This window comes from Sturnira hondurensis, unplaced genomic scaffold, assembly GCF_014824575.4.
Source record: "Sturnira hondurensis isolate 20B ecotype Veracruz unplaced genomic scaffold, ASM1482457v3 Scaffold0011378, whole genome shotgun sequence".
Lineage (NCBI taxonomy): Eukaryota > Metazoa > Chordata > Mammalia > Chiroptera > Phyllostomidae > Sturnira > Sturnira hondurensis.
Genome location: NW_028084009.1, coordinates 1,511,581 through 1,796,495, shown reverse-complemented (window position 1 = coordinate 1,796,495; position 284,915 = coordinate 1,511,581). Strand labels below are relative to the sequence as shown.

General features: G+C 49.8%; 6 protein-coding genes across 11 annotated transcripts; 3 read left to right on the top strand and 3 right to left on the bottom strand.

Annotated features, from left to right (window-relative positions):
- The first annotated feature begins 82,329 nt into the window (after positions 1–82,329).
- KCNG1 (potassium voltage-gated channel modifier subfamily G member 1) lies at positions 82,330–98,048 on the top strand. Of its 2 annotated transcripts, none has more exons than XM_037059905.1 (3): positions 82,330–82,512; positions 91,723–92,516; positions 96,940–98,048. In XM_037059905.1, the coding sequence occupies exons 2-3, from the start codon at positions 91,749–91,751 to the stop codon at positions 97,708–97,710; spliced, it is 1,539 nt and encodes a 512-aa protein (XP_036915800.1). In that variant the 5' UTR covers positions 82,330–82,512; positions 91,723–91,748; the 3' UTR covers positions 97,711–98,048. The 2 variants fall into 2 exon arrangements, with proteins under 2 accessions (XP_036915800.1, XP_036915799.1); XM_037059904.1 differs by having other exon boundaries at positions 82,330–82,540.
- Positions 98,049–105,892: 7,844 nt separating this feature from the next.
- MOCS3 (molybdenum cofactor synthesis 3) lies at positions 105,893–117,747 on the bottom strand. The gene is made up of 2 exons (XM_037059901.1): positions 115,913–117,747; positions 105,893–105,903 (listed from the first exon to the last, which is right to left on the bottom strand). Exon 1 carries the CDS (start codon positions 117,650–117,652, stop codon positions 116,276–116,278), a length of 1,377 nt encoding a protein of 458 aa, XP_036915796.1. The 5' UTR covers positions 117,653–117,747; the 3' UTR covers positions 105,893–105,903; positions 115,913–116,275.
- Positions 117,748–117,861: 114 nt separating this feature from the next.
- DPM1 (dolichyl-phosphate mannosyltransferase subunit 1, catalytic) lies at positions 117,862–139,327 on the top strand. Of its 2 annotated transcripts, XM_037059902.1 has the most exons (10): positions 117,862–118,035; positions 118,431–118,513; positions 121,321–121,420; positions 127,231–127,264; positions 128,689–128,765; positions 128,850–128,875; positions 131,541–131,636; positions 133,760–133,828; positions 136,889–137,003; positions 138,296–139,327. In XM_037059902.1, exons 1-10 carry the CDS (start codon positions 117,958–117,960, stop codon positions 138,398–138,400), a joined length of 783 nt encoding a protein of 260 aa, XP_036915797.1. In that variant the 5' UTR covers positions 117,862–117,957; the 3' UTR covers positions 138,401–139,327. The 2 variants fall into 2 exon arrangements, with proteins under 2 accessions (XP_036915797.1, XP_036915798.1); XM_037059903.1 differs by lacking the exon at positions 118,431–118,513 and having other exon boundaries at positions 117,862–118,118.
- Positions 139,328–141,959: 2,632 nt separating this feature from the next.
- Positions 141,960–174,127, top strand: ADNP (activity dependent neuroprotector homeobox). Of its 3 annotated transcripts, XM_037059898.1 has the most exons (5): positions 141,960–142,619; positions 144,704–144,794; positions 162,110–162,222; positions 163,911–164,003; positions 168,766–174,127. In XM_037059898.1, exons 3-5 carry the CDS (start codon positions 162,115–162,117, stop codon positions 171,871–171,873), a joined length of 3,309 nt encoding a protein of 1,102 aa, XP_036915793.1. In that variant the 5' UTR covers positions 141,960–142,619; positions 144,704–144,794; positions 162,110–162,114; the 3' UTR covers positions 171,874–174,127. The 3 variants fall into 3 exon arrangements, with proteins under 3 accessions (XP_036915793.1, XP_036915794.1, XP_036915795.1); XM_037059899.1 differs by lacking the exon at positions 144,704–144,794; XM_037059900.1 differs by lacking the exons at positions 141,960–142,619; positions 144,704–144,794; positions 162,110–162,222; positions 163,911–164,003 and adding an exon at positions 166,605–166,759.
- A 9,351-nt stretch (positions 174,128–183,478) lies between these two features.
- BCAS4 (breast carcinoma amplified sequence 4) lies at positions 183,479–230,689 on the bottom strand. Of its 2 annotated transcripts, XM_037059896.1 has the most exons (5): positions 230,473–230,689; positions 218,028–218,099; positions 208,456–208,557; positions 204,604–204,735; positions 183,479–183,991 (listed from the first exon to the last, which is right to left on the bottom strand). In XM_037059896.1, the coding sequence occupies exons 1-4, from the start codon at positions 230,650–230,652 to the stop codon at positions 204,637–204,639; spliced, it is 453 nt and encodes a 150-aa protein (XP_036915791.1). In that variant the 5' UTR covers positions 230,653–230,689; the 3' UTR covers positions 183,479–183,991; positions 204,604–204,636. The 2 variants fall into 2 exon arrangements, with proteins under 2 accessions (XP_036915791.1, XP_036915792.1); XM_037059897.1 differs by lacking the exon at positions 183,479–183,991 and having other exon boundaries at positions 204,657–204,735; positions 208,430–208,557.
- A 15,368-nt stretch (positions 230,690–246,057) lies between these two features.
- PARD6B (par-6 family cell polarity regulator beta) lies at positions 246,058–262,284 on the bottom strand. The gene is made up of 3 exons (XM_037059895.1): positions 261,860–262,284; positions 256,641–256,863; positions 246,058–249,098 (listed from the first exon to the last, which is right to left on the bottom strand). The coding sequence occupies exons 1-3, from the start codon at positions 261,923–261,925 to the stop codon at positions 248,269–248,271; spliced, it is 1,119 nt and encodes a 372-aa protein (XP_036915790.1). The 5' UTR covers positions 261,926–262,284; the 3' UTR covers positions 246,058–248,268.
- Between the last annotated feature and the right edge of the window lie 22,631 nt (positions 262,285–284,915).

Here is a 284,915-nt window from a genome sequence, read left to right as displayed (position 1 = left end):
GATGTTTTGACAGCCTCCAAAAGTATCTTCCAGTATAGTATTTAATCTTCACCAACTCTGAGGAAGTTACCAGCATCCCCACTTGACAGGTGAGGAAACTGAGACTTGGAAGTGACGTGGCAGACTGATATGCAAAGAGAGGCCCTCTGATGCACTCAGCAATGCTTACCATTGCTTTCCATTGTTGCCTTTCCCCAGATAACATGCTAGTTCTACCCCACTGACCACTTTCCTTTCTCTCTTAGTAATAGAGCTTACAAATTTAGTAGCTGAGCATATGGCTGCTAAGAGTAAACACTGCATTTCCCAGCTTCTCTTGCAGCTAGGAGTGGTCATGTGACTAAGTGCTGGCCAGTTGGACGTGAAGGGAAGAGATGTGTGCAATGTCTAGGAAGAGCTCTTCAAGAGAGTGGGCATACCTGTCTTTCCCCTTCTCTCTCCTGTTGGCTGGAATGCAGTCACGATGGCAGGAGCTTCAACAACCTTTCTGGACAATGAGGTTACCTTGGGAAAAGGACGCCATGCATAGTGAAGCAACAAGCTAGAAGGATCCTCGGTCCCTGGGGACTTTTTGAAGCAGAACTGCTCTCCCAGCCCTAAATGGCTTCCTCTTGGACTGTTACATGAGACAGATATAGACCTTTACTTTGTTTAAGCCACTGTTATTTAGGTCTCTGTTACTCACAGCCGATCCTCTACACAACCACATAAAGTCACACTGAGGAAGGGAGAAGCCAAGCTCTCAATGTCCCCATTCCACAGAACAAGTCCCTGTTTTCCTGAGAACAGAACACCTGGCCCACAGCGGGGCTATGAGAACAGATAAAGGGGCTGAGTCACAGCCCGCAGGCGGCACTTTGTAAATGCGAATCCACTTAGGTGGAGCCTGGATCCAAGTCCTCGGTCGCTGACACCAACAAGCGATCTGGCACCAAAGACCCATTTCTTCTGCAAGCTCCTCTTAACAATGTGTGTCCTGCATGCCAGCTGCTCAGCGGGAGTTAAAAACCAAAACCGAAGCGGCCCCACTATGCGTGCCAGGCACTGATAATATCAGATGAAAGCCAGCCAGGCTGGCAAGACTCGGATGCGCTCTTCCCTGAGCTCTTCAGAGAATGTAAGACATGGCAGATGATGGTATTGGGGGGAACCGAAATGCTATAAGGGGAGGGAAAGTGAGTCCAAGCTCCGAGACGGCAGGGACAGAAGGAGCGGCTTTGGGCAGAAGGATTGTCATTTCCGGAAGCATCACCAGTGCTGGCTTAGCTCAACTGGGTTTGCCACGCTGGTCCAGCCCCTGGGATTCTGCCGGCATGTTCTCACTCTCTCAAATTGTGATTTCACACATCAGTAACAGCTAGAGGTGGAATCCTTCCAGCTTGCAGCCGCCTCCAGGCCTGACTCCCCATTGGAATCTCCCCAAGTCGCTTCCAATAGCGCTGCCAATATGTAATTTCTGGCTTATTGATTTTCACCGCCCCTTCTCCATTAGCTGCGACAAAGGAGACAAGATACTGCCGGCCTGGCAGAAAGAAAAACAATTAATTGGATGTCAGTATCCAGAACTGAAGAAATAGTGGAAACCATTCATACCGTTTATTTATTGCCCACAACACGTCAGGCGTTGCGCCGAGTGATTGATACCTTTGGTTTAGTGATAATGGCTGATATTTATGAAGTATTGACGATACACCTGCCACTATGTTAAATACTTTTGCATACTCATTTTATTGTCTCAAAAACCCTAAGGTGTGGCTGTTCTTATCTCCTTGTGATTGATGAGGAAACTGAGGCATAGCAGTGGGAAGGGTTTCAGAAAGACACACAGCTAAGAAGTGGTGACAGCTAGGGTCAGCCCCATGCAGAGCACTTTGTGTCCCGTGAAGGGTGAGGAAAGGCAGTGTGGGTTCCACATTGTCCAGCCGGCATCGTCCCACAAAGGCTTCGAGGAGCTCGACGGGACGAGTGAGAGGAGGGTACGTGCAGCCTGGCCCATCAGACAGATGGGAGAGGCTCGCCTGTCTCTTTGTCCGAGTCCTGGGGCCTTACTGAGGACAGGGGGGGGAGAGGCCAGAGGAGCTGGTCCTCTCCCTTCGCTTTCTGAGCCCTGCAGAGGAGCAGAGGTTTTGTAACCCCGACCACGCTGAAGAGCCATCTCGCAGGTCAGCAGCCCCTGAGCTGTGGGGGTGAGGCTGGTGGAGGAAGTTGCATGGACTGCCGTGTCCCCGAACCTCCATGCCAGTTGGGCGGTCTCCCCTGCCCGAGACAATGCCCTGTGAGCATGGAACCAATAAGAGGCGAACAGCTTGCTCTAGAGGAAGAGGCCAAAGAGTTTTCAGAAGGCCTGAGGTCTCCCCTTTGACTGCCTGAGACGGTCCTTCACCCATCGATGTGGGGATGCCGGTGGACAGGCAGGGGGCGGTCTCTGCCCTGCCCCCCTTGCTGTGCCGCGGTGACATATCAAATCTATAGAGACAGAAAGTAGAAGACAGGTAACCAGGGACTGGCAGGACAGGGAAAGGGAAATTCGTTGTTTTGCGGGGACAGAGTTTCAGTTTTGCAAAATAAAGAAGTTCTGGAGGTGGAGGGTGGTGACGGTTATGCAAGAATGGGAACGTTTAACCACTTAGAATGGTTAAAATGGGAACTTTTGTACCAAATACATGTTCCCACCATAAAAATGTAACTAAAGAAAACGACGTGGGAGCCCCCAAAACACAATGAACTTTTTAAGCTGACACTTCCCGGGGGTGTAGACTCCAGTGTCCCTGATTTCAAGGGTAACTGGCTGTCACTCACAGCCTTCAGGCAGTGGGGACAGTGACACCACCCAGGGTCTAAAAAGAAGCTGAGGAGGCGGCAACCAGGTGACACACCTTCCTCGAGTCACTCTCACCCAGTTTGCCTCTGAGGCAGGGTCCCACCTCGGTCGTCTCCAAGGCACCTGTCCCTCTCGCGCCGTCTCCCCAGGACTGGGCACATGCGATGACAATATTTATTAATGCAGCCACTGACTGAGGGAACTCACTGAGCCCTCATGACCCCATGAGGCAGGTACCACCCTTGCCTTCATTTGGGGCACTGAGGCATAGAAATGTTCCACCACTTGCCCAAGCTTTTCCTAAGTGGCTGGGGATGGAGACAGGACACAAAACGCAGGCTTCTGGCTCTGGAGCCACAGGCTCAGTCACCCTCCCGTGGCCATTCTAAAACAAGCCATGGATCACGCTCAGGAGGGAAGGGACTCCCAAATGTGAGGGGTTTTGAAGCTGATTCACTCGGGGGTTTTGTGGAATCAGGTCTCATCAGAGAATCGACCCACCACGAGGACGCTGATGCCAGGGGCTGTCCCTCGCAGTGAGTGACGTGCATGTCCCAGGGCACTCTCTCCTTGAATCCAGCAGGCCCGACCCCTACTTCGGAGATGAGGACAGGGGGCTCGGAGTCACCAACCGGCTTGCCCACGTCCACACCTGAGCTGGGACTGAAAGCCAGGTGCGGCCGGCTTAGGAGACTCCATCTACCCCCAGACCCAGCTCTTCTCCATCGAGGCCCATTTGCCCTCCCCTGGGGTCCACCTGGCATTAACCAGAGATGTTTCCGGCTGCTAGACTCAACCAGGCACCGCTGGCCTGTGGTGGCTGGAGGTTGGGGATGTTGCTGACCACCTGGCCAGGCCCAGGACAGTCCCCACCACAAGGAACTATCCGCTTAGCATGTCAGCCGAGCTGAGGGCGGGCTGGGAGGGGGGAGGGGGTCGCCTCACCCCTAGGCTCTGAATAAAAGCAGTGCGGCCCTCTCGGCTTTAGGTTTTTAAAATGTCCCCCAAAGTCTTAAAATACACCCCACGGCGCGTCAGTCCTCTCTGGGCGGTGTGAACGCTGGTGAGTTTTATTTTCTTCTTTTTGGCAAAACCAGCTTTTCTAAATTATCTTCGATGCATATGTATTAGTCATGCAATCAAGTAAGTTTCAGCTTTTTAAAGAAGCCCAGGGTTCCGTGTGGGAGGACACCTCTGGGTTTAGGGACAGTGGGTCAGCTTCAAGGGCTGGCAGTGCATGCTCCCCGCTTGGCCCTCGCCTCCGTGAGCCCAGTGACACGGAGACCAGACCCTCCCCGGTCTGTGCCGCCACCGTCCTGGGTGGGGGACAGCCACCAGGAAAAGAGGAAAGAAGCTGGTTGTGAGGCTCTCAGGAGCCTGGGTGGAGCGCCCCTGTCTTTTCTTGACCTCTGCCTTGTGAAGCTGTTGGCCTGTGGGCTGAGCTCAGGTGACCGCCAAAATACCTGGTGTGCCGCCACAGGCCACACCTCTGCCCCGGGCTGTGACCCACGGAGGTGGGCTTGCCAGAGTTGGCAGACTGGTTAGTGTATGTCTCATGCAATACTTGGGACATACTTAAAATATGACCGTCGTTTATTTGAAGTTCCAATTTAACTGGGCTTCCTGTCCCTCACACGGCAACCCTATGTGGAGGAAGAGGGCCAGGGGCAGCGGTGCGGGTCCTTATGGTGACAACTCAGTTCCATCTGGGCCATAATGACCCCTTGTCATATCTGTGCTGGGGTCTGAACCCTAACTGATTCGACCCCTGCATCTTTCTTAAAAACATGCATGTTTTTAAACTTCCTTTCCCTCTGTAATAGGCTCCCCATAGGTCAAGGCTAAAGGCGAAAGTCCTCAGCCAAGTCTGTTCCATGCACTGCCGTACCCTCAGGGTGTGGACATAGTGGGACGGAGACACCAGCAGAATGAACACACGTGCCGTCTCCGGGGGCACACAGTCCCTGCTACCCCCAGTGTCATTGCTTATCGTCCCTCCCTCCCTCGTACCTCCTGCTGGGCCACCCTGAGCTTCTTCCACCATCTCCTACCTGCCTCCAGCCCACCCAGCCCCTCCCAGCTCCCACTATTCTCCACATCCCAGCTTTCCCTTCATACTCACCAGGGGCTTCCGGAGTAAAGCGAATGCCTCATCTTTCTGAGTGCACCGACTGTGGCGGCACTAGTCCCAGGACTCACGGTCCCATGGCGTGGATCCTCCCAACCTCAAGGTTGCAGGGGGGTGGTTCTCCTGCAGATCACCTTTTGACCCCCAGTAAGGGTGAGGCCAGAAGTCCAGGCCACGGGGTCTGGCTCCAGCCCACACTCATGCCAGCTCCTCTCTGTGTCTCCAGTATGTGGCAATTTCCACTCTGGGCAGTAGTTGCCTCTCCCTTGAATGACCCCTCCACTGCCCACATGCTCCGGGAGGGCACAGGCCGTGGCTTGGTCCCTGCTGATCCCCATTTGTTCACAGCAGAGTGGTACGTCGAGTCTAGACTCCCTGAGCAAGAAGGCGGACGGCATGTCTGGGGACTCGCGGTGAGGGACACACTTTCTTGAGACAGGCCTAAACAGTATCAAGTGCAAGTTGGGTCAGAAGGATTGAGGCTGGAGTGGGCTTCTACGGAGGAGCTCATGCCCACTGGGACTTGATTCCAGTCTGTTCCACAGGCTGAGTCGCTGTCTGTATGCGTGGTCACATGGTGAGTAAGTGGCTAAACCTGGCCTGCTGGCAGCCACCACCTTGCGTCTGGGCCATGGGGGGGTTGGATCAAACTGAACCAAGTGGACTGGGAGTGAGGGAGGGGAGGTTCCCCCAAAGGAAATCAAAATGCTGTTTTCAGAAGAAGTGGGAAGTGGGCTAGGTAGGCCAAAACAACAGATGCTTATCACAGACATTATCACCAGGAGGTTCCGGGAACTGGGCTGACCCCTCTGCCAACTGTCAGACCAATGGTTTCCTGGCGATCCCGAATTACCCGGACCACTCATTGCTTAATTCCCAGCTTCCGAAAGGAGGGTCCAGGTCAGAAAGTGATTCCAGGGCCCCGGACAACGCACGAGTGTTTGAATTCGCTCCCCAGCTTGGATGCAGGACTCGGATGATCTCAGAGTTATTTGCAACTTTTGCTGACACTGCAATTGACTTGTCAGGGTGCCTTTTGGTGCCAGGCTTTGCTTTCCCCCCACCCCCCGCAGCCTCCTCGGGGCTGGTTGTCAACAGAGGCTGTGAGCCAAGGGCAGCAGCGCTGCAGTGCTGAGATAATGCGACCTGCTGGGCCGTGGCAGCGAAGGCCGCTGGGTGGCCCCCCCCTCTGCTGGGGCACCTCCATTGCCTGCGCCCCTCCACCACACTTGTGGCAGATGACTTGCCACGACCTAGGTGCCATTCTCCAGCCCCACCACCTGCCAAGCTGACTCAGCACCTGGTTCTGTCCATTCTCCTTATGGGTAGCTGACCGACTCAGCAATGCTAGTGAGAAGACCATGCTTTCCCCACCACTCTGAAAGGCTGCCTTTGTCATACGTGAGTCTGTAGGTCTGTTTCTAGAACCTTCCATTTACCATTTACCTTCATTGCTGTTACTTATTAATAGCCTTGATATCCAGTAGTATACGCTCTTTAACTTTGTTCTTCAAGGTTGTCTAGGTTGGTTCTGGACATTTACATGTTCACTTAAATCAGCTTATCAGTTTCCATGCATCCAAAAGGGAATCTCATTACCAGTGTGAGGGGTTGCATTGTCCCTCTAGATTAATTTGAAAGTAACTGACTTCTTAACACTTTCGAACTTTCTAACTCACAAATATACCATATCTCCCCATTTATTTATGTCTTTCATTATTTCTCTTTCTAATATTTAATGGGTTTTTGCATAGATTCTTACACATCTTTCATTATATTAACTTCTAGGGACTTTTGATTCTGTTGTAAAGCGTGTCTGCTAAACTTTATTCCATGTTGTTTCTCACCTGGAAATGCATTCGTGAGGTTGCTGGTGATGCACTGACCGCCCCCCCCCCCACCAGTGACTCTGGTTTCAAATAGAAACACCCTTGAGAAGTCAACCCCTCCCCCCGAGACCAAAGTGAGACAAGTGTGAACATCAGAAGGGGGAGAGGGGGAGTGGGAACTCAGAGACATGGGGAGAACTTTGTAAAAGAATTCGGGTGCATTTTTCATAAGCATTCACAAAACGTTTTCTATAAGCCCTTGAACCTTCGTGAGGGGTCACCTACTGCTCACCAACCACTTTCAAAAGCTCCCTGAATTCCTGAATGAAGACCACTGATTGGACTGGTACCAATTCACCGCAAAAAAAAAAAAGAAAGAAAGAAACCAAACCATAACATCTGCACTGGCCACAGCTGTGAGGTGGCAGAGAAAGCCAGTGGTCCTGCCCGTCACCCTGGCCTGAGACAAATGACTTTCATCTTCCCCACGCTACGGTGATAGTCACCCACAGCAGCCCCTCCTGAGTTTAATTTCGCATCATGCAGCTTTCACAAATGAGCGATGGGGAACAATATTTATCGGGGAAATCTTTTTGTACTTGTAACCACCAAACCTGCAGAACATTTCTCATCTTTAATTTCCTTCTTGTGCTTCCTGCAGAAACAAATAATGAGTTAAGGAGCGGCTCTGGGGAGGCAGGAAATGCCCAGTTTGATAAGGGACGGAGGCGGGAAGAGAGGAGGGACAGAGGCAGGAAGACAAGAGGAGGAGGAGGTGCATTGGCAGCCCGAGGGCCCAGTATGGTTGGCAAAGGTGTTTCATTTGGAACACAGCAATGTGCTGGGTTTTTAACAAAAATGATTGACATATGTAAAAATTCAAAGATTTAACATAAAAAAAATCCAGCTGTCTGGCTTTTCCTACAAACTCAGCTCTGGCCACAGTGGGTCAGAAAGATGGCAACACGCAGGTAAAGTGACGTAACCAGGGCGTACACTCTGCAGTCTGCCCCAGTGTCCCCCATGCCTGCCCCCCACCCCGCTCACTCACCTGTGTTCCCTGGGAGCGCTCAGCGTGTGCCGGTTTGCCCCAGGTGGTTCTGGTCTGAAAACTGGAAGTCCCACATCCTAGCAACTCCTCCCCCGAGTCCTGGGCAAACCAATGCTATTGGCCACAGTAGATGCCTGCCTGGCCCCATTAAACTTCACAGGTAGTACACATACAGTGCACATTAGATGCTAAGCATAGTTCTAAGCATTTTAACCAGATGAATTCGCTCGATCCTCACAGCGACCTGTAAGGCGGGTACTACAGCCATCCCCATTTACAGGAGAGAAGCTGAGTCACAGACCGCTAACGTCATACACAGCCCAAGACTCTGCTCCGAGTTGGGACTTCAGTCTCACTCTCTGTATGAGGGTCTCTAATCCAGATGAGACATGACCCCTTATTTTAGGCTGACCCAAGATGAGGAGGGCACGTGACCTGCCTCCTATCCACTTATCACCGTCGCTCTCTCTGTGGATGCTGTTCTTTGCCAACCCATCAGCCAACCCCTCCCTTCTTGCTTGGATCATAGACCCTGTTTTGTGTGGGGCCCAAAATGTCCAGGGACAGTGATGCCCTCCACCAGCATGAGAGGATGAACTTGAATGGTCCCCAGCATGATAATGTCACTCCCCTCTTCTGGCTCTGATTGGTTGAGGGCAAGGTATGTAACCCAGTGCTAAACAATGAGATGCAAGGAGAGATCTAGTGAGGCTTTTGTTCCTTGATAAAAGTAGTGACCAGAGGGAGCCTGCTTCTAACTCCTGCTTTAAGGAGATTGTGGGAAGATGAGATGCTCGGAGCTGTGGCAACCATTTTGTGACTGAGGGACAAGCCTAAGGATGGAAAGTCAACAGGTTCAGGTGGGTGGAGCAGAAGAGTAGAAAGAGCCTCCGTCCTCAATGACATAGTTAAGCCACCAGGCCACACGTGGAGTAACCCACTTGCAGATTCCTTGATGCACTGCTTAGGACACTGTTAGTTCATTACGCTGTTACGCGCCACCGAGTGTATTTGAACCAATATACTGTGGAACCCTCAAGAACACCTTTGCTTTTCCCGGTGTCTAGCGCAGCTTACTCCCTATTTTTCTTCTCTCTGGGCTCCACCCTGACCTTGTAGAGACTTCCAGGGCTTAGGGGCACCTCCTGAGTGTGAGACAACCCCAGACCCAGCCTTGCCATGCCACAGCGAAGCCAAGAGAGAGGGGAGAAAGAGGGAGGGAGGGAGCAAGGGAGGGAGGAAGATATCAACTGGTTGACAAACCAAAAGCTCACCATGTAGAAGAGCGCGAATTCAACAGAAGGGATGTGTTTCCCCCAATTCATTCCATAAGTAATGTGTTGAGTGCCTACTAAGGGCCAGGAAGTGTCCTGTTTATAGTCAGTCCCTGCACCTGTCTTCAACAACCCTCTCCCCCATCGGCATCTTCAGGTGCTGCCTTTGACAATAGTTGTGTGACTTTAACAAGAAAGGTCCTTCTCCTTTCTGTGCTTCAGTTTCCCTGTCTTTAAAATGAAGATGATAAGAACTCTGACTTCCTGGGAACTTTGTGATGATGTAATACAGTAGGAATTATAATGTTTTCCACAAGGCCCCTTGCACAGAGAAACGCTCTCGACGTCTGTGCTTTGGGTGGGAAGCGAAGGAAGAGAGAAGGACAGAGGGACAGTGCGTCTGTCTTACAGGTAAGCAACCGAAAACCCCGAGAGGTCAGCACTGATGATCTCAAGTGTCCCCAGTTATAAGTCAGTAACCACACTTGAATTTATACCCAGATGTGTCCAAATCAGAACATGATTCTGAAGTAGGTAATCAAGAAAAGGAAAGCTGGCCCTGGCTGGTGTGGCTCAGTGGGTTGAGCTCTGGCCTGTGAACCAAAGGGTCACTGGTTCGGTTCCCAGTCAGGGCACATGCCTGGGTTGCAGGCCAGGTTCCCGGTGGGGGTCCTGTGAGAGGCAACCACACGTTGATACTTCTATCCCTCTCTTTCTCCCTCCCTTACCCTCTCTCTAAATAAATAAAATCTTTTTAAACAAGAAAAGGAAAGGAAAACTGAGAATTTTTATTGCTGTCTGGCATCTTCATGATAAAGAACATCCAAGAGGCCTTCTGTAGGGTGGGCTAGAAGTTTATACTGAGCCCTCTGATGAAAGACAGTTACCCTTGGCCATGGAGTAGGCGCATCAGGAAAGCCGTGCCAAACGCCAAATGGAATTGTACACTCACTCAGCCACTGCCAGATGGCCTGCGAAGCCCTGAAGACACGGACGAGATCACAATGACAATAGCAGGTTTGTGGGCCCCAGACCGGACAAGGACAAAACCCACTTTCAAATGGCTCCCCTGTGACTTCAGTTAACTGTGGGCCAAACCAGGCAGTTAGCTGTATAAGCACCAATCGCTCTGTGGTTTTAATTAGATCCCTCTAGATAAACCCTCTGTTTGGGGTGTTTGGAAGGAAAACACAGCACGCAGGCCATGCAATTGGGTCGAAACCGTGCATGTCATGTAATTCAAGTTCAGGTGGGCTCTCCCCTTCCCTGGGGCGTGGTGAAGGGCTCTTTTGTTTGATGGTAATTATTTGTAATTATCATTAGTAGCATCATCATAATACCCACATTCCCATTTCTCTGTCTGATTCCCATCCACCCCAGAAAGATCAGCAAACCACAGCCCCTGGGCTGCATCTAGCCAGATGCTAATTTTCTAAAATTCAGAGCCCAATCATGCTAATTCACTTCCGGAGGCCAGAGGCTGTTTACCTGTGCCTGCAGAGCTGAGACCTCTGTGGTCCGCAAAACCTAAAGTGTTTGCTCCCTGGTCCTTAAAAAAATGTTGGCTCACCTCTGCAGGGACAGTATAATGAGAAAGACCCGCTGAAGGACATCACTGGCCACACTGAGGAGCTGGGACTTCGCCCAGGAAGCGGCGTTAGGTTGCTGCTGGCAGGTTTGGAGGAGGAAGTGAGGCGGTCACAGTAACAGAGGCTGTCCTGGCCTGCGCCCAGCTCATCCTGTGTTCTACCTGGATAGGGCTACTTCCTGCTAACACCTGGGAGTCTACCTGAGGGCTGTTCCTGGTAGCGCAAGCCCGTTCTGCCAGAGAGCAGGCAGCCTGAAGTGCCCCTCCCTGGTGCAGCCCTCAGCCACTGGCAGACAGGGAGGTGGGGGGTCCAGACCCTGCTCCCGGCATTCTCCAGCAGGACAGAGCTCTGGTAGCCTTCCCAGAGCAGCCCCTCTCTTGTCCTCTTCCCCCACTGACATCACTGGAATGGCCTTGCATCCAAACCTTTGTCACAAAGCCACTTCTGGGGGACACCCACATGAGACAGACGGATCCTCGTCTCTGAAAGATCGCTCGAGATGCACCTTGAGAAGTGGATGGGATGGGACCCTGGGAACCTGATTGCTGATGTCCTCACTGGCACCTTCTTCCCAGAGCCCAGACTGTCGGGGCTCCTCCTCCTCACTCTCCTCGATGTCTCCCCTACATCCAGTCAAGCCCCAAGTCAGACAGGTCTCCCTTTGGAATAGTTCTTGAGTCTGTGCACGTCTGCCCACCTGCGCTGCAGCTTACTCGGCCCAGCTATTACCCTCATCTCGCACCTGAAAAACCACACAAGCCTCCTCCCCAGTCTCCCTTGTTCTCAATCCAGCAGCCAGACTGGTCCTGCTCCGATCCTCCCCTAGCTCCCACCTCACTCAGAATAAAATCCAAAGGCCTCCGCACAACCTAGAGGGACCTTACAATCTGCCCCCCTGGCTGCCCTGACTCTATCACCACTCACTCACTCTACCCCTTGCTGCTCCCCAAGCACACCTGGCTCACCTGCACCTGCACGAGCTTCCTCTCCCTGGGATGCCCTTCCTCCACGCCCACATTGCTTGCCTCTCTCAACTCCTTCATTTCTGCTCACAGATCATCTTTCTCTCCAGCCAGCCCAGCCCTGGTCACACTGTTTTAATGACATGTCCCCCTCTGGACACTCCCAACCCTCCTTCCCTGCCTCAGTTTATCTCCATAGCACTGGCCATCATCTGACATAACTCTGGCTTTTACCTGCTTGCCTGGCTTAGCGTTCATTTCCCCCTGCTAGGACACAAACTGGGCAAGGGCAAGAAGTCGACCTGCTGTATCCGCAGAGCCCAGCATACTCACCATCTATGGCAGGTCCTCAAGAAACAATCATGAGAAAGAAGGAAGGAAGGAAGGAAGGAAGGGAGGGGGAAAGATAACTGTTTCTTCTATTCCTTAACCAGCTATACGGACTTCCGCCGACTTTCCTAGGCCCAGCCCCTTCCACCATCTCCCAGACAGGCAGGAAGCAGGAAAGAGTCGGAAAGCAGCCCCTGCCCTAGGTCCCGGCTCTCAGCCACATTTCCAGGTGTTATACACAGAGTTGGCTAGATCTGTGTTCAAACTCCAGCTTCTCCGTGTACCTGCCCAGTGACCTCAGGCAAGTGCTAAAGCTCTCTGTAGCTGAAGAGGTGAGCAGGCCAACGTCTCAGGCCTTGGGGTTTCAGTGACAGTCACCAGGTGATACAGATGCAGAGTCTGGTGTATCTCTGTCTGAAAGACAAGGAGGATGAAGACGGTGCAGAAAGACTGTGGCCCCGAGAGTCTAGAGTCTTCCAGCAGCAATGCCAGGTCCAAGGCCAGAAGTCTGCTGCTTCATCTTGGCTCTGGAATTTGATTAAGCTCAGTTCTACCTGCATCAATTCACTAGCAAATGAGGATCATCTTTCTCATGCTTTGATTCCAGCAAATAATCATTTTCTTCAGGAAAGTCTACCAAAATGATCAACAGGGAGATGTACAAATTCAAGCAGAGCGGCCCATTCCGCGCAAATGACAGCAAACCGCATTTGAACTTCAGCAGATTCGATTCTCTGCTCCAGCTCAATATTTCCACTGAACAATTTGAGAAACAATTAGATTTTCAGTGACGGAACTGCATTTTTAACATATGCCACCGCTGGGCAGATTCAACTTACTGCACCCTGGCCATGCTGAGCAGCAAAATCTGGAACTTTCTTGGGTTAATATGGACCCAAGAAAGGAAATACACTTCGTTGTGAGGCCCGTGTGTCAACAGAGATGACAAATGGGAGCAGGAGCTAGGAGGCAAACCCCGAGGAGCACACTTACCACTGGGCCCAACGGCCTAACCTGGGACAGAGAGAGCTGCCTGAGCCCTAAATGAAGAATGACGTGGTTCTGCCCCACACTCCCGGTTCAAACCCAAGTTCCTTGACGGCAAAATTAACTCAGTCCAGCCAGTCAGACTTTGAAGCATTCAAATCCCCTTGTTGCACCTGAGGCTGCTGAGCCCCCCCTGGGGGTCTCAGTGAGCTCAGGTTCCCTGACAGAAGGCCAGAGCCCAGGGGGCTTAAACAACAGACCTTTAGGTCTCACAGTTCCAGAGGCTGGGAAGCTGGGAGGCTGGGAGGCTGGGAGGCTGGGAGGCTGGGGTGGGGGAGGTGCTTGAGGGTCAGGCCCCTGGTGTGAGCCCTCCTTCTGCCTTGCAGGAGGCTGCCTTCCCACTGGGTTCTCTTGGGGCAAAAAGAAAGCCCTCTGGTGTCTCCTCCCACAAAGGCACTAATCCTGTCCTGAGGACCCATCCCAATGACCTCCTCTAACCCCTACAACCTCCCGAAGGCCCCGCCTCCAACACCATCACCGCAGGGATGAAGGCTTCACCATAGGAATTTGGGGGGAGGACAATTCAGTTCATTCTGCCCCCAGCCTCCCAAAAGGCATGTTCTTCTCAATGAAAAACCCATTTATTGCCTCCCGACAGACCAAAGAGTCTTAACTCATTCTATCGTCAGCTGTAAAGTCTCCCCTAAATCTCAAGACACAGGCCAGACTCAAGGTGCAGCCTGTCCTGAGGCGAATTCCTCCGCGGCTGTGACCCTGACCCAGACAAGTTCTGTACTTCTAAAACTCGGCAGTAGGGCAGCTATAGGCTAGGCATCCTCAGTCAAAGGGGAAACCGGGGAAGAAGGAAGGGCCTGCGGGTCCCAGAAGGTCTAAAACTTGGTCGGGCAAACTCCAAGAGATCGTAAGGCTGGAGAACAATCCTGAACCTGTGGCTCTGGGCTGGGGCCTGGGAATCTGCGGTCTTATTCTAAGTTCTCAAGGTCCTTACACCTCACAGTGTGGCCTTGGAACAGGCACTTTTCACAGATGCTGAGTCTCAGGCTCCACTTCCCACTTATTGAACAAGAATCTATAGCTAAAAAAAGAAGTGTGGGGTTTCGTGTGCACATTAAAGTTGAGAAGCCCTGTGTGTTCTCAGCATTTCTCATGTAACGGCGGCCCAAATATGACTTGGAGCATAATAAATAATAGCTCACAAACTAGGCAGAGTTTGGAGAGTTTAATGTGCCGTAATTCATATGTGAGTCAAAATAGTCCTATGAGGTCTCAACTACTATTATCCCCATTTTAGAGATGAGAAAAGGGAGGCACAGAAGGGGGAAGTAACTTGCCAGAGGTTCAAACTTGCCACTTGCTGCGCAGATTTGGGTATAATCATTGCATCTTGAACCCAACCAATTTAGACAAAAAATCAGTGCAGGCAAGAAAACATGGGGGGTCATGTGAACCCCACAATTAAATCAACTCTTCATCTCAAATCTGCTCTGAGAAGTACATTCCCGAAGGTTCTGGGGTGAGAACCGGGGAGCAAAGCAGGTAAAGAACCCTTTGTACTGGCCTCCAGCCATGAGGACCCATTTGGACACTGTTATGCGGGCTGCCCTCTGGACGGAAACTATTTTATAAAACCAAGCAATGTTCTCTGAAATTAAGATGTTACATCATGTTAAGAGGTAACATTAACACACACACACACACACACACACACACACACCAGGGCTGAATGGCCTCAGCGCGTCTCACTTCTGCCTGGGAGCGCTCTTCTCTGCGTGGCAGTACATGTACTTGGGTTGCCTTTCCTCCCACCATCGCTGCCCCTGTTACTGGAAATGTTCCTACATGAGACTGGCTGAGGATTCAGTCCTGCCTCCCCACAGCCACACAGCCGCAGGGCTCTCAAAAGCCATTGAGGCCTCTCAGGCAAGAACGCTCGAACGTCGATTAATACTAGTCTCAAACTGGGGAGTGGTTCTCTCCAAGGCTTCCAGGGGCACCATCCTAAGAATGGATGAAGCCATGACCTTGTTGTTTAGAAGTCAGAGGCTTTATCAGTGTGGATTAGGGGGCACAGAGCTGCAAAGAGACACACAGAGGAACCTTAAGGCTTTCCGTGTCCTGGGAAAAGACCAGGAGCGGTGCCCAGTGGAGGGCCGTGAAGGGCCTGGAGACTTCAGGACCTGGGGCGTTTTCCCTGGGCCCAGCACTGCCCCCTCCTCCAAGTCCCATGAAACAGGAAATTTAGGGCAGTCACTGGAGCGATCACCCATGCAACTAGGAACAGAACAGACTGAGTCTGGAGGCCAGAAAAAAGACTCCCCGTTGATAAAAAACGATTGTGTTTTTGTACATTCCAGTAGGCTCTGGGGTGGAGAGTGACAAATGGGGCCTCTGGGCAGCCCCGGGCCCACTGTCAGGGCTAAAATCCATTTGTCTCTGGTTCTGACAGAGGCGTTCTGGCAGAAGCTGGGGCCAGCCATCCAGCAGTGCGGCCAGGAGACCGATAAAGACCTTGTTACAGCACTATTTATAATCGCAACGAACGGGTTTGATCAACAGGAAGAGACTGTGTATTCATGCAGTGAAAATTAGATTTTCAAAGAATATCTAACAACTGGGGGAAATATTTATGATATACTGTTAAGTGAAAAAAAAGAGCAGAACCCACATTGCAAAACTGATTTTTCTGTGCATATATAGATATATGTTTCAGGGAAAGGAAATGATAAAAGTACTTATCTTTGGAGTTTTTTTAAGATTGTATTTATTTATGTTTAGAGAGGGGAAGGGAGGGAGAAAGAGAGAAACATCAATGTGTGGTTGCCTCTCACGCAACCCCTACTGGGGACCTGGCCCACAACCCAGGTATGCGCCCTGACTGGGAATAGAACCAATGACCCTTTGGTTCGTAGGCCAGGGCAAAAGTGCTTATCTTTGAAGGGTGGAAAAATGGGTAGCTTTTATTTTCTCTCTTATATCTATCTACATTTCCTAACTTTCCATAATGACCATGTATTACCCTTAGAATTAGAAAAACAAAGGCTATACATTGGAAATATGTTTCTGACTCTGTTTCTTAATAACGGTTACTATTAACTGAGATCTTAGTGTGTGCTTTACACACATGATTTTACAGCTAATAAAACCACAAGAGGCGGGTACTATTATTATTTGCATATGCTTACAGGAAAAACAGAAGCTTCCAGAGGTTAGATGTCTTGCCTGCAGCTCAGTTACCACTAAGAGACAGAGTTCCTTCTGATCAGGGTATGTCTGGTGCCGCCGTCTTTGCTATTAACCCTGAAGCCAGCCAGAAAGTGAGGCCCCAGGCAGGGCTGCCAGATAAACTAAGGGCATCCAGGTAAACTTGAATTTCAGATACACCGCAAATAGTTATTTTGGTATAAGTATGTTCCATACAAATAGTTCACTGTGTATCGGAAAGTCTAATTTAACTGGGAAATGACTGCTATTTGCAAACTGCCCTTGGAGAGGCTTGGAAGCAAGGCAGCAACCACAGGTTCTAGGAAGAGTCGGGTTCAGGCCCCAGAGCTCTCCCAACAAGATCCAGGAACAGTCAGCCCCCAGGGAGGCCTGGGGAACATCACCGTATGTCTCGGGTTCCCTTTCGTTACGCCCCACTGTAGAAGAAAGCGAAGCGCACTGCCTGATACACGTCTGCCGTCTGGAGCAGACAACCCCAGACAAGTGAAGGGTGCCTGGGACTCACTGACCCCACCAAGCAGTAAAGCTGAGCACTCGGAAGCCACACTTCAGCGCATGCCCACGCCGGGTGTAACGGGCTCCTGAGTCCCCTCTGCGTGCAGTTCCCTGTCTGCCTTTGCTGCCAGTAGCCAGGGTGAGGGGTAACTTAACTCACAGCCTCCATCCCCATGTCCCCACCCTACCGCTTCCTGATTCCCATGGCACTGGTGACAACCACGTGGTCTTCACACTCAGCTTCAGACCCAGGGTTCTCAGCTTGGTTACCTACTATGTTCATCCTTGGAGTTTCAAAAACTATTGACATGCCGTGGACTCCCAGCAATTCTGAGTCATCCGGATGGGGAAGGGCCGCATCTGGGCAGTTTATAACCAGGGGATTCTAATGCCTGAGTGAGGGAGGATTCAGTGTCACTGCCTGGACCAGCCCTAATCAATGGGGTCCTGGGGACTGCAGGCTCCCGAGGGGCAGTGCCACAGTTATCTGTCAAACAGACACAGCAAGGCGAAGCTTGCTGACTGCTGAACGGGTTAAACAATTGCAGCTGGGAGAGCGTCCCGCACAGAAAATCCTTGGCAAGTGTTATTTCTTTCCCTGGAATCAAACACGGGCGAACATGTGTGGTACCTTTCCTTTTAACCATACCTGTGGTCTCAGAACAGCTCTGTAAGGTAGACATCACCATCGTCCCCACTCGGAAGATGAGGGAACCGAGGCAAAGAAAGATGACAACTTTCTTAAGATCACCAGCCAGTAATGGTGGAGCCTGGACTTGAACCCAGGTGTTCCAGCCCCAGAGCCCCACACTCTCAATCACTTCCTTGAATTGTCATTCTGCTTAAAGGGTCTCTTGAAAGCAGCTGAAGCCACCTACCTCCCACCTCCTGGCCTCTCCCTGGCCATTCCCCTGCCTTGAACGCCAGTCTCCTCTCTGCCTACAGATCCTAACCCTCCCAGAAAGCAGCCTTGGTCTACTCAGGCGCTCACAGACCGCCCAGTGAACGCTCACTCACCCGCTCGTTCGCTCTTTCTATTAGACAAGTACCTATTAAGCAGCCACTATGTGGCAGATACTGTGCTAGACACTGGCATCTTGGTAGAGCTGGAGGTCCCATGGGGAGGGGGGGACCACAAAACCCAACAAACACGTAACTGCAAAGGACAGTGATTGCCCCAAAGGAGCCTTTGCCTGACCCTGAGCACAACGAGAAGCCATCGTGCAGGGGGCTGGTGGGACTGGATTTGTCCTTCTGGCTACCAGCAGAAGACAGATGGGCTGAGGGTGGAGGGAGGGAGGCCAAGGAGAAGGCTGGGAGAGGAGACTGAGGGAGGAAGCCGGGTGAGACAGGGAGGGGCTTGGCTTATCACTGGGCAAGGATGAACATCTTCCAGAGGAACTTGCCACCCCTGGAATGAGGGGTCATTACAACTTCCTTTGGCCCTTAAGACATTCTGCAGGGTTGTATTCTGTGGCTCGTTTCAGTGTTGCACATCTGGAGGCCTAGGTAGACACACTGTACCTCCTCGCACAAGCTAAATAAGGACAACAAAATTTCGAAACCAAATAACAGCCAGAATTGACAGAAAAATTGAACTGTATGGAAGTCGGACAACCAAGGAGTTAAAATAAACACACCCATCCATGTTGCACGTCTGCATTGCCGCCAGAGTACAAGACGAAACAGTTAACAATCAGGAGCCCCTGGGCACTGACCAATCAGAACAGACAATGACTCCAAGGCTGGGCAGCCTCTCCTGCTGGGCTGAGTGTTACCCCTTTCCTTGCAGGATAAGCTGAGACCCCAGGGGCATGGCCTGGGGGGAGGAAGGACACTCGAGGTATTTGGGGGCGAAACTGTTGTCAAGATTTGAACAACTAATATGAAAACCAAACAGTTCGTACCAGCTGAATCTTGTCTCACTGCATTCTGAGCTTCCAGAGAGTGAGACATAACAAAGATTAATTAGCTAGAAATTGGTCCGACAGGTATTCTTTCCCAGGTGAAAGCGCCCTGGCGGGGGGGTCTTCCAGGTCGACGTGTGGTAGGGAACACGGAGCCCATCAGCAGGGACTCCTGGGCCTCAAGGGCGTGCGCCCTCTGACACCAGGAAGAGAAGGTGCTGTGTGCGGAGGAAGCTGTGGGGCCCTGCTCTGCTGGGAGAGGCTGTGAGAGAGGAGGGCGCGTGGCCTTGAGGACGCTCAGCCTGACCAACAGTCTTGAGAGCCAGCCGGGAGAGGGCCCGCGCCGCTCCTCCTAAAGATTTGTCCTGCACTTTGTCATGCTGACATTTGCACATTTTATGGTAGGAAAAAAAAAAAGGAGAGAGAAAACAGAAAGATCAAGGTTGAAAACAAAGAGGCAAAGGAATCCATTTGCAAGAACTCCGGGTTTGTTCTGGCCGGCCTCCCCTCACCCATCCAGACACTCACCCTCCACCTGCAAACCGGGTGGAGGGACTTTGGCCCCTTTGTTCTTCAGAAGGATGTTCTGAAGCGGGAGGAGACTGTAGCAATAGCCACCATTCATGTGGTTCCCCACTCCCCGCGCCTCCCCTCCCTTCCTCCCAGAGATACTTGTGGGGCATTTTCTCATTTGGATCATGGGAACGCAGAAATAAGCCCTGCCTCTGGGGGTCTGTACTTTTCCAGTGGGCTATCTTAGTTAGTCCTGGCAGCCTGCTGGGAGGCAGCGTTCTTGCTGTCCTCCTGAGTCTGAGAGAGGAGAAATGACCAGCTATGGTCACACAGATCTGGCCAGAGGCAGATCTGGATTGGAACTTGAATCTTTCTGATCCAAGTTCTGATCTGGCCATAGACCATCAACATGCACACACACACGCACACACACACACACACACGGAAAATCCACTTCATAAAGGAAGATCCCTGAGATTACAAACCTTGGTCAGCCTACACTGCTTGGAAATAGAGTGTGGAAGGGACGAAAGAGCCCGAGTGTTGGTCTTGGACTGACCTGCACTTGAACCCAACCTCCCCACCGTACCAGCTGTGTGACCCCAGGCAGAGTGTTGAACCTCTCTCTAGGTCTCCATGCCTATCAAATCGTCAAGGTTACTCTGGCTTTGAGGGCCACAGAAATAAAAGTCCGTAGCCTGGACTGTGGCTGCGAGTTGGTCAGCCCTGGGGGCCAGCCTGGTTTGACCTTCCAGAAGCTGTGGGGCTTTGGACCCACTGAAGCTCTGTTCCTAACCACCAAAGGGACACCTTCCCTCTCCCCCACCTCCCGGCTACATGTCACTGCTTCTGAGAGGTTTCTTCCAAGGGCTGCATTTCTCACAGTGACTACGCCACTGTGGGGTTTGCAGGCCTGCCTGTTTTGTATAAATACACTTAATTTTTATGGGGCATGTGGCGCTCTCAGCATAAACCATTTCCCCTGCCCCGCAGGGTTAGAGGAAGGGCCTGGATGTGCCCAGAGAAGCCAGGACAGATCCTGGGACCTGCACGGTCATTACCTCCACCCCCAGGGGTCCCCCAAGCTAATGCCTGCACACCTCCCCCACGCATTTGTAACAAGGGAGGCAGGACAGGGGGGCCCCCATGACGTGGGTTTAAACCAGCAGCTCCCACTTTGTTCTGACCCACTGTGGTCAGGATGGCTGCCACGGTCACCTCACCCCGATTCCTGAGTCTGTTCCCACCCCTGCCCCCAGGCTCACACTGTGCCTAGTGACAGTTCACAAGGTGACCCTGACTTGTCTCAGTCCTGCTTCGGGGACTCCAGAGGCTCTCAGAGTGGCTCTGACAATAAAACTCCTGCCCTTGCCCGGCCTGCAGGGCCCACCCTGTAAATCTTCACTGAGTGGATCTCAGTAAGGAACGGTTAGAAGGGCTGTATTTCAATTTTGTGGGTGAAATGGCAGCTAGGGGTGTGGCCCTCAGCCCTGGGGTCACACGGCTGGTTCATTCATCTCCTGGAGCAGCCGGCACACACTCACTGGAGGCCCACTCTGGGCCAGCCTTGTCCGGGCCCAAGGGCGGGGGTGAACGAAGCCCTGGCTGGGCTGGTTTCTGGAGCGTGCAGACGGGATGGGAGGACCCAGGGCCCGCAAGGGCCAACCGTTCCCATTAGCACTCCCTGTGGCTGGTCCTGATATGCTGAGTCATGTCTGGACAAGGCCCCCAATTTCCATGTTCCATGGAGGCCCACTAATCATGGAGTTGGCCTGGCCCTGCCCTCGGTGAGCTCACATTCCAGTGGGTAGAGCGACACTCACGGAGCCCTCCATTCAGGCCATGAGAAGTGCTATAAGGAGAGTGAACTAAAGTGTGGGCTGGACAGTGGCAGGGGCCCTGGCAGGCAAGGCCTCCCCAGGTGCCTCAGGAGCCGTCAGCAGGCAGCAGTGGGAGGCGGGGGTAGGGTGAGAGCCTTCCAGGCAGGAGACAGAAGAGCTTGTTTGCTGAGACGGACAGACCAGGAGCAGGCCAGTGTGGCTACAGAGCCTCCAGGCCAGGTCAACCCCTGCTGGTGCAGTCACTCCGCCCAAAGCAAGGGGGCGCTGCTGAGGACAGCTTGGCCAGAGGGTGCAGAGCCCTGGGCCGAGTGCTGGTCCTGCTGCTGAGGCACTGCTCATCTCCGAAATGCGGGGGTGGTCTGGATGCCACCCACCGTCCTTTCTAACATTTGTGACAGTACTTCCTGCTGAGCTCCAGGGTTTGGTCAGCCTGGGAGAGTACTCTGGTCCCCACACCACAGATAAGATGCTAGAAGGAGAGGGGGCTATTGCATCTGCCCCTACCAGCTGTGAGGGGCTCAGTGGCCAGGGAAGGAATGACCAGACTCCACAGCTCTCAGGTTTCAGTGGGGTGCCCTTGGCTGCGCTCTCTGAGAATCCCTGAACAACCTTCTACACACCCCAAAGGGTTGAATTTGAGTTCCAGCCACAGTGTGCCCTCAATGCCCTGGTTCAAGGACCATGTTCACGACATTTCTGTGCTATGACATATTTAATCTTTCATGAATTGGATTATGATCTTTTTGTCAACAATTGTGTTTTTAAAGGAAACCTCACGTCTTACTGTGTAATACTTGCCATAAATAGAAGGTAACCATGAAATAAACACTTTGCCATATCCGTGTTATTGCATCCTTGCCAGGTAATGATGCTGGCTGCAGGTCTGCTCTGTGTTTAGAAAAAGGGGAGATTCACTGGAGGGGGCGAAGGAGGATCTTTTCACAACACACACCTTAAATGTCTTACAGTTTTATGTCAATTATACCTCAATAACGCTGAAAAAAAAACCAGAATAAAAGGGAGATCTGCAAGCATTAGAGAGAGGCTGAAGGGACTAAGGGAAAGCAAACAGACTTGCTTTCAAATACCCAGAAGGACGGAAAGAGCAAGGCACAGGGTCAACCCTTCACCCAGTGGCTAAATTTGATCCAGCATCACGTGTGAATATACCTCAAAGTGAACATACCTCAAAGTGAACATACCTCCAGCATCACGTGTGAACATCCCCTGCCTTTCTAAGATGCAAAGACCAACCTGCCGACTTAGGTAAAGACAAGAGCCCGCTAAGGGGATACTGGGGAGCACGACCCCTGGGAGCATCAGGCTGGGGCCGGGATGCCCAGAGCATCCCGCTGAACCGGTCCAGGGTTGATTCCAGGAGGCCACACTGGAACGTGCCACCACCCCTGCCAGGACTGGACATAGGCCCCTGACAGCGGAACTGCAGCCACCACCACCCCTAGGAATAGGAAGGAGCTGCTGCCACCCCCTCACTGCAAGTGGGGCCCCGGCACAGGAGGGTCTGGAACCCCCAAGATGCGAGCACTGTGTGTAGCAGCCACATAGAAGACCACATAGCAGGCCTGGCTGCTGTCATTGGAAAGACCTGCTTACAGCCTCAGCCATCCACCAGCATCCAGGATGTTAGGATTCAGTCCAAGTCTCACCCGCCATTTACCGCCTCACCATGTCCAAGGCGTTTGCACTAACGATAGCGTTTGTGATGGACACCTGCTTTCCTTCTGGAAACCTAAAATGGTACATGCCAGGCAGAGGCTGCTTTGTGCCCCGCCCCCAATGCAAACCCCCGGCACTGAGTCTCAAATGAGCCTTCCTGCAAATGTATATGTTACTGCAATTGTCTCACCAAACGGAGGGCGAGACTGGAAGCTTTTCCCACCACTACTGGCTGCCCAGTAACCACACGTGCTTTCGTCACCCTCTCCCATCAGCGTTTCTCAGAGCGCCTGCATCGGAGTCAGCATCGCCTGGCGAGCTTGTTTAAAATGCAAGTTCCTCGGCCTGGCCCAGCCTCACCGGAGGAGAATTCCTACGGGTGCAGCCCAGAACCTGCACTTTAACGAGCTACCCCACACACTGACTTGGCCACACGATGAGCCTTCAGGCTGTATAAAGACAAGCCAGGAGGACTTGGAGTTCAGTGTCCCTGGTTCAGTCTGCACTGCGCATCCTGCAGCATCTGTGGGGCTCATTATGAATATTTTAAAGCCGAAGTTGTCAGAAATATCCGAAGTTGTCAGTTTCCACCACTGGAAACTGTTGTTGTTGTTTTTTTCTTCAGCTCAACTCACAGTTTCCCCTCTCAATTCTTGCTTTTAAGGTTGAGAGCCTGGGGCGTCTCCCTCAACCACTGCAGTGGGCGGAATGGTGCCCCCCCCAAAGATAGGCCCACAGCCCACGGAGCCTGCAAACACTGCTTTACACGGTAAAAGATGAGCTTCAGTTAAGGATTTTGAGAGGAGGGGCTTATCCTGAATGATCACGGTGCGCCCTAAATCTAATGACAAAATCACTCGTTCTGCTTACAGGAGTGAGGAGAGACAGCGTGATGGCTGGCTGGCCGAGGAGGGTGCTGCAGGAGGACAGAGACAGAGATCAAAGTGACGTGGCTACAAGTCGTGATGGCAGCCACCAGAGCCGGAAGAGGCCAAGAACTGATTCCCCCCAGAACCTTCAGACCTGGCCCTGAAGTTGCCTCGATGTCAGATCAGCCTCCAGGGCTGTGAGAGGCTGCGCTCCTGCTGTCGAAGCCGCCCACCATGTGGTCCTTGGTTACCGCAGTCGCAGAAAACTCAAACAGCTATGAAAATGATCCCCAGTGTCCAGAAGAATTAATAAAATGGGCCCCACCCCAGGACCTTTGCCCACACTGGCTTGTCTGGTCTCGAGTCCAGTTCACCACATGCTGAGCTCCTTCTCACAATTCCTGTCCCCGCTCAAATGTCATTTCTCCACAGAAGACTTCTATGACCTCAGCCGCGCCCCCGTCTCCCCCCCCCCCACCGCCACCCCGTGGAAGGAGCTGCAGGTCCCGCTGCTGCCCCTGACCCCATTTCAGGGTTTCCTTTTTCCTGACCACAGTACAAAGGGATCTGTCGATGGGTTTACTTGCTGATTGCCACATGGGAGCAGACAGCTGGTCTGTCTTGTTCACAGCTACATTCCCATCACCGGTGCCTCATAGAGATCAAATCAGTAGGTGTTCGGTAAAAAGAATTCATATTATTTGAGAAAAAACCTAGAAGAATGCAAACTTTGTACGATAAAGCTTAAGACTCCAAAGAAGTCTTTAGCTACAAAAGGTCTCTTGGCTACATTACATCCCTGTTCCCTGTGACAGTCACTCCCTCCTGCCGTAAGTTCATTTCAATGGAAAACAGAGGACTTGACCTCTGCCCCTGTGCTGCTAGTTATGGATGTGTGGCCTTGGGCTCATCACGACCCTCTCTGGGCCTCAGTGACTTCCTTAGTAAAGGGAGGGGTTTGACTTCCAATGGGGGTTGGGCCCTATTTATGGAGCAGTGTCCATGTGCCCAAACCTGTGCTAAACCATTTGCATGCATACTTCGCTTGGGGACTCGTGACATTCCCACAAGACAGGCACATGATTGAGCCCATTACACCGATGAGAGCACTGAGGCACAAGAAGGTGTCAGCACTTGCCAGAGCTGCAGAGCTAGGAAGGTAGGACCCAGACTCCCAGGTGACATGCCAGGATGCTTACACTGTTTGAGATGCCCACGACTCTTACACACCACAACACACTTGCCAGTCTTGAATCAGATAGATGTCTGGGGAAATCAACTTTGTGTTTCCCGGCTCTTTCAAATATGTAACAAGGGCCCAAATGCTGAAAGTCTGAACTGCTGAGCCCTGAATCCAAGGGCGAATGGAGCGTGCGTTGCCCACTGCACTGTGTACACACACAGGGGAGAATGTTCCAGCGGCAATGGCCCCGTGTGCTTCATTCCCAGGTTCCTACCCCTCTCTCCACAGCAGGCAGATTGGCCAAACTACCGCTGAAGGAATGTAAAGAGCACTTGAATTATTTACTATAAAAAGGCACTGAGCTGCCAGCTCCCTCTCTGAATTATTTAGCACTTCTGTGCACAGTTACACAATAGACGTGCAATGTCAATAGGTTGTGTTCACATGAACTCTGCTAAGAGGGACTTCATTCCAGGCGGTGCTGTGAACACCCTTGTCTCTTTGGCATCGGCTACTCTGTCCGTGATGGAGTCGGTGTAGCCAACGGGGTTCGCTAGGGGCCCAGAAGGCTCAGCATCAGATCCGCTAGGAGGCAGAGGGATCTACGCCTCCCGGTGAAGATGAGACGCCTCCCGCCCCCTCGCCAGGGAAAAGCCAGAGAAACACACGCAACAGGCGTTAGCTGTCTGCTTACTGACAGCCTACTAGGCGCCTCACCACGTCTTTCCCTCAGAATGCAAGACACCACTCCCGGTTTTCCAGAAACAGCTCTAGTAGCTGGTAAGTGAGATGCGTGGGTAAGACAATTGGAGAAAAAGCAAAATCTCCACCATTGCAACCTGGTGATCTCTGGCTTTTGCGCCTCCCAGAATCTCAGATTCCACACCTGTGAAATGGGAGTGATATGCCTTCCTCCCAGCACAGTGATGAAGAGTCAATGAGTCTCACGCAGAATATCTGGGACGTGTTCATCCTTTTACACCAGGCAGAGCACAGCAACCAGTAAGGTGTGGGGGACACAGGAAAGGCATGAAAGGAAAAAAAAGGCAACTGCTAATATCTGACTGGATGACAAGAAAGGCAGCTGGTGCCTGATTGGATAAAAAGAAAGACAGCTGGTGTCTGATTGGACAGAAGAACAAAGTAGTCCACCGTGGTTGAGATTCAGAACAATGGTATGGGGGGAGGGCACTGGAAATAACTTCTCCCCTCCCTCCCTTCCTACAGGTCCTTTGTCTTTTGGCTGAGCCCAGCCCTCTGCAATGCGTGTGGGCTGCAGAAGGGCCTTTAATGAGTATTTACTGAGCACCTACTAGTACCAAGCACTGTTCTAAACTGTGGAAAGATAGCCGTGAATAAAAACCAGACAGTACCAGGACCTATACATTCTAATATGAAGAAAACAGATTTGCTATCCCCCAGGGACTTAGGAAGGGACAGACAAGTGAAGAAACCATAGCATAAATTGTCACATGTGCTGAGACAGGGTTCAGGCAGAACACAAAAAAGCAAAAAAGGAGACGTGCTTGGGGCCAGGTAGGGGGTTTCAAGAGACGTGTCATAAAGGAGGTTTGTCTGAGCTGATGTTCAGGACCACAAAATTGTCGTCTGCACTATTCAGAAATACTGGGGGAGAAGATGTTATTTGGCTAATGACAAGATTCTCAGGGGTATAAATGAAGTTTCAAAGGTGGGCCCTTACGCTGCCACAATAGGACCTTAAATTTTCTATGTTAACCATAGGAGATAACAAAATTTTAATTAAATATCTGTTGGGTTACTAGAAGGCCACCATCATTAAAAAAATAATCTATGTCCTTTCTCTTTGAAAATCACCAGTTTCAAAGATGGTCCTGGAAAATAAGTGGGAGAGAGGAGCTTGATAGCAGGTAAGATGGCGCCTTGGCTGGGCTGGAGAGATTCGGCCTGGAAAAGTTCCTCTCTCTCCAACCCCCTCTGAAGGTTTCCCAGGTTAGATGCCTGCAAAAAGACCTGAAGTCAGCCCATTAACAGAATTTTGGCAGTTTCGGCAACTATGGCAGAGCAGAAGGGGAGAGGTTGAGGGGACCTTAAGTGCCAGGGGCAGATGTGGGGCCCTGAATTAGTTAGGACTCATTTGGTGGCAAAGGATGGAAACTCAACTCAAACTGCTGATCTTCAGGCATGGAAGCACCTGGATGCTTGTAACTTAATCAGGAATTTGTCCCTGGCCACCTCTGGTCTCTCTTATCCTCCGGGTTGGATTCTTTCTCAGGAAGCCTCCTCCTCTCCTGGCCAAATGGCCTCTCCAAATGGCCTCTATAATCCCAGGTGCACATCTACCAGCTAGGCAATCACAGAAGAATGATCGTCTCTATTCCCATAATTCCCTCAACACTCTGATTGGCTCTGATTGGCTGAACTGGTCAGCCCATCCCTAAGTCAAATCTGTGGCCAGGGGAATAAGCATTCTCACCGGCCAGGCCTGGTCCACACCTGTTCTTGGCACCAAGGGTCTGAAGTCAGCCCTTCTGGCACCACAGGAGCTGAGAGTGGAGAAGACGCCGCTCCCCAAAATGAAGCTAGGGTTCGGTTACCAAAACAGAGAGCCACCGTCACCCAGGAGAGCCATCTCGAGGACAGAACCTGACTCGACCACTGAGCCTGGGCTTTGAAAGGAAGGAGCTATTTGGTACAGTGTGAAGTCCAGAAATGGATGCCACCTTCATCAGGTGACCTTGACCATGCCGACAAGGAACAGACTGTGAATGTAATGAGAGCCATCATCCTGCGCACGGTACCACGTCGGGGTCCCAGCAGCCCACTAACCTGAGCCCCCACTAGGGCATATTGCAAAGGGCAGGAGCCATCCCCAACCCCGGCCTTAGCTGCCGGCCTGACCAGTGACTACGAGAACAGAAAACTCTGGTGGCTGAGGTGGCCAAAGGGTCCTGCTCCCCAGCGTGGCTTAGAAAGTGAGCAGCACCCCAGAGAAGCCACCAAAAGCTATGGTGGAGAAAGCATTTGGGACCAATGTGTGTGCACGTGGAAAGCCCCAGGTACAATCAAGAGCATTTGAGGCTCCAGCAAGTTGAGGTATGAGGGATATTGATGACGGTGACGTACCGCGGCCCAGACGCCACATGGACCATGGCCAGCACCATTTCTTTCCGTCCTCACAGCAACCCCATGAGAGAGTCATGATCCTTCTCCAACAGGTGAGGAAACTGAGGTTCAAAGAGATGCATTCACTTGCCCAAAGTCAATCAACCGAGAGGGAGAGAGCTGGGATTTGAACCCAGGTCTCCTTGACGGCCAAGGTTCTGCTCTTATTTCATTATGTCTTCCCCTCCCCAGCTAATCACTTTGCACACATGCACTGGGAAACACCAGACCATCCTGGTTACAGAGAAAAGGAAGAATAGTCCAGAATTAGACGTCTCAGTGGCAGGGCCTACGTTCAGAACCCAGCGGCTCCTGCTTCAAGCTGCTGACCCGCAGCAAGTCCCCTCTAAGTCTCTCCCAGCAGTTCATTGCCCACAGAAAAAGTGGGCAATAATATCCTGGCCATCCTGCAGACTCCGCGTGATGGTGCACAGGGACGCGTTTAAAAACTGAAAATGCGACTGACTTCCAGCCAAGATGGAGGTGTAGGTGGAAACACTGTGCCCCCTCCCACAGCTAAGTTTCAAGACAGCAAAGTTTTAGTAACAAAAACACAGCCAAAACAGTGAAAATTGAATTGTTCGGAAGTCCAACAACAACGAACCATTCCGCCAGACCGAGTCACAGCCCAACAACTGAGTGGCCCCACCCTGGTGAACACCTAAGGCTCTGCCCCTCATACATAACAGGTGAGAACAGACCAAACATTATGACTCAAGAACAACTGAAAGCACCAGAGCCTATAATTCTAAGTGACCAAGAAATAGCCAGCCTTTCAGATGCACAGTTCAAAATACTGGTGATCAGGATGTGCACAGAACTGGTTGATTTTAGTCACAAATTAGAGGAACATATGGAGGCTAAACTGATTGAAATGAAGGGAAATGCACAGGAAACCAATAGTGATGGAAAGGAAACTGGGACTCAAATCAAGGGAGTGGACCAGAAGGAAGAAAGAAATAACCAAACAGAAAAGAAAGAAGAAACAAGAATTCAAAAAAATGAGGAGAGGCTCAGGAACCTCCAGGACGTCTTTAAACGTTACAACATCCAAATTATAGGGGTACCAGAAGGGGAAGAGGAACAGCCATGAGTGGAAAACTTATTTGAAGAAATAATAAAGGAGAACTTCCCCAGTCTGACAAAGGAAATAGACTTCCAGGAAATCCAGGAAGCTCAGAGAGTCCCAAAGAAGGTGGACCCAAGAAGGAACACACCAAGGCACATCATAATTACATTAGCCAAGATGAAAATGAAGGAGAGAATTCTAGAAGCAGCAAGAGATAAGGGGACAGTAACCTACAAAGGAGTTCCCATCAGACTGTCAGCAGATTTCTCAAAAGAGACCTTCCAGGCAAGAAGGGGCTGGAAAGAAGTATTCCAAGTTATGAAATCCAAAGACCTATAGCCAAGATTGCTCTATCCAGCAAAGCTTTCATTTAGAATGGAAGGGCAGATAAAGTGCTTCTCAGATAAGGTCAAATTCAAGGAGTTCATCATCACCAAGCCCTTATTATATGAAATGTTAAAGGGACTTATCTAAGAAAAAGAAGATAAAAAATATGAATATGAACAGTGAAAGGACAGCAAACTCACAGTTATTAACAACCACACCTAAAACAAAAGCAAACCAAGAGTACAGCTAGATCAGGAGTGGAACCATAGAAATGAAGAACACATGGAGGGTTAGACAGGGGAGTGGGAGGAGGAGAAGGGGGGAGAAGGTAGCATAGGCGGTAGGTAGAAAATAGACAGGGGGAGGGCGGGAATACTATGGGAAATACAGAATCTAAAGAACTTGTGATACATGGACATGAAAGAAAGGGGGGAATGGTGGGGGAGGGGTGTGCAGGGTGGAGGGGAGTGAAGGGGGGGAATGGGACAACTGTAATGGCATATTCAATAAAATATATTTAAAAACAGAAAACTGAAAATGCTGCACAGATGTAAACAATTATAATAATATCCCGCAGAGAGGGGGCCAATTAATGGATTAAGTCTCTGAGGAGGAGGAGATGGTGTGTGGATGCACCCCCTTTCTCAGCCAGAATAATACCGTCCGCCTGCAAATATTGTGATGGAGAAAGGAAGGAGCAATCTTGTCTTCCTTCTAAAGATGTACTGAAGCACAATTAATTCTCTAACTATTCCATAATATTCTCTTAATTAGTGGTAAAAACAGGCATTGCCTCCTGACGCCTCTGCTATTATAACCGAGACGCTGCTTTCCATTCATAATATGCTAATATACCAGTAATTAAAAGCTTCAGGGTTGCGTTTAATGAGTGCTTTGGGTTTGTTGAGGGTAATTGCATCTCCTACCCACTCCTCTGGAGTTCCTAGGCAGGATCTGAGGGGCAGACAGCATATGAGCAACCAGAGGAGCCATCCCCACCTCAGGTGGTGGCTTGTTCCAGTCATGTCTCCGAGACTCTGAGGGGGGTGTGAACTTGGGATCCTTCCCCTCCTTTCTGGAAAGGGAAGACACCCTGCACACAGGAGACATCGCCCAGCCAGGGCTTCTCAGCCTCGGCCCTGCCAACAGCCTGGGCGGGGTGGCGTTCTTCGCTGCAGCAGCTGTCCTGTGCATCGTAAGATGTTTCCTAGCACCCTGGCCTCCACCCACTCCGAGGCAGTGGCACCCACCCCCACCAGTTGCAACAAACCAGAAACTTCCCCACGCCAAATGTCTCCTGGGGAGCACGGTGCAAAATAACCCCCCTGGCTGAGAACCTCAGACCGAGCCTGAAAAGATTAGAAACAATTTAAAAGTCTATTCACAGAGAATCAATTCAATAAATCAAGGCACATCCATCCAGTGAAATGTATGCAGCAGGTTAAAAGAGTAAGTCAGCCCTAAATGAAGCAACACAAAACACTCTCCAAGCAAAAAAGTCGGGATGCAGAATGGTATGTATATAGTAAGCTGATTTCTGTGTTCATCTTATTGGCTTATTTGCCTGTATGTATGGGATGTTGGGAGAGGGGCCAAGAAGATGTCGTTGTCACCTGCCGGGAGGGTAACTGGTCGAATGGACATGGATGTGGAAAGGAAACAGTCCTCGTTCGCATTGTTATAGAAATTTTGTGTCCTGGGCCTGTGTTACTTGTGAAGATTAAATATAATTTAAAAGATAAACATCTAGCACATTTCTGGCTTGGAAGAGTCTCAATAAATTCTACTTTCGTTCCTCCCTCCCCACCGTCAAGGTTACTCCCAGAGAGCCTGAGACAGGCTATTTCTTTATCTGCCACATTCTGTCTCCTTGAACATCATCAACAATTCACATCTTGAGAGCAGTGTCCAAGCCCCGCCGACTGACGCCCCGAGCAAGGAAGACGAGGCTGCTCTTGAGCCTTCAGATAGAGAGACTGGGCTCTGGGGCTTGGCGATGTCACGTCTCTGAGTCTCAAATGGCTTCTCAATCCTCTGTGACACTTCACAGCCAGGCTGATGCCAAAGCTGAAACATCAGATCCCGATACACAAACGATACCCTGGGGGGCTAGGGAAGCTGGAATCATGGCTTTATGAAGAGAATTTAAATGAGGCTCCCAACAGTGAGCTCCCCTGACCAGGCGGCTTGTTCTTGCCGGAAAAGCAGTTTGATTTACTTTACTCTCTAGGAACATTTCTCCCCGCCGACAGCCATCGATGGGTCGGATTCTGGGCAAGGGACGTGGTGGGAAAGATCTATCGATCGGGTATCAGTCTCCTCATTTGTCAACTAAAACAGGAATTGAGCCAGACCAGTATTTTCCAGTGCATTCGACACAACGCTGAAGAAAATAATGAGGTGTTAAGAGGCGAGGCCTCCTGGTAAAGTGAGCTGAGAAACACTGGGTTGGTGGAAGTTCAGAAAATTTCTTCACTGCAGGACTTCCCTGAGCCTTCGTGGAGAAGGACAACCTTTTCTTTTGAAAATAGAAGGGGGGGGGTTCCTTTTGACTTTTCCAGGGTCCTCTTCCTAGGAGGCGTGGAGACCTGTGTGTGCTTCCCTGGCCCTGGGGGTTTCGTGCAGGGTGCGAAGAAGGGCAACCTCTAACCCAAATCTCTTCCTGCCTTTTGTAAGCAGGCAGAGCACCCTGGGAACGCGAGCTGTCTTCTAGCACGAAGAAAGGGCGACAGGCTTCATAGGTGTCGTGACCCGCATGTTTGTGTCCTCCCAAAATGTGTGTGTTGAATCCTAACCCCCAGTGTGAGGAGGTGAGGCCTTGGTGCCCTTATAAAAGGGGCCCCAGAGCTCCCTCTTGCCCCTCTGCCATGTGAGGACACAGCGAGAAGACAGCCGTGTGTGAGCGAGGAAGCAGCCCTGCACCGGACGCCGAATCTGCTGCCACCTCGATCTTGGACTTTTCAGCCTGTGGACCAGTGAGAAATGGATGTCTTGTTTAAGCCCCTCGGTGCAGGGTAGAGTTGCCAGAGAAGCCCGAATGGCCCGGCGCTGTCCAACCTTTTGGCGTCTCTGGGCCACACTGGAAGAAGAAGAGTTGTCTTGGGCCCCACATTAAATCCATTGCAATATGTAATCACAAAAAAATCTCATAATGTTTCACATAAATTTACGATTTTGTGTTGTGACGCATTCCCAGCCCACAGCTGCATGCGGCCAGTGGGCCTTAGGTTGGACACCCCTGGAGAAGAGAAGGAGAGAGATTGAAAGGACCTGTAAAACTGGAGCCGGAAAATATTCTGGGGCTCTGGTGCCCAGCAAAGTGGGAGTCCCTGCCCCCACCAACTGCATGGCAAGACCGGGAGAAGTAGGAGCCCCTGCAAAGCTTGCAGACAAAGCAGGGTCTCTCAGACGATGCCTCATAATTCACTGGAACCCCCCTCCTCCCCGCCCCACACACATTAGCCGCCCCTCCCAAGACTTTGCTCAGCACCAAGTGAGGAAAAGCCCCAGAATGACCCAAACTGGATTCCCCACCAGCCCGACGGGGACAGCAGCTCAGAGGGTCACCAGGTGACCACGATGATGAAACACAAGATTGGGTGTGCTCCTGAACGCCGTGGGCTGGGATGCGTGTCTCCGACAGGGGCAACTGGACAGGGTGAATCCCCAAGATAAGGTGAATCTCCAAGATGGGGTGACCTACACAGGTCAGAGGTCGGGTGAGCCCGTGGTGATGATTAAAGAACAAGATGGGACACGGACTATGTGCCCGGCCCCCGAGGGTGGACTCCATGGAGGAGACGGAAAGACAAGACAAAGCGCCACCCACCCTTAGGGATTGAAACAAGCTGCTCAGCTGGTCCCCAGAAACTGGAGGGTAACTTAGCATTTGTATCAAAAGCCTCAGAAAAATGTGTGCCTTTAGGCCTAGTAATTTCTTTTCTAGGACTCTGTAGTTAAGAATTAATGCTGGCGGCATCTTTAGGTAAAAAAAAATTAAATTATTCATAATTGGGGATGAAAGGGAAGGCAATAAATTGAAGTCCAAGAACTGGAGAAAGGACAAATCAATCATAGCACATCCATCGGGCAGACGATAAGGCAGCATTACAAATGAGGTTTGCAAAAGGCTTCTGCGAGCGTGAAACTTCACGGGAGGAGGTAAAGCAGGAAGCCAATCGGTGTGTTCCGTCGGTCTCCACCATGTAGGCAAAATCCATTGGAAAATAACTGACAGGAAATATACTTCAATGTTACCTGGAGCAGGGGAGCGGGGACAATGAAGGAGCCTGAGAAGCTGGTCTCACCGCTGTCCCAGGCCACCTAGGAGATATAGGAGGGACTTTCTGTGCATCATGACTTTGGTCCTCCTGGGAAGCTGAGACTGGAAGGTCAGCGGAGGGTGAGGTTGGAGTGAGAAGATGTCACGGCGAAGGTCCCCGCCCAGTCTCAGGAGTGAGAGCCTGTTTGTTTTCTGCGGCTGCCTTGACCAAGGCTACACAGCTAGAGGCTCGACAGAGCACCAAGTCACCCTCTCGCAGCTCCAGTAGGTCAGACGTCCAGGGGAGCTGGACCCGCTGAGGGTCTCACAGGGCCAAAACCCAGGTGTGAGCAGGGCTGGGTTCTTACTGAAGGCACGGGGGAAGGCATCACTTCCAAGGGCACACGAGTGGCTGCCGGAATTCACCTCCTTGCGGTTGTAGGGCTGAGGTCCCCAAGCCTGGCTGGCTGTCACCCAGATTGGGCCTTTGCTCTGAACAGCCACCTGAGCTTCTTCTCCACATGGCCCCTCATACCTCACTCAACACTGACATCACTTTCTGCCCAATCTGACTCCCACTGGAGACATTCCTCTGTTTTTAAGGACTGGTCGGTTTATACTGGGCCCACTTGGATAATCTAGAATTATCTTCCTGTTTTATGGTCCATAACCTCAACTACATCTGCAAACTCCCCTTTGCCAGGTGACACACCCTATTGGCAGGTTCCAGGGACTAGGGCGTGGACACTTTGCAGGGCTGCATTGCCTACCACAGACCCCAAGACTCTTTCCTCCTAATCTCGAAAGACCCTGACCTCACTTCTTGGTCACCTGACACCACACAGCAGCATGGGCCTGCCATCCTGGAGGAGCCCAGCAGTCCCCACGTCCAGACGTCAGCCCTGAGCCGGAACGTGCCCACCAGCTCCAGCTGCCTGAATTACAGACCACACAGGTGTTTGATTGTTTGTTCCCCAGGAAAGCTGCGTCTGCCGAGCACGCTGATGGATTGTCACGCAGCCAACACCGAGAGGGCTGCCATGGCCCAAAGGAGACATCAATCAAGTGGCTGTGAAAAATGTGAGAAAGGAGGCAGAATGGTGTTTCATCGTGGTCTCTCTGCCAAATGTCCCCAGCTCAGATGTGGGTCCTCCGAGGCAGGACCCTCCAAGGCATCTGGGGAGACCGCCCCGGGAAAGGCTGACTCCTGGGGTCCCCCTCAGCCCTGCCACGTGAGACCCTCTGGATATGCTGGGTCTGGAGCCTGACTTCCGATGTGTGCCCCCTCGCTGGGAATCCGTACACACACTATCTGCAAGTGCTAACTGAGAAGGGCTTTGACGCCTCGTGTGAGGGGCACCAGAGGGTGGCTGGACCCTCCTCTGCATTCTGATAGTGACGGGGCACCAGGGAGAAGCTCTCTAGAAGCAATGGCTGGAAAGAAGGATGACGAGGCCAGTGGGGCACAGCTGAGTAGGGGGACCCATGTACAGGGCCAGGGTGGGGATGGACAGGCGCATCTGAGTGGCAGGGATGGCTCCTTCCCGCTGGCTTAGAGGAGGCACCCTAATTACAGCAACAGCTGAAACAGTGAGAGCGTTCCGCTTTAGTATTCAGGTTCCGGGGCCTGGTGCACTTGGACTCTCCAAGTCCACCAGCTGTCTCCGGCTGGGAAATAGAGTATGCTCTCTCGGGTTGTCTCCTAACCTGTAAAAGAGAGATCAAGACAGTCCTTTCTTCATGGGGTTCTTGGATCATGGGGTTCAGGAGGTGCTCCAGTTGAGGCTGTTTAGTGTGTAAGTGCTCATATCAGCTACAACTCTGCATTTCTGATATCTGGCCCTCAGCCTACACACTGAGTAACAAGACACTTAGCCTTCCTCCCATGGCTACAAAACGGCTGCTTCAGCTCCAGCCACCTCATTTGCGGGCAAGCCACAAAGGGGCGTAATCGAAGGCTACCGCAGCCGTATCTGCTCCTATCTAAGAAAAATGAAGCTTTCTCACAAACCCCCACAACAGACATCGTGATCGGCTTCATCGGCCTATAATGGGCCTGACAGCCATCCACAGCTTCGTAGGAAAGCTTTCATGGAAAAATGAGAAACAGGATTATTATGATGGGCTTAAAGTTTAAGCCTTAAACAAATCATGACTCACCCAGAACTGGGCGTGTTGCCACCCAGCATAAAGTCGGGTTAATTTAGCAAGGAAGGAAAGGACAGATATCAGGAGGCCAACAGCAATATTCTAGCAACACTCCACACCGTTCCATGAACGAAGCACTCAACACAAGGTACACTCTCCATAAACGGTAGCAGTTTTCGCATCAGCATCTCATTAATATGCGTGAGAGGACCGGATGCAGGTCCGCTTCCTCACTCTGGTCGTCTGTACCCACAACAACCCCATGCAGAATGGGGACAGCGGCAGCTTTCCAAGAGCTGCGGTGTTGTGTCCCAAGAGCTGGTCTCCTGGGCCGTGCAGAGCATCTCGGGCCCAGAGGAACTGTCAGCCCAAAGCCAGCATCTACAGTCACCACGTAAGGTCCCTGAGACCCAGCAGCTGCAGGGTAAAAAGTAAATGGCTCAGTGTCTCCCCTTCTTTGTAGCTCACAGCTCTTGGAAGAAGCAAATTTTTCACTGGCTGTCTTGTCCTTGCCCCCTGCCCGAGGCTCAAAAGGGCAATATTGGGGGGATCACCACTACTGCCCCCTGCCATGATGCTACCTTCTTTTGAGTTGTGCAAAGGCCAGAGATACCGACAGCAGACATAGTTTGTGAACTTAGCTGAGAAGACGAAGCACCTTGTTAGAAGGTCTGACTTGCCTCCCTTTCCCAGGGTCAGACAGGAGGGCCTCCTGGGAGGTCTGGAGCCCGAACACTGTCTGCCAGCTTCTTCCTGGAGGAGCCACAGAGGGAGCTCACGTCTGACGCAAGCCCTGTGACCTTCCGGGGGCCGGGACAGTGGCCTGGTTGACCCTGCCCTCCCTGCAGTTTGTTTTTGCTCTTCTTCGTAGCTGAGCTTCCGCCCTGAGCGATGCCATGTCATGGGTATTCTGGCAAAGTCTACTTAATGGAGAGAGAAAAGCAAAGGACCAGCAAGGTGGGCTGAGCATTCGACCTGGGGTCCTCTAACCATGGAGGCGTTTCTGTGTATGTCTGCTGAAAAAAAAAAAAAGAAAAGAAAACATTCAGGAGGCAGCTGTGTGGCCTAAAGAAAATTCAACAGAATGTGGAGTCCAGAAGCTTCAACCCCAGTTTTCCCATTGAGTAGTCCTGTGATGAACCTGGGCCAGTTTTGCCCGCCTTGTCCTACATTTGGATATTGATGGTGAGAAGCGAGATGTCACGATAATAACCAACACTGAGAGTGCTTGGGAGGCCCTGTCCTCATTGCTTTCCATGCCTTAACTCATTTTGCAACAACTGCAAGGTAGGTATATGTCGCTGTTGTCCCCTCCCCATTTTTCAGATGAGGAAGTGGAGGCACAGAGAGGCGCAGTGACTTGCTCCGGGTCGCACAGCTGACAAGCGGCAGAGCTAAGGTTCCAACCCCCCAAGCCCAGGCTCACCTCCACGCCGCACTACCGCACTCTGCAACACGGGATACGATTTGGATGATCGGGCATTACTAACACCATCTTACACGGGAAGGTTATGTGGCTTGTCCAAGGTCAGAGGCCACTTGCCACAGAAGGTAACTTGTCTGTCAACTGCATTCTCCCTCCCCTTCCGTGGCCCAGGTCCCCACGAAGGCCCACACGACGGAGCCATCCACCCCCGCTCCCCAGGGCCCCCACTCACGCCGAGCAAGGGCCCCTGGCCTGAGAGCTCGAATCAGGAGTGCAGTCATCCATTCATCCTGCTGGCAGGAAAACGGTTCAGCATTTCGCTATTTTACTTCTGCCAAGCCATAGGGGTGTTGCAAAGAACAATTTTCTCTCTTTTTTATGCATTTAATAATACATAATTAGCTTTCCTCAATCATCCTGGTGGAATGTGTGCTTTTCAATCTAACGCGGAGGCCTTCTAAAACGTGGGGCGTGGAAGGGGTGAGACATTTTCAATGCCCGGAAGGGACCTTTGGCGGTCTCTGGAGGGGGGTGAGCAGATGGACACCGCGGTTCTGCTCCTGAGAGCTGCCCCTGGGTACAGACTGTGATGAATAAAACCACGAGGCAGGGCCGGGGTGAGGAGTAGAGAGACGGAGCCTGGAACGCTTGCTCCTCACCCTCTCCGAAGCCCCTGGCCTGGCTGAGAAGCGGCCTCGGGACCTTAACTGATCCATCTGGTGGCTACAGGCATTGGATGCCAAAATTCAACCGTTCCAGCTGCTCACGACCAACGAGTGTGCTGCTATTCAGGTTCTGAAAGTTTACATAATCCCACAGGAAGGGGGAAAGCACACCGAACAAATGCTCCCATAGTTTGAGAGCAGCAGTCTGACGGGGGCTGGACCGGGGCTGAATCTCCGGTGAAAGAGGCTGTGTTTAAGGGGGCCCCTTGGGAGATTTGTAAGGTTGCAGGAAGTTATAAAATAATAGCACGAAGGACGCAGAAACCTGTGTGGGAGAAACTAAAGCACTGTAATGGTGATGGGGAGACCTCAGGGAGGAAAGGTACATACCACACATTACCAGTCTTTATTGCATTTCTTTTCCATCAACCCCGAGAGGTTAGGCACTATTAGTGTCTCTGTTAGTACCAGGGCCAACGAGGAAACTGAGGCACGGACAGGCCCATTACTTGCCCAGGTTCTAACGCAAGGCTCCAGAGTCCGTGGCTTCAGCGCAGAGCAGGGCTTCAGCGTGTGGCTGAAAGCAGCCTTTGGAGTCAGAATGACCTGGGCGTGCAGGCAGATCGGTGACTCGCTTGCCCTCTGTGGAACCACGACATTTTGAACTCTGCAAAACTGCTGGAGTTAGTCTATTTAAACTCCTTGTTGTCCTAGGTACCAAGACTTGGGAGCACCATGCAAGCCTCTGCCTGAGCTCACCCAGCTGGGCCTTTGGAGTCCCACTCCAGACTGAATGAGGTCGTCGTCGTCATCATCAGCCCAGGATCACCTGGATGACGGAGGGAGCCACCCCCACCCCCCCAGGGGAACCCACCCCTCAATCTGGCGGTTCTGCAGCCTGACCACTCCAGACCTGGGAGAGGGCCTGGGGTGCTCGAGGGAGAGCAAGACCGAGGACTTGACCATCCCAGCAACCCTCTAGGACCAAGGAATCTGCAGCTACCTAGGGCCTCTGACTGAGCCTCCTGGACCAAGCCCAAGAGCTCCTCCTTGGAAGGACACTTCCCTGCCTGCTGGTTAACCTCAAAGGCTCCACGTTGAGTCTTGTTTGATCAATGCTATGCAGGCAAGGAGGAACAGAGAACAAAGTTACACACAGCTCAGAAGGCTACTCCTGAAGCCCTTAAAAGTGTGATTTCTCTCTCTCTTTTCTTTTTATCCTTACCTAAGGACATGCTCAGAGAGGGGAAGGGAGGGAGAGAGAGAGGGGGAGAAACAGTGATCGGTTTCCTCCCACACACACCCTCACCAGGGACTGAACGGGCAACCTAGGTATGTGCCCTGACTGGGAATCGAGCCTGTGACCTGGGACGACACTCCAACCAAGTGAGCCACATTGGCCAGGGCAAGTTTGATCTTTTAAATATAAAATTTAAAAACTTACTCTTCACCTCCTCGGTAGCCAGCTATATGCAGAGCAGGGCTTAGCAGGAGGTCTGACTTTGTAGTGAGGGCTCATACTACAGAGAGTTTATGCCATGCTGGGATTATTCTAAGGGCCTGCTACATACACCTTGACCTTCGGAGCACACTCTCAGTGAAGAGCAACTCCCTCCTCCCACCCCCACCCCCAGTTTGCCACCGCGGGAATGAAAGCACAGACAGGTTAAGTCTCTTGTCTGAGGTCAAACAGCGAGTGAGCGGCGGGCCTGGGATTTGAACCCAGGCCATCCTAAATCCAGCGTGTNGGTCTGACTTTGTAGTGAGGGCTCATACTACAGAGAGTTTATGCCATGCTGGGATTATTCTAAGGGCCTGCTACATACACCTTGACCTTCGGAGCACACTCTCAGTGAAGAGCAACTCCCTCCTCCCACCCCCACCCCCAGTTTGCCACCGCGGGAATGAAAGCACAGACAGGTTAAGTCTCTTGTCTGAGGTCAAACAGCGAGTGAGCGGCGGGCCTGGGATTTGAACCCAGGCCGTCCTGAATCCAGCGTGTGACCACGACACGCACTACCTCTCAGAGCCACAGGTAAATTTGTGTCTTAAAAAACAGCCACCAGCAATATCATTCCTCAGTTCCTACATCCCTACCATAGCCACCCCAGTGATGGCCGCTTCCCACCCAGCTGATTTCTTTTTCCTCTTTGTTTTCATTATTTTGTTTGTTTTCTAGAAGGAAAAAAAAAAACCTCGATCTTGAATGAAACCAAGTTTAGTTGCAAGTGAAACTGAATTGTCCACAACTGAAAGTATATAATTAGAAAATGTTAATCTCTGGGTGGCTCTCCAACCCCCACACCTCCCCCCAACCCAACCAAAAATACACTAACATTTGCAAAAGAGAATTCATCTTTAACTAAAACTATAATTAAGCGCTGCTGATGGTTACCTTGGTGACATTTTTTTTTAATCCTCCACTACAGCTTCCCACACTGAATAATACAAACTCCGCAGCCAAGTAAGTCAACAGGTTGTCCAGGAAACTGTTTCCTTGACAACCAGGAAGATGGAGGAGGCCAAAAGACTTGGGGAAATATCAGAGCACCAGTGCTATATTCAAGGAGCAAGAGCCCCTTTGGCACGGCTGAGCAGTTTCCCCAGCTTGTACCAAGCAGCAGAGCAAGGAACAAAAATGACTTTTTGCTACATGAAGAAGGCAGCTGGGGGCGAATGTCAAAACCCACATGATCCCCTTAGTCACTCACCCCCTGGGTGAGTTTCTATTTGAGGGCATGAACATGGAACACTAGGCTGCAGACACTTTTTGACTTAGCAAAAAAAAAAAACAAAAAAAAAACATTCATTCTCTCACTCAGCAAACATGCACTGAGCACCTACTGTGTGCCAGCACAGTCAGTCTCCTGGCTCTAGTCTTGGATGGCTCTCCATGCTTTGGAAGCTTGGCCAGGTGGGCCAGGAAGCCCGGAGACGGCAAATAAAATGTAGACAACCATTTTTTGTTGTCGAAGTTTTCGTGCCTGGGTTTCTCCCTGGGTTTTCATTTTCCTGCCCCCCATCCTACGAAGCCATTTGTGAGCTCACTGTCCGGGCAGCGGGATAAAACCTGCAGAGGTATATGGAATACGGTGTTTTGCCGTCTGTGATATGCACCCCCGTTTTTGTGCACATTACACACAGGATTAGCACACCCATTATTACACCCCTGGTATGTGATCATTTTACTCATGTATGATGCATATCCTATGTGCAAAGATAAGGGCAAAAATGAGCGTGCTATACAGGGCAAGAATACGGTAGTCTCACCACTGGCTTTGTTTTTAAAGACCAAGAAGCTTGCGGATGGAATTCAGCCAGGTGACGAGGAAAACCAGGAGAGGTCATGAGCACCCCTGGGGGACGCAAGAGAGGAGAGGGAGGGATGACGCGGAGGCATAAGGGGCCCTTGAGACTGGGCCTTCCAGCAGGCCGTTGGTTTTGGCCATGCCTCGAGGGGGTGGGCGGGGGGAGAGAGTCAGACCTTTGGACAGGTATGGTCTCAGGGGCTCAGTCTGACCGAGAGTGGCTGGGAAGGAAGCAGCAGACCTGGGACTGGCCAGGACAACGTGCGTCTCCAGACTGACCAAATGTGGACAGATGACCACGGGGGTCTAGCCGGGGCTTTGGACCTCTAAGCCTTTCTCCATCCTGAGGGGTTGTGCAGGGAGCCCCGAGACCAAGTGAGGTGGGCTTGAAATAGACTTAAAGAAAATAAAGAAAAATTCTATTTCTTGTCCTCCTAAGTGCGTGGACAGAGAGGCATACTTGCCAAGTAAGATTTTCACTGCTCTGTTTTCCAAACGGCTCAAGAAGGACTTGCGGCTGAGTTCCGCAGAGGAAAAAACGGGAGGGGGGAGAGGAAACGAGAGGCTTCTACACAGAGAAATGCCAAATCAATTTCCCCTTCCACAGAACTCCTTCTCCTCCAGCTGGCCTCGCCAGGGCTTTGCCTTGCTCCATGTCCAAAGCACATTCATTCTATCAACTTGGTCTCTGATCGTCCATGAGAATGCCATAACGCTGCCCCACGCATTCTCACGGGGGGCGAGGGGGGGGCAGAAAGCAAATTCAAGAGCAGCCGACCATGACAGAGGCGAATTGATCTGACTTAATCTGCAGGCTCCGGCAGAAGTGACGCCTGCTCGAGTGTTCCTAGGGTAATGATAGGGGTGCGATAATGTGTAGTTTTCATTTGCCCATTTCACCCAAAAGGTCACGGTGTGTGCTTGAGTGTGATGTTATTACATTACAGAAAGACACACTTATGCTTTGGTAATGAAAACCAGGGGCATTATTTGTGCCGGACCCTGCGCTGCCCTCAGCACGTGCAGCCAAGGTCAGAGTGACTTGGATCTGTACTGCATCCTCACAACAGACAACTTCTTCGCTCTTGACACCTAATCCTGTGCTGCAGGAGCACATTTTACCGAGGAGAAAACCAAGGCACGGGGAAGGTGAGGACTGACCCCGGCTGCCTGTAGCCGACTCCGTGGTGGTGCCAGGAACCAAGGCGAAGTCTCCTGACCCCCAAAGCTGACCATGTCCTTCTCCCCCTGTGCTCACAGCTCACCTTCCCTCTGTGCGGGTTTCTCTCCCATATTCTTCTTTTTCCTTTCCCTCCTGTGTTCCTGCTACTTTGATTTCTTGCTCCAGCCCCCTCGTACACACCAGTGGTTCTCAACTGTGGGCGACTCCTCGCAAGGATCCTTGACAGTGTCTGAAGATCGTGCTGGTCGTCACTCGAGAAGCCCTCTCATCATAGGAGGGTAAGGAGAGTGCGTCCACGTGAGGCACCTGGGCAGGAGCTGCTGTGCAACGAGCTGTGATTATTTTTGTGAACGATGTGTGAGACGACACTACCATGATTGGGAAGTCCGGGCTGTTTACAACAAGGAGAACAGAAAACACACTTGGCACTCCCGCACTTTGGTCCTGAAGTTGGTTCTATTAATAAGATTTCATTGACTTCTTTCCTTCCTGCAGCCCACAGAGGAGAGAAATGTCTTGTTTCGTGGACAAGGTCAAGTACTGGCCTTTTTGTCAAAATGTACATCCCAGGTACACACCAGTGCCCTGGGGGTGAGGGGCCCAGAAGACCTTTTATGAGTCTTGAGGGAGCCTCACCTCTGGGTCTTTCTCTCACCAGTGGGATTCATTGAAACAGTGCTGAAATTCTTTCTTCTCAAATGCCAACAGAATTCACTGGCAAAACAAAACAAAACAAAAAGCATCCAGGAAACATAAATACACCCACAAGCATCGCTTACAAATTGAAGAATCTCAGGCCTCAAAAACCACCAACGATAAATTATTTGGCTCCCTTTTTCCCCCTCTATACTTCTCCTCTATATTTCCCCCTCTGTATTTCTCCATGGAACAAAGAGAAACTCTGGAAGGCGAGGGAGCGGAACGCGACGTGCATACTTAACAGCCCCAGGAAGGTGAAGCTAACAGAACCAGAAATTATCATGTGAGAAGTGTAATATGGGGGAGGGAGGGGCGAACTGTTCAGCTTCTGAAAAAACAGGAGCTAAAAATACCCCCGCCACATGTCATTTTACAAACTCAAGGGCTGTTTAGACAATACTATGATCAGACTGCTTTTGATACATATTTTCCCCCAGCGATTAAACACAGCCTGATTTTTAAGTACCAAGCAGCTGCCTCCAGGTTTGTCTAAAAAAACCACCATTTAATTTTGTATTTTTTTTGATTGGCACACCAGGGGGTCCCAATCACAGCTCCTTCATCCCCAGTACCTAGAATCAGATGAAATTTGACTGCGGGGAAAGGGCAGCTGAAAGGAGGCAGGGGGGTCAGGGAGGGGGTAAGGCTTTTAACAAAAGAGGCTTCCGATTACAATAACAGCCTAAGAAGGGCCGCCCCCTCCTTTGCTGCTTTCTTCCAAAATTAAGCAAGACGAGCAGTGGGGGATGAGATGGGTGGAGGGGGAGGTGGCCAAGGTAATAGCTTAAAAAGAGCCATGGGCCTGTAAATAATTAAATATGGAGGGAAAGCAGAATAAACAGCTGGATAAAAGCAGGGGACGCTTTCTGGGATGTGGACAAGGTGTTCGATGAATGAGCAAAATACTCCCGATTCAGAGTCTCCCGGGAATCCGTGGGGCCAGCTGGCTGCGGGGGAGGGTGTGGCCAGTGTCTCCGGGTCTCTTCTGGGAGAAGGGGCATCCGGGTTTTCTTTCTGCGGTGATGGAAATGTCCTCAAATGAGGTCCTGGTGATGGTTGCCCAACTCTGGGACTAGGTTAAAATTCATTTTCACACTTTAATAGGTGAATTTTATGTATGTAAATTAAATTTCAACAAAGCCTCTATTAAAAAAAAGAAAAGAAGAGAGAAAGATCAGGAAATTACTCTGAAGGAAAGAGTTGGGTTTTTTTTTTCCTTTAAGAAAGCGGGGAGGAGGCTTCCACTCAAGGACTCTGGGTTTGAATCCTGTCTCTCCTTACTCACAGCTGTGGGACATACTCAACCTCCCTGAATCTCAATTGTCCCCTCTGGGAGATGGGAACATTAGAAGTGCCCTTACCTCCTAGGGCGGCACTGAGGACTACAAGAGATGCTGTTTGTAAGGAGCCTGACCCAAGGGAGGTACTCTGAACTCTTCGGGAGGCGGTGAGTGAATGAATGACTTCTAAGAGGCTGGCAGTGCAGGCTGGGCCTGGGCAGGTAATGGGGTGAGCTGGCTTTCAGCCCACAGGGCTGGGTAACCCTGTTGTGCAAGCGAGTCTACCAGACCCTTGCGCCCTCTGCTGACCAAGAGAGGCAGTGCAGATGATAGCTGACGCTTATTGAGCACATACTACGTGGGAAGCATCTCATATGCATTATCCCATTTAATCTTTATGCCAATCCTAGGAGGCAGGGGTGATTACATCCCCACCTTACAGAAGAGGAAATAGACATAGTTTAGTCATTCGCACGAAATCACAGACAGACCAAGAGGCACAGCTGATTCAAATCCAGGCAGTCTGGTACTGGAGACAGGCCAGGGTAAACTCGGGCAGGCTCTTACAAGTTTGAGGAAGTAAACTGCTAATCCAGGAGTTCTGATTATTCACGACCCAAGAACTTTCCAAGCCAGTTATTAAATCATTGGTGGCAACCATGGTAGACATCAGCCATGAGGTCTTTACACCAAGGAAATCTGCAGTTGTTACAAATCTGGACTCTTGCCCAGCCTCCCACCTCACCCCTGCCCACAGCCAGTTGGCTGGCACATGGTCACCCACCCATGCGGTTGGGCTCACCGGGCCCTCCTCCCCGCACACAACGACGGCAAACCCTCACACTGTCCGGCACGTTCGTGATGCCACTTCTAAATCCATCAAAATCAACCAAACTAAACCGTGAGATAAGAGTTGTTATTTGCTTTGATGATGATGAAAACAGGCTCCAAGAGACGATGACGACCCCAAGGGCCTGAGTGGACCACAGACTGCCCACCCCCGAGTTCTAGCCAGGTCCTTATATTCTAAAAGGCAGCAGCCCCTGGAGCAGGTGGCGGGTTGGGTCTGTTTAAAGCGACTCAACATCTCCATGGCAACGGGCAGTAGCTGTCTCTCCAGACTTTGGGAAGGGGACTGTCCCCCCTCATTCCACAGGGAGGACTCCACAGGCCCCACGGCTTCCCGGAGGGGTGAGCAAAGGCCTTTCACAGCTCCCATGTGGAGATGAGCTGGAGGTAGAATTGAAGTGGCTATGCGTCTCGAAGTGAGACTTAGAAGTGAAGTCTGACAGAACCTGGTACTTTGCATAAAAGAAAGGCAATGAGGACTAGAAATGAAGGACATTTTATGAATGAATGAATGAGTGAGTGAGTGAGTGAATAAGATAGTCCCACTACACTTGGAGACTTATAGACTCAACCTCAAATGTTCAGTTAGGACTGTGTCGTTGAGTTTTACCTATCACCCCAGGGAGGGGCCTGCCTGCATCTGTACCCTTTGCCCCACCGTTGCCCCTCCCTCTCTGATTCTGGGTTTGGGCAGATGGCTTGCTTTGGATAAGGAGACATACTAGCAAATGCTATACAAGCAGAGACTGAAAAGCATGTGGGTATTCCCACTCATCCTCTGGCATGGCTAGGGTGCCAGCTCTCTCCTGGATTGCTGGCACCACCACAAGAACATGCCCGAACTGTGAGGAGAGAGGAGGCACGTGGAGGAAAGCCAGCCCCTCCAGCCAAGGCCATGCTGGACCACCAGCCCCGAGCCTACCCACCTGCTGACCACAGACATGTGAGTGGCACCAGCTGCAATCAGCACAACAGCCCAGCTTACCTATAAGTGCATGAGAAAGAATGAAAGGTTGTTGTGTGAAGCCACTTCGTTTTGGGGTGTCTTGTTACACAGCAGTAGCTCCCTGATACATGCTGCCCGCTTTGAGATTCTCAAAAAACTGAGTGATCAGATGCCTGCTCTTTTCTCCCTCTGAATCTGCTGCCTCCTTGAGAATTCTGGTGAAATGCTTCTGGGTGGCTTCTCATCTGAAGAGTCAGGTACAAGGTCATCCCCCAGGGAGGGGAAAAGAGCAATCTGCATTCAGCTATACGAACAAAGACACTACCAAGCATCACCTGTCCCTCAGGGAATACAGTCTGCACAGTTAAAAAAAAAGGTTCTTTACAAATTCTGAAGGAACACCAGGCTTCATTTCTAGTCCCACTGTGAAAGATGAGTTTTGCCCGTATCATTGCTGATCTGTCCTCTCTCTATATATATTTCTCAACCTGCAGCCTGATCCTCTGCAAGGGTTGGGACATCCTCTAATGCCTCTGATGTCGCTGGTGTTTGGGCCTTCCCCTGCGAATGGGGTTTCTTTTCCCTGAACAACATAAAGTCCCAAATACACAGGAGCCAGCACCGCTCAGGACGGACAGGGTCCAAAACGGGATTTTCAGACTCTTTGCCAGTCGAGGTGAGACAAAGAAGCAGTCTCCGGCCTCAAACAGTGGGCCACAGACCAGCAGCACTTGGGAGCTTGTTATGACTGCAGAACCCCAGACCCCACCCCAGAACAGATGCCCAGGGGATGTGGCGGTACATTCAAGGTTGGAGAGCGCTGCCTGCCCTGAGCACTGGTCCCCACTTCTCCCTGTGTGTCTGAACTTCCCCTGATGTCAAGGCCTCTGGGGTGGCCCCACGGGGGCGGGGGCGGTTAAGTGGAATGTCAGTCTTTATTCTCAGTATTCTAAAGAACACTGAATAACCAAATTCCTTCAACTCCCAATGCACGCACACACATGCACACCATTGCGTACACACACACACAGGGGCACGCTCCCTCATCAGTAGGGCTCACTCATGCACCCTACTCAAAAGGTTTTCTCTTCTGAAGCACAAGGCTTTGGAAGGGTCTTTCAAACGTCCGCTGAGACCCATTCATGTGTGAGAAACACTTAGTCTTGCCAGGAGATTAAAGATTTCAAAGGATTCCCTTCTGATCCCATCAGGATAGCTCCTTGCCTAAAATGCAAGCATTTTGTGGGAAGTAATCCCCGTGAAATTGTTAGCCCACTTTATTAACAGGGGAGGAAAAATCCCAAAGATATTTTAAACTTTTAAATATCTTTGCAAGCCACTAACAATGAAAACATAGCATTTTTAAAACAAAAGAGCCCCTGTGGCAGAAACTAACTTCAGACTGAAACACTCTTCAAATTTTAACAATCCTATTTTAAGGTCTTCATAAGCCCTGACAGTCCAGTTCATTTAAATTGCTGGCCACACACCAGCACCCCACCCCCCCGCCATGAAGGAACTCATACCTTCAATCATTTCAGGGAATAGTTTGGAGCACTGTATGCTATTGTTCGTGCACTGCTTCTTCTGACACACAATTTTCCAGAAATATCGAAACGCTGGGAGGACAAGACAATTGAAAAACAGACCTAGCTGTGTTTCTCAGTGATTTCTGTCCCCGTTCACAATGACCTTTTCAAGAACGGATCAGTGTGGCTGAAGGTGGCTGGGCTCACACAGCTCCCTGCCTTGAAGATAAAAGACTGTGCGGTAAGATAAGACTCCCGTTTAGAATGCTTTAGGTAACATGCAAATATATTCTGATTTTTGTTTCAACTTTCTTCAGAAGGAAAAAATAAATCTCATTTGAAAGATGTTTTCAAGGTGGAGCTGGTAGAAGGTTAATTACAAAAATAAAATGATTGGGAGAGGAGAAACCTTTCTCTCTTTCTCTCTCTCTCTCTCTCTCTGTCTCCACCCCACCCCGCCCCACCCCTCACCCAAGCTGGCGTGAAAGGTGTTTTTAAGATCCAGCCCTCTAATTTGAGAACACAGAACAAAGGGTCCACTGCAGCAATTTGGAATCACTCACTGGAGGGACAGACGGATGCCTGGATCTCATCCATCCGCCTTTTCTCCAGTTCCGCCTCCAAATGTTCTTCTCTAGAAACTTTCTTCCCTCCCTCCTAGTCTGTGGGGGCTGGGAGGTGCTGACCTCACCTCTGACCCCAAAGATAAGTACCTGTCCCAGGCCTAGCCAATCAGCTCATTTCATTCCCTCAGGTCCCCAGTAATTGTTTCAGGCATGTGACCTAAGTCAGCCCAGGAACCATCAGAGACACTTCGCTGGAAGCCTCTGGAACCTCATGAGAAGCGTCTACCTGAGAATGACACCAACACAGTAGAAGGTAGAGCTGCACTAGGGAAAGCGACCAGGCTTCATTGAACCCTGGATCCAGCCATACCTGAAGCCTCAAGACTTCTATGAGTACTAATAGGAATACTAAAGAGTACTAATATACACCCCTACTTTTTTGTTTGTTTAGCCAGTTTTGAGTTAGATTTCTGTCACTTGCAACCAAAACTACCTATCTGGTTTTAGTAAAACCCCCTCAGGGTTTTCCCAAGGAAGTCAAGAGAAACGGCAAATCCCTGTCCCAGAAAAAGTCTCAAGAGATCATCTAAGTCCAGCCGCGTGCATCTGAGCATGTGAGTGGTCAAATGGGTTTTAAATTTCACATCCTTAGTAAAACTCCCAAGACACTGAGACTGGCAACTCACACGAGGACACACTATGAGAGGAAAACTGGAGCTGAGAGCTGCAGCATACGTCCGTAGGTGGTTTGGGAAGTATCCTTCTGGCTGACAAAAAAAAAATCCACCAACAAAACCAAAATCCTAATATTAGATTTCATGTGCTACCAAGTAAACTTTTTCTCTTATAGAACAAATTGTTTCTATAGAAACTAATGCTTTTCTAGCAACCCAGTCCCTAGTAGGGTTGCTATAGGAACAGATTGAGAAAACTGGGGAAACGTAGAAAATGGTAAATGACTGCTGAGCGTCTTTTTTCCCCTGGAAACCCACCTGGGGCAAACGCCTTTGACGTCTGAGTACTTGGGGCGGCTCTGGGAACACTCGAGAACACGATTCTGACTCGACTGCATTCTCCCCTCCTGGGAAGGGTTTTGTCCCGTCACTGAAATTTAATTTAGAATATGGCTGGTTTTACTAAGAACCACAGAGGGGTGTCCAACCCACAGCCAATGGGCCGCATGCGGCCCAGGATGGCTATGAATGCGGCCCAACACAAAATCGTAAGTTTACTTCAAATCTGTTTTTTGCTCATCTGTTTTTGTTAGCGTTTGTGTATTTAATGGGTGGCCCAGACAATTCTTCTTCCAGTGTGGCCCAGAGACGCCAGAAGGTTGGGCACCCCCATAATGTTTTCAAGACCGGGGGGGTGTAAACACAGGGCTGTGAGTGTGAAGGGTGGTCATTAGTGAGGACCACCACACATGTGCTCCGGGCATTGTTTTTTTGCAAAGAAACCCTTCATCTGGAGAAACATCTGAAAGTTTCATTGTACATGGTAAGACCACTGCCTAGGTCTCACGGTGTGGATGACAGACACACCAGTGAAGGCCTTTTCTTTCTTTACTGGAGAGGGGGAAAGGAAAATGAGCATAGTCCCTTCTCTATGGCTTTGTTTCTGGAATCATCTACCTACAAGTAGGGTATGGCATCTAGCTGATGAAGGAAGAGAATTCTCTCTCAGCTCTCACCAACTTCGAAGCCAGTCCATTAGGGGCAGAGAGAGATTGGAAGCCAAGAGTCATAATCACCAACTGAGAACCACGTGACCTTGGATTAGTCATTTCCTTGCTCTGAACCAGTGTATTTATGCCCCTCCCCCATTAAATGGGGTTAACGGGAGCTGTAGCCTAGAAATCCCAGCAGGTACAGACTAGAGTTGGCAATACTTCCCACTGACCTTGTGTGTCTTCTTCAGAAACCAGACAGATCATGTAAACGAGTGAAACTGGCCGTGTATGGAAAGCAATAGGGAACAGTGAGGCCTGGGACAAAACCAGGCAGCAGCACACTCATAGAAAGGAAGTTCAAAGATTTGTAGCATCTTGTCTGCAAGCTAAATTCACCTAGGAGCCTGCCAGCTGAAACCCCCGCCTCCACACCCACTGAGGATCATGGGGGTTGAGCCTTGTCCACAAGTGGGGTTCGCACAGATGTGCCCCTATTGGGAGCTTCATTGCCAGGGGGTGAGGATCGGAAGGAATCCACCACTAAGGAAGATGGGGGGGAAGAGGAAATGTGTTATGTGAAGCTAAGCTGGAACTTTACCCGTCTCCCTCCACAGACTCAAGGTGCCCCAGAGAAACGGGACAGCTACAGAAAGAGATTCAGCCTGAGAGACTGGCTCACAGGCGGCTGAGATCTGCAAGCCCAGGAAAGCAGGTGGTGTAGTTCCAATCCAAACCTGAAGGCCTGAGAACCAGGGGGCCAGTGGAGTCAGTTCTAGTTCAAGTCCAAAGGGCCCCAAACCAGGAGCATTGTTGTCCAAGAATAGGAGAAGATGGATGTCTCAGCTCACGCAGAGAGAGCAAACCGGCCTTTCCTTGGCTTTTTGTCTCTTCTGGGTCTCACCAGAGGGGTGACACCTACCTCCATTGGAGAGGGTGGTCTTCTTTCTCAGTCTACCAATTGCAAGGCTCATTTCGCCCAGGACCCCCTCCCAGCCGTGCTCAGAAGTGTTTGCCAGCTGTGCCGGCACCTGCTGACCCAGTTGACACAGAAAATTAACCTTTGCAAGGTGGTAGGCTCCTCGCTGGCCTCCCTGCTCCCACCCCCACCCACACGGTCACTCCCCAACACACAGCCCAGAATCCTTTTAAAACGAAGGTCAAGCCATGCCCCTCTTCTGCCCGGAGCTCTCCAGTGGTCTCCCGTAGCCTTCGGAATACAAGCCAAAGTTCTGACCGTGGCTGGCAGGCCCTGCTCCACCTGCCCTGACCCCGGCACCCTCCACCCCACCTCCCACTCTCTCCACCAGCTACCCCGCCCCCCTGGGTGTTCTGCAGAAAGACAGGCAGGCCCCTGCCTCAGGGCCTTTGCACTCACTGTACCCTCTTGCCTGGACCATTTTCCTTTTAGTTGTCTACATGGCTGGCTCCCCAGCAAGGCAGACTTTTGCTGCACTCTCCCTGCTCCCTAGTGAAGCCTGCCTTTGGCCACTCACAGGCAGCCACACACCCCCACTCCCAGAACTGAGCCCCCTCCCTGCCTTTGTTCTTCTCCAGACCACCTGTCACTTGCAGACATCTCTATTTGTCTCCCTCCCCCATGAGAAATAAACTCCATGAGAGTAGAGATTTTTGTCTGTTTTGCTTCTTGCTAAAATCCTGGTGCCTGGAGAAGCACCTGGCCCAGAGTGGGTTTTCCACAACCCTTTGTGGGGTGGCAATTCACGAAGCCAGAGAGCTAAAGAGTGTAGAGGAGAACATGAGAGCTCGGGAAAGTGACCAGAGCCCACGCCAGTCCAGTCTCCCAGAGGCCGGTATTCAGGCATCAGGCCATTCATTCCACACGCGTGACTGTCCACCACATACCAGACACAAAACGCTGGAGACAGGATGTGGCGTTGAGTGGAGGAGGAAAGATGCCTGCCTCCGTACAGCTCATATTGGAGCAGGGGAAACAGACAATAAATGAGTAACCCTACAGGCAGCGAGAGGCCTGGTAAAGGACACACGACACAAGGTGAGCAAGGCGTGGCCGAGAGGGAAAGGAGGTCTGATAGGTAGATCTGGGGCTTGGGAAGGCTTCTCAAGGAGGGTGTGCTGGAGCGGAGATCTGATGGAGGGAGGGAACCACTGTGTGGGGCACATCTCATGCACCTGCTGGGTTCCCTCCAACCCTTCCATGTTGACCCCCTCACTTGATCAGAGCCCCACCTGTGCGGGGTGCTTCTCCCCTTTGAGATCTAGATGAAGCACCACACCACAGGGGAGGGACCTGGCAGGGGAAATCTGCCTACCCAGCCCTCCCCTTCTCCCTCTTGGTCAAGGTGTTCTCCCACAGAGACAGCTACTGTCTCCTTACTTGAGTTGTGTGCCCCGGCTCCATTTTTCACTAATTTTGTATAAACCCACACATTTTATCTGGAAAAGCAATGCACACAACCCAAACCTGACATTTCCTGCCCCTGTCTCCCCTGTAACTCAGCTATGGCCTTGTGACTACAAGTTCAATGTTGTACAAAAATTTTTAGAATATTCCTTAAAGGGAGCTGCCCTAACTGAGAAATGGATCCCTTTGTCATGTACCTACTTGATGCCTGGAATGCTGACATGATGGTTAATGCTCCAGCAGCCATTTTGGGCCATGAGGCAAACTCGAGGGAGATGCCACAGAAAAATAGTAAGTCCAGGGCCTTGAAGACCCAGGAGTTGCCAAACCAGCCTCAGATTGCTTGCTCTGGACTTCTTCTATGTGAAAGAAAAATATACTTCCATTCATTGAAGCTACTGCTTTTGCGTAAGCTAATCCCAACTGATATAGGCCAAGGCCACAGAGTGACTTTTATGGATCCTGGGCACCTCTGCCTTCATGGGCTCCTTCCTCTATAAATGATATTAAGGATTATGTTTCCCAACTGTGTTGGCATAAAGACCACTATAATCTGGGCTAGATTCATTACTACGTCTTTATTATCATGTATCTATCTTTCTTCCGATTTTAAGGAACAAAAATGGAAACATTTGTGCAGGTCCCTAAAAAATTCATGGTTCTAGACCCTATGCCTGCTGTGCCTAATAGAGACATCCACCCGATGCTTACGCCTTATCCTGCTGGGCCCTAACAGAACCTGGTCGGCAGGTACGATTATTCTTCTTGTTTTTCCGGTGGGGAAGCTGAAGCCAGAGAGGTCAAATAACTTGCCCAGAGTTGAATCCTGGTGCATCTAACTCTAAAGTCTAAGCTCTCCACTTTCCACCCTAGGGAAGGAGCTCTTCTTAGCAGCCAAGGGCAATTCTTGGCTGAGCTATTTTTATTGCTAATGCAAACAGCTCAGACTCCTTAAGAAAATACACCTGTAGATGGTGATAAAGTGTACTGGACACAGAGGCCTACCCGTAGTTCCTTTTTGTTTTACTTCTCAGGATAAACCCAGCCGTGAGTCCCATCTCTGCAGGAAACGTTTTAAATCCCCATCTTTTAGGACTGGATTTTCTCATCCAGCTCCACGAAGGAAATAACTGCACTTAGCTTGACAGACTCCACAGTGAAAAGTAAATTATTTTTCTGGAAATGACCCTAAAAATAGCATGGTATGGGTCTGCTTACAGATACCAGAGGCAACAAGACTGAATATGTTAGTTTTAAGGGCACGAATGTGTTTTGAAACACGGACTCTTCTGCAGCGTCGAGAAGAAAAAAATTGATCTTTCCAGATAGCACAATAAATCAGGCAGGGAAACGAATTCGCAGTAAAAACAGCATGAACTTGGAGAGGGTGGCCAGGCACTCAATCCATCTTGGACGACTCCCCCGACGGGAGCCAAGAAGAAGCCTTTCCTCACCTCGTCACCACATTTATTTCTTCTCACGCCCTCTCATCACAAGTTCAAAGACAAGGAAGTGTTGGTGAGCAGACCAAAGCATTGCCCCACTTTGTAACCCACTGCCACACAGGGAGAGGTGTGCAACGGGTCGGTAGCTATTTCTCTCTAAGCCACAGCATTCGGTTTAGTCACTCAGCCATCCAGACTTTAGTAGATGCCTGCTGAATGCACCGAACCACCAATGCCTCCCCACCTCTGGAAAAGGAAGTTAGCATTCAAGGAGGGCTTGGACCATACACAGAAGAATCAAGTGTGTGATATTTTCCCAGGCTAGTGGTTAAGAATCAGGATACTGGAGCCAGTAGCCCCAGGTTCAAATCCTGCCTCCACCAATTACCTGCAGAAAAAAAATTGGGGCAAATCAACCTAAGTCTCAACCTCCTCCTCTGTAAAATGGGCATAATAAGAGTACCTTTCTTTTAGAAGTAAATGGGAAGATTAAATTAGATGAAACATGGAAAGCATTTCATGCACAGCACATGTTCTGTTGATGTTAGCTGCCCACAAGTGTGTGGTATGGGGGAGAACTGGGGTGGGCTCCTTCATTTGGGGGGGTGCTGTGGGGTGCTGGGATGTTTCGCCTCTCAGTCTGGACCCTGCTTACACGGGTGTGTTCACTTTGTGAAAATTCACTCAGCTACACATTTATGACTGACTTTCTCCAGGGACTTGAATAAGCAGCTCACATACAACAACAGAATGCCTTAACATCGGTTGAAAATTGTGGGAATTTCAGCCACATGAGCCACCTTCTTCTCTTTTCAAAGGTTTTCTGGACAGCCCATTTCCTGCACAAATGCCCGCTGTGAGTGAGGGTTCTTCTGAGGGCAGCAAAGAGACAGATTAGAGGCTCAGTCTGAGTTGGTGCTGAGCTGACACCATGAGGGCAAGGACAGCAGGAGAGAGTCAGCCAGGAGGGCCCTCGCAGCCAATGCGTCAGAAACGAGAGCCTCCTGGGGCCTCTCGGGAGCCTCGGGCGAAGCAGCCAACTGCCCGGGCATAAGTGGGGTTGGAGACAAACTCTAACGAGACCTTAAGAGGCGGGGACAGGTGGCACGTGCCGTAGGCTGGTGCAGCGCTGGTCCACAGACACACGTTGGGGTGTCTTGGGGGACAGGTGGCATGACCTTCCAGAACAAGGCACAGAGGCAGATTCCAGGTAGACCCTGCATTAAATACCAATCTGCCGTTTACCGAATAGATGACCTTGGGCAAGTACCCATCACCTCCAAGCCTCAGTTTCCCCATCTGTACCCAGGGGACGCCATCTCCCACTAGCAGGTCAGAGCTGCCGCCAGCGCCTGGCATCCAGGAGCTGTTGCCCTTGAACTAAATTGAATCTGCAGGGAGACAGCTCGATGGGGCGTGGAAAGGCTGTTGAAACAGCTTTGCTCTTTTTCTTTATCTCTGGCAGAAATATCCACAAGCAAAGACACGACCTTTCCGCTGAGAGTTCCAGGAGAGGAGCTGTTCCCACACGTGCAGCGCCACTGTCCTCCCCGAGAAGCCGGTGGTGGCGGGGCGCACTTAACACACCGGGGGCCCTGGACAGCAGGGGCCATGGTGCACCAGGGTGTGTACTGGAAACCCCGGTATAATCAAGAGGCAGTTCATTTGCAATAATTATGCACTGGTTGGTTAATTCTTTCAAGGTGCTAAACAACCCTTCTCGGGGGCTGCAGTAATTGACTCTGGCATTGCACATGGCTGTCTGGAGACTTCTGCTCAGGCAGCCTGCTGACTCATTGTAACACACAGGCTCGCTTCCCTGGCTCATCAACAGACAGGTGTGAGCAGAAGTGGCAGCCTGGAGATTCTTTGGGGGGTGGGAAGGTAGAGAGGGCCGGGGAGAGACTCGGATGGGAAGTTCTGTGCCCAGGGCCAGCACCGGAAGGAGGAAGGGGACACCACGCTCCGACCCTCCCTGGAGAGTCAATCCCCAGACTTGCTACCTAAATTACCCAGCAAGCGTACTTACCGTTCAGTTCCACAGCTTCGTGCCTTTGCACTTGCCCCTCGTGCTCCCTGTAATATCCCACCTGCCTCCTCCATCTGGAAAATTCCTCCTCACCTAACTGACATGAGCTGTCCTGTGTGAAACTTTCCTGCCCCTCCCAGAGTCGGCTACTCCCTCTACACTGCCACCATGCTTTGGGGGTCTTCATTCGTTCTTTCTCTAGCTACAGCGTCCGGCACAAATAACGCCTCTTTTTATTATAAAATCATATGCATGTAATTCTGTCACGCAACACCATCACACTCAAGCACGCCCTATGACACTTTAGGCGAAATGTTCAGATTTAAACTATAAATGAATCCACCCAGAGTATTACCTGACCAACCACACTCAGGCAGGCCTTACCTCTGCCGGGCCCTGTATTGACTGGGCCCCTGTCGCACGCACACCAGGCACTGAGCTAGACCCTGAGGTCAGAGAATCAGAAAGACCAGCCCTGTGCTGTGAAGCCACAGCCTGACAGCCAGAGTCTAGCAGAAAAGACAGGCATGCCAACAGGTAGGTTGTCAGGGACATGGTGACAAGTGGAAAAGTCCAGGGAGCCGGGAAGGCCTGGGAGGAGGGTCTCGCCATAGTCCAGGAGCAGCAATGTCCCCACGGTGTGTTGTTTGCATGAGGATGTACAGAGGAATAAGCACTGGGTGGAGAAATAGGAAGGGCGAGGGGGCAGGGGAGGAAAGAGAGTTCCGAGGTAAAGGAAAATCATGGTCAAGGCCCATGATGAGGCAGGAGAGACCCTAGTCCCACCCGGAAGAGAAGGAGGCAGGGTGCCTAGGGCTCAAAGGGTGAGGGGGGAAGGAAGGGCAAGATGGGGTGGAAGAGGGGTGAAAGGCCGTGTGGCAAATGGTGGCCGGTGTCTGGGGCCAGGAGCAGGATTCTATCCTAAAGGCGATGGGAAGCCAGGGGGATTTTTTAAATGCAGAGGAGAGAGATACTAGGCACAGGCATCTGGGAAGGTCGTCTGGCTACGGTGTGGACGTCTGGTGGGTGGTCTGGTGGGTGGGGCAGGGGGAGGAGCAGAGGTGGGAGCACAGGTCCCATCCTGGTCATTCACGCAGCTGGGAAAGGGCAATGGCATTGGAGGTGGAGAAAAGTGGGTGGACCTGCTCCAGACAGGAGAGAGAAGGTCTGCTGGACACACTGTGCAGGGAGGGACAATTGCCCTACTCAGAACGCAGACCAGCGTCACCTCACCAGTGGGGCCCTGCTAGGGGGCAGACACAGCAGCCTGTAGGACAAGGCCCACCAACCACCACCAGAAGAACGTAACAAATATCTTCTGAATTGAGTCCTAACTTGAATAAAGGGACAGCGTGTCCACAGCAATCAGCCGTACACATCTGAACATCACCAACCTCTCAGGGACCTTGAACAAAAGTAGATTCATCAGACACACCGCGTGCCCAGCACTGTGCTCGTGGTCATGGTCGGGGGAGAGAGAGGAGGAGGCCCACGCCTCGGTTCACACCCGAGTGCGGCAGACAGACCAGGACAATAGGGGTGAAGATGCTGTAACGTGCATCTGTAGCCTGTGGATGAGTCTGTTTAGCCAGCCCGGCACAAAGCTTGAGTTTAATAAACAATGCCACCGGTATTTTAAAACCTCCCTTGGTAAAATGATACATGGTGTCGTAAAGGGGGCTCAGCACAGCCAGGGCGGCATCTGAAGCAGATGGGGTTTGTCAGCCAGAATTTTCAAACCAATTAGATTTATGTCGTGGGATCGGATGACACAGACCATAGCCTGCAAAAAACCGGTAAACTTGAGCTACATATAACTTGAGCCCTGCACACCCTCTCCCTGGCCGCTGAGCTTGCTGACCTCTGGATTCTCCCACAAGGAAGGAGAGGCTATGAGAGTCACTGGGAAATAGTTCACTGGAGGGCCCCCCAGGCCACCTGCCTGGTCTATCTCAGTTCCAACGGAGCAGCAGAAGCTCAGCCTTCCCACCCCTCCCCACTGCTCCTCCCAAACTCTCTTCAAAACAAATGCCTACTCCCTCCCCAGGCCCCATCAGTTCCCACTGGGTGGCCCACAGTGCCTCCTAAATCAAATGAAGAGGCTTCCACATTGTGGCTCCCACTGTTTCAATTTCCTCTTTCAGGTGAGATGCACCAGAGGAGAAAGGCATTAACACTCCGTGGGAATCCGAGTGGCCACGCTCTGCCTCCTGGCGCCTCATTGGGGTTTTCCGGGGTCGGTTTCCCTCCCCACCCCGCAATGGAGTGAGCTCTGCTCCCAGCGGGTGGCCCCCTCAACAGTGCGTCCCTCCTCACACCTATTACACCCCTCTGACTCCTCTTCTGTTGACTGGTACCTCCTAGCAGAGAAAAGGCCTCTCAGAGGGAGGGAGAGAGAGAAGGGAGCTAAGGGGGCGAGTGTCAGGCAGGAGGCAGCCACGTTGGCACGCTTTCGCATTTCGGATTCAATAGCCCCTCCGGCTAGACAGCGGCATCCTCCCTCCTGTACTCGGAATCAAGGCTCAGAGAAGCGCCTTCTCTCACTGGGATGTCAACCCAGGTCTGCATTCTGTCTAACACCTGAATTCACTCTCTTTCCCCTTCTCCAGGCTGCCTCTCGGGACAGGAATCTGAGCGCATTCGCCTCTGACATTCCTCCTGGGACTGACAGAGCACAGATAAGGATCTTCTATTAGGGATTTAACTCTGAGAGCAGGTGCAGCTGGTGGCCGGATGAATGAGTACAGGCCCTGGAGGAAAAAATGACCGTAGCAGCATTTTTGTATTTGGCACCACTGAAAAAACTTACAGAATTAACAAAATTATTTCAAACCACCAAAGGAATCACCCAGCATATTTAGAATTCCTAAATCTGTGAACATTGTAAGGGGGTTAAGCACTATAATGAGCATGGCAACTAGGACTGGTACAATTTAAAAAAAAATAAAATAAAATACAAGCAATGCATACTAGAGTTAATATAAATTATTAGCAGATAAAGTTAAATACAGCATGACAAAAATAAGCATTAAATAAAAAAGAAGTTTTCAATAATTGGGAATTTCGAAATATGATATTGTTTGATTCTTCAAATGCACTGATTAAAAATAAAAATACATGTCAATAATGTCACCGTTGGGTCTCAAGCCCTTCATTGTGAAAACTTCTCAGCTGTGACAGAAACATCTGTGCCCCGTATGCGTCAGAGGGAGGGGAGTTAACCAATCCAAATGCTTGTCCCTGACACCGTCACATTCAAGTAACTTTGAGATCTTTTGGAATAGCTTACTTCTTTGCAGAGAGTGTCATTTATTACCGACGGGAGTCTGGAGTGTTTGGGTAAACGCAGTGGGCCCCTGTCCAGCTCCAGATTCTTCCCTTCCTGAGATGGAGTCACGGGGTCGCTTGTATCAGCCGTTGTCCCTGCGTCCATCTCACAACCACCGCATTCCTGTCCCGTGGGGAGGTTTTTACTGGCATTTTCTTTGCAACACAAGCTTCGCTGTATCGCACATAAATTTTTTTCGTCTCTTAAAGATTGAGCCGGTGAGAAAGGTGTCTTATAAAAAACAAATCTTTGGTTCAGTGAGAATTGTCAAGGCGATGTAAAACTCTCTTGGAATATCTTAGGATGCAAATCATTCAACTTTCAGACTTCTTCAGATGTGAAAATAACTGTATTACTTTTGAAAAAGTATTTTGGTACTTAGAAATAGCATAGTATACCAGAATGAAAAAAAGAAAAAAAAAGACTGCAACCCTTAATCCCGTTGCTAGGCTGTGAGAACAAGCTTAAAGTTAGGATACTGGTAGGTACAAGGAGACTTCTTCAAGCAAAATAAGAAAACTCGGAATTAATTTTAGCAAGCACAGATAAAAATGAATGCAAGGTCGTAAGATGATATTCATGTATTTAACAGTTTGTACTTCTTCAGAACCCACTCTTAATTGCTTGTTCTTCTTAATTGCTCACCGCCTCTAAGTATGCAAATATTAATCATTAGAAATAATTGGACATGCTTGTTATTCTTCTAAATATAATCTTTATTGGCAAACAGCACATTTTTCATGGCCAGAGAAAGGCCGGTTGGGTCCTTTGAGGAAGGACACATTGAGGAAGAACAATCTGGACTGTGTAGAACTCGAGGTGCTGGCCACGCACATCCTGACCAGTGATCTGTGACAGTGCTCGTCAAAGAGGGAAAGGCTGGATGTGTTTTGCAAAGACCAATCCCAGTTCTGCTACGGTGAGCGAGCTCTTATTGACTGGCCCTCCCTAACCCTAACTGCAAAGTCAGGGGCAGAGAAACCACCTCCACGAGGACACTGGGGAGTCAACCAAACCTGGCAGGTTCTAGACTGGAGGTGACATCCAGAAGAACAAATTTGGGGAGGTTGGCTTCCTAACTCATTAGGCTTTTTATGAAGCTTGAGGTCAGGACATAGTCAGTGCTACATGGGCCGCTAAAACTCTGATGAAAACAGACCAAAAAAACCCACAAAAAAATCCTGCAATCTTTCTGGCCTGAACAATGAGAAATCAGAGTTTAGAGCAACCACAGCTACTGAATAGTGTAGGGGAAATCCTGAAAGTTACAGATGCAAAACCAGAGAAGGCCCCCAAATTCCATACACAACCTTCTCCCAAATCTTCGTCTAGCTCCTGAATGGCATGGGAAGGACTCCAAGCAGCCCAGATAAGGGGAAGGAAAAAAAAAAATGAACTGAGATATTCACTTCCACTCAGAAGACAGGCAGGCAGTTTTAGTTTAACCAAGTTAATTACCTGCTTTTTAAAAAAATCAACGCTCTTTGGAAAAGTTAAAGAATCTAAAGTCTCCATGATATAAAATTTACAATGCCCAAGATATAACGAAATTACTCATCATACAAAGAAATGGAAAAACGTAACCCAATTTTCAAGCGCTATTATAACCTCTCAAAGCTGTAAAGGATAATATGCTTACAATGAATAAAAAGATGGGGAGCATGAGCGGGGAAAGAAAGAGTGCAGAGAAGAAACCAGATAGAAATTCTAGAAGTAGACAATACGCGGTGCGAAATTAAAAGTTCAATGGGCAAGTTTAAGAGCAAATTGGAAATGACAAAGGGAAGAGTAGCTCACCTTGAAGACAGATCGACAGAACTAAGCCAGGCTGAAGAACAGAGAAGAGAAAAGATTTCTAAATAAAATGAACGAAACCCCCGAAACTTTCAGGACAATATTGAAGGATCTAAGATTAGTCAGGCAACAGAGGGTCAGAACACCTGGAGGCAAAGAAGGAATCTCATGGCCACAGGCACAGGGACTAGTCTCCCTGCTCTACAAAGAACTTAAAAATACAGGCGGGGGCCGGGGGGGTGAAGACCAAATGCCTGTTAGAAAAACTGGCAAAGGAGATGAACAGTTAACAGCAAATAAATGTAAATGAGGCTTAAACATAAGAAAGATGCTCAACTTTATTCATAATAAGAGAAATGCAAAGTAAAACTATACTGAGACATCATTTCTCTGTGATCCAATTGGCAAATTCAAAAGCTTAACACCAAATTCTGCCCGCAAGACTGTGGGGAAATAGGCACTTGGAATACTGCTGAGTGTTTAATGGTGCTACTCTTGGGGAAGGAAATTTGGCAATATCTAACAAAATGATATGTGCATTTACTCTTTGCCCCATTGATACCACTGTTTGGGATTTATCCTGCAGACAAGCTCCCTAAATATGAAAATCTATGTATACGATTATTCACCACAGCATTATTAGTTATAGCAAAGTATGGGAAACAATTTCAATGCCCATTCATAAGAAAGTGATTGAATAAAATATAGTACCACCAAGCAGTGGAATCTAAGAAGCTATGAAAAAGAAATGAGGAAAATCCGTGTAAGCTGGTGTGAAGTGATTTCTAGGACCTACCAGGGTAGGGGGAAAGTAATAGGCCCACAGTCATAATACAAATAATACAATCGCTAATAAATAATAACACAAGAATAAACTCTGTATTTCACGTAATCACAACGGTAAACCTACTTTTCCCCCACCCTCTATTGTCAAGGAAAAAAGTGCAGAAGAGTAAAGAGAGTGTGTGGGTGTCATGGTATTTTTGCACAAGGAAGCACAGGAAGAGTAAACTAGAAATGAATCAAAACCACCGCTATATACATAGATGAGAATGAGCTGAAAGGGGCAGAGAGGGGAGGGAAACTGCTCTGAGGATGCCTTTTTGTGGAGTTCAACTTTTGAACCACTTACTCAGATCAAAAGAGGTGGAACGCAGCCAGTCGCTACAATTGAATACAAGCAGAAACAAAAACTCTACCTGTATAGCAAATAAATAGTGCAACCCAACGAGAAAGCCACTGATTCAGAGACCTTGGCGACACCTATTCTCACTGGATACCCTTGGTGGGCAGGACTCGGAGAACTGCACAGAAATCCCGAATTCGTCTCCTGGATTTGTTGTTGAGAATGGTGACCGTGGCACAGTCCTTCCGAAAGTGCTCTGTGAGTGTTGCATGATAGAGAAAACGAGGGAACGCATTATTTGCATTGGAAATAATTGGCCCCACGACGGGCGAATGGAGATACAAACACGGAATGGGCGGGGGTGAGGGAGAACTGGCGGTCTCGCTGTGAACTCACGATGTAACTGTTGCACAGCTCTGCTCGCCACTCAAACGGTCTGGATGTAGAAACATGCTAATATCAAGAAAGTGCACCCAGCACCCAAATCTTCTTCCTCGCTACTGTGCTCCCACTAAAAAGGACAAATGATTGAGTCCATCGCTGGGGCAGCATCTTATTGTACCAGAAAGGAAGTGCTGGAGACTGATGGAAGCACATTCCAAGGTCAAAGAAGCCGGCTTGACCTTCCGCCCACTGACCAAAGCTTGCGGCAGGTGGGGAGAATTCACAAGGCCACAATGATACTAAAAATAAGAAATTTTAAAATGGGGGGGGACAGGAGGGTGAAGATCTTCCTTACACAAAAATATTAGCCGATAAATATAGACTGAATGACATGAATGAATGATGGGATTAGAAGATTGTACCTGTGAATATATTGTAATAATTGATTCAGGCAAGGGTCCTCAATTGACATTAGGACCCATTGGAGAAAAGCCTCTGGGAACAGAATAGTCACATGGCCTCGAGTGTTAACTTACAGTGGAAAGATGGAGCAGACACCACCTTAGACATGTGTCCACCTGTGGCCTTGCCAATAATGGACCAGGACAGACATCAGGTGTCTCCCAAGGTGACACAAGGGGAAATAAAATGCATTGCCTGTGCATTTGCCAAAAGGGTGTATCCGAAGTCTAGTCATAAGGAAATAATCAGGCAAACTCAAATTATTGGACATTCTAGAGGACAACTGGTTGGTTCTTCAAAAATGTCAGTCTGCCCTGGCTGGTGTGGCTCAGTGGGCTAAGCGCCAGACTGTGAACCAAAGGGTCACCAGTTCGATTCCCAGTCAGGGCACATGCCTGGGTTATGGGCCAGGTCCCCAGTAGGGGGTGCTCAAGAGGCAACCACTCATCAGTGTTTCTCTCCCTCTCTTTTTCCCTCCCTTCCCCTCTCTAAAAATAAATAAACAAAATCTTTTTTTTATGTCAGTCTACCATGATATGTGGAAAGGACAAAAACTTGGAGGGGGGGCCATTCTAGATTAAAAGACCCTAAGAGACATGACAGCTAAATGCTATGTGTGCTCTTTGATTGGACCCTGGATCAAGGAAGAAAAAAAAAAGAAAAACAGCTTCAGACATAGAATGAGATACTTGGGAAAATTTGAATATTAGATGTTGCATTCTATCAGGTATTCGATTTTGGAGCGTGATAATGGCCTGTGGTTATGGGGAAGAATGTCCTTGTTTTGGGGAGACATAGGCTGAAGTATTAGAGGTGAAGGATCATAACAGTTACAATCCCCTTTCAAATAGTTTTTTCAAGAAAAAATAAACTATGGCAAAATGTCAACTGCCAATCACTGGTGAGGCTAAAATAAGGATACGAGGATGTCCATTATACTACTCTTACTTTTTCGATAGACTGGAGATGTTTCAAAATAAAAGTTGGGGGAAAGAATGAATCAGGCAGGAAAACCCAGTTATCAGGGTGGATACAAGGGCCTTCTTTCATCAGTAGGCATGAAGGTTGTTAGAACAACAATAGGTAAGTCGTTGTTGGCTCTCGTGAAAAAGAAGTTACTCGTCCACGTCAGTGGAAAATGCCCTGTTAATTTATCTTGGGGATTGGAGACGCAGGAAAGAAAACAATTTGTAATCAAGTGTTGTTGATGAATGAAACTTCCAGCTGTCCTTCCCCAGGCGGTAAGTGAAAAATTCTCAAATCTAATAATCTTACTGATGTTTGGTTTCTGGGAACCCACTTGGTGGAACTTTTCAAAGCCTGCGTCTGCGATGCTCTGCCCTCACCCTGGTTCTTGAAACAGGCATGGCACGCCCCAAACCTGCCCCAGCTGGCACATAAACACCACCTGTGTCTCTCAGGTATGGCCAGAGACCAAGGTACGGAGGACACTGTGCTACCACTCATGTGTACGGGTGCACTGGTGTGTGCTGGTACCCTGGTGTGTGCACAAAATATTTCCGGAAGAAACCAGTAATTATTTTCTCCAGCGAGAAAAACCAAGATGCGAAGGTCTTGGCCTTACCTTTTATCCTGTTGCTCTATTTGCATTTTTCCCCATGTGTTCACGGTCCCAAAAAGATTTCTAAATTAACGGTGAAGAAGTGATGGGGGGGTGGGGATGAAGGAACGACTGATGGATACATGGTTGGGTAGACAGAAAAATGAGTTTATGCAGAACTCTCATTCTAGACATTTGCTCCACGGTGTTCCTACCCGCCTCCCACCCTATGGCTCGGTTACAGTGATCCTTGCTCCGGGCTAATGTCCCTGATTTGCACCCTGTGTGGGCCTTTAGCTTAAGAGACATAGCTTCTCTCAGCTCTGCCTCTCTCCTACTTTCCAAGGGCTCTCTCCCCACCCCCTACAGCCTCAAGAACTTTCTCCTAGCCCACTGCGCTGCGTTCCCAGCCAAGGCAACTTCATCTGTCAGATTCGAGCACCCAACCACTTTATCTGCAAGGACAGAACCGAATCACAGCACATTTCTTGGATGGAAATTGCTCAACCTCTAGCGCAGAGAAGAAACCCATTTGCACCCGGGAAGCCTTCTGCTGAGTTTCCAGAGCCCCACGCTTCCCTGGGACTGCCTGCTGACAACCTTCTCTCTTTCTCTGCAGTAACCTGCTCTTATAGTGAGTTTGCTCGTGTCGCACAGCCCCGAGGACCTCATCCCTCTGGGTGAGCAGGGTGCTGGCCTCTTTCATCCCCAGCAAAGGGCAGGGAGGACCATGCAGAAGGCTGAGACACCTAGTCCTCCAACGCCCAGTACTGCCAGGCTGTGGAAGTGAGGAGACAACAGCTCCGAGTAAGCGATGCCACCTGGAGGGCTGAGTCCTCAGGATGCCAGCCCCGGGCCACACCACAGGTCATGACCCCACAAGCCTGCGCATAGAAGTGCCAAGGACCACCATGCCTCAACCTTTCAGGAATAAAGAAGAGGTGTAGGGGGTCTCGCAGGTGTTCACCCAGACCCCCTTTAGCAGGCGCACCCTCACCCCTATCTACCATGGATGGGTAAGGGCTGGCTTCTAACAGCTCCTAGCTCCCTGCCTCTTCAGCAAGTTTCCTTCTTCTGGAAGGGAGCACCACCTCCATCCACTCTAGCAGAGAGCCCGTGAGCCGTCACTGGTGGGCACAGGCTCCCAGCAGCTGGCCCCACTGTGCCCTTCTCCCGTGCTCCATGGGTTCAGGCAGAAGCTCACCTCCAGCACAGAGCACAGCCTCACCAGTTCTTCCCCCGCCCCATCTTGCTCCACCTCCCCACCCACACCCTCACTAAATCCTGGGTCTCAGGCTGTGTCTTCGGGGAGCTCTGCTAAGAGACCCTCCCACCACTGGCACCACCGCTGTGACGTGTTAGGTAGCTGACACCTCGATCAAGTTTACGAGCACTGTCCAGTGAACCTTCACAACAGTCTATGGAAAGGAGATGATTCTTAACCCCATTTTACAGAGGGCATCCCAAAGGCCTACAGCCCACGGGTGGTGGAACCGACACAACTGTCAGAGCTGGCAGGGGCTAGGGACCTCTCAGCCTCTGGCCAGAATCACATCCTTAAGCACAAAACAAAACAGAAATCACACACACATACCCTCCCCAAGTTGGAGCTTTCATTTCAAACCTCCCAAAACAAATACTAACCAGGCTGTCATGTCCTTCATCCCCAGACATGGAGTCTGCACACCTGGGTCCTGGCTTTGTCACACACATTTTAACAATCTGATTACCAGCAATTAATATTTCACCTCGTGAAGCACACACAAGACAACGCGCTGTGGTTCTCAGGAGGCCTGAGAGCTGGCGTTCCTGGGAGGAAGCCCCGCCTCCTGGGGAGGCAGAGGGAGGTCCACAATCATAGTCAGGGGGTGACAGGGCTTACCTGTGCCATCCTCCCCAACCACCCCACCCTGATCCCCACTGGCATCAATAGTTTGCTGAGATGTTGGGGAGCTGCTTCATGCATGCAGGTACTATGCCGGGCGCTGCACACGCATCACCCCCCTGAATCATTATGACCACCTACGTGGTGGGCAGTGTTGTTGGACCGGTCAGAAAACCCACGCTCAGAAAAGGCAGGCTACTCGCCCACGTTCACACAACTAGAAAATGCCAGAACCCGTGCTGGCACCCGGGGCAGCCTGAGTCCCAAGCTCCTAGTCTCTCGTCCCAACTCCGACCCTGGGCCTGGCCCAGGTCTGCATAATCCTCTGCAGCTGACCTCACCGTACTTTATTACAAAACAGCCCCAGGAAGCCAAAGAGATGGAGAGAAGCGGTGGGACCACCCAGTCCCTGCAGAATACAACTCTCGGCCTGCGAAGTGCGTCCCTTTGCATCCCCAGGGTGAAAATAGAGTGGACAGAAAACAGAGCTGAGCCTGTTCATGGACCTGTCAGCTATTTCCATAGGAAGAGAAAGAGAATAAAGGGAGCAAGGCTATTTTTACATTTTTTTCCTTTTCCGGGAAAGCTATTGGTGGGTGCTTCTGCCCTTGCTGGCGATAAAAATGTTCCTTTAATTATCGGTTGGGGCTGAGTCCAGAAAGCTCTTTTCTTCCACTATTGTCAGAAGGAAATGAAAGAAGCCAGCCTCCCAGGCGGCTGTCACTTGGGGCCGCAGGTGGTCGCAGACCGGCTGCTTGTGTGAGAGAGTGGGCCATGTGTCATGACCAACGCCTCCACAGAGACCGTCCCAGCTGGGACGTTAGCCTTGAGATGCTGTTACTATCACAGAGAGCAGGGCCAGCGCCAGAGGCTGCCTGCACTTCACCTTGCCTTCCCTGAACCTGCAGCCTCTTCAGAAAAGCATGATGGGAAGGACACCAAGGCTGTATTTCTTTTTCTGCCTCTGCCCCTTGGCTCAATGCCTGAGAATATTCCAAGGTGTTGCCAGCCTGACCCTGGTCTCTCTGGCCACCAAGCTAGCATAGCCATGATCAGCTGGGATCGAGACATTTGACTTGGGAAGATGTGGGCTTCCCCCTTACCCTACATGACCCCCCAAACCTATGTGGCTTCCCGTTGCCTTCTTGAAAGGAGCTGTGCTCTCGGGCCGAGCATTTACAGCCACAGTGATGCAAACTCTAGAGGCACAGGGGTGGTGATGAGAGAGTCGAGCTGAGGATTACTATGCCAGGTTTGCAGACTTAGCTGTGTGACCTTGACTGGGTCTCTTCACAGGCCTCTTTGTCTCTGTATTAGTTATATATCGCTGTAGTTAAAAGTTACCCCAAGAGTTAGAGGCTCAGAACGACATGTGGTTATTATCTCATGTTTTCTGTGGGTGATCGATCCAAGTATGGCTTTGCTGGGTCCTCTGCTTGGGGTCTGTCACAGGCTGTGGTCAAGGTGTCAGCTTGGGCTATAGTCTTATCTGAAGGTTCACTTGGGGGAGGAGCCACATGGAGCTCCCTCCTGTGCTATGGGCACACTCAGTGCCCCTGGGGTGGTCCTCTGATAGGAGGTGCCCACAAAGCTCAACCTGGAAAGGAGGATGGGACTGAGAGAGGAGTGACCAGGAGGAAGGAATGACAAGGCCAAAGGCCAAAAACAAGAAAGTGGGGCTGTGCACATGTTTGCCAGCAGCCAGATGCAAAAGATAAGGGGGGCCTGGGTCAAGGTCAAGGTTAAAGAGGTAGGTTAGAATCATATTGTGGAGAACCTTCAACACTGAACTTAGTTCAGACGTTTACCAAAGGCGAACACAGAGTAAAAGAATCTGAGCTGCAATTTTGAGAAGAGGATCTGACTGCATCGTGAGGAATGCATTTGGTTCGGGTGAGAGGCCGCATCAGGGGAAGTAATTGCAATAATTCAGCAACAAGTTCAAGGGGGGGCTACAGTAACAGAGAGGTGAACTTCAAAACCCCAGGGAAATCTTTAAACCCATACAGTGCGCCAAAAGTCAGCCAGTGATGAACAGGGAGGCCTGCCCCTCTCTCTGGAGATGTCGCCTCCCGGCCTTGACTCTGTGGGAGAAGGAGCTTTCAAGCATCAGCGCACTCTGAAAGCCAATTTTCTACTGCCTCACACATGGGAGAAACAGCTGGCCCCCTGCTGGGTGAGCACACCCGCACAGAAGCACGCAAGAGGCAGCTCAGTTCCAGGTGTGAGCTCTTCCCCCAGACCTTCCCCAGGCCCCAGCTGGGCAAAGGGAAGACTCTTTCCTGTGTAGTAACCAACACGTTTCCATCTTTGACCATGAAGCTAAGCCCTGTTGCCTCCAAAAGTCAAAGTGCCCTGACTCTAGGCCACCGCTAGTCTATATTGGCAAAGAGTTCATTAATTTCCTAAGACACTCTGTATTTTTTAAATTATGGTACAATACATATAATATAAAATGTATGTCTTAACTATTTTTAACGGTACAGTTCCATAGTGTTAAGGACTTTTTAGGCAACCAACCCCCCAAACTCTTTTCACCTTGCACCTCTGAAACTCTATACCCATGAAACCACTCCCCAGTCCCCGCCCCTCCTGAGCCCCTGACAACCACCCTCTACTTCCCGTCTCTGTGAGCAGGTGAGACCCTCTCGGACCCTCAGGGAGGAGGAACGGTGTTCTATTCACCTTTTTGCGTCTGCCTTGTTTCACTGAGCGCACTGTCTCCGAGGTTCATTCACACTGTAGTACCTGGCAGCGTTTCCTTCCTTCCTGAGGCGGACTGTAGTCCGTTGCGCATACACGCCCCATCTCCTTTATCCGTTCATTTATCGATGGACACTCAGGTTGCTTCCACCTCTCGGCTATTGTGGATTATGCTGCTGTGAGCCTAGGTGTACAAGTATCTGTTCAAGACCCCGCTTTCAATTCTTTGGGGGCATACACAGACATTCAGTGGCTGGATCACGTGATAATTTTGATGTTTCGTTTTCCTGAGGATTCGCTATTCTGATTCTGCAGCAGCTGCACCGTTTTACGTTCTCGCCAACAGCGCACAAGGGTTCTGATGTCTCCGACAAGTGGTATTTTCTGGGTTTGCATAGTGGCCTCCGTCTGGTTTGGAGGTGATATCTTGTTGTGTTTGAGAATTGCATTTCCCTAGCGATTAGGGGCACTGAGTGTGTGTTCATCGTCCATTTGTATAGCTTCTTTGGAGAAAGTCCTTTGCCCATTTTTAATGAGGTTGCTTGGTTTTTGTTGTTTAGTTGTAGGAGCTCTTTATATATTCTAGCTATTAACCCCTAATCAGGTATATAATTTGCAAATATCCTCTCCCATTCCACAGGTTGAGCGTCTGACCCCACTACATTCTTCAGGACCACCATCCCCGAGCTGTTTATGCTAACCCGTACATCGCGCTCATCTTCGAAGCTGCTCTTTTCTGAAGAGCTCCACCCTAGGTCCAGCTCCTATCATTTCTCACCTCTCCTCCCAAGACAACTGACAGGAATCTGTTGCCCTGAGGCGCTACTCCAACCATGGCTTCCACTGATGACCACAAAGTAACCTGAGGTCAAGGTCATTCCCGAAGGCCAAGTGATTTAGGTGTAGATTTATTCAAGGGCAACTTTTTGACATATACTCTTGAAATTTTATTGTGTGTTGGGCAGGAGGTGGGGGGAGGGTAACTTCTTTGTCGACCATCTGAAAAACGTTGGAATCTTGTGCTTAGTTTCGTGGGAAACGGCAGCATTGGGAGTTTTCCAGAACAAGTTTGAGAAAGCGGTGTATTAACATTGACAGAAACAGGCTGGTTCAGTACCATTGATTTTCCAGAAGGCTCATAACCTGCCAAAGTTAAGTAAACCTGAGTGCTAACTGAAGAATACATCACTGTTCAGAGGTATTATCAAATTCCTACATTCTGGTGAAGTATGTCAGGGATTATGAAAGAGGAATGTTTCATAAAGTTAATAAGGAGGGGGGAAAACTTTGTTAACCAGAAAACCACGCTAGATTTCATGGTAATTTTTCTCCAAGTAGCATGAACTGCTGAGAAACAATTAGGTGTGATAACCACATTATTTATGTCTGATCTACGTCAGGACCCACTGCAGCATTTATGGATCTCAGGCACTTCTTAGGCTTTTACATTTTTTTTCACTGTGCACGATTATTTGCGAAGCTCAGCATAGGAACAACTGCAGGATGCAAGTGATTTTAGGTGGCACGCAAATAAATAGTTTGCTCTGATTGAATAGTGTTAGGTCGTCTAATATTGCATGTGTATTTTGGCTATTTTTTGTTTATGCCAAGTGACATTGGTTCATTTATCATAGTGATACAAAGTTTCCTTTTAAAATAAATCTACTTAACCAAAAACGAGTAAGTTGGTTTAAAGAAAGACGTTAAGTCAATAGTGGTATAGATATTGTTCTACTATTACTGTAGCCCAGTGACATAGTAAATAGATATGGCAAATATAAGGACAGAATGCAGAAAACTGGCTTGCAAAATACTACTCTTAAGTAACAGGGGATCTTGGTGAGATCTAGCAACTTCTTGGCTATTGTTTCCTTCTAACTGTGTTCTTTTTCTTTTTTAAATGAAATTTATGGTGGTAACATTGGCTGATAACATTATGTTCTCCTAAAACAATTCCCTATCATTTCCAGTGTCTTAGGATGGCAGGTTCTAATACATACTTGTCGGCTGATTGAGTAAATGGTTCATTGATAGAAGCAACTTACCATCTGAACCCACAACATCATTCCTTATTAATTCAGTTTACAGGGGCAGTAACAGAAGCATCTACAATACAGTGAATATTCTGTACATGCCAGGCACTTAGTCCAATTCGCAGGGTCACGATCTGAACAGGGTTGGAATCCTGTGCTGAATTTGCACAGGAAACTGCAGCACTGAGAGTTTCGCACCACAAGGAGGAGAAAACAGTTCGTAACCTTGACCATCACGAGGGCTGCTTCAGTAACACTGATTTTTTCCGAAGGTCTACAGCAAAAGTTGAGTAAATGTGAATCCGAATACAGAGTGAATTGCTGTTGGAAGGTGTATTATTACTATAACTAATAATCACTGTAAGCGTCACTATGGGTTCCTAGGTTGGAATGCTGGAGGGAGAAACAGGGGATGCTGCCTGCGAGGGTTTCCTGGTCTCGCCCTCCTCACGCCCCCTCGGCCATGTGGTCTTCGCTGGCCACACGCCGGTTCGTCTTGCTCCACTTTACGTCCCCGTGTCTGGCACAGAGCACAGGGGTATACGACTTTATTTGAAAATAGAGTCTCTGCAGATAGAACCGAGTTAAGAGGAGGTCACTCCCAATCAGAGTGGGCTCTAAATCTGCTGTCCTCGTAAGAGAAGGGAGAAGGATCGGACAGGGACACACGGGTGGGCACAGGGAAGAAAGACACGTGAGGGCGGAGGCCCAGGTATGGACATATACAGATACATATGCATGCACATGCACATACATATATACACATGCACCCATACACATGCATACACACATATGTGCATGTTGAATGACTAATAATGACAATAATTTACCCTCCAGAGTAATAGTGGGGGAAATATTTTCCACAATCTGCACATTCTCAACCTGTCCCCTCAAACAGTAGTTCTCAAACAAACACAGTTTCACTGTCCAGGGGATTTTCGTCATCCTTTTTTATTGGAGTCATTTTTGTGTACTACCACTTCCAGGCACTTAGTTTTGGCCATGCCAGGGCTGCTTCCAAACACCCTATGGCGTGCAGAAGACCCCCCACAAAGAGTCCTCCGCCCCACATGCCGTTAGCTTCCAGGCTGAGAAGCTGGCCCAAAACGCAACATACTCAAGTTGGAAGAAACATCTCATACGGCAGGATAAGTCCCCCATTTCACTGATGGGTAAACTGAGACCCAGAGAAAGAAGCCGCTTGTCCAATCATATGGAACAAGGGGATGGCAGAGCTCAGACTAACACTCAGGTTTCCTTTACCCAGGCTGACATTTGGGCCCCTGAACCACAGGGCCCCGTGGCCAGAAACAAGAACGGATTCAGAGTTGCCAGAGAACAAGAGGGCCTCTTTCCCCACCCCCATCACAAACATGAGTCTTGAATCATCAAAGCCAGAGACCGACAGCAGGCAACCCGGGCTGGCTGAGAACCGCCTCTAACCCTGCACTTGGTACAACACATGTTCTCAGCACTGAAGGCCAAGTCACAGCAATTAGCGGCATGGTGCCCACCAACCAACTCCACTAGCAAACTGGGCTAGTGGCCCAGATTGCTAAGGAGATGCCCCTCTGCCGCCAAACGCCGCGGCAACGCCAGGCAATGTCCTCTGCTCCCTGGTACCACAGTGCTGCAGCCATGGGGGCGTCCCCACCCGCTACGGAATGGCAGATGCGTTCCCAAACAAGGAAAAGAGAGACTGTAGTTGTCGCCAGACTTCCTACAGCATTGCAGAAAGCACAGACCCTGCCTACCTGGGGTGAGGGAAGGAAGACACGCTGCCGTCTTCCCTCACCCTAAGAGGGAAGGAGGAGAGAGGAGAGCAGGTCCCTGCTGGAAGTATGCAGTAAGCGGAAATCAAGATTTTATCTATAGCCCTGGCTGGGCTGCTCAGTTGTTTGGAGCATCACCCCCAGGCACCAAAAGGTTTCACGTTTGATTCCCAATCAGGGCACGTACCCAGGTTGTGTGTTTAATCCCTGGTCAGAGCATGTAAGGGAGGCAACTGACCGATGTTTCTCTCTCACATCAATGTTTCCCTCTCTTTAAAAAAATCAGTGAGTATATGCTAGGGTGAAGATCGGGGGGAAAAAAAGATTTTCCCGGCAGGTCCCCAGCACAAACTGGTTATCTTGCAAACTAATGAGTAACAAAGCTGCTGCCCCCACCTGGGATCTTCAGAGTTTTGTAGATTTTTCCATCAGAAACCAATTTAAGGAGATGGACTGGGCTGAAAATATCAGCTCTTCCCAGGCCTTCACGGTGACCATGGACCCACTCTGCACAGAGACTTGGCATGTCCGAGTCAACAATGGAAACGCGCTGGCAGCCGACATTGAAACAGCCAGCCCCGTCCGAGGCTCTGCGGTGTGCAAAGCACTTCCTCATCCTGGACCTCGCTGGACCTCACTGGACCTCCCCAACCCCTGAGGGCGGCTGCAGAGCAGGGGATGTATCTGGGCTCAGAGGGCACAGTGATCTGTCCAAAGTCACACACCTAGAAGGCGGGAGAGTCGAAGTTCAAGGTCAGGCCTTGTGAGGCTCTGCCTTCTCTCCATCACACACACACACTCATGGAAATGTTGGTGGCTGATGAGAGTCCAGTCCACTGGGCCACCCCTCGCCCGCCATGATGGCCCCCGCCCTAGGGCTCCAAACAAGAGTTTGAAGGCTGCCCCGACTTCAGTTCATTTGCTCAACCCTCCCTGTGCCCTTGGAGGCTGGCATGTGCCTGTCCCCTTTATCCGATCGGGCCTGTCCAATGGGGAGTCTCAGCAAGATCAGAGGACGGTAGAAGCGTGGCGTGGCATCAGGCTGCCTGCGTCCCTCAGCTGAAGGTCACTGGTGCTCTCAGGACAGCTCTCTGTCTCCACGGTTTCTCCTCTGGATTCCAGGACCGCTCCCTCCCCTCATCCCTTCTGATCTAAGACTAGTAACAGCCAATCGAAATATACAATCTGTCAGGTGATGATTAAAAACTGGGGAGAAAAACAAAACAGGGAGGAGAGCTCTGGGAGTGGGGGAGTTGCCTTCTCTGACCATCCTTCCCATACGAGACTCACGTAATTCAAATGTAGCCACACCGTGTGGATGAGAATTAAAATTCCCCATGAGGAATGAGGCACCTTCGGCACCATCACACTGATATGGAAGAGAACAGAGCATTGCCAGAGACCCACACACGTCCCAGGGACGGCTCACATGGACATGGAGCCTTTGGGGACCAGATGTGAGGGGACAAGACTAGGATTCGAGTGAGCATCAGGAGAGCTCTGGAAGCCAAGTCAGTCCCTGCAGACCACCCACCACCAACCAAGCAACTCCCTGAGCTGTCCGGAGCCAGACAAGGGCCTTCCACTGGCGACTGCTCAGAAGCCCCACAAGGACCACCCAGCAGGGTGACGCCCAGCTAACCAAGCTGCTGTGGGCCAACCCTCTGGTCCACAGTCTCAGGTCCCTCTAAGTGCCACTCCACGCCACCGTCTGAATATCCAGAGGGCTGCTGGCAGTGTACGGGGGCAACATTTACTCACACAGTCCGTAACTGAAAACCCAAATGCCCAGCAGCAGGTGGATAGAGAGATGAACTGGGGTGTGCGTGCGCGACAGGACACTACTCGGCAGTAGGAAGGAACGAACCGCCGGTGAGTTCGCCGACTTGGAAGCTCACATTGAGCACCGAACTGTGTGCTGAGCAATGGAAGGCAGACGCAGACGAGTGCATTCCGTATCATCTCACTCACATGAAATTGCAGAAGACACAAAGCTGATCTGTGGCAAAGGAAACAAACAGTGGATGCCTGGGGGTGTCAGGGCCGGGGTTGGGGGGTGAGGGAGGAGCTTGACGGGCAGCAGGAAGGAGCTTGCTGCGGTAATGGAAAGGGTCTGTACCTTGGCGGGTGTATGGGTAACACAGGTGCATGCCTTTATCAAAACTGATCAAACCCAGTACCCTGAAGACCTGTGTGTGTCACTCTGTGGAATGTGTGTAAAGACTTTGGAAGGAGTTTTTAAAGAGCATGGGCTTTGGAGTCAGGCAGACCAGGCCCCTAGACTTTCAACCATGTGAACCCGATGGATTCTGCCTTGTGTTTAGGCCAGTTTGAGACGGTTCCTGATCACTCTGGCCTCTCCCCATGTCCGCGTGTCCCGCACCTTGCACAGAGCGTGGCGCACACCCTTAGCTCAGCAAATGGGGCCAGATGAACCACCAAAATGGTGCTAGATGTACGGTCCTTGGAGCATTTTTAGGACTGGACTCTGTTCCCACAAATAAAACCTTATCTCAAGCAAACAAAAGTGATTCCTGAAAACCGTTTCCTTGTTTAAGGGTCACCTGAAGCTCCCAAGACCCACCTGTGACTCTCTGAGAGTCACAGAGAACCTGTGTGTGCCAGGCACTTGACAGGGAGCAGGGAGACAGACACCTGACTCGTCCTCGACCCTACGGAGCTTGCATTCTAGAGGGAGAGACGATAAAAATGTAAATTAAACTCTGATCCGAGGTCACTTCAGACACTGATCAGAGCTTTGAGAACAAGGAAACCAGGGATGTGAGAGAATGTGACGGGGGACACGCTTTAGACAGAGGCTTGCGGGGGGTGGCTCTCTGGGGAGGGAACATCTGCACCAAGACAGAGTGGGAGAAGAAGGGGCCCCATGAAGGGCTGGCTGAAGCAGTCCAGGTCATCGGTGCACAGGGGCAGAGTCCCTTAAGGCTTGGCCCTCAGATTCTGAAGAGGCAGGCTGGGATAATACAATAGGGCTGGGGCTGAGCCTGACCGTGTTGCCCTGCCGCTCACTTGCTGGGCAATCCCCACCGGCCTCTTGCCCTCTCTGGACTTGGTTTCCCGATCTGAGAGAAGGTTTGAGCACACAGTTGCTTGGAGTCAGTCCAACTGTGATGATCCTGGGGCATTTGACAGGACGCTGGCAAAGCACAGGCTGTGCCCTCTCAAGACTTCCAGTCCAAAAGCACAAATGACCAAGGGGCAGAGTCCCTCCCCCCACCCCCAGCAGTGTCCTCTGGGCAAAGGGGGAGGAGGACCAAGGCTCTGAGGCTCTGACAGCTTTGTTGCTGCAAAATGAAGATGTTCTCTCTCCCAGCCCTGTCTGCAGGAATAAAACCAGGTGGCAAAAAAACAGAGTGCTCCGCTTAGCCATCGGCAGCCCTCTGACTGGCTGCAGCCTTGGAAATAAATGGTCCCCGTCAGCTGCTGAGGAGGGTGAGCTTGGGATTTCAGATGAAAATGAAATAAGAGGGAACGCAGCCCAGAAGCAATGCAAAGTAACGACGGGACACTAAAATCTTCCACTGCAGCAAGAATGGTGCGTGGGGGTGCTGACCTCAGGCGTGGGGACACGGGATGAGCTCATACCCAGGGGCTGGCTGGTGGCCTCGAGCTCCTGGGGTCTGTGGGCTGTCTGAGGGAGCCTGGGCTGGGCTGGCAGGGCCACTGCTTTCTTGCCCCACCCCCACCCTGTCATCTTGCTACAAAGCCTTACAATCTTGCCCGTCCCCAGATCAAACAGCCCACAGTAGCCAACCGGTTGGGCCTACCTTGCACTCTGTGCTGAGGACAGAAAGTCTCAAACCTCACACTCCCAGCGGGGGCGGGGGGGGGGGGGCGGTGGCGATAGGCTGCACTCCCTGAAATGAGAGATGCGGAGATGACAACCATTTGAAAAACCATCACCTACCAGCACCGGCACCTCCAGTCCCGCTAAAAGTGAGGTTCAGGGTCATTCTGTGTTGCAACCACAGCTTCTCGTAATTTTGAGCAGATCACTTACCTGTGTCTTGGTTCTCCTGTCTCTAAAAAGGGGCAGGGCAGGGGGGGCGGGCGGTTAGTAGTCCTGACCACACCAGGTTATTATGAATTAAATGTAAACATCTGAGAACGGGAACTGGCACAAAGTATTCTCAATGAGTTCATTTATTTGAATGTTTATAAATGTGTTGTTTCATATTCACATTAAATGCATCTCTGTGTACACAAGTAAAAAGTAGCATGGTACCGACCAAGTTCGAATGCCCATCTGAGTTCACTGATACTAAGAAGCTACAAAAGGGATTCTCAGCAAGCAACCTCCTCACCCTCCCCTCCCACATCTGCCCAATGAGCTTCAGCAATGATGCGCAGCCTCTCTCTGAGCCTTGCTAGTGCATAGAGGCTGTTAAAGAAAAAAGTTGAGAGCCAGGGTTAAAATTTCAAATGCTTATAGGAGTCAGGAAGGAAAAGTAGAGGAGTAGAGGGAACCTAGTGCTAGGCATTAAGGAATAGTGGAGACTGTGGCAAACTGGAGAACCCAAGCCTCTTCTAATGGAAACAGTTGCTACCAGCTTTAGCCAATTATACCAGTAGGTTGAGGGTGAGCACATCTTCTAAGTTTCGAGGAAAGCCAGAAATCCAGAGTTTCATATGAAATTTTCAAATATTGGTACATAGTTTGTTATTTTAAAAGCATGACAGTTGGAGCAAGATGCATCTGTTCATACCCTCTAAGTTGAGGGGCAGGGCCTTCCCTGCTGTTAACTGACTGCCAGGCAAGTGTTCTCTCCCTGCAGGAGCCAGAACATTCTGGCTGGGCTGAAGCAACAAGGAACTCTAGACAGAGCTTAATTAAGCTCCCCTCTAACGCCTATTAGTTGGCAAAGGCTCTGGAGAGAAAAATGAGGGACAGAGCCACCTGAGGGCTGGAGCAGTGGAGGGAGAAAAGCTGGAAGAAAGAGGTGGGCTTTGAGGGGGTCAGAACTGGGAGGAACTCGGGAGCAAACCACAATCCAGAGGAGGCATGAGGGAGGAGGTGCCTTAGAAGGAACACAAAGCTGCATCTCTGAGCTTGGCCCGGGCAAGTGCGGGTCCAGGAAGGGACTCGGCAGCACTCTCTTCTCAGGAAGGTGCTCCGACCCTGCTCTGGGCTGATGGCGCATGTGGCCCCCCGGGGGGAAAGGACAGTGCACACTTCTGTGGATGTGGCCTTCGCTGGGCTGGAAGTCCTCCACCCCATGCAGTCTTCTGGCAACTCACCGGTCTGCTGGCGTGCAGGCTTCCTCACGAGAATGGTTATAAGCTCCCTGGGGCTGGACATGCGACTTTTGTGTCCCAAGTGCTTGCTCGGTCCTCAATGAACGTGTGTCCCATGATCCAATGAATGACACCAAAGAACAGAAAGCAAGGCATCAAAGAACAGAGTGCTTGACCACACTTCCAAAACTGAAAATTTCCCCCAAAGCAGGGAAAATGAGCAAGGGCTCCTGGCATGCTGCAGCCAGGGATGCAGCACGATGTTTGCACAGAAGGACACCTCACATGGCATGCTGGGAAAAGGGCAGAAATATCCCATGATGAGCAGAGTTGGCGAGGCCTAAAGCAGCCCCAACGTGCCCAGGAGACAATGCACAACCTATCTAGTAGGTGTCCTGGATAGTTCTAGAACTAGAGTCGACTGTAAGCCCCGCCCTGGTAGATGGCACAGCTGAGAGGCTTAAGGCACCAAGGGGACCGTGTCCAGTCACACAGCCAGTCCAGTGGCACAGCCTGGCCCATAACCCAGATGTTCTGACTCCCCACCCAGAGCATCCTGGACTGGGAGCAAAGCTGGGGCTGGGGGGAGGCACGTGGGGTCCCCAACTGGGATGCACAACTCAAGAAGGTGCCCAAAAAGCTCAGTAATCACATTAAGTCACACTGGGTGGAGAATCTGAGATCTCGCTCCCTGGCATATGTTGTCAGTTTGGCACAAATAAACGCTTATAAAAAAATTTTTAAAGATAAACAACATTTTGGTAGAATATTTTTAAAATCCAAATCAGTGCAAAACAAATCCATGATGAGCAAATTATCAACTTTTAAAATAAAGCTTTAAGTAAAGTTGCTCTCTTGCGTGCCTCAACCTCACCCCCTGCACCATGACCCTGCCCCCAGTCAAGAGTCCCAAAGGGACAGCTGGCTGAGACCTGAAGGAACTAGTTGTGTGGAAGTCCGTGGGAAGATCACAGCAGACAGAAGGACAAAGCTTGGGGTGGCGGAGGCACAGAGACCAGGCGGAGGGCCTGGAGCAGAGTGACTGCAGGGGAGGTGGCAGGCAGAATCCCCCATCCCCGCCCCAAAGACACCAGCTGCAACCCTCTCCCCACCCCACACACACACATACACCCAGTTAGGTTCACCGGCCCCACACCAGGAGAGCTACAGAAGTGGAAAATGCCACCCCCACCCCCCTCCCCAGACTGCCCTCCTCACTCTAACCAGGTGTCTTGCAACCCGACGCCTTTTCATCGCAAGGGAGCAGACGGATACAAAAGTTTGGACAGCTTTGGACAGCGCCGGGGAACCCTTCATGCCAAAGAAAAACAACCCAGAACTTTAGGGCTTACTGACGGTTGCTTATGAATGGCAAGGAAAGCATATTCTTAACCCGCTGACAGCAACTCCCTTTTAAGGTATTTCCTTGGGCCAGAGACGCCACATCCTCCACCTGCCCCTATACTAGCAGCTGCACGTTTTCCAGGGACAAACTCCGGCTTTTAGGTCAGACAGGCCTGGATTCAGGTGCCCCTTTTGCGTTTACTGTGTAACCCTAGACGAGAGATCAGCAACTCAGGATTCCCTGGGCCTGGTGGTAACTTAAACAACACAATGTGAGCTGAGGGACAAACTATAGGCCAAGGTTGGGGTTAGGAGGGGCATGACCCAGAGCCAGCACCCCACTGCCCCGAGGGGTGTCAGCCAGCTCTCCTAATGTTTCTAAAGAAAATAATGTATGTGAAATCTTCCAAGTTTTCAAAGGTGGCAACTAATTCAAAATTAAAAGAATTGTTTTTAAGCCAGCAGGGCCAAATACAACAGGTCTGCGAGCCAGAGTCCACCTGCTGGCTCAGTGTGTACCTACAAATCCCCAGCCACACCCCCTCCAACACCCTATAGGTGTCAGCAAGACATGCCCGGTCCCCTCTTTGCGGAAGACATTCGAAAGCACCACCAATATCCACTGGCCAGGACGGCTTGGGAGGGAATGCCTCTCAGGCAGAAATCGAAGCTACAAAGAGCTGAGGATCTGGAAGGCTCTAAAGGGAGGGAGGAACCGAAAAGAGGGAATTCCTTAAAAGGATTTAAAAGAATTTTATTGGACATAGTTTAGCACAAGTCAAGGATAAGATCTCGGGCAGTAATTTAACTCCTGGGCACAGCAAGTGAGTCTGTGCACGTGAGGTGGATGGGGGGGAGGGGCAGGGAGGGAGGTGCCCTTATGGATGATGGTTTCCACCCAGTGTTTCAGTGTCTTCTGTTCATGGGTCACCCCAGCCTCTGACTCAGGTACAGAGCGTTCGGATAGGCCCAGCCTTTGACCATAGGGGTGCTCACAGGCTCCACTGGCCCTGCACAATAGGTAGCAAGGCTTGGACCCTTGGACCCCGCAGTGCACCTGGTAGCTCGTGTGGGCTTTGAAGTCAGACCCAGCTGGGTTGAGTTTCAAGTCTTCAGCATCGGTGGTTCCCAGACCCTGATCCCGGGACCAGCAGCATCAGCCTCACCAGGGAACCTGTTAGGAGGGCCCCTCCCCAAACCCACTGAATTGGGGGGTGGGGGCCAACCATGTGGGTTTCCACAAGCTCTTCAGAGGATTCGGGTGTGCATCCTCATCTTCTGGTGTTGGGCAAGTTCTAGGTCTCTCTACGGTGACTGAATGAGCCCCGAGAATCCACCCGGCCATTATTTCGGAAGCCTGGTCTGTCTGTGCTGGGCAGTGTGGGAGATGCTGGGAGGGTAGCATTTAGCACTCACCCTGGTGGAGCATGACGTCCAGTGGGGAGACGGACAACGAGAAAGGAACGTGTATATAAGCACTGACTTTCAGACGGGAAAAGGCACAGGCCTGATGCCTCACACAGAACTGTGTTTCTCAAAGTGTCTGTCCTTCAGGGAGCACCTGACCACCAAAGCCCACAGGGCAGGGTATGGAGGACAGGAGGTCCCAGCCCTGTGGGCCAGGGACAGTGACCCCCACAGGGCTGGGACCTCCTGTCCAGACCCCCACAGGGCTGGGACCTCCTGTCCTCCACACCCTGCCCAGTCTGCCTCCCTGGTGTCCCTACTGTTGCTCAGCTATGACTCCCTCTCTCCGGCTTCAGGATCATCGTCTTTGCTGTCCCGTGCACCTGCAAAGCTCTCCCCACACATCCCAAAGATGGTCTTCCCCTTGTCCAGGGCTCAGGCACCCCCTCACAGGTCTGTCTAAGTGGTCTGTCTCCCCTCACCCTGTACCCACCCTTCTCTACCTGTCAGCAGTATTCCTGGCTCTGCCCCTCTCCCCTCCACAGCAGGTGAGTTCTTGGGGGCAGGTGTGGTCACCTCCAGGGCACCATGAGCCAAGGGTTGCCGAACGAATGAACACCCCAACGCTATTCCTCTTCACGAAACCCCAGAAAAAGTGGGCACCCACCACTCCAGAGCCTGATCCCCTCCCTTAAGGAGAAGGCCACGGGCAGCGCCCACAGCCAGCTTTCCTGACGCCCTTTCATGGTTCCCTGATGGGGAAAGGCGATAAAGTCTGGAAGGAAAAGAGGAAAGCAGGATGCGAGGCAAGGGGCCTTAAGAGGCTGGTTCTGCAGAGCCGTCCTCTCGGGGGTCCAACCCAACCCCCAGTAGAAGCCCAACTTCTAACAATTCTGACGCCAGGCGTTGCTCCCCGCTGGCTGCCCACGCACCAGGTGTAGGACCCCCAGACTCCAGGTCCCACAGACCCCCCAGGGACAGTGACGCACGCGAACCTGGAGGCAAAGGCACCTAGGCCAGCTGTCCCTAAGAAGCCGACGCTGCAAGGCGCCTGCGGTCCCTGGCCCACAGTGGCATGAGGGGCCCAAGGGCAACGGTGCACTTAGACTCCAAGGAAAAGCATGAGACAGGGCGCATATGACCCTCAGAAGGCAGAAGCGCGTGGAGCTTGCAGCTCCGGTGCAGTGGAGCTTGGGGACTTTACGTGGCCCGTGGAGACTGCAGCAAAGACGCAAGAGGCCCAGGACCTTGGCCGTACTTGAACCGCCAGGGAAGGCACGCACGACCCCAGGAAGCTGGAGAGAGCCAACGGAGCGCGAGAATCACGAGGGCCACGGAGCCGAGGGGCAGCGGGAGAGCAGAAAGCCGTGGCAGAGCTGTGCGCGCGCTGTGCACGCGCTGGGCTCGGAAAGGGCAGAGCAGAGCGCTGCCCATCAGAGGTCCGCGGCCGCGAGCTGGACGCCCGGACGACGGGTGCCTGTGTGTTGCACCCGCTCGGGCTGCAGGGCAAGGCGGGCACGGCTGCCTGCCACCACCCCCTCTTCCCGCCCCACGCTCAGTCCCCTCCCTCCGTCCCGCCTCCCGCCCGCCTCCCTCTCTCCGCCGCTGCCGCTCTGCGCTCCCGACGCACTAGGAGCCCGGTGGGGATCGAGAGGCAGAGGCGGACGACCCTGGGTCCGAGTGCGGGAGCTGAGCCGGGATCGGGGACCGAAGTTTGCCCGCGGCTCCGGGAGACGGTACAGAAGCCCCGGGAGGCCACCAGCCCCTTGCCTCCTCCGCCCTCGCTTGGGACCCCCCAGCAGCCCGTGCGACGCTGCCCGGCCAACTCCGAGGTGGGGACGCCGCGACGGGCAACTTGAGGTGGGAACTTTGCGCGCTGCAGCCTCGCCAGGCGCCGCCGAGCCGCTGACCGGCCCCCGCGCCTGCGAACTCGGGCTCGGGAGCAGCTCGGGGCTCCCCTGGGGGACCCCAAAACCTGCCGAGGATGGCGGCTGGGGCGACAGAGGACCTAGGTTCAGTTGTGGGCAGGGCATGGAGCACGCTCGCCGCGGTCACAGTGCGGTTCCAGCTTGGGTTTTTCCCCAGCGGGTCACCCACCGGAGCGAAGTGGGGGGGGGGGGGACTGGGGAGGGGAGTCACCCCGGCAGAGGCTGGGGTTTCTCGCTGCCTTGCGGAGCCCGAGGAGGAGGAGGGAGTGTTGGAGAAGATGGAAGGGCCGTCTGTCCCTCGCTCATTCACTCTATCTGTAGGCACGGATTGGAGCGTCCCACCAATGGGCTTTATTGAGTCATTCATTAACTCAACAAGCTTTTATGGAGTGCCTACTGTGTGCTGAACCCTGGGGAATCCCCAGACAACTCTTTTCACCTGAGGGAAGCTGGGTTGTCACCACCTCAGCCTCAGGGTCCCCATACCCAGGAGGGGCTCAGCCTGGACGGATTGTGGAGTTTGGGGGTGAGAAAGGAAAAGAGAGCATTTCATTCATTCATCCATGGATTGGACAAAGATTGGCTGAGCACCTACTATGAGCAGCTCACCATGCCAAGAGCCTAATCGTCATTATTTCATTCATTTAACAAACAGTTTTTGAAGCCCATACTGGGGAGAGAACATGGAAGGACAGGGATGGGGTGGGGCCAGGATAAAATGGAAGGCAGCTTGCTGGTTAAAGAGAAGTAAGAATTAAGACCCAGCCCCTCCCTGGAGGAGACCCCAGCCAGTGGGGGTAACCGCTCTAGAAGCGCCACCCGCCCCACCAGGGGTGCAGGGCAGAATGTCACTGGATGGACAGGTTGCAGGATGGCCCTTCCTTGGTCATCTAATGCCTTCATTCCTCAGGGGAGAAGGGGGTCTGGAACAGGTCGTTGGCCAGAAGGAAAGGGTCTTGAAGAGGCTGGTGTGGGGTGGATAGCGAGGAGGGCTGGGAAACACTGATCTAGCATAGTGAACACTGGTCTAGCTATGCTTCACTGTGCTTCGTACAGATGAAGGCAGGCGCCCACCCACGGGGTCTGTGAGTTAAGTTGTCCATTCAGGAGGCATTTCCTTCAACGCTTGCTGTTCTTGAGCACTTACGGGGTGCCGGGCAGCAAAGTCACCCAGGTGCATGAGACAGATGCAGATCCCCCTTCGCCGACACCTTGAGATAAGCGCAGGGGGAGGTGAGAGGAGGGAGCTGGAGCTGCTCTGATTCACTGGGGGAGGGGACACGGGGGAGGCTCCCACCTCTATGAATCTGAGCAGAAGCACCAACTTCTGTCACTGGGGTGTGTTTCATACCCAAGTACGTGACAGCAGTTGGAGTCACTCGGGGTCTGGCTCACCAGAGCCTGTCTCTAAGGAAAGTTTGGCACCGTGGGAGACCAGCCCCGATGCTGGGGGCCTGGGGAGCAGCACGTGGCCAGGGCAAGGACTTCTCAGGCTCTGCTGGGCCAGAGCTCCACCCTGCGCCCCGGAGCTCTGCAGAGGCCCCTGCCGAGTGGGGACAGGGTCTGCAAGATGGGCTGGGGTGGCCCGTGGGGATTGCCCTCAGCAGTTGTTCCACTCCCCGTCACAACCCATTCCAGCAGAGAGATGTCTGCCTTGGGACACACTCCAAACCCATGGGGAGCCAGGAATGTGTTGGAAACAAGAGCGCCTTCACTCCTGCACTGAGGCTTGAGAACTCAGGCCGCCCTCCCCCGCCACCCCCGAGCTGCTTGGGGCAGTTCCGGGAGCCAGACTCTGGCTCCATTGCCACCTTGAATTCTCTGCACCAGACACACAGCCTGGCTCTGGCAAGAGGTGAGGCAGATGCCCCAGGGAACGGAAGAACAAGGGCAAGAGAGAGATGTGTCCTGAATTCGGGGCTAAGAGGCCGGGAATTAACCCCCCCTCCCTGGAGCCCTGAAAAGCTGTCCTTTCTCCACATCTCTTTTCTTATATGTGATGAAGAGTCAACATTTCCAGTTGTCAAACATACAGGGGCCTGGGAAGCCACTCTTGGTTGAGTCATTAAACCCAGAAATGGAGCCCCCGAGTGGAAAATGGCAGCTGGGAGAGCCACTCCAAATAAAATTAACAAAAAGGAAGAGGCAAGAGAGTCTAGCTGCACGCGCTCCATCACTGCTGGCCGTTTTGATTACGGAGCAGTCTGGGTGCTGCCCATAGGATCCAAACCGGGCCTCCGATTCTCCCCGCTCTGCGGGGCCCTCACCCCCACACCTCCTTGGACATGCAGGCAGGCCCCACGCCGTCCCTGCTCCCTTGCTCGCCTCCCTCCACCAGCTCACCCCAGAGACTGCGGCCCTAAGTCTTACTAAGGGAAAGGAATTGAGGGATTGTTTAAGCAGGTGTCCCTTTCCTATGTCCCAAGGTCCCTACTTCTCCCCCAAGCCTGCTCCTCTTTTGCTTGTGTCGATGTTCCCAAATTTCACCCTGCAAGGAGGCAAATTAAAAAGGGTTGTCTGGCTCACACCCCAAAACACCTCCTGGTGAAAGGCAAATATGCATTTGGTGTTATTTTGTAGCAGCTGAGTAGGGAGGCCCCAGAGGCTGCCACTGTCTTTTGGGGGGTGGGGGAGGATGACTCTGACATGTTTACTCTTGTGACAGCAGGTGGGGGGTGGAGAGAAGAGTCCAGCTCCCAGAAACTATACTACCCCCTGCCCAGAATTCGGGCCCCAGCTCCGAAGAAGCTGGACTGAGATCCAGCCTGGTTGGATTATGATGAGGAAGGATGATGGATGGCAGGCAGCTAAGAAAGATTCTCCACGTGGGTACAGCATCTCTCAGAGAGATTCAACACGCCAGGAGCTGGGCCAGGCTAATGGCTGAATCCGTTCTGATTAACATTTTAATTGGAGATTAATGCAGCATCACCCAAGACTGAGTCATCCCAGCCAGGAGCCCTAACCCCGGACAGGACTGGACCAAGGGAGCCGCTCTGTCAGGGGAATGTCTCCAGTGTTTGGAGATCAGAAGTTCAAAATGTGTCTCACTGGGCTAAAACCAAGGGGTCAGCAGGGCCGTGGTCCTTCTGGGAGGAATCCATTTCTTTGCCTTTTGCAGCTCCCAGAAGCTGCCCGCATCTTTGGCTCCTGGCCCCGCATCACGCCAACCTCTGCTTCCATCATCCCATGCCCTCTGACTCTGACCCTCCTCCCTCCCTTTAATGAAGACCCTTTTGATGACACAGGGCCACCCAGACAATCCAAAATCACCTGGATCTTCTCTCCATCGCAAGATCCTGAATTTAATCACACCGGCCGAGTCGCTTGGCCATGTGAAGTAATGTATTCTCAGCATCTAGAGGTTAGGATGTGGACTTCTTCGGGGGACCATTCTTCTGCCTACCATAGGGGCGTGGCTCATCAGTTTATGTTACAGGTGGAGAAACTGAGGCTTGGCCATGGAAGGGACTTGACTTCAGGGCCAGGTGAGAGGGAGAGCCAGCCCTGAAGTCCAGTCCCTGGAAGGTGTCTACTCTTTCTCATTCCTCCTTGAGAAAAGGAAATGTGAGGGGAGAATGGGGGGCAGGCCTGCTGCACAAGAGCCATTCTAGCAAACCCGTGTGTGGGGCACAGCTCCAAGCACCTGCAAGGCTGGGGCGGTGATCACCCCAGCTTACAGCTGAGATGCCCCGGCACAGAGAGGTGAAGTCATTTGCTTAAGGGTGTGCAGCTAGTAAATGGTGAGCCAGGGGCCCCACCCTCACCCTGGCTGGTGGCACAGGGGAGCTCTTCCGCCCAGAGGCCAAAAGGGCAACTCGGAATTTGACCAAGCCAGGCGTTTTGTTGACTTCTCACTGCTGCTGTGCAAATGCGTACTAGGAACCACAAGAAATTGTCTGCCTCTCCTCATCCCTCACAACGGTCCCAAAGCTTGCCTGTAGAAAACAGGAGAGACCCGGGTGGTGGTGACACCCCCCCCAGAGTAAAGGACCGTCTGGCTCACAGCCCCAGAAGACCTCTGGGGGAGGCAGGGAAATGCAGAGTCAAAGGTGTGTGGTTTGGAGTCCCACAGACTTATTCGTTAGATTTTGGCTTCATCACTCATCACCAGAGTTGCGAGTTTTCACTTCCCAACACCTCAGTTTCCTCATCTGCAAAATGGGGGAGTTAACGGTAATGCCTGCCTCTTTGGGAAGGGCTTCACAGCACCTGGCACTTAGTGGGCAATTCAAGGGGGCTGCGATCTCCACTCTTACGGTACTAAGACCATTCAGCTCTCTCCCTGCAGCCTCCCTCCCACTTAGAAAAAAGACAGAGAGCTAAGGATGGGCATAGGATGCCGAATCCCCTCCCGTTCCCCCCTCTCACCCCAACCGGAGTCACACCCTGACCACCGAGCAGCCTCATGGTGAGGCTGCCGCTCGGAACTCCTTACGGTTTAAATGATCATTCATTTTTGGAAATGGATACTCAGCCCTCAGCCATTGCTGTGGCCATCACCTTTCTCCCAAGAGGGAGGACGAGAGATTGCATGGGAGTGTCAGCGGGTCTGCTGGCTCACAAAGGGGAACTTGACCGAGACGTGCCCAACGCAGAAGCCTTCCACTTCTCCAGTGAAGCTCCCCAAACAGGGGACCCACAGAGCCTTCCAGAACCCCAGGGACATTGAGAGGGTGGGCAAGGGGCTCCCCTCCAAAGTCTAGAGCAGTTCGTGCGCCCCCAGCTCCTGTGGGATCTCTGGACGATCATGGTACCCCCTCTTTCTCCCGAGCATAGGGGAGACTTTCGAAGGGACCCTGTCAAAATGCCCATTCTGGGGCCCCCCTCTCAAGCACTCTGAGTGAGCAGGTCTAGGGAAAGCCCAGAAACCTGTATCCGCTGAGCACCAGAGTGATTCGGGACCTGGCGGCTTGGCTGTTCTTGTGTTCATTCGTCTTTCTGTTTACTTGGATCAAAGCCCAGGCAGAGTTGTGTTAACCACACTCCCTCCTTCACTCTTCCTCCTCGGCCTGTGCCAGGCCGTGTCATTCATTGGCCCCTTCATTCCAGTCCCCACTCCCCGTGCTTGTTCCCCTCTCCCTCCGCTCCCCGGCACCCTCCCCGTGGTTGGTACAGATCTTTACGTGTACGCGAGTCTCTGTAAGATACACAATGCTGTGGGTGGTCATTTACATCAAGAGCCAGTGCTGTAAACTTCTGTTTCAAGCCCCACATGGTTTTGAGACCTCAGTGTATTACTAAACCTACGTCTAGTGCGTCGCTTCTGGTTCCCGTGCCATCAGCAGGACTCCCTAGTCCGTCCCCCAACCCCACACTTAGACCCTAGGGGACCTAGTTTGACACGCAGTTAGGGGTGCACAACAGATGTACCTTGTATCTCTCATACATCTGTTGCCCCAGAAGCGGGTCCTGTGTCACGGGTTTGAGTGCAAATAATTCACGGCTGGCAGTGTCTGCCAAGACTGCTGTGAGTCCAGACCCAGGAGACCAACCCCGCAGTGGGGTTCCCAGGTCCCAAGGCATCAGCACCCTCCATTTCCCTCAGCACCCTGGGGGCTTTTCCAGAGGCTGCACCTGGCCACACTCCCTCCAGCAGTGTGCTCTGGGGGTCAGACAAGGCTGGGTTCAAATCCCACTGGATCAGGTCAGGAAAGGAGTCACCCTTGGCTGTTGGAGGGGAGTGACAGGCAGCCCATCCCATAGCTAATAATAATATAGCAGGTGTCCGTCACATGTCAGGCATTGGGGCAATCACATCACCATGTCATTTGCTTTAGTCTTTACCACAACTCAAGAAACTGGGAGCTATTCATAGTCCCACTTTACAGATGAGGAAACCGAGTCTCAGAGGTAGGAATGACTTGCCTGAAGTCACAGCAACTGGCCTGGATCCCAGGTCTCCTGATTTCAGAGCCAGTGGTTCTTCTGCTTCCCCCGCTTGGGACGGTCAGCAAGTTGTCCATCGAGCTGGCTGCTTCTTCCCAAACATCCACAGACCCTCAGAGGTCATTTGGCCTGATCCACAACGCTCTCAGAGTGATAGACCTAACCCTGAAGAGAAAAGTTAAAAGACAGATTGGTCGTGAGGGTATCAGACTGGGTGAAAAGTGGCGTTATTTTGCAGAAGCTGGACTTGGGGACACGTTTGATTTATCACCGTCACTTGAGACTCTGGAGTCTAGAGCATGTGGAGCCGCCCCCCCCACCCCCATCCCCAGCCCCAGCCCCCGCCTCACACACCCATCAGATTGGATACAAGGAGAAGCGTGCCTGTTCTGTGGTTAGCAAATTCCGGTGTCTGGCCCACCAGGTACATGGGGACTGAACGAAACACCCTTTCCCCCACCCCCCTCCTACCAAACTGTCTGCTGAGACAGGATGACTCTGGACACCACACGGGATGCGTAGGCTTTAACTCACAACCTACATGAGTCAAGAGGGAAAGGAAGGAAGGATCCATTGCTCATCGCGGAAGCTTCCTGCTGGAGGGCGAGCAGGCAGGCTGGAAGAAATTCCTCAAGAGAAGAGGGGATTGTTTCTGTGGGGCTGGTACGGGAGCTCTCCCGGGCTTGCAGGACCAGAGCAATGTCCTTTGGCTCCATCACTACTCTTGCCAAATAGATTGTTGTTTGTTCCTCTTGATAAAGACAGAGCAGCAGAGCTGAAAACGGTATCGCTGACGTGAAGTCGCCTGAAAGGGACCCTGTGGCTCCTGCAGGGGGCCGTGGCGGCTTTGCCCAAGGAGATGGGTTGAAATTTTAGGGCAAGTTAAAGACAATCCCAACACTCTAAAATCAAATCATTTTTTTATTTCAAACACATGTGTACCCTAATTCTCCAAAATTCAACCTGTGGAACTAGTTTTCCCCAAAGATGAATGAGTGACGGTTTGCTTTTGCAGAAGAATCGCAGTTAGGAAAGACCCCCTTTCCAATGTGGAAACCCTCCTGGCTCCTGTTGTACACTGTCTCATCCAGACAGGTGTCTGTGTGCATGTGTGTGTTTCCCCTGAACTTGTCCAGAGCACAGACTGACAGACACTCGGGTATTGGAAATAGGTGTCCATGTGGAGTTGATGAATTTTGCTGGTACCACGTGCTTCCATGGGGGACTGGGCTGGGGCTTTTAAAAAGCAAAGTGTCAGCCTCTTATTGCTTTTCCTACGGAGTGGCTTAATTCTGGAGAGCTCGGTGGCTATAATCTGAGGGTCTCAAGCTCAAAGGTCTTCGGGGGCCAGAAAGGAAACACATATGTGAGTCAAGTAGAGTGGGTGTTAGGGGGACAACAAGGAGAGGTGGGGACTGTGACGACTGGCACATCGGCATGCCCTGCCTCAAGGGGACAGCCATTTTCTGCTGGAATTTGGGCCAAATATTGCCAGAGTGTCCGGTTTTCCAGAGAAACCAAGAATATGAATGCTTACATGAAAGTTCTCCTTTTTTGAAATCTGCTCCAAGCCAGGCAAAATACTTGTGAACCAAATCTGGCCTATGGGCTACGAGTGAGTAGGCACGCTCATTCTGGCCCTGAGGGTTGGGAAAGAAGGAGCCTGCATCAGCGGATATTTTGACCTCAGTTTCTCGGAAGTGCCCTCCCCGTGTCGGCCTCAGCAGCAGGAAATATATTTATTTAGCCGGCACTTCTTTGAGTTCCCGTGCAGCTGGGCACAGGGATTCAGAGAGGACTGAAGCACAGCTTCCCCTCAAGGAGCAAGGAGTCCAATAAAGGGGCCAGGCTTGCACACAGATCATGCTAAACCTGGGTGAGAAGTGCATTGAAGATAAATGCACCATGAAGAGGGATGGAGGGAACTCGATTTAGCTGGAAAAGCCCAGGAAGGCTTCCTGGAGGAGCATGCATGTCTGTCCTGGCTCACTCCTGTGTCCTCAAGATGATGTTTCCTGATCCGTGAATGAATACGGCACTGGTGTCATAACTGCACTTTGGATACTGTTATTTATGGCAAATGATACGGGTTTTCTGGTTATGGAAGCTACACAGGTATTCCTTTAAGACAAATACAAATAGTAATCATAATTATTTCTGAGCACCTACTATGTACCAGGCACTGTATTAAGTGCTCTTGGGCACATAATTCGTTGAAGTATCTTGATAATTCTATGAAGTAGGTTGTGTGGTTGTACCCATTTTACAGATGAAGAAACTAAAACACCTCAACACTGAGTAGCCCGCCCTGGCTTGGGCTCCAAAGTCTGTGCTCATATTCACAACACCAGGGCTTTTCCTCCTGGGCACCATGGACCTTGGGGGCTGGATAATTCTCCACTGTGGGGTCTGGCCTGCGCGTTGCAGGAATTTTAGAAGCATTGTTGGCATCCACCAGACGTGACCATCAAAAATGCCTCCAGAATTGCCTCCTTTCTCAGCTGCATTAATACCGAAGAAAAAGTAGGGCTGATGCACAATAAAGTGTGCAGTAAATGGCATGAGAACGGTTGACCGGCAGCCCCACAGGCTGCCAGCTTTGCAGGGTCAGGGCCGGTCTGGTTCTGGGCTCGGCTGCGAATCCCTAGTGCCCACAGCGTGGCTGGCACCCAGTAGCTCTCAGTATATTTATATAAATGAGGTGGATGTGGAAGAACTGTAACATTTAGGAGATGCTGCGGGATGGTGTTGCTATTTTCACTCTGAAGTGAGTGTTTCAGTCAGCTCGGGCTGCTGTAACAAAACACCGAATGGGACGGCTCACAAGGAGACTTTCATTGCTCCCAGTTCTGGAGGGGGAACTTCCACCATCAGGGCGCCAGCCTGGTGGGGCTCCCGGGAGGACCCCCTTCCGGGCCTGTAGGTGATGCCCCCTGACTGTGCCCACACAGGGTTTGGGAGAGGGCTCTGGTCCCCCTTCCTCTCCTTGTAGGGATACTAATCTCATCATGGTGACCCCACCCCATGTAAAGCCAGTCACCTCCTAGAGGCCCCCCTGCCAGGAACCTGGTCCCATGGCCGGGCGGGGTGCCGGGGACAGGTAGGGCTTTTCCCTATGCATTTGGCCGACACACTCAGTCCCTAACAGCAAATATCTGCGGAATTAACACTGTCAGCTGAGACTCGGGACTCACTGAGGGTCTTTCCTCCCTTCTCCCCCTCCAGGCCCGAGAGGCATGTGAAGACCCAAAATGACCCTCCTACCGGGAGACAACTCTGATTACGACTACAGTGCCCTGAGCTGCACGTCGGACGCCTCCTCCCACCGGGCCTTCTTCCCGCAGAGCCAGTCGCTCAAGGGCGTCTTCTACCGCCGGGCCCAGCGGCTGCGGCCCCAGGACGAGCCCCGCCAGGGGGGCCCGCCGGACCGGCGGCGCATCATCATCAATGTGGGCGGCATCAAGTACTCGCTGCCCTGGACCACGCTCGAGGAGTTCCCCATGACGAGGCTGGGCCAGCTCAAGGCCTGCACCAACTTCGACGACATCCTCAACGTGTGCGACGACTACGATGTCACGTGCAACGAGTTCTTCTTCGACCGCAACCCCGGGGCCTTCGGCACCATCCTGACCTTCCTGCGGGCGGGCAAGCTGCGGCTGCTGCGCGAGATGTGCGCCCTGTCCTTCCAGGAAGAGCTGCTGTACTGGGGCATCGCCGAGGACCACCTGGACGGCTGCTGTAAGCGCCGCTACCTGCAGAAGATGGAGGAGTTCGCCGAGATGGTGGAGCGCGGGGACGAGGAAGACCCGCTGGACAGTGACAGCCGTGACAGCGAGGGCCCAGCGGAGGACGAGGGCCGCCTGGGCCGCTGCATGCGGAGGCTGCGCGACATGGTGGAGAGGCCGCACTCGGGACTGCCGGGCAAGGTGTTCGCCTGCCTCTCCGTGCTCTTTGTCACCGTCACCGCCGTCAACCTCTCCATCAGCACCTTGCCCAGCTTGAGGGAGGAGGAGGAGCAGGTAAGAGCCCCTAACTGTGTGCAAGGAGGCGCGCTGCGGTGAGGGAGGGTCTCTCGGGACAGGAGACAAAGCTGCCTGCTAGGCCACGTCCTCCCAGAAGTCCACGTCCTTCCCAGTGCACACTGTCACCTCCTCCAGGAGGCCTTCCCTGACTGCGCCGGGCGAGTAGCATGCTCAGTCCCTCCGGACATCATGCATACATGTGGATGTCCACCTCCACGTTCAAATACGAGCTCTCTGCCTGTCCCGGTCTAGACGCTGTGCCCCAGCGTCTAGACCAGTGCCCAGCACCACCAGGCACACTGCCACTCTGCTGAATAAATGAAGGAACAGGTGACTAAACAGATGGTGTGATTTATGATGTGTCTGGCCCCGCTCTGAGCACATGACATGTATCATCGACATTTATTTCACTGACTGAAGTCCTTTCTCAGCCTTCCTAACTCCTTTGTATAAAAATATCCCAGAAGCACTTTCTGGGTTCTGAATGTAACTTTTTTGATAGGCGTGTGCGTGTGCACGTGTCTTCAAATGGTAAGCGTTTCTTTGTGTTAAGTAAGAGAAGGCATGGATTGTGTTTACTCGGGGGCCTGACATGGGATGTGTGCTCAACTCTCAGGGCTGCCACTTAGTGGGTGGGTCAGAGGAACCAGGGCTGGGGCTGCGGCCTGGCACACCCCCAGGCTTTTAGATGAGTCTCTAAGCAGCCCTGCGTGGGAGGTGTTCTCTCCCCCACTTGACAGATGAGGACACTGAGGCAGAGCAGCTGGCCCAGACCCAGGTCTGCCTGCGTCTAAATTCTGTGTCCTTCAATGTGGAACAATGGGTTCCACAGGGTAGCCCCTCAATAGCAGGTTACTGGCCCCTACTGTACTCCCTAAAATCTTGACTTGGTTGCCAACATTTAAAAGTAAGGTATTTTTCATTTAAAAATTCACACGCCGCCCTGGCTGGTATAGCTCCGTGGATTGAGTGCAGACCTGGGAACCAAAGCATTGCCGGTTCGATTCCCAGTCAGGGCACATGCCTGGGTTTCAGGCCAGGTCCCCAGTAGGGGGCACATGAGAGAACATCATTCAACACACATTGATGTTTCTCTCCCTCCCTCTCTTTCTCTTTCCCTTCCCCACTCTCTAAAAATAACTAAATAAAAAAATCTTTTAAAAAAATCAAACTCCCAGCTTCTCTTAAAAATCTATGTGGTTGGGCCTCCTAGCCTGCCCCCCTCGACCCCCGCCCCCATGCACACAGCAACTCTCGGTGGGAGCTGAATCCGTGGGACATTTGCTCCCCAGGTCAGCCCCCTTCTGTGTGAGATCCTTCCCCCACAGGGGGTTTCTGGGAGCAAGTTTGAAGACAGACGGGGAGGTTTAGACAGGTACACGTTGTATAGGCATTGGAGAAGTAGGTATGGCAGTACAAACCAAACCTAAATATCATGCCAGCCGGCACTTATTGAGCACCGACTGTGTACCCTGCATGGGACCTTAGAGCTACTGACCACGTGCAGGGTTTTCCACACACAAACAGTATGGAAGAAGGAGCAATGCTCTTGCATCTATAACCCGCAGAGGTTTTCTGGCACTTTTTTTACGTGTTGAATTTTAGAAACAAGCATGAAGACAACGGCAGTCAGCAGTAAAGTTAACCATTGGTCATCATAAAGGGAAGCGAGGCAGAGAGCAGGACAAGAGCCAGACGGCCTAAAATTTCCCCCACTCGGGCTGTGTATCTAGAGGCAAGTTACTTAACCAATCTGTGCCTCAGCTGCCTCACCTCCCCCCCAAAACACTAAGAAAACGCTCATCATTTGAGACCTGTCTGGAAGTACCCAGACTTTGATCAGTAGAGATTTCATTTCAGCTCCAGCCTACCCAATGCTGATGTCACCGGGAAATACAAGTCAAGCCACTGTTTTATTCAACTTCTGATACTTGACCTTTTCCAGGATGCAGTGGCAATACTATTCTGTGACTCCCTTTGGGGGACCAGTGGGGCTCCCTGTCTCCCCTCCTCCTTGAGCACACGTGTGATTGTCTGCTGCATGCAGGCGCCACAGGGGAGGCTGGGCGACCAAAACAAGTCATCTGGCCTCAAGGAGCTCCAAGTCCAGTGGGGGGAGGACAGTGACACCACCTCTCCCACCCCCACCCCACCCCCCGGCCACCACACCATGACCATAAGCATGACCATAAACTCTAAGGAGCTTTCCATCCCAGAAGTCTGGGACCTCGGGGCCCCTCCAAGTAAATGTCTGTCCCTCCATCCCCCGATGCTTTTCTGGAGAGAGAGAGAGAGCTGTTGGAGCAGGACTCAGGGAGCCCAGCTGCGCCCAGGACCGCAGGACGCCCCCGGGTGGCACCGTCAGTGCCTTCCTCCCTGCCGGAGGCCCCTTCGAACTTGAGGCCCACGGCCATCCAGTTACATTCCTCAGAGACCAGCTGGTGGCACACCTGCCAAACGCAGTGCACAGATGTGTCTGCAAGGCCCGTCGAGTGTTTCCTCCGTACTGAATTATCCCAACAGTTAAAACCCAGGAGCTTTCACAGAAAACTCCAGATTTCCAGCCTCTCTCGAAAGCTTCAGGGAGGCCCTCTCAAGCCTGAATTACTGATTCGGAGGCGACAATCAAGGGGGGCATGAATGATGGCCTTGCTCTCTGGCCGCCTCCACCCCCAACCGCCCCCCTCCCCCATTCCCATTGCCCACCAAGCCCTGAGCTTCCACCCCTGTCTGAGCGCCAGCCGGCGCTCTTCCATCCATCCAGGTAGCAAATGTGAACTGATCACCCACAGCACACCGGACCTTTTTGGGTGAACGAACTGCCCCATCCTGTGGGGGCACAGTCTGCTGGGACAGGGAGTGGGGGCAGGGGGCAGAGACAGACAACAAACATGTGTGATGCCCCTGCCGGTGGGCTCAGTTGGTTGGAGCATCATACACCAAAAGGTCATGGGTTCGATTCCTGATTGGGGCACATGCTTAGGTTGCCAGTTTGATCCCCAGTCTGGGTGCGTATGGGAGGCAACCAATCAATCCTTCTCTCCTGCACCGATGATTCCTCTTTCCCTTTTTCCCTCCCTGCCTCTTTCTGTAAAAGCAATGAAAGAAAATGTCCTTGGTGAGATTAAAAAAAAAATGAAAAGATGATAAACTCCGTGAATAAATAGAGCAGTGTAGGGGACTCAGGTGCAAGACCAAAGGAGGAGTGATTTTAAGCGTGGGGGTTCAGAAGGGCCCCCCTGGGGTGATACCAAAGCAAAGAGCTGGAGACAGGAGGGCAGAGACGTGTGAGTGTGCAGGGAAGCAGGATCCGGCCAGGAGAGAAGGTCCAGGCCAGGCCAGGGGGTGAGCCGGGGCTGTAGGGGGCGCAGTCCCGTGAGGCTGGAGCAGACCAGCAAGGTGGGTGAGGGCGAGGAAGTGGGAGAGGTGGCAGCCCACCATGTAGGCCTGGGAGACTTGCCCTGTCCCTTTGAGTGGAGGAGGTGCTGAGCACGGGCGACCGGGACCTGACTCGTGCTCAGGGTCAGTCCCTCCGGCTGTGTGTGCAAAATGGATACGAGGGACAAAGCAGCGTAGGGAGGGGCGCCCGCACCTGTCCAGGCGCGAGAGGATGGCGGCCAGGCCAGGGACATAGCCTGGAACCACTTTAAATAAAGAGCCGCCAGGACTTCTGGAGGGTTACATGGGAGGTGTCGGGAGGAGGCCAAGTCTCCTGCCCTGCGTAGGAGGTGGGGTCACTGCTTGCTAAGAAGGGGAACCACAGGCGGGCGGGTAAAATCGGGAGCCTGAAGAAACCAGATCTTCTTTCATTTTTATTGAATTTACTGGGGTGACATGGACTAATTAAAATTATACAGGCTTCAAGTGTACAGACCTATAAATTAGATCTTAATTGTTCCCACCACAAAAAGAAATGATAATTATGGGGTGTGATAGCGGCTTCAGCTCTACAGCGGTAACCATGTCACGATGTGTAGATGTATCTGATCAGCATGCTGATACCGTAAGCTTCCACGATGTTTCATGTTAATTATACCTCAATACTAATAAATTGTAAAATAAATCAGGAGCTGGTTTGGGACATGAGTACTTTGTGACTCCCATCAGATACCCAAGGGGTGATATCAAGAAGGCAGCCCAGGCTGTCTGGGGTCTGAAGTTCAGGGGCAAGGTTGGGGCTGGAGAGAGAGATGGTCAGCCTTGAGATGGGCCCTCAAGCCCTCGCGACCGCCCGGGGTGGGGGGTGCAGCTAGGGAGAGGCCCCAGGGCGGGACAGCACAGACGGGCAGGTTGGCCCAGCCCAGGCCACCTCTCCTCGGGTAGCGCAGGGCCCAGCCCCGGGGCACCAGTCTCCCTGCCAGTGGGACCACTGCTGACCTCTCTGGTGACTGACCTCTCTGGTGACTGTCCCCCACCCCAGGGCCAGTGCTCCCGGATGTGCCACAATGTCTTCATCGTGGAGTCGGTGTGTGTGGGCTGGTTCTCCCTCGAGTTCCTCCTGCGGCTCATCCAGGCGCCCAGCAAGTTCACCTTCCTGCGGAGCCCGCTGACCCTGATCGACCTGGTGGCCATCCTGCCCTACTACATTACCCTGCTGGTGGACGGCGCTGCCTCCGGCCGCCGCAAGTCAGGCGCGGGCAACAGCTACCTGGACAAGGTGGGGCTGGTGCTGCGGGTCCTGCGGGCGCTGCGCATCCTGTACGTCATGCGCCTGGCCCGCCACTCCCTGGGGCTGCAGACGCTGGGGCTCACGGCCCGCCGCTGCACCCGCGAGTTCGGGCTCCTGCTGCTCTTCCTCTGCGTGGCCATCGCCCTCTTTGCCCCCCTCCTCTACGTCATCGAGAATGAGATGGCCGACAGCCCCGAGTTCACCAGCATCCCCGCCTGCTACTGGTGGGCTGTCATCACCATGACAACTGTGGGCTATGGCGACATGGTACCCAGGAGCACGCCCGGCCAGGTGGTGGCGCTCAGCAGCATCCTTAGCGGCATCCTCCTCATGGCCTTCCCGGTGACCTCCATCTTCCACACCTTCTCCCGCTCCTACCTGGAGCTCAAGCAGGAACAGGAGAGGGTGATGTTCCGGAGGGCCCAGTTCCTCATCAAAACCAAGTCGCAGCTGAGCGGCATGTCTCAGGACAGTGACATCCTGTTTGGAAGTGCCTCTTCAGACACCAGAGACAAGAACTGAGCCCTGAGGACACACCACGCCGCCGCCGCTGCTGCTGCTGCTGCTGCCGCCGCCGCCAGGACACCCCCAGCCCTGCCTGCCCTCCGTGGCTTGAAGCCATCACTGCAGAAGCCTTCAAAGGCACGTGCTGATTCTGAATGTGTCCCTGGCAGAGGACCGACCCAATCCACACCCCAGGGTGTTCACAACACCCGCAGAGGGGTGTGGATTGCCCTGAGCCCAGCACACAGCCATGACGGTCCCCCTTCCGTGCCCCAGCCCGCCAGCCTGTTTCCCCAGATAAGGAGAGGGCTTATTCTCTCCACCATGTAAATACGCCCAGCAAAGACTCGCTTTATTGGCTCTGCCTGGAGAAAAAAGCGCAAACGGCCGCAGCAACGTGTCTGTCTTTCCTGTGGATCCTGTGCAATGAAAGAAAACTGGTGGTGAGGAGTGAGAAGCCTGCCATGAGCCCTCTGAGGACAGGAAACTGCATTTTCCATCAGAGCCAGACAACGTGGGAACCAGAAGTAAAAGGGCCTGTCTCCTTGGGTCCCTCAGGCCTGGTGGGGCCCCCATGGGGTTGGAGGGGAAGGGAGGGAACAGACACCTTTGGGAAAAATTGTCAGTAAATACCGAACTTCCACTCTCTTGTTTCTCTTTGACTCGTCCCACCTCCGTGCCTCGCGTTCTCCCTTGTCTTCTCCCCCATCCTCTCCCATGTGGCACCGTCAGGCCTGTGTTCTCAAACTTGCCCCCGAGGAACCCCTCCCAGCTGAGTGCACGCCAAGAAGCCCATCAGCACTGCTGACTGCAAAGGTGAAATCGCTTCATGTTCTCTTTAAAACATACTGTGTGTGTTCCATTCTATTCCACATTTATTTGAAATTTTTTAAAAAAACTTTAAGTTTTTTACCCATATCGAATCTAAACCTAGAATGAAGCTGAAGCTTCCGGAAGGTAGGTCTTGGTTCCCTGGGCAGTCTGAAAAGCATAGTCTGACGCCCCCAGAGGATTCCCCGTGGGCCCCAAAGACCTACAGGGCACCCACCGCCAGGAGCACCTCCTGACCTGATGTGCTGTGGGTGACCCGTGGTAGAGGGAACCCCAGGCCAGCCCACCAGATTAACTCAGCTCTCGGGGGTCCGAGCCCCTGGGTGCGAGACACAGCGAGGGTGTTTCACCCCAGGTCATGGTCACAAGCCTGTCTTCACCCTCACAGACATGGCAGAGCCCCTTTCTTCTTCGCCCTTGGCCACAGCCCCTCCCCTCGGCCAGCGGCATAAAGCATGCTGCCAGCCAAACCCGACCACCGGCTGTCCTGTCTAAATCCTCCAGAGTCTGTCCCCCACGATGAGAATAAGACCCGAAGGCCCTGTGTGACCTGGGCCCCACCTTCCACCCCAGCCCCCACCTCTATTTCGCGCACTCCACCCAGCCACACTGGCCTTTGTTCTGCTCTGTCCACGAGCCTAGCCCATTCCCATCTCAGGGCCTTCACACCTGCCACCCATCTGCAGGGGCTGCTCTCCCTATAGAACAGGGCATGGCTGGCTCCTTCGCACCACCTCCCTGACCACCTCGCTGAAGAGTCCGCTCCGGCGTCCGGGCTGCCACCTTCTCTCCTGCCCTGCTGCATCTTCTCCATCCACTCACCAACCTCTGATGTCACCTCATTCATTTCTCTGCCGTCAGTTAGGGCCAGTGCTGCGCTGGCAGGGGCTCAGCCACGCGGCTCACCGCTGACCTCCAGCAGCCAACACGGGAGCCGGCACCTGGTAGGTCCTCAGGAAACATTTGCTGAATGAACGAATGAGTGAAAAACAAAGGGAAACAGGAGAGAGGGCCAGGAAGCAGAAAGGCATCTGCTGTTAACTTCGGGTGCTGCACCTCCCAGCACCTCTCCTGTCTCTCTCCCCGTGGGGGCAGGGTGGGCGCCTCCCAGCACGATATCACAACACACACGGTGATGCGGAGGGGAAATATCACTTGAGTCACGGGGGCCTTGTTAAAAGCTCCCCTGACACCTGCTTCCATGAGTCACGCCTGAAAAGTAAGTTTCCCCACTAATTAGTTCTACCTTCCCAGCCGGGGGGCCGTCAGAGCGACCGGCACTCTGCCGTCATGGTAACAATACCTTAGATTTACAGAATGACCTTTCTGTCCCCTCCAAAGTGGCTGGGAAAGGCAGGAGACCATTGAGAATGCTAAATAGAAAGACACATGAGACACAAAAAGGCATAAGATGGAGCCCTTTAAAATTCAAGGGAGTGGAAAGCCAATACCGTTTGGGGTGAAGAAAGAGATCTAAATGGGGTGAGTGGGGCAGCGCTGGGAGGGGACCCCCCACCCCCCACTGAGAACAGAGGCGTGGCTGTGCAGGGAGAAGCTGGGGTCACCAAAGGTCGAGATTCCCAGCGTTTCGCAAAGATTCTAATCGGAGCTGGTGACTGAGGCAGAGGCGCGGCCTCGGGCACCTCTCAAGGCCCCCCTTGAGGGACAAGGGGGTTCTGGGCACTGACTTGCACAGCCAGAGGGGGGCTGAAGGGCCCTTGGCCCTGATGAAGAATCGGGGGGCCTCAGGACACCTAACTGGCCACTTCTAGGACTGTGGCCAGCTGGATGGTGAGGGCTTTTCCACGTTTTTTCACCAATGGAGGAGGCAGAAGGCCCAGCTATAAATCAGATAGAATGAGGGCTGTTCTGCTCGAAGTGCGGGCCACAGTCCCTTGGCCTGCCCCTCTCCCCACCCTGGCACAGGCGACTAACTCCACACAGCAAGACAGTGTGTGAAAATCGCTGCTCTAAGGAAAACAGCCATCTCCAATTTGTTTTCCATTGGGCTGGCCGAAAACTCCATTATGTTTTTTCCATATGATGGCTTCTGTAGCACTTAGTTGTCTTGAACTTCATTCGAAACAGTTTTGTTAGATTGTATTGTGACAGCTGTCCTATCAGCATACGTTAAAAAGAACTTATCAAAATTGGTGAACTTTTGTGCAGCATTTTAATACTGAAGATGGAAGGAAATACACAACATTTTGGTGTATTATGCTTTATATTTCAAGAAGGGTAAAAACGCAACTGAAACACACAGAAAAGATTTGTGCAGTGCATGGAGAAGGTGCTGTGACCGATCGAAGGTATCAAAAGTGGCTTGCGAAGTTTCTTGGTACTATTGACATTTTGGCCAAATAATTCTTTGCTGTGGGACTAGTCTTATGCACTAGAAGAGGTCAGCAGCATCCCTGGCCTCTACCCACTAGGAGCCAGTAGTGGGAGACAGCTGACATACTCAAACTATGCAAGGCAATGAAATTATTGGTGAAATGAAAAGTGTGTCTTTTACTTTACAGAAAAACATAACAGACTCTTTGGCCAGCCCAGTATTTTAGGTAACAGGGTTATCCTCCACCCCATCACCTCTGTACGACTCACAGAGGAGACTTGGGCATATAGATTCCTGGACCCCACCTCTGAGCCAGGCTGGAACTTCTCGCCTTCAGTTCAGAATTTCAGGTGGAAGGGAAAAACAAAACAAAACCTCAGTGATCCAGATAAATCATATTTTCATGCAGTATTTTTTTAAAAAATCGAAGATAGTGCCTGAAATCCATAATGAACAAAATATCAAATTTTATGTGAAGACAGGATTTGCCTTTGTCTTGCCACTTCCTCATTCTGGTCCTGTCCCGACACCCTGGGCATATCTGCTGAGACAGGGCATCTGCCAGGAAGCGCAGGTGGGGTTTGGCACCTGCCACCCACAGCTGCTGGGCGGGAGCACTCCATCCATGGCAAGGGATCAGGATGGGTGCCAACAGCACCTCCTCCTCCAGGGAGCATTCTCAGAACCAGGTCCCTGTTCTCATGGACCCACACCATGATGGGGAGAGAAACAAGTGAACTAAAGAAAGTAATTTCTGACAGTGAGCACAGGGTGACCTGGCAGAGACTGGAGGGCCAGGGGGAGGTGGAGAGCAGCCACTTAAGAGGGTCAGGGAAAGACTTTCTGGGTGGCATTGAAAAGGGACCTGGAGGGGGGGAGGGGCAGCGACCCAAGCAGAGAGAGCAGCCACGAGGAAGGCCCGGAGATGGGAGAAGACCCACACATTTCTCCAGGTGTCAAGGGAACACATGGGTAGAGAAACACGTCCCCCCAGGGAGAAAATCCAGATGAGCCAAGTAGACAGGCTTTGAATAAACATTTCCAGAAACCTTACCCTGAAACCGATGCTATCACACAGCTGGGGACAAAACAAACACAAGGGAACTGGACTCAGTCCCTGCCCCAGAGGTGCTGGTAATTTGATGGAGAAGACACAGAAGAAAATAGTCCTGCACATGTGAACCGGCAGGGGGCGCACTTGCCTCCTCCAAGGGCCCAGCCCCGTCCTTTCCTACCTGCGCTGAGGCGGTAGGAAACCCCCTCCATGGTTTCCCTGGGCCCCCACGTCGTGTTCTTCATTGGAACCTCCCCAGCGGGGCACGTACTATTCTGCGAAAGGGACAGGAGCAGCAGAAAGTGCTGCAAGTCCCGAACAGACAGAATGATCTTGGGCTGTGGAGCCAAAGCATCTGAAGCATCTCAAGTTCAAGTCCCTGACAAGCCACTTCCTTGGCGGGTGTCCCTGGGCAAGTTACTGAATCCATCCTCCGTTATTAAAAAAAAAAAAGACCACTAATACCCACCATACTGGGGGGACATGGAGATGAAATGAAATAAAGAATAAAGTACCAAGAACTGGCCCCTAGTAAGTGCTCCATAGATAGTGGCTGTTGCTATTATTGTTCACTACTCCCCCCACCCTCAACGGCAGCGATAAAAAGGGTTGGATGAATTGCGTACACGGGATGAGGGGGGCAGGCCTCAGCCTGAGTTTGTACAGCATGTCAAGGGCCAGTCACACATTTCTCGTTGACTGCACAACAGCAGCTGCTGATGACAAGTGCGCCTCCAGCCTCCCTACAACAGGCACGCCAGAACCACGATTTGGAGATCTTATTCATTAGCCGTCAGATAATGAACTTGGGGGAACCGCCCGGCTATGCAGGTGCTGGGGGGGGGGTCTGGATCTCGCCCCCGCCCTCCCCTGCAGCCAGTACGTGCTCCTCTGGTGTGAGGCAGAGCTCTGGCTACTTAAGAAGGCGGAGGACTGCCTTCTACTCTGCCAAACAGAGTTTTCCTCATCCAGAGAACAGGGAGTGATGATAACGCCTTCCTCCACTCGCTGTGTGAGAACGGGAAGAGGATTAAACGAGATAAAGTGCCTGGCAAAGAGGAAGACATTTAGTAATAGTTTCCTCCTAAAGCCACTCTGTAAAAATCAAAGTGGATATTGTGTCAGGCAGGATGATTATGTCTCTGAAGAGCAGAAAACCCAGCTCCAACTGTCTTGGAGTGGGGGTTGGGGGAGTGTGAAGAGAGGACGTTCATAGGCTCACGTAACTGAAAAGCTCCAAGGCCAGGTGCAGTCATGGGGAGTCAGCTTCCTTCCGTCTTACACTCTCCACCTTGGTGGCTTTTCTCTCTTTCCACCTGGCAACTCATGGTGACAACAAGGCTTCAGCAGCCCAGCTTCTCACGGTCTCAAGTTCAAGTCCAACAGGAAAGCTCAAGATAGCTTTTGGTTAGCTCCTGCCAAGAGTTCTGTGATTCATTCTGATTGGAGTAACTTAGACCACATGACCATCATTGAGTCTGTAAGTGAGGCTATGAGGAGGCAATGTTCTGAGTGGCCGGGCTCTGGGACGTGCTCTACCAGGTGGTCTGACAGGGAAGAACGAAAACAGGCAAAGCCAGCAGTGTCCCTCTAGCGCCCTCTACTGACAAAGTTTAACATTGCACTGCGAGCAAAGAAGAGAGGCTTAATAAGGAACTCAGTCCATTATAAAAAGAGCAGGTATCTCTGAGGGTGAATTTGGAGCTGAGAGGCAGTAAATTGGCAATTGGCATACATCCCCAGGCCTGGAGCCACAGATGCATCTTCCTGGCAAGAGCTGTGGTCAGAGAGAAATGCAAAGAAGCAGACTGGGGTAGGAAGGAAACAGGTTAATACATTTCCCAACTGCGTCTTCTGCCGGTGCCCCCTTTGCAAACCCAACCGGAAGCCAGGAGGCAGGATGCCCAGGTGATGCGGTCCCTAACAGTCAGCCTCCCTGGGCAGAGGTGGGTCTGGGGACCAAACACGGGGTGCTCAGCTCAGTAGGCATGGCTGCTATCCGAAATGTACAGATAGGCTAAGAGGGCACACGTGACCCAGATCCACCGTACTGAACCACCCGGCCCTGGAGCTAGCCTAGGTAAGCAGCTGTAAGAGGGAGCAGAGGCAAAGGGGGGGTGGGTGGAGGGGAGATGGGATTAGCTGGAACAGAGACTCCTTTAAAAAAGAAAAAGCGTTCCTAGATTCCTAGAAGCTCCAATGTCCATGTTGTCCCTTCTAGCAATTTCAAAAACCTGCTTCTACTTGCTCAAGAGAGGGAGAGAAAGAGAAATAACCATTTCAATCTCTCTCCAACGGGAAGAACAGCAAGAGTTCTCATCTTTCTCAGGACTGTCTCTCATTTGCAAGTTGAAGCAGGCTGCTGTGGGTGAAAAGTAAGTGGGAAAAAAAAGGAGGAGAGGAGAGAATAATGCAAAATGCAGTTGCACTGCACCCAAGCAAGAGAGACTGAAAAGTTGGAAAGTAAACCCAATAAACAGTGCCTGTGTTGGGTGTCGTCTGCCAGTGGTGTGCATGGTTTTAGACAAATATATATTTAGCAGCTGACTTGCACTGCAAACCTGAACCGCCCAGTGGAGAGGGGCCTGGGTCGTGTTTGCCTCAGGAAACACAGATGTGCTTTTTGGGTGACGATATCCTCTCTCTCCTAGTACTGGTAAATGGTCCAGTAGCTAGTTTACAGTCTCCTGAGTGCACTCTCAACCCTGGCTACTCAGGCCGTGGTCCATGGACCAGTGGCACCCACGCCCTGTGGAAGCCCATTGGACACGAAGACTTTGTGCATAGAATTGCCATAGAAACCTATTATACTGAAATACAGTTATCAAACTATTTTTAAAACAAGTAACTGGTTCATCATAAATGAGCTTCTTTATTAACTCCATTAATTAACAAGATGTAGCAGTGGTTCTAATAATTACCATAATTTGGAGATATTGGACATAAACAATATTTAAGGTATCTTCATGCATAGCCCTGGTGGGGTGCCTCCGTTGGTTGGAGCACCATCCCTCATGCTAAAAGGCTGTAGGTTTGATTCCCAGTCAGGGCATGTACCTAGGTTTCAGGGTCGGTCCACAGTTGGGGTATGTACAAAAGGCAACTGATTAATGTTTCTCTCTCTCCTCCTCTCTCTCTAAAAATCAATTTTAAAAAACCTATTCTCGGGTGAGGATTTTAAAAATCTTCATATATGTTCAATAAGAGTAATGTAACATGAAAATGTCTGGGATTATTTTGGTGATAAGTGATAGTGTAGGGGAGAGAAATAATTTTTTCCTTCTACTCTCCTCACTGCTCAGGTGAACTCAAACAAGATAGAGTAACAAAAGAACAGCATAAAACTTATTTAGTAAAAATGTCATGGGACACAGGAGCCCTCCCGGGGAGAAGACCCAAAGCAGTGACTCACCTAAGTGTTCATATTCTAGGTTGAACAAAGAATAGCGATGATGGAACAATAACTGAAATATATTTTCACAAGTCTTTTGGTACAGATTTTCCTCGACCTCAACCCCGTGTCTCTCGTGATAAGAACGTCTCCTTCCTCGTGAATGGGCATCTTTCACCGGGCAGCCCGAATCCAGCTCGGAGAAGCGTTGTATCAGAGCCACGCATTGTAGGGTGATTCACTAACATTCTAAAACCTGGAGCTTTTACATAAAAGTCTAGATTCCTGGTGTCCTGGCGGCATGGGGCCTGCATTCCCACCGGGAAGCTACCGACAGCTTTGGGTGCGCATGCGCTCTCCTGCGCTTGGGCGCCCGGAAGCAGGCAGACCAGTCACCTCCCTGACCCCAGCTACAGTGTTCGTTGCTATGCTTCCTATAATAGAAAAATATTTCTCCGTACTTAGGATGCTCACCCAAAGTGGGGAAGTGAGAAATACTACGAAAGGGCACCTGTTTCTCACACCCCTGACCTTCCCCCCTCCGTTAGGTTTAGACAGAAGCAGGAAAGGGGTGGAGGAAGAAGTTTGCGTGCAAATAAGCTTTGAGGTTCCTTGGCCCATAACAGAGGCTACGTTAATGTTCACTGATTTCCCTCCTTTGGAGGCCATATATACTCAGACAGACGGACGCACCAGAAGCTGGCGTTCGTCAACAGAGTACTTCTCATCTAGATTCAGGGAGTACTGGGCTCAACCTGAATTGCTGGGTCCCAGGCTGCCAAGAACTGCTGTCTGTTCCTTGTCCTCCGGCCCCACCTACTGGTCTTTCCAAGAACTACAACCTGGAGTCAAGTCCGCTCTCCCCATCGCCCGGCTAGTAGACATCCATCCAGGTTTGGAAAGTTCCCTAAAGGAGGTAAGAACCGTAACATAGCCATGTACCTGGAAGAAGTTCTCACGAAGAATCCCCTCTATTCCCCCATGTTCTTCTGGACTTTTCCATCATCCGCTGTCTCTAACATCTGTTTATGTCAGGGGTATGGATTCAGTGGGCTCTCTTCACAATTGGATTATGGCTTCAATCTCAGGTTAGAAGTCAATCCCAAATTTGGATAATGTAGGCATGAGAAGAATATAAATCATTCCCAGATATTCACATCTGGCTACTTGTCACTCTTCAGTCCTCACATTTAAATATCGTGCAACCTGCCATCTTCCCCACCCAGTCCCTCTAATCACATGACCAGGACTGATTTCCTTCGCAGCTAATAAATATTATTTGTCGTTTAGGTATTTTCTACCTGTTCACCACCTGTTGACGCCAATAGAAGGTCAGAGTCCTTCTATTTTGGTAGAATATGAGCTCACTACTGCCCCTAAAGGGGCAGTAGTATTGTTATTTAGTAGTCCCTAAAGGGACTAACAGTATTGTTATAAACACCCTTTTCTACATTAAGACAGCGCTTTCTCATGGTATAAAATTAAGATCTTTACCCCAGCAATTCCATGTGTACAAAGTTGACCTACATTAATAAGTAGGGATGAGTACCCAGGTATTCATTACAGCATATACAAATTCATGTTTGGACAGTGGGACCTTGGTTCTCCAACTTAATTCGTTCCGGAAGGCTGTTTGAGAAGCAATTTGTTTGAAGACCGAATCTCCTCCATTTGGCACCTCAGAGACACGTGACTGATCAGACAGGCGTCAGCGTGAAAGGATTGCAGCATTGAAAACCAAAGTTTTGCTTGACAACCAAGACATCTTTTCCATGAACACAACTTGGTCTAAAACCAGGTTGTTCAAGATAGGAGACCTGTGAGAACTGAGATTTGCCTGTAGCAGAAAACAGACTAGAAACTAGATAGAGGTCCTTATCCCAGCAGCCGTAGACTCCCAGAATGTCTGTGGCTAGAACTGTATTTCCATTTCATTGGTTTCCCTGTATCCCTGGGTATTTTACTTTATGCACATAGAAACCTATTTTTCCCCCTCAGAAGTCCATGGATTCCTGCAGACTGCCAAACGGAACTAAAGGACCAAAAAGAACTCTTTCATCAAAAGCGACTAGTTAATTGGATCATGGTGCATGTGTACAGTGCAATTGTAACTGAGCTGTCAGAAAGGATTAAGTTTATGTTCAGGTGCTGATCTGGAGCAATCTCAGAAGTGCCCCACTAAGTGAAAAGAGCCAGGTATGGAATGGCGTGGCGAGCATGCGTGCTGTGTATGTAAGAGAAGGAGATACTGTTGCATCTTTGCTTGGGCCGCTCAGCCCTTCTCAGGAGGGAGACGCAAGAGGCAGACAACCAGGGCTGCTAGGGGCAGGGAGAGCAGGGAACCGGGGGGCTCAGGTTGGGGTGGGGAAGATCCTTACTTTTTACTCTTTGGGGATTATTTAGACACCTTAAAAGCATGTGTAAGCATCTTGTTTCTAAGGTCAAGTGGGAAAGTTGAAATAAATCTAAAGCGGAATGCTTGAAGCCACATGTAGTAGGGTCTCATTACATTTGTTGGGAGAAAGAAAACTAAATACATGATAAAGTGATTCATACTTACTTTAAAAAAATACAAGATCAAGGTCATAGTCCACCTGCTCAGAATCCTCTCCCAGACAAGGGCCTGGGCGACACCAGGAGAACAGGGCGGTCGCAAGGTGGCCTGAGAGGCCCCCAGCCTCTGTGCTCTTCCTCGGACACCACGCTGTGGGGCCCACCACCCTTGAACCTGTATTTTGTCTTGGAAAATATGGAATAGCAGAACCTCAACATAAAATTACCTTTTAAAAATGAATTATAGTAAAAAAAACATAACATTAAGTTTGCTCTGTGAACCACTTTAGTTCATGTTAAGTGCATTCACATCACTTTTCACCTGGCAGGACCGATCGGCTACACCCATCTCCCCACCCCCACCCCCCACCCGTCCCTGGCAACTTCCATTCAACTTCCGTGTGTCTGTGGTTTTGACCACTCCAGACACCTCATATCAACACCTCGAACACTTGCCACAGGGCAAGGCGGCCCACTTCCGCCTCTGTTTGGTTATCGTTGAAGGACTATTAATGATAGCGCTCACCTCGAAATGCGTGTGACTTAAATGAGGCCGTAGTTGTAACGCTGTTAGAACAACGACCAGCTCACAGGAAGTGCTGTATAAAAAACTGCTATTGTGGTGATGGTTGAGATGGATTTCTTTCATGTATACTAGGGGGAAATCATTGAACTAGTACAGAAAAAAAATCTATGGTTTAATGGGTAGTATTGCTAAAAATATAAGACTAAAGTGTGTTTTTAATTTTAAAAAGTTGATTTAAAGAATGTTACTTTTTTAGTTTGTAGGTTGGCACTCAGTCCACTAAGCCACATCAGTCACTGCAGAATGTTACTCTTTTAAAAAATTCAAGTATACATAACGACAAGCTTTTTTAAAGGATCTAGCGCCCCCTTCTGGTAGCAGAATGAAGCTGTCGGCCTGACACTATTTCTGAAGCAGAAAATCAGAAAAGCTGATGAGGTCAGCTTTCTCCAGAGACTGAAGACAGGATGCTCCAAGGGCCAGCCCAGAGAAATGTGGCCTCGCAGTGTCGAAGTGGCTTACCATGTGCCCACCCACCATGCCGCTGTTGTTCATGACAACTCACGGCTCAAATGCGGCCTAGGTTGAAAAGTGACCCAGACTCAGCCAGCTGCCCTGCCCCTTCTCCAGGATCCCTCTCTGGCTTCTCGGTATGACAGTGCCTGGGCAGCCTGGTTTCCTCCTGGGAATGTCTGCAGGCTTGAGGAAGCCCACAGGAAAGCCCACCAGGAGGTATTGGGGGGTGGGGCGGGGGGAGAGGTCTAGCCCCACCACCACCTCCAACCAAGAGACACCAGAAGGAAGGACTCGCCTTACTACACTCACTCTCTTTGTACACCACTACATTTTGTCCGTAATGGACCCATAGGGCAAATTACTCGCCATGACCTCTGCTCCAACCTTGCTGGGTCCCATCACCTCCCCCCACACCCTACTTCAGCCACCCTGACCTCTGTCCTCAAATGCACCGAGCTTATCCCCTGCCTCAGAGCCTTGGCCTGGACTGGCCCCTCCACCCAGATTTTCACACAGCTGGTCCACCTGGTGCCATCGATCCCGATGGCCCTGCTAACACTGGTCCCCAGCTGGCTGGCCCTTAACCCTTCACGCCACCATTTTGTTTTACTCCCTACCTGACATGCTCAATGATGCCATTAACGTCTTTCTTTTCTTCCCTCTCGTCATCTGTTTTGTACCAGCTGTGAGCTCCGAGGAAACAGGTGCCCGTCTGCCTGGCTCACTGAGCTCTCCAGCCCTGCTTCAGCGCTCACTGAGCACCGCTTCAATGAATGAACGAACATGAACGTGAACATGAGCATCGTTCCCACTTTACACCCAGGGAAACTCAGAGAAGTGGGGTTACTTGCTGGGTAGTCAGAGGTCTCCCTAAAGGCCATGCCTTTGCCCTATGCCACACTGCTCAGGTCTGGTGTGGCCACAGTCCAGGGTGGTGCAGGCATCTCCAGTGAAACTGCTTCTCCTCTTGTGTGTGTGCAGAGGGGGATCATCTCTGACTGTGGTGACATCACATGGGGGAGATTTAGTCATTGGGTTGGCTAACGGGGCCAGCACCAGAGTACAATCCCTTGGCCCATGATTCATCCCCACTGACATTTTCAAAGAATGTGTAGACACAGTATCAATGGAACTTCTCACTCACAAGAAGAGTAATAGGTTACTCATTCCCTCGGTCACCAAATTAGCAAGTGAACTGCCTCTGAGAGATCTGGACAAAAGGGGACCCTTATGTATCTTCAAAACTCAGACACATCACACAGATGTCTTTTAAACAGTCACCAACAATTCCAAACCCTTATTTAAACCATAAGATGGTTGCCAGAGTGATTTGGTCAACCATTTGACAAATATTTATTGAGCATCTACTGTGTTCTAGGCATTAGGATACAGCAGGGAGCCAAACAGATGCAAGTCCCCGTCATCCTGGATGTTCTAGTGATGGAGACAGAGAGTAAACAAATAAACGAGGAAAACAGTCTGCCAGACAGCAATTCCCCATGGAGAAAAATGAAGCCCGGAAGCCTGGGAGGAGATGTAATTTTAAATTGCATTTAAAATTTTTTAATTGTTTAAATTAAATACTTAGGAAAGGCCTTCCCGAGAAAGTGACATTTGGGCAGAGCAGAAGGCATAGCCTATGCAAAGGCCCTGGGGCCCATGTCTCATGTGCGGGAGACTCAGCAGTGAGACCGAGTAGCTGGGGCCGAGTGAGCAGGACAGAGCATAGGAGACCAGGTGTAGAAGTCGGAGGGCAGTTTGGTTGTTACTCCGAAGAAGATGTGGGAGCCTGGGGAGGGGTTTGAGCATGGGTGTGATAGAACACCACCTACGTGTTAGCAGATTCCCCCTGGGTGCTGTGGAATAACAGATTGGGGTGTGCCGGGGAGGAGCAGGGGGAGCAGGATGTGAAGATGCATTCTAGAAACAATGTGCTTGGCTCAGACGGGGTGAGAAATGGGCACATTGGGGTATATTTTGAAGGCAGAGCCCACAGCGTTTGATGCCAGAGGGAATGTGGGAGCAGGAGGCAAGGAGGAGAGGAGGCTGATTCCAAGGTTGTGGCCTCAGCACCAGGAAGGATGGTGCTGTTTCAGAGCCAAGGTCTACTGGAGGAAGGGAAGGTTTGGGAAGGAGGGCTTGGGAGCAGATCGGTGTCACAGAGCAAACTTATTTGGGTTCATATAGGTCGAGATGATCCCCAAACAGTCCCTGCCCAAAACTGAACTTGGTCCAGAACCAGGGGATGCTGCTCAGTCCAAGCACTTTGCAAGCAGCAGAGAAAACAGCTCAGAGGGTGTGCAAAACTCCCACTGGAGTAAGACGACAGGAAAACACCGGCTGCCGGAGAAAAGGGAAGAGCCGAGAGCTGAGCACAAAGCCTCCAGCTCGAGGAAGGGGGCCCAAGCCCTCTCTGCCCCCACAGAACCCGGGACCCAAGCTCAAGGTCCCCTGGATTCATCAGCCCCTCCCTCCTGGGATTCGACCACAAAACCACAAAGGAGGGGCCTTCTAATCTGCCACTTCTAATGAATGTCCCACTCCCTGGGGAAGGATCTCAGTGAATATGGAGGGAGGAACAAAAAGGGCAAAGCCCCCAAACAGCCCAAAGTGTCTCGAAACCTAACAGTCTTCTCTCAGTCCTAATGGCAGCTGTCCTGATGGCGTCTCTCACTTTGCCCAGCGCTGTGCCCTGGAGGCGAGCTACCAAGCCTCTGAACAGCGCCTGAGGACAAACATATTCAATTGCTCCGATCACCCCCTGCTCCTGGGGACAGCAGGCACAGTTTCTGGGCGGTTTTTAATAAAACAAGTGGGCCTGGTGCCAGGGGAAGTGAGAACCACAGCCACTGTCAACTGTCAGCTTGTCCCAGCTGATCAGAATGAATGGCAGTGGCAGATGTGCCCTGTGGACCCAGTGACAGGGGACCGAGGTGTCTGGAGAAGTCTGGACATACAGTCAGAGATCCCAGGATGGGACTAACCAGGAGGCCTGTGGGTGCAGTAATCCCAGTGACAAAGAAAGATGGTCCACCTGGGAGGGGAAAGATGACAACTGACCAAGCAGAGTCCCAATTTGGGGCCGGAGTGGCTGGACTTACACTTGGGTAGTGGATCTCTTTTGTTTCTGGCTGCCCAGCCCCCGCCTCCACTCCTGGCCACAGGAAGTGGATTTGCATTTGGAGAATTGTATTCATCACATCATTTTATTGTGTATTTTCAATTCTTTGGCACCTAGGGGCCCTGCTGACTCTGGAGGGGCTGCCCCTCCCTGAATCACCAATTCCTAGAGATGGTGAACAACAAACCCTGGAAGGCATTTCTCATCTGCAAACCAACCAATCCGGACGGAGCCCATGGCCCAGCCTCCTCCTTTGCTGGCTCTCATAAGCCGGGCCCCTATCCATCTGCCCCAATCACACTGGGCCAGGTACCAGGCAACTAGGGTCAGCCTCAGGCTCCAGAGCCTCTGAGGCCATTTATTTATCCAGTGGATCCTAAGCCCACTTTCTCTGCCTCCGGATATAAAATCATCTTTTCAATAGCAGTCATCTCCTGATCCCCTGGCCTCACCATTCCTGAGTAATAATAAAACCTGCCCTTTAAAACCAGAACCGCAGGTCCCTCACTTATAGTCCATGGGATGGGACAGAGTTGCACCCAGCCCAGCGGTGGGCATGTGACCAGACTTGGCCAATCAGAGTGTCCCATCCCTGCTCTCCAGAGTTAACTGCATGGTGACTCCACTTTTGAATAATAAAGCCTTTATTATGTTCTCCGGGACAAATACATGTCCAGAGTCCTTGTAAAGTCCAGAAGAATTAAAGGCTGAGCTCAAACCCACTTGCCCTTACCAGTTGTGAGATCAAAGCAGTCGGGGTCCCTTTTGTCCCCGGAGCACATGCAATCTCACAACCAAATGCCTGCTGCGCCATATTGGGTGGCAAGACTGGTCCTAGTTGGGAACGGGAGAAGAAACAGGGAATTTCCTTTCAGTGAGGAGTACCAGGTGGGCTTTCTGTTGATTTAGAGAATGTGTTTTTCCCAGCCCTGCTGAGCCAGTCAGTCTAGAAAGATCCACAAGGAGTCCTGGCTGATATTGGGGTTCAAGAAGGCAGACCCAGGACCAGTCTGAAGGATGGATGTTCCCTTTGGGGACCACCCACCCCTGTTGTCCACAGCTTAAAAGTTCTTCTTTAGGGCCAAGGAGGCCAAAGGTGGGAGGAGGACACCTATTCCCCACTCTTCCTGTTTCCTTGGTTCAGTGCTTCTCAACCTTGGCTGCAGGTGGGAGTCATGTGGGTCCCAGGGTTGCCTGATTTAGCAACTAAAAATGCAAGACTCCCACTCGTTTGGCATTTCAGATAAATAACATAATATAAGCATGCCCCATGCAATTGTTGGGTCATACCTGGTCTGAAAAATGTATTTGTTTTTCTGAAATACCAAGTTAAAGTGCATACCTGGACATCTTTGTGGTTTATCTGAAAACCCTGGGAGGGAAGAGCTTTAAAAAACAAACGAACAAAAATAAACAAACAAAAAACAATCAATGCCTGGCCCCTGAAATTCTGGCTTCATTGGGGCTGGAATGCTACCTGGCGACAGGGCTTTTCTAAGTCCCCCAGGTGACTTCCTCAGCAGCCAGTGACGACCACTGCGCTGGGGGGAGTGTTTGTCCTCTGACCCACCCTTGACCTCTCACCCTCTCCAGGGAGGATGACTGAGTTGGGAGAGGGAACTGGGATATAAACTATGACCCCTTCCTGCCTCCTCTTTGTGAGATTGGTGGGGGCGTACTCTGATGAATGGCAGGCCAGATCCTGCAGGCTGGGGTGGTCAAGTTCATGGGGTGGAGACAGCATATTATTGTACCTAAACAGTCCCCAAGTGGCTTCCCTAGTTACACAGGTGGGATTTTCACTTGTCTACCTAAATTCTGTGTCTCTTTCTCACTTGGTTTTGAACCTCCGCAAAGAACAAAGGAGCACTAAGAAATAACCCCCTAAGGCCCCAATGTCTGTCACCTCCCACCACCCCACCACCCCTGCTCCTGGGCGTGGCTCATTCATACTCATTCTTCCTCTCAGCTCAAAGGGCCTTTCCTCTGGGCAGCCTTCCCCAGACCCAGGCAGGTCCCTGGCTGTTTTCATAAAACCCCTGATTTTTCTTTCTGGCCCGTATCAAAATTGTCATTGACTGAAACAGGATTCTGCAACCTCGACACAACTGAAACTTAGGGTCGGATACATTTTTATGAGTCTATCCTATGCACTGTAGGATGTTCTGCACGACTCTGGTCTCTACCCATGAGATGCCAGTATCTTGTTCCCTTGCCTATCCCTTGCCCATCCCCGGCAACCGCATGGTCTCTATCCCACACACTGTCACTATGTTCAGGGCCCCACACCATACAAGGGGTGGTGCAAATTACCTGGCTGATTCTGGTTGATATCGACGTGAAACATCCAACATATGCGTCCCAATGGGGATCCAACCCACAACCTAGGTTATGTGCCCTCACTGGGGATTGAACCCACCACTTTCAGTGCACAGGAGGATGCTTCAACCCAGTGAGCAACTCAGCCAGGGCTTGTATCTCCTTCTCTTAATGGTTCTTTCCCACTACTACATGGGCTTTGGGATCAAAGAGAGTGCCTACCCTACTCACCCACCACACTCCTCAGTGAAGACAAAGCCCTAGAAAAATATTTGAAGACAACAGGAAGGGAGGGGGAGGCTGAAGCCCTGCAGCTCCCCAAGCTGAGAACAGACGGGGAGTACAACCTCTGGTGACCTGTGTGAGCCGCTCTATTCAATAGCCTTCCTTCCTGAGGCTGCTGAACCTAAGCGCAAGGGGCAAGTGTGCCCTGTGTGGTCTGTGTCTTTCACTTGGCCCTCCATATGCCATGTCAGCTGGACAGAGCCTTAATCCCCGGATGTAAGAGGATACGGCCCCAGGGGGAGAGTTTTAAAGCTTAACTTCTGAGCTCCGTCCGACGATCACAGGCCTTCACTTTGCACTAATTCTGGCCAATTTAGCTCATGCTCCCATCCAAAAACCTGAGTCCATGAGGCTGCAATTCTTAGAGACCGATGAGCTGAGGACCACGGGCCCTAGGTAGGCAAGTACAACGAACACTAGGAAAAGGCTGTTCATAGTGAATCTACTTAAAATGGCCAGGGTGGTTCAGTTAGTTGGATGTCCTCCCGAAAAGTACTGGCTAAGGTCGCCAGTTTGATTCCCAGTCAAGGCACATGCCTAAGTTGGGGGCACACACGAGAAGGTACAAAAGGAAACTGATCAATGCTTCTCTCGCTTTCTCCCTCCCTTCTCTCTAAAAATAAATACTCTCTTTTGAAAATAATAATAAAAAGTAAAATGGAGACCCAAACTTCAGAGAGAATAGTGGAGAGGAAAAATGTTTGCAAACTGGTAAGTAAACCTGACATGCAGAGGGCTTTGTCTGGCCCATAGTGCTTTTTAACTTTCTTTAAACATCTGTAGCCACAGATACAAAGATTTCACATTTACATCTGTGGTTTCTGGCTGTAGGTAAGCCTGCATGCAAAGGTCAGCTGGAGAGGGGAGGCGCCCTTTGACAAGGCATTTCCTCTTCAACTAACCACTGCTACATACATACCAAATTTTTACTTTTGATTTTGTTGTAGATACTGGAAATTGGGCAGTGTACCTGCCATTCCATGGAAATGTTGTTTATAACGGATTGGACAGGGAAGGACAGGAGGAGGGCAGAAGGTTGGAACTTGGACTTGAAGATTCCAGAGCAAGCCAAACCGTAATACACAGTTTAGAAAATGTTATCAATACAACGTAAGGTGGATCCTGAAGCCAACTTTAAGAAAAATCAGAAGTTTATAAAAGAAACTGACATACTACGAAAGTGGCTTCTTTTATCTTGCTAAACTATAAATTCTTCACTTTGGATGTGAATGCACAATATTTAATAATATAACCACTTTCCAGGCCATTAAAACAATCTACCTCTTAACATTTTTTCTCTCCAAAGAACATCTTTAGTAAATAATAAATTGATCTTAAGTGTTTATCTGTGATCAATTCAGTAAGACTAAGTTTACAACAACTTACTTGCAGGCATAAAATAGACCATTTAGAGAGCTTTTGAATGGGCAAGGGGGGGAAGCAGGACCGGCAAATGATGGGCAGATTAAAACACAAAATCCTGTCCCTTACAATACAGCTCACAAGTTCAAGACACCCTCCGAGTGCTGAAAACACAGTACTCATCCTGTAGTTGTACATTAACAACTACGTCATCCAATAAATCGCCATGATCTTTAAGGTCCTGTGACAACTCACACCCTTCTCAGATCAGACTTCGTCTACCAGCCCCCTCAGTACTGCGGAAATGTCCCGTCGATTTTGGCGGCCCAGGCCATGAGTCCCCCCACCACATCCTGAACTGTCAGGGAGCCTAACTCTTGGTCTGCTGTCAACGTCTGCAGGATCTTCACGGCTTTCTGGGATTCGTTGCCCAGCTTGCAAATCACGTAAACGGGGAGCACTGCTCCTCCCTGTGTGCCTTGCTTCCCCCTCTGGATTGCTTCCCCTAAGAGTCTCAGGCTCTCCGCATCCCTCCTTTCCAGATGTTTCAAAGGGATGTGCAGGGCATGAGGCAAACGACAAATGTCCACTTCCACTTGAGGCCTGACGTCCAGCAACACGTGGGGTGACCCGGAATCCAGAAGCCGCTTATAGTCAGTGACAGAAACTCGCTCCTCTGGGCTCAGCAACTGCAGGCAGCGGCACTTATCGGTGGCCGAGGAGCCACAGAAGGCTTCATAGTCCTGCAGGTCAGTCACAGTGGGCTGCTCCCCGCAAGCCGCACAGTCGGGCCTGCGGCTCCGCAGCTGAATACAGCGGAAACGTCCCCTGAGAGCATCAAAGAGCATCAGTCGGCCACTGTACGAGGGGCCCAGGCCTGCGGCGATCTTCAACACTTCCAGCGCTTGCAGACAGCCCAAGACCCCAGTGACTACACCGAGCACCCCGCCATCCGCGCAGTTGGTCACCGTGTCCGCAGGAGGTGGCTGGGGGAACACGCAGCGATAGCAAGGCCCTCCGTCGTAGTGGTAGACCGTGATTTGGCCCTCGAAGCGCAGGGCGCTGGCGGATACGAGAGGCCGGCCGGCCAGCACACAGGCGTCGTTAACGAGGTACCGAGTGGGCGCGTTGTCAGAGCAGTCAGCCACCACGTCATAGCGGCGGACCAGATCCAGAGCCGTGGCCGGCGTCAGAGCCTGAGCGTACGGGACGCACTCCACGGCCGAATTGAGACTGCGCAGCGAGGCGGCGGCCGAGAAGACCTTGGCCTGGCCGGCCAGTGCCTCCCCGTGCAGCACCTGGCGGGGCAGGTTGCTCATTTCTACCACGTCGTAGTCGACAAGGCCCAGGCGGCCCACGCCGGCCGCTGCCAGGTACTGCGCCAGCGGGCAGCCGAGCCCACCGCAGCCCACGACCAGCACGGACGCGGCGGTGAGCCGCAGCTGCCCCTGCACGCCGAGCTCAGGCAGCACGAGCTGCCGGCTGTAGCGCAGAATCTCTTCCCGGGTCAGGGCGGCCTTCGGCGGCAGGGGCGACACGGGAGCCGGCCGCTCTGGCTCTTCCTCCGCCAGAAGAGCCGCTGCCAGTCGCTGCTTCAGGGAACTCAGTTCCTCTTCCCGCCGGGCGACTTCAGCTTGCAATGCCCGGACCTCCGCTTTGGCAGCCATAGCGCCCTCTTCCCCTAGAGATCTCGAATGGCATTTCCGTTTCCGGTTTACCGTCTCCTAGCAACTGCAGCAAACTAAACAATTTTATGGAGCTTTGGAAAAGGTGATAAAATAGATACCTATTTCCAGAAACAACCTGTAGGCTCAACTTTAGAGATTCACAAGATCTGATATCTCCAACGGAACTATACAGAGGGCCTTAAGAGAGCGAGCACTCCACCGCAAAGGCCCGCCCCCCGGTGCCCAGTTTGGCACTGTCCCACTCGTCGCGTCATTCCGCTTCCGATGTCTCGCGCAGTTCCGCCATGGCCTCCAAGGAAACCCGGCGTACCCCTCCGAAGTCTCGGCGGCGGCCGGAGGGGCGCGACCCGCGACAGGACAAGTACTCGGTGCTATTGCCCACCTACAACGAGCGCGAGAACCTGCCTCTCATCGTGTGGCTGCTGGTGAAAAGCTTCACGGAGAGGTAGCATGCCCGGCCGCCCTGCCCGAAGAAGGAGATGAACTGGCTTCCCGGCCTGGTTGCCTGCCGGCAGTTGGCTGCGCCAGGCGGCCCTGCGGGGCCGCTCTGCGGCTGCCAGGGGAAGTCTTGGGGAGGGGGCCCCTCTGCGAGGGACGCCGAGGCGGATTCTTCAGGGGGGGGGGGGTCAGTCCGTGTCTCGGTTCTCCTTGCTGCCCTTGGGTTTTGCGAAACAGCCCTTTATCTTTACTGTACATTGCCCCCCCTCCATCCGTCACCGCCTTTTTTTCAAAAGGACTGGTCCCGTTCACCGGGGGNTACTCGGTGCTATTGCCCACCTACAACGAGCGCGAGAACCTGCCTCTCATCGTGTGGCTGCTGGTGAAAAGCTTCACGGAGAGGTAGCATGCCCGGCCGCCCTGCCCGAAGAAGGAGATGAACTGGCTTCCCGGCCTGGTTGCCTGCCGGCAGTTGGCTGTGCCAGGCGGCCCTGCGGGGCCGCTCTGCGGCTGCCAGGGGAAGTCTTTGGGAGGGGGCCACTCTGCGAGGGACGCCGAGGCGGATTCTTCAGGGGGGGGGGGTCAGTCCGTGTCTCGGTTCTCCTTGCTGCCCTTGGGTTTTGCGAAACAGCCCTTTATCTTTACTGTACATTGCCCCTCCTCCATCCGTCACCGCCTTTTTTTCAAAAGGACTGGTCCCGTTCACCGGGGGCTAGGCTGTGCGCCTGACCTCACTCCGCCGTCTAGGTGGTGGGGATCCGCGGCGGGAGCCCAGAGTCCTAGCGAGCGCACGCACTCCCGCCCCGGTGCCCAGTGCTTATGTAAGCATGAGGTTGGGTGTCTGCTGCTGGGCTGGCGGAAGGGCAGCTTCGCTGATCACTGGGGATGTTGTGGTCGTTAGAACCTGGGGCTTGCAGTTTGAATATGAAAGCGTTTATACAATTAAAAAAAAAGAACTTTGGTAAATTTTGGTGTCAGTGCAAAGCAGCTCATTTCTGTGATTACAAGGGTGGGACTATGTTGTAGAAATCTTGAAGATCTTCCCATGTCATCAGCACCTACAAACTTAGCAAATTATTTTGAAAGCTAAGTAATATTCATTATAGCTGTGTTATATTTTATCTAACTGGGTCGTGTCAACGATCAGATTCTTTTCAAAGTTTTGTTTTTTTTTTTTACTTTTGCTTCACAAATGAGAATGGGGACTTTGTTCACACCAGTTTCCCACGTTTTGAAAAGTGCTCGACACATAGCGAGTGCTCCTCTATTAGGTGAACGTTGCAACAAGCACTCCTACTGTTGCTGACACATCGGGATGAAGTCTTCGCGGTGATATTGTTGAATCGACAGTGGTGTGCTAGAAGTTGATAGTTATTGCCAAATTGTTCTCAAAAAACGATTGTACCGGCTTACGACCGGCTTACGACTGGCTTACGACCGGCTTACGACTCGCTCTTCAGAGAGTGCCAGTACCCCTTCAGCCAGTCAACCTGAGTATCCGTAAACTTCCTTCGTTGGAAATGCAAGTTGGTGAAAAGTATTGCTGGGTTTTTTTTTTCAGCTGCACCATTATATTATTTTGCTTTATTTTTCAGTTACAGTTTATACTCCGTGTTATTTTGTATTAGTTTCAGGTTTATATCATTGGTTAAGAAATCAAACATCCTTCTCTTCCCCTCTAAAGATACATAAATTAAATTTTTAAAAAAATCATAAACATTGCTGTTCTGGGTTTTTTAATGAGATAACTATCTTTACATAAAAAGCTCTTCAAATTTTTTATTCATCTCTTTTTGTATTATCTTTTTATTTTGATTTCTACAAGCTCTTTCCAACTTAGAGAAATTGTCATGTAGCTGGTCTTGTTCCTATTTGTTTTCTGATTATACAATATTTTTGCTTTATTTTAACATATCTTTGTAGTGCAATTTATCTTTTAATAGTCTGGGTGGATTTTTTAAATCAAAATGAAATTTAAGGAAGGAACAACTATTTTCTTGCAGATGCAGTCAAATTGCCTTATTGATGTCTGATCGGCTTGATGCCTTTAAGCAACCTCACCCTCAGGTGGGAAGGGTGCTTTGAAGTAGGAGAGAGATGTGATTTTGCTTACGAAGTGTAGCTCTTTCATCACATTAGCCAGAATCAGCATCTTACATGTTCTGGCATGTAAAGTACATGCCCAAATGTTAGGCACAGCTGGGAAGCTGAAGTCATCCTGTCTTCTGGTAGAGAATAGATAGGCTGAGTTTTGCTTTCTGGCAGGTTTGCTGGGGCTGACTTTCTTCAGCCTTTGGCGGAGTGTGTTTTCTGGTTGCAAGTTCCTTGCATGTTTCCTGAGGTAGGACCAAGAAGACACAGAATGTTGTGTGTGAGAGAGTTTGGCTGGGCCTAGTTTTCTTTCCGCTTAAGTTTCCCAATAAAGTTAACAAAAAAATTTTTTTTCAGGGAGTAGGGGCAGACATGCCAGTGATCTCATGGACCTCCAAGTATGGGCTTGTTTGAAGAATAGAAACTATGTGGTAAAGACATAGAAATAGAATAGAAACTATGTGGTAACTGTGATGGAGAACAGCAGAGAGATGCTAATTTGGAAGCATATTGAACTCTTATAATTCTGTGCTATTTCTTTTTATTTGATAGTGTGGAATAATGGGCACAACTATTTGAAATAGTGATGTCAAAGGTTGTACTCTTCTAAAGTGGGGTTTTTTAAGGGTGAAATTAAGTTGGACTTGTTCCTGATTATGTTCTTTAAATCATTTGGGAATTAAAAATCACTAAGAGCTGCTCCGTCATTTTGAGTTGACTTTTAAATATACTTTTGAAATAGTATAACTAAGATTACTATTAAGGTTCCACAGTTCTATTTCCAAAGTAAGTAAAACTTCATATGATATCCAATCATATATATTACATATATAAATGACTGGGTGGTTGTTTTTTTTAAGTGAAAAGTGTGGTTTCCGTCAGAATGTTTTAACATCTTAGGACTTTATAATAGCAGTGCTCAGCAACATGCTGAATTTGGAGGCGACATACTGTTTGGAGGTGAATATTTGACATTTCATTTGTTGGTTGAAGTTTTCTTTGGTGATTAACATGGAACTATATTTCCACTACTGGTTAAGAATTAGTTTTAAAATTAATTTTTTAATTGGACAGTACTGGATTCAAACAATGCAAATTCCGTTTGTTTTTTAACTTAGTGACATCAACTACGAAATTATCATCATAGACGACGGAAGCCCGGATGGAACAAGGGATGTTGCCGAGCAGTTGGAGAAGATCTACGGCTCAGACAAAATTGTAAGTCACGTGGCTCTTTTCCCGTCTTGCCAGTCGTGATTTTGTAGGGGAAGGATGAGAGACGAACGGTGCTTTAAGTTCAGTCTGTTGGTCCGGAAACTGCAAAGGCAAAGAGCAACTTAGACACTTGGGATGTAGGTGCATTTCCGTTGTGCTTGAGGTTTTACATCTTTCCGATGGGTTGGGTCAGTAGTTGTACAGCAAAATAGTTTCGGGATGAACTGTTTCTATGACTGATCCTGCAGACAAATTTTCTGGAAGGACAAAATTAAAGCATGACATTGACTCGACAAGGGGGGTGATCGATGAGGCTGCGGTTGTTGGTGTGTGTCTTGGTCTTTCCTGCTCCCCTTCTCGGGGGGGGGGGGGGGGGGGGGNGGGGGGGGGGGGGGGGGGGGGGGGGGGGGGGGGGGGGCTCGTGCGTTAGGGAGCGAACACTGCCAGTGGGTGAAAGTTTGTAACTGAGGAAAGTGGCTGTTTTCCTGGGGAGTAGGAATGGCTTTTCGGAGGACTTGCCATTTTTATGTTTATTTTTACTGGTAGAATAGTCTTGTGGGAGTAGGTTGACTTTCTGAGTCTTAAACTTTAGATTTTCCCACTGCACCTCGACGCCTGTTCTTCTTTGGGAGTAAGTTAGGCAGATGTAATGTTCATTTTATAATAGTTTCATTCCCTTGGTTTCATTATATATATGGCTTCATTTGTATATGAATACATATATATGGCTTCTTATATATGAATACATATATGTGTGTGTTTTTAGTCACTGGTTTGGATTTTAATATGTTTGAGAATACTAGTGAGCTTGACTTCAGCTAATTCTTGGGCCAAAGCATACAGTTAAGTCCATGTCTAATTAGAAGACACATTTGAGGCATGGGGCATTGTGACTTCCGTAGACCAGAGTTGCTCAGCCTTGGCACTGTGGACATTTGGGGCCCAGCGTTCCTTGCTCCGAGAGGCTGTTCTGTGTGTTGTAGGCTGTTTGGCATCAGCTCTGGTCTCTAGCCACCCTCCTTCCTGGAGCGGTGGCAACCAAGAATGTCTCAGGACTTTGTCAGATGTCCCCTTAGGGGCAAAATTGTCCCCTCCTCCCCACAAAGAACCATGGGGTAGACATAAAGAAGTCTCTTGGAGAACCTTTGTTGATATTTGCATTTCAAGAAATGGCACTTGGCATCATAAAAAAAAAAACAGTCACTGGGTCCCAGTATTCTTGATTAGTCTAAATTAATTTGTTTCGTGGGAGGAGATCTTGGTTGGTGGGAAGAGTCAAGGGAGCTGTGTTACTGGTACATGCGTGGCGAACCTGTCCTGCAGCGGGGACTCTGGGTCTCTCACGGATCAGTCACTCCTCCACCCTCTCCGGGACCTCCTGCTGAGGAGGGGAGGGCAAAGGGCGGTGAGAAGCTGGCAGATGTTCAGCCTTCCCGCAGTGACTTCCAGTGATGGTTCGTGGTTTTGGCAGCAGTTCCCCGGCTTCTCCTTCAGAGCCTCCGGGCCACGGCCAGTGGGGCACCCTTGTCACCTAGAGTGCTCTGAAGCTGCATGCTGCTGTTTAATCTGGGGGTGTCAGCCTGACCATATTTTGAATACTTATGTCATAGAAGCTTAGCCTTGAGGTATAATTGATTGATGAATTAGTAAGGACTGCCCACTAAATTGACCTTCGCAAATTCTAAAACAACACTTTTATTTGCCCCATCATTTTCCCCATCAACCTGATAAAATTCAAATGAATAAGGAAAAAAATTAGCATTTACTGTGGTGATTTCCCTATAGTACCAGGGGAATTCACTATTCATTCATTATTTTATGAATCTTTTTAAAAAAGATTTTTACTTATTTATTTTTAGAGAGGGGAAGGGAGGGGAAAAGAGGGAGAGAAACATCAGTGTATGGTTGCCTCTTACATGCCCCCTACTGGGGCCCTGGCCCACAACCCAGACATGTGCACTGACTGGGAATCGAACTTGTGACTCTTTGGTGCGCAGGCCAGCACTCAGTCCACTGAACCACACCAGCCAGGGCTGACCTTTGAATCACTTAAACTAGAAACATTTTTTTCAGTGTGAGGCCTTGCCAGGGCGGGCACTTACTTGCTTTTAAGTGACATATGTGTGCTTAGTTGAGGGGAAAGATGGATAAAAATGATTATTTTTCTCAGATAAAGTGGTTCAGCCCAGATACTTTGTCAGCTAGCCTGTCAAACTAGTTAAAATGAATGTTTCAGGAAAAAGCCAAGGAAGATTTTTTTTAAATAAAACAAACAAACAAAACTCTGTAATGAGGAAACAGACAAGAGGGCTAATTCACTTCCCGAGATTGCACGGCTAATTCATAAAGGGCAGGGGTGGGACTGTAGAAAAATCGGGAATATATGATCTAAACCGCTAACCGGGGTTACAGGGCAGGGAGACCCGAGAGCGTGGAGGGCTCCAGCCTCTCCGTGTGGAATGCCTCCGTTGTGTGGGGTTCACTTCACCCCCCGACCTGAAGTCAGATGCAGCCGGCAGTTCTGTGCAAATTCTGCTGATACCACTCAGGCACTAAGGGCTGAAAAGACAAAGGGACAAAGAATGCAATAGCACCAGGGGCCATGACCTTGTGGTGGTCGGGCACTGTCCCCAGTTTGATGCTCATCTCAGTTGTCATCCTGGCCGTCACCAAGAAAAGTAAGGAACAGAGGTCGCCACTGGCCAGAAGGCTGCGCTGTGCTCCTTAGGGACAGTGAGGTCAGTCACAGGCCACAGCACGAAGGAACGAAGAGGTGGACGTGGTTTTGGCCACATCTGCGTCTGTGCAGCAGGATGTGTTCGGTGCTTTAGAAACATCAAACATAACTGTGTGGGATTGAGAGGTCTGGCTAATTTATTGTAGCACAGTATTTTGGTCATCCCCAAGTACCAAATTTGCTCTCACAAAAATATCAAGTGTACAAAAATAGATAATTCACGAAACAAAAAACACACATAGCCAAAAAGTCGGTGCAGGGGTGTGGGGTTCAACGGTAAGAAAAGAATTGCAGAGGAGGGGAGAGTGCAGCTGGGCTTGTGGAAGGCCCCAGTGCCTGGCGGGGGGAAACTGGGAAACCAAGGTCCGCACGTCCAGGTGGCCTCCCCTCCCCCGGCCTTTCGTCTCCAGATTAACATCTAGGCCTCAGTTTTTTCAGCTCCAGGCCCAGAAAAGCAGCGAAACCTGGTGGGCCATGCCAGGACCAACAGCAGTGACTAAAGACCCCTGCCATGTCACTGACCAGTCAGCAGAGACCAGGACCCTGAAAAGGCACACCTGGAGAACTGATGCTTATGCTGCTGAGACCCTCCCGAGACCTCCCCTAAGAATCCCACCTTCAAGAGAGAGAAAACCCTCGAGACAAAGAACCCAGTGCGAGCCTTCTCTCAGGAACAGCCCACGCCATTTTCTTTCCTCCTTCTTCCCCACAGGCAGGTGTCCCCTAAACCCTAAGGCACAGGTGGCAAACACAAGGCCCACTGTCCAAAACCTGCCCTCCACCTTGTTTTGTCCGGCCCAGCACCTTGCTTCTACCCGGCAGCAGCACTGAGCTCCTTGCCCCTAATTAAGGAGTAGTTCCATTTACACAGTCCTAAAATTACATTTGGCCCTTTGAAGGCAACCACGAGGCTGATGTGGCCCCCAGTGGAAATGAGTTTGACACCCCTGCTCTGATTGTCCCAAGCTAATCCCCCGAACCCACCTGCAAAGCCCCCTGTTCTCTGACTTCCAAGTGCGCCAAGGCAGCCCAGCCTTGTGCTGCTGCTTTTAGGCAAAGCCCCTCCTCGTTTCACTGTCCCCAGCTTTAGTGAACAGGTCCTCGTAGTCACCCGGACTCGCGTTGTGAAATCCTTCCTCCATGGACTCAAGAACCCACACACTAGCCCTGGCTGGTATAGCTCAGTGGATTGAGCACGGGCTTGCGAGGCAGAGGGTCGAGGTTCGATTCCCAGTCAGGCACATGCCTGGGTTGCAGGCCAGTTCCCAGCAGGGGACTCACAAGAGGCAACCATGCATTGATATTTCTCTCCCTTTCTCCTTCCCTTCCCCTCTAAAGATAAATAAATAAAATATCTTTTTTAAAAAAAGAACCCACACACTACAGTCGGCTCTAGGCAGACCAGCTCAGGGCCAGACCCTGTCCAGTAACAGTCACTGCTGGTTCTCACAACAGCCGGGCCAGGTGAGACGAGCTCCACTGTGGGTGTCCTTCACTGCCCAGAGCACACACGCACTAGCAAGGTGGCTCCAGGGGTGGCGGCCCAGAAGGGGAAGAGGAATCGAGGGGCCGAAGGTGAAGCACAGTAAATGAGGCAATCTGAACTTGTCGTTACACAAGAAATAATCAAGTGCATTCTTGGTGTAAAATGTAAATGGCACCGATGAAACCGAGGTGGACCGTGAGCAGCTTTCTGGGAAAGCGTCCCAGTGCCTCCCCGGGGTGAAGCCCGGGCAGCGTTAGGCGTGTGCTGCCTTGCTGCGTGGATGTGCGTGCGTCCGCCTCTTAGAGCTGGGTGTCGTGCTCGTGTTTCTGCTTTTAAATATAAACGTGGCCTTTCTGCACCATTGTTACTTTCTAGTATCTGGGAGACTTTGTCACCGAACGGCCTCATTCTTTCAGCTGCTCTGTAGTACTCTATCGTATGCAACATACCTGACAGTTTGTGAACTTTTGAACATTCTAAACCTTATAAATAATAAAATTATTTTTTATTTGAAGCACAAACTTTCCCAGCTGAAACATAGGGTTATAGGAAATCTAAGGTGAACTTTAAAAAATTGGCTTTTTCAGGGCCGAGATCAGATGGGCTCAGTGTTTTGTCACTAACTGTCACAAAGTCAAATAAAATCTGACATACCTTGTATGATTCTGCTCAGTGAATTGTGAGTACAGGTGACTGACTGTCTTGCTGTCCAGCAGGAATATATTTTATCTATATTTCTTCCTCCCCTCCCCTCAAGGCCTAGAGCAGCATACGTGTAGTACAAAAGTTTATCCTGGGCAACTGGGACTGAAAAGACTTTGTTCAGAGATTCGCGGTCTGAGGCACCTGCTTATACGCTAGCAAGTGCGGGCGGGCGGGGACGAGAGCCGCTCGTGGTGGTGGGTCTGCCTGAGCTCTTTATCTCAGAAACTTACAACAGAGTCAGAGGCTTGGTGTTCTACCTTTTCAAAAGTTTTCAGATAAAAAGAAAAATCAACTAAGTTAGGGTTTATATATAAAGTAAAAAATGTAGGAAGACTAAGTAATTGACAACACTGTAGGAAAAGAGAATCTGTATCCTTCTCGCCATTGAGCCAGTAGAGAACGCGATGGGATCATTGAAGCATAAAGTCAGGATAAGTTGTTGGAGGAAGAACGATACCGACGTTTAAAATCACAGGAAATTGAAAAAGCAAACAGGGCCACCCAGTGTTCCAAAAACGCATAGAATAAGTGAGACCCGCAGTTTTCCTGGGAGGGCATTAATAAATGTTCACAATGATAAATCAGTGTAAAAACATTGTTTACAGAGTCTCCTGGATAGCGCCAAAAATTTGTGTGTGTGTAAATTTGGCTTTTATTATGAGGTTGGGGTGAAAAAAAATGTTGCTTTCCCTTAAAAGCTGTTAAACTGATTTGATTACTAAATGCTTTTTATAGTTTGGCAAACAAATGTTAAACATACTCTGCTCTAAGGTCTAAGAAATGCAGCTATATTTCTGTTAAAATGAATAGCACTATGTGAATAAAAAAATAATTTTAATAAACTTTTTACTATTTGTATCAAAATGCTGTGTCTTACCCTTACAGCTTCTAAGGCCACGGGAGAGAAAGCTGGGCCTAGGTGAGTAGAGGCTCCCCCTCACACCTGCTTTCTGCCTGGGGGAGGCTGTTCAGCGTTTTCCTGTTCCGGAGCAGGACGGAAGTAACAGCAACCTCCTGTGATGGTTCTCAGTGATCTTAATGACATTTCAGTGGCTCGAGTTGCCCGTATCAGTCAAGGCCCACTCGGGAAGACAGAAGCCAGTGTAACCCTTGCAGCATAGAGAACCTAACACAGAGAATCTGGTTACATGGGTGAGGGGACTGCCGAGAACCCAAACAGAGCACGGAGGCTACTCAGACATTACCCCAAGATGGAGCAACAATGGGAGATGTCGGCTGTAGAGCCCAGGAACCAACCCAGGCTGCCCAGAGCGAGCTAGAATCGATGGTGTTGGGCTGCCTGGCAGGAGTTGGAGCCATTGACGATATGAGGTCAGCGCTGGGAGCCAGAGTAAGAGACGGGGCCACCCAGGCGTTCCCCTCCTCCGCCTCCCGTAGCTATTTGAAAGCCAGCTGACAAGACAGCCTGGGAAAGAAATGCCCCGCAATGCTGGGAAATGCCAGAGAAGGGGCTGAGGGCAACCGTCTTGGACCAGCACACAGCCTTTGAACATTTCTTTAAGTTGTAAGTCTTAAAAGGGTATTCTTATTTTTTAAAAAGAGAGCTTTTCCAGCTTTTAAACATAAAGAAAATCTCAAATGAACTCATCCATTCTGAGATGATCTAAAGGCCCTTATTTCTGTTGTTCGTCACAGTTGCTCATGTTGAGAATTGGTACAATTTTACTGAAAAACGGAGAGCACGGGGGAAGCACAGTTCTGAAAATGGGGATATCTGGTATCCTGACGTCTGTTAGCTAGCTGGCCTCATGAAATGTTCTGAATACCCGAGTCCAGGCGGTTGTTTGGGATTGAAGGAATCTGGACACAGCCATGGACGTGACCAAGGATTACTAATAAGTCCAAGGTGTTTTCAGAAAAGCTGCTACGGTCACTTCTGAACACAATAAGGCAGAAGAGGTCAGTCTTGCTGATGAGACACTGAGCGGCTGGGGTCAGAGCGTGCAGAAATAAGTAATTGATAGCTGTGCCTTTGGCCCCCAGTACCAGAGCAGGGCTGTAGTACTCCAGGCTGCCCCTGGGGTAGAAGACACTGACCGGGTGGGTAGCGTCCGGGGAAATGGGCAGGAGAGAGGGGAGAGCGGAAGTAGGGACACGTGGTAGTCATCAGAAGACAGTGCCGGGACTAAGGGGAAGCTGGGGACAGAGGATGGAATTGAGAGGTGTGTTTGATTGAGAATAAAAATATTTCATTACAGTTCAGGGTCACCTTTAGAGGACGAACTATACTTTTCAGTGCTTAACAATTTCTTCTCTGTTCAAATGTATATGTAAACATTTTCGGTGATTTTCTTTAATAGAGATCGATATTTTCATTTTTAGGAACTGCATATATTCATGGAATGAAGCATGCCACAGGGAATTACATAATTATTATGGATGCTGATCTCTCACACCACGTAAGTAGTGTGTTTCTTTATTAGTGATTTATTGTTGTCTTAGTCTGTTTTACTGACTTACTGTTTATTCTTTCTAAATTTCAGCCAAAATTTATTCCTGAATTCATTAGGTAGGTAATTCTAATATTTGGGAAAAATATCCAATTCAAATCATTTATATTGATTTTGGTCTTATTTTCATTCTTTTTTTTTTTAAAGATGTTATTTATGTATTTATTTTTAGAGAGAGGGGAAGGGAAGGAGAAAGAGAGGGAGAGAAACATTGATGTGTGATTGCCTCTCGTGCGCCCCCTGCTGGGAACTGGCCTGCAACCCAGGCATGTGACCTGACTGGGAATGGAACTGTGACCTTTTGTTTTGCAGCCCATGCTCAATCCACTGAGCTACACCAGCCAGGGCTTATTTTCATTCTTTATTCTTCACTAAGTAAAAATGAACGTGCTATTTTATTTGCTATCAAAAATAAAACGTATAGACTTTTAATCTCAAACTCACGAGTATTTAAGATGTGGGACTAAATGATGTATTTTTGGAACCCTGAGGGACAGGTAATTCCTTTATCTAGATTATCCCAGACATAAAGATGGCAGGTGACGTCCTGGGAAGTGGAATTAAGTCCCGCATCATAAGGGCGAAGCGCCACGACCAAATAGGGTTTACTCTAGGGATGCCGGAGTTGTTCATCTTCAGGAATTCACCAGCATAATGTATCACGCTAACAAAGAAAGCAGTGGGATCAAGTCTGTCAATTCCAAAAGGTATTTGATCAAATTCACTAGCCATTTCCAATAAAAACTTTAAAGTAGAAATAGAGGAAACCATTCAGCATGATAAAGATAACCCAGTCCTAATACAAACATTTTGCTAAATGGTGAAATACGGAATCATTTCTAATAAATTCATCAAGATAAGCATACCAGCTACCATTAAACATGGCAATTTTAAGTAGTAAGACAATCTAGTATAAATATTGATAAGGATACAAAATTATATTGCAGGTGCTATAATTATGTTCTTAGGAAACCAAGAGGCCACAGAGCCTCTCAGAGTAAGAATTTGGGAAGTGATCTGAATGTATGCTAAACACACAAAAACAAAGTCAAACCCTGTCACCCCGCTGTTTAGAACAGTCCGTTAACACATGGGGAAAACCCACACTGCTTTTCTTTGCCCCTGAAACTGCACGTGATCTGTCCCTGCCTCCCTCTCTGAACTCACCTCGCGCCTCTCCCCTCGGAGCCTCTGCTGCTCTCTCTGCTGCGGGCTCACTCCTCCCGTTTCCGGTGCACACAGAGTGCTGTGTTCCCTCTGCCTGCTCCCTGGTGGCCGAGAATTTCTCATCTTTTGATTTCTGCATAAAGTTACCCCAGAGATACCACCTCTGCTTATATTTCCAGTACACAAAGCCTCTTTGACCTGTTAAGGAAATAGAACCAGGGGAACAGGAAATGGGAAAGATACAAACAGGCCATCTGTAGAAGAAATCCAAATGGCTAATAAATCTAAGAGAAGATAGTCACCATGGGATGTAGTCAGGGCGATGCAAATTAAATATAATTGCACGTTATTATGACCCGTTAGTTTATCAACATTAAAAGCATCTAGCACCCTGGCCAGGCTGCTCAGTGGTTGGAATATCGTCCCATACACCAAAAGGTTGTGGGTTTGATTCCTTTTCAGGGCACTTTGATCCCCTGTAAGGGTGAGTATGGGAGGCAACTGATGGATGTTTCTCATATTGATGTCTCTCTCTCCCCTACCCCCTCTGAAAATCAACAAACCTATCCTCAGGTGAGGAATTAAAAAAAAAAATCCAGCAGTACACCGAGCACCAATAAGATTGTAGAAAATGAGCACGCTCAAATACTGGGAGGAAGTGAGTTGCTAAAACCTTTTTAGAAAGTAATTTCGGAGGAGATCTGTCAGAACTGCTTTGTGCCCTGTCTTGCTCTACTATGGGTGGTCCGAGCGCCAGGACGCACACTTAGGAGGGTGCTGCCGCACGATTCGCTGCAGCCGTGTTCCTGGAAGCGTGGGGCCCACCGCAGAAGCAAGCGTGGGAGGATGCGGGTCCAGTGTCCTACAGAGTATTTCCGAAGCTTTTGAAGAAGAGGAGGGAGAGTCTCTTGTCCTGCAGGGCGGGGTGGCAGACTCATCTTCACCAGGGGCCACATCAGCCTCGAGGTTGCCCTCAAAGGGCCAAATATAATTTCAGCTCCTTAACAGTTAAGCAGTAGTTACATTGACACAGCCCTAAAATTATTTCGGCCCTTGGAAGGCAACCACCAGGCTGGTGTGGCCCCCAGTGAAGATGAGTTTGACACCCCTGCTAGGCATTTCCATGATGTGTATTATTTACCGATAGAAAGCAAGTTAAAAATGTGCTGTTTTTGGATTCCAGTTGTTTAAAAGCCACCTAACACCCTAGAGGTGTGTTCATTTTTTGAGTTATTTTCTTAGAAACAAAGAGAAAGGTCTAGAAGGTTACCAGGCTGTTTTAGTAGTGTTTCCTTCAGGGGGCCAGAACAGAATGCGTGGGGATTGGGAAGTTGAATTTCGGTACCACATTTTAGGGTGGTTCCCCGTGGTGCAGTCAGTACAGTCGGGTTTGAGCTTCACTTTGAAAGAGCTCGCAGTGGTGTAGTTTCTCTGCTTTCTTGGCATTTTTATTTTCTAGCTGTAAGTCTTAGAAGTCTTGTTTGTGTGGCTCTGGAAAATAACTATTGAAAGCTCAGTAGCTTTCTCTGATTACCAGCTAATTTATTTGTTCTACAGGAAGCAAAAGGAAGGTAATTTTGACATTGTCTCTGGAACTCGCTACAAGGGAAATGGCGGTGTCTATGGCTGGGATTTGAAACGAAAATTAATCAGGTATATACATGTGCTGTGATTTCTCTCTTTTAGAGTAACCACTATACTGTACATATGTTTAACACTGGCATTTAGATTAAATCACCACGCTGCCTTGGGGTTTGTGGGGTCAGAGCACAGCACCCAGTAAATATCCCCACGTAGCTGCTTACCTACAGTTTTTCCTATGATTACAGTATTTTATTTTGGGTATTTTTCATTAAGGAAAAATCAGCATAAAGCTTTGAACCTGTGGTAACAGTGGTGTGATTGATTGAGCCCAAATTTATTCTATCGGACCTTCAGCTTTGATTTTTAAGTGAGCTATTCATCTATATTTTGGCACTATATAGGTAGTTTTTTCCATATATTTTTATTATTATTATTATTATTTAAGATTTTATTTATTTATCTTTAGAGGGGAAGGGAAGGAGAGAATTATCAATGTATGGTTGCCTCTCGTGAGTCCCCTGCTGGGAACTGGCCCGCAACCCAGGCATGTGCCCTGACTGGGAATCGAACCGCGATTGTGTGGTTCGCAGGCCTGCGCTCAATCCACTGAGCTACACCAGCCAGGGCTTTATTTTTTTATTATTTTTAAATAAATAAGACACTTCATGATTTCAACGTTTTTAAAGTAGTGAGGCTTTGGAGTCAGATGGATAAAATCCTGATTGTTTCATTTACTTACCTGTGTCACTTTGCACCTTTTCTAAGCTTTTCTTTCCTCGTCATAAAATGGAAATAAATCTGCTGTTTCAGTTTCTTCTTGCTGTACAACAAACCACTCCAAGGCTTAGTGACTTAAGTAAAACAACTGCTTACTATTGCCCCTGGCTCGGGGAAGTGGCTGGTGATTCTGCTGGCTCCCCTGGGCTCCTCGCAGCCCCCCTCAGCTGGAGAGCCAGCTGTGTTGGAAGGCCCGTGATGTCCTCACTCAGCCAGTAGTAGGTGCCGATTGGCAGCTGGGCCCTTTCGGTTCTGCATTTGGCTCCTAACCTGGAAGGTGAGGCCAGCTTCTTTAGGTGACATCCTAAGGGCAGCATGCAGGTCACCAGTTTGATTCTCGGCCAGGGCCATGCCTGGGTTGCGGGCTGGGCCCCCAATTTGGGGGCCTGTGGGAGGCAGCCACACATTGATGCTTCTCCCCCTTTCTTTCTCCCACCCTTCCATTCTCTCCAAAAATAAATAAATAAAATCTTTTTAAGAAAATAAAAATAAATGAAATAGATGGAAAAATACATACACACACTCATACACACATGCACTCACATTCCTTTGATTACATACATTTTAGGTGTTGATGTTCTGGATTTTTATTTTTATTTTATTTTATTTTTTTTTGGCAGCTCCTAGGAGCAAATTAAAGGGGGGGGGGAGTTTTTATTAGCCATTATCCCAGCTATATCCCTAATGATGTTGTTTATATAAAAATAAACAGGGCCTTGGTGGTTACCTTGGCTTTGGAAACTCTCTCTCCGGGGAACTTTTCTGATTCTGAGCACAATAAAACAGCTGCAGTACCCAAGTCCCTTTTCCAAGAAGAGCAGGTCACATCTTTTTGAAATGTTAATAATAGCTGTTGGTCAGTAGTAGCTTGTAATGGGTTGATACTTAGTTGAGTTTACAAGCCCTGAGCCCTTGTTAGCGACTCTAAAAGTTGCTGTTAGAGGCCTTGCCCCAAGAGTGGGGGTGTCGGAGGAGGGCTGCTGGGGGCCATCGGCTGTGGATGAGGTCCTGAGAGTGGGGCACGGCTAGCAGCGTTCGTGCCCCTTGAAGAAGGGACAGAGCTTGAGTCTCCTCGTCGCCCCCACCCTTCCCCTCAGGAGCGCACAGCTAGAAGGCAGCCATCAGTGAGCAGGGAGGATTTGTAGTGTCTTGGCCTTCCTGGCCTCCAGGAATGTGGGAAGTAAGTGACTGTTGGTGAAGCCACCACGTCTAGTATCTTGTTACAGCAGCCCAAGCAGACTAAGATCTCTCTCCACAGACTAAAGATTTCTTGGTCCTATAAAAGTAATATTTTTGTACACTAGTGGTACATTTATTTATGAAACTGGTGTAGCATTTTTTAGTACTTTGCTCTTGGATGTCTTTCTCTTGCTTAGAAACTATTTTATAAAGAAAATCTGACTTTTATTTGACAGCCGTGGGGCCAATTTTATAACTCAGATTTTGCTGAGACCTGGAGCATCTGATTTAACAGGAAGTTTCAGGTACAGTGAAAACTATAATTTTCTATTTCTACTATTTATAACTCCTTGCCTAATTTCTTGCTTTACAATGGCTTACTTTAAAGAAGTGCTTTGCCTTGCTCCCCTATTTTTGTTCCGGAACACTAAAAAGCCTGAAGCTCCTTAGAAGCTGCTAATCAAACCTAAGCATCCTCACAGAAACATCGCGCTTCTTTACTTTAAAGAGGAGCGAAGGCGTGGCTCGGGTCTTCACAAACGGGCACAGGCAGGGCAGGTCGGCGTGCTTGTTTGCGTGAGTACCAGGGTCCAGCCCCTGAGGGGCCCAAGGGGCCCCTCACTGCTCCCTCCGAACACTGCCGCGGTGCAGTGCTCTGGAGGCCGCCGCCTCTTCCAGGGGTCGCTGCCACTCCCGTGGACATCTGCCGCATTGGCCCCAGAAAAGTCTAAAATTGGCACTGCTCATGCAGAGCAATCTGTCACCTTGCTCTCCGTGTGTGTTTTATAAAAATTCTCATGTGATGGGTGCAGAGCCTCCCGCTGGGTCCCTCGGGGGTTTCTTTTTTTGTTTATTCTGGGGGGGGGGGCAGAGGGTATATGTGTGTTTAATTTTAGACTTGCTACAGTGGAGGAACTGTTTTGTATGACCATGCCAAAAGATTAAAGCCTGCCAGATTTTTCTTAAATCTCTGAAACTGCAAGATGCCTGCTTATTTTCTTTTAAGGCCCAAACCCCATGCATTAGTGAGTAATTTATATTACTTGATATTTACTTTTTCCACTAAATAGTGTTGACTTGCGGTCCTTCGCTAGAGTTCACATACCCCTAAGAGCTGTTGGAAGTAACTGGTGCCCGCAGCGTAACTGTGAGTCTAGAGTAAATCGGTTCAGGGACAGTGAGGCCGAGAGGGTCGAAAGCGAACATTTCTTTTTTGTGTCCTTAATTGGTAAAATAAAAATGGCCATGAGGCCAGAGCAACTGCCCCCCCTTCCCCACCCCCACCCCCAGAAATGAAGAAAGGAGCCATCACAAATTAGAGGTTAAATGAAAATGAAGCCTTTCTAGAATTAAAGTGTAAAGTGGTTAGAAAGCAGAGTTTGGTTTATAAAAGACAGATGGAGCCCGTCAATGTATCCCTTTTGTTCCCCTGTTCAAGGCAGAGGAGTAACATGTTACCTGGTTCGGGTCACTGAGTGCTGTGCAGTACAGTGCACAGAGCAGCGGCACTCAGAATGGCTGTGCAGCCAGGGGGCCCCTGTGGACTTCATGGGCCATGGGCACGATGACTCGGAAGGAAGGCCCAGGGTGGCTGCAAGGGTTGTGGTGATGGGGGCTTTGTTTTTCAGCCTACTTTCCCTGTGGAAAGCTCTGCAGGTGCTTTCCAAAAAGCTAAAAGGTGATTCGTTTTAGAGTCGGCCAATATTTATTGCATGCCCAGCACTAGACAAGAGTCAAAGTCCATGTCCTCATGGAGTTGACACATTCTGATGGGGCGAGACGTGCAACTATGTAAAATAGGTGCTGCAGCAGCACGTGGGGACGCTGCCATTTAGAAAAACAGCAGAGAGAATGGGTGGTGCCACTGCACTGCCGCCAGATCCGTGTGGGGGTTAGAGGCAGGGGCAAGGACGAGGGATGGCCTAGAGCTCCAGAGGTCTTTCAGTGAGAGCAGTGATTGGGTGTGCCCTATGCAAACTTCAGAGCAGACGGAGCGGACACGTACACGCACTAGTGAGCCCATCAATTTCACTACTTTTAAATAGTTCGTCGTCTCTTCCAAGAGTAGTGACCTGTTAAATACATGCTTTATTAAAGTTCAACTTCTCATTAAAGTTTGTTAATTGTCATTAGATTCCCAGTATTTAGGGGCCCTGTGCCTTTTACAAAGTAAGTGGAAACTCAAAAAGGCTGCAGCTTGAGGTTGACCACGCCTCCCCGCCTTGGGCGTTGCAAATCCAGGTGGCCTTTAACTGGGAAGAAAACAAGTTAGGCCAAACTGCCTCTCCTAACTTGCTCCAAAAAGACCAAGAGAAATTGCTGCCTGCTTTCTCACTGAGACTGTTGGTGGGGTGGGAAGGAAGGAGTGTTTGTTCGTAAACCTCAGTGACTGCCAACAGGGAGCTCCTCAGGAAAGCCATAGGGTTCACTCACCGGACTTGCCAGCTCCCGGCTGCCTTTGTAAATGCGATGAGCTTTGTATTGGCCAGCAGTCTACCTGAAGTTAGAGCGCAGTCACTCACTGGGTGTAGGTACCTAACTGTGACCTCAGTCAGTGATAGCTGTGTCCCACCAGGACTGCTTACATCCTGTGGCGCCTAGTTCCTGTCTTAACCCAGCTTACCCAAGCTCACCCTGGAGGGGCTGGTGTATCCAGGGAGTTTATTTAGTGGGTCTGCAGAAAAAGATGCTTGTCACAAATATTTATGAGGAAGTGCTTGTTAATTACTAGGTTCTTCTTGTCATCTGGTGTATTTGTTGCTTCATTACCTATCAACTCTATTGTTCTGATATTTGGAACCATTTCTACTCTTCCAACTTTAAAAATACATTTTAAGAAAATTTAAAAAGTAAAAACAGTAGGTGCTTCTGCTTTGAATGATTCACCTTACTATATTTTTATCATTTCTGATAGTACAGTAGGAGAATAGTTCTGTAAAAAGTACTAAGAATTCGCCCCCACTGGTGTAGCTCAGTGGACAGAGTACCAGTCTGCGAATAAAAAGGGTTGCCTTTCGACCCCCAGTCAGGGCACAGGCCTGGGATGCTGGCCAGGTCTCCAGGAGGGGGCGTGCAAGAGGCAACCACACATGGATGTCTCCCTCGCTCCCTCCTTTCCCCTCTCTAAACATAAAGAAAACATAATTTTTTAATACTAAGAATTCATTTTTTAATTATTTACAAAATATTTCATGACCTCTCTGGTTCAAAACAAATGTAAAAATCAACCGTGAGAACTTTTCTGTATACAGACGGCTAGTGCAAGTTTCAGGTTTTAGAAATACCAGTGAACTTTTTGAAAGGTCAGGATACATGCAGGCAAGTATATTTACCTAAGTGTTTATATGTTTTTTAATTTTACACAGGTTATACCGAAAAGAAGTTCTACAGCAATTAATAGAAAAATGTGTTTCTAAAGGCTATGTCTTCCAGATGGAAATGATTGTTCGGGCAAGACAGCTGAATTATTCTGTTGGCGAGGTATGCAGCTGATGGTGAATAGTATGTGTATTCCTCATAAAGAAATAATAAGGTTTAGGTTTTTTATAATAAAAAGTTTAATTTTGATAATTACCAAATAAATGGGAAAGGCTTCCAGCTTTTTAGAATGCCCATGCACTAACGGGTGAAAATTCACATCCCTTTCACATTAATACATTTGACCTACCAAGATTTAAAACATCAGCCCTGGCTGGTGTGGCTCAGTGGATTGAATGCCAGCCTGCGACCAAAGGGTCAGTTCAATTCCCAGTCAGGGCACACGCCTGGATTGCGGGCCAGGTCCCCAGTAGGGGGCGCACGAGGGGCAACCACACATTGATGTTTCTCTCCCTGCTTCTCTCCTCTCTCTAAAAATAAATAAAATCTTTAAAAGAAACAAACATTACCTGGCTGGTGTAGCTCAGTGGATTGAGCGCAGGCCTGCAAACCACATGATCGCGGTTCGATTCCCAGTTAGGGCACATGCCTGGGTTGCAGGCCAGTTCCCGGTTCCTGGCTGGGGACGCATGAGAGGCAACCATACATTGATATTTCTCTCTCTCTCCTTCCCTTTCCCTCTAAGATAAATAAATAAAATCTTAAAAAAAAAAAGAAACAAACATTAACCGAAGGCAGCATTCCCTTTTAAACACTTAAAAGTTACTGGTATGTCTCCACTCTTGCCCTTTCTTCTGACCACTCAGCATTCTGGGATGGGCCTGTTTCCTGCTTTTCCTCTTGCCATACCCCAAAGCCACCCAACTTGAAAATGAATGATGAGTAGCCCATATCTTGTGAGTAGACGAGAAGCCAGGAATTGTGGGTGGGGGTGCGGTCTCTAATATTCACAGCCAGCTAGTGAACGCGGGGGAATACTCTTCCTTGTGTAACAGTAAGACTCTTATTCATAACGAGAAATAGCTAAATTTGACAGGCTGGTGAAAAAAATTAAGTGAAAGGCCTTCTTACATTTAGAGTATATTTTTTCCTTGAAATGCAGCCTGAAACTTGAGTAAACCAACTTAATATGCAGGATCAATGCTTTTCAAACAGTTGTCGATTTGTTTATGTGTATCGCCTACTTTTGAACAATAAAGTGCTTGTTTAACTGTGAAGACTTGGAGGTACACACAGGTGCTGTAAGAAATGAAGGGATTGCTTCAATCTGAAGGAACTGCTGTCATAGAACTAATCTTGTTCCTCTGGTGTTAGGGATTTTTGTACGCCTGCTGTGCTTCCTTTTTAATGTTTTTGAAGACTGATAATGTTTTTTTTTTTTTAACTATTACTAGGTTCCAATATCATTTGTGGATCGTGTTTACGGTGAATCCAAGTTGGGAGGAAATGAAATAGTCTCTTTCTTGAAAGGATTATTGACTCTTTTTGCTACTACGTAAAAGAAAGTTATTCATTTATATTTATCATGTTCATTTCAAGTTGAACGTAAAGGAAGCCTGGTTGCTGATTTTTATGAAATGTACTCTTAGAGCATAAACCATAGGTAAGGTAAATTTCATGCAAATCTTTTTTTCTGAAGAAATTCCATTTTGTATGTCAAATTCAATTAGAGAAATGAGCAGTGTTCTCAATTCTCTGTACCATTCTGCTGTATGAAGTAAGACCTATAAATAAACACACATGGGGTTTTGCATAAAACATTGCCGCTTTCCCATTAGAGTGTTTGAGCGCAGTTTCTCACAGGAAAACTGTGAAATACTCTCTGTAAAAACTGAACTGATAGCCCTTTGTACCTAATAGATGTCAGAAGAGGAATGCTAAATATAATCATGAAATACACATGACTGTTCCTATAGGAAGTGAAAAAGAAATGCACACCTTTGCCCTCTCTTTAAAAGTGTATCTCATATTTCGTAAATGAGGTTAAACAGTATACTTAAAGCACCATTGTAGAGTTTGGTGCCGTGTAGCTCTTGAACTGATGAAGCAGTTCCCTGTCAAAGCGAGTCTCCCCAAAACGCTGTCTGACTTGGGGACCCCCGGACAGGAGTTGACAGGCCGGCTGCCTCCCCGTTCCGCGCAGCGCCTGCTGTCAGTGAAGAAAAGTGCCGACATGGAAGCCAAATGTGGCTGTTACAGCAATTCTTAAACATCTCACAAACTATATAAATATTTTTCTCAAAATATTTCCTTTCATATTATTTCAGGATCCTGAACAATGCATATATCTTTACTAATAAAATAAAAGTTCCTTTCCTATAGCTTTTTCTCTCTGTTCAGAAAAGTGTTGATAGTTAAAATGCAAGTTAAGTTGTTCAGTCAAGCTAGTGCAAACATTCTGTGTACTTTCCTTACAGTAGGTAATTTTTAAAAAGATCAGTTTCTAACTGTAACAAAGCTTTTGGATCATGCAGCATCTTTAAAAGTTTGGGGTAAGACATGAGCATATAAGCTTAAGATCAAGTTAACTTTCCTTCACAAGTAAAAGAAAGAGGCGTCTCTAAGTTATTTACTAACCATTTAGTGAACAGTATTCCTGATTATTACATTTTCCTGGCTTGATTGGGCTGCTAAAGTCAAGAAAACGTCAAGTCTGATTTTTCTATTTCTATTCCTAGCAGATCCTACCAGAAATGATACCAGAGTATTAAACATTTGATGGCATTCTGAACATTGCCTGTTCCCACAGTTGAGTCCATAGGACACGTTACAAAAGGGCCTCCACTACCCCACGTCCCTTTACGCAGAGCTGTGCGGTGGCCCAGCAGGGACCCCCCCCTTCCTCAGGGAAGCGACTTCTCCCACCTTCAGTAACTACGAAATTCATCACTGTTTGATGTAAAATTAGTTTTAAGCCAACATAATAGAAATGTAACACCCTTTTTATAAAGTGTTTAGAATATTATCTTTTTTCATGTAAGCCTGAAGTTGTTTTCATAGTCGAGTACATGGAACCCACCAGTGTTGCCTTCTCAGACCTCGACCGGAGCAGATACCTTTTGCCTTTTTAACCTTCTCAGTTTTTATTTTCACAATCATGACAACACTGTAACTGTTGGAGTTTATAGTAAAGAAAGTGTTTAAGCAGTGAAGACTTTTCACCATTTGGAAGTTATTTAGAAAAGAATCCAGGCTATTTAGATGCATTTTTCTAGTAAATGCAGTGACTTAAACACTAAAATCATTTACATGTGAATCCAGTATCCCTTTTTACTTTGTAAATGAGGCCAAGGATGAAATCCAGATGTTTTCCCTTTGTATTATTACTGTGTGAAATCTAAGTATATCTAAGGAAATCTACACTTAAGATAAAATTATTTTGTTTACTTCATATTAGCCTTTGCCTGTCTTCAGCAACCTGTAATCGAGTCATCTTTGTCTTTCTAAACCAGTGCTTTTCAACCTTTTTTCATCTCATGGTATACATAAACTAATTACTGAATTTCTGTGGCACACCAAAAAAAAATATTTTTTTTGCTGTTCTGACCAAAAAAAAGGTATAATTTTGATTCATTCACACCAGGCAGCTGTTGTTTTGGCTGTTGTCTTTCCACCCCCCACCCCCACCTTTGGACAATATGAGGGGAAAGCGTGCCCCTGACTAAAGAGATACTGCACGTTTTTAGAATTCTTGCAGCAGACTGGTTGAAAATCACTGGTCTAAACCAAATGCTTTGCCCCTCACTTTTTGTTTTCTTTTACAACTCTTTCGAACTATTGTTTTCCTTTGAAATATTCATTTGGCTTTTGAGGGTGTGCTTTATCACAATTTCAGAAATTGATGAAATACTCTGTTGGATGAAACAGCTTGTTAAATCTACTAACTGAAGGTTACATTTAGCAACATATAACCACAATTTGTACTGTTTTCAATTAAGGTAAGATTCTTTGGGGGTGTTAGGTATAGTTTGAAACTGTTACCGTGAAATTTACAGTAACAGCAAAAGATAGTGTATTTACAGAACGTATCTTAAGAAAACAAGCTTGGTTAATGCTTCACAGTTGGCATGTACTTTTCAGTATGTGGAGCCAATGGTGCACTCTCAGATGTGTTCTATTAAAGGTGGGCTTGAAAATGTTGAGATATGTTGGCGGGGGTTGACCTAACTTTGCCAAGGCGGTCTGGTCTGCGCGAATGCTGCCTTATGCAATCAGATCGTTGAAGCACTAAACGTGTCCCTGGAACTTCAACTCAAGTGTAGTTTTTAAGAATCTTGAGGTCCTTTGGCGGCAACATTTCTCATGCTTAGGCTTCACAAGTCCAGTGGCTTCAAAACCCTAGGGATCCCATTCGTCTTCTCCAGGCCAAATAGAAGAGGCCATCGCTGCCTTGGAAGAATGTCAAGTCCAGGGGCAACTATCCCCCCTCTGTAAAACCCGCCCCACTAGGCAGGCATCACCCTTGGGGTTCTGTCTCATCTCCAGTCCGTGTGTGAAGCACGAGGCCCTCACACCTCAACTTAAGACTGAAGGCGTCAGGCAAGACCGGCCAGGTATCCCTGCCCTTCTGGCTGCTGCCCAGCCAGTGAGCGCGCGGGCCTCTCAGCACGTGGAGCCGCAGGGCTGCCCACACGCCCCCTCCCGCCAGATGTAGTCCAGGCCCAGCTGGGCCCGCGCAGGGATCCCCAGCACGGCCACCTGAGTGCAGCGGGTGCTACGGCTCTCTACATGTGCCTCCGCCGCTGCGGCCAGTGGAAGGCGCCCTCCGCGCACACGGGCCCTGGAAGCGCACTGCGGCCATTATTCGCGGCGCCTCCTAGTGGGTCAGTGGCAAATCTTGCTTCTCGCGAGAGCTCCCCCTCAGTGGGGATTATATAATTTCCCTTAGGCGGGGTCGGGGGTGCTAGTGCCACCCTCCCTGAAAAAAAGTTAGGTGCAAGCACAAGTGGGAATAACAGAGTTGTCCCTGGGGGACATATGGGGAAAGGGGTATTGTGCCCCCACCCCACTTAGCTGGACAATGAGTCCTCTTATGCTAATGAGCACTTACGTCACTTCCGCTCTTTCTCAGCCGCCATTTTGGCTAGGGCAGGTTCAGGGACTCGCTCTGAGGCGCTTGTATTGTCTGCTGAGGGGAGACGCGGGATCAGCCCCCTCCCCCGCCCGTTGCCGCCGCAGCCTCCGCCGGCCCGGTCTCCCCTCCGCCGCCCGCCGAGATTCATGAGCTGAACTCCCGCCCCCCACTGGCCGCCATCTTGTGCCCCCTCCCCCTCCCGCGGGCAGCGCTAAGGGGGATTTTGGCGTCTCAGGCACAGCTCCCTCTCTCGGTCCGCGCAGCTGAAGAGCGAGAGGAGCGCGGCCGCCGCCGCCTGCCTGCCCGCGCCGGTGAAGCGGCCTCTCCCACACCCTCCGTCTCCTCCCTCCGCCCCTCCTTTGTCTGCACCGCTCGACGACGCTGCCGCCGCCGCCTGCGCGGGTACTGGAGGGATCTGCTCGCGCCGCCGCCCGCCGCTCTGTTGCGCCCGCCGCGCCCCCCGGCAGCAGCCGCGGCCGCGGCGCGAGCCGGAGCCCGCCGAGGCCACCGAACCAGAGCGCGACGAGGCCCCGGGCGCGCCCTCGCCGCCGCCACAGCCGTGCCGCCGCCGCCACCCGCCCGCCGCTGCTACCGCCCGGCCCCCGAGCACGCCGGCCCCGCGCTCGCCTCGAGGCCGAGTCAAGGTAAGCCGCGCGCGGCCCCGCGGCCCAGCCCTGCTCCCCACCCTCGGTTCGCATGGCTCCCGCCGAGCCGACCCCGCGGGCGAATTGTTGTTTAAATTGCCAGCCCTCCAACCACACACGCTCCTTTGCATACTCCGGGTCTGACGGACCGCCCGCCCCGTTCGGACCGCTCCCCGGCTTTGCTCCGGGGGCTAGGCGCCGCCTCTTGCAGCCTGACCGCCGTTCCCAGCCTCGTGAGTCCGCGGAGGCCAGCAGCCAGCCTGGCCCCGGAGCTTTAGCCGCTAATGGCATCTCCCTCCACCCCGCCCCCAGCAGTAACCTAGCTTCTCCCATCCCTGGAACTCATCCCTTCCTTCCGCCCCCCACTCCCAACGAGCCCCCACCCACACCCCCAAAGCCTGGGACGAGCCTTCTGCCAGGTCTACCCATCCTTAGCTAGGGGAAGGGGGACAGATTGGGGGGCGGGGAGCATGCATAGCACGGAGTGAAAGTCTGCCTCTCCTGTGCAGTCCTTCCTCCCCACCATGCTAGCTCCCCTCCTATCCTGGCCACGGAGTCCACCACCACCCTCTTTACTCAGTCGCAGTGCCTGGTTAGCATGACCTCCTAGGAGCATTGTGAGCCCCAACTTTGCAATGAGATGGTAGAAAACGGGAACCCAGAAAGCTGCGAAAATTTTTTTTAATGCAATGAATGGGAGTAGTTCTTTGAGTACCCTTTTATTCACCTCTTCTTTCCTTGGCTCTGGGCTGCCTGCCTGCCTGCCTTCCCCTCCCCCCCCCCCAACCTGGATGCCTGTCTGCTGGAAAAGGCGCGATTGCTTCTCTTCCTCTTCTGCCCAGTATCAGGCGCTAAGATCTAATATCCCTTTTAGCCACGCACACCCACATTAACTGTTCTTGATGTTCTTTCATTCACCAATTCCTCTGGACAGCTCTTACCATAACCCCATTTCTCAGACAAAGGCTTAGGAGGGAAAAAGAACCAAACTGTTTCTCGTGTTTGCCATTTTAATGCTGTCCATCCCCACACACCCAATTCCTATTCCTGATGCTTCTCGTGCAAGTGCCTTCAAAATGAAAAAAGAAAAGAATCTCCTGGGGACCTTGATACAGTTTCTTTGTAAATCTGCATTGTTGCTTCTGGTTTATGGCCATGAAGAAAATACCAGCCCCCACCCAAAATGCACCGCAGCCAAGTCGGCTAAAGGCAATGAGCGTTAGAGTCAGTAGGGGGCGCATTCCCTGCACTGGGTAAGGCTGCAGAGAGGGGGAAGGGCCCCAGAGCTAGAACAGGATGTGCTTTACAGCGCCTTCTACAGACCATGGGAAAATGGGCTCAGCAAGGCACACTGCACTCCTAGTTGGTGAGCTGACAGCAACATGGCGAAGGACTGAGTCAAGAGCAGTGATTTTCTGTCTTTTAAAGAATCCACCTTGCCTTTTAGAAGTTCGTTTTACTTTTCATAAGTGTTGACCCACAGTCTACTTTTGTTCTTGATGAATCACCTTGACACATTCTTGGTACATAGATTCCCCCTTCTCTGGAATTCTGGAATTTTTCCGCCTTAAGCTTTGCATGTATCTCCATGTCTTTCCAAGGTCAGATGGTAAAGGAAAAAGCTTCAAACCTGAGAGTAACTGGTCTGGGGTGTTGCTGATTACCTCCCTTCTTCATGGCCCAACTCTTTCCAACTCTTTGGGAGTTAGTCATTCTTGAGGGATGGTAGATGTTAGTGGGGTAGTAGTTTTCATTAGCATGTAGCTGGGTGTCATGATCTGTAAAGCCTTGTTGGTAAACATCAAGCCCGTGTTGAGTTCTTCATTGTCAAACTCAACAGCTGATTGTACAATTTTCTTTCCAACTTCAGAATTGTAATTGCCATTCATTATCTTAGCAGCAAACCACCTTTGCAAAAGCATTGACACCAGTCTTCTGTGAACACCCATCTTCTTGGGGTGTATTATTTCTATAGATTTTACTCCTCTTGTTATTTCCTAGGTGTGAGATGCATAATGCGAAACCTAGGCCCCAGCTTTTGCACCATGATGCACAAGGTTGTACTTTTTGTTCTGAACTGATAGGTGGCCTAGTGGTTATGCCCTGTACTACCATTTTGAGGATCTGGACTCCGTTCCTGCTTTGCTCTTTGGACCCCATTATCAGTTCACACCGGTGGGTATATTCATTTTGGTGGGTGGAAACTGCAGCAACGGGGAAGCCAGAGACTTTCCCTCCTTGGTCTCCATCCACCAAAGCCAACACTTCCAAAATTTCAGCCTAGCCACATTCCTCGAGGAACCGGTTAGAGCTGGTTACAGTCGTGGGTTCTGAACAGAGAAATGACTTACAACTTAGGAGAAAAATTTTAAGTTGCTGATGTTGTTTAATCATTTGCATTCTGCACGTAAAATATGTTAAGTTCTCAATTATGATATTTTGGTGACCCAGTCTCAAGAGTTGCTAAGCTTCTCAAAACCTTAAAGATTCTCTGATCAGAACAGGCTTTTTCATGAATATTTACTTGCTACCAAAGATTAACAGTGGTTGATACCCAAGGTTACTTTTAAGACTTTGTTATAGGTATTTTATGTAGATACACCAAGGTAAATTTATGGGGAAATGAATGGGTGCATTCTTTGATACATAGTTAACCACTTGGTGCTTAAGGGAGACTTTTCATTGGACATTTGCTGCCAAGTAAAATTTGTGAGTGAGAAGGAGGCAGTTGGGTTGAGATATTACATTAGAGACTTAATTACTTCGCTATTATAATTATTTAGTAATTACAAGGATGAGATACTTGATCTAAATGGGTATTATTTGTAAGTTTTAAATACTGTTTAGTATTTGTTAGATATAATTTTGACCTGTATTTGATCTTTGATATATAGTTACATGAGTTTTAAATGAATAATTTGAAGACAGTTTCATATTTGAGGATATGTTTGAGATGAAATTAAATTGTTGAAGATCCTTTTGTTTGATTTAGCAAATTATACATAAGATATAGTGTTAACTGATGTCCTTAGTGGTAATAGCCATTTTCCCTTTACAGGAAAAGTTGCTGTGAGCTCTTAGAAAAACGTGTATTCTGTGGTTTCAAAGGTTTCCTGGTTTTGACACTCAAAAATAAAGGTGAAACAATTGGGCTTGAAGGCTGGGATTTAGGTAAATTGTGAGGATTCATTAAAGTATATAGTAAAAAGCCTTAATTAACTGGAGGGTAGGGTATGGGTATCCTGAACTAAATCTTTGATTTGGTTTCTTCACTAGGCTATGAATCTCAAAAGACCCCTCTGCCTGCCCTACCTATCTAGGAGTTACTGGTTTTAAACATACCCACTGTTAATTTGTTTTGCTTAAATTTCTAATTTTTTCCTTAAGCTGAAGTGCAGGAAGAGTTCTAATACTATTTATATTAAAATAAAATGTCACCATATTGAACAGATTGTGTCGAGTAATTTCTCAGGTACCTGTATTTGATGACCCAATCTCTGAGTTGCCAAGCCTCTAACAACTTTAAAGATTCTCTGGTTACAGTAGGCCTTTTCATGAATGTGTACTTGCTACCAAATAACCAATCAATAAATAGCATTTTATCAAGTAAAATGGCTTTTGATTTTCATTATAACATGCATGCATACATGTATTTATTACTTTTGATTGCTAAAAGCATAATTACAGAAGGTACACTATGAGTTGTTGCTTTCCTTATAAATTTTGGGAAAATATCTATTAAAATAATTACTAATATTTTGAAATTTTAAATAGTAAGCTGTTGGTTGATACTGTTATGATGTACATATTCTGGCTACACATTAAAATTACAGTTTAGTAAGGAAGGTGGAGCTGTTATAAAATGCAAGTAGGGAATCAGTAGAGGAAATAAAAGAAAATCTTCAGAATTTAAGTGTGTGTTTTTTTCTTTTGAGAAACATAACAAAATTGCACACGTTGTAATAGACTGTAGCAGGTTGATTTCATTACTGCATGTGTGCACACATACATGAAATATAGTCCACAGTTTCAGAGCTGGCCGTGTGAGTGCAGAGAAAAACATGTCAGAATGAAACACTGTAGGTGGTTTTAAATAACCTAGCAGAATCTTAGTGAAATAAACTTTTTTAAAATGTTAAAGTACAAAAAAATTTCTTTTATAAGATTAGAAGTTAATTTGTAGTCTACATCAAGATGCCCAATACTGTTTTGTAATAAGCTACTTGTTCCACTTTGACTTCCAAAGGACTTTCACTTTAAAAAGAATGTCATAAACCCTGTTGTGTCTTCCAGAAGACATTTCCATGAGAATTGAACTTTCATTTACTTGACTAAAAAGGCAAAAAGATTAAGAAAAATGTTGCTCCCCTATGTAAATAATTTAATTGTAGTTAGATAATGTGTTGTTAGCATCACATAAACTTACACAGTTTTTCCTCCTCTAGTTTGGTAGGAGCTTGTGTTAAATCTGGAGTCAAGGCCATGTTTTGCTGATGGGCACCACTGTCAATTACACCTTCTGGTTGTTGGTTTGGAAACTTGGCATTTGAAACTGATGAACCAAAGCCCCATACTAACTGAATTGATATTTTGAATGTAAAAGATGTTTCTTGTTTATACAGTGGTATTTTCCACTTGGATTGTTGAGATAATTTGTAAGAGAAGTCATCCATGTTTTTGCCCAACGTGAATGGCCTTGGTTCCATCATGATTTCGTGGGTTTTTTATTGTTTGTGTTCCTAACCCTGTTAATGAGAAAGTAAGTGATAGGCAGGATGATTGTGCTCCCTCAGTCTCTTGGTGCCTTAGTGTTCCTTCCACCTGTGTGTTGGTCATGCTCTACCTTTGATACCTGTCAGGGTAGGGGGGTCAGCCTAATGAGAACTCACATTCTGCCTCACTGGGAGGAGAAAGCTCCCTTCACATGTTAGTCCAGCTTTTCAAATTGGGGTGCGTATATATCCAACTGGTTACGTTGGGGGAGACGTTTAAAGCCACAGATAAAATGGGAGCAAACTATTTCAAGTGCCAGTTTTGGTTGAGAGTATGCATTTTTATTCTAATCAGTGTAAAGTGCAATATTCTTAGCAGTGTTTGTGTTCTAGATTCCCTTGTCTGCATTTATGTATTCGCTGTCCTGTCTTCAGGAGTTCTTCGAAGTGCACTCACAAGCTTCCTTGGTTTTACTGATTTCTAGTATAGTTCTAAGATAGCAGCTAAACACATTTTAAAACCTTAAGAGTTTCAGCAGTGTTCCAGAAATAAAGGGGGGAGCACAGAAGATTTTTAGTAAGAGTTTGCTAAGGGAAGACTGCCCTGAACATACATTGTGGTTTCAGATTTAACTCAGAAACATGCATGTCATCTATATGAGACTCTTGCAGTGTTTGGTCAGCCCATAGAATTGAAAATAAATCCATATACATCCAAATTCCCTTTTCAGTAAAGATAGGTAGATTTGTAGTTCAGTTGCTCAACGTCGGGTTGTTTTGTTTATGTGACATTTCTCATATGACTTGCTTGATGCCTTTAATAAGGATGACTGTTTAAGTAAGTGCAAAGGCCCCCTTGCTGGCCTTTATGGTATTATAAAATACTATTGATGGCTTGCCTGTTTATTTTCCAAGTACTTTTATAAGTTATTCTCAATTCTCCCAGGACCCTCCTCGTTTCACAAGTAGGGAAATTAAGGCACTACCACGTGCAGTGATGAAGCGGGCCCCAGAATATGTCTGGGCTGGTTCCCAGGCCTGTGCTAGGAACACAGGCTTTTATAATGCTCCTGTGGGCTGTTTGGTTAGTGAGGGCTCAAATGAACGCCTCATATCTTCATAGTGATGTTCTGTGCTTATATGTCAGCTAATACCTAAGGATCCCAAATGGGCTCCACAGTTAAAGAAGTTAGCCACACCCCCATCAGGAACAGTACAGATGAAAATTGTGATAGTATGGTTAGTTGAAGTAGCATGTGTCTGGTTTGGAGTTACCTGAATAAGGATCTGAAAAGAAAGTTTGATTATGGCCCTGTTGCTTTCCCCAGTATTTTGGGTTAGGACCCTCTTGTTCCTTCTCCCTTGTGAACAGTTATTTTTGCTCAGACAGATAATTGCTGGCTTTGGCCATTTTGCCATTTCTGTCTTTTTCTGAACCCATTATACTCCCTTTAAAAGCTCACAGAAACTACTTCCCTCAAAAATCTGTAAATCTTTCCTTTTCTGGCAAAAGCTGCCAACAATTCGGAACTTTTATGAGTAGTGTCTTTTGAGATCTGGGTATATCTGAAGAAACTTCTGTGTAGTGGAAATACAGCAAAAATGTATCAGGATTTTAAATTGGAATTATCCATTTAAGTCAACAGATTTCTTGCTCTTGTGATGAATTAAGATTTAGAGTGACCTATGTAGTGAGTGCTCAGAATCCTGTTTCAAGATCAAGTTAGATTTAAAAACAAAAAAATAAAACAAATCTGCAGATAATGTCAATTGACCATTAAGTGTCAAGACCTGCTGTAAGAATAACAATGTTTTGGCTAAGCCTTGACTCTAGGAGAGGGATTATAAAAACTTGGTAGGATGATTTTAAGTGTATTTTTCAAGAAAAGTGAGAAAAGTGCATTTCCTGTTACTACGGGAAAGTTATTTCTAAGTAGTTTTGATAGAGCGTGGAAGATTTTTTAAGGGGTAGAAAATAACCTACTTTTGTCTTATGCCATTTAGATGCAAAGACTAGCCGCATGCCTCTGGAGTGATTCCAGAGGACGTATCTCAGTGTCCTCTTGGGCCCACTTGTGAATCGGTTTTCTTTTTTCACATTTCTCTCAGGCCAGGTTTTCTACCTGTATTGACAGCAAGCAGCTCTAAGCCTATGGAATTCTTACGCAAACAGCAGAGTGTTGGAATCACTTCCGACAATATGAAGTAGTAAATTGGGAAATGCTCCTCATCTCTTCCTCCCTAAAGCTAGATTGGGATGTTAGAGTACTCTCTGTCTTTTTCATTATTAAGCAGTGAGGCATCTTTCCCCCTTTCAAACAAATTTTATGTAGACTGCAGTATATAAAGTTGTGTTCGGGAACCACACCTCCAGTTGCAGTTGCTCGACTTTCATCTTGTACCTCAGGCATTCTCTTCCCCTCTGTCTTCCCCTCTAAGGAACATTCGTTCCTTATGTAGTCTCTCAGCATGCTCTCAGAAGTACACCCTGAAAACTATTGGTTCCATTGGTGTTGTAGAAATTCTGGTGGTCATAGCTAGGATTCTTGTCTGAAGTCTGAAAGTAAAAGGATAAGCAGTAACATAATAGCATTTTTACTAGTCTTTTAGCCTGAAAGTCTTAAAAAAGGAATGACTCCTGCATTTTTTAATATACACAGTCTAAATTATATTCTACCTTTCTGTGCAACTGTAAGTCACGTAGGTTTATTTTGGGTATTTGCAGATGTTCCATTGCATAAGCATTTTAAGTGCCACAGAGCTTGTAAAGTTAATATGCTTACTCTGCCCCGGTTGGAGCGGCTCAGTTGGTTGGAGCATCGTCCCATAACCGAAAGGTTGAGGGTTCCATCCCTGGCCTGGGCATGTACAGTAGGCAACTCTCTCTCACATTAATGTTTCTCTCTCACATTAATGTTTCTCTCCCTTCCTCTCTCTCTAAAAGCAATAAAGAAATGTCCTTGGGTGAGGGTTTTGAAAAAATGCTTACTCTGACATGAGTGGTTCACACATATATAAAAATCCGACTGTGTGTATGTGTAAGTTTGTACATTATAATGTGTACAGGAACATGTACAGCAAACACATCTGATTCCCAGGAATAACAATTTATGCTTTTTAAAAGTATATTCTGGTGTGGGCTCATAATAGTCAAAGATCTGGTTTAAGGTAATAATAATAATAACCTCTTTTAAGCGTTAACTGGCATCATCTCATTTAATCCTGATGTTTAAACAATGTCCTAGTTATACCATAAAGAGACAGACCCTCCAGGGGTTAAATGACATTTTCAGAGTCACAAAGATAGTAAGTGGCAAAGTAGGTATTTAAACCCTGACCAACTCTAGCACTGTATTCTTAGTCACTGTGGCCTTTGTTTTCTGGCGGAGGAAACCTTTACTATGCTTGTCACCTTGTTACAGAAATTGGAAGTTTTGAGGTAAAAATTTTCACATGTGGCCAATAGGTCAGCTAAATTTTTGTCCATGAAAATAATAGTCTTACTGGAAAGCACAAATTTTGGTGTAGACTATAGACTTTACCCTTGAACCTTTTTTCTCCTTCCTTTTGTTATCACATCAGCATCTTACTGTCTCATACCTAAGGCTCCGTGATTCTGCAGACCTTTCAGTTCAGTAGGTCTGGAATGAGTGTGGTCTTTTTCTGTACTTCTACATATTCTAGAATCATTTCAGTTTTGCAAAACTAATAGTTGAGCTCGTTAAAGTAACCCCAGCAGGATTAAATGTATTAAGTTAAGGCAGAATTAATTGAAGGCTTTAACATTGACAAAGTAATATATAGCAGGTCCTCAAATAATCATCTTGCTCAATGTGGTTTCTGATGAGATGTCAGCGTTGTAGGAACTTAACTCTTGTCCATATCAGTTAGCCTTTGGTAAAATTGGTTTTGTTACATGTCATGTCACTGCAGTTCCAAAAACCTATCAAGAATAACTTTTAAGTGAGGACTTACTGCATTCCACTGTTCCTGGCCTCTTGGAGTACAGCAGATTTGCTGGGAAAGTAAACTTTACTAAGATTTTTTTAAGTACTTAACAATTTGAGGATTATTAATATATTACCATATGGTCTCATTTAATACTCTCCAACATGTTCTGGAAATTTGTAAAGGCCTTCAAAGTTTCTGTATTGCATTCAGGACTTGCTCTTGAATATCTGTCCTGTTCAAAGGAATCTAAACAAATACTTAAAATTTATAGTTTTGGCAAAGAGACCCAGGCTACCCTGCTGATAAAATTGTGAGCAAATCAATCTGGTTTCAAAATCACTACTATTGCCTTAAATTTTCCAGTAACTACATTTTAAAATTTTTTATCTATTTTTAATTATACAATATACATCACATCATTTTAAACAGTTTAAGTGCGCAGTTCTGTGACATTAAGTACACTCATATCGTGGTGCAGCCATTACCATCACCCACCTCCAGAATTTCTTGTGCTTATAAAACTGAAACTATACCAATTAAACAATAATCCCCATTCTCCCTTTCCCCGGCTTTTTAGATTCCACTGCCCTTCTACTTTTCTTTATAAATTTCACTATTCTAAATGTCTCATAGGAGTGGAATCATACAGGATTTATCCTTTTGTGACTAAGCTGCTTTTACTTAGCATGTTTGGGGGGTTCATCTATATTGCGAGTAGCCACATTTAAAAAATAAAAGTGAAATTAATGTTAATATTTTAACCCAGTATATATAAAATATTGTCACTTTAATATCAATATTTTTGTGGAGGTATTTATGAGATACTTGGTATATTTTACACTAAATCTTAGAAATCCTGAGTATGTTTTATACTTAAAAGTAAGTATATCGCATATGGGTAAAGGACTCGAATACATATTTCTGCAAAGAAGACAGACACAACTGGCCAGTTAAGCATATGAAAAGACATTCCATGTCAGTGGTCATTAAAGAAATACAAATCAACACTACAGTGAAATACTATTCATCCCCATTAAGATGGCCACTATTAAAAAAATAAGGGTTGATGAGGATGTAGAGAAATTGGAATCCTTGCATACTGTAGGTGGAAGAGGTGGAACAGGATCTGGAAGAGATACTAACTTGTACAGCCATGTTCATGGCACCATTATTCACAATAGCTTAAAGGTGGAAGGAGTCTGGGCACCCACTAACAGAGGAATGGATAAGCAAAATGTGTATGTGTTGTGGAAAATATTATTCAGCCCTAAAAAGGAAGGAAATTCTGATATATGCTATAATATGAATAAAACTTGGGGATATTATGCCAGGTAAAATAAGCCAGTCACAAAAAGACAAATATTTAATGATTTTGTTTAAATGAATGTACTTAGTCAAAATCAGAAACAGAATAGAATGGGAATGGTTGTTGCCAGATACAGAGAGGGGGAGAAATGCAGGGTTGAATGGGTATAGAGTTTCGGTATAAAAGATGAAAAGAGTTCTGGCAGTGGATGGTGGTGATGATAGCACAATATTGTGACCATTTAATACCATGAGCTAGGTATGTACATTACAAAATTTACTATCTTAACCATTTTTGTTGTGTATTTTACCACAATATAAACAAAATAATTTTAAGGCGCATCTCAATTCATTTCAGACTAATCACATTTTAAGCTTAACAGGCATTTGAGGCTAGTCTTTGCTGGAAAAAACAGTTCTTAAAAATTTACAAAATTTCTAAGCAACATTTCCTTGCTGCATGTATAAACTCTGAAAAACAAGGATTTTGTTTCTTTAAGAGACAAATTCTGTATGCATAAAAGTCTGCAAGGATAAATATTATCTCCATGTTAACTATGTCTTTATGTAAAATTTTAAGTTATTTTGTGTTCTTTGCCTTTTCCATATTTTGTAATCTTATACTAGGCCTAATTGCTTTTTTAACAGTTTTATTGAGATACAGTTCATATACCTTAATAATTCTACCATTTGAAGTGTACAATTAAATGTTCTTTAGTATATTCAGAATTGCGCGACTGTCACCAGAATCTTTTTTATCACCCCATAAAGAACCTATTAGCACTCACTCTCTCTTTCGACTCCTCAAGCCCTCAGCAACTTGTCTCCTTTCTGTCTCTGCAGATAGGCCTTTCTGGGCATTTAATGTAACTGGAATCATACAAAGTAGACTTTTGTGACTGAGCATAATGTTACAGGGTTCATCCATGTGGAGCATGTATCAGCACATCATTCCATTCGATGGCTGAATTATCCCATTGTGTGGATAATACCACATTTTGTTTATTCATTTATCAGCTGATGGTTTGGGTCGTTTCCCCTTGGGTATCAAGAATACTGCTGAGAACATTAGCGTGCAGGTTTTGTGTGTGTATGTGTTCACTGCTCAGTTGCTTTTGTAGCAAAAATGAATGGAGCTTGATTTAGGAGGAGGGAGCTAAAGAGGCAGTTAAAAGACTGGCTAGCCTCCTGCCTACCCCTGCCCTCTAGGAAAAAAAGATCACCGGCGCCTCTGCTGCTTTCCCAAGCAGTTTTGGGAAGGACATGTCTTGAGCATTAATGGGAAAATGATAAAGGAAAGATACGCCATGGCTTTGTTTTGTGAAAACTGTCCTTTAAGAACATACTTAAAGATAGCTGATGTTATTGTCCTTACCAGACCTGGATTCAGTATGGAATCTTTTTTCCACCAGCTCAACCAACTAATGCTGAAAAGGGCAGCACATATGCAAAAAAGATTTGGGTTGATCATACGTGGGAAGTGGCTGCCACCAACACAAATGCACCTTTCAGGAGATTAATTTAAAAATAATGGCCAGCTCTGGCCAGTGTGGCTTGTTGGTTTGGTCCATCACCCCACAAACTGGAAGGTCCCAGTTCAATGCCTGGGTTGCAGGTTTAGCCACCAGTTGGGGTGCATGTAAGGGGCAACCAGTCAATGTTTCTCTCCCTCCCTTCCCCTTTCTCTAGAAGAAAAAAAGTTTAAAAAGAAAAACTTTAAAAAAATTATAATATCCAGAGTTAAAGAAGTGTTGTCCCACTTGTCACATCTATTGGTGGTTGGCTTATGCAATATCAGAAGGAATGGTAAAAGAAATGAGAATGGATAACTTGGAGAGGGGGCAAAACTTGGGAGGGAAGGAAGAAGTATCTCAAAAACTTAAAAGACTGTATGTGACCAAGTGATTGGACTTCTGTAGCTGAGTTGTGGGCAGGTCACAAAACCTTGTAGAAAGTAAACTTGTGAACAGAGCTGTCCATTGTGAAATGAGCTGGTGGGGTTTGTGCCCCTCTCACTGGAAGTGATCAGGCAGAAAATAGTCTCTTAGAGCAGGTGGAAGGGATTCACACACTATTAACAAAAAGTGGGCAAAAGTATTTGACCAAATGGTTTCAGATGTACAAAATACTGTATTTCGGTAAATATACTCATTTTGTCTTGATAAATATAGTATACCCACCAAGGAAATAGGAAAACTTAAATATATAAAATTTTAAAATTGATTTGATTAAAAATTAAAGAAATCAAAGTTTTGTTTTTTCCTGAAGTGGAGGCAGTTTTGTATTTGACGTTTTACTTTAATTGTGGATTGGGGGGGTTGTTTGTTTCATTATCAGACAAACTAGTAAATGTCAATGCAGTTAAGTAAAGAATAAAAGAAAACAAAGACAAATACCAAATGGTCTCACCTTTAACGGGAACCTAATCAACAAAACAAACAAGCAAAATACAACCAAAGACACTGAAATTGAGAACAGGCTGACAGTGACCAGAGGGGCAAGGGGAGGGAATTTCAGGGGGAAAGGGTGAAGGGTTTGCAGGAACACATGGACAATAACAAGGCGGGGGTGGGGGGCTGGGATGGGGAGAAAAAGCAGAAAACTGCTTGAACAACCATTAACATTTAAAAAAGAATAAAAGAAAACACATTTGCTTACATATCCTGCCTGTTTCTTGTCTTTATTAACAGTGTTCTAATATTATTATCCTGGGCAACACAAGTAATGTGCATTCAGATTTAGCTTTTGGTACAAGTATGTCTTCATTTGCAAAGTAGTTTTCTTTCTGATTCTCCTGGGCTCCTCAGAACCATTTTTTTTTTTAATCTTCAACACTACTGCACATTGAGAGAGGAGACTAAACTTTCTTTTCTTACCTCTGTCATGATGCACGGTTTTATCTGCTAATCCAGAAAAGCATTCTGCCCTGAGATAGTCAGATAGTCATTTGTTCTATGGTATTTAGGACTTGAGAAAGAGAGGAGACCGAGCTGCCTTTCTATGAAGAGCTTCTGGCATCTGGAAGGTTTTTTGCCCAAGTTTATAGGAAATTGAAAGATCAGCTGCTTTCTGTTCAGGACCATGTTTTAGAAAAAGACTGAGTGGTTATTGCTTCCAGACTAAATGCAGGATCTGGGTGTGCTTACTTGCCGGAGGGTTGTGCCAGTATGGTTGTTCAAGGTTCATTTTTTTAATCAGTATATAGACCTTTTCACAACAGGTTTAACTTAAATTTAGGACTTAGTGACACCCTTAAAAGCAAACGAGGTGTCTGTGTTCTCTTCAGATCCCAGAATAGTCAGGAAAGGTAAGCGAGAATTACTTAGAAAAAGGAAGTGTTTTATGATGACCACAGTTTTACTCAATGAATGGTGTTGACAGATATTAATATGTTGCTGAGGAGGAGAAAGAAGGAAGAGGGTATATGAATATGGGAATGATCTTTTCTTCCTGCCTAAATAGTATTTATCCTAACCAGGTCCTAAATGTTTCCACAGAGACACTATACAATTTGTCTAAGTGTCATGGGTTAGCAGTGAAGTAAACTGATGCTTAGATTCTCTTCATGAGAATCTTCTTAAAATGCCCAGCTTTTTAGAAAATAGCATGACTTACACGACTTAACAATGCTTAGTTGCTTAAAGAAACTTTGACTATCTTAAGCCCCAGTGTGGGTTATAAGGTTGTTATATAGAGAGAGTACAGTTGACTGTGTGGGCCCACACTTATATGCAGATATTTTTCAATAAATATGTATAATACTGTAAATAAATTTGTTTTAATATTCTTATTTTATTGTAAGACTATATAATACATATTAACATACAAAATATTATGTTCTAATCCTTAGGCTTACTCTGGGCTTCCTGTAACCATGTTCTGAGCAGACTGGTTTTGTTTACAGGATATCTTTACCTTACTATAGGAGTTCTGTTACAGCCATCAAACTTCCTGCTTTGGTTGATTGTCCAGATAGGTCCAGATTTTACATTTCAGTAGACAGCCACCTTGGCATACATTTGTGTGGTAAACTTAGTTTAGACAAGTAACTATTTTAAGGAGCTATTTGGAGACAGAGAACTCTTTCTTCCTTTCTTCATTTCAACACCAGCCCCTCCACTACTTTTTGTCTTTTTTATGTTTCAACTAAGATTTCTTTAGAAACAAGAGTTTCACCCCTTTGGAGGCTGGGCAGGGTTAAAAACCACTAGTTTACACTAAGCAGCTTACGTTTAGGTGTTACCTGGAAGAAATGTAACCATCTTGTATGGCTCCCAGCGCAGAGTTAGAATGTTTTCCTTATGATAATTGTTGAGTTGCATTTACTAGTATAACTGATGCGTTAGTCACTCAGGTAAAATATTCAGACATCATTTCCCTGGTACAGGGATGGAGAAAAGTAGGTTTGTAGTTGTGATTATGAGAAACTTTATTCTCTTATTATTGTAAACCTATCATAGTTTTAGACTATAAGACGCACCCCCCCAATGTGGGGGGAAAACAGGGGAGGGGTGCACCTTACAGTCCAAATGTAGCTTACCTAGCTCGCTGTGGGGAGACAGTGGAGCAGGGTCACAAGTTATTGGCTATTTTACCACTTTTCCCCCCTATTTTCCCCTGAAACCTGGGTGCATCTTACGGTCCTAAAAATAACGGTGCTTTTGCGCCCATCAAAGTAGAGTTGTACCAGCAGGTGATGGAAACTAGGACACACAATCATACTTCTGTATTTTTTGGCGTGTTAAATTAACACAGATTCTTATTAGAGATTTGGGAAACATCACATAAGAATGAATAAAAATATGAAAAATTTTTACTGGAAAATGCCATGCTAGATCCGCACTTGTAGTAGCTTAAGACTACAGCCTGGAGAGGTTTAATTTGGAGGCTTTTTTTCCTTCAGGCTTGATTATTTATCTGTGCCTGGTCAAAGGTTTATGGTTAGTTTTTATGGGGGTGTTTTGTTTTGTCTTACTTTCTAATGGTACAGTTACATGTGCTTTTCTCCTCCCCGCCACCCCTAAAAACGGACTAAATTATACTGTCTTTGATCCAGCACCTTTGCGGAGGGACTACCATACAGGGACCAGCCCCACTGACTCTGTGTGTCACGTCCTTCAGGCCTTGCCTTGAGCCTGCTAGACTAGTGTACGGTCATGTGTTGGGTCTCCCTTCATCTTCCTGACCCAGAAGCTCCTGAGTGCACCTGCCTAGATCCAAGCCTTTTGGCAGAGCTATGTTTTCGTAAGTGATTATAATTATGTTCCCCAGTTAATGACCTTTGCTTAAGTCCACAATCACTGATGTATCATCATCCTTCTGCAAAGAATCAGCCTGTAAGTATTCCTCATGAGACAGGCTTTGTCTGCCTTTATTTACCTTCTTGGTAGTTGGAGTAAAGGGTTATTTGAGTGTGACTCAGTTATTCATTCAATAAATTTAAATCTTTCTGAAAACATAAATTTAAGTCTTGTTCATCAGGTGTTACATGCTTACCCAAAAGTTTCTTAACCTTCAGTTGTCAATAAAACACTTGTACATGTTACCTTCTGCTATTAATAGGTCATTCAGCTTCCCCCAAACGCTTAGAATGTTTCCTGTGTAGTGTTTTAGACTAATGAAACCAGGGGTCAAAGCATCTTTCAGAAAACTACATCTTGGCAAACTCCTGTTCTGCTTTTAGACCCCGTTCACAAATATAATTATTTTGCATGAAATTCCCCATCTTCTCTTTTACTCACTTTCTATCTGTGTCCCACACTTTAGGGTTACCAAGACTTTTGGTTACAAATGATATGAACCAAAGCTTAAGCAAAAATTAAGTCTTTGCTCTTGTTTTGAAAAGTTGGGGTGGTGGGACTGGCTTTCAGGCACCAGGTAGATTGAAGACCGTAAGCAGTGCCAGCAGGAATCTTTCCCTCCCTCTTCTTCCTTTGTGTAGTGGCAGGTCCCGACTCTGCTTTTCAGTATCACTGTCAGCCTTGTTTGAGGCACATGTCCAGCTCTGTACTAATCAGTGTCTACAGAGATAGACTACCCTGGTTGGTCGACCTGAGTCATGTACAATCGCTCTCCACAAAGGGCCTCCTAAGTGACTGTATATCAGAAGTGGCAGGAGTGGTACCAAGGGGAAGGTGGGCAGGTGAAACAAGAATCTTGACTCCAACAACCTCATGACCACTGTGTGCTCTCGATTCATCCCCTAGAACGGATAGACTGTTGGAGGGTAAGAACTGTGTACTATTAATCTCTCTATTCCTAGTACATTGACTGGCAAAGTGTAGGTGCTCTGAAAAATGATGAACAATGGTACCATTTCATTAAATTGGATAGTTTTCCTTTTTTATGCCGTTTGGCTAAAGGGAGTGCTTCTTGGTATCGGGATAGAGGTGCCAACCTTGTGAAAATGGCCATTCTGATAAGGTGGCTCAAGAGAAAGGATTATCAAGCTACTGGGCACGAGTCTGCAGGGAATATAAGCCCACCTCTACACAAATTTTTGACGATACTGTAAGATGTCTTTCTCCCTGAGAGTACTGACTGTAAATATGTTTTTTAGCTCTCTTTCTATTCAGAAGAAGAAACTGCCCTTAATCTCAGGCAGTGAATTTCCTATTTACTCTGTTCCTACCCTTCAATCACTAAGGTATGGGCACCTTGTTTAGATTTCTAACTCAAAGGGCTTTTGAGGGGTGGGGAGGAAGCTGGGGTGATTCTTATTAAAACTATTTAAACAAGAAATCAAATAGATGACATTAACAAACCTGAGAGTCAGCTGTTGATTTGAAGATGTCTCTTAACAGCAAGCAGGAGGCTAGGAAAATATATATTGGGCCCTTATGTCCCTATCACCCTTAGTAATCGACATTAACTAATAACTAATGTTCGTTGGAGGCTTGCTTTCAAGGAACCTCTGGCTTGTTATAGACATAGAAAAGCCCGGGGTGTATACACAAGAAATGGTAATGATGGCCCCCTTCTGGGAAGGGGAGCTGCATGGCCAGAGGAGTAGGGGAAAGCCTTCTAATTGCTTATATTCCTGTACTGTGTACCTGTTCCATATACTGAGGAAGGTGTTTAATTTTTTAAATTTTTTTCTTTTATGGATTCAGGGGCAGGGGGTGGGTGGGCCAGGGGAGAGGGAGAGAAACATCAATCAGTGGCCTCCTACATGCACCCTGACTGGGGATCAGACCCATGACCTTCAGTCTGTAAGACAATGCCCAATCAACTGAGTCACACCAACTAGGGCAAAAAAGTGTAAAGGAAAAAGAAAGGGGGGGACACAACCAAAGAATCTTTGTAAATGCTTTTGAGGATGCTAACATACATTAATGTGTTATTCTATCTCCAAGTGAACAAAGCCTTGGAAAGTGGACTCTGTAAGCAAATACATAGAAGACACATCCATCTGGGGAAGGGGCAGATGATAGAATTCCCAAGATGATTAGGAATGTCATGGAGACAACTATAATCTTAACTCAGACAGAATATTCTGCATCCTTCCATGTAAACTTTTAACTTGGGTTCCTCCTAGTTACTAATCATAGAACAAAGGACCATTTTTGTGCGGCATTTTCCCATACATAGTGTCACTATTTTATTTATAAGTATTTAATTTGGCCTAAGTAAGTAAACCTGAGGCTTACTCTATGGCAGATACGCCACTCTTTATAAGTTGTTTGTAACAAAGCATCCGTATGAACATACCACTTTCTCATAACAAAGGTAGGTGGATAAGTTGGATACCTACCATGCAGTGAGGTGCCGCTTTTGGATGTCTTCAAACTTCTTTGTTAGCTGTGGGCGGGCACTCAGAATGCCTGGTGTCATCCATTGGAGAGTGGGTTTTCCTTTATCCTGAGCTACAGTTTGACAGGAGTGGCAACATTTCCAAATCTTTGTGTATTTGTTTTTCTGAGATACTGAGCTGCTTATCTAGGAAGTAGAGGAAACAACCAGCCATGGCTGCCTGCTGGGCATGTCTCTGCTCTAAAGTGAAATAGAATTAATTTGGGAAGTTCGGAAAGAACTGCTAGCTTTTGGCCCACAGACTCTATGAAATGACTAGAGAAACAGGATGTCTCTTTAGCATTCAGATTTCCATAAAGTATATATTTGGCCTTGAATGCACATTAAATTGTATCAGAAGCAACTTCTAAGTCTGCTCTTAGCTAAATATTATACAAATTATTGGATGGCAGAGAGTGCTGAGAATACCATAGTCATGCTCATAAGTAGTAGGGGTTCCATCTTGAAAGTGAGATAGCTGATTAGTTTTTCTCAGGGAAATAACATTTCTCTTTTGGTCTCAATTTTGGTACTTCATATAGAATATTTTGGGGCTTCTAAGTTCTGGTAACTTACAAGGTTCTGAATTTCTAGGAGTTACTGTTTTGGTAGTCTTCACCCTTTTTTTTGTTCATTTGTTTCATTTTTCATAGTTTAATGTAACATGATACGACATTTGGATTAGTTGATTTTATGATTGTGGTTTATAAACTGTAGTGTTATAGAATAACAGCCTGTATTAATTAGAAAAGCAGGTTTGCATGCATTTTAATTTTTCATGCTTTTGGTTTTTTGCCTTTGTTTTTGGTTTCTAGAACTACTTTGTCCTACAAAATTGATTCAGATTACTAAATTAATGATAAATTGTTACTGTATTTTTATAAAGAAACATTTATGATCTCATTGGAAGACATTCTCAACTACCCAAGTTGTATTGATTTTATTATCTTAATGTTTGTTTTTAAGGAACTTGGGGGAGTGGATCTAAATTTTCTCTTGATGCTATGTCATTTAAATAATTTTTCAATCCCCTCACACACATGTAAGCTTTTCATTTTTCAAAAGAATCCCCTAAGTCACACAACCATTACCATTATTTGCTCTGGTGCTGAGTGCCCAGCTTTTCCCCATCTCGGCTTTCACTCCGTGACACAAGTGAGTGCTTCTGTCCAGGTACACATGGTGCTGGCTGAGGGGCAAGTTATACACAATTATTAGTGTCTTTTGTTCAAGCAGTATACAGAAACTTTTAAGAATGTTTCTTTCAGAATACCATAGCACTGTGCAGGACAATTCCCAGACAACAACAGCTTTTTTCCCCCGGCACTCAAAATTATGTGGTAATGATGCTGAAATGGTGAGCATTTTCTATTTTCAGAGGTTCAACATCACGAGGGGAAATGGCACTCACACTTGATTTCAAAATAATCCATTGGTATTATTAACCTAATTCTCACCTTTGGAAGTCCATCACCAAAAGTTTAATCAGAATTGTGCCAGGTTAGACTCATAGTTAATCTATAACAAAAAAGTGTCTTGTTAACAACAGAAAAAATCAGAGCACTTACTTTGCTTGCCTGCTTTAAGTGTTCAGAACATACCGGATAAGGCTGTCTACTCACCCTTTTTTGTCAGACTGGGCCAGGGTTTTTGATCCTACCATCAGTGGAATTAGTAAATATTACAAGTTGTACATGTTTTTGACTTGACTTAAATTTTTTTTTCCAATAGAAACTATGTTCCAACTTCCTGTCAACAATCTTGGCAGTTTAAGAAAAGCCCGGAAAACTGTGAAAAAAATACTTAGTGACATTGGGTTGGAATACTGTAAAGAACACATAGAAGTAAGTAGCATGCCATTTTTTAATTTTAACATGACTCAGCTTCTGATCCATTACTTTGTGCCAGCGGCCAGGGTGGTGAACTCTTAGGTATGATTCTGGTTTTGAACCTCAGCATTAGCTTCACCAGAGCTTTCTCAGTTAGCCTAACTTACTCCCTTCTCGCTAAAATGGGCTTTTCATCTTTGCATCCTGAGGCAAAAGCAGTTACCATTGAGAGCATACACATGTCAGACATTTCACTAGGTGCTTTAAAATTGTCTCTAATTCAAATCCTTAAAACAACCCCTAGAGGGATATAGAAATCTTATCTCCAATTTACAAATGAAGAAGCTGTAAGGAAACAGGTCCACCTCACAGTCCTGCGGCAGGCAGGGTCTGTCTTTGGGACTCCAGAGCCTGCTCCCATTCTGATACACCTGAGTGTTCTGGTTGACCTTCTGATTGTTGAGGCTTGGTGGTGTGGGTGCTTTTGTCGTCTCTCTCTGTAGGATGTGAGCATTTGTTAGCCCTTTTGACCCATCATAGACTATTGTCTTCCCCTTGTGTAGCAGTTTGGACTTCCCAAACTCTTTTTCTAGCCTTTTATTCTGCGAGCTTTATGTATAACACCCTGTGGGATAGCCAGTGCATTGGTTCCTCCTTCTCCAGATCTCGTTGCTTCAGGTCTTACAGTTAGTTGGTCAACAAAGCCTCTGATTGAAAAGAAATGTTTAAAGACATTTTTCCCACTAGGCTTTAAGTTCCAGCTGGTCAGGGACCAGGGCTACCTTGTCCATCCATATATCCCCAGCACCTAGCACACTGCTAGGCACAAAGTAAGCACTCAGTAAGTGTTTGGATGGAAGTGAAAATAAAAAAGCAATTTCCTTTATTCAACAGGTTTTCTTTCCCTGATTTGTCGTGTAACGTTGTCCCCAGCACATGAGGCCACTCCCTTTCCCACCCCTCGAGTTCAGGTAGATCTGCCTGATGCAAGTCAGTTCATACCACACTCAGTGGGGTCATCTTCCTAAGAATAAATAATGAGAATAATAAGGTACCTTTTCTACCCTGCATTTGATTTTCCCCCTCCCATTATTAACACCAATTACATATCCTGGAATTTATATCTACTTGACTTTCCCACACTGAATTGTGAACCTCTTAGGGCCAAGGGGAATTATACCCTAATACTTCTTATCTTCCTAGCCTGGGCAAAGCAGGCCATTAAATTTTTACATAAGAGTATAAAATTTAACTATTTCCTTTGAAAACCTTCCTTTCTTCCTTATAGGGTTCAGAAATCTTTTGAGTTTTCTTCCCTATCCAATCTTCCCTTCCCCACCCCCAATATCAGAGTGTCATATCTGTAGCGCTATAGCCAACGTTACACTCCATTCTAATACTACCGCTGAGAAGTTATAATACTCTAATGAAGGGTAGTTTGGTATTAAGATGTGGCTAAATTTCTTTTTTAATGAGAATTTTAGCATTTTCCTTGGAAACCTGTCAGACCATTAGGGGAATGTTCAGTACAATTTCCATATGCCTTTTTGTATTTCCTGAGAGCTTTGTGACTCCTGGTTTAGTTCTCAAGGTTAATTTTCCAGTATATCACTCCAACCCTAGTTAAGAGAAAGGATGTATAAGTAAGATTGAGGTAGAGTTGATACCACTATTTTTCGTAAACTTCTTTCACTGTTTTCTAGGATTTTAAACAGTTTGAACCTAATGACTTTTATTTGAAAAACACTACATGGGAGGATGTAGGACTGTGGGACCCTTCACTTACAAAAAATCAGGTAAGTGGCACAGGTATACATTTTTCAGCTGTAGACCTTCCATAGTGATTAATTGCTTGTAGGGGACCTAAAGTGGGAGATGTCAAATGATTCCAGTCATGTGCCACAGAATGACATTTTTGTCAGTAATGCACTGAACAGTGGTGATCCCGTTAAGATGATGATAGAACTGAAAAGTACCTGTTGCCTAGTGATGTTGAAGTTGTAAGACAGTAGTGTGGTGCACTGCTCATGTGTTAGTGGTGATACTGGTATAAACTGACTGCTGCTGGTCATATAGAAGTATAACATACTGTTACGTACAGTACATACTATTTGATAATGGTAATGAATTGTTACTGGTTTATGTTTACTCTTATACTTGAGAATATATTCTTTCTACTTAACATTTTTTTTAAAGTTTGCTGTAAAACTATGTGTTTTGTTATGCCAGAAACAGCTTCACTCATCTATTTACCACGTCTCTTGATTGCATCATTATTCTTGTGCTTGATTTAATCTTGTTTGTTTTGTTCATCATTGACCCCTGAGCATACCACATCCACTGCTAATGTTGACAGTGAGAGGCCATGTCAAGATACTGACCTGGAAGTGAAATTAAGAGTGATTAAGGACTACAAAGATGGAAAACCAGTGGTGGTGGTTGCTCGGCAGTCGGTCAGGTCCCATTCCACCATAGCTACAGTCTTGAAGAATAAGAACAAAGTGACAGAAGCTGTTGAAGAAACTGCTTCATTAAAGGCAACGAGATATTAACAGAGATTTCATGAAGGGCCTATATCAGGCATGGAGAAACTTATAATGACCTGACACAGAAGCCTGTACCTCTCCACACCTTGACAGTCACAGCCAAGGCAAAATGTTTGTGATGCTGAAAGAAAACACTAGACCCAACTACGATGTTGCCTGTACTGCAAGCTCTGGGTGGTTTAAAGGATTCAAGAATGAATCATTAATCGTTACAGAATGGGAAAGTGAGTGGTACGTCTGCTAGTCCTGATGTGAGGGCTGCTAAAGATTTTTTGGAGACTCTAGGTAAGCCGATTGTAGAGGAAAATTACTTGCCAGAGCAAATACTCTATGTGGATGAAACCTCCCCACTCTGGAAAAGGGTGACTGAAAGGACTTAATCCATACGGCTAATCATTGTCAGGTTTCAGGGCTTTTAAGGACAGGATAAGAGTCTTGCTTGGGGGGCAGTACTGTAGGCTACAAATGGAAACCTTTGTGATGGCACAATGAGAACCCCAGGGCCTTCACCCATATCAGCAATGTGCCAGTGCACTGCAGGAAAATTCCTCCTCTTCCAAGATGCCCTCCTGAATTGCTACTGCAGCAAAATGGAGAAGTACTGTTTGGAGAATGACATGTTTTTCAACATTTTATTGTTGGTAATGCTCCTGAACATCCTTCTTTTATTGGTGATCTTCACCCCAATACCATAGTGGTTATTTCTCCATCCAAACACCACCTCTTTGATCCAGCCAGTGAATCAAGGAGTTACAGCAGTTTTTAAATCCATGACCTTTGCCCAGGCTATTGTTGCAACAAGAAAAAGTCTGAGAAGACACTAATGAAATTCTAGAGGGATTATAATATCGACAACTATTTAAGAACACCCTTGCTTAGGGTGATGTCACCTAGCAATATGTAAGGCATCTGGAAGAAGACACTCAAGAGGTTTGTCCATGACTTCAAAGGATTTGCCAAGGATGAAGAGGTTGCAAAATCAAGTAGGCTTTGGTTAAGATGGCAAACAACTTTAACCTTGGTCTGGATCGGGGTGACATGGAGGAGTTCCTGCAGGTGGTTCCTGAGGAGCTAATGAGGAGTCATTCGAACTGAACAGGACCACATAACTGAAGAAAAGCCAAGAGAAAATGAAACTGAAAAAGAACCCCCAGTAAACTTCACAGTGAAGGGTTTAGCAAAAAAGCTTTTGCAGACTTGAATAAGCTCCTTAAAAAGTTTGAAAACATGGACCCCAACACAGAAAGGTTCTTATAATAGAGAAGAATGTTCGTGGTGCAGTATCTGCTAACAAGCAAGTCTAATGAAAAAACAAAGCAAGGAAAATCACCAAGGTCTGGAAAGAGTGAAACCTCCTCTAGAAGAGCCTCCAGTCCTTGGGACCAGGCCTTCCGATGTAACAAGATTTGGGCGTGAAAGGCAGTGATGTTGATGATTCCAACCCTGTGTAGGTCTAGACTAATTGTATGTGTCTAAGCTTTTAACCAAAGAACTTTTTGAAAGTGTTTTTTAATGGCAAAGCTTATAGAATAAAGATATAAAAAAATAATTTTTAATACAGCTATACAATGTGTTTATGCTTTCAGTGGTTATTATAAAAAGTCAAAGCATCTTAAAAACAATTTATAAAGTGAAAGTTATAGTAAGTTAAAATTAATTTATTAAAAGATGCCCCAGCTGGTGTGGCTTGGTGGCTTGACTGCTGGCCAGGCAAATCATGGGGTTGCAGGTTCAATTCCCAGTCTAAGGCACATGCCTGGGTTGTGGGCCAGGTCCCCAGTAAGGGGTGTGTGGGAGGCAACTACGCATTGATGTTTCTCTCCCTCTTTCTCCCTCCCCTAAAAAAAATTTTAGTTTTTTTTTTTCCATCAATTTAGTGTAGTCTACATGTATAGTGTTTTTAAGGTCTACAGTAGTAGATAGGAATGTCCTAGGCCTTCACATTTACTCACCACTCATTTACTGAGTTACCCAGAGCAACTTCAGTCCTGCAAGCTCCATTCATGGTAAGTGCTCTCTATGTATAGGTCTACCATTTTTTTAATCTTTTATACCGTATTTTTCCTGTACCTTTTGTAGGTTTAGATACACGATACTTAACCATTCTGGTATGATTGTCTGTAGTATTCATTACAGTAACTTGTACATGTTTTGTAGCCAAGGAGCAACAGGCTACGTATACCATATAGCTCAGATGTATGGTAAGCTATATGTACCATCTAGCTCTGGGATGTTCGCACAACGAAATGACTTAATGATGTATTTCTCAGGACATACATCTCTTCATAAAGTGATGCCTGACTGTACTTCACATTTTCTTAGTGATAGGGAAAACGAAGAGGAACTTTGTCTTTTTGTCATTGGACTGAAACTTCAAGTTTAAAAGTTAGGAGTGTTGTTACTTAAAAATTCTGAAGCCCATTGTATACTAACACTCCCCTGCTCCCTAAAAAGGACTTCTTCTGTTTCTAAAATGCTCAACGTTCTGTTCATCTAGGTTATCCATCATTTTTCTATGTGTTACAACCCTTGTTTTATGGGGAGAACCAGACTCTTCCATTTAAGTTTTTAAGACTCTTCCATTCTTCCATTTAAGTTTTGATATTTATATTGATGCCACACACCTATGTGGGAGGCGGGGGTTGGTGGCTCTATAAGATAGCAGTGACAGAGAGGTTTGACTTAAACTTTTACAAATTAGAGTTAAAAACTGAGCGCAAAGCACTAGCAATACCGAAAAGTATTGTTAGGTGAAGCTATGACATACGTGAAGGAAGTTAATGGGTAGCATTTCCTGTTCCCCAGGGAGAACTGACTGTTGGTTCAAACTTTACCATCAGTACCTATTTCAGTAGCAATTATAATTCTGGATTGTTGATCTGTTCATCTATTGGAACATACTTGTCAGGGAATTGATGCTTTTAAATTTTTCCTCAGAAATTTGATTGATAGAACCGAATTTATCAAATAGAAATTTGGTTCTATTTTATTAATTCCCCAGAAAATGGTATTAATCAACAGTCTTAGTATAAAAAAGCTTCCAAGTGGGACACATTACTCAGTTTTATGAATTCCAGAGCCTCATATTTCTAACACTAAAAAAAGGTTAAGATTTAAGGAAAAGCAGAGTATTTCATTTTAATGGAAACCAGTATCTAAAGTAGGTTTCCAGGGAGAAAAGGGTATCTCTGGCCAACTTCGTGTTTTCCCGTCCTCATCAAAGGGCCAATGACACGGGTGGTAACAGTAAGCAGAGTGCTTCTGGCTTTTTGTAGCACCATGGGCTCCTCATAGTCTATAAGATATTTTTTATTTAAATTCTTAATTTGAGTCAAAGAAGCTGTCAACTTCATTACTTCTTTGAAAGGGTTAAAGTTGCTCTTGGTTAAGAAGGAACAGCATGACTTATAGAAGAAAGTCTACTTTTCAAATCAGTGTTTGGATCAGCGTTGAAATCTGAATACTATACTGGACTTCTATCAGAGGAAAAAAGGTTTGAGATTTTTGAAGATGGGCCTTTTTGTGTGAAAACTTTCCCATGATGGGAAGGATAAAAGCTGTATCTTTACATTTTATTGCCTAATTGCCCTGCAACAATGGGCTCTGAATTTTACTGTATAAAGTTCGAAGCCATGCTGAACCACAGCGAGAATGATTGCACATAGTTTGTTCTCAGTTTCTGACTGAGAACGTTGGAACTTGAAGTCATTTGTCTTTGGTTTGTCTGAGACCGGTCAGCCAGTGGGACTGGGGTCTTTTCTAAGCACTGAGGGAGAACTTAGAGTTGAGGTTTTTATTGATACTATGGAACTCAAAAGTATTTGATTAAAACAGCTTTCTCGCTTGAGTATATTTCATGAATTTATTTTGCAAAAGAAAAAATCAGTGCTTTAGAGAGCTTCAGTTCTCAAAGTAAGTTGTCTGTTAAGAATAGAGAATGCCTGAATGAAAACCCAGAACCTGCTACTGCCTGTCCGGCAGCATCTGACCCCAGCTCTTGTCTTCTCTTTAGGACTACCGGACAAAACCTTTTTGCTGCAGCGCATGTCCGTTTTCCTCGAAATTCTTCTCCGCCTACAAAAGTCACTTTCGGAATGTCCACAGTGAAGACTTTGAAAACAGGATTCTCCTTAATTGCCCCTACTGTACCTTCAATGCAGACAAAAAGACTTTGGAAACACACATTAAAATATTCCATGCTCCAAACGTCAGCGCACCAAGTAGCAGCCTCAGCACTTTCAAAGATAAAAGCAAAAATGATGGCCTTAAACCTAAGCAGGCTGACAGTGTAGAGCAAGCTGTTTATTACTGTAAGAAGTGCACTTACCGAGATCCTCTTTATGAAATAGTTAGGAAGCACATTTACAGGGAACATTTTCAGCATGTGGCAGCACCTTACATAGCAAAGGCAGGTGAAAAGTCGCTCAATGGTGCTGTCCCCTTAGGCTCAAATGCCCGGGAAGAGGGAAGTATTCACTGCAAGCGATGCCTTTTCATGCCAAAGTCCTACGAAGCTTTGGTACAACATGTCATCGAAGACCATGAACGCATAGGCTACCAGGTCACTGCCATGATTGGTCACACGAATGTGGTGGTTCCCCGATCCAAACCTCTGATGCTAATTGCTCCCAAACCTCAAGATAAGAAGGGCGTGGGACTCCAGTCAAGAATTGGTCCCCTTGCTTCTGGAAATGTCCGATCTTTGCCTTCACAGCAGATGGTGAATCGACTCTCAATACCAAAGCCTAACTTAAATTCTACAGGAGTCAACATGATGTCTAATGTTCACCTGCAGCAGAACAATTATGGCGTCAAATCTGTAGGGCAGGGCTATGGCGTTGGTCAGTCGATGAGACTGGGCCTAGGTGGCAGCACGCCCGTTTCCATCCCTCAGCAGTCTCAGTCTGTGAAGCAGTTACTTCCAAGTGGCAACGGAAGGGCTTACGGGCTTGGGTCAGAGCAGAGGTCCCAGGCGCCGGCAAGGTACTCCCTGCAGTCTGCCAATGCCGCCTCGCTCTCATCAGGCCAGCTAAAGTCGCCTTCCCTCCCCCAGCCACAGGCATCCAGAGTACTAGGGCAGGCCACTTCCAAACCTGCTGCCACCACAGGCCCTCCCCCCGCCAATACTTCCTCAACCCAGAAGTGGAAAATATGTACAATCTGTAATGAGCTTTTTCCTGAAAACGTCTACAGTGTGCACTTCGAAAAAGAACATAAAGCTGAGAAAGTCCCGGCAGTAGCCAACTACATTATGAAAATACACAATTTCACTAGCAAATGCCTCTACTGTAATCGCTACTTGCCCACAGATACTCTTCTCAACCATATGTTAATTCACGGTCTGTCTTGTCCGTACTGCCGGTCAACGTTCAATGACGTGGAGAAGATGGCAGCGCACATGAGGATGGTTCACATTGATGAGGAGATGGGACCTAAAACAGATTCTACCTTGAGTTTTGATTTGACATTGCAGCAGGGCAGTCACACTAACATCCATCTCCTTGTGACCACGTACAACCTGAGGGATGCGCCAGCTGAATCTGTTGCTTACCACGCCCAGAACAACCCTCCGATCCCTCCAAAGCCACAGCCAAAAGTTCAGGAAAAAGCAGATATCCCTGTTAAAAGTTCACCTCAAGCTGCGGTGCCCTATAAAAAAGATGTTGGAAAAACCCTTTGCCCTCTTTGCTTTTCAATCCTAAAAGGACCCATATCTGATGCACTTGCACATCACTTACGAGAGAGGCACCAAGTTATTCAGACAGTTCATCCGGTGGAGAAAAAGCTCACCTACAAATGTATCCATTGCCTTGGTGTGTATACCAGCAACATGACCGCCTCAACTATCACTCTGCATCTGGTTCACTGCAGGGGTGTGGGAAAGACCCAGAATGGCCAGGATAAGACAAATGCACCGTCTCGGCTCAATCAGTCACCAGGACTAGCACCTGTGAAGCGCACTTACGAGCAAATGGAATTTCCCTTGCTGAAAAAGCGAAAGTTAGAAGATGATAGCGACTCGCCTGGCTTCTTTGAAGAGAAGCCTGAGGAGCCTGTTGTTTTAGCTTTGGACCCCAAGGGTCACGAAGATGATTCCTACGAAGCCAGGAAAAGCTTCCTAACAAAGTATTTCAACAAGCAGCCCTATCCCACCAGGAGAGAGATTGAGAAGCTGGCAGCCAGTTTATGGCTGTGGAAGAGTGACATTGCTTCCCATTTCAGTAACAAGAGGAAGAAGTGTGTCCGAGACTGCGAGAAGTACAAGCCTGGTGTGTTGCTGGGCTTCAACATGAAAGAATTAAACAAAGTGAAGCACGAGATGGATTTTGATGCTGAGTGGCTATTCGAAAATCATGATGAGAAGGACTCCAGAGTCAATGCTAGTAAAACTGCTGACAAGAAGCTCAACCTTGGGAAGGAAGATGACAGTTCATCAGACAGTTTTGAAAATTTGGAAGAAGAATCTAATGGAAGTGGCAGCCCTTTTGACCCTGTTTTTGAAGTTGAGCCTAAAATCTCTAATGATAATCCAGAGGAGCACATACCGAAGGTAATTTCTGGGGATGCTTTTGAATCTGAGGAGAAGCTAGACCAAAAAGAGGGAGACGGTCCCACATTTGGAACTCTTCATTTGACTGAGGAACCAACCAAACTAATGCGTGAAGCTTCTGATAGTGAGGTTGACCAAGAGGATGTTGTGGAGTGGAAAGACGGCGCTTCTCCGTCTGAGAGCGGCCCTGGCTCCCAACAGGTGTCGGACTTGGAAGACAACACGTGTGAAGTGAAACCAGGAGCCTGGTCCGATGAGTCTTCCCAGAGCGAGGATGCAAGGAGCAGTAAGCCAGCTGCCAAAAAAAAGGCTACCATGCAAGGTGACAGAGAGCAGTTGAAATGGAAGAATAGTTCCTATGGAAAAGTTGAAGGGTTTTGGTCCAAGGACCAGTCACAGTGGAAGAATGCATCTGAAAATGATGAGCGCTTATCCAACCCCCAGACGGAGTGGCAGAATAGCACAATTGATAGTGAGGATGGGGAGCAGTTTGAGAACATGGCTGACGGCGTGGCTGAGCCGATGCATGGCAGCTTAACCGGAGTTAAACTGAGCAGCCAACAGGCGTAACTGCCAGGTCCCCTGGCATCAGACATGCTGCAGCCTGGACTTCAGTTCTCCTTCCAGTATGACTGCAAAACTACTCTAACTGGTACGGCCTTCCGAGCGCTGGGTCCTCAAGCTGTGCGGGCCTGTGGCCACTGCGACCCCAGTGGTTACTTCTGTGCCAGGTGATCTTGCTTCAGAACTTGCTGTGACACAGTAACTCAAATGTGAAAAACCAGTAAGCTGGTGGCTCACATATGCACATGAGAAAAAGCAAAGGTTTATTTTATCTGCCTTCTCAACATTTCTTTCCCTCTGTAAAATGTTTGGTTGGATGTCCTTAAGAAGTGTTCTGATTCACATGGTAGCGTAGGGCCAACATACAAGCTACCAGTGCAACGTGTACAGTAGACTTCGGGGAAGTTCGGTTTTTTTCATGTATTCATTCTGAATAGTTGAATTGTATATTTGTACAGTCTTTTAGACCTATTCAAGTGATGCTTATGATATTGTTACTGTGTACCCATCATAGGTTTTTTTAGTGTTGCCCTTGCTGTGTAATAAACGCTGTATCTAGTTTACCTAGCAAAGCCTGAAACGACGCTAGTATGGACTTTGGAACAGACTTAGTTTTTGCACATAACCTTGTACAATCTTGCAACAGAGGCCAGCCACGTAAGATATATATCTGGACTCTCTTGTATTATAGAATTTTTCTTGTTCTGAATATTCTTGACATTACTGCTGACAAACAAAAACTGGTATTTCAGGATCTGTTTTCTGGAATCTTTTAAGCTAAAAATCACATGCAAGAATTGACTTTGCAGCTACTAATTTTGACACCTTTTAGATCTGTATGAAAGTGTTGTGTTGACGCAGCAAACCCACGCGTGCTGCATTTTGGGTATTTAGTTTTATCTTTAGTTAAACACCACCTGGTGTATTCATTTATACCATCTAATATATGACACACTGTTGTAGTATGTATAATTTTGTGATCTTTATTTCCCTTTGTATTCATTTTAAGCATCTAAATAAATTGCTGTATTGTGCTTAATGTAAATACTCGCTTTATTACACATTATAGTTCCGTGTCCATGAGTCTGTCTCGTGCCAGTTGGTGCCATGGCTGCCCTTCATCAGGCAGGGAAGCCACAGCCACCGAGGACACCTGTGGACATGGTCTGCCACTGACATAAAGATCATTTTCGTGGCACCTGTTAACATTCTTTTGGTTTTGTCTTTTTCCTTTTTATCTGCTAAAATAAACATCCTTGAGTCTTTTTGTTCCCCTTTTGTTAAGGAGCAGGAACTTGCTTACGTATGTAAATGTCTCGATGATAAAAGGATAAGAACATAAAGTAACATTAATTTGCGAGCAGAATCTTCATGCCCTGGTGTCCTTCTTCCAAATGAAATGAATGTTACTTTTCACCTTATGGGAACAATTGTAGTGAACAGGTAAACTACTCTGTTAGACAAACTCTCTTGACCACCTTGCTATGAAGAAAAAGGCTTTGGAGATCACACGCTGGGAGGGCTTTCACAAAGGAAGGAGCTGGTCTATTTACTATGCAAGGATTCCCAAGAGCAACTGATTACTAAAGAACAGTAAGTTACAAGGAGGCAGTATTAGCCAACATTTTCAACAATTATAACAATGGGATACGATGGGATGGGATCCTCCGATCTGTGCAGGGATATTGGCCTAAACTAAGTTCTGAAATGGATGGTTTCCGTAATTTCTAAGACTCTAAAAGATTCATCTTGTTGATGCTTTTGTTGCCTGAGTAGAAATTAAAGCAACCTCCTCCTAAAACGTCATGCTACTCTATACAGGAGAAAGCATAGGAGAATCTTAAGGCTACTGGGGGTTGGCATGAGGCTAAATTCCGTTACTGTTAGGTTATAAATTCTGTGGACACCAGCTAATATTTAGGACAGACTGTCCCCAAATACCAAATTAAAATAGCATTGGGAAGGGTAGTGGTATTAGCTGAATTTAAGCCATCTCACATTTGTTTTGAAATTGCTCTGCCTAATTAACAGGTGGGAAGAATTGGGCCTAAGGCTTTTCAGTCCTACATGGAGTGCTAATGGGGGGCGGGGTGCAAAATAACCTGGGGGGGGGGGCAAAAACCTGTGAATGCTTCCTTGCTGGGGTGGTGGGAGTGGATCTTGTCAACATTCAGAAGAGTTTAACCACCTGAGCAGTGGAACGAATGAAAATGTTGCAGAAGCCCTAAAAGTGTCTCAATAAAAGCCATTTTTATTAAAAGAAAGCTGTTGCTACTGTTTACTTTTGGAATGGTCTGAAAATAAAAGCTGTGGCAAGCTGCTACCTGCTTGGGTAATTAGAGAATATAACTGGAATTTGAGCAATTCTGTAGATGTTCTTTTTAACAAGGAAGAACAATTCCAGGAACTGGTTGCCTTTCAAACTTCTTGTGGCTGTGAATCCACAGTCAGACTGATGCACTTGGTTTCTCTCCCTTTCCAGAACTCCAGAGCATTGTCTTTGTCCCTCTTTGAGATCCAAGCTGTGGCATATCTGTGCCTTTTATCCCCTATAGTTGTGTGTGTGGTCCAAATGCCTGCCTGTTTGTAAAACGCCATTTCAGAAGAGAACGGATGAGTGCCATATCTGAGAACAATCGAGCGAAGACAGGGGAGTGCCCCATCTGAAACTTCAGTACAAGCCATTACAATGGCTCTTGCCAAGTGATCATTGCCACGTGGCTGTTTCCCCTACTTCCACTGTAGACTGCCAGCACCGGGCCCTCCAGGGAGGCCCCCAAGTCATCTCTAGGTGATTCTGCCACTAAAGCTTGAGAACCACTGAGGGATGGGAAGTCTATTTACTAATGAAGTTTAATAGGACAATTACACTGGGCATCCTGTGGGCCTTCTGCCCCTCCCCTTAGCTGTGGACTTTCCTACCCATTGTGACCCTCATTTCTTACCCACCCTGGTTGCTCATCAGGTTGGCACCAGCTGCAAAAACACCCCCCCCCTCCCCAGGAGACTGGCAATAAAAGGAAGAGGCAGCACCCACTACTGTGAAATGCTGTTCCAACCATCAGTTGGCCACCATATGGTGTTCTAGAAAAAGACTTTCAGCTGCGATTAACTCAACAATCAAATCAGCAAGTAAAAACAAGGCCTCTACCAGCTACCAGTGGGAGATTAGCTGGAAAAGAGATCCAAACTTGCACCACAGGGGGTTACCCTTTGGTGATCCTTTGTATCCTACTTCCCATTCACTCAACCTAGTGGGGACTTGGGTGCAAAAGCCCGCACACAAGGTGACAACTGCATGTCCTGAAAACCCTTCAGTTGTCATTTCAAAGTGCCCCAACTAAGGACCCAGGCAGGGGGCGGTTTATAGTCATTTCCAGGACAGATGCCCTATGAACAGAAAAAGGGCACAGTCTTTGGTTCCCTTTGAGTTGTGGCTGGTGTGTGTGTTTCAGAACACAGTGTGCGACTGAGCTACAAACCAGTGCCTGCCCTCCCCCTCCCCAGTACACCATCAGGTCTTAGATGTACAGCCATTTTGACCCAAACTTTTTTTTTTTTTTTTCAAGAAAAATCTTGTATACTCATTGTCTCATTACTAAATGAATCAAAACAGATATCCTAATAAGCACATTTTTCACCTTTGGAAATTGATCAAGCGGCTTGAAGAAAAAGGAGCTTTTCTGATGTCCTAGAGGGCAGCTCAGTCTCTAGCCTGAGGCAGAGTGTGTGACGCTGTGTAAGGCACGCAGCCATCTAGGCGCCGAGGAATGCAAAGACCCTGCCCTGGAGCCCGCAGCGTAACCCACTGCTGGCTGTGTCTGCCGGCACAGCTCTGTGGGCTTTTCTGGGAAGACGGCGCCCAGAGGCTCAAACGCAGAGCCCTGTCCTGCAAGGACAGGTCAGCCAGGCCAGAGGCGTGACTACACATCCCCTAGGAATGTGACATTGTTCCTAAAGACACCTGGAGCTCAGGTCCTGCCTGAACATCACAGAAGTGTTCTGGAACTAGCCACAGGGCACTAGATTCCAAGGTAATTTGAGTCCTCAGAACAGGCCAGCCCAGCCCCACCCCAAATAAAAGTCCTGTAAGGGGAGTATTAGCGCCAGGTGTCCAGACATGAAGGCTCAGAGAGGCTCAAACCCAGGCCGTCGCAGCCCAGACACCCGGACACACAAGCACACCACGCAGCTCTGGTCCCGGCTGAAGACTAGCCTCGAAACAGAGGCTGCCAGCTGTGAATGCGAAGACAAATGAACCCCGTCTCTAAACCAACACATTCCCCGGCACAGCGTTTCCAAACGACACTCATTCACGCTGTCGTCTTCATCATGTTTGCCCCATCTGCCTAGGAACTGCTTTATGTACTTGGTACAGTTCAACTCGCCTTTTTGAAAAGGAAACTGTTTCTACACAAAAAGGGGGGGGGGGACAACCAGTATAATTTGGCATTTAGTAAAAACCTTCATCCATAAAAAGAGGTACCAGAGAGACCAAGCATTTCACTAAATTTTTGCCACCTGTAATTGCTTGCTGAGCTCTGTGAACCTGAGACTGGCTCTGTTAAAAAGGAGAATGAGCCCTGGCTGATGTAGCTCAGTGGATTGAGCGCGGGCCTGGGAACCACACGATTCCAGTTGATTCCCAGTCACCACACGTGCCTGGGTTGCGGGTTCGGTCCCAGGTCAGGGCATGTAAAGGGCAACTGATCAATGTTTCTCTCCCCTTCTTCCCTCTCTCTCTAAAAATAAATAAAATCTTTAAAATATATACATGAAATGTTTTTAAACATGTTTCCTATTTTTTAAAGGAAAATTAGAGGGGTTCTGGACACACTCCCATCAAAACGAGAGCTTCTCCTTGGCTCAGAGCCTTAGATCTGTCTTGGTGTGGCTTGTGTCACCTGAAGCAAGCCAGGGACACCCAACTCTAAGTCACCAGTTGCGAACACAAGGCCCATGGGCCGAAGCCAGCCCAGCACCTTGTTTCTACCAGGCAGCAGTGCTGAGCTCTCACTGAACTGTTATGCAGTACATTTTTCACAGTCCTAAAATTACATTCGGCCCTTTGAAGGCAACCGCCAGGCCGATGTGGCCCCTGGTGAAAATGGGCTCGACACCCCTGCTCTAAGTCAAAAGACGGCTCTGGCCTAGACCGCTTCCCAAGGAAGTCTGTGATTACCTAATTCTCCTGGCTTTAGACTCTTTTTTTTAATGAAATGAGTCTCACTGGCAGATAACAGGAATTCCAACTAAGACTGGGCTTAATAATGGAGGCACACGGGTAACCCACTGTGGCCGAGTGGGGACAGGCTGCTCAGTGACATCAGCGAGGGCTCAGGTCCTCTCTCCTTTCATCCCAACACCCACATGGCCACCTGCATCCTTGGCAGGCACCCTGGCATTCACTGGGCCCTTCGTCCACCTTCCCTGAGAGGGCTTCCCGTTCCTCACTATTGAAAAAGACTCTCAAACTCAGAGCCAGCTGAACCATTCCAGAACAAATTTCTGTGGCCGATGGTTCAGGCCGGAGCTACCTTGGTGAGCTGCTGGGCCAGGATTACCTTGATTGGCTTACGTCAGTCGGCACACATTTCTGAACCTGGGGTGGAATCCGACAGACCTAGGCAGGCCTAGGAGGAATGGAAAATCACCAGGGGGGAAACCCTACTGTGGGAAACTAACCTGGGAAAATGCCTGCCGACGGTACCCAGGACAAACAGATGCCCGGCTAAGACTGGGGTCGGGGGTCGGCCTGTCTGGCGTAACAGGATGCAGCTTTAACTGGAGCCTGACAAGAGCTATCAAGAACAATGGTCAGCAGAAACGGCACCCAGCAAGCGGCTCTAGCCAATCAGACTCTGACACCCCAACAACCGAGCGAGTCTTAACCTCCCCTAGGTTGGCCCCACTTTCCCTCTTATTCCCCCCTAATAAACCCTGCTCCTTAGCTCCCTGCGTCCATCTGTCTGGTTTCTTGAGCGACTCCAACCTAACAGAATCAATTCAACCCGAGAGATACCAGCTGAAACCCAGTCCTACACCAGACTCAGGAAGGCGTGAGCCAGATGTTGAAGCCACCACTGTCTTCTAACGAAACCTCGTCAAGCATGGAAAACAAAGGAAAGTGCAGTTGTTACAACTGGAAAAGAGGTAGCAAACCCTCCTTTAAAAACCTGACCGCCCTGGCCCAGTAGCTCAGTTGATTAGAACGTCATCTAAACCCACCAAGGTTGTGGCTTCTTCGATCCCCAGTCAGGGCACAGACAGGAATCAACCAATGAATGCATCAATAAGTGGGACAACAAATCGATATTTCTCTCCCCTTTCCTCTCTAAAATCAATTTTTAAAAAAATTCAAAATCTCTTGCCTGCTGTTCTCTAAAAGCACTGACCCCCCAGCCCCTGGCACATACCCAAACCTAGCCCCGCTGAGGCCTCTCCCCCAGGGGCTCTGACGCAGCTGGTCTGGGGTGGACCAGCTGATTGCAATGTGCAGCTGAGAGACCACCGCTGTTTTAAAGACACACCAGTGAACCTGGGCTACAGCACGAGGCTTCCCCTGATTAATGTTGTAGATTTGCTGCCAGTGGCTTCCCATGTAAGACCGTTTTTCTCTGTTTCCCCCTACTCAACAAACACCAGTCAGCGACCGCCTTCAAAAAACCCATCTCCACACTCACGACGCCAACAATTGTACGTGTGCAAGCTAATGCCCTCGCGTCTCCACGGTTCACCGGGACAACGAGACCACACAGCCCGCCAATAGAAGAGAAGCACATACCTGGTTCTTCGGGGTGCCCCTCCAGGCCTCTGCTGTCGCCTGCACCTCAGGCCTCGCTTGCCCCAAGAATGATGCTGATGAACCACTAACTGTTGCCTTTGTAACGGAGCAGCACCTTGGCAAGCCCGATGAGAAAGTGCTTCCAGGTGAAGGGGCAGGCCTCCAGCATTCAGGCTGGGGTGTTGCTTTGGTTCTTCAAGAGAACCCTGCCTTTATCCCGACCCAATACATTTGTCGGCTGCAGCCTGCTCTGAACCCCTTCCTCCAACTCCCACCATGTGTAGTCAGCAAAGCAGACCGGCCAGCGAAGAGGGCAGAAGCCAGCATGTGGCCCCCTGGCCCCCCACCCCTCCACAGTGGCTCAGAGTCAAGAGGGCTTTGAATCTTTCTAAATCCCCACATGGTTGTGCTCTTGACCATAAGTCAAAGTGGAATTTTGCTCTAAGATGGGGAAGGAGGAAAATGCCGGCTGCGTGGGTCCACAAGCCACCCGACGCCCCTCCGAATAGCACCCTTTCCACCTCAGAAGGGCTTTGATCACAAAGGGTGTTGGGTTTTGTTGAAAGCTTTTCCTGTGTCTAATGAGGTGATCCGTGGTCTTTGACCTTCATTAATACAGTGGGTTACACTGTATTAATGTAACAGCTGTTAAACCAACCTTGCATTTCTAAGAGATCCCACTTGGTCACGGTGTACCATCCTTTTCCTAGGTCGCTGGATTCAGTCTGTTAATATTTTGTTGAGGACTTTTGCATCTAAATTCACGAGGCATGGTAGGGTGCAGTTTTCTTCTATCTTTGTCTGACTTGGTATCCGTGACTCCCAAAATGAGAGCTGTGGAAAGTACGCATTTCTAAGGAATCTGAAATCGGGCACAGAGGTGCTCACTCACCTGCCAGTTGCTTGAACTGCAATGACCCTGAACATACCCCCTATCCTGGAAGTAAATTCTCCACGGTTCTAAGGCTCGCAAATGCCAGGCAGGTAAAGCCAATTAGGGGAGCATCTGGATGCGAGAGCCAGGAGCACTGTGCCTTCCCCAGGGGCTCAGCTGCAGCCCCTTGTTGCGTCGCAAGAACACGAGCCCAGAATCGCAAGGTAGGTCCAGTTTTCGAAGAGAAACTGGAAATCCAGTTCTTTGCCTGGACCATCCAAGTTTTTCATTGCTGGCAACTGGTTTTAATTGAATTTTTGGAATAGGTAAACACCAAAATAGCCAAAAGTATACAAAAGAGGAAAATCCACTTCTCCCCCAAAGCAAATGTTCACCACGCTCAAATGTCTGTTTATCCTCCCAGAGAGCGCCCACGCCTTTCTTTGGCACACAGGCGGTGGCGTATCATGGTCATTTTTAGGTGTTTTGGCTTTCTTATCTTGGTGATATTTCTATCCTGATTTGTTAAGAATTCCTGATCCATTCTTACAACCTCAGGGGGTTCTGTCTATCCATTTGCTCAGGGACATGCTTTAACTACACCAACCCCACAGTGATCCACAGTGGTGGACGTATGGTTTCTTTCCAATCTTTTCCTATTCCCACACACAGTGAATAACCCTTTGCATTTATCATTCCTTTTACGTGTATATTGGGAGGCTGGATCCCTGAGAGCGGAGTTACTAGTTTCCAGGGTATACACATTTCTCTTTTTTTTTAAGATTTTATTTAATTATCTTTAGAGTGGAAAGGAAGGAGATAAGTATCAATGTATGGTTGCCTCTCGTGAGTCCCCTGCTGGGAACCAGCCTGCAACCCAGGCATGTGCCCTGACTGGGAATCGAACTGCGATCTTGTGGTCCACAGGCCCGCACTCAATCCACTGAGCTACACCAGCCAGGGCATCCAGGGTATACACATTTCTGATGTTCCTAGGTACAGCCCTGAGAATGGTTCCCCCAGCAATGTAAGGGAATGAACCTCCCTTCAAAATTTCACCAGTGCTGTCATCAAAAGACATTTCACCTTTGCCAGCCTGGTAAGTGAAAACTGAGTAATTTCAATCTTCTTTCATACTTATGGCATAGATTGTGGTCGGCTAGCTTTCCAAATGTTCAAAAGCCATCTGCATTTTCTGTGAAATGCCTGTTCATATCCCTTGTCCATTTTCCTATTTTTTTCTCTAATTTATCTCTAGGCGCTGTTTATATTTTAGGGAGATTATCCCTCTGTAATAGGGGCTGCAAATATATTCTCTCTGTCATTTGCCTTTTGGTCATTTGTCTTTTGAATTTGCTTAGGATTTTGTTGTTTTGCTTTGGGGATTTCTCTGTTTTCTTTCTTTTCTTCCTTCCTTTTCTTCTTTCCTTCCTTCCTTCCTTCCTTCCCTCCCTCCCTTTCTCTCTTTTTTCTTTCTCTTTTACCATGCAGAGGATTAACTGTATATATGTGTGTGTATTCAATTTGATCTAGATGTATGGCATCTGGATTTTGTATGATTCTGTACTGTTTCTGCTTCCTCGTAAATTACTTTTTATACATTTAACTCCTCTTTAATCCTTTTGGAATTTTGGAACTGTTCTTGGTGTGGAACTCACTTTTTTCCCACATGGTTGCCCAGTTGTCTCAACATGAATACAATGTAAAAACGGTCCGGGGCAAACCACACACTGCCGTCAGCCCAGGGGCCGCTGCCTTGAAATCTCCGGCTTTAACAGACGCCAAGTTCACACTCACTGGAGAAGTGGGGAGGTGGCTCACGGAAGCGCTTTGCTTATGGAAATTCGCAACAGCCTTTCTGCTGGTGTCTGGGCCCAAAACCCACCACAGAAGAAAGGGAAAAAAAACGCCCTTCCCTGGGCTGCAAGGTGACCCTTGTAACAGGCTTGGGACCTGCTCCATTTGGTAGTCAAGGTTTTTATTTACTTGACAGGAACATGTCAGGCACTTGCTTTAAAGGGGACATCTATCAGGTCACCTGGCTCAAGGGCAGGACTTCCAGAATGCCAGCAGCTCAAAGGAAAGAGGTCAGGAAGCCCTGGCAGGCTCTGTGTCTGGCCTTCCCTCCCCCAGGTGTCTCCCAGTGTCCCTGAAAGTTCATTGGGCACTGTAGCCCCCAAAGAACTCAGAGGGGCCAGGCCAATCCTGGTTCACTAGCTGCCACTTCCCCAAAGATGTTCTTGTGCAACCCTCACTGACTTGGGAAAGAGCTAGTTGGCCTTTTGGTAGCTCTCACTCCTAATTCGTCCTTACTCTGAAGTTCAAGAGTGGTTCCTAAGTCCCTGTTATTGAGGCTCTTAAACACCCCGGTCAACCAAGAAAATCGAAACACAGCCCTCTCCCCACCCAGCCATCCATTACCGAGTACCTATCGCCAGGCCCGTGCTAAGTGCTCACGCTGGTCGTCTTGTTTCATCCTCACACAGGCAGGTGCCGTTGCTCTCTGCGTTTTTACAGAGGAGGAGGCTGGGTTCAGAGAGGGCAAGCAACTAGTCCAGGGTCACACAGAGGGAGGCATACAGGAGATGAAGCCCCCAAGACGGACTGACCTCAGAGCCTATAAGCTCACAGCCTCTATCTAATGGGTCTCTAAGGACATTTAGGTTGCTGTGGCTAGAGCCTAGATCACATGACACTGTCTTTCACTGCCGCCGCCCCCCCCCCCACCGCCCCCCGCCCCGCGCCGCTCACCTGATTCAGGCTCTGGAGGGACGGAGGCCTCAGGCTTCTGGAAACTGCTGTCCTCACCACTTCTCTGAAAAATTAACTTTCCATAGAATCCATGCTCCCGCCAAGAAGATTGGGGCAGAGCAAGAATCTAAGATCGAATCCATGCTCCCGCCGAGAAGACTGGGGCAGAGCGAGAATCTAAGATCGAATCCATGCTCCCGCCGAGAAGATCGGGGCAGAGCGAGAATCTAAGATCGAATCCATGCTCCCGCGGAGAAGACTGGGGCAGAGCGAGAATCTAAGCGCCCTCGTTGAAGACAGTCTCGATCGACACGACACAGCCGTGAGCATTAACGATCCCACCGGCGCGCTGTCGGTGGGGAAGCCAGACGCAAAGACGGCGGGCGGGCGTACTGTGTAGACGTTCTTCCGCCCGCCTCCAGCCTATAGAGCGCCAGAGCCCGCAAGGGGGTCTGCACAGCCAGGTGTCAGAGTGGGATTGGCCCGGGGATGGGGGCGGGGCTTCTGGACGCTGACCTTATTGGTTAGTTTGTTTCTCCGCCTGGGGGCGGGGTCAAAGGTGATCGGTTAGTTTGTGATAACTTGTTGGACCATATACCGAGGCGCACCTTTCTGTACATGAATTAGACTTCCGTGATTTACAATAACGTATACAAAACTTTAATTAAAAATTCTAAAAGTTCACAAAGGTCATCGCCAAAGAAAACGATTGGCTTTTCTTGAAACACGGGTCCACAGTTGTCTTTTAATTCCCGAAATGATCCTAAAATTGGCGAGACTTACTTTTCCTTTCTTGTTAGCTCACTGCAGTCATTAAGTTAGTTTTCCTTGAAATTCTAGTGCAGGTCTGCAGTTGCGTGTGTGCGTGTTTTCTTGGCTCTGTGAGGAACTCCAGAAAAACTAGAAATATCCATTGCTAACGTGTGGAATCTGGACTTCCAGGATAATAACAGGAAGCTCGTCTACATAAGAAGAAATGAAAGCAAGCACAGCTTTGAAGCCCGGCAAGTCCTAACCTCACCCCGCGCCTGCTGGGACCTGAAAGGCGGCAGGTGCACCCCCTGGCAGATGCGGGCCGGGAGCTGGATCGGGAGGTTTCGGGCGCAGGTTTGCCCAGGTGGCGGGAGCAGCCTCAGAGGAAACACGCAGCGTAAAAAGGGACGGCTCACCCCCCAAACCTGTCCCCACACCCAGACCACACGTGAGCTCTTGACATCTTTATTGACGTGATTTACATGCCAGTGGCCACGGGGGCTCGTGACAAGGCATCCAACAGGGAGGGACCTGATGCCACACAGCCTGGTGGCACCGAGTGAGGGGTGAGTCCCCCGTGGCTCCCGCACAAAGCCCTTCAAATATTAAGTCCCCACTGTCCCTCCGGCACGGTGGCTTCCTCAGGCCTGACCGCCAAACGCTAGCGGACAACGAGGTGCTGCCACACGCAGGTTCCAACACTTCTCCAACCCCAAGGCCTTCCGTGAAGCAAGGGAGGAACCTCAGCAAAGAAATCAGTAACGATGATAACAGGAGAAACCCAAGCTGCCCGCACAGGGGCTCACGCCTCAGCGTCCCCGAGGGCAGGACCGCGAGGCTCACAGCCGGTGACGGCAGCTGGCGGTCAGGGGCCCCACCTCCCCGGCGTCCACCGGAAAGTGGTCCCCGGTCCTGTAGAACGTGGGCAGCTCGAATGTCGGGGGCGCTGGCGCAGACAGCTTCTGGAATGACAGAAAACAGGGCGCCCAATCAGCCATGCGACCCCACCTGTCTTGGGACCCTAGAATACCAGTTGGAGGGGGGGGATTCGTTCCGCAGGGGGTCGTACATGTGCCCAGAGACTGCGACACTTTGGCGGCTGTGCCTGTCGGAGCCGAAGCAGCTAGGCCTTCGCGTGGGTCCCAGTCCTCCGCGGGCGCGGCGGGGCTCAGCAGGAACGGGCAGCGCCGGCTCTCACGGGCCCGGCTGAGAAAGCTGGCACCACGCGGGGGCTCAGACGGCTGGGCAGGGTCCCCAGAAGCTTGGGCATAGGGCTTGCCTGCTGCTGGGGGGCCAGGGGACGGGCTGACCGTTCCTTCCCGGAGGAGCCATTTCTGCTGCCCGCAGTGCAGGCCATATGCATGTCTTAGTTCTTCTTTTGTTTTTGTTTCTTAATCGAACCATTTTAAGAAGTGGGTACTTATTTCTGCTGAGGCTTTTGTTGCAGGGAGCCTGGGAAGGGGGATCCTCTATCGGGCACCCCATCTAGTGGGCAGGGCCCTCTAGGCTACACACGCACCCCCGAGGAAAAGCCAGTTTTACAGAGGACCACCTCAAACCTGGTCGCACACGGGGGTCCCCTGGGAGAGTTCCGAACGACTCTGCTCAGGCCCCACCCTGAGTCTGATGTCACTGGCCAGTGTCATCTAGAAACACAACAGTCAAGTGAACAGTGGCAGTTCAAAGAAAGACAAGCTCCCTCCTGCAGACACATGGTTTAGGGGCCAAAGAGCATTTTGCAAAAAGACAGGTTTGGGCTCCAGGCAAGGGGAGGGGCCCATGAGGGTCCCCAAAGACCAGTGACCAGGCCAGGCCACACAGACAGGGCTTCAGCCTCCTCCCTCAAGGGGACAGACTTCCAGAAAAGGAGGAAAATCAATCTGATGATGAAGGAACCAAGAGGACGGGGTCGGAAGAGACTTAGAGCAGCTGTAGGTGTAACGGGGTCTTCAGGCCCAGCGAGATCTGATGCAAGAAATGGTGACCTCTTTGCCCGGGCTGGGTGGAAGTATTACTCCTGCATTCAGAAAGATGAAGGCGATGCAGGGAGGTGGACCCGGCCAGAGGGCCCCGGGGGCTATTCAGGAGCTGCTGCGTGTGCGCTCAGAACAGGAAATTCTCACAAGGAATCCACGGGCTCCGAGAACAAGCCATTGCAAATAGGCTCACCTCCCCCCTTCCCAAGGGCCCCCAGCCTAGATGGCGGGGGGAAAGGGGGGGCAGAGGCTGAGCGCCATCTCGGCCCCGGAGCAAGCCCCAACACCTTGGGGTGAGTGGAGAAACATGGGAAAGTGACCACAGCTGGTGGGAGGACTGGACTGAGGTCCACCAGGAACAGGTGGCCTGGGACGAGCCAGGGGGAGTGTGGCCTCTTTGGCTCCCGACGCTGCTCTAAAGAGCAGGTGGGCGTGTGCCGCTGTTGCCTGCTCAGCCCCCACTTCCCACTCTGGAAGGAACACCTTGATCTTCTGACAGAATGATTTGTGCCAGCCCCCCAACCCCCCTACATTGGAAGGAGGGGTGAGAGGAGGCCTGACCTCCCAGTAATGATTGGTCCAGGGGTGAGCATGTGACCCAAGCTGGGCCAATGAGAAGCAGCCTTGGGACTTTTGCTACTGGGACAGGGATGTCCCCATTCCCACCCAGGCTCCTGTGAGGATGGGTCACAAGCCTGAGAGCCACTTCTGCCACCACACTGGGGGGCAGAGTTGGGCGATAGAGCAGGACAGGGACCTGACAACTTTCTTCAAGCACGTGGGCCCAATTTTGCCTGATGCTGGAGTTCCCCTGGCATTTTCCTGTTCTGGAGCTGCGGAACTCTCCTTGCTTAAGCCAAGCTAACCTGGGTGGCTGTCTCATGCAACCGAGAGTCCTGCTTAAAACAAACACCAAAGCCTCAGTGGTGCCAGCGAGCACTTGGAAACCAATTCTTGAATCGGCAGGTGAGAGCCCATCTGTGAAGCTGGAAATAGCCTGGCGCCCCAGATGCTGTGGAGAGAATGGAAGCACCCCTTCCCCAGAGGCCTGGCCCCAGCGCAGGTGCCCCAAGTGCTATGGAAAACGGCCCTGCCACACCCACTTTCTCTTGGCTTCTCAGGGCCACCTGCAATGAAAGGGGTCATCCCCATCTCAGAGGTCACAGGAACCAGGGGCCAGCCAGGCCTGTCCAGCTCCAAGCCCAGGCCTCACTCATTACCCCAGAAGGCTCCTGCCACTGCCTCGACTTCTCAAGGACAGAGCAGCAAACCCAAACCCTTGGGAATCACTCAGGGGACTTCAGAGATCTCCGCCTCCCCTGCCCCCTCACCCCACCTCCTGAAAGTCCCCTCTAGGGGCAGACTGTGTGCAAACCTAGGTGTCTGACTCGGGGCTTGTGCCCAAGCCTGCAGGCAGGAGCGTTCCATCAGCCCAGGACAGGATGGGAGCCTGGAAACCTGACATCCCAGGTCCAGGGCTCTGCCTCGCCCCCTACCTCCCAGTTACTTAGTCCCCTCCCCCAGCTCAGAGCCCACCTGCCATCCTCTGCAACAGGAACCGCCTGGGTGCTGGGCATGCATGCTCCCAGGTCTCCCCATGCTCCCTGTCTTCCTCACTTCCACCTTGGACACCCGAGTTCCCCAACCTGCAGCCCACACCCCACAGGCACATGTGCCCGTGATTTTGCCAAATGGAATCAATTGCAAATGTCGGAGCCCTCTCTCTCAGGGCCCCAACTGCACTGCCTTGATCCCAACCACCCTCTGTTCAGGCCAAGGTCAGAAACTAGTCCTGTGAAGGGCCACACAGTAAGTAGTTCAAGCTTTGCAAGCCCCACGGTCTCTGTCCCCACCGCTCAACCCTGCCCATTTGGCACAAAGCGGCCACAGACGACATGCACGAACGGCAGGGCTGAGTGCCAAAAAAAATTTACTTGTAAAGACAGTGGCTGCCGGCTTTGGCCTCAGGCCACAGTGCCCCGGAATTAATTCTGTCTTCTGAAACAGAACAAGAACAAACCTGTCCCTGTATCTCCCACACAAGCAGGCACTGAGTAACAGGTCAGTGACACAGGCTGCTGGATTCAGGACCAGGCCCGCCTGGCCAACTGTCCCCAGGCCTGAGGGTTATTTGACCATCACTGCAGCTCTAGCCTGTGCTTATAGCACCAGCCTCCTCCACCCCCAAAGAAGACTGTTCCACTGGTGGGCCAGTTCCAAGGCCCCACCAGGTCAACCCCAGGGGCTCTGACTCCCCAGGCTGACCATGGACAGAAGCTCTAGCGCCCAGAGGTCTACCCTCATCACCCAGGCCACCAGGCCCCTTCCACTGAGAAAACAACAGCCACACCTACCAAGCCCCAGCTTCCTTACTAGTCTCAGCCCTCACAGCACTCACTCCCTTAAGAGAGGAGTTTCTCATCCTCTTGAGCCTCACTTCCCCCTCTGTAAAATGGGGATAATACCATAAGTTTCATGGAGTCCTGCCTGGAACGCAGCAGTGATGCTGGAGGTACTACAGCCACTTTGGGACCATGAGAACAAGAGCCACATGCTGAGAAAGGCAGAGCAGCTGCCAAGAGAAGCCCAAGTCCCTGACCACCTCCTGGAGAAGATCCACTGGACTTCAGGACTACTTGTCACGTGAAAAAAAAACACAAAACCTATTTGGTTAAACTACTTTAGTCTTTCTGTATCTCAAATAGACAGACTGACTGACACTTGCCGCCAGTGTTGCCATCATCACTCCAGTCACACAGTGGTCTCCCTGCGTGACCACTGCGAGTTCCGTCACACAGATAGCAGATGGTCACAGCCAGGACTCAAACTTGGGTCGTTTGGGGAAGGAGAGAGAATGGTTCCAAAATAAAAACTGCTGGATGTAAGAGCAAGTGGACAGGAAGAAAAGACACAAATCTCAAAATAATTCCAAATGACGTATGTGTGCACCACCCCGTCCAGAAGCTGAAGTTTAACTGCACCCCAACCCTTGAGTGGAGGGCTGCACTTGGCGACTTGCTTCTGAAGCATAAGAGAATAGAAGGGCGGTCAGGGGAGTCAGTGGCCGGCACCCCCTCCACCAGGTGGTCAGGGCTTCACCCATGCAATGTCCTGGTGACAGCATGTCCCTGCATGTGATGTAGTGAGAGGGGAACTCCACCTCAGCAGTGTTTCCCCCGAAAACCTACAGCCCCAGGCTAACTATGAGAAGAACATCAAACCGGCCCTCACTGAGGGTGACCACAGCGACCCGTACCCCTCAAAGCTGTCGAGAGTATCAAGGACGAGGGGGTAGGAGAAGCTGCCACAGACCAGAGGTGCTAGGAGACCAAATACATAATACAGCTGGTATCCCGGATGTGATCCAAAGCAGGAAAGGACATTAGGGTAGTGCTAGTGAAGTATGAATAAACTGGGGAGTTTATTCATAGCTGCGTATGGTGTTCACAATGGATGGCGAACGGAGGTGCGGACAGAGAAGCAGGGTGAGGGGCGTGTGGGAACCCTCTGCATTATCACAATTACCTGTCTCTAATTCTAAAACAAAACCCTGTGCTTGGCGGGGAGGGGAGCAAACAGAAGCAGCAGCTCCGGCTGTCTGCACAGTCTGAGCCGCAGGCCTCTCTCAGTTCAACCCCAGTGGCAGTGAGTAGTGAGTGCCTCCCAAGTGCCCAGCCCACGACGCACCCATCCTCACAGCCACGGAGAGATGTGGGTGGCCACAGTCTCACTTTTCAGAAGAGGAAGCTGAGGCTGAGAGAGGCTCTTGCCTAAGATCGCCCAGCTGGTAACTGGCAGAGCTGAATTCAAACCCAGGCCCACCCTGCTCCAGGCTCTGCCTCAGCACTGAGCGGGGACAAGGCAGCCCCAGCCAGGGCTGAGCTCTTTCTTGTCCCGGACCCGGGATTTCCCTTCAGCGTCTGCTTTCCAGCCGAGAACCCTCAGGGGTCCCCGCTTCCAACGTCCTCAGAGAGCACAGACTGGTGGCCTTTGGTTAGCCTCTGGCCCACAGACTCGGGGCTTCAGCTCATGCAAATTTAAAAATGAGTTCGCTGCCAGCATGGAAGAGCAGGGATGTTTCAAATATGTATCGAGTTCCTATTTCTACTGAACAATAATAACGCTGTTTGGCCAATGCTGTTTTACAACTGGTAAAAGCCAGGGCTCTGAGTCAAACCAGCTCCTCTGAGCCTCTGGCGTGACCTTTCTCCTTGGTCCCCACCTCCCTTCTCAGTCCTGCCCTCAGGCCATTCGGGGCTGCCCTGCCTGTATCTGCCCAGGGTGGGGGTGGGAGTGGGGCCAGTCTTCCAGAATGCTCTGTCAGCTGTGAGCAAAGCCCCTGCCATTTCTGTAAGCAGCCCCTGCAGGTCCTGTCCTGCCCGCAGGACTGGCTGGCCAGCCTCCCGGCGCCTGCACAGGTCACACAGATGAATCCCCCTCACCTAGAGCCCTCCTGCCCAGCCTCCTCCGGCCTGGTGACCACAGCAGCTGGGGACCGGGGAGCAGGGCTGCCCGGAGTGGGCCGCCCAGCCCAGAGCACCCCAGCAGCAGGAACAAATAGGTGCAATCTCCTTATAGGCGATGCTGACCCTGGGAGCAGCTCTAGAAGGTTCCTGAGTCCTCATGGATTCTGCTTTTAGCCAGAAGCACAGCGTTAACATGGACACGAGTAGAGGAGGAGCCCTCAGAGGTTCTTTCAGGACACTGGCTACTAGGTCCAAACTGACACACCGTCAAGGGGGCAGAGACAGGACTGCCAGGTGGGGAGGGGTCCAGTCAGGGCCCCCAGCTAGGCCTCCCTGGAGCCCCAGCCCCTGGCCCACAGCCTCCAGCAGCTGCCCTCCCAGCCCCACCTCCTGGAGGGGATCTGACTCCCCACCTCCCACCGGAGTTGGCACCAGAGCCCCCTGTTTGACCACCAAGGCCTTGGCTTTGCAGCTCAGCGCATAGCCAGTGGTTGTAACTGTCTGATTACAGACAAGACATAAACATACTCATACAATATTTTTATTGAGCACCTACTGTATTCCTCACCCCTCCCATCCTCAGCTCAGCTACACACAACACCCTGAGGGACTGTCCTGAAGGCCAAATCGATGCTCTGCTAAGTGCCTCACTGCCATGAGATGCAAACCCTGGTCCTGGCTGTCAGGCCCTGTCCCCACAGCCACTGATGGGCAGGCCAGGGTCAGAAAGAACAAAGGTGTGTCCCACGTGGCCTCCCCTGGCCAGAATATCTTTGCTGGTATTGTTGCTTTTGTTTTTTTGGTTATTTATGTTCTCACAATTTTTTAATGAAAAGCAGATTTTGAGCTTCTCTTTAAAAATCTGTGGTGGGGGAAATGAAGACAACTGTACCTGAACAACAATTTTTTTAAAAAGCCGGGAGCCCTGGCACATTGGTGGAGATGACAGGCTGACGCTGAGAAGCAGACGTCCCTATACAGGGGACATGTGTACTTGCCTGCGAGGTCCCCTAGCCATGTGACTCATTTCTGCCCCCTGCCTGGTCCCTTAGAGTTGGGGTCTTCAACCCCAGAGGCGCATGATCTGACCTGACCTCTATACTCAGTCCCTCACCTCCGGTCACTCACAACCCTCCAACAAGGGGACTGGACCTCACGGGGTCTGCCATGACTCGGGACCTTGCACCTGCTATCCCCACGCAAGGTATTTCTGCCAGGTCTTCTTGTGCTGGCTCCCTCCTTCCCTCAGACCCTCCCAAGGGTCCCCCAATCACGTGTCCCCTTCCCTCCTTCGCTGCAGCTCTGTGGAATGTATCCTGTTAACCTTTCTCCTCACTGCCTAGCCGTCTCCCCGCCAGGCTGAGCCCCACGGGGATGGGACAGGGGCCACGTCAGTCTTCAGGGCCGAGGCAGCAGCCATAGCAGGAGCCCAAGCCTCATGCACAGGACACACTCAGGTCATGAGAGTCAATGGATTGGAATCTGTCAACCCCTGAGGCAGACAGGAGTGGCCTGGGAACCGGCCTCAGGCCAAGCGAGGCTCCAGAGGAGCCAGGACAAACCAAGATAATCGTGTCTCCTGACTCAGACACCTGCAGGGGCCCTGTTCTGGCGTCGCTGCCCTGGCCAGGTCTGTGACCTACTCCTAGAGACACGAGGTCACATTGAGGATAAAGCTCTCACTACAAGCAGCGCTCTGCCCTGGACAGGAGCCTGGAACAGGGCATGGGCTTGAAAGAACTCTGGTGAAGTCCAAACGGCGTCGGCAGCGAGTGACTCCACCAATCGATGTGGGCGTCTGGGCTTCGGTGACCCAGCACGGTGACGCAAGAGGACAACCCTGAGGGAAACTAGGCAAGGGGTACACAGGGTGGGGGGGCTCTGTGCTGTCCTCACAAAGGTCCTGCAAATCTAAAATGATCCAAAATGAAGAGATCATTTGAAAACGAGTAAGACGTAGGCACACAGCACATGCAAAAAGCACGGAGGGAACAACACAGCTACTAAGCAATAATGCTGACGTCACCAATGATAATAATAGCAGCGACACCTCACATGCCACATGCCACTCACGACAATCTTGCGTGGAAGATAGGACTGTAAGTCCCATCCTACCGATGTGGGCACAAAGGCATGGGAACTCACTCAAAGCATAACCCTGGCAAGTGACAGACAGGGCTGGCCCCTGGGCATGGGACCTGCATGGAGCACACAGGCCCTATGCCTGGTCTAACGCCCTGCATCACTGCCTGGAAATTCCGTACAAGCTCCGGAGGGGGCCTCACGTTTTCACATTTTCATTTTGCTTTTGGCCCCGCCAGTCTGGTGACTCAGGCGCATCTCCACTTGGGCCCCGTCTGCTTCCAGGGTGGGTGCCTCAGAAAGGGCACTGGTGGAAGCTCTGTGGATGGAATGGGGTAGGGGCAGGGGTGGAGTTTGGGGGTGTGTGGCTGCAGCAGACACTCTGGGCACAGAGCAGGGAGGGGACGACCCCTCCCCAGCAGAGGCAGCAAATCAGCCCCCCCACCACTGCCCAGTGGCCTGCTCAGTTCAGTGACCTCCTGGTCACACCGGGGTTCTCCAGCTCCCCAGCCACCAGCATCCACCTCCAGACCTGGGCACGGCCCACGCCGGCAGTGGGCTGAGGTCCAGCAGCTGGCACAGAGCTGCACGTGCCTCACCCCGAAGCCGCTTCTCCGTGGACTCCTCGGCGCTGTGGCCAGCTCCACAACACGATGTTGAAACCAGCCCCAGTTAGCGCTGGGGAGCAGAAGGTACACACAGATGCAATCATTGGACGTGTTGTCAGGGTTCCTAACCTGCGTGGCTGGTCTTCATTAAATACATAAGCCATTAGGGCAAAAACAGAGGCACGCATCAGAGCCCACAGGTCAGAGGGAGCGGTCTACAGGCCCAGCCGGAGTCCCTGCCCAGCCTTCCGGGGGACTTTTCCCCAGGGCCGAGCAGCCCAGCCTCCTCCCCAGGGCTGAAGGAACCTGCTCCAGAGGCAAGGCCCGGCTGTTTCCTGAGCCCCTTCTCCCTGGATCCAGGTGCCCAGGCAGCCTGGGGAGCCTCTTCTCAAGCAACCCTTTCCTCACACAGGTGAGCACAGGGCTTGCGTCCAGGCCCACAGATCTGCCAGGTCTGTGCTTTACCATGTGACCTGCACGCAGGCCCGTGAGCCTGGGAAGGTCACCGTCACTGCACTGATGCCACCCCCACGGCCTCGTCCTTCACCAGAGGCCTGGCTCTCATCCGGGAAGCCCTGGCCCACGAAACTCCAATGCTGCCCGGTGTGAATGGGACAGTTTATCCTCTGGCCCTGGGCGGGGAGCAAGGGCGGCTTTCAAGGTCTGGGAAGTAAGGTGGAGGGAGAGAAAGGAAGAGAAGGAGAGGGACACAGAGCGCAGCGGGAAGAGAATGGGAGAGGAGACAAGGGGAGGTGAGAGAGAAAGCAAAACAGGAGAGAAAAGGGCGAGAGGAAGGGAGAGACACAGAAAAAAGAAAAGGCGGATTTAGAAAGAGGAAACCAAGGGAAACAAGAGGAGGGGATGGGGAAGAGAGAGGGAAATGGAGCGATAAAGAAGGAAAAGGAATGGGGAAGTGAGTGAGAAAAGGAGAGGGGAGGGCTGAGGGGCCTGACAGAAAAGCGGGGGCCACACAGGGGTGTCAGGGAATAATGGGGAGTGGCAGTGCGGCACACAGCTTGGGGACAAGGAGACAGAGGTGGGCACAGGCTGAGTCAGCCCATGGGTTCAAGGCCCGTCCAAACCCCAGCCAAGTCGCTGTGCCTGACAAGGACAGGAGAAAAACACCATATGCCAACCACATCCCTTTGTCAAGAAGTAATATTCCCCAGGGACCAAGGCCATCGGAGAAGGCAGGTCAGTCTTTGTGGGATGGACTCCATCTGGCCATGGGGGCGACCCTTTGCTCTATTCTCACTGACTCAGGCCTCCTGGAAACCTCTGGCCTGATCCTGCCCTGAGGGCCTAGCTGCTGCCTCCGCAGGCGCCAAGACCCGTCTGGCTGCAAAGAGAGAAAAGAGGAGGAAGACAGGCGCCTTCCCCAGCCTCAGGTCCCACGGCAGCCCCACCCCACCAGCAGGGGCTTCATCCTGTCACACACACCTGTACCCGCTAGGCCTCAGACAGCAGCTGGTATACAAGTGGGTGCTTAATCAATGCATGCCAGGTCGTCAACTTCAGGCCCCCTGTCCCCAGGGTGATCTCGTTCAGCCTCAGGGCCACAGCCACTGGCTCCGCCTGGATGCCCCCCATACCCCACCCCAAAACCTCCAAGTGGGGCTCTACCCACAAAGGCACACGCATGGACTCTCTCCATCCACACAGCAGCTGGGGCAAATCTCCAGGGAGTAACACTGCTCGAGGAAAACCAGTCCCGAAAGGTTACTCGCTGTGTGATTCCATTTATAGAGCATTTGTGGAACAGCCCCACTTTAGAAGATGGAGGGCAGAGGCGCGGTTGCCAGAGGTCGGGCGAAAGAGGAGACACCAACTAAGTACAATGACATTGTAGAGAACCAATACAGTTGTACAGAACTTAAGCCCCACACACAGGACAGTCAGTGAAAGTGGGGAGATCCGGAATGAGAACAATGGATTGCACCCCTATGGACACCCTGGCCATCAGATGGTCCTACAGCTTTGCAGAAAGTCACCACCAGAGTGACTGGGCGAAGTGCACAGGAACCCCTTTGTGTTATTTCTTATAAGGGCATGTGAATCTACGATGATCTCAGCAAAGAATTTCGAGTGAACACACACCCGGAGCAGACCATGCTTCCCCACCTCCACCCTGGTCCCGGACACTTGAGTCTCCCCCCCGGGACATCCCAGCAGTTCTAATCTCTTTACCTCCACCCTCCCACACCCAGCACCTCCTTCCTCTCTCCAAACCCTCCAGGGCCAAATTCTTGCCCTGGGCCCACACCTGCTCCATTTGCTCCCCCGCCTGGACCTCAGGCTCTAACACTCCACCTGCTCAGGGCCCCAGGCACCTGCATACCTTCCTCCCTCCGTGGCGCCAGCCACCTCAATGCTGTAGCTTCCAGCCTTCCCTAAATTGCTCACCCCACCCAGTCCCTCCCTGCCTTTCTTCCTCCCCCCCCCCACCCTTGCCCCTGGGCCACATTGTATGTTACACTGGCCTGTGTCTGCTCTCAGAGGGCAGGGACATTCTCCATCCTCCCTGGGTTCCCAGAGAAGCAGCTGTCGGCTCACACAGGAGTGGATATGTGTTGAATGAATGAACACGTGCACAAATGAAAGGAAAAAGTGAGGTGGAGGGCTGTGTGGCATCAAAGGAGTTAAGCCAGCCCAGGGGTGGGGGGAGGAAGAGGTAAAGGGCTAGGGTCACACAAGTGGCAGCTCCTGGAACAGCCAAGGAGAACTTAAAGGAAAATGTGGGGGCAAGGAGAGGTGGGAGCGGCAGTGCGCAGAGGGGGATGGGCAGGGCTGTCTCTAGACTCAAGGCTCCAAGGTTCCCAGGAGCAAAAGCCCAAGGTACGAAGGGAAGGCAGAAGCTACAGGCCAAGCCATGCTTCCCACCACCCCCTGCCCCTACCATGCACCCAAAAGAATCAGACACTGGGTAGGATGGAGGCTGAGCTCATTTTCTGGGGTCTCCCCGGGGCCCAGGGGCCAAGCCTTAGGGGCTTCCCCCGATCTGCCCATCCACACGCCCGTACATGGGGCTCACGCAGCTTTGGGGAATGAGGGTAGGAGTCTCAGTGAGAGTGGCAGAGGCCCTCAGATTTGAACTTGGGACCTCCCCCAAGGCCCCACATGGAGCTACCAGCACAGAGAGCAGGGTCCCTTCATCCAGCACAGTAAATTGGGTTCCATTTCCAAATCCCTCAGACGGCAGCAGAACCCCTCTCTGGCTATGTGACTTCGGCCAGCTTCACCCCTCGGTGCCTTGGCTTTGTCATGTGGGAGCAGGCCAGGGTGTTAGGCCCAGGGGGCGGCAGCGTGCTTAGAAGACAGTAAGTGCTCAGCGAGTGTTAGCTGATTCCATTATTATTACAGCCCCCTGAATTCATATTCTTTTTAAATGCCATCATTAGCTTGCAAACAGCCCCAGTGTACAATTTCATGACACTGCGTATTTAGTACTAAATGCATTCAGTTCCAAACCAGGGACATTTAAACTAAATCCCAATTGCGGGAGCCAATTCTAAGCACTGCTCTAATTTTTAATTACAAGAAGCCTCAAAAATTAAGTGCCAGGACGTTTCTCAGCCACCAAGAGGCGGGGTTCATCTGCCAGGGAGGGTGCTTGGCTCACAGTAGGTGCTCAGTAAATGCCTGCTTGCCAGAGAGTGACAAATTACTGGATTACTGGAGGCTGCCCTGGGCAGCCCGCCCTGAGAGCAGCCTGTGGCCTCCCATTTCCCTCCCAGCCATGACCCGTGTCACCTGAGCTCCTCCGGGACACCCCCTCACACACACACACACTCACACACTCACATAGGCCGGCCACTGCCCAAGGCCCCTGGAGCCAGGCCCAGACCAGAGAAGAGCTGCCAAAGTCCGGAAAGGAAGAGGCGGGCCCAGGGCCACAGTGCTGACACCCCCCCCCCACCCCGCCCAGGCCACCGTGGCACCTGCCGACCCTCAGCAATGTCCAGCCCTGAAGCGACCCATCCCTGCCCTAGCTCCTCACTTTCCTGAAGAGCCCGAAGTTCCCTCTCCAGCCGCCTTCCCGGGTTAATTATTAGGACTCTCCAAGTAACGGGAACTTTGGCCCTGACTTTAGGTCTGGCAATGTGACAAGGGACCTGGACGAATTTACTGCTTAATGAGATGTGATTTTCCCGGCAGAAAGCTGACCACGATGGCACCCAGGGCTTTCCAGCTCCGTGGGCATCAAGAGGATCCCACTTCCTGCGGGCGCCCCCGGCCCGGCTGCAGGCCTCGCGCAGGACTCTGCAGTAATGAAGGGCCCACCTCCACGCCATGGAGCCTGCGTGGGGGGTGGAGACTGTCCGTCCTCTGCCGTGGGACCCCGTGTGGAGCAGGCGCTGCACATCAGGTCGTGCTGGGCGCCCCCACAGTCCTTTCCTCACCTGTGTCAGCCACTTCCCCTGACCTCTCCCCTGTTCTGTCACGTGCAGAGGTCAGCAGCACACACCTGCTGACCGCACCTGCCTGCTGAGTTACCTCCTGTGAGCCACAGGCAGGGGCCCGGCGGCGTCGTTTCTTCATCCTTCGGTGCACATTCACGGCTCCCGCATATCAGCACTCAGTGCGCACTAGGCGTGTCACTGTGGGACCCCGCTCAGGACACGCTATGTCCGTCAAGGACACCAGGGCTCAGAGAGGGATGGGGGAGCCCACAGAGCCCCCGGCCTGTGGACACAGACCGACTCAGACAGGATCGTCCCTCCATGTCACGTCGGAAGAGATGCAGGGCGAGAGATGGGAGTGAGTGTGGGGGGTGGTTGGGGGACCATGAGGCTATGTGATGGTGTGTGACACGAGGAGAGACACAGGGAGGCAGAAAGAGACACGGACTGAGACCCAGAGACACGGGGATGGAAACAGAGACAGGCAGATGTGTGATTCAGGAAGGGGAACCCAGACAGACACACCGTAGCAGAGGGGCAGGGACGGGAAGGGGCCGCAGCCCTGAGTGGCCCCCAGTGTGTCAAATGACGCATGGTTCACATGATAGGGAGACGTGGGACACTTGGAGAGGGACCTTGATGCCCCCAGGACCTGTCCCTGAACACCCAGCATCACCCGGGAGGTGTCCTCAGGCAGGGCCTCTGCTCAGAGGGGCCCCTCTCGGAGCGACCACCTCCACCAGGCTGGCAGTAGTCCTGCGTGAGTGATGGCGCAGGCTCAGGGAGGAGCAGGCTGCCTGCCCCACTTGGCTCCCACGGGCGGCATGGGTGGCGGAGCCGCACAAGCCCACAGGGGCAGGGGTGAATCACCAGCTTCTCCAAAGGGAGCTCTCTACGCAGCGATGCGAGCCGACACTCGCTGAGCACCTGCCGGGGGGCACGGGGCCGCTCCTGTTCCCCCTCCCCTGACTGCGAGCAAGTGACTCCCCCTCTGTCTGCCTCAAGTTGCCCTCATATGAAATGGGACCAGTGACAGCAGAACCTCACTGCTGGGTAAATGAGGACAGCGGTCACACCCGTGGCCACCAGACCTGCACTGGGACCCATCTGGCCAGAGTGCGCTCGTCGAGCTGCTTGGGGTCACAGGTCCCACTTCCCAACCTCCCCCGGTGGGCCCAGAGCAGCTGCAAAGATGCTGGGGAGCCAGGGGTGCAGCCTGGGTGCGTACCCAAGCACACAGCCATGAACAGGACTGGGGCGGCACGGTCCACAGTTCGGAATCCAGCCCAGCCTGCTCAGCACAGCCCCTCACTCAAGTCATCGAGGCCGGTCCCCACTGCTATGCTATCTGCTCCCTCCCTCCCCTCCTTCTCTCCCACCCTCAGCAAATAGGCACTGGACCCACGCCCAGGCTAGGTACTACAGATCTTCACCAAGGCAGAGACGGAAGCTGTGAGCCAGGGGGCCCCCTGAGATTTCTACGAGCCTCTCAGATTTGTCTTCAAAAATCAACTGATTTCACATAAAAATCTACACCCTCAACCTCTTTCTTATAAAGAAGGGCAAGCATAGGCCTTTCTGAGCCTTTTTTCCTGGCTGGAGTTGAGGGCACCTGCTGCTTATGTTGGCCACAGTCCCCACCCAGCCCCTCTGCCTCTCTCGAAGAGGTCAGCCCTTCGTTACTCTCTCGGGGCCTTATGTGCCCTGGTGAGTGCTTGGATTGCGACTCCAGGGATGTGACGCATGTGGGGCTGTGGAACTAAGTATGTCAATGCCTGGCTGGCTCAGTTAAAGTGTCTGACTTCTGTGCGCCTCAGTTTCCCATCTGCAGAGGGGGGAGGGTGACAGTGAGCACCTATGTAACTGGTGGGCATGAAAACAAACAAAGCTAGGGCAGGGAAAGCGCCAGAAAACCAGGCTGCCTGTGTCACCAGAACCACCGAGTCAAAGATTAGAAATCCCTGTACCTACTCCAGAGAAACTCTCCTGGCGATGAGGGGAGGGGGGGCGGAGCACACAGGTGCAAACACAGCAGCTCCCAGAGGTGCTGTGTCAACAGGGGAATGAACAGGCATTGGGAGGCCAGAGGGATGAGAGTCTGGCAAATCCAGGTGCCTTCCTGGAGGTGGTAACATGCCTTGGCCTTGAACAATGAATAAATTCTACCAGGCAGGGAGCAGGAAGGGTATTCTAGGCAGGAGACCAGCCTATGCAAAGGCCACAGACAGTGTCCACCAGCCCCAGGGAGGGCAGAGCGTGGACTGAGGATGCTGGTGTCACAGTAATACCCGCAATGGCGATAGTATTTGAAAAGGGTCCATTGACAGTGTCCCACCAACCAGGGAGAGGCTGGCAAGCTTCCACGTGGGCCTTGACAGACAGCGCCCCCAAATAAAAATGCTTCCTTGTCAAAAGGAACTTCCTCTCCACACACCCTAAAAAACCCCAACAAGAATGCAACATTTAAAAAGAGAAATCTGGTTCCCAAACCAGCCCACCAGGGAGCCCTCTGTCCCTCCCAGCACAGAGAACATCAAACACCGTTCAAGTGTGAGTGCTGAGCAACTCACTGGGAGCCAGCTGCAGGGCCGGGAGCTGCTGAGAGGGGCTGGGGACCAGCGTCACTCTCGGCCCTCCACTGTCGCCTTAATATTTGCCATCTGCTTATGCTGCATTTTTGCCGCAAGGGATGATGGGTGCAGAAGGAGAAGGAGAGGCCGGTTCGGGGCTGGGAGAAGGTGCCATGGAACCTCAGGGGCCTTCTTTGCGTTGGTGCCTTGCTGGCCTCCACCACCAGATAAAGCCCCGGCCGAGCCTGCCTCTTTCCGGGACTCTCCCCCTGGGGGGACTGGGCAGAGGGAGGGAGAGGCGCCCAGCGGGCTTGAGCCTGCCTCCTTCCCTCCCCTCCCAGTGGGGAGGGAGCTGGGGGGAGGCACTGAGGGGGAGGGGAGGAGACACCAAACCTGGCGCTGAGGACTCCTGCAGGCCGACCAGGGCATGGCAACTCCGCCCACAGCCTCCATTACCTCCGAGCCCTAAGAGGCAGCCCCAAGCCGCAGGGGGAGAGGAAGGCGTGGACACTCCAGCCCAGCTCTCTGCTGCCCGGAAGTGGCCTGGGCCGAAATCTGGGGAGGCCATCCAGGGCCAAGGAAACTATAAGAGTATCCACTGATTCCAATTTATTGCACACCTACTATGTGCTCAACCTGGGCAGGAAACTGAGAGTGGGTGACTTGGGCCAGAAGGCAGCTGGGAAGGGGTGCCGCTCGGGGCCCCAGACCTCTGCTTCTTCAAGAGATGCCAGATGTGCAAATTCTTACATAAAACTTCTTTTAAATGCTGGAAGCGAATTCCAATTAAACGCATACATATTCCAAGCTGCCCCACAAACACATGTTAATGGGGCAGACTGGGCCCAAGGGTCTCCAGTTGGGGGCTGCTCCTGCCTTTGAGAAGATCGCAGAGGGAGGGGAGAGACACACTGAACAAAACCACAGCTGGATCAGAGCCTGGATCTGCTGTCGCTGTGTGACCCTGGGCATGTAACCAGCCCTCTCTGGGCCTCAGGTCGCTTCCTCAGGACCCGGAAAAACCGCATCTCTCTGGGGTCGCTGCGGGAAGCCGACACAGGCACTCACAACAGTAGATGCTCAATAAAACTGTGGGCTGTTGGTCATGCTGCGCAGAGAAAGGAAGGAGCTGTCTCTCCGCCCTCGCCTGGCCCCAGACGGCCCTGAAGGGGGTGGGGGACCCAGGGGGTGCAGACCATCACCCTAAAATCCAGAGCTGGGGAGGGTGCTGAGAGTGACGCACAGGTGCAACAGGCGTCTCCCAGTGTTTAACATTTAGGCAAAACAAAACAGATGCACAACTTCTTCCCCCAAGTGGGAAAATGTGGCTCCACCCCCATTTCTCTAAGGCTGCTGGGGGCCACACCCACCCCTTTAGAGGACGCCTGGGCTCTGCAGTTCACCCCAGTCCCCACCACCCCTGACTGCGTCACACCTGACAGTGTCACACCTGACAGACACACTCATTTTCATTACCAGGTTTCCCTCTTCGGGCATCGGGGGGACCCCGGGCAGGCCCAAGTCCAGGCTGCGAGGGGGCCGGGACCTGGCCCTGAGCGGTTTTGCTCTTACCCAAAGAGCCTTCCTTGGAAAGCACCACATTCTCATCCACCGGAAAATTAATCAAAATGACACCTCTTGTGAACAAGATGTTTTGGCTCAGCGGAAAGCAAACAGTGCTTTACAACAAATTATTGAGGCCGCACCGAGCCCGCGGGGCACCCGCACCCACGGGAAGGCCAGGCACAGTTAGCAGTACGCCTGTGGCGGCCACCTGGCCAGGACTGGGTCTGGGCTCAGAGGACACAGTGACACCTGACGTGGTCTCCCCTGCACTTCTGAGGTTCAGGCCCCCATGACTCTAGCTCCGTCTCAGGCTTTCACTTCTGCAAATGACCTCCAGATGCCCCGGGCCCTCTGCGTGCAGGCGCCTCCTCTGCGTGCAGGGTCTTGGGACCCAGTGCCCCATCCAGGAGACCTGGGGCCCTTGCCTGGAGCCTCTTTCCTCTCTTCCTCTCAGACAAGGGCCAGAGAGCTCAGGGTGCTGCCGGGTGTGTTTCCCGGCTGAGGAACTGAACTCTGAAACCTGCAGGGCCCCCCATGCCCTGCTCCAACCTCGTGCTCCAGTCTCGGCCGGACATCACTGGCCCTGAATGCCAGCGCCCAGGACAGAGAATGAGGCCTGGAAATTTCTGCAGGTGAGTCGAATTTGACCGAGTCACCCCCCCTCCTACGAACCCTTCCATGGCTTCCCATTGCCCTCAGAAGGCTCTTAAATTCCTCTGTGTGGCCCAAGGTCCTGCTCATTCCATCCACCCACCCCAACTTCCCAACTCCTCCGCAAGCACTCGGGGGTCACACTCCAGAGCCTTGTGCTGTGGCCCCCTCAGCTGGGAGCGCCCTCTATTCCAGCCTCAGACTGACCACTCATGATGCTGGTCTCAGCCGACAGGGCCCTTCCTCCAAGGCCACCTCTGAATGCGCCCACCCAGAGCATGCCACGGCCCCCTTTAGAAACGACAACCTTCTGAATTTGCTTAGGATTCAGTCCTCATCTGTATTCACCCACTAGACACAGGCTCTCTGAGGGCAGAGTTCACGGCTCGCTCCCCAGGAAACCTGGGATACAGTGAAGAATGCGGGTTCACGGTTCACGCGCTCAGACCCAGCTGTGTGGCCTCGGGTGACCTCCCTGCACCTCCCTCTCCTCACCTGGAAAATGGGGAGAGCAGCAGGCCCCCTGCAGGGCTGGCTCTGTGTCCCCACGCCATGACCCCTGCTCCCACCAGGCGATGAAGGGGTCTGCCCGGCACCGGTACCTTATTTACGAGCAGAGCTGGCTTCTGGGCCCCGCCAGCGCCCAGAGCCCTCCTTAGGAGACTCCTGGAGTCCTTCTCTTCCCTTTTATTCCCGCCGCTTTGGTGGTGTCACTTAGTGCAAAAAGACCTCCACGCAGCTCCAGGGTCCAGGCTGAGCGCCCTCCCTCCTGGGCCCCACGGGAAATGCCATGGGAAACAGCAGTGAGTACCACCCCACGGGGACAAGACTCCTCGCCAGCATTCCCACGGCCCAGGCAAGGCTCGAGTCTCTGCCCCATGCCAGTCTGCTGCGCAGGACCCTGGGAGAGCAGACGGGGGCGGGAGGGGGGAGCCCAGGGCTGTGAGGAGCAGCTCTCATTATGGCAGGGCGAAGGGTGGGCATGCGCTCCGGGGGGCTGGCAGTGGTCAAGGGAGGGCCGTGCGCACCACAGGCACGCACTGAGGGGGCCTGACACCAGACAGCCTGGGGTCCTGGCCTGGGGGAATCCCGATGGGAGAAAGGGAGGTCATCAGGGGGCATCCTGTGAGGACCCTGCCCCCCTGGCAGTGGTTCTGGTGGTCGGAACCGGGTCCAGAAAGACCTGGCAGAGCCAAGCAGTACAGAGCGCTGGCCTGGGTCCAGGTCTCCAGGTTCCCAGCTCCACCACTTCCGGGTGGGCAAGCCATTCAACCCTTCCCGCCTCAATTTTCCCATCTGTAAACTAGGGACAACGACCAGACCTGCCTCCCAAGGTGGGGTCCCTGTGAGGTCCCTGCAGAGTCAGGGTGCCCAACACATGTCCAACGACCTCTATCCTAGAGGTCACTCGATCTGCACCCTAGAAACCCTTGCACCTACACGTGTATGTGTGTGTGAGTGTGCTGCTCACTGGCACTGCCTGCCCCAGACAAAGCCCTCCCGGGGCCAAGGTCAACAGGCTGGGGGTGCGGAATGACTCACCACCCCCGGGCTGCGACAGGTTTCTTGGAACAAGTCACCACAGGTAGGCTTGGGGGGCCCCACGTCTGGCAGAGATGAGGAGGTGCAGGTCGCAGCACGCCTGGCCACACCCCGGTGGGATCCTGCCGCAGGAGGGAGGGTGCGGGGAACCCCCCACCCACTTCAGAGTCACAGGGGCCTGAGTTCCAAGCCCACCACGGACCACGTCCCTCTTCCTCTCCAGGCCTTGGTCTCCGCCTCTAAATGGGGACACCAGTGCCAACCACACAGGGACAATTGTACAGATGACAGAAAAGGAATGTGAAGTGCAGGGACCAACAGCCCAGCAAGACATGGGCACTCGAGGTCCTGAAGCCATCAACGGACAGAGTACTGTGGGACTGGGCACTCCTGGTCACCCAGGAAGTTACCATAACTCCAGGAGAGGAGGGAAAAGGGAGCAGCTTATGAATTCATTGCCATTGGAAGACCAAAAAAGATGGTGGTTGGCCGGGGAGGGGGAAATCCCCCAGGGCTTCTCGGAAGAGGTGGCATCATCTTGGGTTTTAAAGGATTAATAGGAGTTCCTAGACTATGAGATCTGTGAGGCCACCGTCTAACTGTTACTGGCCTTGGGCAAGTCATTCACCTGGAGGTGGCAGGTGAGCTACCACCTCCACCTGCCACCACCTCGGCAGGTGGAAGACAAGATGGAGCAGTGGGGGCCTGCCAGGGACTAGAGAGAGAATGCCTAATCAGGCGTCCCAAGTCACACGGTTTAGGTAACGCTGCCTGGCCAGACAGAATGAGTCCATGTGGGCCAAATTCTGTCCACGGGCTGCCAGACTGCAACCCCTGAAATTTTCCACACTTCCATCGTCTCATCTGTCAAGTGAGGGCAACGTTAATCAATGCCCAGCGTGCACCGGGATCAGGAAGGACAAGTGAGTGGACACACATGAAGTACCCAATGCGGTACCCGGGACACTGCAAACACTCAACACTCTGGCCTTCAAGGTAACACAGAGTGGAGACGTGGGGGCAGGCAGGAGGGACGGGGGAACCGAGGAGCGGAGGGGGACCCACAGCAGACCTCAAAGAACAGTGAGAGACCCCACCTCGCGCAGGACAGGGTAGCCGGCTGGCTAGACACCTTGTCACACCAGGCTGTGTGGCCTCAGGGAAGTCCCTTCACTTCCCTGAGCTTCAGTCTCCTCGTCTAAAAGCGGGGTGATGATAAAGGCACCTTCTTCCACTGCTGCGTGAATTGGATCCTGTGTAACACAGCACGTGAAGCACTTAGACCCGACACGAGCCGCTATTGCACTGATGAGAGCCAGCCAAGGGCGGGGCTTCTCACTCTCAGCATTGCGTGCATCGAGAGATAGAGAATCCTCTGTGGTGGGGAGCGCTGCCGAGTGTTTAATAGCATCACTGGTTTCTACCCACTAGCGCCCCACCCGTATGGAGCGCCATGCTCAGCAAACAGCAGGCGCTCAATTAATGGTGGATGAATAAGCAAGAGGTCACAGCAACGAAGCTCAAAGCTCAGAGCAAGAAGAGGGACCTCAGGGAGCAACTGAGACACCCAGCCACCTGGGCCGGCCTTCCCCGGGGCCAGCCAGACACGGTTTCCTGTCTGCAGAAATGAGACGTGCCCTCTGACCTTCCACTTCCTGAGCCCCTCTCCTACTCCAAGGTCTGGGAGGAGGAGGGCGGTGGGGAGATACTCACGTTCCTGAAGGAGGGGAGTCCCCTGGAGCCCAGTCACTTCCACCCCAGCAGGGCCTGAGGGAAGGCCCCGTGGTCCCACTCAGCCTGGTCTTCCAGGAAGGAGACATGGTGTCCCACCATCTTGACAAAGGCCTGGGGGGAGACGGGAGAGTGGGGATGCCACACCTGCCTGGTTCATTCCTGACTGCTCTCCCTTGGCCCCGGAGAGGCCGGACCCTCGATCACAGCCACCAGCAGGCTCATGGGGAAGTCAGGCCTGCGTGGCGGGGGAGGCCACTGGTGGGAACGCAGACCAAGAGAGTAACAGCTCCCACTGCTAGCCAAGCGTGGCCAAGCCCTCCATGTGTCCTCCCACGTGCTCCCCACGGGGACCCTGTTTTTAGCCTCTGTTTTACAGGGGAGGGAAACCAAGGCTCAGAGAGGTTGGGCCACCTGCCCAAAGTCACACAGCTGTCTCCAGGCCTCACCTCCCCAGGGCCTTTGCACCAGCTCTCTCCGTGCCGCAGGGCCCTTCCCTCTGTTCTGGATGGGATGCGTGCTGCTCATCTGTCCAGCCCTGGACTGACTGTCCCCCTCCCCAGAAAGGCCCTCCCTGACTATCTGCCGTAACACAGCCCCGAGTCACTGTGGAGCCACTCATGTTCTGAGCCCGCCTCGCCCTCTGAACTTCTTGTCCACTCACAAACCAGCTCCCTCTAGAATGCGAGTCCCACAAGAGCAGGTGCTGCGTCAGTGTTGCTCACAGGCCAAGACCGAGCCTGGTCAGCTGGAAGGGGCTCAGCTGGATGGCAAAGGCACGAAGGCATGCATGTGTGAATGAAGGAATCAATGTGTCCTCAGCAGACAGCCACTGGATGAGCCCAGGATGGTGCTGCTGCCCGCCTGGGGTTCTGGCAGGAGCAGAGCTGAAACACTGAATAAGCCACATGAGGTATGTGTACATGCACATATGTGCACACACATGTGCATGTGCAGTGCGGGGAACAAGGGGCCGCAGGCCAGAAGCTGCCCGACCTGGGCTCTAGCCCTCGAACTCGGAGGCCTCGCCTGGACAGCACATCTGGTTGTGAAACAGAAGAAAATCCCGCAGGCCCTTCCTCCAGCCGATTCCAATTTTACGCTCCTTGCCCTAATACCAGGCTGGCGGGGAGTGAGGCCATGCTGAGGAATGTGGGCTCATGAGGTGGGACCCACCTTCCAAATGCCTGCCAGGGAGAGGCCAAACCTGGGCCACCCCAGCCTGCAGCCAACTAAGGAGGACACACCCACACCCACACCCACACAGTTGGGGGCTGGGGGACAGAAAGAGGGTGACAGCTGATCGGAGCCATCCTGGCAGCTGGTTATGGAGTATGGGTGACCTGTCTGTATTTTTTTCTATACAATGAAAACGTGTAACTTTTATTATCAAGAGGGAGGGAGGAAGGCAGGGAAGGAGGGAAGGAAAGAGAGAGGGAAGAAGAGAGGGAGGGAGGGAGGGAGGGAGGGAGGGAGGGAAGGAGGAAGAGAAGGGAGGGGAGAGAAAGCCCATTGTTTTAAAGTATACTTGTGACTTCCAATGTTTTTGGCAAAGGCCCCAGCTTCACAGCAAGTCCACTCAGTACTGAGGAGCAGTCAGGAGCTCAGACCTTGGTGGTACCAGCTCCACCACTTCCTAGCTGTGTGACCTTGACCGAAGCACTTCACCTCTCTGTGCTGCAGTTGCTTTTCTGATAACAGGACCTTCCTCCTGAGTCTGCCGAGTTCATACTAAGAAAGCGCAATGAGTCCCTGGCTCAGAGCACGGGCTCAATAAACACTAGTTTTTATGATTAAAACTGTTAAAGGGACAAGTTCTAGCCTGAGAGGCCACCTCATGCTTCCCACCTCCCCCCCCCTCAGTGGGTCACACTGATCTGAGAACTGGCTGGCCTTGGGCTCCTGGGAAGCCCCGGGGGGCCCGTGGCCGGCTGGGCAGAATGGCAAGCATGCATCCCGCGTGAATTCCCCCTCTCTCAGCCTGTGGGTGACGACCGCATGACAGCTTGTCCTCACTGAACACCTAGACGTGCCAGGGGCTGGCCTAACAAGGACCCTGTGTGGGACAAACAGCACAGTCCCTATTTACAGAGGAGGAAACTGACCCTAAGAGGAGAGAGCTGAGGCCCAGGCAGTGCCTCTGAGTCACCCTTGGTAATTGTGGTCAGCAGAATCGTGGCCGCCAAAACATGTTCACGGCCTGATTCCCAGACATGGAAACATGTTGCCTTCCATGACAAATGGGACTCTGCAGATGTGACTAGGGCTCCTGCAGGGGGGCGATGATCTGCCTTACCCGGGTGGGTCAGGGTGATCCCAGGGGCCTGCGGAGAGGGAAGTGGGGGTGGGGGGGCCGAGTCGGACAGAGACTGGAGACGCTAGGCTGTGGGTCTGCACACCGAGGGAGGGGCTGTGAGCCAAGACATGCAGGCGACCTCTAGAAGCTGGACATGGCAAAGACATGCATTCGCCCCTGGGGCCTCCAAGGGAAGTCTGCCGACACCCCCACTGTGGCCTGTGAGATACATTTTGGACTCCTGGAGCTGTAAGATAATGAGCTCACATTTTAAGCCACCAGTCTATGGTGGTGGTAATGGGAAACTGCTAAGGTAATGCTTTGTCACCCTATCTCTCCTGCTAGAATATGGCCAGGACTGTGTCTGTCTTTCTCGCTACAAGTGGTGCATAGTAGGCCTACAATAAACATCAGTGAACCAGATGCTAAGGAAAGAATCAGACTTGACAGCTGGGCCGACCCAAGCAAGGCAAGAACCAGGGCTGCAAATCTTTGCTTTTTTTCTCCCCTTTCTCCAGTGTGTGGAATAAAATTCAAATGAATCAGCTATTCCAAGGGCAAAGTTTTAATTATACTCGTGCCTTCTCTGCTGACAAGAATGTTAATTCTCCACTAGCTCCAATGCTGACTGTCATGCTCCTGCCTCTGCAGCTCGGAGGGGCCCAGGTCCCCTCTGTCCAGGTGACTACTACTCGCCTGCACGCTCCTTCCCAGCCTCCCGGTCCTTCTCTGTGCAAGGAGCCAAGAGCCCAAGCTGAGGNTTCCAAGGGCAAAGTTTTAATTATACTCGTGCCTTCTCTGCTGACAAGAATGTTAATTCTCCACTAGCTCCAATGCTGACTGTCATGCTCCTGCCTCTGCAGCTCGGAGGGGCCAGGTCCCCTCTGTCCAGGTGACTACTACTCGCCTGCACGCTCCTTCCCAGCCTCCCGGTCCTTCTCTGTGCAAGGAGCCAAGAGCCCAAGCTGAGGGCCACAGCTCAGTGAAAAGCGTGGGCCCCAGTGAGTAGAAATTGAGCGCTAACTTCACGGAATTAGCTGTGTGACTCGGGGTAAGTGGTCCACCTCTCAGAGCTTATACCCTCCCTCCAGGAGGTGCGACAGGGAGGGTGCCAACTTGCCAGCACAGTGAGGAGGAAATGAGATGCTGTGCAGCTCAGCCCACACAAGTGGCAGACAGGGAGAGAGGCGGCAGGGCATGGTGGGGACTGTGGTAAACTAGAAAGCACATGTCTCATCTGAGGGGCAGCTACTACCAGCTCTACAAGAGAGCCCAGGTGTTGGAAATGTTCCATTTCTCAATTTGGATCTTCACAGCCTGATGTTCAGATTTTTCAAGTACCCACATTTTTTAACTAGGATACTGTCTGTAAATTTGTGTATGTCATGTTTTTTAAACGCCAGGTGAGTGCAGGCCCTACCCCCTGCACTGGGTCTAATGCCTGGCCCTTGACGCCAGGTCGGGATCTTGGAAGACAGGACGGAAGAGCCAGAACAAGTCCTCGGATCTCACCGAGCAGCTCATTTTCCTGGACACACCTCCAACTGGTCCACTTTGGTATAGATGCCACGAACTTCCATCACCTTGGCCGTAAGGAGAGGGATGTCTTCCTCCAAGATCTGTGAAGTGTTGCTCCTGATCTGCAAGGAACAAAACAGCTCCTCAGGCCCCCTGCCCTGTCACTTTTGTCCTTCCGCCAGCCTCCGGGAGCTGATGGCTGAGACGTTAAGTGGCACCCGCCCAGAGTCCCAAGTGGGGACCAACCCCACCACCTCTTGGGACCCAGACCCAGCCAGGGATTATTCACCGAACCGCAGATTAATCGTTTTCCCCCCAAACCACCACCACCCCCAGCCGCAAACAAAATTCCTTAATTTCCTAACCCATCAGATCTCTAAACTGAAGTTGAGGTGAGTTGAGTTTTCACTGCCCTGGAATTAATAATGCTAATGAGTTAATCATTAATTACGTTAATGGAAAATACGACTTGGACCTGGTGCCTTGTGCATGCAGACATGGTGCTGAGTGTTTCCCGTGCACCATGCACCTCATTTAATGTTCAATTTCTTCACTTAGAAGGACCCCGAAAGTGACTGTGAACTTCGCAAAGCCGCCGCCTTCCCTTGCTCACTGAAACTGGACACTTAAGCCTCCGTTGTCCTTAGGAGGCGAGGACCAAGCCCAACCCTTGGGTGTGTGAGACAGAAATTCCACACCCACATCATCACGTCTTCCGCATGTGGACAGGCAGGATGCACCCGGCTCGCAGGTTTACAGAACATTCGAATCCCTGGAGGGAAGCCAGTCAAATGCTGAGTCCCAGGCCCCTCTCCAAGTCTGGTCTTGTTTTTCTGTGTTTTCAGCCAGGCTCCAAGGCTATGCTGGAGGGGGGGGGGTCTGGGGACAGTTGGAGAAACACCAGTGGGCACTCTGGGAGCTGGACTTGGGACTCAGATTAGAGTTTGAATTTAGCTCTACCCAGAGTGAGCTGTGTGACCCTGGGGAAGTCACTGCACCTCTCTGAGTCCTCCTTTGCTTCTCTGCAACGATGATGGCCCCTGCTCCTTGGAATGTGGTGAGGACATTTAGCGGAGTGTTTGGCATGGAGTGGACAGGCAGCGTCTGACATGGTCCTCAAGGGTCCCCACCTCCTGGTGTTCACCTCCTTGTGTGGTCCCCTCCCCTTGTTGGCAGGCTGGACCTAGAGCCTCCCTTCTGACGAAGAGGAGTTGGTGAAAACGCGTCTCACCGCACTGACACTAGCTTACCGAAGACCGTCACTCCGCCTTGCTGGCGGTCTTTGCTGCCGGCGTGCTCATGGACGCTCTCTCTCTCTCCCCTTCTTTCTCGCTTGCCCTCTCAGCTGCTCGCTTCGATGAAGAGGCCCACGTGGCCAGCAGCTGGGGCTCTAGCCGACCGCCAGGGAGGAACTGAATCCAGAACCACTGACTGCGCCTGGACGCAGTCCTGCCCCATGGGAGCCCTGAGTGGACCGTGGCCTCGGCCGACGCCTTGACCCCCAGCCTGGGAGACTCTGACCACAGCACCCAGCGAGGCTGCACCCAGGCTCCTGACCCTCAGACACTGTCAAACCGAAAAGAGCTGCCGAAGTCACTAAGGGTGAGAGAACTTGTTATGCGGCAACAGGTAAGTCACACAAGGGGACAACTCCGGACAAAATTTTAATTTAAAAAATGTTTTTAGAAATCGTACCTGTGTTTCCTCCTCTTTCTGCCTAAGTACAAGAGACGTCTGGGGTTCTCCTGAAACTCTGTCCCTGCCACCATCAGGACACCATCTCTGTGCCCAGGGTTTCTCAGAAGCCAGCCCATGGCCCCTTGGGTCTAGAAGGGCTCCCCTCCCCTGCTCGCAGCACGGCCACCTCCCCAGGCACCTGGCTCCAAGCCCACCGTCCTGCGGTACACTCCCTCCGCAGGCCCTGACCCCATGAGGCCAAAGATCATCCTGAGAGAGTGGCCTCTGGCTCAGGCTGCCTAATCCCAGTCTCTGCCCTGACCCCAAGCCTCAGTTTCCACATCTGTAAAGTGGGGATCACATTGGTCTTCTCTCAGAAGAATGCTTTGGAGATTAAACATCTTCTGCATCTGAATGTGGCTCGAAGATGTACCTGATTGGCATCACAAAGTGTTTTAGTTTTTAACTTTGGTTTAATGTCCAACTTAAAAATTCAAATGAGGCTCCTAGGAGAAATGGCCAATTCTAGGGTTGGGGCAGGGGAAAGTTCAGCATTTGGAGCATTCTGCAGTGCCAGAAAATAAGAAAGCGTTTTTAAAAAAGGAAGGACGGGAGCGTGACCACGGGAGCCGGGAGCCAAGCGGAGGGAGCCCGGGGGCTGGAGCTGGAAGAGCGCGAACGATGAAACAAATAATGTTAACACTGGACGAGACCCCAGAGTGTGAAACGAAGACAAAGCCTCAGGAGCAAAGGATGCCAGGGGAGCATGGGAATGTTTCTGCAGGGAACCCTGACCAAGACTAACGTCCCAGTGATGTCCTGTGGGGCTCACCTGCCCTGAGACAATGTGACGAGAAGGCATCACACCTCTGCGGCATTCTCTCCAGAATCCCACGACCCCCGTGTGACCATAGCAACGACGTGAGACAAACCCAACCTGAGGGCCTTCTACAAAACACCGGGCAAGAACTCCTCCAAACCGCCGAAGTCACGAGAGGCGGGGAGAGCGGGACACCCTCAGAGATGGCCAGCCGGGGACCAAGGAGATGCGACAACCGAGGTGGTGCGGCCTCCGGGGGGCAGGGTGGGGGGCAGCCTGGAACAGGAGCGGGACGTCAGGGTAAACTGGTGAAGCTGAAATCAAGTGTGGAGTTTTATGGGTAGCAACAGACTACTAAATAGTTTTTCTTCTTTTTTTAGGATTTTATTTATTTTTAGAGAGAGAGGAATGGAGAGAGGGAGAGAAACATTGATGTGAGAGAGAAACATCAATCGGTTGCCTCTCATACACACCCTGACCAGGGACAGAACCCACAACCCAGGCATGTGCCCTGACCAGGAATCGAACCAGCGACCTTTCACTTTGCTGGAAGATGTACAATCCACTCAGCCACTGGTCAGGGAAGGATGCGTGCTGGCTTTTTAGTTTCAACAAGGGTACATGGTGAGGTGAGATGTTAACAAAGGGGGGAAACTATATTATAACCTCTGCAACTTCTCTGTAAATCTAAAACTATTCCACAATAAAGCACATAAATATGACTTAAAACTACTGAAGTGGTTAAGTTTGGAGGTACAACCTCTCTCAAGAATCAGCAGCTTTAGCCACACGGGGCCTACGTCCCCTCAGGCATGAAAGGCTGCTCCCCCAGGTAGGACATCAGCTCTGGCTTCCACAGTCGCCACCCCTCCCTGATGCCTCATCTGGTCCCCTGGGCTCAGGTCCACAGGTGGCCTGGCCCCCACAGGCAGTGATAGAGAAAAGTCCTAGACACGCCCTTGCTTCCCCAAGGCCATAGCTGCAGACAGAAGCCCAGAGCAGATAGCTCAGGGCAAGGTCAGAACCCAGTGGATCAAATGCAATCTGTTCTTTTTGTTAATTTGTGAAGAAACATATTGGGGGCGCATGTGAGAATCAGGAGGAATTGGTCGTGGCAACCTACAGGAGAGAGGGGACGGCTGTGGAGCGGGGAGTCACAGAGCACCCCCTGCCTCCTCTGAACACCAGGGAACCAGAGAACAGGGGGTCTGTGGCCACGCCCAAGGCCCCTCCCTGAAGACACTTCTCCAAGAAACGGCAGGTATTACAGAACTACACACACCTGCCAGGTGGGGGGGGGGGGCGGGGAGGCTGCGTCCTTCAGGGGAAAGGAGAGGGGAATCTTCAGGGGAAACAGACCTTGTGAAGAGGAACTGTTTGATCTTCAACATTATTTTACAGGGGATGAAACTGAGAAAGGGAGAGCTCGAGGAACTGGCCCAAGGCCACGGCGCTACAACGTGGGCCATGGGAGACTCCAGTCCAGGTTGGCCGGCAGCCACCCCCAACACAAGACATTCACCGACATGCTCTACCCGTGTAGAGCCCGCCCGCATCATGTCTCACAAAAGCGAATAACAAACAGAAAAGCACAACCAAGTTATGTGCCAAGAGGTAAAATTAAGACTTTTCCCTTAGAAATCCAGACTTCCGTCTGCCGAAGACCAGGCCACACCGAGGCCAAGTTCCACATGGCAACAAGCAGCTAGAGCTGGGTGACAGCTGCCCCCTTTGGTTAACTATAGTCCCCACCACTCCCTAGTGTCTCCCCAACACGGTGTCCACGGGCACACTGTGCACTTTTCTTCTTACAGGGGAGTCAGAGACCCATTTCTTTTCACACACCCAGCCCACTACACATCATCACGTCACAGGCGTCTGAGTTTGTGTGTTTTGCACGTTGCTGAGAAGAGCAAAGAGGTGTCAGTGAGAACTCAAAGCTTTTTGAGCCCCCGCCAGAACATCCCCCCCCCCCAGCCAGGTTTATTGGGCTGGGGGCCTGGCAGGCCCTTGCCTTCCCTTCCCCAGCCTGTTCTCCCCCTCATCCACAGCTGGCCCCCAGAGCCCGGAAGTCTGGAAAGCAGAGGTGGGGTTATCACAGAGCAGAGACGGCTGTCCAGGATGATTCAGGGCCCCCAGGAAGGAAAGCCAAATGCACTTGACCAGGAACACACACCAACGCCAAATGCAACTGCTGGGCTGAGGCCAACAGGAAATCTTCTCCATTTATGTGAGCAAAGGAAGAGTCTGCCGCCTGCCAGGAGGGGGGCCCAAGGCTGCCGTGGTTTCAGGGGCCTGGACATGCTGCCCACACCCCCGAGGGCGCTGAGCCGGAAGGCTGTACCAACCCCAGTTTGTATATATATATAACCTGGGCGGTGTCACCGCCCTCTGGGGTTCTGATAGGGGTGACGATAACCTCGGTAGCTGCTGTGTGGGGGTCACTTAGTACATAGCAGGCAGCGTGCTAAGCAATTATTTTTAACTGAGTGCAAATCACAGTAAAGTGCTCAGGCCTGACTAGCCAGCTCGATTGATCTGTATGTGTGTGTATGTCTGCGTGACCTCCACCTGTGGCAGCGTACACGCCACGCCGTCACCCCCGAAGGCTCCACTGGGCCACTCCTCAGGCATGGCACCCTCCCAGCGCTCACCACTCTCTGACTCCTGTCACCGTTAGTTAGCTTTGCCTTTTATTCTTTAAATCCCCACCCGAGGATAGGTTTACTGACTTTAGAGGGAGAGGAAGGAAGGGAGAGAGAAGAACATTGATCAGTTGCCTCTCCTACGTGCCTTACCAGGGATTGAACCTGCAACCTTTTGGTGTATGCAACCTTTGACATGATGCTCCAATCAACTGAGCCACCCAGCCAGGGCAGTTTTGCCTGCTTTTGAACTTCACATTAAAGGAACCTCACCGAATGGATACTCGTGTGTGTGGCTTCACTCGCTCAGCATCACGTCTGAGTCATCAAGCTGTTGTACACAGCGGTTCACTCCTTCCCGTGGCTGTGTGTGCACAAACGACCGTTTATTCTGCCACTCCTATGCTGGGGATATTTGAGCTGTTTCCGGTGAAGGGTATCATGGACCAAGCTGCTAGGGACCCTTGTGTTCGAGTCTTTGTGGACACCTGTCCTCGTTTCTGTCAGGTGACTATCTGGGATGAGAACTGCTGGGATACAGGGTAAGTGAATGTCTGACTTTAAAGAATCCCCCCAAACTATTTCCCAGAGGGGCTGAGCTCGTTTGCGTTTCCACCAGCAAACAAACGAGAGCTCCCGCTAGTCTGCATCCTCGTCCACACTAGCTGTTGTCTGTCCTTTTTCACTCTGGCCACTCTGGTGGATGGAAAGCGTGCATCCTGCCTCGGGTATTCCTCACGCTGACCCTTTGGACACAGATATCACTCACAGAAGGTTAAAGGTATCCACAAGTTCTTGACATTCCTTCCAGGAAGGGGGCGGGCCAGGCGGGCCTATGTCCTCTCTCCTTAGATAGGGGTGAGCTATGTGACTGCTTTGACAAAAAAAAACCAACCCAGAAGTGACACTGTCCATTTCCATACACAAGCCTCCAGAGACTGGCTTCTTCTGCTTCCTGTCGGATGGAATGCCCGCTCTGGGGGTCAGGCCGCCGTGCTGTGAGGCTGTCCAAGTGAGACGCATGGAGAGCTGACAAAGAACAGGTGGGCCAACCGGCCCCCAGCTACGCCATCCTCCCAGCACTGACATCTTGCCAGGTGGGGGAAGGCGCCACCTTGGGCATCCCCAGCCCAGCAGGTGCCACAGGGCTCAGACCCACACCCTAAACAGGTTGTTGCTTTGCACCACTAAGTTCCAGGGTAGTTCAGTGTAGCAATGGATTGTCAGAACCATTATCTCTGTCTTACAGAGGAGGAAATAAAGGCCCAGAGAAGTGACGCGCTGTGTCCAGGCCCCACCGTGAGAAGCTTGAAGTGGCAGCAACTGGCACTATATCCAAGGTCAAAACAAGCCACAGGCACAGGGTGGCAAATTCCACTCTGAGCAAGTGATCGAGGACAGGCCAGCAGAGGAGTCGGTGCATCAGACAGAGAGCCGGCCCCTCCCTTGGAACAGCCTGATTTTTATCAGAAATGCCGCAGCGGCTCTCTGGACCAGGTACCACGGAGCCTGGCATCTCTCAGGCCTCTAACTCGATCAGTGTTTCCAAACGCCCAGGCAGGGATCCAGACAGTGGTCCACGGGGTGGCATCACCTGCCCCCCAGAAGTCCCCACTCACCCCTAGCTCAGATCAAGAGAGAAATGGGGTCCGAGCCAGGGCTGAGAGCTGGACACCTCTCCCAGGGCCACGGAGCTCGCCACACCCAGATGCAGACACACCAGGCATCAGCTGCTGGGGCCCAGAGGACCCTTAATCCAAACCACATCAGCACAGAGCATTGATGTGGGGGTACAAACTCCAAACGCCTCCAGAGGCCATGGAAGTGCACACTAGGTACATCCTCTCGATGCAGACACGCTTGTTTGCACATAAACACACTGAAATCATTTTCACATCCATGGGAAGTGCACTCTCTTCCATTTCTTGAAACATGGGACCCACCTGCTCAGGTTTAATTGGCTCGCTTTCAGTAGGGCCCAAACCGAGAAACATCCTGGACCTTAAAACACACCAGCAATTGATGGATGTACCTAGCAGGGGACTGTGGGGTCAGGGAGGCTCCCATGGGGTCAGTGGGGACAGCGGCAAGCTGCCACAGGGACAGCCACTATGCAGCTCTAGCTGATGCTGGCCGGGCGGGAGGGGCAGCCAGACCTGTTTTCGTAAGAAAAGCCAGAAATCCCAATTTTTTGTATGACATTCCATAAATGTCAGTAACAAATTCTTTTTCTTTTTTCCCCAGAAACATCTGATATTTCTGCANACATCCTGGACCTTAAAACACACCAGCAACTGATGGATGTACCTAGCAGGGGACTGTGGGGTCAGGGAGGCTCCCATGGGGTCAGTGGGGACAGCGGCAAGCTGCCACAGGGACAGCCACTATGCAGCTCTAGCTGATGCTGGCCGGGCGGGAGGGGCAGCCAGACCTGTTTTCGTAAGAAAAGCCAGAAATCCCAATTTTTTTGTATGACATTCCATAAATGTCAGTAACAAATTCTTTTTCTTTTTTCCCCAGAAACATCTGATATTTCTGCAGGCAGGGTGGGGCCCGTGGGTCACCTGTGTGACCTCGCATGAAAGTCTCTGTGTACGTGCGTCTCCAGAGTTTGGAGAGGAACCCCCCCCCCCAGGCGGCCTGTGGTCAGGGGCTGCCCAGTGGCAAACACTGACCTTCCAGCCCACGGAGCCTGGGCGATTTCCAAGGCAAGCGTGACCTGGGTCCCCGTCCACCTGTCCAACCTGACTCCCACCTGCAACTGTCCTCCAGAATGGTCAGTGGACCTCTTTTCACAGGATGGGGATGGGCTAGGCCTTGTCAACAAAAATGTCTCTGGGTCACCAGTCCACACCCACGCCATCTTCCAAATTCGCCCCCTCCCTGTCCACGCACACCGCACCCACAGGCCAGTCCTTCTGCCGATGCCCGCTCTCCTCAGTGGCTGAATTCTTTCTGTTGCTCCTTCAACATCCCCCCCCCCAATTAATCCCCGCCTATTCTGCGAAGCCTTTCCAATTTCCCAGGCAGAATTAACACCTCTGCTTTTTTTTTTTTAAAGCAAACTAAATCTTAGGATTACATGCCCAGTTTCTCCTAGACCCTCTTTCTCTTTTCAAAACCTCTGCAGCCTGCCTCTGCCCCTGAGCACACCATTCTGACAGCATTTCTGTCCTCAATGGCAGTGACCACAGCAGAAACTGGGCTCCCCCAACAGACTGGGGCCTCATGGGGGACAGAACCAGACTGGACTCTTTGCATCCGCAGACTCACACAGGGCCCAGGCAGAGAAGGTGTGATGACGTACCTGGTGATGACCAAGGGACCCTCTAGGCCGTTTAAAGGCCGTCTCGTTGCCCAGCCCCCAGCTGAACCCCTGCCTGAGCTGAGACAATGGCTCTCAGGAGAGAAACACACAGGCCCTTACGGGAGCAGGGCTATCCATGGGCCGCTGTGTCCCCGGCCTGGCACAGGTGGGCCTGTTGAATGAAGGGGGACGGCATGGCTGATTCTAGGGAACCTGAGATGACACAGGTGCCAGGTACAAAGTAGATGCTGAGTCAATGTCAGGATTGCCGTCACTGTCGCTGCCTTGGGCTCCCACAGACGCAGCTTTTTTGGGGCCCAGAGGCCCTCCCCAGCTCCAGAGACAGGCAGGGAGCACAGAGCTGCAGCCTTTGAGCTTCCTGGCAGAAGCCTCTATCTCTGGGTGCTGGTTTGCCTTTAATAAGCTTGGGAACTTCCAGAAGATTCTATCATTGCTGCTTGGGGCCTCCCACCTGCTGGCAGCAGTCCTGGGGACACAGCAGTCTCCTCTCTAGAGGAGATTTCTACAAAATGAGGAGGGGAGAGCTTGTCTTCTGGGCCTGAGTTACCACATCCGCGTTCTGCCCCACCCAGCCAAGGGGACTGGATCCAAAAAGACCCAAATAACCAAAAATCAAAAAAAGAACAGGGTAGGAGGCAAAAGTGGAGAGAGAGCAAAAGGATTCAGGGAAGAACCCGAAGCCCACCCCGCCACAGGCTGCGGCCTGGGCAGCTGGCTCCTCCTAGGCCCCACAGGCCTGGAGCCATTTCCTGGCCGGCTCCACGTTTGCCTGGCCGACTGCACAGAGCGGAGGAAAGTTAAATATAGTCTTAGCATCCCCGCTGAGCGGCTCCCCGCATCGGTGTCCGAGAGTGCCACCTGGTGGCCCTCGTCTGGCTCCTCCGTGGAAGGAAAACCATCTGGGGGGAAGGATGTGGCCAAGATGGCTGCCTGGGGACGCCTTGGGGTTGGGAGTGGGAGAGAGTGGGAGACACAGTGTGCGAGCAGCTTCCCTCTTGCTGCTGTCCCTCTCCTTCGGGTTGCTAAATCCCCACCCGAGTGGCTTCCCCAGAGGACCCCCAGGAAGGGCAGGCGTGGGGCCTGGGCCTCCACCCACGCCTCTGCCTCCAGGCAGACGCTCACCACGTCAGTCAAAGTGCAGAACTCCTCCAGCCCCAGGAGCAGCCCCTCCATGGTCTCCTCCACCTCCTTCGCCTGAAAGGAGACCATATCCCGGAGATTAGCAAGTGGTTTCCAGGGAGACAAACGCCCTTCAATTAAAAAAAAATAAAAAAGCAACTAAATCTTAGAATATCTGCCCAGTTCCCTCCAGACCTCCCTTCCCTTTTCAAAGCCTCTCATAGCCTCGCTCTGAAACGGCATAAGCAGGCAGTGACCTTGACACCTGAGGACCAGCAAAAGCCCATGACCAGCCCCCTCTCTGCAACTTTTCAAAGACATGATAGAAAGACCAAGAGGTGACCACAAATTCTATCATAAGTTACTGTTGCTTGTTTTTGAACTTCGTATTATATAAAATCAGTTACACCTCACATATTTGCTCAAAATTTTGTGAGATTCGCCCACCGTGTTGTATGTAGTTGCTTATTTGTTATCACTGTAATACAGTCGCACATGTCATGAATATCCCACATTTTAAAAAAATATTTTATTTATTTATCTTTAGAGGGGAAGGGAAGGAGAGAGGAAGAGAAACATCAATGTATGGTTGCTTCTCGTGCATCCCCTGCTGGGAACTGGCCCCTGCTGGGAACTGGCCTGCAACCCAGGCATGTGCCCTGACTGGGAATCGAACCATGATCATCTGGTTCATAGGCCCGCGCTCAATCCACTGAGCTACACCAGCCAGGGCAATATCCCACATTTTTTCATCTGTTCTACTTTTGATACATTTGGATTTTTTCCTCTTTGGGGTCAGTATGAATAGTATTACTATAAATATTCTCAAGTATGTCTTTTGGTGAATATACACACATTTTGATGTCTATACCTGGAGACTGAATTGCTGGATCATAGTAGTACAATCAGTTTTCCAAAGAGGATGTACCAATTTAGCTCTTGTGAGCAATCTATGAGACTTTCAACACTTGGTATTTTCTTTCTTTTTCATTATAGACATTTTAATGATGGGGTGTAGTGGCAAAAAAAGAAGGAAGGAAGAAAGAAAGAAAACAAACAGCAACAGGAAATAACAATGCTACCCTTATCATCCCCATTGCTCAGATGGGCAAACCGAGGTGCAGAGAGGTGAGGCAGCCTGCTGAAGGCTGCCCAGCTAGCCCGTGGTGGGGCCAGGATTCCCACAGAGGTTTGAGTCCACAGCCTCAAAGTCTGCTCTTATAAACCTCAAGAAAGGCCTTCTGAGAAACACCCTGGAGAGCCCTGGCCAGGTAGCTCAGTCGGTTACACTAGGGCATCATTCTGATTCACCAATGTTGGGGGTTCAATCCCCAGTCAGGGCACGGACAAGAAGCAACCGATGAGTGCATAAATAAGTGAAACAACAAATCGATATTTCTCTGTCATTCTCTCCTACTTCGCTCTCTCTCTCTCAAATCAGTAAGTAACATTTTAGCCCTGGCTGATGTGGCTCAGTAGATTGAGTGCTGGCCTGGGAACCAAAGGGTTGTCAGTTTGATTCCCAGTCAGGGTACATGCCTGGGTTGCGGGCCAGGTCCCTGGTGGGGGGTACATGAGAGGCAACTGCACATTGATATTTCTCTCCCTCTCTTTCTCCCTCCCTTCCACTCTCTAAAATAAATAAATAAAATCTTTATAAATAAATAAATTTCTATAAAAATTTTATTTATTTATCCTTAGAAGGGAAGGGAAGGAGAGAAGGAGAGAAATATCAATGTGCAGTTGCCTCTCATGTACCCCCCACCAGGGACCTGGCCCACAACCCAGGCATGTGCCCTGACTGGGAATCGAACCTCGATCATGTGGTTCACAGGCCCGCGCTCAATCCACTGAGCTACACCAGCCAGGGCAAAAATAAAAAAATTTTTAAAATAAATAAATAAGAAAACATCCCAGAGAGGAAACATGAGTTGCAGAAGATGCAGAGTGCAAGCCTAACCTTGTAACAGCACCGAGACAGGCATGCAGTCAACAGGCAAAGGCCTGCAATGCGTGCTGACCTAGAAATAGTTAGGGAACATACTCACACTGAAGTGTTATTTGTTGCTTATCAGAAAACCGAATTTCCACTGGGAATCCTGTCGTTTCTTCAGAAACTCTATTCATAGTGTTTCCTTTTCCCTGGAGAGTGGGGGCTGCAGGGTCTGACAGGGAGACTTGAAGGTTTTATGTTTTTTGGAGGGTCCCAAACGCAAGCCATCATCAGGATGCGAGAGCGAGGAGTGGGGCCACTGGGTCTCAGGGTAATTCCACGGTGCCCGAGTGGCCGGCCACCAGCCGCCATCAGGAAACAGGCCTGGGGGTGCCAGAGCCTCCCATTTTCTAGGAGACCAGAAATTCTCATTTTATGATACATGTCCCAATTTTTGCACAGCGGCACAAATTCAAAATAAATAAATTTTTTAACACTCCGTGTGCCAACCCAAACACGAGTGGGAAAGGGCCTGCTCATTCGTAACCCCTGCTTTCAACACCTCTGTGAAAATCGGTTTGAACCTTTTCCCCCCTCAGTATGTACAACTTCCATGACTTATAAAATATCTGGGATTTTTATTCTTTGTTTGTTATTTTAATTACCAGGCATCTACAAAGAACCTTCACCTAGACCATGGACTTCTTTCTCTGGCTTCCCAGGTCACATCGTTCTGCTCCACAGAGATGACACCAGATGTTTCTGGGCAGGCCTGGCACCGCCCCCAACACCTGAAGGCTCCCCCACCGCCCACTTGTCCCCCCCCCCCCCCCCCCCCGAGAAATGTTTGCACAGTGCCAGAGCCGCCAGTGGCTTGCAGCGCGGGCTGTCGCCACCACAACAAAGTAAAACGGCTGTGCAAAGAGGCATCTTTCCGGCTGCAGTATAAATAGTCCCCAGTTGCAATTTTAAGCTCTGGAACCTTCATCTCACAGCTGGGACTATTTCTGTGCCTGAACGGGGGAGGCTCGACTCCGGGAGGCAACCTCAGTGGAGGGGGGAAACACACAGGAAGTTCTCCCCCAAAACTGTGGTTAAAAAATAAAGCTTTAAGGCACGGAGGGGGAAAGCAGATGGGAGAGGGTTTGGCTGTTCCTTCTGATGGGAAGGGAGACCAGTGAGATGGGATGAGGGGGCGGGGGCGGGCGGGAGACCCCTGTGGAGCACGGGTGTGGACCCGCCCCAGCTGGACCAGCGGCCTGAAGCTCTTTGCTCACAGCAAGCACACTGCCACCTGACCTGGCATGTGCAGAAAGGAAGTTAGTTGGTCCTGGGTTCAAATCCTGTCTCCTCTCTTGCCAGACATGTGACCCTACCCCAAGGGCATAACATCTGCATTTTGGTGGCTCCCCAGGGACAGGAACTGCCACCAGGCGGGGCTGTTGGGAGGTTAACCTGAAAGAATAAAGGCGACTAAATCCTTGAACGAGCGTGCTGCCATCCAGCAGGCGCTTTCTGTAGCTCTCTCAGAAAAACAAGGGCTAGTTGCCACACGGATTGCCTCGCTGGAACCTCAGGAGAACCCCACACAGCAGGTGCTGTGCCCCTTTTACAGACTGAGAAACCAAGGGCCAGAAAGCTCAAGGTCACACAGCCTGTAAATACGGAAGCCAGATTTGACCCTGAGCACTCTGACTGCAGACCTAAAGTCTGTAACCACCTAAGCGCTCTCGGAGCAGGGGAAAGTGTGTCCCCTCCATTGTTCCCTGTCAGCTATAGTCATAGGGCCGTGCCTGTGGCGGGAGGGAGCCCAGAGGCACGTGCTCACCGTCAGGTGGGCAACAAGCGGGGAACGAGCCCCAAGACGTTCCCAGCCCACGGGAAGGAGCCCAGGATTGGCCACCCCACGGTGCCCACAAATCGTTCACGGGACAATTTTCTCTCCAGAGAATCCCCTCAGTCGCCTCGGACACCAGAGCCCTGCAGGCGGCAGCCCACACACCCTTTCAACCAGCCCATAATCGAAACGAATGCCCCCGCTGTCCTTTGTAACTCCCCGGGCACGGACTGTCCTGCTCTGAGGGGAAGGACACCAAGGGCTCACTTCCAGGAACATTCAGGGCACGCCAGGGACATTTTTTTAAGCACACGTGAATCGCAGCATTTGCTTTCTTCTTCCACATCCCTCCTCTCTACCAAAGTGCCAATCAAAACCTCCCAGCTGGTTAAAAAAAAAAGAAAGAAAGAAAAGAAAAAAAGAAAAAGAAAAGGGGTTTGCCCCTGCCCACCAAGTGACTGGCACAAGAGAACACGGAAAGACCCTCAACGCACTGCCTTCTCCAACTCAACAAATGGCCACGCCATGGTCCAGTCGCTCCAGCCAGACACCTGGGGGCATCTTCGACTTATCTTTCCTTCTCGCCCCTCATCCCATCCAATCTGCATATAGATCCTCTCAGTTCTGCCTTAAAAATGCACCCCAAATCCATGCACCTCTCCCCGCTCCCTCACCACCGCCCCAGCGCCTGGTACTGTCCCCTCTCTCTGGGAGGAGTGATGGAGCCCGCCCCCTGGCCCCCCGCTTGCTCTGTGGCTCCCTTCGATCCACTCCCCTTGATATCCTGTTTGAACCGATGCCCTCCGAGGCTCCAAATCTTCCACTGTAGTGCTTCGAGGCCACAAGCATGGTCGCACTGACAAAATTGGAAAATGACAAGTGCTGGTGAGGACATGGGGACACTGAAACCCTCATCCACGGCGGGTGGGGACGCAAAATCGTGTAGCGGCTTTGGAAACTGGCCTGGCAGCTCTTCCAGCAGTTACAGAGTGCCCTGCGACCCAGCAAGACATACAGAAGGATATCCACACACACCCAAAACATACGTCGTTACAAAGACTGGCACGCAGGTCATCGTGGCCAAGAAACAGAAGTTACCCCCATCCGTGTTGGAATGGATACACAAAATGCGGTCCGTCTGCATGCACAGCGGAACACTCTTCAGCCACAGAGAGGAGTGATGTTCCGATACACGCCACACTGCGGGTGACCCCTGGAGACACACTGAGGGGGAGAAGCCAGACCCAGAAGTCACGTGTTACGTGACCCCTTCGAGGCGAGTGTCCAGCAGAGGCAAACCCACAGAGAAGGGTAAGGACGGCGGTGATGGCCTCCCCCGGGGAAATGAGAGGACGGGGGGGACAGGCAAGGACGGCTGGTGGTTCTGGAGTTTCTTTCTCGGGTGACAGAAATGTTCTGGAATCAGGTCACGGCAGTGTTTGTACGACATAGTGAAAAGACTAAAAAACACTGAATTATATACTTTAAAATGGTCAATTTTATGTTATGTGAATTATATTTTAACTTTTAAAAATTCTCTCCTGTTCTCCACCTCACTTAGTCATGCCAAATGCAGTACCCCCCTTCCCTGTACCACCTGGACCCCCTACCTCCTCTCCAACCCCATCCCCTGCTTCTTGCTGCCCACCCACCACACTAGCCGTGTTCTACCCCAGGGCCTCTGCACCTGCTGTTCCCTTCACTGGCAAAGCTCGTTCCATGCTTCCTTGGCTCAAACGTCTCCCCTCAGTGAGGCCTCTTCTGACCTTGCCGCTCCCCACCACTTCCTGTCCTGCCCCAACCGATTCCTCATTAGTTTTACCACCGCGCTGTGTATTTCCCTTTGTTTCTTGTTATTTCCCCTCACTGGAGTAAAAGGTCCTGGTGGGCAGGGGTACTGGTCTCTTTTATTCCCCTTTGTATCCCCAGAGCTTAGATCAATGCCCGGCCCATAGTAGGTGCTTCTCTTTCTAAAGCCGGCCCTCCATCTGCCCACCACCCTACGTGCCTCTGTGCAGCACGACTTTGCCCATGAAGAAGTGGCGCCCACTCCTGACCACCTGGAAGCTGGCCTGGCCTGGGGCTTGCTCTGACTGGTGGAATGTGGACGCAGCGATGTTCTGTGACTCTGGGTCTTGGCCTCAAGGGACTTCGCAGCATCTGAGTCACCCTCTTGGAAGACAACGGCCCTGTGAGGAAGCCCAGGCCCTCCGCTGGGGAGGCCACCTGGGGGACAGGTGGGAACTGGGATGTCCCCCGCTGATACCACCCATGCTCTACCTGTAAGCGAGGCCCTGCTGGCCCTCCCAGTGTCTGGCCGAGCTGCCAGTTGGATGCGCCCCGTGAGCAGGTTCAGCCAACACCATGGGAGGAGGAGAGCCCCTCAGCACTCATGGGGAGGAGGGCAACCCCGCCAGCCTGCACAATCATGCTCCATAAAGTGGTAGCTGCTCTCAGCCACTAAGGTTTGGGGTGGCTCAGTACCTGACACTTGGTCACCCATACAGGGCTCCATGAACAGGCAAGAAAGAAAGGGAGAGAGGAGGGAGGAAAAATGATCAAGGGGAGGGGGAAGGAGAAGCGCATTCTGCCGACAGGGCCCCTGTCTGAGGACAGCAGCCGAGTCTGCTGTGTGGTCTTAACAACATCTCTGACCGTCTCCGTGCCTCAGTTTCCCCATTTGGAAACGGCAGGAACACAACCCCTCAGACTCTCTCGTCTGGACGTGGAAGCTGAAGAGGGTCAGTGCGGGACTTTCTCTGGGTCACTCTCAGCACGATGCTCTTCCCCTAGAAGGGGTGACTGGCACCTGGAGGAGGCGAGGGTGCCCCAACTCAGAGGGCCCCGGAAACCAGGCAGGAAAGCAGCGGGCTATGCTCAAGAATCGCTCTCAGCACCCTGCTTGACTTCAGTTTCCTGCTTTTTACAGGGACATTTTACTTTTCTCTAAGAAACACGGTAACACAAGCAGGACAAGTGGCAGGTGACACTCCAGGCAGAGAGACCCCAGGGAGGGGTGGGGATGGTGGCAAAGGGAGACCCGCTGCCCCGTCTGAAGGGGGCGGCTGCTCCTTGGCTGCAGCAGACTGCTCCAGGTGGGAAGGTGCCAACCCTGTTTTGTCCGAGTCGAACAGTGGCCCGGACATTCACGCAAACTCTCTCGACTCAGAAACGTTCAAAACTAACCTAAACATCTGAAAACACTGACTGGTGGGCCAAACCAACCCACCTACAGGCTACATGGGGCCTTCAAACCTCTGGTCTACTGGTGTCTTTAAAACACAAACACGTACGAAATTTCCAGAAAAGGCGAATCTGTAGAGACAGAGAGTGGATTACTGGGGGTGGGGGGAGTGAGAGCCAAGGGGAAAGAGGGTTTCTTTGAGGGGTAATGAAAATGTTCTAGCCCTGGCTGGTGTAGCTCAGTGGATTGAGCACGGGCCTGTGAAGCAAAGGGTTGCTGGTTCGATTCCCAGTCAGGGCACATGCCTGGGTTGCAGGCCAAGTCCCCAGTAGGGGACACATGAGAGGCAACCACACACATTGATGTTTCTCTCCCTCTGTTTCTCTTTCCCTTCCCCTCTCTCTAAAAATAAATAAATAAAATATTTTTAAAAAAGAAAAGAAAACGTTCTAAAATCAATTGTGGCTGATGGTTGTGCAACTCTAAATACATGAAAAGCCACTGAATTGCACACCTCAAGCTTGTGGACTGTATGGTATGTGAATTATATGACAGTAACGCTGCAAACACTCACACACTCACACACACACACTTGAGACCCCCCCCCCCCCCCAGAAACCACAAGGTCCGTTCAGCCCGGCCAGGAATGGGGCCTTGCAACCAGAATCCCACACCTTTGACTCCAACAGTTTTGGAGAGGCCAGACACTTGGATTTTTTTGTGAAACTCCCAGTTTTTGGAAATTGGCACCTATTTAGAATTCTTAAAATCGCATCATTGTTTCAGCCCCAAAGGGCTCCCATTTGCAGCCACGTGGAGTTACAGGTGGGTTTTTGGCTTTTGCTCGGCACCAAGCGCTGTGGCGACCCCAGCTTCCTCCAGCCAGGCTGGGCCAGGAGCTCACAATGGGGGTGAAAACGAACCAAGCCCAGTGGCCGAGGCACCTGCTCACACCCAGGGCACATTAATTAGGAATGTCACCCCTGCTTCCCCCAAAGCATGTGTGGTGGCCCCACCTGCCCCAACCCAGGGCCCCTTTACAGCAAAAGTAAAGCCCTTTCAGATGCCAGTGCCCGCCTTGTGCCGGCCTGATGGGCGGCAGGAAAAGCAGCCTCACGTCTACACACAGGATGGAAGGGCTGACATGGTGGCAGAAAGACCCCAGGGGCTGGGAGGGCCAGAATGAGGGGATTCTCTGCAGGGCCCTGGGTTAGAACCAGGGGACATGGAACTCCCTCCTCCTTGGCCCCCAAAGTAGGGAAACCCAGAGTTCCCACCCTGGCCCCAGAAGAGGTTTGAGAGTCCAGACAGGGCTGACTGCTCTACTAGACACTTGCTCTGACCCTGACTTCTTAAGAAGGTTACTTTGGCAACTGTGGACAAAATTTAAAATGCACGTGCCCTGGGACCCAGTCACTTCCCCACTCGGTGTTCATCCTACAGACGTACTTGAGGAAATGCAAGATGATGTATGTAGAGAGATACTCACTGTGACAGACTTCGTGACAGCAAAGGACTCCATGTCACCTAAACGCCTGTCAATAGAGGAACGGTTACTGAAATTGCAATTCGGACAGGCCACGACATCCTATGTAGCAGAAACGATCAGCTGCTCTCTGTGTGCTCATCTGGGAAGATCTCCATGACATACTGAGTGAGAAAGCACCATGCAGTGTGCGGGGGGGGGGGGGAAGTGGGGAGGGAAAGAGACTGTCGTGCCCCCTGGAAGGGCACCCAGACTCGAACAGTGTGGCCCCTACAGAGAGCAGTAGGGGGCTGCAGACCCCGGCTGGCAGGGTTCACTCATCACCGTCTGGCTGCTGGGGCCTTGGGATTCTGTGGCATCTGCATACAGTTTTTCTTTATAAAACAAAACTTATTTCAAGAGCAAAACAACTCCCATTTACTTGTTTAAAAGCACTCAGGCCAAAGTTCTGCCACACTCGCAGATCCTGAGGCAGCTTAAGACAGCCAGTGGCTCCATGTGGACCGTGGGTCTGGCAGCCGCGAACCAAACACTGCAATCTACTGCTGGCCCCAGGTGTGTGAATCAGAAAGTCACCACTGGACGTCCAGGCCTGCAGAGGGCATGCTGGTGAGTGACAATGTGTGACACTGAGCACCAGGGAAGGGCTGACATCACCCACTGCCAAACGCTGCCTAGAACCGCCAGTACAGACCAGGCGCCCGCACCTTCCCACCTGCTCCGGCTGAGAGCCCTAAGGACGAGAGTGCCCCTCACACGCCCGGCACCGTGTCTGCACCTGCTCAACACACATCTGCAGGGTGAACACGTGAGCAGTTGTAGCCTGTGCTCCCAGACTGCTTACTGAGGGCCAGACCACGTGGCAAGCGTCTCCCGTGGATCTGTACCCAGGCCATGAGGCTCCGGAGCTCCCGTCCTCTCCCCACCCTGCCCTGCCTGACCAGGGCCTCTACCCTTGACTCCAGAATGGGATCCAGTCTCCTGGCTCGGCCCTGCCCCCTCTTCCCCTGGATCACGGAGGTCCCCCCACTTGGCATCTCTGCAGTTCTCCCCGCTGCGGGCCACGCACGTGCTGCCAGACCTTGGCCCTGAAGTTCCTTCCGATCCTCCCTGCGTCTCCGTCCCAGCCCTCACATGTCTCCCTCATGGCATTTATCATCATTTAGTCGCTCTGATCATCATGAGTCTGCCATCTGAGAGCAGGCGCCGCACCTGTCTCAGGTGTGCACCAGCCTCTCCCCGGTGCCCAGAGTGTGCCTGGCACACAGCCCCTCTGCCATAAGACCAAGGAACAAATTGGTACAGAACCACAGCTGGAGACGGAGTTGACTGTGTCCGGCTCTACCCGCAGGCTTCTCATCTGAACATCTAATGCGTGAATGCCAAGAGGACCCGCAAGTCACAAGGACAGGACACAAGGGAGAGGCGGGGTTCCATAGGCACTGAGTTTGGACTCAATAGAATGTTCTTTGCTTCTACAAAGAAACAGCCTCTTCTACACTTTTCTTAAAATTCAAGGGCCTCTTTGGCTAATTTATGTCTTCCTACTTTAGTTCTGACACATGGTTTGGTAAAATAGTTCCCCTTCCTCTTATGACTACAAAAAAAAAAATCCAAAGTTCAAGCATAAGGGCAAATGATGCCTGACACCAGCTTCGGTATGGGGGAGACAATAGGGAAGAGTGGGGACTGTCACATGTAGAGGTTTCTACTATCCCACAACAGCAGGGCCCTCATGTGTTTCACTGCCGTGCTATTCTCAGTGCCTGCCACACAGGAGGGGTATGAGGTGTTCACTGAAGCAGGTCCACTTGGCCAGGAACCGCAGGACACCCCGAGGCCTAGAGCGGGCTGGTCCGAGACTCCTACAGCTCCACGTAAAAGCCTAGAGCAATCCAAGAGAAGGGCCAGTGGGGAGGCAGCAGGGAGGACCTGCTGCCCAGGCCTGTTCTCAGACCAGACCTCCCCCACCCCACTCATCTGCAAACGGCCTCAGCTCAGCGCCCTGCTAATGAATTCGGCTTTAAGTAGAGGCTGCAGATGATGCCACTGATAGTTTCTGCTGCTTTGGGTAAATAAACTTCAGCAGGCTCTCGAAGTGGGTTTATTGCTGCACGGAGCTACAGGGAGCTGGGCTCTTCATTACGGCCCTTACAAATGAGCACGAGCCAGCCCGAGTCGGCATTAAAGAGAGCCCTGCGTGAGAAAATGGAGTTAATACTTACAGTTCCTCCGGAAGGCCGTCCCTAATAGGAACTAAGTGGAGCTCAGTAGCCACTGGGCACAGGGACCTCTTGCTACTGAGAGAAAAGGGACAGAAAAGACACTCAGGTTACTTAAACCAGTAAAAATCTGTAGACAGCCTAAATGCCCATCCCTGGGGGCATGGGTCATCAGTCACGGTACACCCGTAGGATGTCCCTCATTCCGTGATCAACATAACCACCTCCTGGCCACTGGGCCCCTGCCAGTGTGCAGTGCATGGGTCACAAACAGAGTTCAGCACGCCTCTGCACACCGTGTGCCCATGGAATAGGAGTGACTTATTTAACTACGGGATCCCAGGAAGCCAAAGAATGATGCAGACCCACATGCTCCTGGGGAAGCCACCAGCCGCAGATGACTATGAACCACTTACACTGTGGCCGGTCCCAACTGGGATGCGTTGTAAGTTAACAGCCTGATTTCAAAAACTTGGTGCAATGAGAAGCATGTAACAATCTCTTTCAATGTTTTTTACCTGGATGGCATGCTGACATGATATACTGGATGCACAATACTATTGCTTTGCACGATTAAAAGTAATTGCACCTGTCTCTTTTTCCTTTATTACGCGGCTCTTGGAACATTTAAAATTACGTGGATGGTTCACATTTGTGGCTCAGACTAGACTTCCATTGGACATACTATTCTAAAAGATTGAGATACCATTCACATACCATAAAATTCGCCCTTTTAAGAATTCGCAATTCGGTGGTTTTCAGTACATTCGCAGAGTTGTGTAACCATTACCACTAATTCCAGGATATTTTCATCACCCTGCAAAGACACTATTCATACTTTATCCTTAGCAGTTACCCCCGCCCCCATTTGTTTATGCTGTTTGAGTGAAGAAAATCAAGTTGTAGACCGGTATTACAGTATCAAGGGGAGTTTTATATAAAGATGATTATTTACTGTTATTAATAGGCATGCCCACGTTTGTATATATTTTTAAAAAATGTTTGCAAACTCTTACTGACGGTTATCTCAGGGACCTAGGATCCAGGCAGGAGTCAAAGGGGAGTGGACGCTCATCCTTCATCTTCTATACTTCTGCATTGCTTTTGAGATTTAAAAAGAGAATAAATTTCTAGTTCTACCTAAATAACTCCTTGTGGCCTTGGGTAACTTTTTCACGGCACTGTCAACAGATTGGCTTCCGCTGGAAGAAGGGTCTAGTTTTAGATCTCCTTTTTATTCTGTGCGTTTAAAATAGTAAGTACAGGCAGAGACGGGGTATTTTCCCTCCTAGCAACAGACGGGACCGAGACCGGGTGGGTCCCCGCACAGACACAGCCCGTCTGCCTCCTTGCCGGCGCCGGACAAACAGCTCCGAGCCCAGCGGCTCAGTGCCCGAGGCAGGGGGTCGGCCTCCCCAGGGCCCAGCCGGGCAAAGGGCAGCAGCTCCGGGCCGAAGCTGGCGGGTCTTGGGTGGGGATGGGAGCCCAGTCTGGGTCCCCGGGGGCGGCGTTGGCTGGAAGGGGAAGTTGGCGCGACCTGATGCGCATATTTGGGTAGCGCCAAGGAGTCACTGCTCCGCGAAAAGGGGGATCCTCGCGCCCCTGCTCCTGGCCCGGAGCGCTTCCGGCGGGGTGCGAGAGGATGCTAGCGGGAAGCTGAGGATTTGGGTCGGGGTATCAGCGCACTGGGAGCCCGCACCCGTCCACTTCCCCCCCTGGGCGTGCGAGCCCCGAACCCCTTAACCCCGAGACACGCCTCCCGCCCTTCCACGTCCCCGTCCTCTACCTCGGCCCCAGGCTTCGGGGTCAGGAAGAGCGCGAGCTCGTGCGCCTCGGAGCGCATGGGCTCCGGCCGGTCGCGGTCCAAAAGGAGCATCGGGAGCGCGGTGGGGTCCAGCCGGCGGAGGCTGTCGGGGAGCCTGTCAGTGTACCCCGGCCTCGGAGCCCCGCCCCCGGCCAACCGCATGCCCCGCGGCCCGCCTGGCGGAGGCAGGTCAGGTGCGCCCGCGGAGGTTGCGGCCCACGCCCTCCGAAGCGCCTGCCGAGTGGGCAGCGCCACCCAGTGGTGTGCGTTGCTCACTGCGCCCGGCCCTCGCTTTACCAGGTAAACAAGAGATTCTCAACCTCGCCCGCGGATTGCAACCTCCTGGGGCTCTTATAAAACTTCCAAAAATCCGGGCCACACACAGTCTTGGGTGGAAACCTGGGCGTAGGTACCTGGGCGTAGGTATTTTTGAAGTTCGTCAGGAGATTTCAACATACAGGGTCTGGCACAAATAACGCCTTTTTATTCCAAAATCATAAGCATGCAATCTGTAACATAACATCACACTCAAGCACGCCCTCTGACATTTTAGGCGAAATGTTCGAATTAAAACTATACATTATTACACCCGTATCATTACCCTACCAACCACACTCAAGCAGGCCTTACTTCTGCCAGACGCTGTACATCTGAATTTGATGGGTGTAAACAGCCCCCTTTTATTGGAATCCAGCGGAGCGAAGGTAACGTCCTGGGGAGCTTTTAGAAGTCAGGAGGCCAGGCCTCCTCCCAGACCGCTACAGCCAGAACCCCTGGGGGTGGGGTTTGGGCACGGGTTGTTTTTAAAGCTCGGCGGGTGAGCCAGCGTGTGCCCAGGATAGAGAGCCGCTCCCCTAAAGGGTCCTTTCGTTTAAAGACCGAAGTCCCCGCCCCCAAGGCCCTCCTCCCTTCAGCCTCTGGTTGGCGCCAGGCGGGGGGAGTCCTGGAAATCGGGGAATGTGGGCGTGGCGGTCCTCTTCCTCGCTGGGGCGGCTTTCGATATAAGCTCCCCAGACATCTCTTAAGCGCGCTAAATGTGACCCCTTAACCCCCCATAGGAGGCTCGTCCAAACCCTTTAGAGGCTGCAAGAGTGGGGTGCACCCCCGAGAGCAACGCTAATGATGAATACTGAATAAGGTAAAGCAGTGCGGGGTCTAGACTTCTCGCTTTTCCTACGACGACTTTTCTTATAAAATATTAAAGTCGTTTTTAAAACTTGGGCTCGGCTTAGCGTTGCAAATAATATACATATTATTATATATATTACGTATATATAATATATATTACATATATATATATAATATATATATACGCGACTGGACGTCGCGTATCCCCCTCAAGTTAAATCTGAATGTATAGTTTATCTCACGACCCGAGGGAGGGGGCGCGAGCACAAGCTTGGTCTGCCCTCTGGGTAAGCCCTCATTGCACAATTTCCACTTTCGCAGCTGCCCACAGCTAATGTCTCCACTTCCCCGCCCGAACATTCAGGCCTTCGGGCCAGAGTCATTTTCCACAAAATTCTTGGCAAAGACTTGGGCCTCAGGTGCTTGGGGAAAGGATTTGATAGGAACTCACTGAACCTGCACTTGGCCACTCATTACTGTGCTGACCTTCCTGATGCGGAGTCCTTCCACGCATCATCACACACACACACCCGGGAGTGGCGCTCAGACCCTCGGCCTCGCAGGCTGGCGGAGGCCCTCCCTCAGAAAAGCCCAGCGGGGGCCTCAGCTCAGCCTCGAGCACGGCAAACTTCCCCCATGGATGGATCTCAAAAACAGCGCTAAGTTACCGAAGGCTCCGTAGGGCGCGCGGCCATTAACATAAAGTTTGAAAAACATGCGCAGACACATTGTATATTGTTTACGGATACAGACATATGGAGTGAGAGGATAAAGCTGTGCCTGAGAATGACGTGCCACAGTCAGGAAAGCGGGTGGGTACTGGTGGTGGGAGGTGGGGTTGGGGCAGGGTATGAGAGAGGGCTCAGTTACAATCGCAAGGTTTTATTTCTTCTGCTGATACTGATTATACTATTTAAACTTTTTAAATGCCCCCAACGACTCATTAAAAACAAAACAAAAAGCCTGGGATGTGAGCTGAGGGCACAGATTGCCCAGGCCCCCTTGCCCCTGGAGAAGGGGCGTCTGGGAAGGGATCCGGGCCCTTCCCAAGCATCTCAGTGATTCACTCCCTGGGCCAAGTTGGCCAGCGAACAGTCACTTTGTTTCTAGTCTCCCCTCCCCCGCCCCCCCCCAAGTGCCTTAGAAACAGTTTGCTAAGAATACAGATGCCCAGAGCCCTGCCCCAACTGTCTGTGTGCACCAGCATCTTTGGAGAGCTGGGCACTCGCGTTCTTAACGCTCTGCAGCTGAGTCCCATGCACAGCAAGGTCAAGGGGAACCCCCACCTGCGGGGGCTTCCTTTTACTGCCGCCATTAGCCAGGGACCCCCTTGGGAAGCGAAATGAATGATTTTAAACAGAGGAATGAATTTTTCTTAATCTCCCGGTCCCTCAGCATGTTGGCCCATGCCCCAGTGCCCTGCTTCGGGCCCCAGATCCTGGGGAGACGGTGGAGCAGACTGCAAGCCTGAGGCCCGGAATGCAGCCTGCCTAGGCCGCACCCTGCCCAAACCAGTTTGAACCAGCTGCGGGGATGGAGCCCTAGCGGTCCCCGCGAGCTCCCCCTGGCGCCCAAGCCCAGCTCAGAGCTGCTGCTCCGGCCTCCTGCTCCGGAGTCGCCCAAGAGTGCGGACTGAGGGGCGGCAGCTTCCGTCCCAGCCTGGGGTGGGTGCTAGTGACCGCCGGGCCCTCAAGGCCCCAGGATCCCCGACAAGCCCCCGCTGGACCCCGAGGTCACACACCCTTCCACCTCCACGCCATCTGGCTTCACCTCCTGCTGCGAAATGGTGGCCTGCCCGGGTCTCGTCAAGGTCAGTTCCGGCCCAGGCTTCAGGCACACAAGGTTCTAGATTAGCAACGATTCCTGAGCTCAGCTGCATGTTGGAAACTCCTGGGAAACTTCCAGAAAACCATGATGGCCAGACCCCACTTCAGAGACTGATTTAATAGGTCTAAGGTGTGGCTTGGTTTGGGGAGCTTTAAGAGATCCTGCAGGCGCTTCTAATGTGCACACTGTACCTGCGCGTGCTTAATTCTGGAGGCACCACGATTTTGCGGTCCCCTGGCCTCTACATCGGTCTTCATTGCTAATGTGATCTGAGAGCCCACTGTGTGGCAGGCATTGTTCTCAACTCTTCACACGGATGGCCCCGTTGAAACTCCACCACACAGACTGGCCCTGTTGTGATGCCCATTTTACAGATGAGAAAACCGAGAGGTGGTGAGGTTCGATTGCTCCACCAGGATCCTAATGACCAAGTGGAAAAGTCAGGATTTGAACTTGGACAGGCTGATTCCAGAACCCAAGTCCGTACCTGCTACCCACACCAAGATAACCCCCTTTGGGTTCCTGTGGCCGCCTCCCTAGCCCCAGCCTGGCCTATTGGAAAAGCCCTAAGCAGCCCACTCTTTTCCCTGACCTCCCAAAGCCCATACTGGTCGTCCTTCTTCTTGCTTATAATTCTTCTGTGGCTCTCCAGTGCTCACTGAGTGAAGTTCAAAGACCTGGCCCTACCTTGCCAGTATGTTTCACACTGCTTTCCTTTTGAACCCTAAATTGCAAATGGGAACCCCGTAAGAGAGGTACTTAAGTACAAACTGTGAGGGGCCTCGCTCCGTGGGGCCCCTGGGAACTGATCCCCTCTCTGCAGGAAGGGTCCTGGGCTCCTGCTGGCCTCTCCCAGGTCCAGGCCCTGCCACGGGGCCTGCCTGAGCCACATGAATTTGTTTATCATTTAAATAACTAGTTTTGTAAAATATAAAGGACAAGGGGAGAGCAAGGAGAGGATTTGCTCTCTAGGCACTAAAATATAGTTCAAAGCTTCCGTATGAAATGGTTCCAAAGTGGGCAAATGGATCAACAAATCATAATGATTTGGCCCAAACAAACCCAAGAACATCTGAGAAGTTAGTAAATGACAAAGGTGAAACTTCAATTCAATGAGAAAGTAGAGTCTTATTCAACATACAACGCTAGAACAATTCATGGAGAATTTTTTTTTTTAAATCAGAACTTTTACCTGAGGGCCAAATAATTTTCAGATGGATTAAATATTTAAGAATAAAGAAATCATAAAAGTATAGTACTCTGGATAAAATCTGGGAAAAGATATATAGAAGTTGAAAGGGAAACAATTGGAGAAAAGAAAAAAGGATTTCACTATAGAAACTAAGAAATTCCTACACAATAAATAGAAACGCCAATGACACACAGAGTAAGAAGCAGTAACTATAATTAGGAAAAGTGATAGCCTTAGGTTGATTTCCTTAATATATATAACACTTCTATGTATTAAGAAAAGACTGATACCTCAATTTCTTTTTTTTTTTTTAAGATTTTACTTATTTATCTTTTAGAGAGGAAGGGAAGGAGAGAAATATCAATGTATGGTTGCCTCTCATGAGTTCCCTGCTGGGAACTGGCCTGCAACCCAGGCATGTGCCCTGACTGGGAATCGAACCAAGATCATGTGGTTCACCAGTCCGTGCTCAATCCACTGAGCTACACCAGCCCGGGATACTTCGATATCTTAAATGGTGTGCAAAGGACTCAAATAGAGAAGCTAATGAAAAAAGAAATACAATAAACAATAAAAAAACTTTTGGACTAATCAAGATACGCAAAGTAAAATAATGACATGCCCTCCCCGCCCCCCCCCCCCAACCTCCCACCCCAGCACTATGAAACAGGCAGAATCTGAGAGTAAAACGTTAGCTGGTTGGGAGGGGAAATGACTCACACACACCCCTGGTCAGGCTGTAAATTAGAACCTTTCCAGAAGGAAATGGGTTCCAAAAAAAGGGATGTGCTGTGACCTGATGATTCCTTTTCTGGGAACGCACCCTAAAGAAATAACTGGGTGAAGGATAAAAGGATGTATTTACAAAGCCATCTGTCATAGCCCCATGTGTGATCAGGAAGAAAACGGAAAGAGCCACCGGCAGGGAATGGGTGTCAGAAAGTGCCGGTCCGCTTGTGAAGTGACGCCACAGAACCACGACGTGTGATGCAGAGCGAAGCCATTCGCAAGACTTCGTCCTCTGAAGAAAGCAAACTTCAGAATAATTTATATGGAGGCCATGATCCTGTCTTCGCCCAAATACACGTTAGGTAATATACATCAATATGCACGTGGACCAAAAAACTTAAGGATGGTTATCTCTGAATAGTGCTTTTGGGAATGGCTTTTTTTTTTTTAAAGATTTCATTTTTAGAGTGGGGGAGGGAAAGGAACACGGATCGGTTGCCCCTTGCCTGCACCCCAACCAGGGACCAAACCTGCAAGGCAGGAATGCGCTCTGACCAGGAGGAATCTAACCTTTTGCTTTAACAGGATGACGCTCAACCAACTAAGCCACACTGGGCAGGGCGGGGGTGGCTTTGAGCCATACCAGTGAGGGCATGGCTTTTTACTTTTACATACAGTTCTTCTAAAGTGTCTCCTGAAATCCTATATTACTTCAGTGGACACACATCTTCTTAAGTAGTCTACTTCTCATAAGCAACATTTATATACACCAATAGTTTTCTCCTTCCCAAGTATGTCTCTGAGGCTCAGAGTGAACTCTAAGACCCAGTTCATGTATGTATGTGTGTATATGTATATGTACACATATATATGTATGTATACGTGCCTACAAATTTTACTTAAAAAAAAGACTTTATTTCTAGACAGAGGGGAAGGGAGAAAGAGAGGGAGAGAAACATCAATGTGTGGTTGCCTCTCATGGACCCCCCACCAGGGACCCGGCCTGCAACCCAGGCATGTGCCCTGACTAGGAATCGAACCGGTGACCCCTTTGTTCACAGGCCGGCACTCAATCTACTGAGGCACAGCAGCCAGGGCTACAGTTTTTTACTTTTGTTGCCTATTGATGAAAACAACATCAAGGAAGGAGTGCTCCAACAGGAAAATGTAGAAACAATTAGCCTTAGGAAGAAAAGAGTAAAAATAAGCACAATGTCACTTTGCCAGGGAGACACGGTGGTTCGATGTTCTGAGAAGCTCTAATTGCTAGCGAACCCATGGGCTGGAAGTGGGCATCAGCTTAGGAATAAATTATGCATGGCCGCTGTTAAATATTTTATCCATCCTTAACCAGTGTTTGTCTTCCTAGAGCTAAAAGAGGAAAGAAAGAGCATGCCCACATCATAGGCATCATCAATCTTGTCATTGTTCCTTCACTCTACAAGGGCCACAAGCACTCAAACACAAATGCTTCTAGAGAGGAAAAACCAACCATGATTAAAATAAGGGATCAACTTGAGAAGCTGAACTTCAACTTCATACCTTGACTGAGGGACACACCTTCTGCATCAAATCGGTCATCCCTCAAAATCACGAACATGTTGCTCTACCTAGCACGCTGTTTTTAAAACGAACATGTACGGATTCTTGGTGCCGTCCTGGCCAACGGCTCCTGTGCTCGCCTGGTAGCCACGCAGCGAGCGGGAAGGGACAGAAAGGATACTGGAGGAGCTGTAGGGAACCGATGCGGCCCATTCAGCCTGGCGCTGTTTGGCCACCTTCCCAGCCACTCTGCCTCCTTGCCTGGCTCTCCTCCCTTTACCGTTTATTTCCTCACGCTCCCCTGGCCCTGTCTGCTTGGCTGGTGGAGGTACCTGCCAGCCCCAGCGGGCACGGGACTGGCGAACCCCTGCCAAGGCGCTCTGGGGGTGGAGGAAGGGCAGGTCCATAGGAAAGCCCTCAAGTGTCACAGCTGAATTGAAAAGGTTTCATTGCAAAGGTCTTACTGTTACCTTCCATGGGGGATGGAAAAATTATTACAAGGGCCTTTTTTTTTTTGGTGAGATTTGCTTGGAATATTTTTCCAATGTTGTCTGGCATTAACTTCACATTCAGGCAGACCAGATTTGTCTGTGTGTGTGTGGGGGGGGGGGGGAATGCAAATACCCAACGTACAGTCAATTAGTTAAAAGTTGTGTTTAGGTGCCTTGACTAGTGTGGCTCAGTTGATTGAGCATCATCCTGTGGGGTGAAGGGTCACCGGTTCGATTCCCGGTCAGGACACATGCCTGGGTTGCAGGCTGTTCCGGGTGGGATGTAAGACGCAGCCATGCATGGATGTTTTTCTCCCCCTTTCTCCCTCCCTTCCCCTGTCTCTAAAAACAAATAAGTAAAATATTTAAAAAGCATGTGTGTTTTTAAGCCAAGAAGCCTTTCCCACATTTTTCTGCATTTGCCAGAGTCGATGAAATGAAACCTACATTGTCTGTAAGTTAACGCATGTGGACTGTTGCTCCCAAGAGTGGCTCCTTGGAGAGTCTCCGATACCAGGGGCTGCCGGGGTTAGTCACTGGTGCACCTGAGCAGCCACACAGTTCAGGCCTGCTGCTCCCCTGCGGTCATGGTCACTGACATTGTCGGACGCCCACATTCTAACACTCTCTCCTTTGAGCTTCCTTTTACTCATGCTCCGCAAGAATTTGCCAGGTTAATGATTTCGTTTCTGAGCCTCTAAGCCTGCAGAGTTTTGCCTGAGTCACCTGGGTACATACCTGAGACGGCAGCTGGGGCGCTCTGGGAACGTTAGAAAAAAACCTGCTGTGCAGCTTGCTACCTGCCATAGACTCAGGACTCGCTGGCCTGGGCAGGGCAGAAAGCCTGGGAACAGAGCGCTGCGGATGTCCTATCAGCACAGCGCCGTGTCATCTGAGCGCAACCCCGCTTCAGGTCCTGGTCAGAAACAATGCCGCGGAGGCGACTTCCTTGTCGTCGGCCGCATTGCGAGGAGACGGAATGGAGCAGGAATGCTACCCTGATACCATCTGCGGGTGGTACTACTAGTCCACCCCAGCCTTTCTCCTCTTTTTTTTTTTCAGATAAGCCAGCACAAAAATCCAGCCTGCAGTTTTCAGAGCCTTACTGTCTGCACACCTATAATGATTTGGCGGGGCGGGGGCGGGGGCGGGTATTGCAACCGAAGTGCAATTGTGATTTAGGAAGTGGGACCCTCTGCACAAGGGGGCTGGGGATTGAAGCTCACTGTGGCCGCGAGAGCTGACAGTACGCCAGGGGGCGACGAGAAGGCTTTTCCTATGTCTTCACGAATTCTAGAAGAAAGGATGCGCCATGCTTATTGAGGCAGTTCTGCTGAGGGCGAAGGAGGGACACAGAGCAGTGGGTCGGGTTGGAGCACCTCCCAAACTTCCGCGGGCATGGGGAATCTTGTTAAAATGCATCGCACCGGAACCCGTCAGCAGGGATTCTGTCCAGTGGGAGGGAGGCGGGGCTCGAGCATCTGCACCTCCAACACGCACCCAGGGGCTTCGATCTGGGGACAACACTTCGGGGTCACGCGGGGTTAGGAGACTGCCTTGGACAATCCCTTTGGGTCTCGGTCGTCTCCCGGTAAAATGGACAGAACAGCTCACGTTCACTGAGCACTTACTAGTCCTTGGGGCCCTGTCCCCACCCTTTTATATACATTACCTATGCACCCTCACATTACCTATGCCACCTCCTTTGAGGGGACAGTTTCACAGCGGGGCAATTCGAGCCGCTGACAGTTGGTGGTCCCTGCACTTCTGAGACCACAGGTGGCAAACTGGCAGCCTGCAGGCCAGCTGTGGCCAGCGCGTCTGTGTGCTCTGTCCCATGAGTTGTTTAGAAAATCAGATGGGCCCTGACTGGTGTGGCTCAGTGGACTGAGTACCGGCCTGTGAACCAAAGGGTCGCTGGTTCAATTCCCAGTTAGGGCACATGCCTGGGTTGTGGGCCAGGTTCCAAGTAAGGGGTGTGTGAGAGGCAAACACACACTGATGTTACTCTCCCTTTCTTTTTCCCTCCCTTCCCCTCTCTCTAGAAATAAATGAATAAAATCTTAAAAAACAAATAAATAAATGAGATCTTTAAAAATCAGAATGGTTCACCCAGGCTTATATGGTTCATTAATCTAGGGTAAGACTATACAAGGAAGAGAAGACAGTTTCTTCAATAAATAGTGTTGGAAAAACTGGACAGATACATGCAAAAAACGAAACAGGACCACTTCCTTACACCATATACAAAAATAAACTCAAAATGAATTAAAGATGTAAATGCAAGACCTGAAATCATAAATGCCCTGAATGAAAACATAGTCAGTAAACTTACTGACCTTGGTCTTAGCAATTTTGGGGGCTCTAGCTCCTTGGGCAAAGGCCACAAAAGCAAAAATAAACAAACGAGATCATATCAAACCAGAAAGCTTTTGCACAGCAAAGGAAACCATGAAGACAAAAAGGTCAAGGGAATGGGGAAAAATATTTGTAAATGATACCTGTGATAGAGTTTCATATACAAAATATACAAAGAACTCATAAAACTCAGCATCAAAACCAAAGAATCCAATTAAAAAATGGACAGAAGACCTCCACAGACATGTTTCCAAAGAAAACACACAGATGGCCAACAGACATACGAAAAGATGCTTAATATCACTGGTCCTCAGGGAGACGTGAATCAATACCACAGTGAGAAACCACTTCACCCATCAGAATGGCTATGAACAGAAAGTCACAAACAGGGGCTGTGGAGGATGTGGAGAACGGGGGACCCTCGTGCACTGTTGGTGGGATTGTAAATGAGTGCAGCCAACGTGGAAAGCAGTATGGCGATTCCTCAAAAAATTAAAACTAGAACTACCATATGACCTAGCAATTCCACTCCTGGGTATACAGCCAAAGAAAATCAAAATAATATGAAAGATATAAGCACCCCTAGGTTCGCAGAAGCATTAATTTTAACAGCCACGATCTGCAAGCAACCTAGGTGCCGATCAACAGATGATGGATAAAGATGTGATACATACACACAATGGGCTATTATTCAGCCATAAAAAAGAAGGAAGTCTTGCTATTTGCAATGACATGGATAAACCTAGAGAACATTATGGTAAGTGAAGCAAGAAAAAGACAAATACTGTATGATTTCCCTTATATGTGGGATCTGAAAAAAATGAATAAGCAAAACGAAACAGAAACAAACTCATCAATACAGAGATCAAACTGATGGTGGCCAGAGGGGTGGGGGAAGGGCTGAGACAGAAAAGGGGGGCGGATAAAGAGACACAGCAATAAACTAAGTCATGGGCGTGTAAAGCACAGGGGCGGAGTCAACAGTAACTAGTGCAGTGACGGGCGAGGGCAACTAGAGTTATCTCGATGATCACTTCGTAAGGCATGTAAATGTTGAGTCACAATGGTGGACACCTGAAACTCACGTAATAGTGTATGCCAACTACAATTGAAAATAAAGTTTAAACGTTAAAAAAAATCAGGTTGTTCAACGTGCAATTCTGGATATTTGACATTTTCTGAAAAGGCGGAAGGGCTCACAGCACTGGGCCTAAACACCCCCGTGGCCGCAATGGGCGCCGGGCAGAGAGAGGGGGAGAGGGAGAGACCCTGAGTCACCAGCGCCCCCTACCCTGCCCACTCTGGCTCCTCGGAAAATTTGAATTTACTCCTTGCTCTAAGACCTGTGACCCTCATCGCTGTAATTCAAAAGTAATAACGTTTGAACTTTCTGCTATTTCAGATTGAAGTTTCTATTGGATTTACATATTTTTTTTTATTTTAAAAGATTGTATTCATTTATTTTCAGAGAGAGGGGGAAGAGAAAGAGGGAGAGAAACACCAATGTGTGCTTGCCTCTCATGTGCTCCCCAATCGGGGACCTGGCCCACAACTCAGGCATGTGCCCTGACTGGGAATCGAACCAGCCACCCTCTGGTTCACAATCCCGTGCTCAATCCACTGAACTACACCAGCCAGGGCACATTTATATATTCTATATAGACTTGTATCAGATCTAGTTAAATAAAATCAAAATCAACAACAATACCCAGAAACACAGGTCCAAGTGTTATTCTGATGAAATTTAAACTTTCCTCTCCAATTCAGAACATTTCCACCTTCGCCATTTTCCTTTGACAGAGGCCTGCTGTTTTCTTTTGTTCCGATCGGACTTTGCGCATTTAACTCCCCCCTTTCTGAAAAATGGATGCCCCGATACTTAGGAATCAAAGCTGCATGTGCCAACCACTGCACCGACTTCGGGGTGGTCACAGCACCCCGCTTCTCTGATTGGCCTTTGGGGAGCCGCCCCTTGCCAACCCAGCCCCCACGTGGGCCCACGACCCAGACAGAGCCAGAGGGAGCCGGCTCTGAGGATTGGTTGTGATCAGTGTGGGCAGGGTCGGGGGTCTCCCGCTGGGTGAGCCGTTGAGCCCTGGTGGGTGTGGCGCAGTGGGCTGGGTTGTCTGTTTGACGCCCGGGTTGTGGGATGCTCCTCTCACACATCGATGTCTGTCCCTCTCCTTCGCCCTCCCTCCCCCGTCTCTGAAAATAAATGAATAAGGTCTTTAAAAAAAAATGATGCAATGTACACTGAGTTGCTGGAGGCCATGTCTGCACCACAAGAGGGTAACTGGCCTGAGAAAAGAGCCGATTACCAAATTTCTTCAAACGGAGAAAAGCAAAGCAAAAAATGAGGAAATTCGAGCTGGTGCTGTAAAACAGAGTAGCCACTGGTCTCGTGCGGCCTTAGCCACATCTCAAACATGCAGCAGCCTCAGGACGACCGTCCTGTCTGGGCTGAGCAGATACAGGGCGTTCCCACTAATGCCCGGAGGTCTACCAGGCAGCCTGCCACACGCAGTCTGCGTGTCACAGTCCCAGCCCGACGACCCCTGCAGCTCCGTGAGCCTGGGCATCCTTTCTATCGGTGCAGCTGGGGCTGGCTTTACTCGGCCTCCCAAGAACCCTGAGGCAGAAGCTTCCCGTGGGCACTAAGCACGTGCCCACGGCCACGAGGAGACTTCCTTCGGGGATTTTCCTTCAGCGCCAGAGCGAATATCACTGGGCCCAGAAAGGCAGTGAAGCAAGTGACGCTGAAAAGAGTACCCGTGCCATTTCACCACGTTTCCTGTTCTTTCTTCAGTTAGAAAACAATTGAAGACGTAGAACAAATGTTGGTGTTTTGCCGGCGTCAGAAAAATTAGAATGTTGGACAACGCACAAGAATGCAAGACGGTTTCTCCCCTTCAGAAAGTGCTTAACACCAACCGTGCAGAAATAAAGTGATGGTGAGGACATAATATCGTCTACATACCATTCTGGCCTGAAACATAACTTAGATCTAATGATGAGGAAACAAATCCAAATGAATGGGCACCCTACAAAACAATTTGTCTTTACTTTTCAAAAACATCAATATTATGAAAGATAAAGAAAAATTGAGGCCCTGGCTGTTATGGCCCAGTGGGTGGAGCACTGACCTAGGAACCAAAAGGTCCCCGGTTCAATTCCCAGTTAGGGCACATGCCTGGGTTGTGGGCAGGTCCCCAGTTGAGGGCATGAAAGAGGCAACCAGTCGATGTTTCTCTCACACATCTATGTTTCTCTCTCTTTCTTTCTCCCTCCACCCCTAAAACTCAATTTTAAAAATCTTTAAAAAAAGGAAAAACTGAAGAATTATTCCAGATTAAAGGAGACCCAAGAGATGTGATATCCAAATGTGATACGTGACTCTGGACTGGGTCCTGGATAAAGGGGACCATTTCTCTAAAGGACATTATGGGGACAAGTGGTGAGAGTCTATATAGTTTATCTATATTAATTTTTTAAATTTGACAGCAGAACCATGCTTCTATAAGAAAATGTATGAAGAGGATGTCCTTGTCCTTAGGAAATGCAAGCATATGCTTGCCTGTTGGGGTTCAGGGGCGATGACCTTGGCAATGGATTCCCAGGTGTTTCAGGAAAGACTATGTAAAGCATATGGGGTATGACCCGGGTGAAGGGTGCAAACAGTACTTTTCATGAAGCTCTCTCCTAGGTTTGATTATTTCAAAATAAAATAAAAAAAGAAAGCAAGAAATAGTGTTTTCCCCACCTCAGGAAAAAAAATACTAATATTTTTCCATGGCAAATCTATCAGGTGGAAAGCAAAGTGTTTCAAATGTGTTCTTCGAATAGTGCATCTGAAAATGGTGTTTGGATGTTTATTGTTAAACGTTTTAAAAAACACACTAGGAAACCAGAGCATTTTCCCTGTAATATTTGCCTTGTGAAACGTTCAATTCTACGTGTATATGCACACGTGCCCCCCTCCACACACCTGTGTGTGAGATCGCAGTGGTCAGGGTGTTTCTCACTGAGGGTCACAGTTCCAAAACCGTTTGAAAGCCATTCTGCTAGAGCACCTTCAACAGGGCGGTCCCCGTGGCCACTGAGCGGGGCAGCTCCTTCCTGCCAGTCGGCGTGGCACGCGAGCACACCCACTCTCTCAAAAGTGCACCCACTTAGATGATAAACTATAGTCGCTCTTAGTTTAAGCCAATTTAATTCCTTTTTATGACAAAGTACAGTATGCATTAGTGGTCAAAAAAGGACTGTAGCCTTTTTCTTTTAAAGAATGAATTTACATATTTGTTTGTATGATTAAAAACTTTACACGTTTTCTTTACTAATACTAAATACTAAATGTATTAAATAATTTTGTTAGCCACCCTTCATTAGAATGAAGAGAATTATAATAGACTAGAAAATAGTGGTTTCCTATTACATAGAGAGCAAATAGTTTTGGGATAAATACCATTTCCAAAAGAGAGTTCTGTAGAATGAGAAAACACCTCAACATAGCTTGTAAAGAACTCCACTGAATTTTAGTATTAATTGATAAAATACACATTCAATGTTGCAAAGCAACTAGGTAAACATAGTAGCTTTAAAAATATTATCTAAGTCTTGTCTTTAGGGAAGGACTTGCTACATTACGTAAGGAGGACTCTAAACAATGAGGCCTAACAGATTCATTTCCTTTCTACTGACTTCCCAACAGCCAGACATCCACGCCACACAGCATGAATTAGTGCATCAGTGACCTTAACTACAGCTAGGAGGCACAACTTGGGGCTTACCCAGTACAGCCACCAAAGTGACACGCTATCACAAGTCAAGTCAAAATCTTCCGTCTCATAAGGCTCTCCCAAACCTGTTTAGGAGACCTCACCTGCCAAAGTTCCCTACCCACAGTTAAACCATCCATCCCCACGCATCTAAAGACAGGACAGGCAAAGCCAACAATCGCCTGTGGCTAACCAGGAATTCAAGCACCTTGAGGTGGGTTCACAACCAGAAGGGCTGGCTTTCCTTGTAAATTTCTGAGACTTCAAAATCTCATTTCATTTCTGCCCAGACTGGAAACTTGAAACACAGCAGGGATTTAAGATGCAGCCTTGGGGTCACACTTGGGGGTGAAATGGATGTTTTAGTACAACGCCATGGACCCTGAGACCAAGAGGAACACGGAGTGTGAGATGCAGCACAATGGGTACCAGTCCGTCATGTGAAGAGATACATAAAGAGGAGGTTGAATCTTCACTCAGAGGACTTCCAATCTGTTTTTAACTGGGGGACGGGATCAGGATTGCTATCCTTCACACCATTTAGCAGAGGGGTCCATGCAGAGATCGACCAAGCCAATGACAGGGGGACTAATTGGGTATCAGAAATGGCCTGTTTTATCTCAGGCCTTTTACATTTTTCAGGGTAAACGAAATTCAATCCATGCAGGGTGGTAATAAAAAGTAAAACTAAGACAATTTGAGTTCCAGAAGACAAACTGTCACATTACAAACTACTTTTTTCTTGTTTAGAATAACCTTAATCTAAATGATAACTCTTGATGGGTGAGCATGCACAATTTTTCACTTTATCAGAATTACTGCATTTTTAATGCTATCTTCCAGTCTATACATGCATACATAATCGTAGTGGATGCACATACAATTTGGTGTTTATCATTTAAAAATTAAAAGTTCGGGCCTACGAACCAGACAATCGTGGTTCAATTCCCAGTCAGGGCACATTCCTGGGTTGCAGGCCAGCTCCCGGCAGGGGCCAGTTCCCAGCAGGGGATGCACGAGAAGCAACCACACATTGATGTTTCTCTTCCTCTCTCCTTCCCTTCCCATCTAAAGATAAATAAATATTTTTAAAAATTAAAATTAAAATTAAAAGTTGCCCTGGCTGATGTGGCTCAGTGGATTGAGCACGGGCCTGTGAGGCAAAGGGTCACTGGTTCGGTTCCCAGTCAGGGTGCATGCCTGGGTTGCAGGCCAAATCCCCAGTAAGGGTCACATAAGAGGCAGCCACACATTGATGTTTCTCTCCCACTCTTTCTCCTTCCCTTCCCCTCTCTCTAAAAATAAACAAAATAATCATTGGGTAACTTTCCATATATTTGCAAACAAGAAAGTAGCCTTTATACAAGTCTATCTTTATTTGTAAAAAATAATATACAACTAAAGCTAATTTGATTTTTAAAATCAAAGTTCAGTTAATGATAATGTACATTTTATAATAAAATTGTAGTAAAATACTGACATTTGATAGTTTAAACAAAGTATCATCCATGTAAAAATCATGTTGTCGTATGTAAAATTTAATTAGAAAATTCATAGTTCACAAAAAGTACATACATTTTGTTGATAGCACATATGAGAACATTATCATAAACTTACTTAAAGGTACAGAACAAAATTCACAGTTAAGCTTGACATTCAGTACTAGAAAATTTTGTGCTGAATCCACTGATATTTTTGTTAATGATGATACACTTGAAATAATTCATTCAGACAACCAATGAGATGACATTTTATTGTATAACCAAGATCTATTGGTTTTACAATACGTCTAAATAGTCAATTATTTTACCAATACATGAGATCTGGTTGAAAACACCACTGACGATTAAAACAAAACATACTAGCAGCTTTCAACCCCCATTTTCATGAATACCACACACAGGATGAGTCCGTATTTTACAGTTAAAATTTGTACAAAAAGTCAAGCCCTGAAGTGTTTTCCCCCACAAGAAAAGTTCTGATGTTAAAACTCTGTTGAAAAAAAAAGAGACAGAGAGAGGTAGTGTGTGAAAGTGTTTTTCCTTAAAATGCTGAACCCCTGGCACTGCTTATCAATGAATTTAACCTTACACATTATTGCTTGGCCATTCAAGAGTCAAACTTAAAAAACCCGCAGAATGCTAAAGCTGGAATACCACTCAAAAACAGCGGCGGTATGTAGTGGAAGAACTTGGGTGAATTCAGGAAAAAGTACATTGCGGTACACATTGTTGAATAGTTAGTGGTGTGGTGATAATGTGTTCAGTGGTAATGTGAACAAAATACATTTCAGCATTCTGAGTCTAGTGATCTTCATTTAATCATGACTTTACTTCTTCATACATTTTGACCAGAGAGAGAAAATAACCTTCAAAACGGAGTCCTTGGATTCTTCATTGTTTTAATAGCACGCAACTGTTATAAGGTACCCACACGAGCCCTACCATAAAATTAATCAATAAATAACTGAGAGTAATATCCGTAAGTACATAAGGGAACTTGTGTACTCCACACTATTCTTAGTTTCTATATACAAGCATACTGCAGTGTTTGTGCCATACAGTAAAACCAGGCAAGGAACCAAAGTTAGCAGCCTTACTCTTAACTTGTTCTAAGTGGATGCATTGGAAAGTAATAAATATCCTCATAAAATTAATAGTGATAAACGCTACCTGTCAAAGGTGAAGACTATAGCATTTTCATAAAGTGTAGGCAGTGTTCCTAGAAAGCCCATGAAAGAAAGCCCAAATTGTTCATATAAAAAGTGCACAAGTTTGTCCTGTGTGTAAAAATCTCTTCATCTGGGTGCATTGTTTTAATTCAAAATGATTCGCACTACTCGTATACATTAAAGAGTATACAAAGCCCACCAACAACACACACACACAAACCACCAAAGGGATGGTTTCCAGTGAGATGGGGAAGGTGGAGGGGAAGAGGTCAAGGAGAGGCTGAGGTCAAGGGAGAGTCTCCCACACGCCCCGCCTCTCGGGACTACCGTTCCCAACACAGAGTCACACCCCTATGGAGTGAGTTTGTGAGTGTGAACACTACACTACAGGACGGATGAGCGTGGACCTGAACAAGTGTTAAGAGTTTCTTAATTTGGGAACACCATTTCGATGCCTTATAACATAGGAAGCAACTCCTAAAAACGATCAACTGACGTGATTTCTTAGAAATTAGGGGCGGAAAAGCACTTGAAAAAAATTACTCATTACAATTCCCATCAGAGGAACAACATTAAAAAATCAAAATAAAATACAGAGAACATAGGAGCTGAGGTCCCCAAGGTACCAAAAGATAGAATCAGACTTTTTTTCACATTAGAATGAAAATATATATATATATATATATAAAGGAAAAATTAACTGGGCTCTGCACAGCAGGTTAAATACGCAACCACTTCACACAGAAATGATCCAGTCCTCTCACTCGGTTCCGAGAATGTGCTCACACATCCAGTGCTCACACATCCAGTTCACACAAAACAGCAAAAGCACATAATTGCATCAGCAAAGGCCCCTTTGATTCAGACTTAAATGCACCTCTGACCCTCCCAAGTTTATATTAGCAATTATCAACCTACTATTTTAATAATAACATTTGAAGCTTGCAATATTCTTGTTTCTCATGCCTATTCCGGGTCACTGGTTCAGAGGTATGTATGCGTTACACGAGCCCAATGTACACGTCCCAACGGCGTCCTCACTCAGAAAACACTCGGTCAGTGGTTTCATAGTGTTATGATTGTTCCGTCTTCTTCTAAGAGTTTCTGGTCCGGAACACACGTTTCAAACTCAGTGTTGGTGCCGCTGGCTACGGGCGCTAGGCCCCCGTCGCCCGAAGGAATAAAGCCGTTCTGCGCAGACTCCAAACTGAGCTCTACCTGCGTCAGCGATTCCAGGCTCTCCGCGGTGGGAACGGCTTTGGGGATCTGCTGCGGCGCCCCGTTATCCTCGATAACAAGGTCGTCTTCGTCGCTGTCTTCGTCCTCTGGCTCGAAGCTCGGTTCGGTCTGCGGCGGGTAGCCGGGGAGGCTGTTATCCGTAGACTGGCCGGAGCTGCCAGAGGTCCGGCTGTTCCGGACGACGTTGTTCCTCTGGTTCGCTGGCCTCACCGTTATGATGAGGTTGCGGCTGTTTGCGATCATCATGTCTGTCACTTGGTCCAGACTCTTCCCTGAAACCTCTATGCCGTTCACTTCCAACACTTCGTCATTAACGGCCAGTAGTCCTGTGCTCTGAGCCAGACCCCCCGGGACGAGTCTGGATATAAAGATCCCCGGGACCTTCTCCAAGCCGTGCGGCGTGACCCTGACACTGGAGCCGTCCCGGATGTAGAACCCGAGGGGCTTCTCGGTGCCGTACTTGTAAAGGCGGACCCTGCGATGCGTTTCTGGGAGAATATCCACGTCTATGATAGAAGACACCGGTCTGAAGTCTTGGGGCATGCTAATCACTATATGCGGCTTTTTTCTGTGGTTGTCAGGACGCAATACATTGGTTAAAACACTCTTCCTCTTTGTTAATGTGTCTGTACCAAAGGCACTGTAGTCTGCTTCTTCTGTTTAAAAATAAAATAAAGTAATTATAGAAATGCTGTGAAAACACCCATTTATTTACAGTTGAATCAGTACAGAGAGAATGACTTAAATGTATTCGGTACATAAACACACTAGTTAAATATTAGCTTATTCTAAGCGGATCAAAATGTAGTGCAAATGATGTGCTATATCAGCAAAACCACTAGGTGGCCCTCTCGAGCACACGTCATAAAATTACTGAATGTTCAAGCTAAATTTGATAAAGCTCAATAACTCAATAACAATTAAAACAACATTAAGTATGGCAAATGAAATTCTGGGAAGTGCTGGTAACATTCTTAAACAAGTTACTTAAAATATATTTTGTCCCATTTAATGACACTGCTGCTCTTCACTCCAGGCAGTTTTTCTTCCTGTACTGTAGGCCTTTGCCAGACTCATGTTTTTTGGATAAAAATCTTCCCATTTTTAAATGCTGACACCAGTTAAACAACAACAAAAATCTATTCGAGCTAAATAACCTCTGGGGGTTGAATTCACTCTTCAAGCCAACAGCTTATAATCTTCAATATAAACGAAGGGAAAACAGGGCTCCGAACACCAGATACCCCCAAACCAGATACCCCTGGATACACTGTGGAAGGAAGGCCGCCTTCCCCATTGGAGGAGAGGCAGAGAAGGAAACGCAATTAACAGCAGGCACAAAAGGTGAAATCACATTTCAAAAACGACTAGAAAGGGGATAAAATAAGAGGGTTAAAGCCCCCTCACCACAACCCCAAACTACTTCAAAATCCTGGTGTCCAGCCACTGCTACAGAGAGGAAACCCCACCACAGGTCCGGGGCTTCAGTCTGTATTCTCCCTGCGCCACTCACCCCTCCTATACTGATAACTGCCACCATCTTTATAAACACAGCAATGAAGGGGACAGGATGAGTTACAGAGAAAAGGCTGGGCCCAGGTTTTCTTTCGGGGCCACGATACCCAAGACATTCACAGAGCAAATGTTCAGTGCCAACTTGTGTCAGAGAGTGGAGAACTGCAGTGTTCCTTTTCTCATACTACTTGAACCTTCTTCAAAAGTTAGGTTCAGCCCTGGCTGGTGTGGCTCAGTAGACTGAGTGCCTGCCTGTGAACCACAGGGTCGCTGGTTTGATTCCCAGTCAGGGCATGTGCCTGGGTTGCAGGCCACGTCCCCAGTTGGGGGTGCACGACAGGTAACCACACACTGATGTTTCTCTCCCTCTCTTTCTCTCTCCCTCCCCCTCTATCTAAAAATAAATAAAATATTTTTTTAAAAGTTAGTTTCAGAGAAATATACAAGACTACGGGTACTTCATGTTTTTCTTTTTTTGGCATTTTCCCCTACTGGAGATAATTTTGTCTCATTTATAGATAAAGTATTTATATTGTATTCTTACAGAGGCAGAAATTTATTTATAATTTGGCTTTGGAAATAAATCCATTGCCACAAGAATATTTTTAGCAAAAGTTGGCCCAAAATCTAACAATTATCTTCTAAATGTTCTCTTTCAAAATTATACATTTTGATTTTAAAACAATCAAGTTAAAAAGCCCACGTAATAAATATAATGAAAACTCCAGACCATACAAACTGAGAACAAAATTAGGCTGTCTACATACCTATGCATGGGAAGCCTGACCAAAAAAGACCCAAATCTGCATAATTTGGCATCGCATCCAGTCTCTGTTTGAATGCTCCCTGCTAAATTCTCAAAAGCAATATGCCCCTGTACAAAGGCACCTTTGTTCTCCCATCTAGCTAATCAGTTTCCAGGCACTGGGAAAAAATATTTGGGCAAGAAGCCAGGGTGCAGGGTGTTAGTTTAAAGTGTAAAGGTGAACGTCCACATGGAACAGGAGTTCACTTTCTACCCGAGCATGTCTACCAAAGCCCCGAGCTCCGCACATGACGGGAAGTTTGGAAAACTGGTCCATAGCAACCTTCCACTTACACAAACCAGGCTTACGCAACAGTGCACGATGCAGCAACACCCCACTTACCCCGAGCCTGCCGCTGCGCTGACAATCCCCGCTGACGGGATCCGACCAGGGCCCACCTGCAAGGCCCCTGACCTGCCAAAGCGGGTGTCACTTCTTCCCACACAAGAAGCTCCTGTGCTTTACTCACAGGCTCTCCTTTGGCACCCCTTCCTCTTTAAACACCAATTCTGAAAAGCCTGGTTCTCTCATTCCTCAGCCCAGTTACACATTCAGAGTGAGGGGCAAGGGTCCACCAGTGAGTGGTGGGCAAGAAATAAAAGCCTACGGTGGATGAAAAGCAAGTCTGGAAAAATTTAAAAAGCTGCATGTCAACCCATCAGCATCCCTGTATAGTAACAAAATAGGAACGGTGCATGGCACAGCCGTCAAGCAAGTTCAAGATGACAACCCATTTGAAGTTTAGTGGGAAGACGGGGTAAAATAAAATAGTTTTTGAAACTGTCCTGATCCAGGGGTTGGAGAGTTCATACAGTAAATATTTTAGGTATCGCAGGCCACAGAGTTTCTGTTGCAAAAGCAGCCACAGGCAGTCCATTAAGGAAGGAACATGGCCGTGTTCCAAGAAAACTTTATTTACAAAACAGCCAGCAAGCCTTAGTTTGCCAACCCTTGTTCTAATCCAAAATGGTTACATGAAATAGATCTGGGAATTTCACAAGGATTAAACACCACTTAAAGCAATATTCAGCCCTGGCTGGTATGGCCCAGTTGGTTGGAGCATCATCCCATAGACCAAAAGGTCATGGGTTTGATTCCCCATCAGGGCACATACCCAGACTGTGGTTCAATCCCTAGTCAGGGTACATATGAAGAGGCAACCAACTGATGTCTCTGTCACACTGATGTGCCTTTCTCTCTCTCATGAAAACATGTCCTCGGGTGAGAATTAAAAATAAAGCAATATTCAAAGTTTGCTTCCTAAGAAGAAAAATCTATCACCAAATGTTGAAGAAGCACTTTGTATGTGGCCAAGCGCTGTGCTCTGTGCTGCAGATCCGATGAACGAAACAGACGAGGTGCTGGCTTTCCTGGCGCTTACAGTCTGAACGGCACTTAACAATTCCAAATGACTCAAGTATCACAGGGGCGCCAAGAGCCGAGACCTCCACTGCGGTGCAAATATATAAATGGGCACCTTGCCTGGTTCTCGGAGCAAGGCTTCTCCAGGTCAGCTAAGACCCTGGGAAGAAGAGCAGTGAACCAGGTAGAAGGGAAGAGCGATGCAGGCACGGAAGACAGTGAATAAAGAGGAGAACAGGAGGGGCAGACAAAGGTCCAATGAGCGGCCACGCACTGCTTAACAGCAGGATGCACTCTAAGAAACGCATCCATCCTTACGTGAAGTCCTTGCGGTGTGAGCCTCACAGATGACTTGCACGAGCCTAGATGGCGTAACCTGCTGCACTCCTAGGCTATTATACAGCCTCGCCGACTGCTCCCAGGCTGCCTGTACAGCAGGTCACTGCACAAAACTTCACGAGATTAAATCGGGCACAAGAGAAAATAACAATCAAGAGGCTCAAGATGAGAATACTGCCGGCGTTAACAGGGCATACTGTTCACAGCAAACTTGTCCTTAACAGAAAATAATCTATAAAACGAGGATGCAAAGTACAGCGCAGCACAGCACACACGCAGACGGGGAACGCAGTCACCTACTCCCGTTATCAGGGAGTGAGCAGGGACACAGCTGCTGCACGTGCTGGGCTTTTCCAGGACTGGCAGGCAGCGCGCTCACACCGGCATCAGCACCACAAGCGCGAGAGGAACGCAATGCTCCGTGACCTTATGCACCTACCTGCACCTACCTCACCCAGCGATCGGAATTTTTCAGTTCCATTATGCTAATGGGATCACCATATATGCAGGTGGGTTTGTTGACAGAAACCTCATTATGTGGCCCGTGACTGTGAAGAGGTTAAAGGGCAGGCAGAAGGGAGAGGGAGGAGTCCTGAGCCAAGTGGGAGGTAGCCATGGCCCCGCCCAGACCAACGGGGCCTCCAAGGAAGCACTAAGGATTATGGACTTCAGCCTGAGATCAATGAGGGAAAAATCCAAGGGTTTTGTTTTCTTTCTAAAGCTCCCTCTGGCCACAAGGTAGAGAAGGAAGGGGACTGAGGGAAGGCGGGAGGGTGCTGCTGCAATTTAGGGTGGGACCTGGCCTGGGGCAGAGCCAGGAGAGATAGGGAAATACACCTGAAAAATAATCACAGCAGCCCGGGTGACTGAAAAACAAGTGACTTCAGCTTCTGTCCTGAGAACTGGTGCCATCTTCTGAGATATCACTCCACAATTCCTTTTTATTCAACTTTTAATTTCTGAGGCCATGTCTTCTATTAACAGTTTTTCACAATTTACTATTAAATGCATATCCCTGAGACCATTTCTCAACTAAACCCTGATTTGTTATAATATAACCCAAATACACATCTACAAAATGATGTCTGCTCCCAGTGATGTTCTCAGAGGCCATTTGGGAGCCGGCCAGGGCAGGTGTGCGGACCACAACGCACGTCCTGCGCGAGACGATGTGTGAGTCAAGTCCCCTCTGGTGTTTCCAACAAGCCCCCTTTGACTGGACCCAAGATGTATACGCATTTGTCGAACGTCATTTAAGAGCAGGTCCCGCCGTGGTGTGCACATCCGATTGGCTCTGGCGAGGGATCTGCGCATGTCAGTGGACCCCAGACTTGGCTGCTCACCATGACTGGCTCGGAAGCTTTTTAAAAACACACACTTGCCTGGCTGTCTTCCAAACCTACAGGAATAACCGGCGCGTACTTTACAGGTACAGCCTCTGACCATTTTCTAATACTGTTGGCCGCACAACAGTAATCTGAACGAGGGAAAACTCTACTCTGTACCTTTTCTTCCTCTCTCTCAAATAAATACGGACACCCTAAACTCCAGTGGGGGTGGGGGCTGGCAAAAGACCTGGGAACCCTCTCTGTGAAAATAACTTTTCAGATATCGGGTTTTTTGTTTTGTTTTTGCTTCCATGATAACAGCCCTCGAAACAGAGTATGGGGATTCTCTTCTAACAAACTACTATAAAATATAAAACTTTTCAGCGCTATCTTCAAGTCCAGGATATTAAGTAACTTATGCATTCAATTGCGAGCTCTCTAAAGAAACTCTGAGTTCCAGGTCTTCAGAGGGTAGGTAATCTGCCAAAGGTGGGGGGTGTGGCCTTTGAGCCAAGGCGGTCCAAGGGGCCCCTCCAAGTTCTCTGAGCTAAGATCTGAAGGTGGAAAGGGCCGGAAGGAAAGCTTTCTTAGAAGAAAAAGCAAGTGCAAAAGCAGAGACGACAACCAAGCCCGAGGGACAGAAGGCCCGTGTGGCTGGCCGTGCTGAGGGAGCGGAGGGACTGGCAAGGAGCTGGCAAAGGCCACATCAGGAAGGAGTTGATTCTGGATGCAATGAAAAGCCAGTACAGGGTTTTAAGCAGGAATGAATGGACCAATTTAATGTTAATTTTTTTTTGCTGAATTCACATTTTGTATTAAATTTATATATTTTTATTATTTGTTTTTAGAGAGAGGAGAGAGAGGGAGAAAGAGAGAGAGAAGAACATCAATGTGTGATTGCCTCTTACGTGCACCCCCAAACGGGGACCTGTCCTGAAACCCAGGCCTGTGCCTGACTGGGAACTGAACCTGAGACCCTTTGGTTCGCAGGCCCCTGCTCAAGCCACTGAGCCACACCAGCCAGGGCTTACACTGATATTTTTAAAAAATTCTGTTGAGCCTTGGCTGGTGTAGCTCAGTAGATTGAGCGTGGGGCCTGCGAACCAGAGGATCGCGGTTCGATTCCCAGTCAGGGCACATGCCTGGGTTGCAGGCCAGTTCCCAGCAGGGGACACACCAGAGGCAACCATACATTGATGTTTCTCTCCCTCTCTCCTTCCCTTCCCCTCTAAAGATAAATAAAATCTTTTTTAAAAAGTTAAAAAATACTCATTCTACATCTGAACACACATTCCAAAAAGCAACTAAGTTTTTAATGAAAATGACAAGTGCTACCAAGAAAGGCCTACTATTCAACAATTATTCATATTACTCTGCTCAAAATGACAAATTCCACTCCGGTGTCCTGTCCTTCCCTCCCCGACTGCCGCTCTATCTCTGCTAACATACCACACATAGCGTTCTAAGGCTCTCTCCATGGTCTCCACTTTATATTTCTAATTTCCTATGTTACCATGGCTGAAACTCACCAGCCAGATACGATTTTCTGCCCTAAAACCAAACCCATTTTCTAAGGCAATTCCTCTTCCACATTCTGCGGCTCACTCCAATTCATCCCAACAGCCAGATTAATCAATCTCCTGACGTAATCCTCTAATCACACCACACCCCTGGCATCTAAAAAATTCATCTGGGTGGGGGGTGGGGGATCTTAAGGAAAGTTACGAGTCTGCTGGTATTTTGTAAACAGTCACGTGATACAGACACAGAGTACCCCTGGCCGTTGACTATGCTGGTGGACTCTAGTTCCTCCAAACCCAGAAAAGCTAAGATACATAATCAGTGGAATTTCAAAGCCCTGGGAGTGGTTCAGTGCTTATCAACTGACTGGAAAGAAATTTCATCTTCAAGGGTAACCCCTACCCACCCTCCGGCTTCCTGGGTTGGTTTACAAACACGGCCAGGCTTTAATCACCCCACTAATGCAGGGCCTGCTGCTCTCCGCTGGCTTTCTGAACCAACCCCTTCATTTACCAAAGGCAGGGGAGCAAGCGGCGCAGGCCCCGCCCCCACCCGTCTGCAGGAGGACCAACACACCCGTGAAGGAAGCCTAAAGTTAAAAAAAAAAAAAAAAAGTTTAGGACTCGAAAACCATTAAAAAATGCTTGCCACGTGGAGTGGTTATTTCAAGTGTTTGTTTTGCAATACCAACGTGAATGTTTACATTCCTCCAAAATAATGAACTGCTATCTACTTTTCCAGATAATTAGATAATTTTACGAAAAATATCCTAAAAGGAAAAGGAAACACCCACTGGATGCCTGCCCACTACACTCCAGGGCACTGCACTTAGCTCCTTTAATCTTCCCGGCAAACCTGTGAGATAATATGTTTATTCTGTAGAGAGGCTGAGACCCGAGAAGGACACTTCCCATTAGGTGCGTATTAAGTGGGAAAGACAGCACCTGAAAGGTCGCCCCAGAAACGGGGATGTTTCCCTCGACTCCAAGGTCACCCTCTTTCTGCCACACCTTTTTGAGTGGACACAATTTCACTCAGTGAAGTGAAGATGTAATAAATTCCTAATTTCTATTTTTTAAAAAAATCTAAGAGGGTTATAATTAAAGTAATTAAAAACACAATTTTTCTGGGTACACTTAGCAAAGTGTAAAGATAATTATCAAACCAATAACATCGAAAATGTTTTAAACCCACTTGTTACTTACTATGATAAAATTCACACAAAATGCCTATCATTAAGTTTGTGGCAAAGTCTGTGTGTCTTATTGATGATGAAAAACAAACTACTTCTATTTCTAAAACAATTATTGTAAACAGTGGTACTTACCCTTTTTTTGTATAAAAATCCTAAGCAGTGGATTGGCCGTGGAAACAGCTTTGTGGTAATTGTCGTCATTATTTATAGGCAGCAAGTCTCCATGGATGTCGGCGTAGCCCACCAAAACGTCGACATTGGGGATCTTATGGACGTGCTGCAGTAATCCATAGAACTCCTCAAACTTCCCCGGTTTCGACCTTTCCAGTGAAAAACGACGAAATTCAGCTCCGAACTATAAATATAATAAACTCGTGTTAATTTAAAAAGGAACAGGACTGATTTTTAAAATGCATGCCATAGAAAAATTATCAGGCATATTCACTCCTTGAATAACGAAGATCGTTCCGGTGACACCGACTATTGTCGGGAACCTCACTACATGGATACAAAACAGCACAAGGCACGGGAATGTGCCTTCCTGCTGCCGTGTCTCTGAAAGGCACCGCCTTCACGAAGAGATGCAAGTTCAACTCCATCCCCGGGGTACCCAGGCCTTACTGGGGATTGTCTGAAAGTGCCTCACCTCCAGCCCTATCTGCATCCCAGATTCTCTCCTCACTCATGGGGGGGGGGGGGATGTGCCCAAGTCTTTCTTCTGATGGTTCACAAGAAGCACCTCAGTTTCCTCCCCGCAAAAAGAAATTGCAATTTCACAGCAAGTGGCAAGAATTAACAGCAAAACATGTAACACACAAAAAGGGCTATGAGCTTCTTGGCATTTCAAGCATGACACAAATGGAGGTGTACTGCACACGAAATAGGTCTAGAGATAAGCACCTTCCCTGTGTCAATGCCGTAAAAAGCTTTATGAATACATCAAATACACGTCCTACAACTATCCAATTAACACGAGAAGTGTTTGTGTGCTTAGCACAGGCAGACCCTGGAGACCGAATGAGCACAGGCTCACCAATTAGTGGACAGGGAGAAGAGTTACATCAGAGAGGTATTACGGGATCCCACCAAGGGGGAGCACGAGGTCTCCACTGGGCCCGATGGTTACCTTCACACTTCAGAGTCTCAGGTCTGCTTCCCTAGTCTAGAATCACACCTGTGCTCCAGATGCTGGGTCAGTCAAGTGGTCCATCCTCAGCACTGAGGACTGAGGGACTTCTAGTCCTTGGAAAACAGCATCTACAGGACTTACTAGGGGACTGGCATGGCATTTTCCCAAATGTGGGAAGCTAAGAAAGGTTGACTGGCCTTCCTCAAAAAGTGTACCAGCGCACAAGTATAATCACCCTCTGGGGAATCACTGCGGAGACCAGTTATTGAAAGCACAGTTAAGTCCTGAGGCTGATTTTAAAAAATTTTAAACAAATGCCCTGGCTGGTATAGCTCAGTGTACTGAGCGCGGGCCTGCAAATCAAAGGATCTCGGTTCGATTCCCAGTCAGGGCACATGCCTGGGTTGCAGGCCAGTTCCCAGCAGGGGACACACGAGAGGCAACCACACACTGATATTTCTCTCCCTCTCTCCTTCCTTTCTCCTCTAAAGATAAATACATAAAATCTTAAAAAAATGTTAAACAAATATTTACCAAATAATAAATCCCGTGCTCAATCCACTGAGCCACATCAGCCAGGGCCCGTCCCAATATTTTTAAATGGTAAAGATGACAAGCTTGACGCTTAACTCATTTTTTTCTCTAAGTAGCTATTATTAGTAAGAAGTATTAATGTACCACTAATACAGCCATAAACATCATGCAGAAAAAGCCCCTTACAGAATAATTTGAGGTTACAAATGTGTCGATTCATTTTCCCAAGGACCCTATGGGGATCTGGAGTTACCACTCCCACTCCATGAAGTTATATGAGCTTATACCTCCGCTACTTACTAGTTTTACATGAAAACTCACTAAAACCACCCCTTACCTCTAATAAATAATTAAAAGCTTCCAAAACACATTCCTGAATCATAAACACTAACACTTGTCAAGAAAAGGTGACTCACACCCAGGCCTCTCAAAAAGTTTAGTCACACCTCATTTCAAAGTAAATAAAAACTTGGAACACCCTTCATATCAGAGTTACTCTTATGATGTTATCAAAAGTCATAGTTTCCCCTTCATTTTTTTAAACTCTGATATCACAACATAAGGTTCCTAGCACTTTCTGAATTCATCCCAGGGTTTATCACTTCCCCTGACACAGAAATGGGAGTGACATCTAATAACTGAACATTTTAGGGCTGCAATGTTTTTGCTAAAGCGTTTGGATGAAAATTCTTCGCCTAACATTTTTTTCCTCTTGCTTAAATGTTATGATAAAAACAATAGAAAACTGTACGGCTTCATAGTAGACGTGCCCTTTTGCAAATGTTAGCAGGGAAAAAAGAGAAGTTATTATGCTTCTTGCATCAAAACAATAGGACTAAGAGAACTTGTTACTACATAAGGAAAAAATACTGAGAGAGATAAAACTGAGACCAAGCAACAACTCTTCTCTACGTAAACCGTTTCCAGCTTTTTCAGCCTGGTCTGGTCTGTCCTGATCACCCAGAATGGGAATCAACAGCCTTCTCCTACCGCCTGTGGTACATTCTAGAAATGCAAACTTAATTTTAACATACTGTTTGCCCATGAATAATAACTAGGAAACATACAGCTCGAAGGCTGTTCCAAGGTTATTAAAGGGCACCACCTTGATCATTGATTAAGGACTTTCCCAACTCTGGCGAAACAGGAAGATACCAAACAAGTCACATGGTAGCTGGTATCACAATTTAACCAGAATTATATTTGCATTACCCATTACTCCTATTTGTACCACTTTTCCCTGCTGTAAGCAAAGACGATAAAGTTGATGCTGTTTTCTCTGCAGAAGAAAAGGGGATTTTTCTTCTGAAGTGTGGATTTGCGTATCGCCTAGTTATGGTCACAACCTAACCTCTTGATGATGACTTCTGGAACAAGCTGAGATGCCACGAAAGCAGTGAAAAAGGAAACACTGTTTCAGACATCCATCTCAATATTTTTTTTATCTTTAGAGGGGAAGGGAAGGAGAGAGGGAGAGAAATATCAATGTATGGTTGCCTCTGCCAAGGACACCAATGTATCGTGTGTCCCCTGCAGGGAACTGGCCTGCAACCCAGGCATGTGCCCTGACTGGGAATCGAACCGCGATCTTCTGGTTTGCAGGCCTGTGCTCAATCCACTGAGCCACACCAGCCAGGGCTCATCCCAGTATTTTTAAATGGTAAAGATGACGAGTGTTTTATTTACTCCATGAAAAAAGTGTATCAACAATATCTACTTGAAACACAGACACACGAGAAATAGCACCTATACTGTGCCTATTTATCAGCAGCTAGAGTAACAGCGGGATGACGCTTCATTCCCTGCAGGTTCGCGGAATGCCCTGATTCTATTTAAGAGGCAGGGTTCACTAAAAGTGCAGTATGGCGGGCCAAATATATAATATAGGTTAGACAGAAGCATGGGGACAGATTCATGGGTCAGTTGACAGACGGGAAGAAAGCCTGAAATTCCAGTCCCCAAATGCTTAAGGGTTCCTAGTCCAAGAGATTAATTACTGTTTGGTTGTATTTACCAGTGTACCTACGGTTCCTACTCATTTTCTCCCTATGATTAAAAAAAATTAAAGACTTGTTACCAAGATTAGGACAACAAACTGAATTTTAAGATCATGCCATACCATGTTCTTCTTTTCTCCACCTCAACTCCCACAAAACCGAACTAGATTTATAACAGAAATGCTACTAGAAGATTCAACCTTTGGGCACCACCCACTACCACCACTATACTGCTAGAAGGAAAGCTCTCTATATTTTGAATCATCTTAACCTTTACTTGAAGCATGTCCCTTCTCTGATCTGCTTACAGCAGTTCCAGGGGGGACACAGGGAAGGGCATACACCTTGAGTTGCTTTGACTACATTCCTGTTCTTATTAAACAGAAGGGTTTCTAAAAACTAGTACCTGTCCTGATACATGAGTTAAGTTACAGATAACACTGCAAAATGATGTTAAAAAATGAATGTAGATATGCTTGATGTGACGATCTCATTACAATAACTTACAGAACTTTGTTTATCAACTCTGGATAATAACAGCCATTCTACCTACAAGCTCCAAGAAGCTTTCCTTAACCTACTTCACTTGCATTCTAAGTAGTCTTAGCTTCAATGACCATGTTTCATTATTTTTAAAGTTGATATGCTTTTACTTTCTCCTACTCTTCATGTGTTTTGGTCTTCTGGGCTCTATGTGACATGTACTCGGGGCCCAGCCAGTGTCCTCTCTTTTGTATTCTATGAAGCCTAGTTACTCGGTGAAAAGGCTCTCAGATTTTGTCATAAAAGCAGAGCTTGGAGAAGTCACAACCTTTCTAAGCCCCAGTCTTCTCGAAGAATTACACTAGATAACCTAAGCCCCTTTCATTTCTTCAATGCATGAAATACTTGCTCAAAATTTCCCCGTGGCTGTGGATCACCTTCAAATTCCAGCTCAAACCCTCCTTTGGAACGCATTCCCTAACTAATCCCTATACACTATCCTGCTCAGGGAACCTGGAAGCTTAGGAATTCAGTGGATACCTAAGCAATTATCAGCAAATTGGCATACCGCTGGTCAAGAATGAAAACACTTCATGAGAGAAGGAGCATGCTGGAATGAAAAGAGCATCCAGGCTCAAATTGTAAAGTGTTACTCAAACGAAAGGTGATAGTGTTAATTTCACAGATTCAATGCATACCGAAGTTAGGGCCAGAAAAATCCCTAGCAAGAAGCAAAGGCTAACTTTCAAAGGGCCCTTTAGCTCACTGGACTCTGTCCTCACCTCCCGATGCAACTGAAGCACTGAACGGGGTAGCATTTTATGACCACGGGTGTTCCCAATACCTTTTACTCATAGGCCGGGAGGTGGAATTCCCCCAAACGTTTTGGAACCACTCTGCATTCAAACGGCTTGGGTGTACCCTGGCCCTTACTCCCATCCTCGAACACGACTGAGACGTCCGGAACAACATAAAGTGCTCCAATGGTCTTCTACCTACCTGGGCCAGGAGCAGACACAGGCCTTACCCTCCTCCCCTTCTCAGCAAGTTTATTATCCACCATCTCTGGCCTCTAAATCCCACTACCGCGCCCCCCACTGCCCCGGACGCCGGGGCAGCTCCCCAGCTCCCCGGCCAGCTCCTGGCCTTCCCCAGGGCCCCGCGTTCCCATCAGGTGGGCCGATCCGCCCAGGCAGGGCCCCGCGCACCTTGCTCTTCACCTCCATGGTGCCCAAGCAGCCGCTGCCCGCCCCGTGTCGGTGGCTTCGGTTCATGCTGAGGCCGGGCCCCGCGGCGGCGTCTTCCAGCCGGGCCGCCCCCCGGGAGCGCGGGGAGAGAGTGCGCGGCCAGAGGGCTCTGGACGTGGCTGCGGCCCGGGAGCCTCCTCACAGGCACCTGCAAAGGGACGGCTGCGGCTCGGGTCTCCGCGCTGAGCTCTGCTCGGCTGGCTCCTTACGCGGCAAGACCGAGGGTCCGACTGGTCGCACGGCGGGCGGGGACGCGACTCCCTCCCTCCCGGCCTCCGCGGCACCCGCGAAGGAGGAGGAGGAGGAGGGGGCGGAGCACCGGCGACAGGAGCTGCAGCCTCGCGCTCGGCAGCTTCTCCCGCGAGCTCGCGCGCGCGCGCATCCGACAGTGGCGGGGAGCCGCGTCGCGTGCGCGCGTTCACCTGCAGCCTCTTTGGAAGCCTCGGCGGCTCGCGCTCGTTCCACACCCAATAGGAAGCGCGCACCTGCGCCCGCGGCGCCAACCAATCGGTACCGGTCTTGCGCGGAGCGTGGGCGGGCCACCTTCTCGAAAATCCCGCCCATCGCGGCGCGATTGGCCTAGCGCTGCGAGGGAGGGGCGGGATCACCTGAAGCCTTGAGCCTCTGACTTTGCAGGAGAGCTAGAAAGCGCGTGCACGAGCTCTGGAGTTTCCGCCCCCAGATGGCGGGCCGGAAGCGCGAGCGCACCTGGAGAAGAGCTGGGGTGGGTGGGCCTATTGCGCACGCGCAGGCGCACGCCTGGTTGCCCTGGTCCCGGCTGGAGCTGGCACCCTCTGGGAGGTCGAATGCGCCGCTTGGGCGCGTTGCCCAGGCGCTGTGGGGCGGATTGTATCCACCGTCCCCCTCCCGCTGACACTGGGATGCTGCAGCCTGAAACAACGCCCCTCCACCGCCCATGCATCTTTTAGGTGTCAGTCTGCCACTCTGGTTGCAAAATTCAAGTTTTCCCGCTTCTGCTAGAGTTACTAGGGCTTTTCTGACTTGGTTTTGTCAGTAGCGACTCTTTCTGCAATCTGTCAGGTCCCAAGGGATTGACTGGGTGCTTAGAGGGAAGGAAAGTGAGCCAAAGGCCCAGGACAGCTCCTTGCAAGTCTGGTCTCCTTCAGGATTTCTCCTAGACAGGCCCTCCAGGGCTTTCCTTTTTTCCTTCTTTCTTCTTTATTTGTTTTTAATTTCTAAAGTCTTCTTTCCTGTCCTCCATCCATTTCTTGGTCCCATGACAGCCTCCAGATTGTGTTCATCACCCGCGATGGAGCTGTGTCCCTGATAAAAGATTGAATCCTTCTCTCCAAATGCCCTAGTTCTCTCTCCCAGGGACGCTGTTTAGCATTGGTCATTGGTCGTGTTGGGGAGGTGAGAAGGAGACCCCTAACTGCCCCCACCCACCTGCAAAAGGGCTCACCGTGGGACTGCGCTCATCAAGAAGCTGTTGAGTCTTCTAGTGAGCTGGGCCTGGGCCTGGGCCTGCGGGCAGTTTCTAACCTCAGATGGCTGGCCAGGAAGAGCTGGTTAGGGTGCTTCCTTTCCACCTGCATCCCCAAGGCCTTCCTCCCCTCATCTCAGATTCCCTCCTAACACCTTGCACACCTCCTTCCCAGCCCCTGTGACTCACAGTTGCAGTTTTCCCATGTTTTGTGTGTGTGTGTGTGTGTGTGTGTGTGTGTGTATGAGTAATCACCTCTGCCCCAGAATGAACACTGGGGGAAGGCTGGGACCACATCAGCTTTGTTCGTTGTTGAGCATGTAGCATGGTACCTGACTCTCCCCAGGTACTCAGGTATGTCTTTGCTGGGTGCTGGTGCTGGGGGAGTGTTTTCTCCCTGCTATTCAAAGGTGAGAAACCCTTTTTTTTTTTTTTGCCAGAGGTGTTCAAGTAACCAAATGTCTGTGGGGGCATTTAGAGTTTTTCTAGCCATTTTGGGTGGCAATACAAGGGGAAAGGGTACCATCCCAAACTGAGTAATAATACAGCTGCCTTTGCCGCTCCTGTTCAAAAGTACCTGTTTTGTGACTCAAGCTGAGCTGGAAATGAGTGTGGTCCTGTGATGGGGCAGTGGGATTGTTTGGTCTCAAGACCCCTTAACAACTCTTAAAAATTATGGAGGCCTCAAATATTTTGTTTGTATGTGTTATGCTTTCAATATTCATTGTATTAGAATTAAAACTGAGAAATGGTTTAAATTTTTTATTTATTGACTTTAGAGAGAGAAATTTGTTACTCCACTTACTGATGCATTCATTAGTTGATTCTTGTACATGCCCTGACCGGGGATTGAACCTACAACCTTGGTGCATAGGGATAACACTCTAACCAGCTGAGCTACCCAGCCAGGGCAAAACTGAGAAATGTTTTAAACACAAGAATACATAAGCACAGTAGTCATCAGGGTGATGATATCACGTCATGTTCCTTCTAGAAAACTCCGCTGTACACCTGTGAGACCAGGGTGAGAAGGGACATCACACTATGGTGGAAAGTTTTGACTCTTGAGAATCTAGTACGGTCCCAGGGATCCCACTTTGAGAACCGCTGACTAGAAAATGTGTCACGGTCTTTGGGGATCTCCATTCTCAGGTGTCACCTGCTATCCCCAGTCACCAGAGCCACTCCTGGGCAGCAAGGGCCTCAGTTCTGTGTGGGTGACTGTTGGGTGGTTGAGCTTTATTGCTGTTATCAGTTCTGATTTATCAAGCTCTTTTTAAAAGGAAGTTTGTGGGTGCCAACACACCTGCGTGGGACTTACATTCCTGGAGGTGTCGTCATATCCTCTCTCCCCTCCCCCAGGGTGTGGCATCCCTCTTTACTTGGACTTTCCTTTCTAGAAGGGAGGGCCGGGCCAGAGCTTCCTGGATCTCCTAAGCAGAATGCGCTCTCAGGCCTGCTTCGGAGTGCGCCTGGGCTGTGTAAGGAAGGAATGCAGAAAATGGTCTGAATTTGATAAAGGTGCTGGGTGGGAGGGGAGCCCTTTCATCCTGAGAGCTGTTAGGGCCACGAGTCTGTTCACAGGGCCTGAATTTCAGCCTTTCTTGAGAAGCAGGAAGCCCAGGGAATGGTTTGTATTCCTAGTTCTTTAGTTCGAGGATTGAATCCTAATCTTCTCTCCGTCATCCCTCCCCACCCCCAAATCCTCCAGCTAAAGCCGATCAAGACCTACGTGTAGAATGAAAAGCTAGTCCCATGCCTGGGAGAATTAATACTCAGTAAGTGAGGGTGATAAGTTAAGACAAGGGTATGACACAAACTGTATAAATTATAGGTTCACAAAATCACTCCTTGGGACCTGGCTACCGCTGATTATCACACCCACACACCGTCAGATCTCTCCAGCCCATCTCCACCCCCTGAAAGGAGCTAGTGAGGGTTACATTTCTGCCTAATCCTCTTCAAGACTTTCTGTCTTTTAAGTTCTTCTTCCACGACTTAACACATTGCGGTGTTGTCCGGTGAAAGAGTTTGTAATTTTCCACAATTAGTTTTACTGATTCATGTCATGCACAATGATACTTTTTTCTTTCCTTCTTCCTCCAACTCTTGGGGGCGGGGGAAGAGGTAGCAAGAAGTCATACATTGAAGGTGGTGAGGTATTTTCCAAGACGTTTCTCTTGCCAGCTCTTTTTCTCCTTGATTGCTCACTTTCCAGTTTTGATGGAGCTGGTTAATAATTCTTTGAGAAGGAGCTGAAGTGTGTGTTTATGAATCTGAGACTACTCACCAAAGCATTTTAAGCTCTTTAGCAGAGGTGGAATTAAGTCACATGGTCTGTTTTCTGGTTGACAGCTTATAATACTCCAGGACTTTGTGTGGGGGCAGGGAGCGGGGCTCACAGCTCCAGAAACTGGCCTTTAGGAGGAGAGATACCCTTCTAGGTATAAACCCATCTTCATGGGAGGCACTTTGTGCCAGGCGCCATGCGTGAACCCGGCCCTCAAAGAGCTGACCTTTCCCCTCTCTGGGACTCAATTTCTCCATCTGTACTTGCAGGCGCCAGAGTGAGATCACAGCCCCATTCCCACCCAGCTCTGAGCATCCTGCGATACCCTGGTGGGGCAGTACTGAAGATGGATCATTACTTCAACATTACCAGAGGTAAAACTGGAAAGGAACGGGCGATGCTCTTCCCTCCAGGGTCGGCAGACAGGCTGCAGTTGCAGGCATCAGCTAAAACGTTCCCGTTGCTAGGAAGTGTCGGTGATGATGATGAAAACTACCACCTGTGAGGGTCCCATCAGGTGCCAGGAACCGGGCAGATCTTTCCCGGGGATTATCTTACCTACGTTTAAGTAGCAGCATGAGAGAGCTTTGTATTCAGAGGCTCTCAGCTAGTAGGTTTTGGTTTTTTGGCTTGTTTTTTTTTTTTTAAGTGGTAGGTGTTCACTGGAGCCCTTGCCCTACTCCTTGCTGGCTGGGTGACCTGGACCCTGTTCCCTTAAGTATGCGGAGGAGCCTCAGATTCCTCCTCTCTCCAAGAAGATGAGGACGCCCGCCTCATCACACTGTTGCTGGGATCGAAGGAGAAGCCGTCTGCAAACCTTCAGTGCAGTGTGAACATTAGTGGTTATTATTTAACAAATAATATTGCCTATGGAAGCCTTTGGGAAAAAAGTCCTCAGAATAAAACAGAAAGGTGTAACAAACCATTCCTCTTTGTCTTCACACAGGGCAACCTTTTGATGGGCATCTTTTAGAAAGGTGGAGAGACTCTGAGAATGTGGCGCAGGCCAGATGCCTGCATTCAAACGCTGCCTCTGTCGTGGCCTGGCTGGGTGACCTGGGCGAGTTCTTAACGACTCCGTGACCCTTGGTTTCCACATCTGTGAAATGAGGCTACTCAGAGAACTACCTGGCTTAATTCATGACACCAAGCGCTCAGGAGGGACTCAGCCCAGAGTCAGGACTCCATAAATGTTACCTTTTATTGTCCTTATTGCTGTCTAGTTATTTTTATTACCTACTGCTGTACTAGAGTTCGTTAATGTGATACTTATTAAATAAACCTCAGCTGTGGATATGACACTGTGCCTGACGTGGAGATAAAAGGTAATAAAAAGAGAGAGAGAGAGAACAAAGACATTCCTGACATCAGCACACATTCCTTGAGCTCTTACCAGGATCAGGCAAAATACCCCTCCCCCCCAAATATGAATACGATAGACCCCTTACCTCCAAGGAACTCTAGCTGAGAAGTCAGACCCACAGAGAGATGTCTTCTGGAAGTGGGGGGCAGAGCTGTTAAAGGGTTCTGGCGGGTAGGACAGGTGCCCAGAGATCACAACTGGCTCTCCCAGCCACCAGCTGCGGGACTCCGGGCACCTGTCTTCATCTCTCTGAGACCCCTTTCCACGGGAGTAATCTGGATGCAGTAATAGTCTCTACCTTCTTGGAGGTAACAAATATTTAGTGCGTGCCTGTGACGTGCCAGGCACTATTCTAGATGGGAACTGTAGTAAAGAAAGAAGATGGGACAGAATCCCTGTCCTCCTGGAGCAGATGTTCCAGGTAAGAGAGCCAGAATCCAGTAATTGTTTAATTAAAATCTATAGTGTGTTCTTGCTAAGAGCCTTGGAGAAAAATTAAGCTGGGGGGGAGGTTGCGGGGAGCAGGCAAGGTATGGAAGGACAGAGAAGAATTTAAAAGGGGTGGCCGGGAACACTGGAGGTGAGAAAGTGACCCTCTGTTTTTTCTGGTTGTCCCCCTCCCCTCCCAGGTGGTGGGAGAGGCTTCCAGGCTGGGTGCCACTGGGGTGTGAGAATTAGAGGTGATAAAGCTCCCTCAGTGCCTGGCACACAGCAGGTGCTCAGAAGACACCAGCTGTTATTTTGAGGCATTACTCAGTTCCAGGGCAGGCGGGGGATGAAACGGGGTGGGGTGGGTGGGGGGTGGGAGACGAAAAGAGAGAATGACTGAGTCAGCCCAGGGAGGTCTGGAGTGTTTCATGGGTGAAGTGACCCGTTTGAGCAAGGGCAGAAGAATGAGGAGGAGTGTGCTAGAGGCATGGGGGTGTGCAGTGAGACCCAGAGGAGGCATTCCAGGGAGAGGGAGCTTCCCAGCAGGCGTGTGGGGGCAGGGAAAGAACAGGGTGCTTCCCCGGGCCATTGAGTGGGGCATGGGCATGGGCTGGCTGGGAGCCTCTCTGGAGATGAGGAGTTGAAGCAGTAGGTGGGGACAAGGGCCTCAGAGGCCTTGGGGACGAGATTATATTTTCTCCAGTTGGTGCTGGGGGCAAAAAATCTTAAAACCTGGGCAACAAAAGGGTCAGATTTGTGTTTTCATACGCTCTGGCAAGGAGGTAGGCACTGGGGACAGCACATTAATGAGTCTTACAGGGGAGGCAGTGATTAGATGGCAGAATGGGCAGTATGGCCGGTGAGACTTAGGGAGGAGGCGGGACAGCCATCCATCCCTGTATTCATTCGTTCGGTGCACCTTTTGTGAGGTCCAGCTATGCACCAGGCACTGGCTGGATGCTGGGGCTGGTGCATAGCTGGGGGGTGGGGGGTGGTAAGACCACTTCTTTGCCTAAGAGACGGAGGATAAGCAAGTGCCACCCACAAGACTACTTTGTGACCGGGGCAGGTAACTGAAAGGCGTGAAGGGGCTGGGGGGGGATGGCAGAGCCGAGAGCCCCAGGCCGAGAACAGGGCTCCCTCTGGCCGGGTGGCTGTGCGGGCTTCCCCATAGCAGGTTCTGATTCTTCAGCAGAGGCTGCATATTCATCCGTGAAACTTTCTGGTTTTTAAATGACGGTAACTGATCAATCAGCACAGTGACCGAGAATAAGCGGAGTGAGTGTGGGTGGGTGTGAGTGCTTCCTCCCAAGGACGGGGAAAAGCTCTGAGGCGATATGGAAGTCTCACAAGGTGGTGGGCGGGGGAGGAGAAGAGCAGGTAGGAGGGTCCAGCAAGGGGCAAGACTTGGTGTGTTTGAAGAATGAAAACAAAGGCCATGCCTGCAGCTTCCTGATGGAGGAGACGGGCTCCGAATGAGCCCGAGGGCGAGGCGGGCACGGCCGGTCCTGCAGGGTCCACAGACCATGAGGACTGGGTTTGGGGTTTCACTCCCAGCTCACTGAGGAGCCATCTCCAGATAATTATAAATAACTTTAAGGTCCGGGACGGCCACTGAATCCAGACCTAGAGGAAGGAGGGAATGAAAAAGGGGGCTAGGGAGTAAAGTGATGAGAATGAAGTAGTTCTCAAAGCACTCACTCGTCCCCACACAGAGGACAGTGGGGCTGATGGGAGAGCGAGGCACGGCACATGCTGGGATGAACTCCCAGCCCCGGGAAACCCTCAGGAGGTGACATTTACACAGGGAGGTTGACACCATTTAACGGAGATCATTGAACCAGGGGCTTGGTCTCCTCTGGATTCTATCTTGTAGGCCAGGGCGTCCCAAATGTGCTCAAGGATAAGAATCATCTTGGGTGTTTGTTAAAAATCCAGATTCCAGGGCCCCTTCTGTGGCCCCATGTCTGCAGGCCTGGAACAGGGCCCAGGGAACCTGTACTTTTAACTATTCTACAGGGGGTTCTTACCCTCAGGTTGAGTCTGGGAAATGCGGGCATGTCATTGTCGTCGGTCTCTGACCTGGGAGTCAGGGGCTGGCCTTCTGCGACAGACCTGGGAAAAAAATCCCACAGGGACACCTGGGAAGAGGTCTTTGAATTTGTCAGGACACAAGGCGGGGAAGGCCTGGATGTAGGTTGTGTAGAAAACTATATTCGTTTTCTAGGGCTGCCACCAATGGGGAGGCTTAAAACAACAGGAATTTGTTTTCTCACAGTTCCAGAGCCAGACGTCCAAAATCCAGGTGGGCAGGGTTGGTTCCTTCTGGAAGCTGAGGGAGAAGCTGATGTAGGCCTCCCTCCTAGCTCCAGGGGCGGGGGTTGCCAACATCGTTGGCATTCCTGGGGCTGGGGGGGGGGGGGGGGGCATCCCTCCCGTCTCTGATTTATAATCACAAGGAATTTTCCCCATTTTAACTTTCAGATTAGATTCCGCCTCAAAGACGAAGAAAGGGAAAAGGCTATGGGCTTCCTTTAAGAGCTGCTTGCCTGGCATGTGATAAATTCTTCCAATACTTGTCCCGTGAATGGACAGAGACATTTGTTGGGGACTTTGGGGGTGTGTTGTCAGTGGCCTAGGAAGAATAAAAGGCACATTGAAGGCCCCTGCAGTATGAATAATGAGGAAACAAGAGACCATGGCAACCAATCACGAGGAGAAAGATGGCTGCTGGAGGCGGTCACAAATGAGGACAGATAAACATCACGGAGCCCTGGAATGGGCAGGGGCTGCTCCTAGGGAGGGTGCGCCTGCTCTCCTTTCACCTGAAGGTGATGGGCTTGCCCAGTTCGCCTGGGACTGTCCCACTTGTCGTCCTGAGGGCTCCGGAAAACCCCAGGAAAGTTCTAGCAAACACTGTTTCATTTTCACAAAACACAGGGACAGTCATCACCCTCATTTTAGAGATGAGGACATGAGCCACAGAGAAGTGACTTGACCACGGTCACGCAGGTAAGGGGGCAGAGCTGGTGCGCAAACCCCAGCCATCAAATTCCAGAGCGCTCACCTGTCCATGCTGCCTTTATAGGGTTGAGGGAATTTCAGTTCTTGGTGGAAACGTGTTTCCTCCTTTAAGAAATACATCGTTTTGTTTGGAAGAAGAAAGCAGGCTGTGTCCTATTCCCCTGTCCCGAGACAGCCAGCCCTGCAGGTAAAAAGTCAGTTCAGCGTCAGGTTGCAAGACCTGTTGCCTTCTAGGAGCCTTCTAGAAACATGATCCCCTGCAGAGAGCCTGCTCCACAGCCCCAGCATCTGATCAAAGTTCCTCATGGGACATTTTTCAGGAAAAGAGAGAGTGCTGTTCACTACACAGAGGAGTTTCCAAAATGAAAATAAACCAGCAAACAGCCCTACTTGTGAACGCGGATCCAGTAACGGAGCCTTATTAAGTTCAACGTTGAGGAGAAGAAAACGAAATCGTTTATAGAAACCTTTCTCTCCCTCGGGAGACATTTAAGAACCGAACATATTTTTTTAAAAAAAATTTAAAGGAATGCCGAGTTTATGTAAAGTTATCCCAATGATGAAAGAGGCTTGAGAACAACAGCAAAGCCAGCCAAAGTCAATGCCCGCAGCCATGTGCTCTGGGGACAAGGAGAAAGCGGTTCCCAGGAGGCCACTGCGGGAGGGCGGGTGACTGGAGCGCAGCTGGGGAGCCTGCTTCGGTTCACGGTTCCCCGCTGGCTGGCTGTCTCTCAGCTGGCCAAGCCGGGACAGGAGACCTCCCCTCTCAGAGCCTCGTCTCCAGAAGGGCATGCTGAGTACCTAGCTTAGAGGGTTGTGTTAAGCAATCCAGCAGATTATAAGTATGTTGCTTAATACTATTTCTGGCCCACAGTGCATGGTGAGTCAGTGGTGCCTGCTCTTGCTCGGGACCCCCCTGGTCCGAGATCAGAAAGAGCCCTGAGCTAGAGCCAGGTGAAGAGTCACACTGCGTTAGGTGCTCCACGTACTGCCTCCGGTTCTGAGATTCGTCCACGTGCAGGTGCGAAGACTAGAGTGAGGAGGGGAGGATTCGTGGTTTGCCTCCAAGGATCACACAGAGTGGGAGGGATTCGGATGCAGGTCTTTCCTGACGGGTTTTCACTGCACAACTTTACGAGGAAACTTAAACAACAACAATATTTTTTTTTTATTATTTTCTAGTCTCCATTCTCTTTCAATAGAAAGATGTATTTGTTTCTGGAAAGGGAAATTTCAAAGTGGAGCAAGGTGTGCCCAGCGGCCTTCTGGGTGGGGGACCCTTTGCCCGTGTTTAGAGGTGAAAACCACAGGCTGGAGCCGCTTTCCCCACACTCAGGGGGTTCCCAGGCAGACCTGAACCTGCGCCCCAGGGCCAAACCCTGCCCCTCCTCAGTTTCCTCACCCTGACATGAATGTGTCCAAAACCCTCCACTTAAACAGCAGTCCTTAAAATAGGACCTTGCACGGAACCTGTGTTTACTGTGATGGTTCAGGATGGAAAGGAGAATGTCGATCTTAGTCTACGAACCACGTCTGAGTCCTGCAGTGATGAGCAGTGAATGTTGCTTTTCACCTGTGCACCACCCTCCCGGCGCTTCTTCTCTGTTGGTCAGGTCAGTTCTATGACTTGGGGGGAGGCCAGGGGAAGGTCTCCCAGTTTCACCTTTGATGCTCCTATGGAGTCTGGCCATGAACTTGAAGCCCTAAGCTCTCCCTGCTTTGCATGGCCCTGTGTGAGAAACCTGGATTCTGGTCCTTTTCCTTCCTCTGCTGTGCCCTTGCTCATTCACACAGCCATTCGCTCGGTGACGCACTGATTCCCACACCAAACACGGAGGGCTGCCCGAGTTTTAATCACTGCCTCCTTCCAGGCTGCCTAGTGCTTCTCAGAGATTGTGCTGAAGGACCAGTTTTTACATATTTCAAATTGTTGCAGGTGTATACATTCGTAAAATAGAATAAAGGAATTGCCAGGAAAAAGAAAGAAATTTAAAAATCCCCAAGACACGAAATACAAGCCCCACTTTTTTAGTGCAAGATTCAACAGACCACATTCTGAGTAGCACGATGCTTGCCCACAGTTATGCCAGTGGGATGTGTCCTCATAGTAGGAGATCCCAAAAGATAGGGATGTCAATCATTCTGTAGGAACTCGGAGGGTTCAACCATATGTGGGGCCTCTGTTTCCCCACCACCACCAAACAGCCCGCCTATCCGGGTGTCAGGTGCAGCTGACGCACACAGTACCAGGCACCCCCAACCTCAGGGGTGGGTACTGTGCCAACCTCACCATCAAGTCCTTTTGCTTGTTCAAGAGCTCAGCCTGGCCCTGGCTGGTGTGGCTCAGTGGATTGAGTGTCGGCCTGCAAACCATAGGGTCGCTGGTTCGATTCCCAGTCAGGGCACATGCCTGGGTTGCAGGCCAGGTCCTCAGTAGGGGGTTGTGCAGGAGACAACCACATACTGATGTGTCTTTCTCTCCCTTTCCCTCCCTCTAAAAATAAATATTTTTTTAAAAAAAGAGCTCAGCCTGCTCAGGTGGGGTCCATGCAGACTTATCTCATGAAGCACTCGACAGATTAAAGTATTTTCAAGTCCCTTTTCTTCTAAAAGAAAGACACATCAGCATTTTGTGGGGAAAAGAAAGCTCCCCTCAACCCTCCTTTCCAGGTCTTTTATTAAATATATATGAACATGGCAATGGGCTCATACCATGCCAAATTTTTTTAACAAATCTTGCCTGTTTCACTCAACAGCATATGGTGATACTTCCACTCTGCTCCTGACTCAGTTTTTTTCCCAGACGGCACTGCTTCCCAAAGTCAAATAGGCCATGGTTCATTCAGGCAGTCTTGTGACAATGGATGTTTAGGTCACGATTACTCACCATGTTGCAGTGAACACCCCGTCCTGTGCACTTACATGTGTATTTCTCCTGGCCGGGTTCCAAGAAGTCTGGGGGTGTGCACACTCACAACTGTGTAGGTGTTGCCAAAACTGTCCTCCTGAAAGATAGTACCAGTCATCATTGCATTTTAAAGCTGAAAAGTGCACTGTTGAACTCACCGCTCCTTCTGCTGACCAGGAGGCCGAAAGGGGGAAGAACAGGATCAGGTCCCATGTGAGTTCAAGACAGAACTTCAACCACGGACTCCTGACTATTTCTAGAAAGACTGTAGTGTCTCCATCAACTTCTAAGGGCCCCAAGATCACTGACCTTGACTGGTAGGGGGCCCTGTGCAGAATGCAGAGTGAAGGCTTAGAACAATTACCATACTTTGCCATGTATAATGTCCCCTTTTTTGCCCAAATTTTTGAGGGTAAAATAAGGATGTGCATTCTGCATGGGGAGTACTAATTCCCTCTCTATATAAATATTTTTTATTTATGCTGATGCATTAAAAGTGTGACTCAAGAAAGCAATAACAGTGTCTGTGTGCAAAATAATACCCTGGAATATGATCATTGGTTTTGTTTCTAAATGTAAATAAATAAAAAATTGCATTGAAACATTAAAATGAAAGGCTTCTTTTTTTCTCTGAAAATTTGGGCCAAAAACATGGGTGCGTATTATACATAGGGGTGCAGCATACACAGCAGAATATGGTATACTTGTGTCCGGTTGGAACCTTGATCCTTCCGATTGTGTCTTAAATCCCACAGGAAAGGGAGTGTGACCTGGGGTGCCTTGGCAGCCCCTTTGGGAGGAACAGCTGATTCTCATTTGACCCAGTCGTCCTTGTCACGTGGAGGGACACTGCGAACAGGGAGGGAAGTGCAGGGCTTGATTGAGGACAGAAGATGATAACTGTATGGGAGAGGCCCCGTGGGGCTCTGAGGTCATGGTGCCTTGCCCTCCTCCCTCTCCTGTGGAGCTGAGCAGGGTCAGGATGTGCGAGCAAAGTGTCCAACAGGGGGCAGCCTGAGCAGGCAGTGGGATTTTCCAACCAGCAGAGAGAGGAGGGGGGTGGGGGTGGGGGAGCCCTGGGTGAGAAGCTCCCAGGGTGCTCATTTGGTCCCAGAGTTTAGATTTAATTGAGGTACTTACCACTGGTGAGTCGCTCCGAAGGGGCTATTTAAGGATAAGAAGTGGCCACCTCCCCAAATTCCACAGGCACTCCCTTCCCTCGAATCCCTGCCTGAACTCTTGTCTCCTAAATATCATCGTCTGTCTTCTCCATCTCCAGCGTAACCTGTCTCTTCAAGGGTTCTGTTCCTAACTGCCTGGTTCAAAGGTCTCTAACATGCAGCAGTGCCCCGGAGGGGGGGGGCACCCTCCGGATCTCCTGCTGAAACTGAGCACCCCAGAGACAAGTCTGGGCAGCCCACGGCTGAGGGCCAGAGCCATGGGTGTAACCCGCCTCTCCAGAGCTCTGGGCTGTCCAGGGCCTGGCCCCAACCTTTTGCCTTCAGTCCCCACACTGACAGCTATCACTGTGGAGAGCTGACTGTGTACAGTGAATGCCTTTGCAGTCACGATGTCACTTAACTCTCAGGAGACAGGGGTATTCTGATCCCCTGTGTACGAACAAGGAGACCGAGAGTTGACAGAAAGGCCCCCATGTGTTTGAACGGAGGCCCTCATACCCCCTAAGGATGTGTTAAGAGAGGACTCCGAAAGGTCAAAAGTGGCATTGGTTTCTGTCCTAATTCAAGTTCAACTTTAAAAAGATGAACAGAGTAATTATTTTTAAATTTTCCTTAAAGCACCTGGCAGGGCAGGAGCTTCCACCTGCCCGGTGAGCGCAGGAAGAAAGCACGCGAGTAGCTTGGCCACTCACGGGCACCAGGGATGCTGGGGACAGCACCCCCCGGGCCCCCGCCCCATCACACCAAGCGTCTATAGGTATTAAATCGTTTCTTTCTTAGCCCTGTATTGGCTTCATTCTGACCGCAGCAGGACACTGCTGTTATAATCTTGTCATTGTAATCTAAGGAACAGGGAGCCCGTGTTACTGAAAAACCAACAATAAAAAGAAAACCAGGGCAATGATTCCATTTGTGCACCTGTCCTCCGTGCAGCAGTGCTTACAAATAAAAGCCTGTAAATCTCTTCTCACCTCTTAGAACCAAACAAAAACCACACACACACACACACACACACACACACAAAACTCCAAAACACCCCCCACGAAACCTTAAAGACACAAAGTGCAAGGATTCCGAGAGAAGCAGATCTCCAGTCAAGGGGTGGGCCCAGAATGAGGTGGGCGTGTCTGGACTGGCCCCTCCAGGGAGCACTTGGCAATGGCCAGGACTTTCTGCTCTGTCGAGTGGGTGGCACTACCTCCCATCATCACCTCCTTAGGTCCTCACCATGGTCACTTCATAGCTGGCGAGGTGGGGAGTGGTGGAACGCTGTCCTCAAGACGCCACAGTGAGTGACAGGGGCTGGGGCTTGCCCACCCCAGCCCAGTCCTCTCTGCACTATCCCCCCACTCTCAGCAGGTCCAAGGGGGTCTGGAGATGGGGGACTAAGTCACTCGGGGCTCAGGCTTCACGTCTGTAGCATGGGTGTTGAGAGTGGCCCCCATTTCTACGCCCTGAGCATCCCAGGCCACCGTCCCTGGACCTCTTCTAGGACTCCTTCCCCCGGTGACCTCATCCGATGACATGCCTTCAATACCACCTGTGGGCTCATGACCTTCCCATAGATAACTCCGGCCCCAGTCTCTTCCCTGAACTCTGTCGTGTGTGAAGTTACTTGGGCACCTCAAACTTAACCCAGTCCACAGCAAACTCTCCTTCTCTCCACCCCCTGCTCATCAAGAGGCTTCCTCCTTCTCAGCGGGCGGCAACTCCATCCTCGAACAGCCTTGGCTCCTCTGCTTCTCTCGTAGCCACAGCCAATCCTACTGGCCTGACCTAAACAATTCGTCCAGCACCCAGCTGCTTCTTACCACCGTCATATCTCGTACCCTGGACCACATCGCCGTCACCTCTCGCTTGGACGATGGCAGTAGCCGCCTGCCCTCTGCAGCCTGTCTAGTCTCCACACCGTGTCAGGAGGTAGAGCCTGGAAACCCTAACTCATGTCAGGTCCTTCCTCTGGCTGAAGCCCTTGAAAAGCTTCTTATCTCACACAGAGTTAACCCAAACTCCTTACAATAGCCTTTGGTGGTCTCTCTCTTTCCTTGGTTCCCCTACCCTTACCTCCCACCACCCGCCCCTCGTTCAGCGCCTGCGAGGGCCCCTCTGTCTCGCCCTCATGTCCTCCAGCTCCCTGTTTCCAGTGAGAAAGGCTGGAACTCTGCACACACCTACTCGTTTTCTTTGCTTACTATCTGCCTTATTATTTGGAGAGTGTGAGGTCCTAGAAGGCACAGGCTTTGTTTTCCCTTCTTTACTTCCAGGACCCAGAACAGGTGGTCCCAGGGTCAGTGCCCCTAAGTGAAGGAGGGCGATCAATTGAAATCAATGTCGTTCTGAGGGGCAGCGACCACCTTAGATTAACCCAGGGCAAGGCATCTCTACTTGACCCGGGGAAGGGCGAGCCTGCTCACAGGCCGTGTCGCCAAAACGCAACACTGGCGAAATGTGTTCGGGTCCGGTGGAGCCGCGGGCTGACTCCGAGGACACCCTCCCAGCGGCCACCTCTGGAGACGGAGGTGGGAGGAGGCAATTCTGTGGATTTGTGCCTTGCGTGACATGGAAAATAGGAGGGAAGCAGGCGCCACCCCATGGCTAAGGAATTCCCCGATTCAGGCCTCACACACCCCTGTGGCTGGGTAACCATTCCTGTCGCTGTTTTGAGACGGAATCAAGGTCCCTCGGAGCTGAGGAACTTGTCCATGATCGCTCTGTGAACAGACTCTCCCAGACATTCCATTTCTCTGGGTTTAGGGGCAGGTCCTTAAACCTGCCTTTTACACGGCACCCATGGCCATTTTTGTCCTGAGGCACATTGGGAAACAAAGCGCTTTGTGGAAAAGGCTAGATAAACAGCAAGACTGGCTTTGGAAGGCAATGATGCTGTCCTTAGGCTTACCACTCCCCAAAAGTTCTCAATGGCCCCCTCTGGGGGCCTGTCCCATGTTGGGTAAACTCTCAGGTGAAAAGCAAGTTGGTGGCACCTGCTGGGCATATGTCCCCACTCATTTTTCCCTTCCAGCTGTTCCCCCTGTCTCCAACCAGGTTTGCGCCGGTTCTTAAGTTCCAGTCATTGTATCTTTTATCCCTGCCACCCCACCCCCACCCCCTAGCTGGGCCTCGTTCCCTTTTGAAATATTTCAAGGCTTTGTCCATGCCCGTTTAAACCGTAAGGTAAAACTATTCAAGTACTTTTAAAAAATGCATTACAGGAAAGAAAGAATTCTAGCCCCACAAATGGAATCCAAATAGAATTACACAAAAATTCGACAAATATGCATTTGCTTTTGGTACGTATGGCTCAGAACAAAGCCAGGGAGTTTAAGTGGCAGAAAGGACACACGTCTGCGATTTAATATCAGGTGGCTGTCATCGCCCCCTTGACGTGGCGCTGGCAGGTCAGGGCCTCGCTGGCGCTTAAATCACACACACCCTGCACCCCTGAGCAGGGGTGTCAGGCCTCCTCCATCATCCCCTGTGTGATGGTGGGTTACATTTTCCAAACAATGAGCTCGATGTCTCCCTTAAGGAAACTTACCATCGAAAGATTGGAGGGATTGGAATGCGTAATACGAAACAGACCTGCCGCCAAGAAGCCTGGGCTTCACAGCTCGAGAAGAGAAAGAATGACTTTATTGACTATAAAATAAAGCCCACACGCTACAAGCTGGCCTGGGTTCACCCTGTGTATCTTTTTCCCCCATCCCCCAAAGAGACCTCAGATGAAACACCAGCCAGCCTCTTCGCAGCTGTGGGACTTCAGGTGGGAGGCCCTTACGCGGCTTTCGACCTCGCCTCCCGTGGAAAGGGGCTACTGTCGCTCAGGGAAGGTGGGAGAAGGGAGAGAACACACTCTCCTGGCCGGCTGAGTGTGTTTTCTGTTGTCTCTGGGATATTTGCACCACGTCAGGCAGAATTATGGCCTGGGCATTCTCTCTCTTAGGGGATGCAATGCGATTTAAGGGGAAGCACACAGGTGCCGAGTGGCCGAGGGGTAGGCTTGTGAGAGGGAGTGCCCCGTGTCAGGAGGACGGGCTCAGGGCTCCCCGGTGAGCTGGCAAAACATTACTTCTGGGCGTGACTGGGAGGGTGTGTCAGGAAGAGTTTAGCCTTTGAATCACTCATGTGAGAAAAGAAGGTCCCCCATCAATGCTAGTGATCTGCTGAGGGCCTGGCTACGAAAACTAGGTATGTAATTCTGAAACTATAAAATAAAGGAGAATAAGAGGAAAGTAATTTGTAACAAAAACACATGCGTTGTAATGCTGAGAGTTCTGATGAAGGAGCCAGGTGCTTGAACCGAGCAGGCAGCAACACAGAGAAGGCGGCAGTGACAAATGCAGGTAGGTCTCAGTGTGGCGTGCTGGCCGCTCACACGCCATTGGCACACGGAGTGGAAGGGCCGCCTGGGCTGTCCCTCCGGAGTAGTGACCCACGGGAGTTCCCACTCAAGGGGGGTTCAGTGTTCTGTCCATTGACATCGTCACTGTCTTCCAGGAATGTTTCGTACATATTAAAACCACACAAGACACGCCAGGTGCTCGTATGTAACATGGACTTGGGTTCTAGCTTCACTGAAAAGCTCCTGGTGAGAACCACTGCCGTCTGCTCTTCCCTCGACCTGGAACACTCTTCCTCTTCTCTTGTGTAAGGCAATGTGCCAGCATTTTCTGGTCTCAACTTGAAAGTCACTTCCTCCAGGAAGCCTTCCTGGCTTCCTCTGACCAGACTAATTTTCTCTCAGAGCACCCAGGGCTGCTGCTCCGCAACATTTGCAGTCCGAGTTTGTGTGTTCTGTTTTTCCTAAGGTCCACATTCCCTACTACACACAGACCCCAGGATGTCCAGATTTGTGATTTCCCTATCATTATATTCTTAACCCTTAACGTGGGGCCTGGGATTCAACATGAATTATTGTATAATATTGTGTTTGTCCATCTCCTTTGCTGTCCTGAGAAGAGGGCGGTATTGTGCCAAATTTATCTGTGTCCCTAGTGCTAAAGATCGTTCTTTCCTGTGGAGAGCAGTGGTCAAATATTTAATGAGAAAATAAAAGCAAAGGCATTATTGGACTGCCTGTGTCCTCATAAATGAGCCAAGGACATATTAAGAGGCACTGCAGTAAATTCTTCAGAACTCAGTGTCCTGGAGGGCAGGGTCACAGCAGAATTCCCTTCACAGCTGTGGCTGCCGTCCAGCACCTTCCTTTTAACCGTGCGTGTCCTCTGGGTAACAGGCACGCAATCGTCAGCTCTAGCCCGCATCACAAACCACCCCAAAACTCAGTGCTGCAACACAAAGTCCAGTCGGCTGCTGGTCACGATTCTGTGGGTGGGAAGTTCTGCTGGTCTCAACACGGGCTCACTTGTGGGGCTATGGTCAGCTGACACCTGGATGGGGGTGGAAGGGTGCCAGTGGCCCCACCCCGCAGGTGGTCCCACCCTGCAGTGGCCTGGCTGTCCCGGAGGCACTGCAGTTTCCTTGCACAGGGGCCTCCGTCTTCTAGGAGGCCAGCCCAGGCTGCTTCCCCATGCTGGTCTGGGGAAGGCAGTGAAAGCCAAGACAGAAAGTGCAAGGTGAAGGGTCGAAAGCTGGCGGGCCATCATGTCCACCTCACTCTGCAGGTCACAGCGAGTCCCAGGCCCATGTGGGCACACATGCACGTTCCACGTCTCATGGAAAGGACGGCATGGGCACATTACAGAGGACAGTGGACCCAGGGGGGCACACCCCCAGGAACCTTATTAGAGGGACCCTCACAGCACTCTGCCCAGAGTGTACCCTTCTGGGCCCTTGTGCTGGAACCCAAAGGGCAGCTCTGGGTCTTTCTCATTGATGGAGACTCCCCTGGGACCTCACACCACCTCTCTGAACTTGGCTTCTCTTGTCTGGGCCTGGAGATGGAGGTGGAGAAGGTTGAGGAAGTTGGGCTGCATGTGTCCTTTTCCTGTGTTCCTCTGGTTTAATTTCGGAAGCAGGACCTCCTTTTTGCTTTGGTTAAGGCATGACTTCATTTTATTTTCTTGCCACTTACCTTGTTTCTCTTCTGACTCAGCTTCAGTGAAAAGTCCAGTTACTGTGGCATTCTGGGTTGCTCTACAGATTTTCCTTGAAAAAGACCTAAGGGTGGAGAACACTGATTCTGGAGCAAAGCTCCTCAAGTTCCAACCCTGGTTCTGCCAGCTGCTTGCCGTGGGCTTCAGGAAAGTGGCTTCACCTTCCTGTCCCTCAGTTGCCTCCTCTCTAGCTTGGGGACAGTGATGCCTGAAATGTTTGTCATGGGGATGGAGTGAGCCGGTGAGTGGGAACTTCTCCGAACGGTGCACAGAGCAGCCACCACCCCAAGACAGCTGGGAGGGCACCACACCGGGGCATTTGCACGAGGGCAGGCAGTGGGGCTAGAGCTTCCACCGCAGATATTCCTCTGGGGAGGGGAGAGGCAGGAAAGGGACTCAGCTAAAAGTCATCTGCCATCTCGCCTAGTACAAGAGAGCAAAGCCTCCATGGGCTGCGTTTTTTTTTTTTTTTCTCATACTAGTCCTGTTCCGAGGTATTTGTGCTTTTGGTATAAATTATAAATCTAAACACACGCAGGGTTTGTTTTCCCCCCAAAGCAGATTCCAACCGGCATGAAGCCAGCCAAGCCAAATAAACTGTGCACTCAAGTCCATTGTCCCAGCACGGTGAAAGCCCTGGGGCTGTGGGGCACCGCTTGGAAGAGGGCGCCCGTTGGTGCTCCGAGCATCAGGCTTCAATTTAGGCAGCGCATTTTTGAAGAGTTTCCTAGAAATTTGGGGTGAAGAAAGACAGGCATGAGGTGGGGTGGGGGGTGCGAAGGGCTCTTATCAACTTGTACAGGATGCGTTTCGGGGGTGCCGTCATCGAAGAGCCCAACAGAGCCACGGCCCTGAGCCCAGCGAGGCTCACAGAGTTCCTCAGCTGGGGAAGTCACTCTGCGAATGCAAAGGTCACTCTCCATGTTACGTTCGTAAGGAGATGACTGTCACCAAGCGGACAATGTCAGGTCCTCCGGGAAACCCCGTGGGTACTCGTGGGCAGCAAGCTGTTTACTTAACTGCAGTTGGTCCTGAAAAATATTTGACTCTGGAGGGTCCCTAAGGGAGTATGGACAGTGTCTGGGAGTCTCTTTCTGGTCAGGACACGGCCTTTGCTAATCCCCCAGGTGATAAGGCTCCCAGGTTTCTGGACAGATTTTCCCCCCTCCCCGCCCCCACCTCCACTGACGAATGGGCGGTCCATCCCTGCAGAACCAGGGGCTGGGGTGCCAGCAGACAGGCTGTGGGGCTGGGTGAGGGTGGAGGAGGAGCCTCGGGGGATTCGAGGTGATGCCTATCTACGGGAAGAATCCAGCCTCCAGATGTTCTCTCAGTGCCGAAGGCTGACAGGGTGGACAGAGGAGAGGAATTCTGATGCTCCGTCTGCGGGAGAAGGATGGAGTGCACCAAGTGAGACGTGCCTCCCCTTCCCAGGCAGGAGACCTGAGGGCGAATGAGGTGGGACCAGACACCGAGGCTCCACGCTGGGAAGGCGGCAAAGGCTGCGGCAGAGGCCTTACCCCGAGGGCCTAAGACCAGAGGTATTCCAGGGAGATCACACCACCTTCCTGTTTACTTTCACACACTTCCCTGGGGCAGCCCCTTCATTCCCCAGGCAGAGGCCCCTCCCTCTCTGCACTGACCACCTGGGCAGATAGATCTCTATGAGCCTGGGGGCCTCACACTAGAGGAATACATTTCTTCCACATTCATCTCTGTCCCCCAAATACACAGCCCACCACATGGATGGCGACAGCTTCCCTGCTCACAGCACAAGGGAACCGTGGATAGAGGCAGGAAATAGTTTGAAAGTGTTGGAAATGCCATGCAATTTGGAAGTATGTGCCAGTAGGGGCGGCAGAGAAGATTCCGGGGCCCCGGGTAGTGAGGTGATCACTCAGGGACTTGAGAGGTCATTTGGGGTCATCGCAGAGGTCCCTCCGGGCAGCTCACCACTAGGCTACTGTCCTCAGGAGCCCCCTCAACAACTCTGGCCAAATCTGTTTGCCACTCAGGCCCTTATGTACTTGGGATTTCCCTTTAAATTGATTTACTTTCTCCCCCAACTGTTTGTTGTGACTAATTTCTACCCTGCAGGACACTGAGGTCATTGGAGGGCACCCGTGCCCTCTCACCCAGACTCACCACTTGTGAGTGGTTTTGCCACGCTCCTTTTCCCTATTTCTGTCCACATATGCATCTATGACATAACAACACAGACTTATGTATGTTCTAGGTCCACTGAAGTGTTTAAATAAGCTTTTGGTTTCAGAATAGTTAAAGCTTTAAAGAAAAGGTACAACGTGTGTTCAGAGAAATCAACTATGCTGCTCCCAATTTCGAATCATTTCTCTGACTGTTCATGTCTTACATTGTCATGGTACATCGTTACAACTGGTGCCCCAGGACTGGTGTTATCACGACTTAAACTCCACATTTTACTGGGTTTTTTTTGTATCCTCACCCGAGGACATGCTTATTGACTTTACAGAGGGGAAGGGAGGGAGGCAGAGAGGGAGAGAAACACCAACGTGAGAAAGAAACATCAATTGGTTGCCTCTCATATATGCCCCAACTGGGATGGAACTAGCTACCTCGGTATGTCCCTGACTGGGAATTGAACCCACGACCTTTCGGTTCATAGGAAGACATGCCAACCAGCTGAACCACACTGGCCAGGGCTTTGTTACGATTTTGTTAGTTTCTCTCTTCTCTGGTAGAGTCACATTTAAACTTTAAAAAGTTAAAAATTGGAAAGTGCCCATGGGAAACCATAATCCAAGCTGGCCGCTGTGGCTGCTGAGTGAGGAAGCCTGAGCCACCTCTCTCCCAAGCAGGAAGGGAGGTTTGCAAAGGTCAGAGGTGTTAAGGACAGACCAGCACACAGCTGCGGCCTTCTCCCTGGCCGGATGGAATTGGAAGAGCCTTGTCCCAGGCTTAGAATGACTTGCCCACTATGAAATTCAGCCTTGTTTGGTGCCCGGTCTCTGTGTCACCCGAAGTCCTACTGGTACTACCCGGTGTGAGCCCCAGTTTGGGAAACTGTGTGGTCTGACTATGCTCCACCTGCAGGTGGCTGGAAACTCCAAAATTGACACTACGTGTCCCAAACCTGGAGCTTCCTTCCTCCCTGGGGGATGGGGACTAAAGCTGGTGGGGTAAAGGGGAGGGTCTGCCCCCACCAGCTCAGGGCTAAGGGCAATGTCATTTGTCTTCACCACAGCAACCCCCCCTCCCCCACCCCAGGGCTGAACTCCCTTTGGCTAGTACAGAACACAAGGGAATGTGCTGGAGAATTCCATCCACAGCTTGTGAGAATGCACCCCACACCTGTCTGCCTGTCGTGTCTGGGTCGTGGTCCTCGTGGAGAACGATGGCGCGACGGATACTGCGTTGTCTCAGTGGCCCTTTGTCTGAACCTATGCAAATTCCTGCCTTTAAAACCCGTCGAAATGGGCTTCATGTCTGTAAGTTCGAGTAGGTGACATGGTTTCCTGAGAGCAAGTCTGCACTTTCCAACACTTTCCTTTTGCGTGCACGCCTGCTGGCCTTGTTGCCAAGGCCGGAGCCCGCTGCCGAGGAACTGGACAGCTCCTCTGAGCTTAAGGAATTCCACTCTGCAGTAACTCACCGCTGGCTCGCAGGGTCCCAGCCTCCCGGGGGAGGGGGTCCAGCTGGGGCATTGGCAGCGCCGCTGTGTATTTCTCCGCTGACGAACTGTAGGATTCTTTGAGCTTGTCCAAGGCGGCAAATGGGGGGGTTGACATTTTCTCCTTGTGTGGGGCACAGTGTCCCTAGAGAGGGAAGCTGGCTGGGACACGGGTGATAGACGGATCCATCCTCATTTTTTTGAAATGAAGCAGTTACAGGTCAGGGTGTCGTCTCCTTAAACCTTTCACCTTCCCCCTTTCCCAGGGGCAATGATTCAGCCTGGTTTATATTCTTCCAGACTGTTTTGCTGGCTTTCTGTGTGTTTCCATAGCATTTCACTTTACGAGTGTGTGTAAGGGCGGGGGGGTGGGGGGTTACATGTAAGGATCAAACCGAATGGGCCATTAGGACCCTCTTTTCACTCAGGAACAGGGCTTGGAGGTCCATCTCTGTGGTTACATACAGACACTGCTCACTGTTTTTATGTTATTTAAAAGAAATAAATATATTTATTGATTTGAGAGAGAGAGAGAGGAAGAGAGGTCGGGGGAGGGAGAGAGAGAGAGGGAGAGAGGGAGAAAGAAACATCAGTGTGATAGAGACACATTGATCAGTTTCCTCCCAGAGGAGCCCTGACTGGGGATTGAATTTACAACTCACATATGTGCCCT

What these genes read in the sequence shown, in the direction of transcription:
- KCNG1 (XM_037059905.1), top strand. Translation starts at nt 91,749, where the DNA reads ATGACCCTCCTACCGGGAGACAACTCTGATTACGACTACAGTGCCCTG. An exon ending in TGAGGGAGGAGGAGGAGCAG is followed by an intron (nt 92,517 to 96,939) that starts GTAAGAGCCCCT and finishes CCCCCACCCCAG; the next exon opens with GGCCAGTGCTCCCGGATGTG.
- MOCS3 (XM_037059901.1), bottom strand. Translation starts at nt 117,652, where the DNA reads ATGGCTGCCAAAGCGGAGGTCCGGGCATTGCAAGCTGAAGTCGCCCGG.
- DPM1 (XM_037059902.1), top strand. Translation starts at nt 117,958, where the DNA reads ATGGCCTCCAAGGAAACCCGGCGTACCCCTCCGAAGTCTCGGCGGCGG. An exon ending in GGAGAGAAAGCTGGGCCTAG is followed by an intron (nt 127,265 to 128,688) that starts GTGAGTAGAGGC and finishes TTTCATTTTTAG; the next exon opens with GAACTGCATATATTCATGGA. An exon ending in ATGCTGATCTCTCACACCAC is followed by an intron (nt 128,766 to 128,849) that starts GTAAGTAGTGTG and finishes TCTAAATTTCAG; the next exon opens with CCAAAATTTATTCCTGAATT.
- ADNP (XM_037059899.1), top strand. Translation starts at nt 162,115, where the DNA reads ATGTTCCAACTTCCTGTCAACAATCTTGGCAGTTTAAGAAAAGCCCGG. An exon ending in ACTGTAAAGAACACATAGAA is followed by an intron (nt 162,223 to 163,910) that starts GTAAGTAGCATG and finishes ACTGTTTTCTAG; the next exon opens with GATTTTAAACAGTTTGAACC. An exon ending in CTTCACTTACAAAAAATCAG is followed by an intron (nt 164,004 to 168,765) that starts GTAAGTGGCACA and finishes TCTTCTCTTTAG; the next exon opens with GACTACCGGACAAAACCTTT.
- BCAS4 (XM_037059896.1), bottom strand. Translation starts at nt 230,652, where the DNA reads ATGCGGTTGGCCGGGGGCGGGGCTCCGAGGCCGGGGTACACTGACAGG. An exon ending in TCTGCACTTTGACTGACGTG is followed by an intron (nt 208,558 to 218,027) that starts GTGAGCGTCTGC and finishes TGTTCCTTGCAG; the next exon opens with ATCAGGAGCAACACTTCACA. An exon ending in CCAAAGTGGACCAGTTGGAG is followed by an intron (nt 204,736 to 208,455) that starts GTGTGTCCAGGA and finishes GTCTCCCCCCAG; the next exon opens with GCCTTTGTCAAGATGGTGGG.
- PARD6B (XM_037059895.1), bottom strand. Translation starts at nt 261,925, where the DNA reads ATGAACCGAAGCCACCGACACGGGGCGGGCAGCGGCTGCTTGGGCACC. An exon ending in CCATGGAGGTGAAGAGCAAG is followed by an intron (nt 256,864 to 261,859) that starts GTGCGCGGGGCC and finishes TTATATTTATAG; the next exon opens with TTCGGAGCTGAATTTCGTCG. An exon ending in GATTTTTATACAAAAAAAGG is followed by an intron (nt 249,099 to 256,640) that starts GTAAGTACCACT and finishes ATTTTTAAACAG; the next exon opens with AAGAAGCAGACTACAGTGCC.